Here is a 288,358-nt window from a genome sequence, read left to right as displayed (position 1 = left end):
AAATGTCAAATATATTTAAGTTTCATGGCCACATACACCTCAATTTCAGCTTTCAGTTTCAGAGGTGATGGTTTTTGGTGGTACCACTGCGGACTTGGTCCTCTGGCTTAAAGTGTCAAGGTCACCATAAAACACTTTGGTGTCAAACTTGATTCAAACATTAGGCACAATGAAGCAGGCGGTTAAATCAAGCGTTTTTTCATTTGAGTCAGCTGGCTAAAATAAAGCCCAATTCTTGATAGATAGCATTATGAATCAGTAATCCATGCTTTCTTTACCACTCGTCTGGATTACTTTATGTTGTGGTTCCATGGTCACCTTACCTTTATGAAGTGTTTCACCTTACAAGTCTGCTTGTTTCCTCAGGTCAGCTAATCAGCTGCTCCGAACCTAAAAACAGGCTGAGGCTCAGAAGGTACCGTGTTTTTTCAGTCGCTGCTCAGTGATTATGGAACAATCTCTGTCACTGCAGATCAGACACAAAATGTCTATTACTTTTTAAATCAAATCCTAAAATGCAACTGTTCTCCTTGGCTCTCAACACCATGTAATATGCCGATATTAATATGTGAGCCACAGATTTTATGTATTCTATTTACTTATTTGTGTATTTGTTTATGGAAAAGATGATGACTAACATCTCAAGAGAGTTATGTGTGCCATAAGTGATTTAAATGTGTAAACAGTGATTCTGTCTCTGAAGCTTCTTCCAGCTTGAGTTGTTACATCCTGCAGGTGAAAACATCCAGAAACTCAAGGTCCAATGAGGACAAATGGTTTTATATCAAATCAAGAAGTGACACATCCAGCTCTGTTCGATTTTTCAAATCTAGGTCACGTTATCTGTTGGATGGCCCCTCAATATTGTCATATATTGATGGGAACTGAAGCCGTTGGTGGTTTGGCAACATATCAGGCTGTACTTTAATGTTGCACGTAATCAGCTGGGATTGGCTCAAGTCCCCTATGATGGATGGAGCAGTATACAACATTGGTGGATGGATGAAGTTTGTGATATTTCTAACGCTTTATATTTCCCCAATTGCCTTTGCAGTCATATATATAAAGACTGTGATTGCCAGCAACACGCTTTAGACACCTAAAGATACAATTCATGATTGAAGTTGAAACATCTTGAAAGATCAAATCAAAATGAAAGTACAATTTGTATTTCAACAATCATATTTATCTGGTACACATCCATTTAACATTTGGGATTGAACTTGGGACAGCAGTGAGACCAGCTATGGCTTTAGACAAAATGGAACAAGCAAAAAAAACAAACCAGGAAGCTGAATGGGAGACCAGAGCTGAGGATGAGGAGTTTTTCACTTGTTCCATTGGAGGGACAGTTCGCGTTGGATGTTTCGGTCAGAAAGATTGAGACGAGGCTTTGATGGTTTGGTCCCATATGTAGGAGAGGTGACAGTTATGTTGAGAAAAGAAAGAGTTTGTTTTTTTTCTGAAAATGGTCAAAAGTTGTTTTCTTTAAGTTTCAGTGTAAAGCACATTACAGAGAAGAAATTCAACATTTTACAGAATCTGGACATCAACATCACAAAGACTCAGAAAGAACTACTGAGTACTCTGAAATGACTCTGCTATGCATACTTGATCAACAGGTGAAGAGGGCGGAGAATCTCAATTTGCTTGGTTTCCACATCAGCAGAGAAGGAATGTCCTTAGTTGGTCAAGAGAGGATCGTGATGCTCTGCTTGCAGTGTGTCCTTCTCCACTTGTACAAAGAAGACAGACTTACGTACCGCACATCACCTATGCCTTCATGTCATCTTGATGCAAGTGGTTGTTTCAGAGTCTCAGAATCGCCAAAATGTGCAGAATCCCGAAATACTCTTGAAATACATGGATAAGTGAACAAGCCAAAATTACCACATAATGCTATTTTTAACATCCGCCTTTAAATTGAAATCACATGTTCCCTTCTTTCATGCATGGATGCAAACGACTAAGGGTGACTCATAAGTGTTCGTTATCTAAAATTAGTGCTTACTCTGATGTTGAATGTCTATTCACGAGAGAGCAGTGAGTGAGCCAGATAACAAGAGACTGATTTCAGTCGCATCGGAGAGCCATTAATTCACAGCTCGTGTTTGATGCTTGATCCTCCTGTCACATCGACTGAACCTCAACTCATGACCCCTGAGACTGACCTTTAAAAGCAAATGTTGACAAAAAAAAAAAAAAGACTACTCTTAGCAAAGGTAAAAGTGTCATTAAGTAGGTGACAGTATGGTGGGAGGAGGTGCAGAAACATGAGAACGTCAGGTTGACACAGAGGTCAGTCCAGGGCAAATTGCAAATTAACAACTAAAACAAGAGGCTACCAGAAAAAAATTTTTTCTTTTTAAAAAAAGGAAAAATGTACAACAAGGTCTACAGTGGTGCTGCTGGAGCAGCTCAGGGGGGCAGAAGGGCCCTTCTCTTCTGGGTAAAGTCCTTGTACAGGATTGTCTCTGTATTGCCGGGGTCTGCTCTGCTCTGCTCTGCTGCTATACTACAGCGTACTGCTGATACAGCAGCTCCCGGATCTTATAGTAGTCGTCGCACAGGCAGCCTTCCAAGCCGATGCGTCCGGCCTCCGTCTGGGAAAGAAAGAAAAAAAAAAAAACAACAAAGATGCACGGGTCATCTTGAGCATCATTCACTTTTAAAAAGTCTTGTAGGGCACCCTGCTGACCTCGAAAATAAACTGCTCTTTTACCCGAGCCTTGTATTAAAGTGGCATTTTAATCCACATCACTAGTTCCTAGTTATATAGCACAAACAGAAATCCACACTCCTCTAAAAGTCTCCCTTCTCTTTGATTTCATTTTCTGGGTTGTGTCTATTTTAGGTTCTTGTCAATTATGCAGTTTGTTGTTAGTATCCCGGCTCCCGCTTGCTTTTCCTTGAGTTGTTTGAGTTTTGCCTGTGACTCTTTTCTTTTTTTGAGGGTGCGTCTTTCATCTGAGGTGAGATGTTTTCATTTGCCACTGGGGTTTTTATATCCTACTTAAGCAGGCCACATTTGTTTCTCTTTGTGTTTAAAGCTCCACTTCAGTGCAGATTTTTCAGTTTATTGTGTGCAAGTCAATAAACCTTGAAGAATAAATTCAGATGTTAACTCGAACTTAATTTAACATTTAGGTGCATGTATGAACATGCAAACTGATTTTCTCAAATACTAGTAAAATACCACTGTGGGAAAGCCACATATGATTGCGACAGCCTTTTAAACCGGTTTGTCTGAATCTTGACTCCAGAGTGAGTCTGTCCAAAGTGAACCAAAGTAAAAATTATTTAGCTCCTCTAATATTAGCATTTCTCATCGGAACAATTCAAAATGTCTATAACATGCTCGTTTAGATTCTTGAGAACTTAAAAAAAGGCAACATTGGGAGGTCGTCCTGGCACAATTTATTTTTAACCACCAAATTAAAAAGGCCTAAAAGTGAAAAACTAAACACTTGAGATGCTGTCTATCGGATGTAGAAGAAATCTGTTGGGAGGTGTAGAAATGAAGAATTTAGGACAGTTACTGGTCTATATCTTAAAAATGTCAACAGTTTACACATTTCTCATATTTCTCGATTGTATAAACAATATAAAATCTCTGTTAAGACATTTATTCATGTGTTCTATGACTGTCATAAACCTGTATAATATATCTGTGTGGAGTTTGCATGTTTTCCATGTCTGTAAGTTTTCTCTGGCTAGTTTCCTCCCATAGAGGAAAAACCTGAGTTTGAAATTAATTGGTGACTATGTCCCAAGGGCTGAATGTGAGTGTGTCTCAGTTTTGACCTGTGATGGACTGGCGACCTGTCCAGGGTGCACCATGTCTGAAAGTCCGCTTGGATTGATTCCAGTGGCCCCTGACCCTGACTTGAATAAAGCTGTATGGAAGATGGTTGGATGGACTAAAACCAGCAGAGTAACATTCGGTGTTGGCCACCTTCCCTGCTGAGAGAGAGCAGCTCTGCAGGGAGCTGACGGATGGCCTGTGCTCAGTGAGGCAGAGGGAAGGACACTCACCCTGCGGACCGCCACCATGTTGTTGCAGACCAGCACTCCTCCCACGAACTCCGCCTGGATGCCCTCTTTCAGCAGGACCTGCTTGAAGTCGGACAGACGGGGCTCGTTGATGAACACCGACTGGTGCCCTGAAATCTGGAGACGGAGTGAAAGAGGCTGCTGGTCAGACTATTCCTCAGAGGACTCCCGGAGCTTCTCGTGTACCTTTTTGGACGAATAGTGTCAGGAGCGATTCATTTCTGCTGGAACTGAAAGTCTCAAGAGGATGCATCTAACCTTGATCAAACTGCCTCAGGGTTTGACAATTATAGGTTTGGTCCACTGGCAGCAGCAGTTACTCAGTCTGAGACGTCATCTGCTCCTCATACCGACTCAAATGGCAAAGTCATTTGCATAAGATCTGACACTCTTGAAATAAGGTTACATTTTAAAATGAGTGGTGGCAAAGGTAAGGCATCCACTCACAAAATCCCTCTTAGCTGAATTAAAACAAAGCACCCACGTCAGTCAGAGGGAGGTACGCCTCATCAATATCACACTGCTGCTTTGTGTCGATGATTTTGGCACTTTGGTGAGACAGATGATGGCTGATCTTTCTGTAAAAGTGCTTTAAAACTCAGTGAAAGCAAAATAAACATAAAAGTGAACATCTTACTGAACCATGAGCCTGCGGTTTGACACAATCAGCCATAATGTCCCATCTTAACCAGCTTCAGACAATCCAGAGGGTTAAACTACCAACCAGGTGACTGCGGCTCGGTTGGTAAAACGGTCGCCTCACAATCCAAAGGCTGCAGGTTCAATGCCCAATCTCCCCCGTCCACGTGCTGAAGTGTCCTTGAGCAACAACCCAAAGTGGACGGATGGATGAAGCACCTTGCATGGGAGCCGCCTCCACTGGTGTGTTAATGTGTACGTGAATGAGTGAATGTGATTAACAATGTAAAGTGCTGTGGGAACTGCTCGAGCGGCGGGAAAGCACTGTATAAGTAAAATCCATTCACCATTCATGAATCCATTTAAAAAGCAAGAGCAGGTGGTGAGCGAGATACGTTGAGCATAAAGTCACGTCACGAAAGCAGCTTTCTTTCAAAAACACACTCATCAAGGTAACTTGTGCAGTATCAGTGGCTTGACACAGACTGGGTTATGATATTACCATTTTCTGATGTGCAATTTGCAAGCATATTTCCGAATGAATACATTTCAAATACCTGCTGATTTACGGGTCTGGTTTACCTGTATGTGGTGTGCAAAAACACATGCTAACTTGATAAGACATGTGGGAGCTGTTCTACAGGCTACATGGAGGATTGTATGTGACAGGTGGGCAAAAATAACATCGACTATCCATTTAGTGCGTTTGCATTCATGAATAATATGCAATATCAGGCGTGTCTAAACCATTAGCATAGGCTCCTCTCAGTATTTTGCATGATCTGTTAATTTACCACATGCAATGTTATCTACGCTTGAAAGCGATTGTGTCGTTTATGACTGCGCCCGTATTTAATGCATTGGAAGGGCAGATGCAAATCGACTCAGCCTTCAGCAGACATGGCGGCTGTTTCTGGGCTGAAATGTCATTTCTCAGCTGTTCCCAGTGTGTAAAAACATTACTTTAGTTTCTGAGGATTTATAAGATGAATATTTCTACTTGTATATTGTTAGTGTTGTCTTTCCTTCACTTTCAGGTGATCTTGTTTTTGTTATATTGACTGTCACAATCTTCCATATTGTGTGTGTATGCATTTTCAAAGCTAAATTCAATGTTATTGTAATAACTCTCTGATATGTTTGTCAACATCCTAAACAAAACATTCCACTCCAATCTTTCTACAGTGGAAACCAATACCAAATTCAAAAACTGGCTTTAATGAGTTAACAGTTTCACTGAGGGGAGGAGAGAGGAAAGTTATGTATATGTTATATAGTATGATACAAGTACTTCTTTTGTTCGATTATTCTGCAACAGTGACTGTTTCTAATTATGTACTGAATGGTAGTGTCGTAGTTGTTGCTCTTGCTTCACAGAGAGATCATCACCAGTTCAGATCTCAGCATTTCTTAGTGTTTTCATTTTCCATGGGTCCAAAAACATTCATTCGAGTCCCTAAATTACCCCGTAAATGTTAACGTGAGCAGATGACTGTCTCTCTGTATTTTCCCCGTAACTGTCCAGCCTTTAACCTAAAGCCAGCTTCAATCTGCTTCAGCGTCTTTCAATTGGATGAAACCGTATATTAGATGAATAGATTGATGTCTAAACAAATATTAATTAGGGCAGTATCTCTCCCCACGGTGAATTTGCGGTTTCCTACCTCATTTGTAGGCAGCGGCTCCAGCGTGGGAATGATGTCGCTCTCCTCTGACAGCTCCTTCTCGTCCTCCCCGAACAGATTCTTCATGGCGCGCTGTGCCGCCACAGCCGTGGCGTTGTGGTCGATGGCCAGGTCGGAGGTGACGTCCATTGGAATCTCGCTGTCATCTGCCTCGTCTTTCATGCCCTCCTCCAACATCACGCCGGTGTCCACCTTCACCACGCGCATGTCCAGCACGCCGTCGATCCACGCCAGCTCCGTGTCTTTGGCCTTACAGAACTGCAGCGAGCTCACCAAAGAGTCTTTCAACCGCACCTTCACCAAGGCAGAGAAAGATCGGATGATGGTACAGAATTGAAATTTTAGAAATGTTAACCTACAGAACTCATGCAGTGATTTCTCTCTTTCTTTGTTTTTTTGCCGCACGATTTTCTTTAACACACGAGTTCACTGTAAATAAAGCAAAACGGTTTTTGACAGAGGCTGACCTGGTAGATGTGCGTCTCACTGGTGGCGTCCACAGTTTCCTGTAGTTTCGGCGTGTACACCTTGATGTCTTTGCTGAAAGCCTTGCAGGACTCGGCCAGGTCCAGACTGGCTTCGGGCGGCCCGTGAACGATGACCAGCTGTCTTGGCTTCATCTGATTAATGATCTTCTTGATGGAGTCGCCATCCGATCGACCTTCATAGTCTATGTAGGTTATCCTTGCTCTGTGAGGAAACAAAAAGTTGAGGCCAGGTCTTTTCATTGGCGCTGATTAGCAAGACGATGTCAACCATGACTTATGGCAAGATTTCTTAACAGAGCTGCAATTTATCCAGTTGAGATTTGCTGACAAGACAATAAGCCTTTTCAGCATCACTGAGCCTGATATTTAAAACATTTACATCCATTCAACATTTGGAGGCCGTCCAACAAACTACGACAGCGTATTGTACTGTACTGCTGGCTAGGGACCAGAGAAAATACCGCAGGGTTACCCATGAGAGTACTGCCATCAGTGCACTACAATATCTGGAACAGTAGAAAACATCTCAAACATACTATAAGGTGCATTTCAATTATGTTTAGGTGTTGCAGCACGTTGTAAATAAAACAACCGTAATGCAGTAGAGCTTGATGGAAATTGTGTGTTCATCCACGAAAGAACTAAAATATCCAACCTTAAAAGCTAATTTCACAGCCGAATAAACCCTCCAGAGTGAACAGCTGTGGAGAAATGATGTCCCATAACGTTTCAGTATTTAACATCTTTTGGTTATTTTCAAACTGAAATGTTGAAATGTCCCACGTCTATCACGCAATTCCAGGAAAACAGTAATCAAGTTTATAGAGGCTCTATGACTAGAGCTTAAATAGTCACCAGCTTAAAGCCAAACAGGTTTGCTTGAAGATACCCCAAAAAAGCAGTGTTTGTCAAGCTTCGGGCTGGAATTCCTTTGGCAGAAGGGGGACACAGATTTTTTTTTTTTTACTGACCTGATTTCCAGATTTTCTATACTTGAGATGCACTTGGTGGGGACAACAGACAGATCCTGGTCCATAGGTTCATCTCCATTAGTTAACCCAGATTCCAGCTTGATCTTCTCCTCCTCTGTGCCTTGAAGTTCAGGAACCAGAAACTCTTCCAGCCTTTGAGAACACAGCGTGGATTTATCAATAAAGGTGGCGAGTGTAATACAACTGGCTCCCTGCACTCCGTGATGTCATTATTTAACAGTCGTACCTGATGATTTCCCCGTACTCGTCCCATTTGATCCTCTCCTCGTGGGTGGGGAACATTGGATATGATTTTTTGGCCTGTTTGAAGAAGCTGCCTTTGCGGTTGCCCTCGCCCTTCATCATCAAGTCGTGGTGTTTAGTTTTCACGATAGCAGGCTGATCCAGATCGTCATCCATGTCACTTTCATCACTGGAATCCACGTCCACCCTGAAAATCCAGAAAAACCCCCATTTTGAGAGTTAAAAGTAGTATATTAATTAAATTAACACTAATAACAGGCAGTTTGTTTGCTAGGTCGTCCACTATAATGATGTTATCCTCACAGTGTCACGAGACTGCTTCAATTTAAAATGTAATATTTAAAACAGCTTGTTTTATATCTCGGGTTCAGAGCAGGATTTTTCCTTCTGTTGGCTTTGTACCTGATTCTTTGTTTTAGCAAGATGAAATATATCAATAGATGAATGGACGAGGAGTTGATAGAAAAGGAGCACCAACAGATACAGTCAATAATCCATCATGCCAATAAAAAGTAATGCAAACCAAGAGTGAGAAAAGAAATGTCAAAACGTCGTTTTACACCGAGGAATATAAAAAATATTTTGCTTGAGGATCAACTGTGCATCATTAATATACATAAAGCTCCATCATGGTAAGATATGCAACTCTTTACGTCCTGTCCATCACTGTATTTATACTTACTCTTTTGCTTGTTCAAGCTTTTTTGCAGCTTCTTTCTTTATTTTGTCCTTCTCGAGGTATTCATCAAGCTCCTTGCCTTCGAGTTTCACTCTTTTCCTCACCTGTCATAATGAGAAAGAGTGAAACATGGATGAGGTGCAAATGACAAGAGTGCCACATTTTGTTGTGTTCCTCAGCTGGGTCTGAATGTGAGAGACGAGTTGCTTCCCCCTGGGGCAAAGGCTGCTTGATAGAATAAATCTCAAATCTCTGTCATGGCAAATCAACACAACCAAGAAGGGCCTCACCTCCAGATCCAGCATCTTTTCTGTGGGGTGGTCGATGAGGTAGCGGGCCAAGGTGCCAGGTGTGGTGCGGTAGGTCAGGATGATGGAGTTTTTGGCGTTTTGGCACCACTGGATGAACAGTTCTCGGGAGAATCCCGACTCCAAGTCCGGCTGGCTACACAGCACCACTTTGGGGCTCGGCACCCGCGCCAAGTCTGCCAGACTGTGGCACAGGGTGAGGTGTCGGAACTGGAAGGGGTTGTTTCTCTTGTCCTCAAAACACCTCATGAGCTTGTCACTCATCCACTCCACCTGAAGAACATGAGTGCGTTAAAATAGAAGACAGATGTTGGCGAGCTATTAACAACATCGACTGTGTCATATCCTTTATACCAACAGACAGAATAGAGATTTCTGAGATAATGTGAAAGAGAATGTTTTGTGACGATTTACGACACCTGGGACTTGGAGAACTCCACCACGTTGTAGCTGACGTTATTAAGCAGAGCGAGCGGGTATGCTCCCAGCCCAGCGTCCTTTGTCCTCCAAATCTGGTCCAGGAGCTGAGCCAGCTCCAACACACGCCCAGCCGTATCCACGGCAATGAGGACATTACCATCACCGCGTAGTGTCTCCATGACATTGGCTTTGAGAATAGAAGGAAAAACATGGGCGTTATGGAAAAAAACAAATAAAGGAAGGCTGGAGAGGATATCACAACAGTATGTTTGGAATTAATTGAATCTGCTATTCGATACTAGCAGTGCAGAGTCTTGTGAAGTTAGCTTACTGAGTAGCTGCTCATCTCTCTGTTTGCGGCGTGGTTGGACATATGTTGCATTAAAGGAGTCTGTGATAAGTAAAGAAGGGCGGCTGATGCTCTCCAACGTGCAACCGTTCAGGTGGCTGTAACAGATAAGAATAGCACAACAGAAACAAAGATTAAAAACATATGTCATGTGTGGAGGCAAATGGCGGTCACACCTGAGACTGGCTTGTTTTCTGACCCCCCCCCACCCAAAATGTTTTACATCTTTGAGTTCAGCTCATGAAAAATGGGAGCAAAAACAAAAGTGCTGCATTTATAGTTTTGTTCAGTATATATCTCCATTTTGAGTCTGGGGTTTGGGCCAATTTGTATGGACTTATCACCGGAAAGTTTGTGGGTTTTGTGAAGTAAGACCAACTTCCTCACTTAGTCCAAAATAAAATACACTTGAGCTTGATGAACGGCATAACCATATTGCTAGAGCTATTATTGCTGTGAGCTAAAATTGCTGAGTTGCAGAAACTGTTGTCAGAAAGTGTTGAGAGAGTGGACAAAATTGAGACAAAATCCAGAGATAGAGGCAGGAGCATGGCTGGCTTTTTTAGGTAAATGACTACACATGCACACTTCTTTAAAAAAAAAAAATGTTGTACTTCTGTCAATGTCAGATTTCATGTCAGAACAAGAGAGGGGAGCTGATCGGAAGGTTGTCTTGTCACCGCTCTAGACATGTCTGGACTCCTGTGCAGGTTCTCAAGTGTACACAGTGGATAATGTGGCTATCTGATAAATAAATAGTAATTGCAATGGCATTTCATTTTACATCAAGTTTAGAATTAAAGAACTGGGAGGAGTCTCAGACTCCAACAACCCTAAATTGGCTGAGTGTGAATGTGTTCGTGACCTTCCCAGGGTGAATCCTGCCTTCACCCATAGATAGTTGGGATGAGCCCCAACACACCACGGCCCTGAACTGGAGAAAGGCATACTGAAAATATTCCAAGTGTGACCTTTCTTCCTACTCACATTTCTCGCTTGTGGTTGAAGTCCACAGCATAGACGATCTCCTCCTCCCCATCCTTGACAATTTTCCAGGTCGTGCCTCCAATCATGTGTCCAGCTGGAAGAGGAGTGATGGAGAGACCATGTCCCTTTCCTGTAGAGTAAAAGAAAAAAAAAATCAAGACATAGAATTGCAAATAAAACTGATATTTCTACTCAAGCCTGCCACGTGGCATAGTTTTGCAACACGGTTTCATGACATTTGAGAGAACTATAACATGTTTAGTCTGAATAAAGTGCTTAAACTTATTGAATCAGCATGGAAGTTATTTGCATACAACAGAAGGTTCTAATAAACAAGTTTTCTGGTAGAGATTCAAGCAAATTAATCTCTTAGTGGAATGAGATTAATTCATAAATCCAGGTGGTGTTGTGGCTTTCAATGCAATGTAAAAGAAAATGAACATGTCCAATCTAATACACTGTGCTTTTTAAAGTCTCGTTTGCCATGTGGAATAGTGAGCACTCATTTTGCTTTGTTTTCTTTCTTGTGTCCTGATTATGCTGACTCAAGACTTGTCTTGTCTAGTCTAAGATGGTCTAAAAGTCATTCACCTTTCAAATTGACAATCTGTGAGTATTTCAGCTGTTGGATCTTGTCAAAGGCAGAGTCCACATCATCGAGGGTGAACAGTGTAAAATCTTCACTGTTATTACGAGACTGAGGGGACAAAAGAACACAATATTTGAGAAGGCAACCACCAACAAAACAAACATTGTTCGCCATGTTTCTTACCTGATATAGATCATACATGAACATCTGACCCATCTTGTACACTGGGATTGTGGCATAGATAGTGCAGTTTAGCCCCAGTTTGCCTACTGCGTAGGGCAAGGCTCCCAGATGTATGGGGTCAGGGTGTGAGAGAAGCACAGCATCAACCTGGTGGACGTACCTGGAGTGAGAAAGACAGCATCACACATCATTCAATTCGTAGAACAGGGAGAGCTCGGATGCACCCAGAGGATGAATAGAAAACCCACCGTTTCATGGCATCGATGATGTCCATGGAAAAGTTCTCGTCCCAGCCGCAATCCAGGAGGAAGCGGAACTCGTCCACCTGCAACAGGTAACACAGGGCGGACTCCTCCTGGACTCCAGACACGGCCGTCAGCTTGATAATAGACGTCATTTTCCCCCTCAGTTGTTACGCTGCAAGAAAGGTTGAATTTGTGAAGTATAGTCCAAGTCTGCTCACGAAACAAAAGCAGTGAGATCTGCAGCTGTGCGGCTCTTTGTGCGTCCCAATCCAACTGAGCACAAAGCGAGTTCAGAGCAACTAAATGAGCAAAACAAAGCTGGGTGCGAAGTAACTCTGGGCCGTTATATGTCTGACTTGTAACGCAAAACTCCGTTAAATGTGAGTTTAACTGAATAGTGAATAGTAAACACACACGATTGCTAGCCACAACTAGCTTACCCTGTCAGCTTCGCATGCAAGATTCACCCTACCTTCTGGACGTATTATAGGAGACAAAAGCACGTGGAACGTACCATTAAATGTATGAAAGGACAAATTAATAAACGTTGGAATAGATACACAGTTGAGATGGTTTTCTTTAGGTCCAACATTGACAATTTGTGGCTAACATCTTTGAACACACACTTTCAGGGCGGACATGTTTGCCGCTACATCACGTGTCAAAGGTCGTGGGAGTATACCACGTATAGTGTGACTGAAAAATATTGTGCAGAGAAATACAAACGTGTAAGCCTTTAAAACACGATTTAATTAATACGATACATCTGAATTATGTTTTTATTTTTACAAATAGCGCAATTACGAACCATAGCTGCTTTTCTCGTAATATTAATTTTGTACTCAGTCTCCAGTCACCACTTCTTCTTTCTTACAGTTGGTACGGTCCAATGTCCTTCGTTTAGTGAATGAGGAGCTGAAGGCCGCAACGAGCTGTCAACAAAAGGTAAGCTTTTCCATTTTTCTTCGTTGTATTGTTGTCTGACTTGTGTCAGTGTGCCATAACGTGTTTATTGAACTGAATCATCGAAAGCCATTTGAAATGATCAATCGCTTTAAATTAAGATATAATTGCTGAAGCGGTGCAAGCTAACAGTTTAGCATCGAGGCTCTGGCTGTGCAGTGAAGAGTGAGTGTGGAAAAATGTGAATCTGGACTCACTATCATCAAAAGTCATCGTGTGTGTCAGTGTTCAGTGATGAACGGCTACTGTTTGGAAGTGCTTGTTAATTTAGTGTAGCCCCGTGTCTATACTGTGATGTTTACATTAACATTGCAACTGAATTTGGAATTGCATTTCAATGATTTTTATGTTTGCCACTGTCCCCTCAAAACAGATTGTTAGTTTAAGCACACGTTGAAGATGAGTTGTCATCTGGAGAAACCATCGTGTTGAAAAGCATAGCAAGATTCGTCTTTATTATGCAATTCTTTTCTCGTTTTTTGATCATTCTTTAGAAGTTATTAGTCAACATAAGTCATGTGGTACATCCTTTTCTGAAAACATTTCGTTTTGTGAAACTCCTTAATGACTTTAATGTAAATATATCTTTAAGGACTGTCATTCGAGTCATTTTGACAAGTAATATATTGGCACAATAGTGTTAGTAATAGTCTTAGGGAATACAGTTCTTTTTAAAAATGCATATTTTGAAATCACGTTTCTCAACAAACTATGAATCTGGACATATTCAATCGTCTTGGCTGTGCAAATATTTACAACGGCTGCTGGACTTTGGAATAGTTGCATTGCAGCTGTCATATGAAGTAGAAATGCCCAGAACTATGATTTCAGTCGTGACATGTCCGTGTAACCTAAACACATTTTTTTTCAGATGACAGAGGGTGCATCAGTATTTATGTCAATGTCTGTTGCTTTTTTCAGCAGGAACCATGGTGAACTTTGCAGGAGCCGCCAGAGAGTACTGGACCTACCTCCTGGTGCCTATGGGCTTTGTGATCGGATGGTATTTTGACAAACAACAGGACCAGAAACTGACGGCGTTCAGAAACAAGAGTGTATTGTACAGAAGGTAAGAAAAGCAACTGGTCATAGTTTAAGAGCAAAACAAGTCCAACATTTATGATGATGCCATAGATGTAACAGCATCTACTCGGTCCACGACCTCTGGAGCGGCGTAGATCCAAAATGAACCATTGATAATTTCTTTGTTTTTTTCCTTTATAAAAGTAACTTGCAAGTCTTTCATGTGATACTTACTTTGATGTTTCTAAGCAATAATTGATGTTGGTATTCTTATCATCAAATCAACCATAGATGCTTGGAAAAAAACTCCAAATAATTATTAGCTTTGCTCACGTAATGAGTTAAACAGGTTGATTTGATGTTTTTAAATTGAGCCAACTTATCCCAAAGGATTATGAAAATCTTTTGTCACCTCAGCTGGCCAATCAATGAGAGCCAATCCACATAATGTCATTTAAGTTTCCGTCACACTTATAAATTGTCACTTTTACTTAAGATAATGATTTTATAAGACGATGGCTCCAACCAACAGCCGCCCAGAACAAACTCCACTCAGATTATCATCGCATGAAAGGTTTACTATTCTTATGATGTTGGAGAAGCTGTGAAAGTCAAGTATGACAATTTACACTGATATTGAGCTCACATTAAGAGGACTCATGAATTAATCCACCAGAATAAAGGATTATTTTATTCTAAGACATCTCATTTTGCTTTTCCATAGGGAGCTGAAGCCTAATGAGGAGGTGACCTGGAAGTAGACCACCCATTCCTTTGAATGTCCTCCTGCTGTAGTTTGATTGATGGATCGTCCTCGATATTTAAAAAGACTTCTGTACATCTGCTTTTGAGTTGTATCAACCAATAATAAAATGTCTTTTCTCATCCAAATGTTTTTTTTTATACAATGATTTTGTGAAGCACAACACAATTGGAAAAAAAAAAAAGGTTTATATGAAGTCGATCAGACAGTTTTCATTTCTAGCACAGCCAATGCATAGAGCACCCAGTGTTTTGCACCCTTTCATTTAGGACAAAGGTGTTTTGAATGTGTCCATGCAGCCAGTGTGACTGAAGAATCTGGGGCTTCTACGGCGCTTCTGCAGTGTGGATAATCCCATTCTCAAAAAGCAATTCAGCCAAAGCAATCTGAGGAAGACAGGAAACCAAACGAGAATCAGCTTAAAACACAAATGTGACAAACATGCTGAAAAATGAGTAAACACAGGTTTTTGAAATTACATGTTTACATAGGTGCTTGGACAATGAGAAAAATGACAATTGTCACGCACATTCCTTAAATACACTCCTTTCAATACAAGACAGCGGCTTTTTGCTTAAGCACTGTCTGCAAGGATAAACCTACCCTGTCCTGCACAGAATCACAGGGGAGGCTTTCTACTTTCACAAAATGAGGGTATGAATGGATCAGAAACTCCACAGCATCTGTGAGCTGAAAGGGGATAAAAAGAAACACCATCATTAAGACAGTGAATACACAACAGGAAATTTGATATGCATAAGCTTCAATATGTACCTCTGGATTTATTTCACAACTCTTGAGCTCCTCTTTGTGGTAAACTCTGGAGTTGTGTGTGGTGTAGTAAAGATGCACAGCATCTCCGTCACTGCACAGCCTGAAGAAAAGAAACAATACGAACCGAAGAAAAAAGCCTGAAAACAGTTCATCAGGTTGATGTAATTTTGACTTTTTTTTGGTTTGTTGTTCTGCACTGATAAGTACATCAATGGATGAATTGAAAAACGCTGGACAGCAAAATGCCTCCGAAAAAGAGCGCGGCGTGAGGAGCGCTGCAGTAAATGTCTGGTGGAGCATCACGCTGTTAAATGATTCACAACCACATATTAAAAGTGTTCATTTCAATTTATGCATATTTTATCCATCCATCTCCTGCACCGACTTAGCATTGTGGGATACTGCAGCCGATCCCAGCTTACTATGGGTGAAGGTGGGATGCACACTGGGGCAGTTTCCTGTTCTGAGATGCACGCAGAATGTCGTCTTAACATTTGGATCACAGAATATACCATCGGACATGCAGGCTGTCAAACGGTTTTGCCAACGAGCTGGCAAAACAGCCCTCTCCGTATTATCGTCATTGTATGTTTTCCATGGAGTTTTACCAAGAACTGACCTGGCACAGCCTGCACGGAGGACTCGGACTTGGGTCTGGGTGGTGATGTGGATACCCGCATCTTTAACTCGTCCACCCTCCCACCTGGTTGGTGCCCCGAGCACACTGCTGGCCTGTTCCTCTGTGGGGGGGGGATTACATGAATTTGTTATAGTAAAACACAGCTTGTATCTTAGGCTATACTGCTGCAGTTTCCTTGATCCTATCTCATACCTGGAGTGAGAACAGGAGGCAGGCAGTCATGGAGGAAATGCTTTGCTTTCTGATCTACAGAAGCGTCGACCGGGGCGTAATTGGTCAGTTTCTTCATCAGAGACTCGATTTTAGAGAAGAACTTTGCCCTGCGTGGGTCATCCTGCAATAAGAACAACCGCCGTCAGTACAGAGAGACTCATGAAAACATGGGAATGTGTGTTCTCGCCACAAGTAGTCTCAGTATATTCAAGTAAAAAAAAAAAAAAAAACTTACCATATCAGAGTTCTGCACTCCCATATACGTGAGATAATCCAGAGGTAAACCTTGTCTAAACTCCACATCCTCCTCCATGGCGATCTCTAAAGCAGCAGGAACCACCTGAGGGGAAAAGACAGAAACAATGTGAAAATGTAAAATCACAAAGACATGTAGGATGTTTAATCATGTACAGTACATGATTAAACATATATCATGTAATCAATAGTCCCTGAAGAACCAATATTTCCACAATCAACACACATCACAGTAGTATTTCATCTCCTGCTCAGGTCCATTGTTTCAATTACAATGAATAGTTTAGTTTTGATGATTAAACAGACAGAGGGATTGTAGTGGTTAGCATCCTTGTCTCATCGGCAGTTTGAGCCTATGTTGAGTTTTTTCCCTCCATGTGATAGTTCATCGTGTCCATCATTGAGTGAGTTTCCTTCTTCCTTTGAATTTCTAACATTCCTATCACTGCAAATATCAAACATATCTCACTGACTATCACCTTCTGCAGGAGGTCCCCCCAGCTGTTCTTCTGGTAAGAGGAGATGGTGACGTGTAGGGAGTGTGCGTCAGGCAGACAGTTGCCCTGATGGATGAATCCACGGGGAAAGTAAAGGAGATCCCCGGCTTCCAGCACCACGTCCAGGATCGGCTTCCCAATGTCTGCCTGGTCAAAGTTTGCTGGAGGAGAAACATGAAGCAGTCACCTCCAAGATGCGTCTGCTGATAATGAATTACCCTGCTGGGCTCAAAGCACAGCTTTTTTTTTTTAGTTTGCACCAAGTGATAAAAATAAATATTTAAACACATCTTGTTGAAAACAGTGTCACTTCCCCACACTGGCCTAGAACCTTTTTCACAGAACGGTGAGAAAGAAAATGTTCCACTTACGACTTGAAAGCACGGGTAAGACTTCATCCTCTGACCTGAAAAAAGACAAAAGAGTAACCTCACTATGCGTTTGTCTCTTTGAATCCCATCACAAAAATGCGTGGCAACTGAAAATGCAATCCAAGGTGGGTTTTTTTTAATGATTTTCAAGTCAGTATGAAAATACACAATATCATGCCAATGATATATCAAATCTAGTGAAAGGTGGTGTGAAACTATCCAGAATCACACATTTTTCACCATTTCTAGTTAAATCGTTAAAAAACTGAACTTGTATCATTTCTCACTATTACTCTACGATTTAATAAAAAGAAGCTCAAATACTGTAAATATGTTTTTCTTCAATCATTTATCCTCACCAGCAACTAATCACTTGCTCTCTAAGGTGACCAAATCTAATCAACAATACAATCTGATTAAACAAGCCAAGCTAGTTTTATTGCCGTGTTAATATTAAACAAGCGTCGGTCTTCTGAAAAGGTGGTCACCTCGGGGTGTACACTCTCCAGTGCTTCTTCCCCTCCAGCTGCACCACAAACGCTTCGATGTCGTCATAATGGGGAGCGAAGCCTTGTGTTCTGGCCGGTGTCAGATATCTGGATGAAGGGAGGAAAACAAAACGCACGCATGTAATCCCCCAAACAAAGATGGTTCCAGTAACAGATTCTGGTCCCAGAAACACTCACACGTTGGCTCCTGCCATGCTGCCAAACTGCTCTTGGAGGATGGACAACACGTTCCACACAGTGGAGGAGAACGCCTGAGGATTGAGCATGCGGAGGGAGCAGCCACTCTGGTGAAGGGAGATAGGAAAAAGGCTGGAGCTTAGTGCTGATGGTGAGCCGATACCTTCCATGCATGAAGCACAACAAAACGTCTGACAAAAAGCGTGGCTCAATTCAAGAATTCACATATGACTAGTTACAGGTTCTGGAGGATACAAGACATGATAGAGCAGTGGATAGCACAGAAAAATTCACCTGTGTTTGATTCTATGGAGAATTTACATATTCCCGAAGGCCAGTATTCCTGAAGGTGCAGTTCATATTAACTATGAATAAGGAGGATTAATAAAATGTAATATTAATCCTATATATATAATCAATATAATCAAGCTAAAGACCTTGATAACTTCGTATCCGAGATTTGATTGTGTGTGTGTGTGTGTGCGTGTATGTGTGTGTTACATTGCATTTTTAATGAAATATGGGCTGTAAATAAAGACTGATTTAAAAAAAAAAAAGAAAATGTTGCTATATATTCATTTCTGTTCATGGCAAAGTGTTTACCTCATAGAAGTCCCACACTGTGAATGGCAGAGCTCTTCCTGAAGGATTGTGTGTTTCTCTTCTGCCTTGAGTGTAACTCGTAACATCCAGGTTCACTCCAAACTGAACGTATTCCTTGAATTACACAATGCAAACATGCAGGTCAGGAGCAACATTCACTTTTTCTTTTAGTTCAACTGACTTTTAATCACAGCTATAGCACTTCTCTTGATAATTACCATCACTCTTAAAACATTTATGATATTAATAATTATTTTTTTTTAAACGACCAGAAGGCTGAGATAGACAGCTTTTCGTACATGCGTTAGTTATTACACTGGATCCCAGGCTATCTGCAGTACAACCAATCAATCACAGAAAAGATTAGCCTCACATTTTTAACAAAGAAATAGGAAGTTTAAATTATCCAGGGGAAAATAAGCAGGACTTGTTAATTTTTTGACAACTCTGCAGCCATAGAATCAAGATGAATCTCGTCAGTCTCAGGGTTGAAAGAGGTGTGTTATCACGTTCAACCATTCAGGGGGAAAATAAATCAAGCTTTGTCCGATATTACCTGTGACAGAGAACAAGTTCTCAAATCTGGTCTCAAAAAAATAAGCTGTTCAGTCTCAAGTCATTTTTCAACAGTTACAATGAAGACATTTAACAACAACTCATTTAAACCAACTGGAAAGATCTCTGCAAAGTTTCACGTTGCTCACCTCTCTCAGTATACGGTCAAACTCTGCTGTGGAGAACAATCCCTTATAATAATGTGGATTTTTGCGTTGAACAAAAATTGGCTTCTTTTCCCACATGTCCCTGTCGATAATTAGAAAGAATAAACGTCACTTGATGAATTAAAAAAAAAAAGGCATCAATTTTGTTTTAAATGGCAGGGAAGAGATACTGGCAGCTGTAATCTCTGCCACAAGGCAAGTTTCTTCATAAGGACATACAATGTACTTAAACGGTAAAGCGGTAAAGAACATTAGAAGATGTTGCAAATGCGAGGTAAACAACCTGAAAACCAAAAGAAAGGCAAAATAAAACAAGGAGACATGAAATAATTTATAAGACTTGATTCAATAGCAACAAAGCAATAAATGACTAAAAACCTGTGTGTCTACATTAATGGAAACAGTCAAATTCATTTGTTTTGGGGTTTGTTCAAGTCGTGATTTACACGAGCCATTCTTGAAAGCATTCTTTGATCTGAGCAGTGCATTTTAACACATTTTGATAAAACTTCACGAGTTTGTTTGCTGTATCTCGTGAAGGTGACTCACACAGTCTGATGTCGGCAGAGCGACACTTGAACGTACCTGAAGAAGGTCTTGGCAGGAATGGGATCTATGAGCCACTGAAACAGCTTGCTGGCTCTCTCCCTGCTGTTGTTGACTCCTGCCAGGTTTGCAAGCACATCCTGGAGATACCCCGCATCTCCGTTTACACACTCCTCCTGCTGGAGCTGCCGATGAAGCAAAGAAACATCAATCTTCTGTGCAAAATATTTCTCGGTATGGCAAATTCATTTCTATATCATATCACCATTTAGACACAAGGCAATTCTGTGCTTCACAAGGCGATTAGAAATCTTAATCTAAAGCAATTATGAAATACATAAGGTAATCAAAGCCTACTGAAAATAAATACATGGAGTTTATCTGGATTTTGGTCATTAAGAAATCCTTTAATTCTTGCCATATTGAATTAGTAATATTAGTAAACTATTTGTGTTCATGTGGTAGTTGAATATCAGGTCTAAAACCAGAATTACACCAATTCTAATGAAAATCGAGCCACTGATACATCTTTGGGAGGAAAATTTTTTTTTTTTATACGTGCTGCTACGTACATTTATGACTGCCTGGTTGCTCTGCTCTTTCTGTGCAGCCTTCTGCACCTTTTTTTTGACCTTCTTCTTCTCAGCTTTCATTTGTGTTCTGAGCTTTGCAGCTGCATTCACATTGTCCGTAGCCTTTGTCGTCTTCTTCTTCTTCTTCTTCTTAACGGGAACCTGCAGCGCACATAAGTTCACGTAACTACAATGAACCTAACGAAACAAAATAACTAAAGTGATTGAAATAATTAAAGGAGTGTGTGGTTGTGCTCACAAAAAGCAACGTGCAAATAAAGCACTGTGCAGCCGATATACACACGCGTGCATCACCAGAGGAACCACGATTCATATCTTAATACACAGTCTTATTAGCAACCTACCGGTAGAGCGGGTTTCTTAGCAGGAGGGGAGATATTTGTGTTCGGAACAGTTTGATATAAAGCAAAAGCTGACATGTGTTTCCTCTCCATCTTTCTCTACGTCATCAGTCTCTTCTTCGGCAGTATATTTGTTCACTATTAGACTCACCGCTGCCACCTACTGTGTCATACCGTACATTGCAGGCAAACTATAACCCTCAACATACAAAATACAACACGTCAAATAACCATCTGAATATTTGCAGAACTTTGCAAATTCACAGTAATGAGCTTTATGTATGCCCGTGAGTGGTTGAATTGTTAAGTTGTTGTCATATCAATCAGAATCAGCGTTCTTGCCAACAACTTTTAACAACTTTTGGCAAAAATAATCAAATGAAATTGCATGAAATCTTCTGGGATGATTGGTCTTTATCCAAGGATGGTTTCGTTAGATTTTGAGAGGGTGGAGTAAACAAAAAGCTTGAAAATGTATTTTCATCATAACGTGGTCAGTTTTGATCCGATTGAGGTCAACCCAATGCCATAAATGTTCAGTTATCAAAACCATATCCTCTGACATGCCACATGATGCAGTGACATCATTACGCTGGTTAGTAGTTGGGCGTCAATGGTCAGGGGGTCACACATAAATTGTAAAATGTGTGTACATCTGTGACAAACAGTGATAACATGAAGCAATTCAAACAACTATGACAAATGATGGAAGGAGTGGTGAGATAGATCAAATACTCTTGTTATATATTGGATTACATGGTGACAAATGTGGTGTTGGCAAAGGTATGCCTTCTACTGAGTGCCCATTCTGGTTTGGATAAGGGATATATGACTTTGGTTCAGCGTAGAAAATAGAAAAAATTAAATAAGATGAGAAACAATTATTGCCAAAGATACTATCATAATATAATACTGAGAGTGGAGTGGATAGCACACATAGAATAGAATAGAATAGAATAGAATAGAAATTATTTACAATGTTGCTCCACACAGAATATAATATAATATATAGAATAGAATGTTAAAATGTCAAGAGTAAGTATTGAATATTAATATCCACAAGGTTGAGCTGTGAAATACGCATGGAAGAATGGATTGACAGTAAAAATACAATAAAAACACTATCTTGCAGAAGGTATGTCTGATGTTGACAAGGACATCATGAAGGGGGTTGAGAGACATTATTAAATCCTCATCACTGGCCTTTCTGAATAGAGACATAAAATTAGTACTTTTATGATGTATTTCTGATGAATCGTTGTCGTATATGTCCTTAGTGACAGTTGGAGTTGGGACAGTGACTGGAGTTTTGGCAGACCCTCACCATGACCTAAAGCAATGCCATGCAGTACCCATACTGGGCAGAAGATGGCGCCTCGATGTCATGCGTGCCGGGCCCGGGTTATCAACATAGTTTCCCAGCATGCTTTGCAGCGGGCAGTCGCTGCGGTTGCTCCAACAATGCAGCTTTTAATGGAGCTTTTAATGGAGCTCTGAGCGCTGCGAGGGGGAAACGCTGTACTACCGCAGGCCGGTGTGGAGGCTGGACAGCCGGGCGTCACTTCACACGGTCTGTTCGCGGGCTGCCGGCTCGTTCCGGTCAGTCTTACAGGATATCCCGGACTCCTTCGCAGCGGTGAGTAGCCACTGGAGCTAATGTTTTCCCCCTGCATATGCGTCTTGTTGTGACCACTGCGTGGCTAGCAGGCTAGCTAATTGGCCAGATGAGACATATGGCCCCCCTGTATATTCCACGGAGAGCCCCCGGTCCGGTAACACCGCAGCCGGGTGTCCTCTCGCCCTCCGGTTGTCTTACGTGCGGACTTGATAACCGGTCTCGTTCAAGCGTCGTGTTCTGCTCTGATCTCGGTTGAACCAGCCGGTGTTTTTGCTGGTTTTCTACTGTTGTAGTTGGTTGTCTGTCTGTGCCTGAAAAATAAATTATTTTTTTATTTGATGACGTCGCCCTCCAAAACATGCCTTCTTTTTACTGCGAGTACAGTCATTAACCGAACCCCCCCCCCCAAAAAAAACAACAAATCAGCCAGTTAATGGTGATCCAGACTGTTCTTCTGCTTAACGCAGGTAATTGTGATTAATGCTTCTGTTTCTGATCAACATTGGGTCGTCATGCGTAATTTTCTCCAACACTGCTATTCAAAGTGCATGCTGACTTAATTTTCATCAATTCATCCAGTATTTATAAGGAAGCAGCATCGATCCCAGGTCATTGTAGTCAAACAAAGGCAGGTTTCATCCTGGACAGGTTCTCTGTCCATCAGCTTCAACACACTATTCCATCTAATGCACATGTCGTTGGACGGTGGAAGGAAACCCGAGTATCCAGAGGAAAAAAAACCCACACTCATGACGAGCATGTTCACTTTGCACCAAAAGATCCCCAAGCCCAGAATCAAACTGTGAGTTTTCTTGCTGTGAGGCGAAAGTGCTTGCCACTGTATTATTGTCCATATCCAGGCTAATTCTTCTCTTGGCTTTTTAAGTTGCAAGGTAATATTAACCTGAGATCTGAAGAAATCCTTAAAAAAAAAATGGATTGTCGTGTTTAAAACTGCCTTAGCTAGTAGTTGTTTTAAAGAAATGTTCATATTATGTTTCTGCTTGGCACACTGCTACCGATATATTATGCCACTGGTGGAAAAGAATATTCTGAAAATGCTCAAAGTTTGTCAAGGGCTGACTCTTAATTCAATGCAAAAGTAGAAAATTCTTAAAAGTAAAAAAAAAAAAGAGAGACTTCAAAGGCCTGCAGGTTTCACAACCTCAACATGTAGAGACTAGATTTTATTTCTGTCATGACTGTTGTATCTGACATACCGAATATGTGATGGTGCACTAAAATGAGTACATTAAGTGCTGCCGTCTGTCTTCGACACTGAATAGGGTATCTCTTTTTATATATAAAAAAAAAAAGAAGAGTGCTTTTTTTAAAAGTAAGAATATCTTAATATGCAGAATTTCATTTTACTTTGCTTTTACTCTCAAAGAAAATAATGTGAGGGTAACTTTCAGCCTTGGATTTTTAGACTAAATGCAATTATTATTCTGTTCTCATCTATTTATTTAAATTTTTTTTGGAAGTGTCAACTAATTAGTGGACCACCATACCCATTATCACCTTAAACTGGGGGTAAACTTTTTGTAACATGAAGTTGGGTGATTACACCAGTGATGACATACCTTGCAATTAGCATTTACCCCAATGCTTAATAACTTTCTGCAATATGGTTTTTTTTTCAAAGGGTTTGAGCCTACAAACCATCGGTCCCTAGTTCTGAACATTTGACACAACGCAGCACATTCTTGGACGTGTCTATCAAATATATTGAGTGAAATCTCAGCATTTCAGGAAGTATATTTCAGTGGTTGGACATTTTCTTGTGGCATAAGGCTACCCTGCATCCTCGCGACATTAAATGGTGTGCAGTACTTGACAAAGCTGACCATCTTGTGTCGGGTTGAGCTTCACTCTACATCGGACTGAATAATGAAGATCACACATCAACAAAGGGAAATGTCAATACAATCAATAGATGGCGAATATTGACCCAACACTAACCAAACCGATAAAAACAATGCCACTTGATGGAACATTATGGACATGACTCCATGAAGGTCTCAGGAATTTCTTGTATTTATTGCCATCTCCTCTTGCCACATTTATTGATTTTTTTTTTTGACAGTTCCACATACTAGATTAATAGTCTGGCTAACCCTAAACCCTTTTTAATAGAAAGCATTATGTAAACGTGGCCAACATCTACTCCACCAGCAATAGGCTTTTCTCTGTAAGAGCAAACTATTCAGCTCCACTGTCTGCTTTATTCAGCGGGAACCTCGGACAGCTTGTTCTATATGTTTATTATAAACAAGGGGGTGGTTTTTTTGGGGGGGGGATTGCACACAAGAGGAACAAATGGCATGAATAAAATTCCTGAAGAGAACAGATGCAGCAGTTTGTAGCTGTGTGAGTTGAGAAAATGCTGAACTAAAGAAAGTTGTTGCAATACTCGTCCAGCAAACCGCAGCTCATCATTCCAAGCCTGCTCGTAAAGCAGCAGGAGTTTTCTGCTTATTCATTTCTACAAGCAGCATTTCCCTGAATAGAAACACAGTTTGCCTTCCTCCAGTGGACCCTAGTTAGTGGATGTCACTGTCAAGCTCCAGGTAGAAGCCATATGTGACCGAGTCGATTAAAAAAATAAGAGCTTTTGCAGCGAGATTTGATTGTCAGCTACTCCTTATTAAACAAACTACGCAAAAAAGAACATGCTATTCTTTGAGACAGTGTAGAAGGCTGTCATTTTCACATATATATTTTTCCCCCCCCTTCCAGACAGCGTGAAAATGGATCAATGCTCCCACACATTTTCTGCCACTTGTTGTCACAGCCGCACAAGTTCAACACCAAACCTTTTTGTCAGCCCGAATAATCATAAGCAACTTGACTTAAGGTGGCAAGATTACTCTTCCATGAAAACTCTCAGGTGCCAACATTTTTAAGGGTTGCACCCTGCAATCATTCCCGCTTGTCAGGGGCCTAATCAGCCTGGCTCCCCTTCCACAATCCATCAGTGTCTGGAGGACGAGGCTTGCAGGGTTTTGGCAGCTGTTGTCAGCCCGAGTCAATCTGTTATGGTCTCCGCCGGTCTGCGCAGGAGGGGGAGAGGAAGAGCTCCTGGGAGGACGTGGCGAGTGGGGCTTCTGCCACTGCTATAGCGAGATAACAAGAGGATTTATTTGTTAGCAGGGTGGGATTTGAGGGTCTGTGTATTAACTTTTGCTGCGTGCGCCCACTCGCTGTTCTCACTGTGGAGCACATCAATCGGCTATAACATAATGAATGCCAGCCTAATATTTTGTATTACCCCGTTGCTGGTTTAATCAGGTTTCTTTTATGGGACCACTTGAAAGATGCTGACCTCTGCAGACCCAAGTGGAGATTCGTTGACTAGTCTAAACAAGGAAGACCATTTTTGTTCAAAGTTAGCACAGCGAATTGAGGGAGATCTTGCAAGGTCATTATCATGATGAGCTGCTCTATTGGAATCGGGGTCTCTGGATAAACAATATCCAATTAGTGTGGGTGAAGCTTGCGCTGGTCATTCAGTGCAGGTTAATATCCAATACTTGAGTTGAACATAGTTGCACATTGCCACAGTGGAAAGATTTTTGTCTGTCTTTCCTGACGCTGCTTTCATTCTCCCATCTTTTCACTCTCCTCATGAAGATATTGCTAAATTACACCATTTAAAATCTGCAGCCTATTTGAGAAATGCCATGGGGCGGGAGATTCATTAGCAGCTTTGTACATAAAGAAAAATACATCTATTGGCAAATAGTAAGGTGGTGGACAGTCTTTTGTTTTTTTGTTTTTTTTAGCTGACTCACATCCTTCCAGAGAACAATCCATGAGAGCTGCAGTTTTTGGAGATTCTGACTTGTTCTGACAATTTGGCCTTTGTTTGCTTCAAACACATCAACCTTCAGAACTAAATATATAATTGGACATCATGTGTCTGATCAGTTTACTTGCAGCAACAAGCCAGGTTTGAATACGACTGAATTTGAGGAAGCTTTATAAACACCAGTCATACAGTAAAGATCATTTTAGTAGATATAAATAGAAAAGCTGGTCAGTGAATTTAGTATTGGAAATAAATCATTTTATAGATATTTTGAACAAATGTCTTTAGAAATATAACAATGTCTTCCTGGATATAATATGTCTTATTGACCTTAGGAGTCTGATATAGTTCACTGAAAAATTATTAGAAAAAAAATACTAGATCACAATATTGGCTAACATGATTTGGCTACAAAACGCTAATATGCAGATAGAAATATGTGTAATGTTTAGCATTTTACCCATCGCAGTGAGACGGCTCTCGTTTGAATTCGGGCTCAGGGCTTTTCTATCTGTAGTTTGCATGTTCCAGCTTTGCAAGCTCCACTTTTCTTACTGTAAACCAGATTTAAACTTCAGTCCAAAGGAGCGAGTTTGTGATCATCTCTTTCTTTGCTGGCCCTGTGATTCACTGACGATCAGTGTCAGCTTGGATCGGCTCCAGCCGCCTGCAACCCTAAAGTTGGATAAAGTAGGTCGGGAAGATGGATGATGGCAACAATACGACTCAACCGCTCTGCTGGCACAAAGCTAACTGCAGTACAGGTAGATTGCCAATAATTCAGCTTGTTTTACTCAAAGATGGAGTATTTTCAAAGTAATGCCTCCATATGTCCAAACGAAATGTCACTTTAAAGTTGTTCTTTGAGGATGTTTCTATCATAAAGGAGCTATATGAGACTATATAAAAAGGGCGCGCTTGATGGATTTGAATCAGTTTTGTGGTTCCGCCAGACGTAGGTTATTATTTTTTGTGTGATTATCGTGGCTTACACACTCATTCTATTTATGGATTTAGCCCAATTGTTGATCTTGCAGGGCTGGCATGGAGCAATGTTGATGCTGGGAGAGGGGAGTTGGCAGAGACCTCACAATTAGACTCAGTCGTCAGAGCAAATATTTTGAGTCGTACTTGCATTTGCAGACTTGCTCGGAGTGCATGGCAGCTTCCAACGTTCTGAGGGCAGACGGAGGGTGGGAAAAAAAAAAAGATCAAGTCATGTTTTGTATCTCCTTCTTGTGGCAACCGTAAAAATAATGTTGCACCAAGGGAATATTTAGTTGCGGACATTAAAACTAGATCACAGCAAGCATCTCGCAAAGAACTTCATCAATAGTGAAAACTGTTCTTTTTTTTTTAGTTTGTTTTACCACTGTTTGTCTATATTCTTGACCGTTCTGCTTGAGCTGACTTCCGCCGTCTTTGTTCCCAAGACTTATCGCCAAAAATGCAAGTTTAAAACTTGTTATACCTCAAAAACCTGGATTATAAACAGACCCAAACATTAGGATTGAAACCACGTCTACTGGTAGCAAGTAACAACAAGATGCGGGCATTATACTTGTGTTGCTCACCGTTTTATTTGGCACTGTTGTTTGTCATAATGTTGTGACTTTGGCACCGAGAGGGTTTTTATGATAAATGGTGAGAAAATCTTCTAGTGGTGCAACGGGTCAAGACTTGAAAGCGAGTGTGAGGGACCCGGGTTCAAGTCCCTCTTGTGACAGGAAAGTCACTTGCTTTGGTGACATTTGGAGCGGAATAGACACTCTTGTGTTGGCATAATACAGGCATATTAAAATGTAAAAGCATATGAATTAAAAAAAATTTTAAAGTCTTAATATTGCACACATTTATTCATACATTGAGTTTGTCAGGGAATGTGTGTGACAAACATTTCCATTGTGTAAGGACAGATTTATAGCATCAGATTGAACTAGAAACATAAAATAATCCAATCAAATAACTCCCAATGCAATCAAGTTGCGGCACATAATAGACCCACGATAATAAACATGAGATAATGCCTTTTATCGCTTATAATCCCATCAACCATTGATTACTCGATGTGCATTCAACCAAAAATGATGATGCTATCAATTATGATAACGTCCTCTGTTGCACTCCCAAGTGACGCCTCGGGTTGTCTTGACCTTGAGAGTGTGGGACCCCGGCGCGGCAGGAAGAGCATCCGGAATAAAAGCTAGTTGAATTCGTGATGTAAGTTTCTTTGACTTACTATCCAGATCCATTTTGGGGAAAAAAACAACAAGATTTGTCATCACGGCAGATCTCTCATCGGATATATTGGAAGTCGAAATGAAGTTGGTCACATTTAGTCGCCCAATGACCTTATTATGGCTGTACAACACACCGTATTATCATATTTGCATCCGATTGTTATAAAGCTCCATCCTTCACTCAGGCTTTTATTTGCTTCACTGACTGACCTCTTTTTAATACGGGCACAAGAAATATAAAAAGTAGGCCTTGGAGTCCTCTCACACAGAGTTCAGGTAGAGAAGTACTCTTAAGATAATTATGTTAGCCAAATTGAGTAGTACTTCTGTCTAAATTAGAAGTCTGCCAGTAACATCCACTGTGATTCCTTGATTTAATTGAGCTTAGGAGAAGAGGGATGGTAGACTGTGCTGTAGGAATGATGAAAGCTGAGGATTACTGTCCTAATTAGCCTATTTTGGAGTCATCTTGCAGGCACGTCAATGTGAGCATGACTCATTTGACAAAATTGTTGAGTAAAACCGAGATTTGGTGTGTATTTGTCTGAATGTCGTAGTGACACTTGGCCAGTGAAAGAGATGTGTTTACGGAAGTTCCAACAAAAATCCTCTCCACTTTTATTTCTTTGAGTTTCTCTCTCTAATTTTGCTCATGGGAAACGTTTTCTTTTCATGTGTAATGTACCCAAAAAAAAGAAAAAAAACAACTAGTGGAGTCAAATGTCAATAATTACAGGCATTTAAAGACATTTGCAAGTGAACTTCAGGCTTTGGAGAAGTGTCTCAGTTTGGGGGAAATAGTGCGTAAAAATAGTGGAGGGGGAAGTAAGCTTGAGGTTGCTCTTGGCTGAAGGACTCGGAAGGACACACCGACAACAACCGAGCAGCAGCTTTTCCGCCCGGGGCCACTGGCGCTCAGAGCAAATCTGAAAGGACACATACAGTCTCTAGTTATCGGGGTATGCAGATATTGGAAATGGGTTGAATGAACAAACGGTTTCTTTTACTGGCGTGTAATTGTTCTTTAATACTGGCAAAGTGAACAGTCAAGTGTTTCTGCTGATTGCTAATCTGACGACTCTTGATAAAAATCTATTCCACAAGTAACAAAACTTGCCTCCTGGCTCTAATTAACTAGGTTTATCTGCAGCTTTATTCTCTGCTTCATATTTCCCCGACAGATGTGAGTGGAATCGGTCTTCTCTTTTTGTGTTTGGCAACAAAGAAAAATCCTCGCATACATGCAGAGATTCAGGATTTGGTGCACACCGTTTCTCGTTCAACTTTATTTTTCTCCAGTGTGAGAGGAAGAAAGCGCTTCCTTTTGACAAACGAGTGCCTCTGCAGCAGTGAGCTTGACACGTATTCAATCAGTGAAGCCGTTCCCACTCTGGAATACAAAAAGACTCTTCATTTCCCTCTTCCCCTCATTCTTCTTCCTGTCTTGGAGGAGCTGTTGTAACACTGAGCCGCTGCAGCTCTCGCGGTGGCGGCTGGGTTCACTTCGCTCCAGATAAAGTGTGGTTATAGCCCAGGCCACTAATTAAGGTCGTTCATGCCCTTCAAAAATGTGACATCCTGGCTTATGAATTGTCCGAGCTTTTGATTAATGAGAGGAATTTATTTCCATTTGAATCTGCATAACTATAGCAAGACGTGCTTGAAGATGCACCTAGTTGGAGAATGGAGATGGTCTTTCCTAGTATTAGAAATATTGAAAATCAGTAACTTTTAACTCATTTCTTTGCTCCATCATCACATCAAACCAAACTTGTGAAAAGGTACAATAGAGGGATGGAAGTTTTAGTTTTTCGTGAAGGTAATTCTTTACTTCATTCTACATTGGAAAACAACATGTAAGAGGCTTGCTTGTCGTCTCTCACGCTTTTATCCCATTTCACCGCTGACTAAAGTCATTATGTCGACGCAAATGGTTAAAGGAGTACCATGTGGCAGCCTGTAATTAGATCTTTGGTAATGAATGGGCAAATGGCAGTTGCAGGCATCTAAACTCAGAAATCCCCAAACAAGATGAGATTTGATTGTAGGACCATAACATCTGAGCCAACATGTCACTGCGAGAGGGTTTTGTTCAGTGGATGAAACACTTGTTTGAACTTTGTTCTGCCAAAACACTTTTCTTGGCAATTTGCATGTGAAGCTAAAGAGACTGACACGATCAGCCAGTTTATTAGTTTTGCGGGTAAGTTCAGTAAAGTCAGTGCAGCTCATCTGTCATGTGTCAAGTGACAATCAAATCAAACTTGAGATTCCCAAAGCCTACAATGATCTTTCCTTTTTCCAACTGTTGTGAAGTACCGTTTTGGAACAAAATGAAATATTTGACAATGTTTCTTCTGATAAGAATAGTTTTTTTTTATCCATTCCTTGAATTTAATATTTTCTGAACTAGTGCTTTTATTCACTTTATTGAGGAAGTCAACACCTTCCATACCTCTTTCTGCATTCATGCTGAGGTCACATGAGGTCAGGGTGGCAATATGAAGGGCAAACAAATCCAGGCGCCCTTGTCCCCTGCATCCTTCTCGTGGTTGGTTTTGATGTGAGATTTGTGCAGATTGCATCAAAGTTCACTCAAAAAGACTTCGTAAGAAGCAATGGTGAAGAAAAGGAAACTATGGTTCAAAAGTATGTCAGAGAACACGGGTAAAAATGTCACACACCATGGTGTAGATGCCATTACAAAAGTACCTACAGTGTGAGTGGAGTGCATGTGCTGGACAGGCCTGTTTCACCTCTCATGAGAGGAAAACGGAGGGAGTGTTCATTTTGCTGGAGGGTCGCCCTCTTTTGTCTGTCACAAGTCGGTGTAAGACCCATCACTCTGCAAAGGCAAGTCATTCCAGCTGGCTGTATCCACAATCTCATTCTTTCAGTCATGACTCAAAAACCCCTATTTTCTTTCGTAAATCTCCAGCTGTGAATTTCAAGTAAATCCACAAGGCTTGAATATATTTTTAGTCATAATAGTGAAACCATTGTGGTAATACTTCAGAGGCATGTTGTTCGTTTTAACTTGAAATCATGGCACAACAGCGGCTCCACCGTCACTATTATTCCAGGAAGCTCATCAGCACCAACAATGTTGACTAATCGAGGAATTTGGGTCAGATCATTAAAGTGGGTAGAGTTGGCACACTGTAGCTGGTGGATGTGTGCCCCTCCCGAGTGTGACGTTTGCGATCAAACATCAGATTATTTCAGCATATAGTAGTTTGTCTTCCTCGGCTTATGTCGTGTCTGTCATTCACTCAGATGCTGCGACTGTACATCTGACAATTGAAAAGCATCACGGAACAACCACGGAATGTGGAGACGCCACATCTTTCTGTAATCTGTGACTAGTTCATACCTTATTGAACAAGCATTACACTGCATATAGCTCAGCAGCATACAGCATTTGTCATGTATGTTGTCGAATCAGTGCTCGTCTTGCGGAGTAAGTAATATGATTTTCTATATATATGATCTTAAAATATTTGTTTTTCATCATGACCGCACTCCTTCTCTTGCTCCCTTATTGACATCAGCTGTAATTAATTCATTGTTGCTTTTTGGTCTGGTTGTCTGATTTTGCACACACTTTTTGGCTTCAGACATCCATACTGTCTCAATGTTAGCTTGAAGCGAACCCAATTTTTTTTTTTTTGCTTGGGAAAACTGCAAGTGTGAACACCACTTAACACACCAGCTAATATGTGAAGATTTCAAAATTGAAAGAAAATTGTTAGCTGCCGATTTCATACGACATCAAAGAATCCGCTCGCCCCGAGTCCTCTCACGAGACGCCTCATCTCGTGCATCTGTTTTTCAACAATGCTCATTCACAGCCAAACACATGTGCCTCTCTTTTGCATCCTCACTGAATTTGGAATCTAATTATGAGTGGGGGAAAAAGAGTGTATTGGGCTGCTCTCTTTGACAAGGCTCGCCACAGAGAAGTTACTGCAACTGTCACGATATAGACTTTGGTTTTCCACCATCAAAGTTGTGATCTGCGCACCAACCCAAGGGTTTTCGACAAACTGATGTTAGTTTGATTTAGTTCACACTGAAGTAGACTGAATTTTGGTACTGAGACTCAATGCAGTATTAAGGGTAATTGCTTTTCAAGCAAACTACCAGTGGAACTATAATTAAAGAAACGCAACAAAAACCAGCTTCATGTTTTCAAGTGAGAGTCTGTGCTTTGTTTTCAGGGAGAAACCAACTAACAAGGGCAGCCTACCATTTCTGTTGAAAAGGAAAACATGATTAATTTTATGCCGACTGGGTTCCTGGCAGAGAAAAGGCTAAATAGAAATTAAAAATGTCACACTATCTCTTCAGAGGGTATTGGAAGTGGAGGCTCATTAGAAAAATGTGTGAGCTGTTGTGCGCTGAAAAATGGGGGAGTCCTGTGCATCTGCACGTCTGCTCCGACTCTAATTGGCTGTCACATTCTCGATTCTCACCAACGCTGTGAGAAACTCTCCCCGCCTCACCCCTCGCGGGGCAATTCGTGCCACAGCAGTTTAACAGCAAATGCTTCGCTGACAGATTAACACTCGGTGCAAAGCCAGTTTGGTCAGTTTGTTTATCACTCTCAGCTTTTCCAAACGACTAATTTCATCACAGAAATGGTGACATTACTGGTTCTGTGTCTTTGGATCATGTGTGTGATTTTTGGATCTACTTCATAATTAATTGTGACTTATTAAAAAAAAACGCATCCTCACAATGACAAGGGCACCTTTTGAAAAATAAATAAATGCATAAATTGCTTGAGTTTTGGAAGTTGGAGGACACCCAGGCCCATCTGCCGTTATGAAATCTTCCAGTGTTTTTCTGGTTCTCTCTCTCTCTGTCCCTTTCACTTGATTTACATCTCTGTTTGACATTGGCATTGCAAAATGGTATTTGGCAGATTTGTACACGTCCATCATGAGACCTGTGCCATTATCAATCTTAAACATGCTGTGAAAGATGCGCGGTGTTGTTATTTTTTTTTATCCAGCTTGTCTTTCAGAGTTTTGCTTTTCTACTCTTTGGTTGATAGTTACAGTGCCGATGGACATATTGGAGTATATTTATATGTTAATGTGGTAATGAGTGTTAATGTCTTTAATAATATCTAAATTTTTCAAATTAACATGTTTATTTCTCAATATATAAACTTCAACAACTGAGTCAAAATAACATCCAACTGTTTGTATTTTAACATTGCTGTTGTTTCACAAATTTTTTCAACACGAAAACCTTTAATTACAACTACGCAGTGTTCTTTCTTAATACTGCACAAACTGAAACCCAGCTCCAAGTCAGTCCTAGTACTTTCCTTTCTCCCTAGAAACATCGTGTTGGTCGATTTGAGGTTGTCGACAACTGTGCACTCTTCCCCCTTGAGGCAAATCTTGTGTTTAACCAGGAGCTTCCTCAGATGAGAAGTATTCCCACTGCTGGCTTTGCACTTGGCGTTACAAATACTGCAGTGATCGTCATCTGCATCATATTTTTAAATAGGAGCCGTACTTTTGAACGCGTTCTTTCTGCCATGCTTGCTCCATTCACTGCTGCAGCTGCTGACATCATTAAGCTCGGGTGCCTGCAATGCTGTGTTCAAGTCCGGCTCAGAAAATCGCCTACTCTTCCATTCCTCACAGTTCGCTTTTACCTGAATCGGTACTTAGTCGTACCGGCGGAATTCGGTCGGTGCCTTTTAAAAGTACTGAACTCGGTACCCATGCCTAGTTTTATTTAAGATAGGTTGAATATCAAAATGAGGCTGTAATAAACTCCTCTCTACGGGCAAGTATGAAATGTAGGAATATATGCATGTATTAACGCAGCACAAATGATTGGGAATATGTTCACGGAGTTTAGCGTGGAGTAGGACGCAGCTTCACGGAGGTGTGAATCGCCTGCTGAGTTGCTTTTCATTGTTTTGATGCCACGAGCTGGTGTTTTTAAAACGGTGACGTCTAACTGTGGGATGGATTTCCTGACTGAATACGTTCAGAATATGATGAATATGCTGCCTCTCACTTGCATTTTAATGCACACATTCTTGTATGAAAGTCATCACACCTGTGTATTTTATAAGTAGGGCGTGATCCACATGGATCGGGATCTTAATTGCTCTGCTATTGCACTGACACTCCTGATGATCATAAGAGCCCCATTGTCATCGCCTCATCTTTATTAGATAATAAAAGGAATAGCAGGGTGCAGGCCCCCCTGGACTGTTTTAGTGCAGAGGCAAGCTCTGCTTGATCTTATTAAAACACTACTTAACAAAAACCCGTTTTAATTAGATTGGGATGACACACTACTTCATTTTCAACCGTTTTTACGTAAATTAGTGAAGGTTCAGAGGGCATTTCTCTGTTGTTTCTATTATGGATGTTTAAGAAGAGGGTGATTTATCTCTTAATTAATGAGCAGTTGTGTGGCGGAAAAATATGACTTTAGAACGGGTGTGTAAAGAAATTGTAATTAAAAGTTCCTTTGTTGAATGTATATTGTGAATTAGCCTCGGTTGCCAGTTTATTAGGCACACGAACATAAAATCTGTGTCGTCTCCTACAAAATGAGTTTTTCAACAGGTTCACAGAAGTTTTTTCTTTCCCTTGTGGTTGAGTGGTACCCCTGAGTAAACGAAGCACAAATGCTAACACACGCGCCGCTTTGCTGCTCAACTCAAATAAATGTTCCATATTTCTGTACTTTAGCCTCGGCTGGACAGTTTAATAGTGTGCATCATTGTGGGCATGAATTTGAATCCTGTCCCCTTCAGATGGCATGTGTTTATCTAAAGAGTTTGGTTTCTGTCTGAGTTGTTCATCCTACTGGTATTCATTGTTGGTTTTAAGCGATCCCTTTGGCACAGCTGTGGCCAACGGGGCATATTTGCTCATGGTCAGCAGTCATCCGAAGCCTGGACAGGGTGTAAATGTGATGCACCGACCCACTTTGAGTCAGACGGACCCCACATATCTAAAGGAGCGCTTACGGCAAGTCCAAGTCAACGGTTTTACCCAAACTACATATAGAATCCTTATGATTCTGAATAATTTGGGGTTTTGGCGCAGAAAAAGTCGACATTTGAATGTATGACCTAAACATCCTCCAAAACGGCTTCATTTGGTACAAAATGGAAATGGTTAATATTATTGTGGCCCTTGTTGACTTTTCATTTCATCTGAGTGCTGCTCCATAGCCCTACAGTCACCTCTGCAGCTTGCCGATGGGGGGGGGCAAAAAAAGAAAAGTCCTTGAGATGGCTCAGTCAGCCGTCTGCCGATGAGCTGTGATCCATGGCTACAACAGCTGCTGCCCTCACACAGCCCCAACGGTGGTGCCTACGCATGCAGCTGCCTCCTTCGGTCCTCCCCTCCCCATCGCCTCCACAGGGAATACCACACGTCGATCTCCTTCATGAAATCACTATTAATTATTGGAATGGTAGTCTGCAGGCACAACGAGGCGCAGCCCCATCAGGAGAATAATTCATCAGGGTAACCTGCAGCCCCGGCGGGCATGACGGGTTTCTAAGATGAGGGCTGAAGTCTGCTGCAGTGGGCGAGAATTATGCACGCTTGCGTCTAAGCTGCTCTCCTGCTCGAGTTACCACTTATATTTATGTGCAGTCGAGCATTAGTAGATAACATAAGCAGTCTGTGAGCTTTTATCTACTTACATCCTTTGACTAATCCATATATCCATCTTCTGTACTGCTTTATCTTGTGCAGGATCGCACGGCTGGAGCCGGCCCCAACTAACTATGGGCAAGGGCAGGGTACACCCAGGGCAGGTCACCAGTCCATCACAGGGCAAACACACAGAGAGAGGCAACCACACACACTCGCATTCACACCAAGGGGCAATATAGCATCACCGAGTCACCTCACATGTAATCTATAGAAATAAATAATAAACACTTCACCGTAAAAGCAATATCTGTATCTCACATTTATTTATTGGGTAAAGTGATTTCTTGTATTGATTTCCCTGTTTTTATAAGTAATACCAGCTGCACTGTACTGTACATGTAACCCTCAGACTACTACAGGAAGTGCTAAGAGACTGAAACTAGAGAAAGTATTCATTTAGTGGGAAAGGTGTCCTTTCTTTGTCCTTGGGCTCTTTTCTTTTAGACCTTTATTGGTTAGAATATGCTGCTGGATTTGTTGCTGTTGGAATGTGAAAAGTAGGAAAACAATGCAAACCTTAGTTTTGGATTTAATGTCTCTTTTGAGTCACATCTGGCATTTTTTGTTTCATAAATGAAAATCCTGCATCAAATCCTGTCTGCACTCGATTGTAATTCTAACGTTATTGTCAAACTAAGTTTGTTGCAAAACTTCTGAATTTGTCTTTGAGTGCTTGTTGGAAATGATGTAACCTTAGTATATAAAAAAAAAAAAAAAAAAACATTAATAAACAAAGACGTTTCAGGATTATGTTTAATAATTTTAAAAAAAACCATTGCATCATTAAAAGATCCACTTCTCAAGTTTCGCTGTAGTTTGATGTTCTGTAGGTTTAGCTGCTTGTGTGTCGCTGCCTGAGAGGCATTCAAGGACACTTCAGAGTGCCAGTCATCTGTGATTCATCCAATTTTGGGGAAACGTTTCAGCAAAGTCATCCTGGTTTAGGAAGCATCGCAGTCCGCAGTGTTTAGAACAATGTGAAGAGAAATACTGCTTTAACTACTGCTCACAGTTTGTTTTGTTTTTAAAGGTGCTATATTCATAAGAATGGAAACAGTTGTGTTAAATAACAGTAAGCCAACATAACTTACCAGATCAGTCACTGATGGATCTTGTAAATAATGTAATAATAAAAAACCAACACACAATATTCAGGATTTGCATGCTCCTTAGTCTGTGATTTTATTTTAGTGTTGGCGTGTTGTCCATGCATTTCTCTCTGAAAACCTGAGCAAAGCGTATAAAAGCAGAAAATGATGACGCTGCTGTTCAGCTAAAGTGACCTCCAGTGCGAATACTTAGAAAAGCAGAGAAGAAAACTGTGACAATTAGAAGACGCCTGTGTGAACCTCGTCTGTTGGCAAGAAGCCCCCCACGGAATCCCACTGTTCCAACAGTAGGTGTGCTGAAGAGGATGTAATTGGCCAAGGAACACGTCGACATTTATCTGAAGAAAAACGAAGAACATTTTATTTACTGATGAAAGTACGATTGTTCTCTTTCGGTCTAGCCATAGTACATTCTGAAGATGGTGAAGCGTCATGATATGGGGCTGTTTTTTTCTTACTATTCCCAGTCTATTTATGACTAATTATACACCAGTTTACGCATATAAGAATACTTGAACAGGTCATGTTTTGATTTAGAATATAATGTTCAGTGTTCCCCATGCATGGATTCCATTATCAGGATTTTGAGCTTTACTCAATATTTTTATTACAACTGTATATGATATGGTTGTTGGTGCTGCATGCTGTGTTGTTGATAATGCATACAATTGGATATGAGTGTATTTTGTATTTAGACAAAAAGTAAGGAGTTGTGCATTAATGTAAAGCATTTAAATATATTTTTTATACATAATTTTATTACCATATTGCCTAACCTTAATTGACAGCTCCAACACCTTTTAAACATGCTCTATTCATCATTATGATGACACAATTTAATTACAACGCCATTGAGTTTTCAGGATCATTGTATCTGTATTCAACAGTTTGAACAAACTGCAATGAAAGGAAACATGATCTCTTACGCCAATAAAATATAGGAATCTTCATTGTGTCTTTAGATTCACTCCTATTGATGTGTGTATGACAATCCAACTTTATCAAGTTTATAGTTCAGTTATTGTGTGTACGTGGATTGTTTTCATCAGCACATTATCTCGCCGAGCCGCCAGCATGTCCGTGGACCCTCGGAGCTTTTTAAAGATTCAGTGTTTGTAGTCAGAACGAGAGCTTCATTGAGACGAGCTGATAATGGAGGAGGCAGTCTGTCAAAGCGCAGATGATAGTTTTCGATTGTTATTTGTTTTCAGAATGACTTTGCGGTGAGTCATGCATAAGAGGCTCACGAGCGTCATTGACGATCACTGTCATTACCAGCTGACAAAGTCATCTTTATTTTTAACTTGAGACTATTAAAAAGAAAATTCTAATCTGTCTCCTTAATATTTCTCCCTCTGCGACCTCATGGAGACTTGCTATGCAGGGTCTTTCTGAAAAATCTGAGCTGTTTGATCTTTCCATCACCCCTCGACTACCTCATGTTGTTTCTGTCGGAACGTCTATAGAATGCCTCTTTCAGGTGGAAAAGTGCCAACAACTCTTACCCCGAACTGCGTTGCAGAATATGCCGTTCTTCACAAACGTCAGCCTTTCCTGGCCGCTGCCGCCACGTCTCGCTCCGCCTGAGCCGCGGCAGCTCCTGTGGCGAATCGATCGTGGCCGAGTGGAAAACATGTTATAGTCGAGCCGTCGGGCCTGTTTGTGCGCCGTGTGTTTTCAACTGAGGGATTTCAGGAGTTTCTTAGAAGTCGCTGCCAGTGTGCAGAGAGACTGTTCAAACATTTATCCAAGCACTCGGCCCCTCGGATGTGTGGGAACCCGGAGGCAGCAGCCCCGATCCTGCGTCCAGAGCCGCAGCCCAGCACCTGCTGCAGTCCTCCTCTGGACATTACTGGAATTTACCTCACCCGGATTTGTTTTGGTATTAACCACATGATAATGCATCTCTGGGTGGCTGCAAATGCTGCTGTATGCCACGCATCCATTAATTTTCAATATCATCTCTGCACGAGATTAGGTAAACTTGCAGTCATGCAGGAGTGTTGTTGAGTATGACAATCATGACATGACTCTTGGTACATTTGTGCTACAACCGACAGTTTGAGTGTGATTGCCAATTTTTTTTTCTGTTTGCCCCATGATGGCAAACTGTTCAGGGTGTTCTTTGCTTTCCACCGTAATCACCTGCCATCAGCTCCAGCTCGCCACAACCCTAACCTAGATGAGCAGGAGGAGCAACATTTATCAATATATTTCAAAATGCACATAATGAAGCAAAAAAACTGACTGAACTCCAATTAATTTGGATTTACATGCATTATGCATGAGTGTTGTGTTTCACTTCATAATTTCAACCTTGCATTATATCAAATGGCAACAAGTTACAAACACAAAAATCAAGAAATAAACAGGTTCTGCGCCTGAAAGCTCAGTGGCAGATATGTGATCCTGGCACAGTTGCATCTGGTTAAAATTGGGTCAGAAAGTATCAAACAAAGAACAAAACACGGACATTCACATCATCTGCTTAGGCAGGGGTGAGAAATGAGTTTATACTAGTGCGTACAGCACTATTTAGCACTGCATGACAACATAATGCTCCTATGTCGGGTCGGCATATAAATGGTCAGCACTTTAAAACAATCCACTAATGTGTGGAAAGTTTTTCTCTGTAAGACAAGAATATAAAACTCCAGCAGTGATGCTGACTTTAAATGCTCTGCCAGTATATTATCAGACTGCAGATCAATGAGCTCGAGCTGGACAGCACTGGGTGCGTTATCAACCCAGCATGCAATGGGAGAAATTTACTGTATATTTCACTCAAGTTTCTTTTAAAGTCTTCGAATGTTCTTGAAAGCATGCAGTGCACGCAGCATGGATGAATACTTGTGGAGGTGCTCAGATGGTTTAATTTCTTCCAGTGTTGGGTATGTGAGTGAAAATGTTGCCTCCCACAAGTCCCTTGCCTTGTAGTTTTGGTATTTAGTTCATGTTAACAGCAGAAGCCAGTTCTTCCTTCCAGCAAGTACCTTGGAGCTCGAGGATGTTGTTGCCTTTCTTCTCACAAAGCTCCTGAATCTCTGCTCTCAGGTCTTACGGTCTTTTAACATCATGCCCCGGCAGCAAAATCTCATCAGCTCATAGTCTGACACTATGCTGAACTTCATGATCGCCAACAATTCCAAAAACAACAAAATAAAAATGACCAAAAATAACACATTTCATGCTGTGTTGGGGGGGAAACAAACTGCTACATGGCTGATTTCTTTAGCACGTACTTACACAGAACCTGATGAATAATGCAGTGACGAAATTGCAATTCCTGTTCTGTTACTTTCAAATCATTTTATCTTACAGCCACTTCAAAAGTACAATTTTTTTTTTTCAGATCAAATTTGGACAGAAATCTGGTTGTAACTGCAGTTCCGGTCCCATTTTTCTCCCAGCTCGTCCGTAGAAGCATTGACCTGAGTGAAGAGATCATGCCATGTCGCAGTCTTTCCCACCGACTGCCAGTTCCTCCCATCATCCCGCAGTCTTTCATTATCCCACCTGCAAAGATGAGTAACTGGTCTTTGTCAAGAACATGACAGCTGCACATCTTGTGCATGTTTTGGGACTGTAGGACTACACCTAAAAACCAAGAGAAAGTTAATGCAACGCATAGGCAGAACATGTAAACTACCCACAGAAAAAGCCCCAATGATATACTGAGGTGAAGGTCCTCTCCACGACTTCAGCGTGACGTATATTTCCCCAATCTTATTTGGACTTGAACTTGGCTCAGGTTGTGGATTTTGATCTTGATTGATATTAAAAGCTGTGTCTACTGCATCTGCTCCAGTTTTTAATCCACTAAATCAAATTAACACAGCTCGACTAATATGGCATGCGTTATTCATAGGCCTGACCAGACCAGCAAATTGCTGAGTTGTCCGCTCGGTGTGCACACCATGTGGAGTTTTTTTTTATTTGGGTCATCAGCTAGATGGCTGTTCTTCTGCGTCTCCTCCCCCCCGAGAAGACTACAGACCAGAGAGCTTATTTTCAGAGCGCTGCAGTTTTCTGTGTTGTGAAAACAGGATTGCATTGTCCGTCAAACGCGTATTGATTTTTCACATGAGAAATGTAATATTTATACTAAGATATACAGAGAGTAGTCATCATCTTAGTGGAGGTTATTATACAAAGTAAAATCTATGGGAAAAAAGCTTGGGACCCTTTGTGCCTGCAGGCTTGAGGTTGCAATTGCAAAGTGGCGTTTTGTAAAATCGAAGATGCACACTGTGTTGTGTAAGGTCCGGGCAAGGACGGGCACGTAGATGCATCCCGCGAGTGCAGATATTTTATAGACGACTCATTCTTATGTGTGTGCTGCCTACTTGGGGGGAGGGGGGGGTGAGAATGTGCTCCAGTAGCTGTCCTTTCGGTGCTTAAAGTGTCCCTGAAATAATTCTATTAAAATACACCAGTATTTAGCATTATTTTCCCCCTTTCGAATGATATATGACACACCAATGACAATCACACCACTATCTTGCTCTTGAGCGCCGAACGTCTAAATATGCCTTTAAATCTCCCGCCCTGTGAATCTGACCTAGTTTTCCCAACTTGCCGTAGTTTTGCGCTGTGACGTATGAGGGGTTATTTACTTCCGCCCACAACAGCTGATCGTAGCGTCTTGTTTACATGTGCTCTGCATTATCGCGTTATTTAGCAGTTTTTTAGAGCCATGCCTAAGCGTTGTGTTGCGGCTGGGTGTTCCCAAATGCCCAGTCCGTCTGTAAGTGTCCATAAATTCCCAAAAGATGAAACTTTGAGGAGATTATGGACAAAACAAGTGCAGCGCACTCGCTCCAACTGGACACCAACAGAGGCCTCCTATCTCTGCAGTCAACATTTCACAGATGACTGTTACGAAACAGCACCCGCAATCCGAGAGTCACTTGGTTTTGCTGTGAAGAGGAAACGTATCCTGAAACCTGGTTCTGTCCCCACCATTTTTAAACGGCTTTTTAACGGATTTTTAAACCCAACCTTCAGTAAGTCTTTTTAAAACCTGCTAAAACTTAAGACAAATAGACCAATAAACTTTGCAAAACACCCACTCTGACACAAGGGTAAATACCCGGTCACACACAATATGTGCACACGGGTAAATACCCGGTCACGCACAATATGTGCACACGGGTAAATACCCGGTCACGCACAATATGTGCACACGGGTAAATACCCGGTCACGCACAATATGTGCACACGGGTAAATACCCGGTCACGCACAATATGTGCACACGGGTAAATACCCGGTCACGCACAATATGTGCACACGGGTAAATACCCGGTCACGCACAATATGTGCACACGGGTAAATACCCGGTCACACACAATATGTACTCACGGGTAAATACCCGGTCACACACAATATGTACTCACGGCTCAAACATGTATGGTTGAACGCCTTGATTTTCTTCTAATTCTTCCTCCGATGATTCCTCTCCTTCATCTTCGTCCAAAACCAACGATACGTCACTTAAATCTTCGCTAACATCGCTCCTAGGTGCTTCTGTATCGCCAAACCCCTCCATTCTTCAATCAGCTGATGTTGTTTTGGCTGGGACATATAACCCCTCGTACGTCATATCCGGTCTAGCTCAGGCGGCTCACATTTATGGCCCGCAAATATACCGTCGTCTGCTGCATCATGTAAAGTCAATTAAAAGGGTCGGAATTCGGACTTTTATCTGGGAATGTTATATACCTTTCGAAAGCATATTTATTCTTCTTTCTAAAGATGAAATCTGAAAAACATTTCAGGGACACTTTAACACCAAATCTGCTCGCGAGTGCGGCGGTAGGTAATGATGGCTTTATTATTGATCCCCAAAAAGAAAGTCCAGAGCGATCGATACACCGCTGTGTGTTATCCATGCAGACGGCCAGCCAGATAAAGCTGACTGCAGCAGAGAGGAGAGGAGTGGATTAGAAAGCTGAAAAGATTGAGATTTTGGTGTGTGTGGGTGTGGGTGTGCGCCTCCCAGAAGCCACCCAAAGTACAGCTTTAAGCCAGCATGCCTTTGACTCCAGATTAGGCCGAGCAATAGCGTGTGCCAACATCTGTCTGCCATTACCCCCTGTGACACTGGCAGTCATGCAGCTATTAATCAGACTGTTGTGATGGTTGCCTTTGGGTCACTCTGCACCTCCGGCTCATCACTGAGCCGCGGGATGAGGGTCAGCGTTTACATGGTCGTGTTTCCTGGGAGTCTACTGCATCTGCACCTCCCTGACACGGAAACTAGGCCCGTGGTTACTTTATAGCACCACTGCGTGTTGACTAACATTGACCCCGGATGCCCCATGTCCTTATTTGGCTGTGCAACCATAAACTATTACTCTTGTTTCAGAGCTGCAGAATATACTGCCTCTTTATTGAGGGTATGCACATGGGCTTTGGTGACATTTCAGACTTTGTAAAGTTAATTAAGCATATTAACTCAAAACAAGCGTGGGTTTCAGCACAGCTGTGGTTGCATCTCTCAGCATTGCACGTAAACTTAATATATATTGATTGCAGTTGGTACATTTCATAATCTCCATGTGAAGTACTTTTACCTAAAAAGGTAAGATGTCTTGTTGCCCAGACTGAGATCAGGAAGTAGTACGCACTAATTTACACACACAATGAAGAGGACACGCCATCATTTTAAAAAGCTTCATTATATTTCCGATGGTCTTTCCAAAAAGTCCATATCTGACCTGTCTTCACTACAGTACTGCAACGATTGGGAAGATTAATCAATTAATCAGCTCTAATTGCTCGAGGTCATCTGATCTTTTTTTGGGGGGGTGTAACTTGCCATGTTTATGTTGTTTGTTCGTTATCGATGAGTAGTTGAATATCAATATTATAATCAAGGTTTGCTGCTCATGTTTGACTGATACAAATTAAGCAAATTCAATGTAGATCCCAATTAAAGTCAAAAGCAGCCTCAGAGCTCAGTATTTAAACTGATTGAATGATGTATAAAGAAGGATATCTCTGATATAAATAGCTGTGGGCAAAATACCAGCTTCCTTTGTCTTTCAGTTTTATCACATGCATACAAATGTGTTTCTATAGTAGGAATGGGTGTGCTTTGCAAATCTTACCAGTCACCTTTTTCTCTGCGAGCTGAAATAGTAGACGCGAGACATATGGTGCAGTATCACAAGCTGGCATGTTTTCCGCTAAGCACTGCAGTGCTACCCAACCTGGGCTCTTGGAGAGCGATCACAGAGGGGAGGGCTGACGTTTGGAAGATGCAAGATTAGATTTGGACTTGTTGACGAAATATTTAGTAACATATTTCAATGAAGCCATGGGTATTTTCACAGGTCGGTTTTACATTTTACAAAGGCTGGTGCGTGTGTGTGTGTATATATATATATATATATATTATTATTATTTTTTTTTTTTATCCTTTCACCCTTGTAGGGTGGTATCTATCATCCTCAAGCTTTTGGCAAATCGGATCAGATAACCTTTATCAGAGGCAATCTGGTCGACCCCAGTGGAAAACAGTTGGGGCATCTCTGCACTATTCCATATGTTACGCGTTTCTGCAGAGAGAGAGAGAAAAGGTTGGAAAATGAATCACTCGGCTGTAAAATAAATCTGGCTTGTCAACAATTAAATTTTTGGGAGCTATAATTATAAATTTGTCATAAATATGTCGAGTCATCATTAAGCCGTCATCCGCAGGAGGCCTCTCTCAAGGTTAACATATTTATGCTGCAAATTATACATTTTTGGTAGCGTATTGCTTTTTTGAGCCAACTGTGCAATTGAATGATCAAAGTTGCACCAGTTCAGTTGGCCCAGTGCTGCAGCTTCCTTCGCTGATTTACATTTTTATAAGGATCACATCGCTGGGTTTTGAGCGAGTCTTTTAATCATTATTTTAGTTTTGAGTTCAGCAAATTATTATTTGTACTTTAGTGCTACAGTAAAAAAGGAAAGTACTTTTTTTTTTTTTTAGTGTTGTAGAACTCGATGCATTGATATTCTGAAACCAGCAGTGAAGAGAAAATCTAGGTGAGCCGCTGATTTATGAACATACTCACTTGGTCTTTACAGAACTGAAGTCATCCATCAAAGAAAAATCAAACTATTCATGTTTCCGCCTTCTCTAATATAAGGATTAGCTTTTGTCTTGTCTTATTTATAAAGGGATTATTTTTATGCTGTGACCAGAGTAAACGAATTAGAGTTCATGAATATTGGCATAAGCTCCTGAAAATGCTGAAACTAAAAGCCATTTAATTGGATTTTCCTTCCACAAAAACAGCCATCAAGTATTTCCATGTCCAGCTAAAAAGACACTTATTTCCAGACTGTCCAGGTTGCAGCCTCTCAGGATTTCCTGCTTGTATTTGTATAAATTCAACATATTTTCGTCTGTATCAAGGGCAAAATAAGAGAGCATGTTTAACCATTTCTGAGACTTTGTTTCACAAATTTAATGAGTTGAGTTCCCGCGGGAGTAGAAGGGATCCCTAGGGACAAAATGCATTCAGATAAAGAGATAAATAAAGTCAATAAATTGTTTTGGAGCCAGAGCTGCTGCCATATTTCGAATGCATTCAAACATGTAGCTGCTTGAAAACGTGTGACGGGTGGGATTTATTGTTTTTACCCTTCATGTAGTTAAATGTAAAATTTCTTATAAGAATCTCGAAGGGAAAAAAAGTCGTGAAAAGGTACTGCAGGTTCTGCACATGGATTATGACTGTCCTACAGATAAAACCACAAGAAACATTAAAACACTGTAGCACATATTATGATATTAAAACACTGCTGGACTTCTACATAATACTCTTTTATTATTGTAATTTTTACATCTTGTATATAGTTTCACTGTACTCGCCGTGTAAAATTGTAGTAAACAGGTTCTGACTTCTGTGCTTCTTTTGTAATGCACCTGCATGCCTCGGCACGCAGACTCTTAAAGGCAGACAGGGGAACAACATAATGTAAATAATGAGGGGGGAAAAAATAGAACTGCTGCTCAATTGAAAAGCAGGCGCGTTCTCCTGAGTCCTCTGCTGTTGTAGGTGATCTACTTGTGAATGTGACTGCAAATGTAGAGCACATGTTTCGGAAAGCTTGCATTTCCCCCGTGCAGGCGGAGACGGAGCCCAGGGGCCTTTCAGAAACTCTTTATGAGGGACTCAAAATGCTATTGTTTTGAAAACAAACAGCCAAAATACAACCCAAGTTACTGTTTTCGCTTGAAGCTGTCTGTTGAACACATGTCCATTTTTGAAAAGAAAAAAAAACCACAGATAAATCACCATCAGTTTCTGTGGAAAAGTTCAGTCAAACCCCCCCCAATATACAATTGAAGTCTCTATTGCAAGGTGCTGTTTTTCAGGAGAGTCTGAGGCGTAACAATCTCTAAACATCAGAAACGCCAGTCGCATGGAGGCAGTGGGGAGAGATGATTTCTTGACACAGACAGAATGAAAGATGCCCCCCCCCCCCGGTTTGTTTTGAAGACGGTATCTGTGTGTGCTGTGTTCTAACTGGACTGTAATGAAAGAGTTGCAACCACAGAGGTTTTGAATCCAGCAGTAGCCCAGGGATTCATATCCTTATCAAGAGTAGCTGTTGTGTCGGGGATAGGTAAACACCTCCTGCATTCCTCTGGCCTGTGTGGCTGTGTCAGCCGGAGCTGGCTCACTCCGAGTGTTTGTGGTTTGGTCATGCTTTGGGTAAGAGCTGCCTGGCACTTGGCCTATCGGTTGACATCCTCGGGTTTTGTGTTTTGCCTCCATACAGCTGGAGCCCTTACTGTCAGGCCGCCTGCTGCTGGCAGAAACAAGCAACCTGTGCCAAAACTGGCTTTGTGACGCGTTTTCAAGAAGCTTTCAGATATGTCACCCCTTTTGAAGGGGAGCGGCAGCGGCTGATGTTTTCAGGACATTTGCACATTGAACAAGTGGCTCATCTGAGTTCAGATATGTCACTTCTTTTATCTTTTAAACCGGTTTCTAATGTCTTCAATCAAATCAATCACCCAGAATAATCCATATACACTCCCTTTCTCTGCATCTGCAAGTTGATCTGACGCTGTGAAGATAATTGCGTGTCAATCTCCGGGGTTCATCGAAGGTGCTCGGTGATTTCAGTTGGTTATGAGGTCGGGATGCAGGAGGAGACCTTTAATGAGATTTGCTCGAGGTGTTCGCTTGCCGACGGCATGTAGTTTGCCCATGATGGCTCGCCGCTGTTTTCTGATCTTTCTTTGTAACTTGGAAAGTGAGCAAAGTGAAAGAAAAAGATGCCTCCTGATATTCCGCAGCACCCTGACAGATTGGGTTCTTCTCCTGGCTCTCTGGCAAACAAAGCAGTGGAAAGAAGAGAATGGGATTCAGTCTGTATATGAACAACATTACAGTACCTTACTCATTACTATACAGGTCTTACTGTGTTATTTCATATCCTTTATAGCACTAACATCTCATAAGGCTGCGATCTGACTGGCCGAGTTTACGTTTCTACCCACCAGCAGTGTTTCTCAAACAGCCTCTTGAATTTTGTGAATTTTCCTTGATTTTTTTTGTGCTTCTGACTTCTGACTGTATCCACCAGACATGAAATAACAAAGGCTGTCAATCAATTATAAGGCTGTTAATTAATCATAATTATTCACACTTTACTGTCATATTTGAGATTCTTTCATTTCGCAATTTGCAGAGTATTATTGCACTATGCACTTGAACATAATTTGACTGTTCAGTCAGTCCTGTTCAAATTCCGATCACAATGAATTTATGGTGTATTATGCAGCTTTAATTATCTCAAATTAGAACTATGTTGCAACCTCCAATTCCAGTTTTACTAGCATTAGTAGTGCCCTATGCAAAGAGTTTTAATTTGTCATACTTGATTTTCAGATTAAGTTTTTTTTTTTTTACCATTTAGTCTAAAAAGAGCCAACGACAGAATTGCACTTGCCATTAAAAGCTTTTACATCTAAATATTCTGTATATGCTTTCACTTACACTTGCATTTTTTTTTATCATCACATTTTTTGGGGGGTTTATTTTATTTCGATAAAATCCTAAGTGTAAAAGTCGCAGACAAATATGTTAGTAATAAATGAGAAGTGAACAAAACCGAACTTCAGTGTCCATCAAATAACAATAAAATCAAGATGTTTCATACAAAATAAATTGTGCTCAGTTGTGGTTTTCTTGTAATCAAAAAACAAAAAAAAATGTGCTTGTCAATACATATTCTCATTTTCATCACATTTAGAAAACGTGAATCTTCAAAATAAATTTTTTGCATTTCTATCATGGTGATCATGATGTGTTTTTTGCTCATTATTTTCTTCTTCTCTTCCCTCTCTCAGAAAGAAGAAAGAGGAGATTTCTGTGGTGCAGTCTCTGGCGGATTTACTCATGAATGGTTGGACAATGAGGACGACTGAGATGCACCCGACCGGCCCTCCTAAATGTCTCACTGACCTGTGAGCAGCCATGCCTTCCCCGCATCACGCATCGAGGGGCCCCCCTCCCCAGATGCACGGTTGTTTTCTTACATAGGCCCAAGAGAATTGCTCAAACTCTCGTCAGAAATGGCATTGGCCTGTTTGAACTGTAAAGCATCGGAGTACATATTGGAGCACAGGTGAGGTTCAAACCTCTCGCCAATACCCAGAGGACTTACCAGGAGGTAAACAACCTCAGATGACCTTTCCAGAAGGACAGCGTTTCACCACAGCGTTGATGATTTAGTATCCATCCCGCCGCCTTGTTGACAAGGTCGAACATGGCTGCTGCAGATCTCCATAGCAACGGTTCCTTTTCCAGACGGGGGAAAGACTGAGAGGGTCCACGATGCAGCGCAGCGGCGGTGTGGGGGGCGTCGGAGGCCAGCCGTGGGTGTTGCGGCGCGTCCGTCTCACGTGGCTCAGTTTCATGCTCTTCTTCATCCTGGTCTTCTTCCCACTCATCGCGCACTACTACCTCACTACCATTGACGAGGCCGGCGGGCCCGACAAGCGCATCTTTGGGCCGCGGCCCGGCGGTGAGCTGTGCGAGGCCAAGCACGTGCAGGACCTGTGCCGTATCCGCGAGTCGGTCAGCGAGGAGCTGCTGCAGCTGGAAGCCAAGAGGCAGGACCTCAACGGTGAGATCGCCCGACTCAACCTTCGGATCGAGGCGTGCAAGCGCAGTATCGACAGTGCCAAGCAGGATCTGCTGCAGCTGAAGAATGTCATTAGCCAAACGGAGCATTCGTATAAAGAACTGATGGCCCAGAATCAGCCCAAGCTGTCGTTGCCCGTCAGATTACTGCCGGACAAGGACGACCAAGGGATGCCACCACCCAAGTCTGCACGCTCCTGCCGCTTGCGCTCCTGCTTTGACTATGCGCGCTGTCCTCTTACGTCTGGGTTCCCTGTATATGTCTATGACACAAGCACCTATCAGTGGGGGGGCTATCTTGACCCACTGGTAAAACAAGCTTTCGCTGCATCAGTTAAGAGCAACATTTATAGTACTGACAACCCCAGCATAGCCTGTCTGTATCTGGTGCTGGTCGGAGAGCTCCAGGAGTCTCCTTCCTCTCCACTGCCCAGTCCTGCAGAGCTGGAGAAGCAACTGAAGGCCCTTCCCTACTGGAGATCTGATGGACATAATCATGTTCTGGTGCATCTCTCCAGAAAGTCGATGACACAGAACTTCCTGTATAATGTGAGCGCTGGAAGAGCAGCGGTTGCACAGTCTACGTTTCTGGAGCAGCAGTACCGTGAGGGCTTTGACCTCATCGTGTCCCCGTTAGTTCACGCTCTCTCAGAGCCCAACTTTCTTGAAGTGCCCCCTCAAGTTCCTGTGAAGAGGAAATATCTCTTCACCTTCCAGGGGGAACGGGTGGAGTCCCTGAGGAGCAGCCTGCAGGAGGCACCACCTCAGTCCTTTGAGGAGGAATTGGAAGGAGATCCCCCAGCGGACTATGACGATCGGATAATTGGAACCCTAAAGGCAGTGCAGGACAGTCATTTAGACCAGGTGCTGGTGGAGTTCACCTGCAAGAACCCAAGAGCCAGTTTTCCAACAGAGTGGGCTCTGTGTGGAGAGCGGGATGACCGGCTGGAGGTGCTGAAAGCCTCCACCTTTGCCCTGGTGATCGCTGCAGGAGATGGACAGCTGGTGGCCTCAGCAGGCTGTGGCATGAGGTTGTTTGAGGCTTTAGAAGTGGGGGCCATCCCCGTCGTCTTGGGGGACCATTCCAAACTACCTTACCATCACTTCATCCGCTGGACTGAAGCTGCTCTATTAGTCCCGAAGCAGCGCGTGACAGAACTGCACTTTTTGCTCCGCAGCCTGTCGGACAACGACCTGTTGACGATGAGGCGGCAGGGCCGCTTCCTGTGGGAGACTTACTTCTCCACGTCAGAAAATGTCCTCAACACCATCCTGGCCAGTATCAGAACCAGCATCCAGGTCCCTGCCTCACCCATCAAAGAAGAGCCGGCCCAGGAGATTCCTCACAAAGCCGGAAAGCTGGCAGGGACTGACGCCAACCTGGCTGATAACGGCGATCTGGATTTGGGTCCTGTGGAGACGGAGCCTCCATATGCCTCTCCACGCTTTCTCCGCAACTTCACATACACTGCCGCAGACACCTACAGGGCCTGGAACCGGGCCCCAGGTCCTTTCCATCTTTTCCCCCACACTCCTCTTGACCCTGTGCTGCCTTCTGAAGCCAAGTTCCTTGGCTCCGGCACTGGTTTTAGACCCATCGGTGGAGGTACTGGGGGGTCTGGGAAGGAGTTTCAGGCTTCCCTGGGTGGGAACGTGCCCAGAGAACAGTTCACAGTGGTCATGCTGACTTATGAAAGGGAGGAGGTGCTGATGAACTCCTTGGAGAGACTGAACGGGCTGCCTTACCTCAATAAGGTAGTGGTGGTGTGGAATTCGCCCAAACCTCCTTCAGATGACCTGCTGTGGCCAGACATCGGCCTGCCCATTGTGGTGAGTGTTTCTGCTTTTTCTCCTTTCATTTGACATGTGTAGTTGGTTATCAAATCCGTGTTGGATTATTTAGTTCGAAATCCAGGTCCCTTTCATCGCTTCTCACTGAAATGCTTAAACACAACCTGTCAGTGTTCCTGATGCGTCACATGTGATGCAAAGTTTACCCGAGCAGATTGCACTGAGCTGTTTGGATCAGTGTCTCTTTGAAACTCTGTGAGGCTACCACACAAATCAGGAGCCGCTTCACTCAAAGGCTTGAACAAGGTTGACATCCATGAATAATGAGATGTATTCTTTTGAACTAAACATGGAAAATGTAATATTCATGTCGTTTCTGCTCAAACTATTTGGTTACGATAGTTTTTGCAGAAAGGGCAAGGAACATTCGAGCTCTTTGTTAGTATTCGTTATTGCTGCCTGCTGCCACTGAAACACTTTATTTGTCGTTTCTGATGTGATCTGATCTGCTCACCAAAGTCACACATTCAACCAAAAATGAATGCGTTTTTAACAAAGCCGGAAAGATTAGATACGAGATGGCTCTTTCTGCTGCCTTGTGATACGTTTGAGTCTGTTGTGTGGACGAATACTTTGTTATGGATGGGTTTTTTTTTTCTCTTTTAATGACCTTCTGACAGTTAGCAACCAAAATACTGTTATAAGTACAGTATTGCCTGAATAAAATGAAGTTATTATGAGCAGGGGTTGTGGTAGCCACATCTTTCTCATCCATGTTTTTTAACAGTGACAGAAAATGTGGGAAGGCTGTCCGTCATTTTGATAGATGAGATGGCAGAGGGCAGATCTTTCGTGGTGACTGTCTATCAAAATGGAGAGTGTTGCTCTTTCTGTATTTCAGAGAAACCCACACACGGTTATGTGGATTGCAGCAAACAGTGAGGCCAAAACTGACAAAGAAATGTGTAATTAGGGACCTCGCCAACGGCTGGGCCCTAGTTATTTGTGAATTTGTTTCACATTTACATTAAATCCAGTTCTGAAATGTGTGTTTTGATTGACATAACTTCTTTCTAAAAATGAAAGATTGATGCTGACCAACTACTTTTATGATTACTACAACTGTATTGTCCATCTTTACCTGTTTAAAAGAAGCTATAATGTAGTTTTTATTTATGATATTAAAGCCAGGTTATTTTTTAGATAATGTCCCCTTCATGATTTCTTGCCACTAAACCAACTCTTATGCACACGCGTGAGCTCGTAATTTGACACCAGCATCAGCAGCTCAGTGAAGCTGTAGAAAAATGGATTTGATCACATTTAAACCTTTGCCTGTTTAATTAAGTCATTATCAATTCCAAGCGTTGCCGTATTAATTGAGCCAAGTCGCCTTTGCTCAGTGAGGAATGTTCGAGTGTCTCTTTGCAAATACTTTTTCTGAGATGTGTCTTCTTCCTCCGTGCCTGCAGGTCGTTCGCACAGAGAAGAATAGCCTCAACAACCGCTTCCTTCCCTGGGATGCCGTAGAAACCGAAGCCATCCTGTCCATCGATGATGATGCCCATCTTCGGCACGATGAGATCATGTTCGGGTTCAGGTCAGTCATGACCGAGTCGTCGCGTTGCATCACTTTCAACACTTCTTATCCACCCTCTTCAGATAAGCTGATGAAAGTGGAAACAAGCCTCTGCAGTTCGTTCTCGCTCGGTTAGAAATGCAAAATACACACATTTCCCTGCATAAACTCTTGAACTTTAATTGGCACTGTGTCACCCCAGCTTTTAATGACTAGCTATAAAATAAAATGATAGATTAGCTGAAGAGTGAGGAGACCCCCCCCCCCCCCCCCCCGTGAAATGAAGAAAAGAAAAATAAATTACTGGTAAATTGAAGGGAAACTTTGCTTTTGAAAAGGGAAAAAAAAAGTATATTAAAAAATGCAGAAACCCCACATTCCTGAACACACTGAATCTGAAATTTCTGAGCTGGCAGCTTCAGCCTGAAATTCAGAAAATAAAAGGGAAACATGCCGACAGCCTTGCACTCGGACTCCACTTTAATAAATCTGACTATGAATGCAGTGTTTTAACCAATTAAATGATTAAGCATGCTGTTGGGTTATTTCTGTGCACCACCTCTCTCCGGTCTCAGATGCGAGGATGACTTGCGCTGCGGCAGCTTGTTCAGGCAGGCAGAAACGAGCACATGCGCGTGTGGTCAGTTGTCACGAATTATCTCAAACTCCTCCAGAATTAGCCAGGAATGTTTCCTCGCAAAAAAAAGGGAAACGACTCTGCCGAGAGCCGGCTGCTTTCAGGTGTTTAAGTGCTCTCACATGAACTCGTCGGAGACGTTAAATTGCCTCTTTTGGGAATGAGGGGAAAATTACACCTATCTTTTTTGATCAACTCAAACACTTAGTTTTTTGGGGGGGTTTTGGTTTATTCAGCAACATGGTACTAAATATGAGCCACAAGTGACATTTTGTCTTGGAATAATATCTAAAAAATTCACCACGTTTGCATAGCAGACAACAGGATGGACATATAATTGGTCTCCGAGGGGAAAGTAGTTGCTACACAGCTTATTTGGATGACAGATTGAAGCAGATGGAGTTAAGAAGACGGCATATGCACAGACAGACTCTTAAAATTCAAACTAATGGCCACAGAAAAGCAACAGATTATGATAAAGTAGCATAGAATGTTTTTTTTTTTTAACTATTATTAATACAGTATTCGTCCAAATATAAAATAGACTTTTTTAATGTGCCAATATTTCTGATGAAGCGACAGAAGACAAAACAGAAGATTTAAGATTAAAATGGTGGCTATGTGATCTACAAGCACCTGGCTGAGCTCAGGTGGGCAAAAAAAACTGTTACCGTCAGAGTGCATATAAGAGGATAGGGGCAAAGCAGCTCCATTTGCAGGACTTTGTTGTCCACGAGCTGTTTAAAGGTTTTAAAATGCTGTATCTAAAATGCTTTGGGAGGCCGCGGTGGTGACGCACGATGGGAGGAGCAGGTCGAACCAGAGCAATAGAGCAGTGATGGCTTCGCTACACAGCAAACCCAGTGTGGCAGGAGATCTGTGCAAACAAATAGGCTGGAGACCAGGGAAGGACAACTTTGATCATGGTGGTGCCGCGGAAATGTCGTCCTGTCTGCCGGACGTCCAAATGGTTTTAGATGTTGATGTATGAGATTTGGAGACGCCAGATTAACATTATCGGCTAACCGACTTTACATTTGCTCATTTCCATCTCAAATTACGTTCAGCATAATTATTAAATAACAGATATTGGGTTAATAGACTTTTCTCATGACATCACAGTTATTGGATATATTCTCGAAAGGTGGGTAATTTTGCCACCAGTGTACCACCAGTTGCTCATGTCTACTGTCAACCGTAAATAAAAAATGTATGTGGCCAGGAAGCGTCTAAAGAAGTTGTTCAAATCTGCACTATGAGGTTCGTGCGCGTGTTTGTGTGTCTGGGAATGCGCCCGTGTCCCGTCTGCGTCGTCTTACATCCCGTGGTCTCCGAATGAGAAGGAAATGCATCCTCGACTCTTGTTGTGTGTGGGTTTTCTCCTCGCAGGGTGTGGCGCGAGGCCCGAGACCGCATTGTGGGATTCCCCGGGCGCTACCACGCGTGGGACCTCAACCACCAGTCGTGGCTCTACAACTCCAACTACTCGTGTGAGCTCTCCATGGTCCTGACCGGAGCTGCTTTCTTCCACAAGGTCAGCAACCCCGCGCTCTCCCCAACACAACCCGGCCAATTCTCCCTTGTTTATCCGAGTCGTTGACTGCAATTCCCCCCGCGGCTTCTTCTTTCCGTTGCAGTACTATGCGTACCTGTACTCCTACGTGATGCCCCAGGCCATCAGGGACATGGTGGACGAGTACATAAACTGTGAAGACATCGCTATGAACTTCCTGGTCTCGCACATCACACGTAAACCGCCCATCAAGGTCAGTGAACGCTGCGTGGTTCTGCAGGCTTTGTGTCTCCCTCGGGGCCCCGTGCAGGCAATATTTTTGCCCACCTAGCTTTGCCATTAGTCAAACTGGCAGGTTCAATATTTCACACAAATTCTAAATTAAAAAAAAAAAAAAAAAAAAAAGAAAGAAATACGAGATCAAACTTGTGCGTTCAGCCTGATTTTTCCTCCTGGATTTTTATTGGAAGGACATTTGTTACCGGAGAGCATATTTATGGCTGGACAAATAATTATAGCAATCAAGCCCGGGAAGCTGTTGGAACAGAAATGTCACCACAGCCCTCAGTTTTAAGTTGTTTCTGATTTAGTTGGATGTTAATACTCAGGGGTGTTTCAGAGGGGAATTAAGGACGACGTCTTTGATAGTGTGCTGCATGACAGCGTTTCGCTGCTCGGAATAAGCCTTGTGAATAATGAATTTAGGGCATGTTTGAATATGGAGTCCTTAGTGGTGGTGGTGGGGGGGTGGATTTCTCTATGTTAGACCAAACAAGTCAAAATTAAAAAAAAAAGGAAATAAATTACTTTTTATGCATCGCTTATGCAGAGCCGGCAACATCCAAGCTTGCATTACACCATAATTTAAAGTTTTCTTCTCAATTCAAAGCTCAGGCGTCGTACTATTGATTTAATAGCCGAGTTTTGTGAAAGAGGTTTCAAAATTACACTCTGTGGCTTTTGTAAATTTGAAATAAACCGAGCAATATGAGGAAAAATATTCACTTGATAAAACCGCTCTCACAGAAAGGAGCTGCACTGCTTCCTGAGCCCTTCATACATTTTCCATATATAGTCCAGTGTGACATTTATGAAACCCAAACCTTGTGCACGTGTTGAGCGAGCTCAACTGCTCTGGGTTTTAGGTGGGCGCAACAAGACTGATGCAAAAGCAAAATCATTAATGTGAAAGCACAGAACGAGCATCACAAAGCCAACAATATGAATGCATAAGCAGCAGCATGAACGCAAAAACCCATGATTACAAATCAAAAACTTGGGGTACAAATGCAAAACCCTGCAATACGAACAAAAACCCTGCAGCAGCGACGCAAAAGCCCAAAACACAAAGGGAAAAAAGTTGCAACGTGACCGCAAATGCGAGCAAGAAAGCAGTCGGCAAGTGTTTTAGCTTTTGCACGGCAGGTTTATGTTCAAACTGTGGGTTTGTTTTTTTTTTCCTCCTATGTGACTGCAACATGTTTCTGTAGCAAGGACTCTATATTAATAACTATTCATCAGACTGCAGTTGTATGTTTCCGTGAAGAACAGATGACATAATTCCTCCCCGTTCAACCTTCTCGCTCCCCCCCCCCCCCTGGCAGGTCACGTCTCGGTGGACCTTCCGCTGTCCCGGCTGCCCGCAGGCCCTTTCACACGACGACTCGCATTTCCACGAGCGCCACAAGTGCATCAACTTCTTCGTGAAAGTGTACGGCTACATGCCGCTGCTGTACACACAGTTCCGAGTGGACTCTGTGCTGTTTAAGACTCGCTTGCCCCACGACAAGACCAAGTGCTTCAAGTTCATCTAGCGTGAGGCCCGGGCGACCCAGCGAAAGAGCCGAAGGGCAGCGTGGACCGGAGGTCTGGACGAATTTAAAAGGGAAAGCGCCAGGTGAAGATGGAGGAGCGGACTCCAGGATGAACGCACAAATAGCGACGTTGTCCGAGGAGACTGACAAGTTGACGTTTAAAAGCTCCTGGCCGGCGGCCCCATCCATAACTCCAGTCGAGATTGAAAGAGCGGAAGCTGAAAAGGGACCACTGCCAACAAAAAAACCCCCGCCTTTTCAGTGGCCGTCGCTCTTGTTCCCACCTTCTTCGCTCATGCTCCATCATCAACCACTAGCTTACAGATGTCCTGTGCACCTCCTAGCTGCCTGCCGAGTGGAGACGGTGTACAGTGTACAGAAACTCCACCTGACGGGGGAGTTTGTGAATAACCGCGAGGCGCGAAGACCCGGCGGCGTCAGGCCGCGGAGCCAAAGCGGCGACGGTACGCGGCTGCCACTGCGCTTTATTCTCGTTTCCCCCCCCCATTTCACAGTTACAAACTGAACTTCCTGTACATGAACGTGAGAGAAGCACTGATGGTCAGAAGTATTTTATTGAACTTTTTTTTTTTTTTTTTTAAATAGTGTCGTTTAAATGTATAAATCTCTATATGGCGCGAGCGATTTCCAGAACCTCCATGTGTGGGAGGTCGGAGCGAGACAGGACCTCGTCCGCAGAGTCAAACAGGTCGACCCAATCGTGTTTCAACCGAGGGAATTCACTTCAATGGTCACCATAATGCCTCAAAAGTTGTAAACCAGCCACTCGTCCGTCACTTCGTTTGCTCACATCTTGTTCGTACGTTGGGCTGAAGAAGGAAGAAATCATGTTAAAAATGTCAACAACAAAAAAAAAGTCGAGACACAGCTGCCAAAACCACAATAAATAGGTTCCATGTCTACTTAGAATTGTATTTATGCAGTAAGTTGAGTAGAATGACGGTAAATATGAAGAGAGTTGATGTTTTGGTACAGACACATATTTGCTTTCTGGTGGGGAATTGAGCCAGCTCCACACTGGGAACAGAAAATGAATTGTTTGTTTGGATTTAAGATTAATAATTTGTTGGAAGACAAGTGTTTTCTTCCCAATATCAACATGTTTTTCTTTTTTTCTTTTGGATTTCTTAAGTGATATTTTTAATCCTATAAAACTATTTTTATGTCTAGTAATGGGATCGATATGAAAATAAATTTTCAAATTATTTTTTGCTCAATTTAGGCAGAAAAACAAACGGGCCATGTTTGTTTTTATAAAAAATCTATATTTTTTGAAGGATTGAGCTTACCTCGTGAATAAGGTTAATTATATTTTTTTAATTCTACTTTTGAGCTTTTTTTTCTTGGGTAACAAAGTGAGCATTGCAATTATAATGAGACGGGGCCATGTAAATCCATTTTTTCCACAATTGTTAACAAACTGGACTTGATTAACTTTAAATTTTGCACAAAGCAGCAGAACCATATTGACGCTGTATTCTGACTGGTAAAGCACATAAACTTGCACGGTACAGTCTTCTGGTACAATGTTAATCATTCTCTTTAATTCAGAACAACCGTGAGCCGATTTAAATCCCGTTTTAAATCGATGAGACGTCTCTCTTGGGGTTGGACGCCGTACCGAGTCCATGAGAGTCGGTTTGGGAGTCGAAACGCGGAGGAGCGGGTTTCACTTCACTCGGTGTGAATTGTGGCACCCGATGTGAGGAAACCCACACGTCTCTTCTGAGAAATGTGGACCTCCAGCCCGCAGCTGGGTTGGCTGGGAGCCGCTCCGTCCCCATCAGAAGGTAACGCGGCCTAATAGCGCCATTAAAGCTCGCTGATTAGCACATTATCGCTCATTTTTATTGGACGGCGGACAGCAGTGTGTCCGCTTCATCCCTCGCTGGTTTCCACACGCAACCCGGCAGAGACGCCAGCAAGTTAATGGGCCTCGTCGGAGAAACGGTCCAGCTCACAACCCCTCATAAACCCGTGACTTGTCGTTGTTTTTTTTTTAATCCTTTGATTTGGGTTCAGATTAAATAAATTAGGCTTAATGCGTTCCATCCTGGATGTTAAACGGGAGTCAAGTGGCTGCAGACAGTAGGGCTGGTTTTGTTTCCTTCAATATTTATGGGATTGATTCTAATCCAGAAAGCAAATATTTGCCAAAATGTGCAACGTCGCCACCAGCTTCCCCCGGCAGTGTCGTCATATTTGTGTCATATGTTTTTTGTTTTTTTTGTTTTCGATCATTGCTCGATGAATGTTTTCTTTGCCAAATAGGTACGACGTCTGCTGCTTTCCAGCGTCATTTGCAGGCTGCGCAGTGTGAGCGCGGTGCCGACGGGATGCGGTCCGGTACACCCACGTCCCCCTCCGCATGGTACTCCACCGGGACCCGACCCGTCGTCTATGATAAAAACTCCCCAACACCTCGATTTGACCTTGTAATCTGAACAAAAAAGATCCCCGACGTAATATATCGGAATTATTGTCGTTCCCCAAATTCTGTTCTGTGAGGATGTTTCTATGAAGCAGGAAGTTACAAAAGCCCATGTCTCTTGTATATTTATTGAATATATTGTTAAAAAAGAAAAAAAAAGAAGTGATATTTTTTATTTTCAAAGAACTGATACGACATGCAATAAAACGAACGAGACATGGTAGTTTATTTTTTCCTCCATCACAAAGGAGTCCCGGTCTGATTGAGTCGACAAATTGTATTTCATCTGAGGAGGAAGTCCAGCCTGTGCTGGTGGGGGGACAGGAGGGGGGGCAGCTAGAAGCCTGGCCGCTAACAGCACTGACCTGTAACCCGCAGCCTCGTAAATTGCGCTTCAGCAACAAGCCGGCGCAGACTAATTGAGGTGTGTTTGAAGCCAAGATCTCTGCTCGCTCCAGGTGGCGACCGACGCTTTCTGAGTCCTGCTGCGAAACACAAGATATTGGATCCAGCCTGTTTACCTAAGAGGCGTAAACAAGCAGCCAGATTTCTAATGAGCCAAGGTGCAAAAGCTGGCCCGAGTCTCCTTTTTTGCTGCACCCCAAAAAAAAACAACAAAAAACATCACATCTGAATGCTTTTTTAATTGGAGCTCCAGAAGCCTTTTTAGGCATGCAGCCCTGAGGGCACAGCTTTGAGTGGGCTGCTGTTTCTCCCAAGTCTGTTGTCCCCCCACACCACCCCCCACCCACCCGACCCCCTCCGCCCCGGCCTCTTGGGGGGGGGGGGGGGGGGGGGGGGTCTATGACACAGCTGGTTTTCCAATGGCCTGGAGCAGGAGGAGTTCTGTCTGGAAGGCTGCAGTCACTCTGCGAGGTGTACAGAGTCGTGAAACTATGTGCTTCTGGGTCCGACTGTGGGCGAGGCCGGGGCCACCTGCAGCGTCACACATACCAATGAAGAGCAGATGAATGGAAATAAAACCCTTAATTAACAATATCACTGTCTCACTCGTTTATTCTTGGACTGAGAATATCTGGGTGGGGCACTTTCAGAACTAATCGACCCCGGCCTGCATCCAACCCACACAAAGCTATTAAACTGGTGTTTAGTGAAATTATCTCGGTTGTAAATATAGTTCGTGCCAGGTGATGCTTTTTCTGTGGAGAAACTTTTCCTAGGAGCATGCATTTGTGGGATGGGCATCAATGTGGAGCCTCATTCCTGCTGCTCATCCCACAAATGCATATTCCGTACAAATGAGGCACCACGGGGAAATAAAAGTCAACTTTTCAGGAGTTTGAGGTTCAAGGAGCTTCACAACAAAAGTAATCTGCCAAACGCATTTCAGAGCTTTTTTGTTTGTAGTTGAATGATGCTAAAACCCAGGCGTTATTGCAACATAGCAACAAGGTGTTTGTTTGTTGCGAAGACGAAACCTGTTGTACTGTTCAGGTGTACCTGCTCTCTTCACCCAGTGTGCTGGGTACATCTCCAGACGAATCTATGCTCTGAAAAATAGGGCCTTAAAAAAGGGTCTCACATGTTGTTATGAAGCTTATTTATTAAAAAAAACCCAACCTCATCAATAGAAAGCTTAAATGGGACAAGTTTTATGAAATGAGATGGTTTATAAATGCATCATAGGACAGTGGGGCGGACACCTTGTAATTAGAGAGCCTGTAAGAATGGCATGAGGTTGCCTATCAACTATAAATAGCATAAAGAAATTACGGTAATGATTTTTCAATTAAAAAAAAAAAAAAAATCAGTCCAAGAATTTCAAAGGGTGTCATAGAGGGTTAAAAACCTTCAGCTGGTGGCCCCTGTAATTGTTTCTGCATGATGTTTAAAAAAAAAAAGTGTTTGACATATGAAGAGGAATCATGGTTCATTGAACTGTATTTGAACCAGATACAAATTGTTACTTTAATGATTATGAAATTAGCGAGATGCATCAATCTCGTGCATATTAGTTGAATTAACAAAAATTGAGGAAAAATACATTGTTCTTTTCAGTCCATTAGAAGCCATATATCTCATATGATATTGATATTGCCATGTCCCGATCAATGAGCTCTCCGATTCCTCAGATGTCTGCTTGGTGTTGTGGCCTGAGAGAATGTCTCTCCATGTGTCTGTGATTCCCCCTTTCTGCAGTAAACCAATTGTGCATCGGGCAGGAATGCAAGGCATGTGTTTTTCATTAGATCCTGCAAAAAATAATCTCCCGCTGGATAAAGTTTGGCTTTGTGGGAATGGCTGTTGGAGCAGGAGAGACGAGGTGCGGCTCCGGCGCCCCAAACTCCCAAGCAGAGGGTTTCAAATGTGACATCAGCGGGACGAGATGGGAGACAAATGCTCCCCACACCCAGCAGCGAGGGGTGGGGGGGGGGTCTCTGAAGCATGGGTGCGGCTGTGTGTTTCTTTAGCAGTCATCTGTGGGATTTTCTGACTCACAGCAGCTTTTTCAGATGCGTTAAAATTGGCTTTGTTCCAAATCAAGATCTTGCAGGTGAAATCAGTTTGTCACAGTTTTCGCACTTCATTTTCTTTCTTCTTTTTTTCTCTCGTCTTTATTTAATTTTACACTCTGATTGATCCCCTGGCTGTATCTTCTCTCTGCCACTCGTAGCCAGGTTTTATTGGACCGCGCAGGCTTTTGCATATTATTCCTCCTCAGCGGGAAGCACCGTGTTTCTACATGAATGAACATGGCTGAGTTGTCAGAAGGCTTGAATGGAGAAACGGGCTCAATCTGTATTACACAGGAGAAGGAAGCTGCCTCTTTGATTTCTGTGGCATGTGGAGCTGGCGAGCACGCGCGTTAAAAAAAAAAGAGGAGAATTGCATTCCTCTCATTTAAAGTGGCGTCGGATGCACCGTGTGGAGTTGTGCAAGACCACCGTGTTTTTGTGTGATATGTAGCCAGGGGAGAACCGCTCGAAGAAAAGAAAAGTGAAACTCCCAAAACATGACAGACAAATCAAATAAGAGGATCTTGCATATTTGTCATTTGCATGAAAACACTGTACAAAGCATAGCTCGTAAGCGTAGTTGCAGCATGTAGTAGGCCCTTTGTAACAGTCTTTAGGTGCATTCCCTTTTTGTCAGTGGCTACGACTGGTCGAGAAATGTCTGGTATGCTGGTGGCAGCTGAAAAGCCCAGGAGAGATTAAAGGAAGGAAGGAGTCAGTCTGCTTGTCCGGGACCGAGCTCTTTGGTCCAAGAATCAGAGACACAAAGTGTCTGGAAGTGCCTCAAGATCGTCCTGTAAACAGTTGTGTGTGTGTACATGCATTTTTTTTGCTGGAATATAAATCATTTCCCCCGTCGCCTCGGTGAGCTGTCGTCACTTTGTTGGACACTGGAGTCGACACCCTTGACCTCTAACATCAGTCTTGCAGCAGAGAAAGGTGGCGGGTGAGAGGGTGCTCCTGCACCTGTATGCCACACACACACACGCACACGCACACAAAACGCACAGCTCTCAGAAGGTGCTTGTCAGAAGTCGGCGCGAGTCCTCCTCCTATGTGTCCGTCAGTGTGTGCCAGTGGCAGATCTGCTGTCCCTCCGCCTCCTTCATCTCGGCCCAGTGGGCCTGCTGGTCCTCGCTGGTGCTGTTGAGGCCCAGGGAGACCCAGCCCAGCCTCTCCCTGGGCCTCATGCTGCTCCGGCGGCAGAACACCGACACCACCAGCGACACCTCGGACAGCTGGAAGAGCGCCACCTGGAACACGAACGTCTCCTTGTAGGTGGGGTTGGGCTGGCCGCGGCACACGGCGGTCTTGCACTTGGACATCTCTTTCCCCTTGGAGTCCAGCATGGTCAGCTTCACGTACGTGTCTGGGAAAGGAGGTGTGGGAGAGCAGTGAGACAGTGCCACCAAGTGGTGGGAGGGGAACACTGCGGTCAACAAAAGCTTCACACGCGTATCACTCGGATAGATGCCGGAATTATTCATTATGGGAGTCAATGACAATGACGGTCGCAGTTAGAAGTTGAAGTCTCTGTGCAGTTTGCATGTTCTCACTGTTCTCCCGATTTCTTGCCACAGTCCAGAAACATGCATGCCCTAAAAACATATTTAATTATAGATGCACACTTGAGAAAAAATGGGAGCACAAATGCTGCTGACAGCTCATTGTTGCCTGAAGGACACGTTGCTAATTGAACTTTTGTGACAATGGAAAATCTCTGCTTCTGATTTTGTCCTTCATCTCATATCGGATGGATTTTCCTGAAGGCAGAGACAAAAATCTAAAAGACAGTGGGTTTTCGTGTATAAAGGGTCTTATGTGTGTGGACTGTGGGCGGGAACCCGAGTAACTATTAAAACTGCCACTCGCACAGGGAGAACATGCAAATGAACTGGGGATAAGAATCGGTGTGGGTTGAGACTGCTCACCATCCATCGCTATGTCGCTTTGGATTTTTCACAAAGGCTCTCAAAGTCAAAATCACTGTAATTGTACATTTGAGTCCTGGTTAAAGGAGCTGTGGCTTTGCCCTGCGGTGAACTGGCGACCTGTCCAGGCAAGAAGTGATTCTCAGCATTTGCATTTTCAATTTTATTCTCAAAATGTGACATTTCCCATCCTTGTCCTATACAAGGCCATGCTAAATTGGCTGATGTCTTACCTCTCATGATATACAGCTGTCCCCCTACGAAGTGTTTCACACAACAAAACAGACCATCTGTGGCAGACACGCACACACACACACACACACACACACACACACACACCACAGCACAGCACAGAACACACAACAGTGGAAAGAAGAAAGAGAGGAGGCAGTTTAAGGATTGTGACATACACCAGAAGGTCAGCTTTCATGGGAACTCTGATCAGCAGCAGTTGCTTTCATATTACGGATTTAATAGCTTCGGTTATTAAAAAGTTGGTGCCGTAGCCAGGGAACATTTAAAATGTAATGATGTACAATTTGTTTTGATTGTGTGCTGCTGGGAGTTTTGCCCATCTGCTTTGCCAAAGCAGCTGCCTGATGTATGAGCGCCCGATGGGGAAGAGGGCATGAGGAAGGAGAGTTGTACCGAACACAAAGTGTACACAGCGTTGCACAGCACTTTGCTCCAAGCGAGCGCAAAACCACGGCGAAAGCCGCTAACGTGGCGGCTTCTTTACTCACTGACGGGCTTTTCAGACGCCGTGGTTTTGAAGTGGCTTCCCTGGATGACCTCGGCTGAAAGGCGTCCTGTGGCGGAGTTGTAGATGAGACCCAGGAGGACTTCCGGCATGGCGGAGTCCTCGGTAGAGCGGTACGACAGAGCCCCTGCACTGCGAGACACGCTCACCACGGAGCCACAGCCCTGGTGAGACAAACCCCCAAAGAAAACAGTTCCCAACAGACGCGTGAGAATAATTTGTGGCGAGTTGATTTCGTCTGCGTACGTGAGGGAGGTGTAACTTGACAAAGCGCTCCCCACCGTCAGCTCGGAGCCGGGCTCCAGCGTCACCGGCAGAGCGATCTTGCCCTGCAGGTTGAGCTTCGTCAGGTAGAACACCTTCTCCCCCAGGACCTTCTCCTTTTTCATCCGCCTGACGCTGTACAGGCGGAAGCGAACCGCGTAGTCCCCCAGGGCGTCCTGCTCCACCCTGGAGAACTTGAATGTTTCCGTGAAGACGGGACACGGGCCCTTCTGCACGCCCGTCTTGGCCCGCTGCTTCTTGGTGGGCAGCAGGACAAGGTGGACCTGCCACGAGATGTTGCCCGTCTGCTTAAGGGCCGGGATGTCGGTCGCGGCGGTGACCGTGACGGCCAGCCACTGCTCGCCGGAGTCGTACTCGAAGGCGACGTCCAAGGTGCCGTACTTGGCGAGAGGCTCGGGCTCATAGGCTGAGGGGAGGTGGAGCCCATCCTGAGTGGAGAAAGAAAGAATATTTAGTTATATTAAGCATGGGATGAAGTAAACAAAGAACCAAACAAATAACAAAATTTCAGTTTACAACTGAAATTACAATATATAAGAAAATCTACATTTGCAGGCATGAAATTGCAAGCAAACTAAACCAGGAGTTGTTTCCATCCTCAATAGACACCATCACCTCATCACTCACCCTCGCTTCTAGAGTTCCGTTGACCTGTAACTGTAGCTGTCACTGTAACTCACTGATGCTCCTTGCTATCCAATTACAGTCCAGCTTTAGCTCAAATCTACATTGAAGGATGACCTTTCGGAAGCGGACTTGAACCTTGACAGTGTTAATCTAACCTGTACAACACTGAAGTGGACTCGGGATGATTTGTGAACGGTTTGAGATACATAAGGTTTTTATACCTGTCCTTTTGCCACTGACGGGATTTGTCATGTATACTACTGTATTGACAGCGGGTCCATGCACAAAGCTTCAAAACTGAAATGCACTGTGTTCCATGTGCTGTGTGCAGACACAGAAATCACACCTCTGGTCCTACGACAGCGGTGCTGTCACTGGGTATGTCCTCGTCGCAGCCTTTGTTCAGGTAGCTCTCCGTGTCCTGGTCCACGCTGGCCTCGCTGGAGCCGTTGGGGCTGTCGCAGTGCTGCGGCGACGACGCCCTCCGGACCCCTCGCTCTGAGCGGGAGCGCGACGACACGCGGGCCCCCGAGACCTGGTCTTGGTACGGCGGAGGCTGGAGCTCAGTGAGGGAGGACTCTTTCTTTATCCTCTGGATGCTGTTGGCTGCTTTCAGGGCGGCAACAAAGAGCAAGAGAAATTTGATATGTAGGCAGCGCTACTAGAGACTCTGCAAAGATGTTCACTGGATATGCGACATACAGGCTATCTCAGAATTAAACAAGCAAAATAATATTATTGATCATTATCAAATTTGTGGGTCAATTTCACTTGTTCAGTGTGTTCTCGAGCAACTCGCAGAAGAATCGAACCTGCTGGGTGCTTGGGCTTCCTATCACAGTCCAAAAAAACATGCATCTGAGTTTATTAATGGCTCTAAAATACAGTGTGTGTGTGGGTGTGTGCGTGTTTGCATTTGTCCATGCTCGAGGTGAACCCTGTCCTTGCTCATAGTCCGCTGATATGAGCTCCACAACCTTGACTTGTATAAAACGCTAAAGAAGATGATGGGGGGGGGGAAAGAATGCAGGTCGTTGCATCACAAGCCCATTCATTTGCATGTTACGCGTTGTCCTCACCTTGTCTCCAATTAACTATCATCTCTTTTGTGTTTGTTAGCCTTCAGGCGTGATTCTCTGCTGCGTGTATTGGCTGTGATGCTCCTCCTGCTTAAATAAGACTTTATGTAACTGCAGTGCAATACATAAGCATGCTCTGTCACCCCGTCCGCTGGAAGCCTCGCTGCTGTAGCCTCCCTGCTCGGCGGACTGCTTGCGTTTGCTGCTCCATGCAGATGTTGCGTTCTGCTGGGCCGCGGCCTCGGCGGGGCCTCGGTCTTCCTCGCTGTCGGATAAAGTTCCCTCTGTAGGAGGACACATGAGCACACTAGTGCAAACATCCCTTTATCTTTTGGGGAAGAAAAAAAAAAACTGAGATGTGTAAACTACAGCGAAGAGGCAGCCAACTGAGACACAACACTTCAAAACAAAAAGGTGAATTTGAAAACATAAAGAGGAGAACCGGAGAGCGGCAGTGGAAAAGAAGCACCACACTCTCTAACCTTGCGTTCCCTTCTTTTTTTTCTTGCTCTTCTTGCGTTTGTCCTTTTTTTTGTCCGCCTCTGGAGTTCTCTCAGATCTCTTGGCGCCCTCTTTTGCATTTTTCTTCTTCTTCTTATCTGATTTTTTCTTTTTTTCTGCGGAGGAAGACTTCGAGAGCTCAGCCTCGTCTTCGTCGTCTCCCTCTCTCTCAGGGCTGTCCTCCATCTCACCCTCTTCTTCACCGGCATCTTTATGTTTTAATGCCACGCTGTCGCTCTCAGCCGAATTAGGAGTTTCATCACATTCTTGCCGAGCGTCTGCTCGGTCTCCGCCGTCGCTCGCTTTACTGTCTTGTCCGCTCGTGTTGTCTGGTTTCTCCAGAGCACCGGCCTCGTCCTGCTCCTGCCTCCCCTCTCGGGATTCCTCTTTGTTCCTCTGGGCTTCTTTCTCCAGCTGCTTCTCTCTCCTTTCCTTTCTCCTCTGTTCTCTTTTTTCCTGCAGCTCTTTCTCTTCTCTCTTCTTCTTCTCTTCGTCCACGAGCTCAGCTTCTGTCTTTTTAACTCGCCAGCATCCATCCCTCCATTCCCACTCCAGCTGGCTCTGGGCGTACTCTGCCTCTGCTGTATCGCTGTTTTGGTTGTTTTTTGCACCTGTGCTGCTCGTCTCTGAGTCTCTGGGCATTTGCCACACGCTTTTACTGCCGGCTTTGCCTTCTTGCGCGGCGCAAGCCGGGCCAGTCTCCTGGCCGCTGGCGTTCTCCGTGTCCTCCTCATCCTGCACCTTGTTGATGATGGTGGTGACCTGCTCGGTCAGCTGGTCGCTGACCGCGTAGGTGGCGTCGCTGACGGCGTTGGCCAGGTCGTCCACGCGACTGGTGACCGAGTCCAAGATGGAGGTAATGTTGACAGACGGCAGGTTCTGCTGGAAGCTCTTGAAGAAGGCCATCTCCTCGCCGGGGGATCCTGTCGCCACGCCGACCGCGAGATTAGCTCATCAGTGGCTCTGACATGGACATGTGGTTGTTAGCAGGGAGTTGAGCCGGAGCGTGCTGAGACAGCGTCAGTTATACTTGTCCTTCAATCAGACAGCCTGGCCTTGCACACTAACTAAAATAAAATATGTGTTCATTTATAAATTTGTACCTCAGCGCACAAAAAAACCCTCAAATCCCAAAATAGAGTCCACTAACGCACGAAAGCTGTATCCTGTGCACGCACAGGTTTTGGTCATTAGGGTTCTGCAGAATATTATTATTTTGATATCAGGGTCAGCTTTGATGCTGTCAGCAAGCCTGAGATGTGTAGATTATAGTATTATTAATATTAACCCTTTTATTACTAAATTTATTTTTGTCATATGGCTGTAGCATAGTCAGAAATGAGCAACCGGTCAGTGTTGTTTTTTTTTTAGAACAGTACAGCATTGAGTGTGCAACATTCAACTGGTCTCTATGTGTAAATGCGGCCGGTGTGACGGATCTGTAAAGTGTGTTGAGTACCTGGTTTGTTGTTTTTATAGCCACTGAGATGTGACAGATCGTCAGGATTCGCCACTGACAGCTTGTTGCTGAGGTAAAGAAAAAACAGAGCCATCAACGCCATGAAGGCTGCAATGGAAGACAGGACACCCAGAAGCTCAGGAGAGACTGAGGAGGAGAGGAGAGAAGGAAAAAAAGAAAGAGGGAAGAGGAGAGACAAGAGGGAGCGAAAGCAAAGGCAGGCAGAAAGAAAGAGAAACAAAAATTAGACACAAAGGCGAGCATTAGTCTGTGGAGGTATATGCAATTGGGGTTTTCACTTTTTTCTTTTAAATTAAAAAAAAAAATGTCCCTGTGCTAATAAATAAAAACACACACAGGTGGCAGTGAGCTTAGAAATGCACTTAAAAACTTGAAAAGCTGTAAACAACCCCATGTGGACTCCACTAACAATTTTCTTTGATGATAAGCATCTTATGTTGGATGGAAATTATTCAAATTTCTGTCTTGTCAGGGCATCATTATTAGCAATTGTTCTTTTAAACACTCTTGTGTGTCTTCCACTTCAAAGACAGACCAGATCTAATCTACAGCGCTGTATGTAGGCCAACCATACTTCATGTATCCGTGCAGTGCTGGGCTATTTTTAAGAGAGCCTCAAAGGGACAGAATCTCGCTGAAATGTAGACTTGGTAAGCCCAGGAAAGAATCTGAGTGTGTTTAATAGGCTACCACAAAGCCACAGCACACTGTAATAGCTGGAGAAAAAGGCGAAGTTGGGGCACAATGAAGCGTGAACAGCATTTTTTGAAGATCAAATGCCTCCGTGGAAAGGGCAGCTGGGAAGATAAGGGACACTGCAGGCAAGGTTCTGCATGAGTTTCCAGTTAAACTCGAGGCTACGAGGTTTTGATAGTAGATATATGGATTGAGGGCGAGTCTCGATATTTTATTGGAGACATCGCATTTGAAAGACACATGGACCTCCAGGCTTAAACAATTAAAACACTTTCGACCACAACTCGCTATTGGCCAATCACAGCTCGACACAGGGGAGTGAGTCGACGCCGTTTTTACAGCAAGAGAGAAACTGTTAATAAAAAGATATTTGAAGGGACCTCTTTTAAAAATGTATTGAAGACTACAACAGAGAAATATAAATAAAGAATGTACCTGTTTGTCTGCACTAAAATAAGACGACACTGTTTCTACATCTGGTACACACACACACACGTCTGCCACCCCAGCTTGTTATATGTAATGAAATCAAAACACAGATTTATTATTGTTTTACACACACAGGAAAAGCCTGTCCAATAGATGATTTTAAATGAAGAGTGTTTATTATAAACACGCTGTATGGTGTTAATGAGATGATTACACAACATGACACACACGGACACAAATCACAGTCATCTCGTACTTTTTATATAAAAGTTGGATTACAAAAAGGTGTTACAATAAATCATATGTCAAACCAAACAACTACAAAAGTGTGACCGATAATAGTGTGTGTGTGTGTGTGTGTGTATATATATATATATATATATATATATATATATATACACACACACACATGGTTGAGTCTGCTAAAAAAAAAAAAAGTAAAGAGTCTTGCTTTTCCAATAAAATTGTTTTTTTTTCAATGTTTGCTTATATCATAAATTAACTTTCTTTTGCATATGTGATGCAACTATCACAGGTTCAAGGTGCATCCTGTTTTTAATTCAGTGAACTTGAAAAGTTGAATGCATTTGAGTTGCAGCTTGTTGATTGGCCTTTTACAATTAAAGCATCGTAAAACAAGTAAATCCCACATTTTTAGAATGTAATGTATTATTGAGGTAATTAAAGAGAAAAAGCTTTAGTGCAAGAGCTGTTACCACCAATTTATATTAATGGCAAACACAGCAGAAACTTTGAACAAATAACTGCATGCTTCACCTTTAACATGAAGCTGTTGACAGCCCTGCTAGATTCCAAAACAGTTTTTTGTAATATCTGGTACCATGGCTATTTTATATGTAGAACAGTCTGTTGGACCAGTCTCTTCTTTTAAATATATATCTATATAGTCTTCTTATGGTTATTACTTATCCTTTATTATGTGTTGTAATGCAATATTCTTTTCTTTGCTACTTTTTTAAATTATGTTTCAAATGTATACTTTTACATGATTCATTGGCTTTATTTGATCATGATTACAATTTTTAGTCTTTATTTTGTCACTTTTATATTTTTAAGTGGTTCTGATTGATTCTTGTGGCCTTGTATTTATTTTCCAAAGCAATTTGTAACACTGGTTTTGTTATTTGAGAAATAAATACAATTAAATCTTATGACATGATTATAACTGATCTTTACAGTATTGTGTTATTGTTACAACAAGATACTCAGTTTTAGGAGTGTGAAGCTCCGACTTAATGCAGGAAATGTATCTTAGCAAAAGAGCTAACTCAGCTCAACAATATGCCAAGCTTCTCATACTGTGTTGGTTTGTCAAAGCGTATTGGTAACAATTGTTAAGACAAAACAAGCGATATAAAGGTCCTTTGGGTTTTGCGGTCTTCATTTAGCCCACGGAAGAGTGAAACCTGAATCTTAAAATAACTGTTGGTTGCAACCCTAAACCTACACAAAGAAGTAACCCTGTCGTGCTTTCAAGCTCAATAAACAGAGCGCACATGTTGTGTGTAGCAGGTGTTCACATCCGAAGCAACCGCCACCAGGTCACTGATTAAATTGGTCGGCGCTGTGAAAGCTGGAGTCTCCCTGAGCGCCCAAATCAGAAGGGCAGAGAGGGAAAATAGAGGCCCACTTTCCTCAGAGCAGACTGACTTCAGACTGAACTTGTTATGGACAGACTTGTCTCACCATGGCAACAGGCAGAGACCGCCGCAGACCGGCAACCGGGGCCGACTGCTGCCGAAAAAGACGAATGCTAAAAGGCTCGTCGACGCGGAGAGACGCAAGAGAGAGATAAGAGGGGGGGGCGATGTGGTAGCAGAGGCTTACCTTGTCTAAATTAATATCCTCTTTAAATCCAGCTGTTTCCCAAAAAGCCCTACGAGCAGCACTTCTGCTGCTATAGATAGAAGATGATCTAAGAAGAGGCAAAAAAAAAAAAAAGAGCAAAGTTGGGCCGCTCTAAAGTAATCCGACATGTAACAAATCCCTCACTCTTAGTGCGGTCCAGCTCTTTCCGTGCTTACGTATCGACCCTGGCCGCTGACGCTGACGGTGGCGTTGATTGAGCCAGAACGACCTCTGCAGCCTTGTGCTGAAACTGAACGGCGTATGGCGCGGCGCCTCGGGCTGTGATGACACCGCATACATGGCCCTGCTCTGTAAATGTCAACGAAAGCTGAATAATTTAACACACCTGAGGTAACCTGAAGCCTACATCAATGTACACTGGAGAAGTGGAGCAGTGGAGCCAGCTGGCCTTCCAAACACTTCGCCCACTCAGTTTTTTTACATAATACCCATCTTGGTAAAGTCTCATATTTTCCTCGATAGCAGTGCAGTTTATAGTGGGGTTTTTTTTTTACACAAGCATATGCAATCCTTCCAGAGTGTGTGTATGTATCATTTTTGTGCGTCTGGGCAGAATAAACAAGGAAAAAAAAGGAGAATAATTCAGATGTTTTTATGGTGTGTGAACTGAGGCTGAACTCAGGGCTCTGAAGTGAGCCTCAGGATTCAATCTGCTCTTCTTTTCTCTTTTTTTTCTTCTTCAGGTATTGACTTTAGCGCGCTGACTAACAAACATGAAAATGCAGCCACTGAACCATTCGATGTGCCAACAGCGAGTGAATAATAACCTCAGAGAAATGTGAGTGTGCTTCGATTAACCATTTTTGTCAACTGAAAACATGAGGAACAAATTACCCTGACAGAGTTCTGCACTCCGGGGACGCTGACTGATGAACATTCCCTCATCGTGGCTGTTAATCCTCATTCATTTATGCATTTATTGACTTTATTTTGAGCATTTAAACCAGTGCACGGGGAACTTTTTAGGACATGATTGCTTATAGGTGTAGTCAATCTGGATATATTGCCTACACATGGACCTCAGGTACGAAACAAAACCTGCATGTTGAATAAATTATGAACCCACAGCTGTTTTCTTTTGCTGAAGTGGACTAAAACCTGATATGGTGTACATAATTCACATGAAAACATGCCCTGTGAAGTCTGTATAACGAAGATATTTCTTTATACTGCACTTAAACATAATTCACAAATACAGTAAAGCGCTTTTAAGTATTTGTGTTTCATACTTGCCCAGGAACTATTTCTAACCAGATTATGCAGATTATTTAAATGCTGATATAGACACACATATCCAGCAATGTGGTCGGCTGTGATGTGGTCTCACCTCGTCGGGCACAGATGAGCTCATGCACACCACAGTTCCTCCCCCCTCCTGGAACAAAAACAGACACAAGAAGTTGGAAGTCTGGTCATAAGATGTGATTAAATTATCTGTACACGTATACGCTTGAATGAGCTGGCAGATGGAGGTGTCAGCAAGCATTAAACTGATTAAATGGACCCATGGATGTTTGAAAAAAAAAAAAAAAAATCAAATGGGTAATTTAGAAACATTCATCTTTTCCATAGAGGTGGACAAGCATATTGACAATTACATTGGAACGAAAGGTAGCATTAGCATGGCTGAGGACAGACATTTGAAAATTAGTATATAGATAAGGGACGGTTGTACAGTACTTGAAAGCGTTTGTCGGTATTTCATACATATGAACACGTAGCATGTATAAAGGTACGAGTGGACTACCTATGAATCATATGTGCTTTTACATCACATTACACCATTATTATTCTGATTATAACTATTGATATCAACCGTGATGCAATACATACAAGAGAGAAAGTAGAAGAAAAGAAGAAGCTTAGTATTACTGTTATCAGCTATAGATTGTATAGATTTCTTGTCTTTTCTTTTTGAGTTTAGGACCACACTTGTAACGGAGTGGGTTTGTGTGTGTGTGTGTATATATTTGCTAATGGTGTCTGAGGGACCGAGTTGTGGTTGAGCCATTCTTGGTTAATGCACAGCACATGATGCACTGGGTGGTGGTGTGTTGGACCCCAACGTGAAAAGCTCAAAGCTTTATTGGGTGTCAATTTTTCAATAATTTTGCAAAATTCATGCACACATCAAAATCATTGTTATATAACTGAAATTATCAATTAAATGTGTTGTCATTCCTTTGACACTTGTTAACAGACTGTACATCATTCATTCATCACAATCCTTCTAAAACATGTAAAATCCAACACAACTCCCAAAGCCCGATCTACCTTTCTCTCTGTTTTGACAGGGTTTTTTTTTTCTTGAATGATGGTATGTTACATTATTTGAATAAAGAGTAAATTAGAAAGAAAAAAATGGTTTCATGCTTTTACCCAACTGAAGAAATGCAATGGCTCCTGTTTCCTATAATACCTTCTCCCTGTGTTAGGTCAGTGAAGGATACTGGAACAGGTATCGCTTCCTCACCCAGAGACTGATGCATAATCACACACATCCTTACACTGCCTTTCCAGGCTTCACTATCAAGTGATTGCGCCACTTTGCCTCTGAATTTGAGACCATAAAAGCTGCTACTGCTCTGATAGCTTAAACTTTGTGAGAGCAGTTTCATATTTCACCTTAAATATAAATGTGACATTTTGCCCCCGCGTGATTTAAAAAAAAAAAAAAAAAAGATTGCTGTATATGACATTGCTTTCTGAAAATTACTGATTATATTTTTTGGATGTAGACTGAGATGCTTGAGCCAAAAGGAAGCTCTGAAGCACACAGCAGACAGGCACACCCTCTATAAACTAAAGCTTTTCACGGTACCGGGTAAAAATACATTGTTTTAAAATGACGTTGCTTTGTCCAGTGACATAGTTTTAAGTTGAAAATGAAACTGTCATATAAAAGTATCAACAAAACACAGAAATTGTTCATTCGTTCCTATTTTCCACCTGAGGGAAGGAGAAACACAGAGCTGTAGCACAGATCTGTCATGACGATGAGGATGTCTTCAGATTTATTTGTACGGAAAGCCCTCCATTGTATCCAAATGTATCCCATACGTCAACAACTTACAGCCTCAACAATAGTGTTTCCTATACAAACACAAGCTGTGTTGATTTAGTCTACTTTTATAAATAACATACCAATGAAGAAGGCAATATGAACACAGGAAAATATATATTTGCACATTTTGCAATAGGTTAGTGGCTTTAGTTTCAGTACTGTCGATAGGATTGTTTATCATGAGAAATACAAAAAGATGTAATGTCAAAATCTTTTTTTTGCTAAAAGATAAAGTTTGATTGGCTACTGTGTGGAGTTTGCATGTTCTACCAGCATGTGCGGCTTGTCACCAGGCACTCCAGGGTTCTCATACACCAACCGGAACAGCAGAAAGTCTCCACATTTGAGCCTGGTTCTGCAGATTTTTCCCTGTAAAAAAGGAGTATTTTTTCCTTTCCACCATAACTAATGCTTACTTACGCGATGAACGGTTGCTGTTTTTTCTCTGTAAAGGTGCAAAACTCTACAAACTGATAGACATTGGGTCCAAATGAATCACACCCAGATTATAACTTATCTATAACATTGATTAAGGGGGAGCAGCAGGTGGGATCTAGGGGACGGAGGTATGTATTTACATAACATGACTCCTCATATTATTAATATCTTATTATGTGAGAAAGGATTAGGAAATCAGACATTCACAACTTTCACTTGGTTTGACAGTAGAGGGGTAGTAAAGAAAAGAGCCTCCAGGGTATCTTTGGCCCAGGTGATCCCGTTTTTACGAGGTAAATACCTATTGCAGTATCATCCAACAGTCCTGCGAAGGAAGGAAATCCAACTCGTGAGAATATTAATTGAAACTCTTTCAAATCCTAGTCATTTGAGTGGCTAACCTAATTAAGGGTGGATAAATGACATTTCCACGGTGTGGCTGCACCGCCTCTCTCGGGTGTCACGGTGTGTCAACAACCGGAGCTGCACGCTCGGGTGCACGTGACACCACAACAAATCGTGTCGGTAACGGGACGGGATGGAAATGAGACGACGCGTCCCGGGCACTCTCACTTTCAACCTTTAACGGAGACATTTGTCCACGTCGTGTGTCCGGTGTGCACCACGTCCCATCATAATTAGCCGCAAACATCAACTGCACGTGTGGCCAGTACGACAAACGCTTTTGACGTCAGCGGAGTGTTTTCAAACTCCGTAAATATCACACCATTGTCGTCATCCGCAAAATCATCTAGGTCTTTGACAGGAGCGAAACAAAGTACCTACAATGCGGTGTCAAATTGCAGCGTGTGCAAAGAAACACTTAGGATATTAAAATAAATCCGTACGTGGCTTCAGGTGCGTCTGAATCAATGCTACGGCTCGGTCGGTCACCGCATAAGAACCGTTGACTTTAAGCGTCACTTCCATCCTCCTCGCGCATCCCACGGAGGGATCAGAACCGACCGTCCTGCATCAGTGCGGGCATCCGCCGCACCTGCTGTCGTCCCACCTCTGCGGTATGATTTGAGGGGGAAATGAGGCGAGCGCCAGGAATGACTCGCTGGATGCGAATTATTTTCTGTCAAGACGGCGTTCTCGGATTTGTCCCGGGGAAAGTTTCACGCGAGTTCCGCAGAACACCTGACACCGAGTACTTACCGTCTATCGCCATGATGCTGTGTCCCGGACTCTACCAACTCGGAGTGTGTGTGGGGGGGTGGAGGAGGAGGAGGAGGAGGGAGGTCATTCATGTGCTTGTGTGTGTGTGTGTGTGTGTGTGTGTGTGTGTGTGTGTGTGTGTGTGTGTGTGTGTGTGTGTGTGTGTGTGTGTGTGTGTGTGTGTGTGTGTGTGTGTGTGTGTGTGTGTGTGTGTGTGTGCGCGCGCGTGTTGTGTAATCATCTCATTAACACCCACACCATACAGCGTATTTATAATAAACACTCTTCGTTTAAAACCATGTATTGGACTTCCCCAGTCCGTGTAAAACAATAATAAATCTGTGTTTTGAGTTGAATACATATAACAAGCTGAGGATGGTAAAAGCACTCAACCACTTGGTTGAGTGGATTTGCTTAAATTGTGTGCAAAAATCCAGGTTTACATTGAAGAATAGGGTCAGTACTATCTGTAAAGAATATAAATATAGTAGTGTAGTAGTAAAAGTCTGGGTGGTGTTAAAAGACATGAAGTCATGTACAAATAATACCTCCTGGTGAGATTTGATGAAAGTTTTAGTTTTAAATAGCCACATGTCTACTTTTAAAAGTGTTGGTCTTGTAGAAAGAATCTCTATCTACTTTATAATAATAGTAACAATGCAGTGTTGTGCAGGTTGAAGCAGTTGTTCATGAGCACAAAGTTTCAGTTCTTCCGCCGCCACTGAGTAATTCTCCTGAATTACTTACTATTATGAACAGGGTAAATACATTTCCTCATTTGTTTTTTTTAAGAATTCTGAGAATTTTTAACAACATCATCACTTGTAGATGAGTACAATTTAAGCAATGATTGTAGTTGAACAAAAGTATGCAGTCCTCTCTCTATTTCTGATTGTCAGTAACTCTGCTGGATTGGACAACAGGAATGAGAATCATACATTTACTTGTATTATTCAGGCAATATGAAATTAATAGTACTTAGGTTCAAATCCCAGAGCAGATGGGTCACCACGGTGGGTCCCTGAACATGACCCTTGACCTCCATCAGCTCCACTGTGCACCTTAATGTGGCCACCCGCTACAACTTAGAAATAGGATGGGTAAATGCTGAAAAAGGAATTTCCCCAAATAGATTAATGAAGTATGACGAGTTAATTGTCAGTGTAGTAGCCTGTGATATAACTTATATGTTAAATAAAATCTATAACAGGCACTGAGTATTTCGAGCATCATTGTGTAACAACATAACTTTTACCTGTAAATTAATAAAATTTCAGTAGAATTTACCAATACTCTTTCCTCTTCTGTTCCCAGTAACTCCACTGAATTAGAAATGAGATCAACTTCGATCTCCCACAATAAAAACAAAAACATTGCTTATTTATGTACAACACGTCTGCAGTTCTTGGTTATATTCATCATCCGCCTTTTCATCACAGTACTCCTTGTACCTGAGAGTACCTTAAAGCATTGTAACTTGAGTAGTACTTCGGGTGACGTCACAGGCGGGGGACACGCCCACCACGGTCCCTCCACAACGTTTCCGCAAAGTTTTCCTCCTCGCTGGCGGTAGCCTCTCACTTTAAATGTGGCCTTGTTTTGAGTTCTGAGACACTAAAGTTGGGCAGAATGAGCGAGATAAAAGCAGAGGGGACGGCTGCTCATCCAAACAACGGAGAGGAGAAGGACTGGGCTGAAGCCAAAGCTTTCTTTGACAACCTCAAAAGTAACAAACCGAGACCTGTGAGTACTTCGTGAATTGTATTCGGCTTTACAACCCCCCCCCCTCCCCTCCCCTCCTCCCCTCCCCTCCACAAGTCGTCGCTGCGATTAGTCGTTTTAATGAATATATTGTGTGCTTCGCGTGGCCTCCCAGCCCAAACCCCAGTATGCCGTCACCATCGCCGTGTCCTCGCGCACCCTCTTCAACATGGTGGCAGAGAGGAAGATCTACGAGGAGGAGGGAGTGGAGAAGTACGTGGCCTATCAGGTGGAGCATGAAAACGAGCCCCTGAAGCCAGGAGCTGCTTTCCCCTTCGTCAAGGTAGGCATGAGACCCCCAGGTGAGAGTGATACCTCCCCCCCACCACCCACTGCTGCTGCTACAAGTCTCTGCAGGGTGTTTGCAGGGCGTGTCCTCAATCCCCTCCTTTAATCGTGTGTTATTTACTCCATTTCTTTCCAAAAGAACCTCACCGACACCATTCAAATCAGGGAAATTCAGCTTTAAACAGACACAGTTACGTGTGCAAGAGTTGCCCGAGTCTGTTGAAGCCATTAGACCACACCTCAGGTTGGCATCATGTCAGGTATTTGTCTTCAGGCACTAGTCCATCTTGTCAGTCTGTCAGTCCATCGCAGGGGAAAACATACAGACTCATGTTCACACCTCAGGGCAAATTTTAGGGTCACCGATTCACCTCACATGCATTTGATTGGACTGTGGAAACGAAACAGGAGAACCTGGAGGAAACCCGTGTGCACGCGGGAGAACATGCAAACCCCACACAGGAAGGGCCTGGCTGGTATTGCCAGAACATTGTCTCTGTACGCTAACCACTGCTTTATTCATTCATTCATTCATTCATTCATCCATCCCCTCGCTTTTTGCAAAATTAATTAGGATGAAAACCAGGGTGTAGTTGTTGAGTTATTAGTTTACATTACCTGTCATTTATTGCAGAATTGTTCAAATTTCAGTATTAGTACCTTTTCTCACAAGTTTAGTTTTGTGTTTTGCTGTTCCTCTGTCTTCACTTCAATTTTGTCCGCTTGCGTTTTGTGCAAATCCGAGTTGCGGCAATTAGGGCATCCCGAATAAAAACGTAGCCAAGGGCAACCAGCAGGTGACAATTTCTCTCTCTCTCTCTATCTTGTTATAGTCATTGTTACAAAGAAAAAGAAAAACATAATTTAAATGATTAAAATAGTGTTCCCTTGCTAATAAATGCCTACATAGATAATAACAGTTACAGTACTATCACAGATAATAGTAATAACATATCAAATGACATTGTCTTCTGTTGCCAGCAGGACTTTTCATTCTTTTAACGTGTTGAACGTTTTTTTGAAAGTTGTGAAATTCCAACAAGAAAAACCTGAATTTCTTTTACCGCTGAAATGTCTCCAACCTTTCTGCACTCTGCAGAGTCAATGTTTGTTGAGGTGTAGTGTTCATTGAAGCTCTTTACAATTCTGTTTTGCAATATATCGTCACACTGGAATGAAGGAGATTACAGGAAGAAGGATCATACCTTGTTTTGTCAGGAATTGTCTTTTACGTCGCTGCTAATTTGCATTTTTTTGTTGTTTTAGTTCTTCAACATTGTTGGAGGCAGTGTGTGTGACCTTTGACTGTGAACCTGACTGCTTGTAGAGACCGAATTAGGTTTTTGTTTTTCCACATTCTTACTTTGTTTTGTTGCTGAACGAAACGTTTTCTGAATGCCAGATGTAGAATATTATCAAATGTCAGACTAGGGTGCATTTTGCTGGGTATAGTGGTGCGATAATTGGCCTGTGTGGTGTTGCAGGGTTTTATTTTGTTCACATTACAACATAACATTTATATGATTTTTTTTTTTTTTTTTTTTATAAAGGAAACAATGGCTTTGGGTTTTAATATAATTTTGCATCCATCCTTCTGCTCTTTTTACAAGATGCAAGACCTTTGTGATTGAACTTTATTATTCTAAAGAAGTTAACTTGGTGAGAATTTTGTAGTTATTTTTTTGGTCTGGCAGCATGGCGAAACAAGGCATTTATAATGCAGGGGGATGTAGTGGTTGTCATAGTTACTGCTGGTTGTGATCTTTGACATTATGACGGATCTCTCCAGTTCTGATCAGAGTGTTTTGTTTTTTGCTTTTTTTAAGTCAGCTGGAATGAAAGTAAACACAATTACAGGCCATTTTTCTTCTATTTGATACAAAAACTTGTGTAAAATTCAGAACAATTCCCCATATTTAAGCATTACTAGTCCAAAACTTTGTGAGTGGGTTAATTTTCTCCGTAGATTTGTGATTAATGCCTTCAGACCATCAAGTTCTATTATTCTACAACTTCCTGTTATTAAAAATAGTAAGTTACCTTTAACGTGAATTTTGTCTCTGGCATTAGATTTCTGTGCGCAAAGCAACTGTTTAAATGTGATTCCGTATTTTTTTCCCAAGCAAAATTGCCATGCAATATCACATCATTACACATTCCAGAGATCTTCCACGACTATCATCTGTCCTAATATTCACTTTTATATTCTCTGACTGTCATCTTCCATTATTAGCTTGGAGAAAAAAAAGTGTAGATGACGAACTGTGTCATTCACCTTCAAAGATGTTCCAGGAAATTGGGCTTGTGCAAAGCTTTGAAGTAGTTTCACCTGTCGCTCAGGCTTCTGAACTTCTAAATGTCCGATCTGGTAGTTCTTTGTTCATATTGTGGAATCACTGAAAATTCAAGGTGGTGTAGGTACAGTAGGGCCGAGCAGCTCCGGGCGTTTCCCCGCTCTTGCTGCAAGTCTCAGCAGGGTGTTTGCAGGGTGTTGCCACTGAAAAAGAAAGACGTATTGATTCTATACAAACTGTGTACGGACTATGGTGAAATCGGAGTCTTGATACTGGAGTCATGTCGATCTGCTGAAGCTTTTTAGAAAAAAAGGCGAAGGATCTTTGTCGCCTTTGAGACGAGCATTGGATAAACCATGAGCTGCATGACTGGTACAATTCAGACTGTGTTGTTTTGTTAACTCTATTGGTTCATGAAGTATAAATCCTGTAGTTATCGCTGGACTGAATCAATAATAAAGTAAATGTAGATCTTCATTGCTTCCCAAGCTGGTTTTGCAGCTTTAAGGAGCTTTTTTTTCCCCACCAAGTGGAGTTGTTAGTGCGAAAACCCTCTGATTGAGCCCAGGTTAGGCTCGGGGGCCTTTATGTGCTTAGTTTTGTATATTTATAGCTTGTTTGCGGGGGTTTTCTCTAACTACTTCAGCTTCCTCTTCTACACCAGAGGCCTGCATTTGAGGCTAATTGTTCTCTGTAAATTTACTTGTTGATGTGAATGTGTGAATGTGAGTGGAGTTGGTCTTTCTGTTTGTGCCGTGATGCGATGGCTTTCATTTCTCGGTCTTGGATGAAATGGGAATGCAACATGCATCAATCAAAAAGATGAGTGGAAAATTACAAATACAAAAGTGCAGGGCAGTAAAATGCAATACAGTAGATAAACAGTAGTTAAGTTGAATGTGCATAAACACCTCCGGGCTACAGTCAGTGCTGTGTAACTGCTCTTCCGGTGCCATTTGTTGGTTTATTATTTTGGCTAATAAAGTGATTATAAGGGGGTGTGTTTAAAAACAGGCAACATGTATCGTCTTCCTGAATTTAACCCAGTAAAGTACGGCTGGCATGCTAAAATGGGTGGATGTTTTGCACGACTGATAATCTGCAGACTATTTGATTATTGTATATTTTGTACGTTTTGCCAAATGAACTTGTATAAGTTTGGCTGGATTGCATCAATATTAAAACAAGTGTAGGTGTGTGATAATTCACTCAGTCTTTCCTATAAGAGAAAGCTTCTTTTTTAAATTTCCACTGTTTGCTATAATCCCTTCAAGGATTCATGGATATTTCTGCTTGGTACAGATATCTGAGATAATGTCACATTTAATCTGACATTTTTATTAACTTGTTGCACAAAACAGCAAACATTTTTATTATACCTTGTCAAGAATGACATAAAACCTCTTATATTTTGTGCATGAGCTTCTTAAGACTGTATAGAAGGCTCCTTCTTCTGCCACACGTCAGTCATTCTTAAATATCAAGTCCTCGCAACTGCTGCACAAACCAACCAGATCTTTTAGTTCCTCTTTTTCATTCTCTTCTTCCCTTTCGCTGTTGTTACTTTTTTTTTTGTCAGGATTTCACTTGCTCCTCTCTTTGTCTCACACAATTGTGTTTTTTTTTTTAGATTTATTTATTATTTTAATTTCACTCGTCCACCTCGCCTTCCTTAGCAACCTTCACGTTGTTTGAAAGCTTCCGCTGCTTCTCTATACAGAAATGCAACTTGGCTTGTGCGGAGCTTTAACTCAGCTATAGTTTGTGTGCTCACACCAAAAAGTCACCACATTGTTCTTGTGTTCTTGTTACATCCTGCCTGAGTGATTTCCCTGAACGAAATGTGCGGTAAAGTTGTTGTAATAGCTATGTTATAACCTCGCGTTGAGCGGTGTGAGTCAATGTCTTTTTCTCTGTGTGTTCATCGTGGGGTTTTTCCTCTCTCTTCGTCTCTCCAAGGCACTGATGACTGTCAACTCTCGACTGAGGCTGCTCTACCCCGACAGCGAGCAGCTCTTTGACATCGTTTTAATGACTAACAACCTTGCTCAAGTTGGAGTGCGTCTCATAAACAGCATCAATCATTACGGTACGCCGCGTCAGAAGCCAAACACTGTTGATTGTTTCGGCGAGGTGACGGCTCGCTGACCAGCGGCACTCGGCCTTGTACTTTAATTACCTCCTAGAAAAATGAACGAGACCAATTAGAGCAGGATTTGCTTCTTCGTATATTTCCAACTCGATATCTTTTGCTTTCAGATTTGACCATAGAGCGATTCTGTATGACTGGAGGCCAGAGCCCGATAGGCTACCTGAAGGCCTACATGACCAATCTTTACCTCTCCAAAGATTCAGAGAAAGTCACAGAAGCCATAGAGGAAGGTGAGTGGTGGCAATCACAACCAAAACGTGACATATAGATAGACGGATGCAAACGTTAACTGATGTTTTAGAGCTTTATAACAACCTGAAAGGACAGACGTCGGATACATTGTTGTACGGTGCGTGAATGGAAGTTGCGGCAATGTTTATGTTTTTAACCGAGCCTCTTTCCTCTCAATAGGAATTGCTGCCGCTACGATGTTTACCCCAGAGACGGAGCTCGACTTGAGCAGCACTCAGCTGAGGGTGGCGTTCGATGGCGATGCCGTGCTCTTTTCAGACGAGTCGGAGATCATTGTGAAGAAACACGGCCTGGACACCTTCTTTGAGCACGAGAAGGAGTTTGAGAACAAGCCTCTTGCTCAGGTAACATCAACAGCATCTCACTTAGAAGAACACGTGATCTATAGTTTCACGTACTGATAAAAATACAAGTTGTGAAGTAGAATCTGCCTCATTTTGTTCTCCGCATGTACAGTCAGTATACAACTCTTTTAATTTCTACTTGCGCTAGAAAGATTTAGGTGAAAGAAAATGTGCACGTTGGACTTCTTTATTAAACCCGTCACAGGGCAGCGTCATGGGTTTAAGAATATTTTATGACTTCATCGCTTTAAAGTCATTATGTGTGTCTTTCGCATGACAAAGTCTGTGGTAGAGCATTAAACTGACCAAAAATTTCAATTTATACCTGAAGAATTATCGCAAGTGAAAAATCTTTTCGGTAAAAAATTGGCTAAACATTTTCAATTTACTACAGTCAGTGTGACCGATACAAGACTAATTCTGATCAAGGACATGCTTTCACCACCTTTGTGTGCCGATGTTCAAGCAGTGCATCAACAGTAAAAGCACAAAAGTAACTACTATTATTTTTCTGAATTACTGAACTGTACTTAGTAAAAGTAAAAAATTTAAGAGACTTACAGAACAGTGACAAAGTATAAGTAATAAATGAATGCTCCCAAAGTGACCCTGCTACAAAGATCAGGCCACACATGTCGTCAAACAAACCCGTGGCTTGGAGTTCTAGGAATTTCGTTTGACTTTACCTTGATGGCTGAAGCTTCTCGGTCGCAGCAGTTCTGACTGCGTGCTTTGGTTTCAGCATGTCGAGCCGGCTTGGCTGGTTGCATTTACATATGGTAAATCGACCGAGACAATTTTCATCGAGGTGTGTCTTTTTGTATCTTTGCTGAATATTCCATAACACTGCAATTGTAATTCAGAAACAATGACTTGATTAAAGGAGAGGTCGTCATCCTACAGAAGGAAATAAATCTACTTGTCAGATTCACCAGGCGCCATTCATCAGATTGCTATCAGAGTGTGTTTGCTTGTGAGGTTGAATCACTCGAGATCTCATGTCTGCGTTGATTGCTACATTTGCATTCTCCTGCATTTTCATTCACCTCGCAGGGTCCGCTGAAGTGCTTCTTAGAGGCCCTGGGAAAGCTGCAGAGAAAGTTCTACGAGAGGGACGAGCGTCTGGACTGCCCCATCAGGACGTTCCTGGTGACAGCCCGCAGTGCCGCCAGCTCCGGGGCTCGTGTCCTGAAGACCCTCCGCAGCTGGGGTCTGGAGATCGACGAGGCCCTCTTCCTGGCCGGCGCCCCCAAGGGGCCGCTGCTGCAGAAGATCAAGCCGCACATCTTCTTCGATGACCAGATGTTCCACATCGAGGGGGCCAGTGAGCTGGGAACCATAGCCGCGCACGTCCCCTATGGAATCGGACAGAAGTACAACAGGGGCAAACTCATCGAGCAGCCTCCCAAAAAGAAATAAGTGAAAGGTGCTGCTGCTTCGTCACTTGCATAGTAACAGGTTTGCTCCCAAGATTGATTTTAGAAATCTTGGAGATAAAAAAAATAAAATAATGCAGCACTTAGGAGAGGATTTTTGTTGAGAATTTGGCATTCTCTGAAGGGGAGTTTTTCCCAATATATTTTTATGAGACGGCTTTCGCAGCAGGAATTACTTGAGATTCATGAGATCTTCGGTTTGTACTGTACTTCACGTGTACCTTTTGATAGTTGAGTGTTTCTGAAATACCACGTTTCCCTTGTGATAGATGAGTGACCTCGTCCAGGGTGTGCTTTGCCTTTGCCCTTGCCCATAGTCAGCTGGGATCAACTCCAGCCCCCCTTGCGACCCCTGAATAGGATAAAACGCGACATAAAAAGACATTGATTGATGGAGAAAAGAACTGTGGCCATCAAGTGCTCGCGTCGGATTGTCATACTTATTTCTACATTTTAATACTCTATTTTTATGTTATTTATCTGTCACTTTATTGACTTATATACTACATGACTGAGGTGGGAAATACAATTTTTTTTATCGTTTCATTTATTCTGTTTTGGATTTTGCCAGGTTAAAATTTTCCAACCTCTTTCTTGTTTGGCAATATTCCCTCACATTTAATGGGATTTTAATAAGGAAGTTGTGTGCGATGGTAGAATGAGATTTTAGCTCCCAGGAAATTGATGTTGTCTTTTGTTCATGTTCTTGCTGTTGTTGCGCACAAATTGCACATTGTAGGATGTTTATACTTTTATCCTATATCTAACCATCTTGCAATAAACTGTAACTCCACTTTTAGAATGGAATTGACTGTATATGTGAATGCATGCAGATGCATTCAGTTTATTTTATTCTATAGAAATGTGTGAATATCTGCATGACTTGTCAACAGTTAGAAGGGCACAGTATTGAGCATAAAGGATTGAATTTGATAAATAAAGAAATATTGGGCAATTGCAGTTTAGTTTTTGGGTTTGTGAAACGTATTGTGGGCAGTTGGTTTTTTTTCATTAACCACGTATGTTTTTACATTTGTCAATTTAACTCTTGAGCACTCTTTTGCATTTACACCTCAGTTTAGTTTCACGGGTAAATATTTTCTTTTTCGGTTTAACCCCTATTATACAAGCTTATTTGAAAATGTCCATCCATCTTTTAAATCCAACAAACAAACAGAAGTAACAGCTTGTACAGAAAAGCTTCCATTTACTTGGGTGGAAGTAACATTTTACAAATGTCCACATTTATGTATTTCAGGAGAATTTTATGGACCTTTTTTTATATTATTCAAGTCTTTTAATCTCTAGTTTCTGTTGTCAGTAGCTTTACTCAAAAGATAGAAAATTCCAGCTTTATATTACATTTATTTACAAAACCTCAACATTATAAATTGTATACACTTTATTGTTTGTCTCAGATGCTGCCGCCCCCCCCCCCCCCCCCCCCATATAGTCTATTCTTAAAAAAACTACAACAAATTACAACATTATTATGTATTTGTGGAGAAGAGTATGAGTATCATTAAAACTGTTATTTTACATGTGCATGATAGAGAACGTCACAAGGGGGCGCTCCTCGTTAACTCGATTGGAGTTGGACAGAAAGTGGACACAATGAAAATTGTTCTCTCACGCGTCACATGTGTACACACGCCATTAAAAATGTAATTCCTGCCGTTAATTGGAGCAACAATACCAGCAGATGCAGTGATTGAATGAAATTATGTAAAATTTCACCTCAATCTCAAACAGTCTCTTGTGATATTTAGTCTATTAGTCATAAGTGAGCTCCCACTTAAATCAGAGCATCAATACTAATTACAATAAGAACAGCAAGGTACAAATAACTCCATTTTAACTAAACGACTCATCGTTGATAAAACACAATATCCGACGTTTGTCCTCATTGGGAACAAAAAAAACTAGCAGAAAAACATTGATTAAAAATGTTCACATTAATGTTCGCTTGAAATTCTTTCGTTTTTTTTTTAATTTCTGTTTTGTTATTCCCTCGGGTGGTTTAGGGGAGTTCAAATCTTAATGAGGGATTTTCTTTGCTGGAATAAACTCTGATTTATATAACTGTGGGGAGGAAAACTGCAATAAATTTTTCAAACTGGTGAACCACAGAATACATGTAAAAACCCCAAATCCCACAGATTTGATTATGTGAATTATGCAGATGAATAAATAAAACGGGGAAAAAAATGAGAATCAACATACATAGACATACCTACATGTAGAGAGGAAACATTTTCTAAATAATGTGACAGTGTAGTGACGTAAAAGAAAACTGTCCTCTCTCTTGTAGTTTAAATGAAACCCCTCTCAACTACATTACCCACAATGCAATTCGACCTCCAACGGGTGATTCAGTCAGTGCCATTAATGAATAATGAAACCCAAAGCTGCTTAGAGATAAAAAATGTGAGCTGCAGCTCTTTGGTAAGTTTCTTTTAAGTTCATACAGCTATTTTTTTTTATTATTTATTCATGGTTTACTTTTTTGCCTCAGAAGGCGCTCAAACGGCGACTTCTCCCGAGAGGCAACTTATCAGACTTCATGCGGCTTCATGTGCGTCTAAAAATAGCTTCGCACCGCTTTCATCTCCAGATGTGCATCGCTGGTGCCAAAACATTTAAAGAAACACAAGTATTATTAGCACAACGCCGTCCTACATGTTCTTCTCCAAATGCAACGTTTGTGTGTTGTTGTTTTTCACCCAAAACAGGCATTTGAGGTTATTTGGTGCCTCTAAATTGCCTGTAGCCCTCACCCACTGGCTCCACACCCCATAACTACTTGGATAAAGTGGATTTCTTAATCTTAAAATGCAAATCCTCACCCCCAGCTTCCCATCGCTCCCTGAACATGGCACAAATACATTTTTAAGATATCAATCCTCAAGTAAATAAAATAAAAAAGAAGAAAAAAAAGGCTGCAAATGGAATCCACAGATATAAAACTACTGAATTTTCTTGGATGCTTTCACTGTGAGACGCTTTTTACATGTATGATTTTGTGCATATTTTTTCAGTTAAATTTGGGTGTATGCTTCACAGACATGGTGGATGCCTTGGACAAAGGATGTCAAGAATTGAGTTGCCCTGCGTGAGGAGAAGACAAAAGATCTGAGAGGAGATTCATGGAGTAAAGGAGGTCATGGAGATGCTCAGTGTCATAGGATCGGAGGCAGGGGACATGGTGAGTTGGAGGCAAATGATCCGCTGTTGCGACCCTCGAATGGAGCAGCCAAAATACTAAAGGTATATTCACATCATATGCAGTTGTTTACTGTGTTTTTTGAAAATTCTTAACGGTGGTTATATTTGTATTTATTCAATTTTTATTGAGATTTCATCCACACAACGATAGAAACATGCACTGAATAGCAGGCATCCTCTGTACATCTGTCAGGAAATATCAAAGAAAACTAATGTTTATTGAAGTATTAATGGCTTTATTTTTATTCCAACTTGCTCTCTTTCTTAATCCCACCTCACTTTTAGTGTTCGAATTCAAAGGCTATGAGGGGGAGAGAAAAAAAAAAGCATCCAGGGGTGCAGTGGTGGGGTTTATTTTAATTCCATGATGCTTCCTCCAGTTGAGTTCCTCGTGTCGTCAGTAGAGTATGGTTGCACGGTGGTTTTGTCAAGCAGCAGAGCGGCGTCTGCATCCCGGAGAGCCGGGGCCAACTGGCAGTTGCCATGGATACTCAGTGCTGACACCACAAGAACTGTGTAGGCTTGTTGAAGATATAATTAATAAGAAAGGATTAGTGGCAAAGGTAGCACGGGGCTCAGTATGAGAAACCTCATTGCACAGTTACTATAATTGGAACCCTTTCCACGGGTGCATGTACGTGGACGCCACAAGAAAAGTTAACCTGAAAAAAAAAAAAACACCAATACAAACGGCTGTGGAAACGGGACTCTCTGCTGCTGCATTCATCTTCTTGACAAGCAATTTGCTCTAAATATGTTTTCTTTGTTGGTGTTTCACAATGTTTACTAAAGCTAATTTATTTAGGACCAGCATTACTTTAGTGAGTGCTCCACGACTCATTCTGGGCTGATTAGAAACATCTGTTATAATTGATTCTGGGATATTCACTTAATAAAAAGCAACCCGGCTGATGAAAACCAACATCATCTCCTCGCTGGTCTGATGATGGTTTAGCGGGCCAAAGAGCTACTCATCACATCTCGTCACCACTGGGTATCCTGAGGTTTATATGACAAAATTTGATGGATTTCAAAACACTAAAAGTAAACGTGCACGTGTGTAATGTGATATGGTCCCAGTGTCTATTGTTATATGGACAGTTTAGCTGTGTACGCTTCAAACTCTTGCCAGATACATGCAGACACACGTGTGACACAGACTTTATTTCTGTTTTCTGCACTGTATAAAAGGAGTTATAGATGACCTGTATGCAATTCTGCACTTTTATTTACCATATTTACATACTGAAAGCCAGATCACTGATTCAGGAAGGGCTTATTTTTTGTATACGATGACAACATAGTGGCTAGATGTCCCACCAAGCATATCACAGCATGTGTATTGGTACTATTAATATTTTATATTGTCTAAATTCTATTTAAAATGTCATTTACAACACCCATTTTCTAACCAGACAATACAAAGTACCTCAAAATAATTAGAAGTCTCAGTATAAATAAGTTGTCACAGTAAAATGGTTGATATATTTCTGTGAAAAACAACTTGCTCGTCAGGTAATCAAATCTTTTCATCATTGCTCAAGCATACCGCTAAATGCTTCAATTGTGCAGTGTTTCATGTGCTGCAGCTGAAGCGTGACAAAAGTGAAAGAGCTCAGAACAGTGTTTTGTTTCTGCGACGATAATTAAAACGAATCCCCATTGATTTTTGTGGAGGTTTTTTTTGGCTGATGAGGCTTCTGCAGGTGGCACTCATTTCTTCATCTGTTCAGCCGTGAAGACCATCAACACTTGTGGATAACAACTCCGCAAATCTGCCGCACGATGCTGCACTCGCCATGTGCGCTGCGACTGAGCTGGTAGCGTGCGCACAGCTATGTGACAGGCTTGGTTAACAGAAGCCTGTGGTATGATAATTACATGTATTGAGGTCAGTTGGTCCCCCTGCTCAGGAGCACATCCTTATAGAAACATCATCCATGGTGCATACACTTGGAAACCCACAAGAATTAAAGCCATAGTCTGCGATTGTGGGGGTGTGTATGAGAAGTGTGTTTGAACTCGATGTGGTATTTGATCAGGCACAGAGCTCCTGGTGAATATCTTGTAAAGATTAAATCATAGACAACCTCCCTGTTAGAAAACGAAGCTTGTAACATGCATTATGTGCATCTGTAATTTGCTGTCTGACTGATGTGATTGCCGTTCTCGCTGTGTGTTCTGCGGAGATCCCAGGAAACCTATCGTCACGCCTCCAGAATGAGCTGGTCCTTATTCAATTTAGCCTATTCTCATTTGATTGCACAGTGTGCTTCTCTGAAAGCGACCCCATAGGTCTGGAGGCATTGACAAATGTCTGCATGAGATGGATTACTGATGCTGCAACACCGCTCCGTTTCCTCATCTTGGCCTTTCACTCGTGCACCTGTTAGCAACTATTGACGGGCCCAGCTACGACACACAGCACAGTCAGTGAGCACCATACTCGAACATCCAATATGCAGACCTAAAGCTGGGAGCAGGTTAAGTGATTCACTGAAAATGCTTCTCAGAATCTGAAATCAATCCTTGCAGTTCCTGTTGAGCAGGAGCGAGAGGCAGATACCTTGTAGATAACACATTATTTCAGGTTTTAGTTGATGGAACGCGCAATTCCTCCTGTTCGTTTATATTGTCCGGTGAATTAATATTGTATAATTTCAAAAATGTACGCCTTGACAGGGTTGGCAATGTTCTGCCAGCATTCCTTCCTGGCTTTCACTGCGGCAAGTGTTGATTTTGGCCTGGATGATGTGTTTGAATTCTTCATATTTTTAAAGAAATTATCGTCTGCTTCTCCATTACGGAAGCTGCTCTGTAGGATTTCTCTATGTTTGCGACTGGTCCGACGCTGCAAATCCCATCCCTTTTTATGTGAACTTTTTATATGGGAAAAGCCTGAGTCGAATTACCGAGTCGATGAGCTGCTTGGTAGTACTGCTTATCAAGGATTGTGCATGTCTGGCTTTGTCAAACCAGATAACGGAGAGATATCCCAGGTATATTAAGCCTGCTCCGTAGTGCAGGCTTCTGGTCCTCGGGGGCTCCATTCCTGCACAGTTTCAATGTGCCCTTCCTTCAACGCACCTGATAATAATGGAAAGTTCATTATCGGGCTTTCTGCAGGGCCTCATCATGATACACTCATTAAATTCAGGTGTTTTGGAGCTGGAAAACATTGAAAGCATGCAGGGCTGCGGCCGTCCAGGAGTGCCGACCCATCAGGCTGTGACGTGGTTTCTTTGAGGGAGCTGCAGTGTGGTGAGAGCTGAATGGACTGAGGCAGCAAGAGTGAGACAGGAAGTAGTGGCTTGGCAACAAGGTGGTTTTGTACTAGCGTGGTTGCGTTTAACGGTAACTCTATATTTGCCAAACCTCAATGTTGCTTTGTGTGTCAAATACTTAATAATTACTAATAAAATGTAATTAAATACTTTTTTCAACTAAGTCGCACCATTAATAAAACATTTTATCCAGCATGTGTAAATGCCTTGTTTTTTTTTAAACTGACATTTCTTATCAGCCATAACATTATTACCACCAATGTAAAGGGGATGCTCTGATCCATTGAAACACAGACTTGATGAGACCTCTCAAGGTATTCTGTGGTATCTGATGTCAAAATGTTAACAGAAGATTTTTTTGCTAAGTGCAAAGTTGGACATCTATAAATTGTGTATTAAAGACTTCTGGGCGCTTACTTCCTTGGGTGACTTTAGATAGCTACTGACCGCTGCAAACCCCTCTCAAGAAATTCAGTTTTGAAGAGGCTGCCGTTCTGAATGCTGCACAATTTGGCCCTTGTGAAACTTGACCAAGTTCTTTGTTTTTCCTTTTCTTCAGTGCTTCAAACACATAAACTCTGAGGACAAAATTGTCACTTGGTAAATAATATACAGGCGCCATGTAAAAGGAATAATCACTGTTATTTACTTCACCTGTCAGTGTCATAACGATTTGGCCGTTTTGAGCCGTAACTCTGTCACAAGTTAAATAGTGGTTTGTTGCTTTAGCATGAAGCTGTATGGACAGATGGGAAAGCAGCCTCTTATGGGAAAAGCAGGCTGAGCAGAGGCAAGAAGCTCTGCCATAGTAACAGCTGAGCGGCACAGAGCCACACTGCTTCATGGCCAGAGCTGATCAGCTGTGGCATTTAGTCTGCTCTGCAGGCTTAGTGAGGGACACAGATTGTGGCCCCAGCAGAGGCTCAGCCCAGCCAGGCAGCAACACGACGACACAGCGAGGGAAAGCACAACGCAACCACCGAGCAAGCAAGCATCACCAATTATCTCCACCTCTGCGCTTGTAGCAGGAATCCATTTCAGCGCCATTACCTCTGGGCAGCCATGGGCTGACAGTCTCTCCCGTCAGGGCGATAGTTCTAAATTGGCTCCCACCCCTCTCCTCCTCCTGAGATTGAAAAGAGATTATTAAAGACATTCATCATAGGAGAGGCCCGAGACCGTCTGGAAAGTCTGGAAATGGTGAGAAATGGCTGTGCAATGGAGACGGCCCAAAGAAAGGGGAAAAAGAGAGGTGGCGCGGAGGGAAAATGATATAAAGATGTGCCTGCGCTGAAGGATTGGTACACCTCCATGGCACCGGAAAGGGTGATCCCATGGGTGAGCAGGAGCCAAGGTGTGTGTGGTCCATGTCTGAGTGAACGCATGCACACAGCAGACCTCCCCGTCGTGGCTAAAATCCTACATATCTGCTGCAGCACTAATGATACCCCTGGAGACTGAGGCAGCCTCGCTCCTACATGACAATAAGGACAGTACAGTATATTATCTCTGTATGATCCCAGTTGTTTGGGGAAGACTGTGCAGGTAGTATAATTTACGGGTCTGCTCTGTTGTCATTAAATGAGATCAGAACTGCTTCTTTCAGAAATGCTGTTTTATGTTGTATGAAAGACTTCAGGTTGAAATGCAGGATGCAGCACTTTCAGTTCGTCTCTTTGCTTTTGGTACATTTGTAACTAATGCTGTGGATTTAGGCTTCCTCTTGATATGTTTACATAAATTTCAGTCTGCAGCCTGTTGTGAAATGTGCTCACAAACCCAGTGGATATGTAGGTGGTTGCAGTTTCCGTGTATATATTGGAAGTTTGCCCATTCACATCAACAACAGTGTCTCTGTGGAGATTACAGCGACTCGGGCTGCAGTCCAGAGAAGTTGACTTTTCCTGCATCCACAGCTGCTGTGAGAAAAGTCTGTAAAAGTTGAGGTGAGGAGAGGTCAGAGGTGCAACAAGTGCAGAAGTGCCCATACTCGGCTGAAGAGCTGAAAGATGGCCATTACCGACTCTGTGCTGTCCATCCTGGATGTGTTTTATGAGCAACCAAGTGCACTGTCAGTGCAGTATAGCTCAGTGTTAATGGGGGGGGGGTTGTGTTTGTGAATTCCTGTGGGATCTGCAGGGTCTTCTCTCCTCAAACTAAATATTGCACATACTTGCTGTACTTAAACAGATTTTAAATGTATCTGTATTTGACTTTTTAATTTTACATTTAAAAACAAATATCTGAAATGTCTCCTCCTCAGATTATTCAAACTGGCTCCTTACTTGTTTTAATCTGTAAGAGCGTGATTCAGGATGCAGGAAGTGGCACATTTAAGATATAACAAGTTACATTAAATATCATTGCATGCCAAGACTTCCTGTTTGATAAATACCAGCTTCTCCAAACTTAGAAAGATTCAAATTAAATCCAGTGTAGTTTGCATCACGTCCAACTAGGTCATGAGACAGTAGCTTCCAACTGTCTTGATTAACTCTATATGGGGCACGTGACATTGTGGCTTATATAGTCACTTCCAGCTTTTACTTTAAAGTTAAAACAATTAACAGAACACATGGATTTTCAGATCGGAAAATAAAAACAGTTATTTTCATGACATGCTTCCCATTAGGATTAGGACTACAATAAGACAAGAGAGTTACAAAAGTTCTGTTCGAAGAAAAACAAATCTATCTTGCCAAGACAATTTTTTATTTTAGCAATGGTTTGTGAAATACAATGCCAGATTGGTCAGTTTTACATATGTTTATAACATTTATTAACACGAGCGCCCCATAAAAGGTTCATCAATAGGATTGTATGTAAAATATTAGAAAAATAAGTTATAAAGTGTTGGTGTGCATATGTTTCATTGTATTTGACCACATTTTTGATGTTGTTAAATGAGTCTTTTACTTTTGATAGTATCTGTACTTTCACTTAAATATTTTTCACCTTATCATAAGATGCATACATTGTTATGTCTTACTATGCTCTCTTTTGGTTATCTGTCATCTTTTAGATTGAAACTCATTACTTTTTAAATCACTTCCTGCATCTTGGAGAGCAATGCCTTGCTTGCATGGATACTAAGGCACATTATACAAGATGCTATATACCAGTTACATATACATGAATCTATTTCTAGTTTTGACTTTCACGTTTCTCCGTCTGACCCGCACCCTCTTCCGTGTGAGGGATTTCATTTCAAACTGTCTGCTGCCACTCACTTGCCAATCTCGATCTTTTGCATCCTCCCATGCACAGACGAGCAGAAGTGTTATTGATGCGGTTATGTAACCGCCTGAATATTGATGAACTTTACAGCTTCAGTATGCCCATATGAATACTTGCTTCAGTATGGGAAAGCTGTCTCGTTGCATACATATCAAAGAATGATTATGATGAGGTTTGAAAGAAATAGCATGCAGTTTGCAGTGTGTCTCGTTACATGAATGCACAGTACACACATAACTGTCGGATTTTGGCTCTCAATAGTGTAATTAGGTTGTGTTGTTGTGAACATTTATGATTTTTTTCAAGTATGTACTTCTACTCATACTTGGATATAATTCAACATCATGTTTTGCTACTTTTAAAATCACAAGTCTCTACTGAGTACGCCCACATTTTGAAATATTATTAGAACCTTTTCATCTGCAGTTTTGTGGAGAAAACATTTATTTTCAACTGTGAACAACCCTGCTTAATATCTACATAACGCTCATAAAGGAGATTGGATACTATTGTCTGTCTAAAGAATCTGCTTTAAACATATATGTTTTATGTTTTTGAATTGAATCAACATGTCTACTAGTGTGACTGCAAATAAGTGATGCATCTAATTTGGGATTTTTGGAATGTGTTTTGCCTTAGTTCATATGTATTGTGCTATTTCCAGCAGTACGTTGGTGGGCAATATCAAAGCTATACAGAGGAAAGGAAAATACTGCTGCACAGAATTGAAAATCTTTGCACAAACGCACTATTACATGCAAAATGTATTGGAAAAATATTGTAATATGAATACAAGCACAACATCAATTGGTTTACAAACAATTTCAACAGTGTGCCTTAAAACAACCATGTTAAAGTGTTTCTTCTTTTCCAAATGCCTTTTCCCATTAGCCACATCTATTTTGCTTGCTCTATTGAGTCATTTAGTTTTTGTCATTGAGGTATTTCTGTGTCAAACATTCACATAATATACACATATGGATAGAATAAGGGATCTTCTTTTTTGTGCTATTGTCCCATATCAGCTGGGGTGTAAAACACAAGGCACACGGGCAAACATTAAGTTCCGCCCATCGGTCCAAACACATAAGTAAATGTAACTGCTGTTCCAAATTTCTTGAAAGAAATATGGCACAAGCGCCACCGATACTGAACGGGTGAGGACAACAACGCTCAGAGCGGGGAGAATGGGGGATGCAGCAGTGACGGTTAACTCGCTTTTTGTCAGTGAAACAGCTCGGGGATAAAATCTATACCATGAAGGTGACTTTGAGAAAACATATTATGCTGAAGGTCGCATGAAACTTTTATGCTCAGGAGTGATAGGCTTTTGAATACATCAGAGAATCCCTACTGTGGCCAGTAGGGTTTCAAAATACACTTTTCTCTTTCTAAACTTCACAGTAGCTTTTGTATATATGCACTAAAACTATTGAAAAAACGTTTAGGTCATCTGTGTATGAAAACAACCTGAGTTGTTGTGCTATCCTTTTTATTAATCGAGGCCAATTAAGGAGAAATTGACCTGTATGTGGCTCAGGAACTGAAATGAGGTTGACGCCTCTGATTCAGTAGTCTTAATCTCAAAAAAACGAGTTCCTTTTTAAAAGCAAACAAAAGCTAAACCACTGAAGCTTAACCAAACGTCGCACAGTTATTTTTGAAAACATATGACGGATTACAACTGTAATCACATGCAATCAGATGTGGATCTGAGCATGTACACCCCACTTCCTTTTTCCAGCAGATGCCACGGCTGATGATCGTAATAGTTGTATAGCTGTGATGAGGACCAGACTCTGCTGCAGCGTATCAAGTTTGAAGTCAATCTGATCTCATTCAGTCTATTTACATTGCACTTCCTGTTCCACGGTGAAGGTTGTCAAAGCCACGTCCTATAATTAAGAGTTATTATATGGTAGTGAAAAAGTTCTGTATGTTAAGTCGATCAAAAACACGATTTATCTTGGCGAAGTAACTTGGTGAATAATATTGGCAATTTGAATAGGGTCCTTCTGCGCTCTCAGTGCTCGGACCCTAAAAATGTGCATATATTTGCCAATTCTTTGGAAAAGCTTCTAAATATGTTGTTTTGATAAACGGAGCTTAATTGATGCCAGGAGAGGAGCTTTAATAAGTGATATTGATGAGATTACCGTAATCCATTGCTCAATAAGCCTATCCATTAGCCTGTGTCTGTGTCAGCTGCCATGTGCTGGGTGAGATCGATGTTCCCCTACGACCACTGACCTGGAAAGGGCTAAAAGAGCTTTGTCCGCTTGGCCATCAATAGGCTGTCTAATTAAGACCAGCACCCCTATGAGTATATTGCTTCTCAGCGAGCAAAGACACTTGTTAAGATTGTATTAAAAAAAATGCTTTGCATTAAATCCAAAATGTGAAGCTTGTACATATCAGTGGAGGAGCTGTGAGGTTTACTGTTTTTGACTGAATAAAGCTGTCCTTGCCTGACATAACAGGAGCTGCCCTGGCACTGAAGGAAGCCATCTGTTCAGCCTAGAGTGAAATTTATTGGAGCACTTTTAGGTCAGGCTTACACAATAATGAGGCAGGATTGGGACAAAACTATTTAAAATCCGAACTTTCCACCAGACCATGTGTCTTCTGCCATTTGCTCCATTTAGAGAGAGGACACAGGTCTGTGCGGTCCTGAGTCAAGCCGACGGATTCCACAAGAAGCGCGGACCGTGTCCCCTCACACAGCGACATGGCAAAATCTGGCCAGCCACTCCTGAGGTCCTCCAGCCTGATGTGTGTCGCTGACCAGGTTTGGCTGGATGAACTCTTAGGACCTTCTTCTAACCCATCCTGCCCCAGTCAGCCGTCCAGCCCCAGTGTCCCCAACAGCTGCAGCAGTGTAGGAGACAGCAGGAGCAGCAGTAGCGAGGGCACTGGCAGCCTGTACAGCTGGAGCTCTGGGGTCACCTGCCTCCTGCACAGCTCCATTAAGAAGCAGAGCCACGATGCTTTTCTGAATCGACTGAGAGAGAAGAGAGGGTGGCGTCGGCTTGCAGCAGGTCCATCCAGTGGGCCTGGTGACAGTGCTGGCTCACAGACGGAGCAGGGAGGAGGTAGTTATCATAACAAAGTGTGGCAGGGGAGGGGCTCTGGACAAACTCTCACCAGGGCTAAAAGTGTGAAACTACAGTGGCTGCTGCAGGAAAAGATAGAAGCCAAACTAAAGTTTTCACAATTCCTGGATGAGGTGACCTCCAACGTGCTTGACCCAAACAGCTTGCAGGCATTTGGAAGACCAGCCTCTCCCTCTGGCTGCATCGCCACAAACCCAGATCGGCCTGAGGACTGGATCCAAGTGGTGAGCCCCCGGCTGCCTCACTCGATGGCCCAGGAGCAGGGACATTCAGATAAGCAGAAGACTTCAGAGGAGCAAGCTTCCCCCGAACCGGCACTGAAAACGTATCTGGAGACAGACATAGACACTGTGAGGAGGGATAATGAGCCTGAGGACCTGGAGATAAAAGCAGAGTCACCACCACCGCAGCTGGAAATAGATGACAAAAACCTGATCCCACCTCCTCCACAATTCTGTCAAGGGTTCAAAATGATGAGCTCCTTTCCTGTGTTTCCTCATGACTTCCCCAGATACCCCTACAGATCTGCCTCTCTGCCCAGGGGCATCAACATGGTGAGTGATGAAAGTCGTCCCAGTCTTTAATCAAAGCCAGGCTTCTGAACATATGTTATGATTGGAGCGGAAATTGCTTCTTACGGAGTTTGAAGTAATGTCTGAATAAATCAATTCTTTGTATGATTTGAGTGAGTTGCTCCCCATTTTTCAGCTCTATTATTCAAGTGCAGAAGAGGTAGAGGAGAAGTGAGAAAATCCTAAAGCCCCACCTTCTTTGTTACATACAGACTGTGGAGATTTGTTATCAGAAAACATGAGGCAGTGGCATGTGAAATCTATGCAAGAACATAAGAATAAAACAAGGGTTATTGTGGCAACTTTGTTGCAAATTTAGTCTAGCTGCAAAAACTCTTGTTTCTGTACATGTTCCTGTAACTTTCAGCAGCCCTATATCACAGGGAATAAAGAGCCGGAAAAGGACAGGTGATCCTACAAAATATAAATAGAGATGATTGAACAGGAGGTGCCAGTATTGTGGGATGTAGTGGACGTTTCCGTGTTGACTCTAATGTCACAAAAACATGTGCTGCCTGGGGTTAGTTAGCAGCTGGATGGGAGTATTCCATTTCTTAGTTGTAAGCATTCACATAATGATAAACAAGAAACATGGCCACCTCTTCCAGTGTGACTATAACAGTGTTGTTCGTGTCCAGAAAAGAGACCAATACGCTACTAATATTACACACGTCAACTAAGACAGGAATGAAATGAGGCTTGGGAAGTACAATAAGTTTCGCTCCACTATGTGAAATGTTTGTGCACATTTGCTGCAGTCATTATAAATAGAGCCATAAAGCTTCACAGTTACAGCGAGTCTTTTTCACTGAAGTAGTGAGGGAGGGAATTTATGCCTATGAGTGCATGCACAAAAAAATAACGTGGCTTATTTGATCTGGGAGCGAGTAGATTTCCTACCAAAAGCTGCTGCCATGTTGTCAACCGTCAAACCAGTTCTGCAAAACCCTCCCATTTTCCCAGTGGGAAATTCCCACTTTGACTGTGTTCGATTACTGGATGGTGGGATCCTATACCACTTCTTTCTTAGTCTTGAATGCACCACTAGTTAGTCTGAGAGTTTGTTTGGTCTTTTATAAATGGGAACTCTTTTCCCCATTTTTACACATACATTTCAGGTACAATCTGAAGCTTTTGACATGCAAAATTAGAGTTGTTAAAACACATTTTTGCAGCTGAAAAAAGTGCAAAGATGGTCAAAACAGTCTCTCAGCACTGTCGATGAACTTTCTCATAACCTTTGATGTGCTGTCCAATCAGAGGTGAGCTTAAAGATCGTTTCAAAAAGAATTAATTCCATATTTTTTTACATTTGAAAAATCTGCGGCTGGTTTGCTAACCGTTCTGCGACATCATCCTAAAAAAGTGTTGATGTAAACTCTTAAGTGTTTCACCAAGGGCTCAAAAAATAGTTTCGTTTGCTGGGATAGCGACTGAACACTCACCGTGCAGTAGGTGTGTGTTTTATCTTCCTCATCTACGCCTTTTGGCTACCACTCAACTGATCCTCCAGTTCAGGTACGTGATGGTGTGTCTGCACCAGAGAGCTGCTCCATGCTGCCCGGTGAACAAGCTTTTATAGGAGTGCTCATTAGAAGTAACCCATCCGCAACTCCTCCACACAAACAATCCAAACCGAACAATGCAGTCATTTACAGAATCGGCCCACTTATCCTTTATCTGGTGACATCCATCATTTACTCAGCTTGAGACATAACCTTGCTAAAATGCCTGTTGAAGCAGGGAGCTTGTTTTGCTTGGGAATAGCAAGTTGTTTTTTTCCACAGGCTTGCAGCAACAAGCATGCATGTCATTGGAGGACAGGTTTCAACACTGCATTTAAAAGGGAGTGTATTGGGATTCATGACATTTATCTGTGGTCGATGATAACGTAATAGTCAAGGGTCATCTTGTCTTCAGGGAACTTTGTGTAATTCAAATGTTATTATGTTTTTGCTCCCTGGACATTGTAAAGCATTTCCAAACATCTGATTGTTGTGTTTTGCAGTCTCCCTACACCATGGAAAAAAAAAAAAAAAAAAAATTTGACGGATCTTCACAATTGGCACAGCTGCCATTTAATAATAAAAGAGAAGATTGCATTGCTTTAATTTATTGTCTGATTAAAATTCAGCCTTTGCCGTCACCTTAGCAACTGCTTGAAAAAAGGTGGGTGGTGTGGGGGCTGAGAGGCTGGCATGTGTGCCTGTTGGTGTTCATCTCAGTGTGTGAGTGTCTGTGCGTCGTTGCAAAGTTTCATCGCCTCGCACAAGTCCTTGTACTTGTGTGAGCGCAGTAGTAGAAAAAAAAAATCCTTACAGACACACTCGACCTTCTGCTTTGCACTTGCTAAAGACAAAGTAAATCTTTCAGGCATCTCGGCAGCTAGAGTTTAGGTACTATTAGATTTATTATTAATTTCTATACTGCCAAATACAACACAGTCCTCTCATGACACTTTTACAGAGGAAAATCCAACAATTTCACATCAATTTCAAAGCATAGGTGGCAGTAAAAAGGGGGGGAAAAAATCCATTTTAACATGAAGAATCCTTCGCAAAATAGGCTCACAGGTGGTCACTAACAGCCTGATTTGACCTCACATTATCTAGTAAGAAATAGTGCATAATAACCAATTAATATAGAAGTCTAATAGTTTTCCCTCTCATTTTCTACAAAATCCATTCTGCTACAGTAATTTCCTTAAGACAAGTGTTCCTCACCTGACAAAATCTCTAAATACTACCATTATGACCAACCTTGATATACAGAGAAGAAATTACAGATAATAGTTCATGAAATGGAGAAATGACACCTGCTGTACATCGTCTGGATAATCTTGGACATTCTCAAAAGATGTTCAGAAAATGACTTTCCTCCATGTACCATGAGGGGGAGCTCACAAATGACTGCAGCCACATGTGGCACTTCAGCTCCACTGTCATGGCTCCCTGCAGGTTTCACAAAGTTGTTTGTTTGCACACATTTTCATCCTATTTCAATTTTGTTGCACAGCAAAACATATTTCAACGAGAGGCCTGTCTTGCACCATTCAAAGCATTAAAAGACTCTGTTTTCACTTGCCAACAATGCTGGTTTACCTGTATGTTTCCAATGTGGAGAGAAGCTCAATGAACTTCCACAATGGTAGAAATGGCTAAAACTAGATGAAAATGTGTGAATGGCTAAAACTACTAAAGTGACTATATACTTATAATGATAACACAGCAGCATTGCATGCCACATTTGATCCAGCCTGTGCACTAAATCTGAATGAAGATGAAAATTGTAAGGGGGGGTATTCGCAGCTTGATGCATAATTCATTGCCTTCAGAATAATGGCCAGCAGCAGAAGACTTGTTTAAAAACGTATTCACCCTAACAAGCTGAGGCTTGAGATGTAAGATTCAACAGATTGAACCACCTGTTCCTGCTTACCCCCCCCCCTCCTTTTTTTTTACCCCTTCATCTCTGTCCTTACTTCATTCCCCCCTCCTCTCTTTATCTTTGCTTCTTCTCTCCAATTCAGCACCTCGACAAAGATATTGAGTTGCTGCCAGTATCTCTCTTGGGGGGGGGGGGGGGGGGGGGGCTTGCCATGTATCTGCAGTCTGGCTGCAATGGAGGTTTCCATCCACTCTCTCTCCCTCTCTCTGCCTCACATCTTTTCATCTTTTCTCGCCCCACTTGCTCACTCCTTATGATATGATTGTTCTCTTCTCACCTCCAGTAAGCGCAGATGTAGACATCCGGGTGCAGTTTGATGAGCGCTACACTGGCTTCCTCACGAGCAGGGGTGGAATGAGGAAGCGAATGAGGGAGCACGGATTGGGGGGAGAGAGAGAGAGAGGGAGAGATGGGGTGGGGGGGCACAAACAAAAACTGAGTGAAACGGAGAGTGTGCTCGCTGCAAATGGATGTTTCATGTTTTGTTTTTTGGGACGAGCATGTCTCCTGCAGTGATGCTCCACTTGGTAGCTCCTGGTCCATTCTGATGGGTCTTCTGCACTAACATGCTGTCATTTGTTTTAGGTGGCTGAGGATGACATGAACAACATAGACACTATCAGGTGAGCTGCCCTCTCCCCCTCCCCTCTCTCTCTCTCTCTCTTTCCATCTTCCTCTCTGTTTCTGCACATATCTTTCAGAGCTCCATCAACACGCCCCCGCATTCTCCCTGTCTTCTTCCTTTAAGCTCCTTCCCTCCCACTCTTCCTCTCTTTCTTTCCACTCTTGTACAGTCGCTCTCTCTCTCTCCCTCTCTCTCTCCCTCTCTCTCTCTCTCTCACTCCCTCCGTCTTCCCTCCTGGCTCAGCTGCTGCTGCTGCTTCTGCTGCTGAAGCGGCGTAGTGTTGGTGGGGTGTGCGTGTGTTTGGGGTTTCTCTGAGCTGTAAGGGAAAGCTGGGTAAGCCAATCCAGATAGCATATAGAAGGGGGGGTTTTCTACATCCCCGGCGAGGCTCAGGCAGCAGGATTTTTTATCTCTCTCCGTCTACAGGATGAAGCTCTGCGTGAGCGGAAGGTACTGCTTCACCGTTTACTGCTTCAGCGCTTACGTCTTTGATTTGGATTTCAAAGCTGGCTTTGGCTTTTTTTTTTTTTGTCCATTACCTCTGTGTTTGAACGCTGTGCATTTGTGTGCTCATCTGTATGTGATGTGGCTGCACTTGCAGTGTCAGTTCGTGCTCCCTGTGTGCTGATGCGGTGCTGTGAGGAATGATCTCTCTTTTTGATAGTTTCCTAAAGATAAAAGGGTGCTTTTTAAAGCAGGCTGACGATCTTTTGTGGGTAATTTCCTGGCTTGAAACTGACTGCAGTGACTGTGGCATTACTGTAAAGCTTTTTATTGCCATATATCAATCTGGAAGATTTTTTTTAAATATTATTTTTGAATGTGTTACAGCTGTAAAAATGCCCATCCACTACTCTAGCTATCTGTTTCTCTGTGATTTGTGGACTTAACCTGTTGGAATGCACCTATAACAGTGATTAATGGCTCTGCATGATACTGCTGCTGCTGTTGTAGTAGTGTTTGAAGACCCAGATGGTCACAAATGTTAATACAAAGCCGTGTGATAACTGAACCAATGCAGTTACATGACTATGTTTACAGATTTTAATGAGCTCATTACAAAATTACAAGCGCTCAGCCACTTTTCTGATTAAAGTTGCATCGTACAGGAATTAAAGCAGTCAAGGAAACATGACGACATGCACAAGCAGTCTCTCCCCACTCCTTTTCACCTAACCATTCTCCAGTAGACATGTTTTAATTATTGCCATTACTAATGAACCGTTATTAATCCGGCACAGATGGATACAGATCCCGAGCTTTCCCTTTTGTGTTCTAATACTGATGCTATTATTATGATTTCAGGCAGATTACAGTTTCAAATCCTTTTAACAAGCCAATGAGAGGCAATTAATCATCACAGGGTGTTTCTCTAATAAGAGGTATCAATTGTCTTCACCTCTGTGTCCTGGCTTTAATTGAATTATAGCAGGTCTGCCAAAGATAAGAGGGGGTATCCCTCCACCTTGTCTCCTTGCTCTGAGCATATAGGAAACAAGCTCACCTGTAGCCACTCAAGTGCCTCTAATGAGGTTAAAGAGGAAGGTGGACCCACCTGACAGGCTGACCCGTCTTTGAGAACCCGTCCACCCACCCCCACCTCCACCCAGACTTCTCCTCTCCAAGACGCCTTCGAGCATAAATGATGAAATGTCCTGAAATCTCTCTCACCCTCTTCCTCTCTCCGGCTCTCGCTCTCTTTCATAATATCTGTCCCTCCCTTGGCCTGGCTCATGTGTCGGGGCCCTGTGGTAGAGATAGAGATGTAAATTTTACATGGCGGCTCACTGGAGAATTGGAGCTTGAGTGCAGACGAGGCATGAGTTGGATAAAGAGATTTAAAGTTTCTAAGAGTTTGTTAGGCTATTACAGCCAAACGCTGAACAGTTTGAAGAATTAATTTAAAAAATAAAGCGGACTCCGCTTTGGAAAAAGGTGACGGCTGCCGTTCCATGATGACTGACAGCCAAAAATAATAATTAATTAAAACGCTGCTGTGGTAATGAAGAGATGTCCTTGGGTGTTAAGGAAAAGTTGGACAAAGTTTTTTAAGATCTTGATTAATGTGATTCAATTTTTCTCCTTAATAATAAGAGAGTGGAATGCTCTCATACTGAGAGTAGTATAGGATCATTATATTTCATTTAAGGTACCATAATTACAGAGTAGAAAAAGGTCATTCAAACAGATTAAATGGCCTTATTCACGGTGGCATTAAAACATCCAAAAATGTATATGAAGCCTTAGAAATCAGCTCCACATTCTTCATTTTAGACACAGCGATAATAGAAAAAAGCAGGAAAATAAGGTCATCTTATTATTCATTTAGCTTTTTTTAAGTTATTGGTTACCACAAGGGATTATCTTCAAACACCTTTGGTCTATTATATCCTTCTTCTTTACATTAATCCTGTTCATTTCCTCAAATCAGTGGCCTTCCTCATTGAGTTTGTCTGGCAGCTCAATTATTTGTCCTACATATACACGGCCAAGACATTCTTAAGTCCATTCTGCTCACTCCCTGTGAAAACCTGAACACCCCCAGCTCAGTGCCTAAACCGTACAACACAGCTGGTGCTACTGCCACCCTGTGAAGCTTCTACTTTAACCAGGATACGTGTCTCAATCCTGGCAGCCTGCAGGCATACAATCTATAAATAGGCTCTCCTTAGTTTGATGTTTAATGATAGTGGTGGGGAGAGCCATCACACTGGTGTTTACTTGGATGTAGCGCTACTGAGATGCACCAGTCACATCATTTTCATACTATTCATTAAACCATTTAGTGACCCTTTATGAAATGGACATCACCCATTCTGCCGCATTTTAAAATGACATTTCGGGAAACACTTAAATTCTTGGACTTGGATGTGATTGATAACACAGTCTTTTATTAATTATGAAGTGACATTGAAAAGACGGATAGTTCATCAGGACATGGAAAAAAAAAAGTAGTAAAAGTGAGTGAGGAGGGAAAAAAACGGTGTTTTTCAGTATCTGACACTGCATTTCAAAAGTTGAATTCATAAAAAAGCCAATGGATCAAGCAAGGAAGATGCGTGTCAATTGTTGAGGTGCCTGTAGGAGGATTCTTGCCTGTAGGCATGCAGTGCCATGTCACTTTTTCCTTAACAAAACAACTATTTATAAAAAGGCACACAAACTGTATTTCAGAGTGGTGTCAGTCTTCTGATTTGATTCCTTTAGGACAAGAAGTGTTGGAAGAAACAATAGAACAATCTGTACCTTTATTTTTTTAAATTCTTTTTGCATTTTCTTAATGTATTCTTGAATAGATTCTCTCAAACTGAATGTGTTAAATTCATATTTGCACATTTTATTCAACATGAAAATCATCCCCATCAATTACCAAAATAAGCTCAAGACAATTCGATAACTAACTGAAAGTAGAGAAATAAGATTTGCACCCACATAACAGTGATTACAGTGGTTCCCAGCTCTGATTATGTTTGTTCAATCACAAATAATATTCACCTGTGTTTGACAAATTTCTAACATGAGCTTCTCATGGCCATCAAAAACACACAGTAAACCTGAAGAACTGATAGATATTTCAAAGTCAAATCTTGTCTTTCGCTTGTTCAGGCCGCAATCATCCCTCATGCACCATTTTGATTATACACCACAAAGCCTTGCAGGGGCTTGATCTCAGCGACCTTGATTGGCCAGCTTGTTGCTGCCAGGCGGACAGTTTGAAGGATCAGTGCTGATCAGAAGAGGATCAACACAATAGCCAGCGATGGGTTAAATGACCGCACAGTGGAGCAGTGGTTAGCGCTCTCGCCTCACAGTGGAAAGGTCTGACTTCAAATACCGACCAGACCTTTCTCTGTGTAGTTTGCACGTTCTCCCCATTTGTGTGCGTGGGTTTCCTCTCACAGTCCAAAGACATGCATGTGAGATTAATGGGGTGACTCGAAATGAGTGCGTGTGTCGGTCTGTCTCTCTGTATTTGACCTGTGAGGCCCCGCCCCTGGCGAACATGGTCGTAATATTTTGGCTCACGCGTCTCGCCGAATTGGAAGTAGAGTGATTTGAAAGTGGTGTGGGAGAGAGGCTGGTCTGAAGAGGATAAAGCATCATTTTAACCTGCTTAAGTGGACAGCGTTGCTCTGGTAGCCTAATGCTCTGTCCTATTTGGTCTCCCCCAACCAGCCTCTCTCTCTCCCAGTCTGTTTGTGGGTCTCTGCCTCCTGAAGCACCGCCAGCTCCTCTGGGGGTCATCAAGTGTATCTTATCATCTCAACCCCATTACTCTTCCTCCCCTTTGCCCTCTTCAGCACCAGCAGTCAGACTGAGCAGGTCAGATTTATTCCTCATCGCGATGACGTTTTCCTGCAATACAGGAGCTGCCACTTCTTTTACGGGTGATTTCAGTTGATTTGAAAATGTATTCAGTACTTTTTAATGTTGTCTTTGTTTGTTTTTTGTTACATAGTCGTTGGAAGTTGAGTAAGATTTAATTGACTGTATTAAATCGAGACCTGGAGGACATTTGTCGTCAGTTAACTGCAAAAGAAAGAGTTAAAGCTTTGGTCCACATGTGAGGATCTATAATCTCACATCGTCATGGTGAATTTAATGCCACAGTCTGGAGGAACCCGCCCTCGTCCGGGAAGAAACAACAATAATTACTTGTTGACAGATGTTGTTGCCACCTGAATTGGTCAAAGTGATTATGACAGGTGCAAGAGAGCAAGACAGAATCTCGAAAATAGTCTTTGTGTGACTGTGCTTGAAAGGCCGTGTTCCCTCAACAAAAGTCTGTATTGACTTGTTTTACCTGCCATTACATATTTCACACTATTGTAGCTATAATTATATTCAATCTGGGTTTATTTTGGTTTTATGTCTGTAGAAGAAGCAAACATGTGCAATGAATGAGTGACTGAATTGGGTTTTTTTTGCCCCTTGTTAAAAGATAGCTACAGTCTGGCAGTTATTCTCAGTGTTATTTTATTTTTGATTGTGCAGGTTATAAATGTGCTGCACCTGCAGGTAAATCAGGGGGGGAGTGTCACTCCACTGACTAGTATATGGGCAAAAAGCTGTATGTTTAAGCTTTCTGGTAGTTTTTCAATGGTCTCTGCCATAAATGCTTTAGAGTTTTTGGTAGTTGGTTTTGGAGTTTCCTCCTTGAGGTCACCTCAAAGAAAGGCTGAGGAACCCTTTTCAATCCACATTCTTACAATAAAGCCAAATACCGGAGGACACACCAACTCTCTCGGGTCGTCAGCGTGATTTTGAGAGATTGTGTGTTGCTATTCCGAAAACGGGGGACACAAAATCCAATAACGTGATTAACTATACATTTAATCAAGCTATATTAATAATTACGTGTGGACCATCATCATGTTTCATAATATAAATCTACATGTTGTAAATAATTATTCAGTTGTTGAGTTTATTTGTCTGCGATCATGTGTTACAAACATTTATCTTGATCCAGAGAAACAATTATTAGCACCAGATTTAGCTCGATCCATGAAAAAAATAATAAAATGCACAACAGGTTGTATATACTTTTAGCACATAATATACATTCTTTACAGATTCCAGCAAACAGCTGTAACTTGAGCTGATTCCTTTTATGGCCTATGGATGGAACTATTGTTGACTGCAATGTATTTTTGAAAAAGAACAGGAAGTCCTGCATTCAACTAAAAAGCACTTTATTTGGAGTTGTTTCTTTTTTTTTTCTGTGGGATTAGGCTGCCCAAGTCTAGATCTGATGTAAATTTCCTATTTCAGCATAGACAAGTATTTTGAATTAAACAAATGTTACACGAAGCACAGATCCAGGAGGTTTTCTTACTTCGAGGTCAGATGTAGTCAATATGGGGTCTGCAAGTACCTGGTGTCAGGTCACCTTCTGTGTCACAGTCAAGTGTGTCTTCCCTGTTTTCGGCTCTTCCCGTTTTATTTTAAGTCTTGCATGTCTTGTCTCCGTTTGCCTTCCCTGATTACCTGACTCCTCCCTAATGTGATTCACCCGTGTTTCCCCCCTCCCCAGTTTATATAAACACTCTCTCCCCATGTTCTTTTCGCCAGGTCGTCTTTATTCCTCTGTTTCAGGACATCGCGCAACTCTCCACGTGTTTTCTTGTTTTGAACTTTTGCTTCCATTCTTGGACTTCCCTTTGCGTGACTTCTTTTTGGAGATCTTTCCTTGGTTTGTTTGGAACTTGACTTAGAAGAATAACTTTTTGAAACTTTACGTAAGTTTTGGAGTCTGCATTAGGGTTCTGCCAGTGATTTGCTTGGTAGATGAAGTCTACCTTTCTTCCTCTTTGCCAAGTTGCTGGGACCACAATGTAATTTATATGAGGACTCCAGATGATTATATATTGTATTTATGTGGTTTGTGTGCACTTTTCTATGACATGGTTTTTAAGTTCTTCGGTCTGTGCTTACATGACTGCTCAGCGTGGGCTGTTTCAAATTGCCCCTCGGGGATAAATAAAGTATTTTGAATTGAATTGAATTGTGACACCTGGTAACCTGCAGGGATGTTATAAGAAGCCTGCAGGGCCTCGTCAAAAAATTGGGTTCAGTACAAACATGATTTGAAAAGGTGAGCATTACTTAAATGTCACCAAAGCGATGATTTGTACAATAATGTGATAGGATTTATTTTGAACAGAATAATGTTCATTAAATCTCAACAAGAAATTACAAAAGATGCTGCTTAATGAAGAACACATCTGAAAATACATGTTTTATGATAATGAATGGATTTGATTTGAATATTTATGATCCACAAAGGGTGCAAAAAAAAGATCTATGATCCCTACTTAAGACAAACATGACAGCTTTGAGAAACACTTTCTCAATTACTTCTGAGGAAAACTACAAACAAATACAATATTTACCTAAAATGTCTTAACTATTTGTTTAAACATCCATTTCAACCAGAGGGGAAACCCTTCAGATGTGAAACCACAGCCACCTTACTTATGAGGATGTGTGAGGGAGTGTTTACAAGAATTAGATACATAAATTGATGCTTTTTAACAAATTTCTGCTGCTTGTTTACCTGAGGATCTCAAGCGAGGTCAAAGATAGCGCTGCATTTTATCTATGGATTTATCTTAAAGCTGCTATATAAATGGCTCTGTGCTGAAAAGCTGTTAGTGCTTTATTGCTTTCTATATTTTTTCAATATAGTGGGTTTTTTTTTTTTTTTTTTTTGTTAAAGCGCCATTCATGCCTCCCCGAGTCGAGGCTTTTTAGGCAGCCTCTTGAGAGTTGTGGATGGACCAGTAAGTACATCAGAGCCGCCTGTTATATGTGTACAAGTGCATGGAGGCAAATGCTTCTGGACACACACCCATACACGCACACACACATGGCCACTGTAGGCTAGCAAGATTTGCAGAGGTTGTTCCTTTGTTGTGTCTAATCACTACCTGTGTGTTCAAGCTCCACTCGTAAACAATATGTTGTGATGGTGGTGTGTGTGTGTGTGTGTGTGTGTGTGCGTGCGTGCGTGTGCGTATGTGCATGTGCATGTGCCTATTCTATTTTTAATGAGCTGAACACATTTGAAAGCTGCTTGTTCTTTTCCATCTCATCTCCGTTCGGTCGTGGCAGCAGAAATGGCAAACACAGGCCTTATTTTTGTGTCGCAATCAAGTCAAATGCCACAACATTTTGTGACGCGGTTTTGTTTTGAGCTGCTTGTTCATCCAGCAGATCCAAAAATATGAGACTGCAGGAAAGACAGGACGAAAGTACTCAGATTTATTTATTTTTTTTTTTTTAATGGAAAAATTGAAATGCAAAAGCAATTCAGAGCCACTGGCCCGGAACGCAGTAATCACCAGGAAACTTTCAAACTGAGCGAGAGAGTTTGAACGTCGGAGTTAAATTGTGTGTATTCTGGGATGGAGAAAGACGAGGTCCTGGTAGCTTTGCTAGGACAGCTCTCCGTAGGATTCACTGGCAATGCAACATGAATTTCTTGTCTGGAGGCTTATGCAGGTTTTTTTTTTTTTTTCCTATAGAACTGTGTGTGTGTGTGTGTGTGTGTGTGTGTGTGTGTGTGTGTGTGTGTGTGTGTGTGTGTGTGTGTGTGTGTGTGTGTGTGTGTGTGTGTGTGTGTGTGTGTGTGTGTGTGTGTGTGTGTGTGTGTGTGTGTGTGTGTGTGTGTGTGTGTGTGTGTGTTGCTGCTTCTTGTATGGCTTGAGGCTTTTCGTGCCTCCTATTCTCCGACTTGTATTTTTCAGATTTTGTACAAAACACTTTCACAGAAGTAGTCACAGTCGCAACATTTTCATCTATTTTTTTGATTTTATTTCTGTTGGCAAGGCGAAAACAAAAACATTAAGTTATGTTTTGCCAAACTTTGATAGGGAAATAATTTTCTCAGTTTTCATGGACAGCTCAGCTGTGTTTCTGTTCTAATTAAAATGAGTCTCTGGACACAACTTCTTTTCTTTTATCACTGTCAAGTTGACAGACCTAAAACTACGGTTTATTATTGGTGCATTAGGGGAAGTCTTGACCCGAAGTGTAGGGGACCCAGGTTTGAATCATTGTTGCTCAAGGCTTGAGGATCTGAGGACTTCCAAATATGATATTGTGCCTTGATTAAGAATAATTCATCATGTAAAACAGTGTTTCTGAGAACAATTATCTGCATTTCTTCCAAAACAACCAACAGATGAGTTTTGAGTTGCATCCAAAACAATATGACACATTTACATTATTATGAAGCATTAAACATATTTTCCTGTGGAATGGCTGCTTTGTGATGATGGCAAACTAGGCATGAGTGATTTTACCTTAAAAAAAAAAAACAAATAGAAAAACCCTACAATGTTTTAAAGAAAAGTTTGAGTTTCAATTCAATTTTCGATTTTTTATTATTTTTACAATAATTTTTTGCGGCACATTCGATTCATCGATTAAATCGATATTCTGCATAATTTAAACCAATGCATAATGTTAGCTGATGGTGACAGTTTGTACTTAGGATATTGTCTGCTATGTAAGATGACATACAATATATTAATCTGTTCATAGCAGTTTAAAAAAATTATGATTCTGGTGTCCAAATACCTGCACATGAAGTTGTATGTGGGTGAGCAACATGGTGTCTGTTGAAAGGAGCCTTACAGAGGCCAAAGTATGAAACAGAAAATGGAGAGGCTGCTTAAAGAGCCAGTATGCGATAACCCATGAAGAGCGGTTTATTTTTGATAAAAAATTGCAATAAAAGTAAACTAGTATTCACTCTTTATTGCATCAGAAAGAGTCACCCCTGCCACTGTCACTATCATGAAGATATACATCGAATCTGTACAGCCACATAAATGTATTCAAGGTTCTTGACAGTGATAAAACTGATGGAAAGCGACAATATTAATAGAGAATAAAAGGATGTTTGAAGATTATATGTTGTGTTCCTAATTAATTTGCCATCATATAATCTACAGAAGAAATGAATGGCTGCCAAGTGGCTTATGTGATGTACAAATTAATAAAAGAGGTGAAGTTGTCCAGGCCGGGAAACACATTTAATTGCTTATTTAGATAAGAATAGGCTGCTACAAGAACAAGGACTACGAAATAAGATAAAAATGTTGGATGCTTACAAAATCCTCATAGCACCAACCTTTACTGCCCGTTAGTTAACATAAAACCCTTTATTTAATGTTCATAGTAAGGAAATGTTCTGCTTTCTGGATCAGAAATAATCCATTGCACAATATTCGATTTTTGTGTGAATGAACAGAGTATTGTTTGGTCATTAATGGGCTTTAGTGGTGGACATTATTCCATCTCTTGACAAGACCAGCTCACTAACAGGATGCTGATTCATAATTCCATCACCTCCCCATTCATCTCTTGGCGGAAAAGCAAATGCACTCCTTTAACTCTACTCAATTTAAACTTATGCGTGATATTTAAACATCCTTGTTTGGGTTTGTTTTATGAATGAGTTTGCGCCTACTGCATGTTTCAAGTTTTTTGCCAACATTTTAACTTTTGTGGATGCAGCTGAGGATGGTCGACTACATTTTTTTGGGATTTTTTGATTATTGTATTTGATTATTAGTCTAAAAATTGAAACCCTCACACTTTTACACAATTCATAGTTGGGTGTTTCACACATTGTCAATGAATATATTGTGTGATTATAAAGCTTTAAAGAGGCAGGATCGCGGCGTCTCTGGGTAAACGATATCCAGTTGGAGGGAGTGTGACTCAGCAGCCGTTATTCCATGAAGATTAATATACAAATGAGTCAAATGTGGTTGTGCATTACTTCGTCGGAGTGATTAAATACCATTTCTTTCAGACACAGCTTACATGCTACCTTGTTTTGGGGTTTTTTCCGCAAGAACATCTAGTAATTCCCTACCACCCTGTTTCGAAACATCCTTGGTTTCAAACTGCTGGATATTTTCCGAGTTGTACGAGCTGTAACCTCCGTCACCTCCTCTGCTCATCCTGAAATCCTAAAATCCTCCGGGATGTTGTCGTGATTACACACTCCCCTGTGAGGAGTGCCATCAGCAGCACATGGAATCCGTTCAGCGGGTCATTATCCCCTACTGCTGCTAATGATGTTGGGAGCTGGTGTGTAACTACTTAGGTGTCTGCTCTCGAGTTAATCAATGCTGGATGGAGAAGATGTTGCTTCCATGCCACCTCCACACACGCACACACACTTGCGGAGTGCCACCCTAATTTATAAGTGGGATTTGTTTTTGTCTCTGCTGCGCGATGGTTGAGTCATACTGTACATTTCATTGGACTGAGTGACGGCTGCAGGTTGGCTGCTTTGTTAATATGAAGGCATACAGGGCAGAAAGAGCATCATTCTCCTTTAGTCTCTCTCTCGCTCTCGCTCTCTCTTTCTCTCTCTCTCTCTGCTGCTGGATGAGTCAGCCTCTCGGGTTCCCCTGCTCTAATGCTGAGGTCTGAGCCTGTGATAAGGGCTTTTCCTGAAAGCCAGTCTATCTGCAAGGTAGATTAAGAAGGCAGAAAGAGCTCGTCAGAGGAGGCAATGAGAAGAAGAAAGAGAATTGATGATTTTCGTGGGAGACTTGACACCCACTTTCTTTGTTTTCCCTTCCTAATTTGGCTGAGATTGCTTCCTCTTTACTGTCTTCGGCTAAATTGTAAACACTCCGGGTAACATTTCCCCCCAAAAGCTTCCTGCTTTCCCCTCTGCTTCATTCCACAACTTTAATGTCCTCCTCCTCCTTTACCGCCTCCCTCTTCCTCTCCTTTTCAATGCTCTGAGTTCCTCTCAAATGTCAGCGTGGCACGAGTGGGTGGCAGGCAGCACCATGTGAACGAGCCCCTTCTAAGGTTTTTTGCTGCAGTGCGAGGATTGGCAAAAGGGAGAAGAAAAAGAAAAAAAGATTGAATGAGCGGAGGAGTGCGAGTTGTGTGTTGGCGGTTTGACAGAAGACACCTGATGTGGCCCGAGATGTGTCGCGAGCTGTGTACCGAGTGTTTAACTGTAAAAGATAGTGTCGGTTAATTTCATCTCTGGGGAAGAGGGATTGAATGGTGCAACACACACACACACACACACACACACACACACACACACACACACACACACACACACACACACACACGCTTCACAAATATATGCATTCAGACTAACAGGGTAACAAGCATGCGCATACATGTATGAATTCACATTTCTACACCTCATTGACATTTTACACATATCAGCACCTGCTACATCTGGACACATGTGCTCACACAGACATAGACATTCGAATATATATGAACGGTGGATATACTCCCCCCTGTTTAAAGTCGTATTTCTACATTTCATGGAGAAGAAAACACACACACACACACACACACACACACACACACACACACACACACACACACACACACACACACACACACACACACACACACACACACACACACACACACACACACACACACACACACACACACACACACACACACACACACATTCAGCCAGTGTGCTATGACTCAGAGGGGAGCAGCTGGAGTGAAGGCTCCAGTGGCGGTGGTGAGCTGTCACCATCTGGAGGAGTACATGTCTCCCTGCCTCCTCATCCAGCAGCACCCCCCCCCCCCCCCAAAAAAAAAAAAAAAAAAACGCTGGGTGTCAGCAGATCAACATGTTTCTTGATGTCACTTGATTATTGTGTGTGTGCGTGTGTGTACAGTAATTAGTCGATACTCCAAACTGGATTTTTTTTTCCCCCATTTTTTTTTTCTTCCGAGCTATAACCCACTGCAGTCACATCCTCAGTCTGTCATTGTTTTTCTCTTGAATGGCCGGTCCAGCACTCGGATCAGAGGAGCTTTGATCAAGTTTTGATGGGCTGTCTCATCTAATAACCGGCTCTATTTGTCTGTGTGCTGAAGGCTGCACCTGGGCTACGGACGTCATCAAGACGCAGAGGATTGGAGGGACCCAGGAAATATTTATACAGGGGGGTTCGGTAGTTTTGGCCTTGTCAAACTCTTTTCATCGAGACTGGGTGGATAAGTCGGCTTGTGTCCTTTGTGTTTGGACATGTACAAGAGGAAAATGGGTCTGTGAGTGATGTTTGCTATTCGCTGACATGTCTGATATGAACCTGTTAAAATGGACTTTCTCTTGACAAAAGGCAAGTTTGTGCTTCACAAGGACGTGAAGAGACAGTTTGTTTTTTTCAATAACTTGATTATGTACACAACTTAAAATGACTAACAATTCTTTTTTATATACAGTTTATTTGTCATGTTTTTTAATGATCTCACTATTTTCAAATGGATATGGCATGTGAAAAAAAGCAACCGTATATTTACTAATGTGTGTACACGGATCGGAATATTGTCAACATTTAGATAAATTTTTTTTTAAGGGGGATTATTTATTTTCTTATTTTCTTATTATTTATTAACACATCCATACTATTTTAGTGGCACAAGACAGCAGCCTAATGTCAGGACAAACAAGTAGCTGAAGGTTTCTCGCCTTTATTTGTCACCATCTTGGCTCCAAAGCTGGAAGGAAGCTGCCATGGAGCTGAAGCCCCGATTATATAATGAAAAGATGTTACTCACACTTAAGGTGGTAAAATTCTATTTATGTAAAAACATGTTATTCTCATAGTTTCAAGCAAGGAAGACAATAAAACTGTGTATCCACATACTGCACAAGTAGATGGATCAATATGTGCATCAATGGAAATCACTGGGGTGACACTCCCATATATCACCACAAACTCTTCTCACGCGGATCAGAAGTAAAATAGTTAAATGCTAATCTGAAAACTGAAAACTTCTGATTAGATTGGCCTTGTCTAATAGGAATCATGATGATGAGGTGGTGTTTATGATCCGATCAGAGTCCATCTTAACGGGACATTGGACTGATGATGTGGAATTTCTCCGCTTGAGAAGCATCTCGTGTGCAATTTAGGACGCAACTGAGAGTTTCTGGATGTCGATATAAATGCTGTGACTTCTTTACTGTAACTTTGCTTTTTAACAGACTGATAAACCTCGGTTTATCTTCTTACTGGGCCATACAGAATTTATGATAGAAGTGCCGCCAAGAATATTTTAACGTAACTGTTATACATCTGCAGTTACAAGCTGATGAAAAGTACATGTATCGACTCCCATTTAATGGTTTTTCATGCATAGCTAAACTTTGCGGGATGACTGAAAGACTGAAGCTTGACAATTACCATTGACGTCTTGTCGTTGTGCTTTCATTTTGTGCTTTCAGTGTTTTACTGCAGGCAACAGTGGAAGAAATGAAACATCAAAAAAAGAAAATTATTCCAGAAGCTTGCATACCTGCATCACGGAGGGGGATTTACAACCTTTTGGGAGACATTAGCTTTCACAGTGGTCTGTTGTTCTGAATTTAGTGCAGAGATTAATGTTGTTTAATCTTTTCTTTTCCTGCCAAGGACAAAATCTCTTGAGATTTGTGCCATTAAGATGACTGTGATTGCAAAATATTGGCATCATCCAACCAATGTTTTTAATTTCGGATGTCCTTTAGACGGCAACCCTGCTTGAACATTAGTAACTAATAGTTGCCAACGTGTCTGTTTGCTTTGTTTGACAGGGTCAACACAGATAGAGCACTCAGTAAATCTGCTGGCCAGACTTAAACTGGCCTCCTTTGGGGAAACTAATATACATGCCAGCTCCTTGTGGTCGAGCCCTATAAACACATGAGAGGGAAGGAACACAGACAAACCATGAAAAAGATATACATTGGCAAAACCGCCTTAAAAGTCTCTCGAAATGGTGGCAAACATCCGAAAAAGAGGTAAGAGCGAATCTCTCAGACAACATCTTTCCACCCGTCCTCATTTCTATCTGTTTGTCCGTTCGTCCGCCCACGAGGCGTCTCCTCTCGCCATCCAGTGGTGCTAAAGCAGCGTCATCCCACCTCTTTAAAGCCCAGAAGTCATGCTGCCTCGTCATCTCATCTCTCCGGAATAAAAACACTCATTACGTCTGACTCAGCTTCTGCTCACAGAGCAGGTCACTAATGGGAGATTTTTCATCCCCGGAGCTACTTCACGTAAAGTCATCTTCCACCAAACAGCAAACACCTGTATTCCCCAGCTAATGCCTGCCAGTCGTACAGAAACAGGAGGTGAGGAGGTGGGGGCTGCAGGATAATGCAGCGCTCAAATGCCATCCAGTCAGTTGAGACTCTCATTGGATTACTCTGTCGGCAGGTATTTCTCACTCACTGACATAGTTGTGGTTTTCAGGAGATTTCCATAGAAAAACTAAAACAGTATTCCATATTGTGTTTGAATGTGGAATTTGTCATCGCAATTGTACTCAGCAGCTTCTCCACACATACCATTTAGCCTGTGATAGCGCTTTATTTGTAGATGACTAAATGGAAACTGCACAGAAAGGTGCAAAAGTACTGAGTACAGAAGGTATAATTTTATTCAAAGCTGCAGTACTTAAGGATGCCACATCTTAAAATGGGCTTTATTGTTGATGTACTTTTATATATATATATATTATTTTATACAGTTTGTGTGCCACTTCAAAATCACAGTCTTGTTTATTGCTTAATATATCAGCAGCTAAAAGTTTTGAGCCATGCAACAGTTACATTGCTTGGATTTTACCCAATAATGTGAACAATTACAGTTGCAAAGAATCCATGTAAAACCAACCCAACCTTTATGTACCACTTTTGAGACAATGAAGGATAGCTCAAAGTGCTTCAATGAAAATGATTCAATGATTGACAAAAACAAATAAGAGAAAAAACTATTTACAAACATACTTGCCCATATATAAATATATATACATACACAATATAACAATGTGAACAGCATATTAGAAAACAACTAAACCCACACAGAGGGGCAACCAGAGAAATTCCACACAACCAGAGAGAACATGCAAACTCCACACAGAATGACAAACATGGATATAAACAGACATATAAAAATTCCTGTATTTGTAAAACGTACACTTGAAATGATTAAAAATGTGAAATAATTTTTTTTTGTTTCAGTCAGATATGATCACGTGAGACATGCATTGATACGATTATCAGTTAGAAAATACACTATATACGCTGGCGTAAAGAGATGAGTTTTAAATTTGAGTTTGCCTTCAGAAGCAACTAAAAGTGAGGAGGCAGGGGATCAGAGAGGTCATCCAGGCTAATAAACAAAGTATTTCAGTCGGCTTATCTCAAGTCATCATTTTATTATCAATGCAAAAGTAACGGTCATTGCAGAAGTATAAAAAAAAAAATGTAATGTGTATTCTGCTTTGGGTCTAATGCAGCTGAATTTGAATGAAATGAAGTACCAGTTTTTTACTGTTTGGGTGTTTTATTGCATTGTGAACAGCAGGCATTCACTCAGACTCGCAAGTGAAATGACACATTTGGGGGGAAAAACACTCGTAAAAGGACCCCAAAATCCTGCTTGATGACGATAATGTGCATATTTGGAATTTGTCACTACCACCCTGAATATCTTATAATATTGTTATTAAACAGTTTCCACTGTTTGCTCAGCTCAAAACTGTCTCTACTTACAATTTGGACTGTACTGAAAAAGTGAAAACAGTTTTACCTGGCAGAGTAGCTAAAGCAGGTGTTGCTAATACGAATAGCGGCCATTCTGAAACCAAAGCAACTAAATATGATTTAACCATCACTTTTGTTTTTATGTCTATTCGTAAAACCTGTGATTTCTTTTCTGAGATGTGTCAAAACATGTTGGGTGTAAAAAAGGTTGCAGGGACTCGGCGTCGACTGCTCAGCTGTAATTTACTGCTTGGATCAAAGCTTACTGAATGACTTATACCTTTATGATTATAACTGCTGCATTCAGTAAGTTGAGCTGAAATCATATGTGCATGGCTTTGGTACTGAAAATTGCAACACTTGGTGTTTGTGCCTTTTGTAAACTTAGTAAAAATATGATTTTACATTATAGCTACTGAAGTGACATGAAATATATGTAGGGAGAGGAATACCAAAATTCGAAGTGAAAATGGTACAAAATTGCACGTTTTAAGTACATTTTAATGCAGTGTTTGCCACTGAATTCTTTCAAGTTATTTATATTTTCATGTACTACTGTACTTTATTTAAGTGACATATAAAACAAAGTTACCCTCGTATCACTTATTTGATAATTTTTTTTAAATGTATCACAGTGCATATGATCAAATACCTTGTAACAATGTTGAAAAACTTCAAAGCAAAGGGACAAAACTCACAGTTTGTGGGACACAATTAAATTTAAAGCACAGAAAATGTTTGTTATGAATCTTTTGATTTAAGTCTCATTATCTGACATTAATATTGAATAAACTTTATTCTATTCCAAAGAACCATCTGGTAACTTGTTAAAGTAAACTGTCCCCTTTTTTTTTTTTACCCTTTTCTATTCTTACCACAGCATTGGCAGTGCAGAAAGATAATTTCTGTTACCATGTTTGTCTTTATAATATCTTAACAGGACATGCCAACAATCTCCTTGAATAAGAGTGATTGTTGCTACAAAATCTATACCACAGAGCCACAAAAGTGGGATTACATAAGTGAGTACTCAACACCAACTTCAGCATTAATGAATACAGGTAAAATAAAGGTGCATCACATTATTCAGGATGGAGGATTTTTGTTTTGCCTCTGTGTGTACTGTCTTTATAACTCTGGGGCCCATGTCTGCTGCGTCTACCTAATAATTTATTACAGTCTTTGTGACTATAGTACCAAAAAAGAGACAGCGAACACAAAAATTTGAACCAAAGAGAGCAGAGAAGTGTAAAGACTTGAAGTATTTAGTCTACTGAGCTCAGGTTCTGTTTAAACGGCCTGACCCGGTCTACTTCTCATCCCGCTAATTGCTGGAATAATATCATGTGTACTAATTAGATTGAAAGTGGGTGATACCTCTACTTGCTGACCTGGAAAATAATAATACCAAAACCATCTTTTCCAAAATATCTCTTCTTCCCCGTCTCCACCATCCCCCCATCACACGCTCTCAATTTATGATCTTGTTAAAAGAGAGAAAAAGAGACAAAAGAGCAACGTGACCGCATCTCCATCCACTCTGTGCTGTCCAATAGAGTCATTACCCTCCTTCCTCCATCTGTCCATCAATACAAGGTCCATTAAGCCCAGCCGTGCACATTCAGATCCATCACGGCAACAGACATTTCCTCTTTCCCTACTCACACTTGCCCTTTTATTAGATTGAAGCCGAGGTAATGCACATACTCTAAAAATAGTCATCATTGTGCTGTCTCACTGAATTACATGTGGTGGATATCGCTGTTCTGTAAATCTAAGCCTTCAGGGTCCATTCATATGATGTATTAAAGTTCATTGGCTCATAGTTCATCAGATTACACTCTATTTTTTCTATTCAGCGGGACCAATCTCACTTGTGATTGGGTTTCTGTGAAGTGCTGCAGAGCTTAAAATGCTCTGTATCCCTGCTTACCCCTGCTCGATTAGGAATCTGTGTTTTGGTTCCATGTGTTTTTCTTTTCCATACAAACAACTTTTGGAGTTTTAGTCCCTTCTTGTGATGTTCTCATCACAGCTGCATGCTCATTCAGTGGTGCATTTGAACTATATGTAGACCATTTTAGCTCCATTTGGATAACCACAAACCCAAGTTGCAGGCTTGTTTTCTTTCCCATCAACACAAATGTCTGCTCTGTGTGTGTGTGTGTGTGTGTGTGTGTGTGTGTGTGTGTGTGTGTGTGTGTGTGTGTGTGTGTGTGTGTGTGTGTGTGTGTGTGTGTGTGTGTGTGTGTGTGTGTGTGTGTGTGTGTGTGTGTGTGTGTGTGTGTGTGTGTGTGTGTAGCTCATTGCTGGAGCAGAAGGAGGACTTAAGGAAGAGGCTTTCCTATACAACTCACAAGCTGGAGCTCCTGCAGAGTGAGTTTGACTCCACGCGGCAGTACCTGGAGACGGAGCTGCGACGAGCACAAGAAGAGCTCGACAAGTTTACAGATAAGCTGCGCAGGTAGGAACCAACAGTCCAATGCATATTAGGTACAGGTTACAACTCTTTGTTGCACACAGGTTTTCAGTGATGGGTTTGCAGATAGTATCATTTTATGTTTTGCTCTATTTACGTGTTTCCTGTTCTGACAAAAGTAAGCAAAAACTCCAAAAACAGGTACATTCGTCTCATTTCACGATGAAATAGGTCATCACAGCACAGTCTTCTAAATAAGCACATAATCACAAGCATTCATCCTTCCATCTGCTTATCAAGCCTCCCTTCCTCTGTAAATCATACACCTGAGACAGATTGACAGTCCATCACAGGCTTACACAGTGAAATAAACAATCATATATGCTCATACCTACGACAAACATAAAGTCACTTGTTAACTGAAAAAAACCCAACATGTTTTTGCATTGTGGTACGAAGCCAGAGGAAATCCAAGTAGACCCGGTGAGAAAATGCAAGCTCCACACAGCATTGCCACAAACGGGAATCATACATGTCTTTTTTTTTGGAGGGGGGGGGGTAAATTGACAAAAGCATGCATAAAAACACATTTCTAACACCTGATGGAACTTGTTATTTCATTTGAAAATTCTCCGGAATTGATGCCATATATTCTGCACCTCCAGCGCTGAATGCTGCCGACAGTGTTTTGCTTTCAAAAGCTCAGGAATAGACACAAGGCTGCCACATAATGTAGTGTTTTAGTGTCATAATGAAGGAAGTATAGTCAAACCTTTCTTTACAGGCATTGTTCAAAAATAAACCTTAACAAATGTTCATATCAGAAACAATATGAAATGGCTTCCACAAACTGAGAAATATCACCAAATCAGAGTACAGTACAGTTTGGGTGTGCATTGGTTCACTTCAGGCTGCAGCGACTGATATGCACGGTGATGAGGTGCTGCTGGCTGTTGCCGAGCAACATGTTAGCCTCCGGAGTTACAATCCAGTTACCAATGTGAACATTTTGTTTGTTGAAAAACCAAGGTTTTACTATATTTAGATGGCTGTAGGATACAACACTGTGAAATATAATCTGTACTCGGGGGGGCCAGTATGCATTTCCTCTCTGATTCATGGGGTCTGGGTGTTTTTCCCTCAGAGTGATGAGATGATGCTGTAAAGACAGCAGTGTAGTCTCAGTTTAGCTGGACCACAGTTGTTCCTCTCCACAAAGACAGGCTGTTACATCATTTGAGTCTTCTTCACCAGCACAGACTGGATGTGAACTTGATTTCAGGCATGTTGAGCTCTTTGGATACTTTCTGTGCCTTCAGGTGAACAACAGCTCTGGTGAATATTCATGGAATGCGAGCGGCATTCCTTCATGTTTATTGACATTTAAAAGACAGGACAAAAGCAGATGTCTCTTCTTTTTTTTAATAGGTACAGAAGAGAACGTTTGTCCAAAATCTAAAGCTAAAAATCCTCATTGTTAATCACACCAGCAACAGAAACAAGGACAGACATATAATTCGACCAAACCACCACATGCAAAAAGTTTCAAATAGCCAAGTGGGATTAAACGTTCAACTTTTTAATCCAATTTTTTTAGTGCTGCTTTTGTGCTGCAAAGTGCCGAACTGAACTTTCCAAATTCAACAGTCACCCGAGGGCATCGACACTTAGCCAGTCTGCAGTTCTGGTCCACTGAGCAGAAACCCTCAAACTGAGGAAAGATGAAATACACGGAGGGAGTTTCAGGAGGAGACCCTTAGCCCAAAAAACATGGTAAACATCTAATTCTGCTCCTGCTGCTAATGAGGGCCAACTTCCTTTTCCACACTCTCTGTACGATTTAGATTTATTTTTTTAAACTGAGGTCACAATAATAAATTAAATGATTTATCAGTAGTTTGACTCACTTTGGCTGTTTATTCTGTCATTTAAAGAGAAGTGACACATTGTTTTCTGAAAAACAAGATCCAGGTTGAATATTTTTTCCAATTAATTCCAACTATAAAATGCAACAACTAAAAAGAAGAAAATATGAACCAAAATAATTTCGCTTCACTAATAGTTCTTATAACAATATGGGTTAATATAACAAAACAAAAATAAAAGCATTCAATAGAGGTTAATAATTACAGCTTTTACAATCAAGATTTGGACTAAAGTCAAATGCAATTCAGAGCAAGTCAGATTTATAGTTGTAGTCAAAGTAGTTGTGATGCATTATGGTAAGCCTTTAAGTACCCAAAGGTCTGTATAATGTTACCAAAATGTTACCAATAACGAAGTTATAGGTTAAAACCTCATGAAAACTAAGAGCTTCGTTTGCAGTTGCTAATGAGTATAAAGGGTCAGATATGAGCCAGTTGTTCGTCCACGTAAAAGCAATAGGATTTCAAGGGCCCCCTTTACACCGTCTAAAGTGTCTTATTATGGTTTTCTTGCACATGTGCAAATCACATTTTGACAGTTTCTGATGAAAACAGACATGCCTCTGATTTGGCACAAGGACTATCTGAGACTTCATTGCTGGGAAGTGAACTTCCACAGAAAAGATTCCAAAAGATGTGAAATACTACAGAAATACCAGATTAAGCTGTGCCAGAGGACATGAAAAGAAACCTAATACATTTTGGCAGAATGTCCTTTATCAAAGTAAACCAAAACAAAGTTGTTTTGGATCGTAATGGGTTGGGACATATTTGATGTGTGCGCCCAGCCAAGTCAAGCAGTGCCAGTAAAGACACTGTGATGGGAACTGTAACATGGGAAGATAAAGATCCTCCCATGAAGGGAGGGTTGTGACCTCAAACACTGAATGAAAATTGGAATTATTTTGAAGATTTGTAACCAGCTGATAGTTTGTGACAATAAGTTGATGCAGTAATGTGCTAGAAGAGTAAAAGTTAGCCACCGTTGGTGCATTAACAAGTCACTGTGAGATACGAATGATTACGTTTTTCAATGGAAATAATGTCCAAGTGGGAACCGAACCCGAAGCTTAAACAAAAACCCAAACAAGCTCCAGTACACTTAAACTGAGATGACAAATGTGTACCTTCTTGGTGTATTATCTGTCTATATGTATATATTTGTGTAATTAGTTCAGTAGTTCAGTTTGTGTCTTCATCAGTTAAATCTGGCTTTGTGTGACAAAAATAAAAGAATACAGCTTTTCATTCACAGTTATGAGTCATATCAGTCTCTAACTATCATGGTTTCCCTGCTTTGCTCACTTTTATCAGCTTTTTGATCACGTCTTTGATGACATTTTCTTTGATTATTCAGTGAGATTTTTTTTTTTTTCAAAGCTTGTTCCTAAGACGTTGAACCTCTGACAGATGTGGTAATATGTTAACTTATTTCGTCAAATGAAATCAAACACAAGTTACAATTAATAGCAGATCATTATCTTGTGCCACAAAACAATCTGATGGAAATATTTGAGTCATTACAAGGTCATTACAATAATTTGAGTCAGTACCATTATACTCCTGTGCTTTTTACACTAAACCATGCGGATTACATTCCTCCAGCCAGTGACGGGGTAATTTCCAGGGTAAATGTAAAAGCCAGTGGTTATTTAAAGTCTTGGAGTCTTTTCTGTTTCTTATCTAAACAATTTATATAACTGTGTCATTTCATTTTAGGTGTGGGAATCAAGAGGAGTTTTGTCCACTGCCCACTCTTACAATTTGCACATTGCAGTGGTTCACAGATTGTATTTTAGCTCCTTTTAGAGACTCGAAGAAGTGCAAGCTTGATGTTGCCTCTCTCAAATTATCTCAGCTTTGGCATAAGAACTGCGCATTTATTACCTTTCGGTTTACTTGCAATTTAGTAAAGCACAACTCGAGGGAAGTTGTTGAGGAAAAGAACCACTTAGATTATTGAGATATTGTACATTCATTGCCAGAATAAAAGGCATCCTGTGGCCTCTCTTCGATACTTTTTCAGTGAGCGGATCAAACCTCAGAGATGAGACAACATCTTATGAATAAAAGAAACTTTCTTTCTTCACCTGCATGTCATGTTATTCTTCCATATGCGTGTGGTGTGCAACAAAACAATAGATTCACTCTATTAGACGGTGCAAGAATGACATGCCTCACTTGCTTCTAACCTCACCACACATCACTAAATATGAGTATGTTTGGATCAAAGTATTGTTGACCTGGATGACAAAGTAGTCAGTAAATATTTTTGTTGGTTGGACACTTCCATGCAGGCTTTCCTCCATTAAATAAAACACATCTTTTGGGTAAACTCTGAGCGTACTGATGTGTCTATTTCCAGCTCGACGAGCTCTCCAGCAGCAGCAGCAGCAGCTGTATATTTGTGCATACAAGCCATTGTCTCCAAGTGAGAGATATTGTTTATCGTGTCATTTAGAATACAAAGCGGCTACTCGGCGCTGCAGCGGATCAACCAGGACCTGGAGGAGAAGATCCACAGAAACGTAAGTGTCTCAAATAGTGTTACTGTGTTGTCCAGTCTGTACATGCACGTTCTTCATGCTCACAGTACCTGCAGATACTAATTAAACTGGCATGTCGCGGGGTTTAGAGACAGTACAGAACACTAAGAGAGCCAGTTCGAATATGAATGCCCTGCTGTTGGTTCCACTGACGCTAATTACTGCTTATTACAATTGGCTGTCCTCCTTCCAATGGCAGAGTGATAGCAAGCTCATTGTTCCTCAGTGCACTGCACCTCACTTCATTTGTCAGACATTGCTTTTGCCAGAGGAAAGATACAATTAACTAGTCTGCCTGGGAACACTCCACGACCATCAGGTGTCTCTGCTCTGAATAGACAGCTGAAAAACGCTCATCGGATGGGTTTGTTACAGCACAAGATAATAATCATCGCCGCCGCCACTGTGATTACAATGCGAGATACCAGGGATGGATAATAAGGAGCTGAAGGTCACGCAAAGCTTTTGTGTAAAGAAAATTGGTCATTTTCAAAATAAAGGCCAACACTTCTTTTTTTTTTTCTTTTCCTTGTGAAGTGTTCTCATCAGACGTTATTGATTCATCTCACGTAAGCCTTCCTCAGGGGTGAGAGAGGAGCTGAGCAAGCCTGTGTAATCGTGAGAGCTTGTTTACTCCAAACCTGCCACACACCCGGCTGACCCCTTCGACCCAGCACAACCACACAGAATGTAATTACATGATAGATGAGTGTAGAGATGTGGTTTGAATGTGCTTCCAGGGGTGAAACATTTTGCACACTGCTGCTATACATCCAAAAACCTCAGGCCAAACTCTGTTACATCGACAAGTATGGATGATGAAAGAAATTCAGCTTTGAGGAACTACAATCTCTGCCTTGTGACTGTTTCTGATATATCATATACTGGGAATGAAATGAGTAAACCTGATATTTATGTTATTGTAATGCATATGTTTTAAGTTCGAGTGACTATAAATGTAATGAAGGCATTTTAAAATTGTAAAAGAAGCTTTAGTAACGGGTTTTATTTAAAGTATTCATAGCAAAAGCTGCAGCCCATCATATTTTCTCCAAATTCCAACTGCTTGTAAATGTTATAGGGATAAGTTTCATCAACATTGGCAGTTTAGTTTGATTTTAAAGGCATTTATTCATGTATTTTCACAGGATGTGCTTGCAAAGTAGCTTATGAAGGGGAAATACATTCCACCCTCCTCTGAAACCATTGAGAAGAAGATAGAGTTAGACTGGAGTATATTGTTCCCATCCACACTACATTTCTCTTGAAAATACAGGATGGAAAAAATGAAAACAATGTGATAAAACACAAATCTTCTCACTTGTTCATAGTTGAACTAGAATGGAGTCCAAACTGAAAGCACTCTTGCATCCTTGTAATCTTTAAAACTCTTTGGTTTCCATCAGTCGCAGCACCACGACGACGAAAAGCGCGCTCTGAGCAGAGAGATCATCGTTCTCAACAACCGGCTGATGGAGGCAAAGCTCACCATTGAGAAGCTGCAAGAGGACAATGTAAGTGATGATCATGCAGTTCACTCTGGTGTTTCCTCTCACTATTACCGTACATTCATATTTAGTGCGATCACTGAAAGGGATCGTCTCTGTTCCAGCGCTTCATAGTAAAGGTATATACTGCCTTTAGAATGGTACCATTCTTCTTCAGTTTGAGCTCAAGAAATCCGGCTTTATAATCTTTAAGGGTTCGCAAATGGCTCGCGACTCTACTGTTGCTTTACTGTGTTACTGTCACTCCCACAACAGCCCTCTATATTATGACAGCATTTATAAATGAGTGCTAAATGCTTGTCAACAATAACTTGCAGGCAGAAAAGTGCCATCGCAGTCCGACGGATTGCCATGTGCCTTTGGTGACTATGACAGCTCAGTAGTTTACTACCAACAGAAGGTTGGTGACACAGCTAATAAAAACCTTGAGTAACGCCAAGGAAAACACTAACACATGCAATAACTCTGCTTCCCAAAAGTGGGCTTATCTGTCTTTGTTTGCCCTGCTGTCATTGGAATTAACTCTGTCACATGTCAAAGCTCAACCTGGACCGACAGAATGAGAACAGGTTCTTTTGGGTTACTATGAGACCAAACCTGATCCCACCATACGATTGGTCAAAAAAAGGAACTTGAAAAGAAAAAAAAGTGTTTGATGCCATAATGTTTCTCAAAACAGATGATTCTCAATACTGGGAAGGATTTCTAAAAGGTGCTCAGAAGAAAAACAGTGCTATGTGGACACTGACCATAAAATAGTGTGTTATTATAAGTTATTGTAGTTAATATCTATGGTAAGTGATGGTATGTATGTAATCCTGCACAAGAAATTGATGTAATTTCGAGAAACATCTGTCCCACCACACAGGCACACACACCATGCTGGCCTGTCTATGTGTAAATATCTAAAAATGAATTACTAAAGCAAGGATATTTAAAAAGACTGACTTATTAATATGTTTGCCTCAGACAGAATTCAGCCTTTTGGCTCAAGATATTTTTTTTTTTGTGATTATTTCTGTTGTTCACAGCAACAGTGATCAAACACCAGCAACCGAAGACACTTTTGTTGTGCTCAGTAAAACAACAAAAAGCAGAATCACAAAGAGCAATCCCGTTGATGGACAGATGATATTTGCAAGCGTTCGCTGTCAGATTCACTGTTGCATTTCTGATGAGGCGCAGTGCATTTTGGGGGAAATTAAAGAAGAAACACAAGACTACTGTCTCAAAAGAAACCAAAAAGTATTCAGCACCATATTCTTTTCCGCAATAGTTGTCTGCTATTTCTTTTGATTGTGGCCTTGTGCCCCAACAGGACGTGTACAGGAAGGACTGTAACCTGGCTGCTCAGCTTCTGCAGTGCAACAAATCTCTTTACAGAGCCCAGCTCTCTGAGGTGAGACCCACACTCACTCTTACAAGCTGACATCTTCATTTCCACATGGATTCAATGCTCTTCAACCTCTCTAAAGGCTGTTTATATAGTTCCTCCAGTTTTATTCTTTCAGCAAAGTGTCAGTGATACGGGGCTCTGCAACCTTCCGCCTAATAAAATTTGTCCGGAGCTGCAAACATTTTTTATTAATCAAGCTGAAAATAACAGCGCAAATCAATTTCCCAATACAGTTTTGTTGCATTTTCCAAAAGTGTGGTTTAGGTTGTATTCATGGGATTAAAGACCTGCAGTTCAATTAGGTACAGTATCATTGGCAGTGAAAACAATCACTTCTGTCTACATTTCGAGAGTTTTCACATTTAATACCTGCAGTGGAAGTTGGTTGGACAGGTGACACGTTTGGATGTCGTTTCTGTTTTATAGAGGAAACCTTCTTTCATCTCAAACTGCAAGATAGGACTTTTTCAAAGAGCTGTGCAGCACAAATGGATTAAATCTACATTTTTCATGGAGCCACTACAGAGGAGCCACATACGCACTTGGTCTTAATTAATAGCTATTCTATTAATGTAATTAATATTTTGGTGATGATGGCAGGTGGGGGAGTAAAGATCAATAAGTAGAGCATTATAATAATAATATAAATTCACCTGGAATAAAAAGGTTTACAGCTTTCTGTTTTTGTAAAAACGTATGCCACCAACATAACAATGTAATTTTGACAAATTAATATCTAAGAACATAGTAAATGTTGTGTGGGCTGCGGAGAGACATTTTAGATTGTACCTTACATTTAGTTTAACTCCCCCCTCGACAGCAGGGGGCCTTTTAAAATGCCCGGCTTTTTGTGAGGCAAACAGTATTTGCGTTTGGAGTTATTCGAGCTTCATTTTAAACATATGAGAGGTAATACTTCTGCTTGACTCATATATTTAATATTGGATGTGTTTTGTGCAATCTGCTGGTGGAGACATAGATTTTATCCCCCCTGCGGAAATCCAATAGAAGAAGCAGCGATATGGAGGCCAGAAGAGGATTATCTCCCATGCTTAGTAAATCACACCCTGATTAACTAACTAATTTATATAATACTCATTAATACAAAGTTACAAAGTGTCGTGGAACAAACACCAAACCACAATAAAAGCAATCTATTTTAAGCCATTTCTCATTTGAGTGTGAAACCTTAAGATCTTCAAGATTTTCTGCGTTCTTCTGATGTGAACCACAAAAGATATTCATGAGAGAAACAATGTGGTGATGATGCGTAAAAGTGGAAATATTTGCTGAGATAACTGTGGAGAGGGCGATGTATGAATGAGGCAGTTCTGTTGCTACTCTCAGCTGTTTCTTTTCAGCACAAGGCACGAATAGGGTGGAGATTTTGCTGTCTCGACTGTAAGAGGGAAGGTCACCTTGCCCTTTTCGACTCAGGAAAGATAAGAGACAAGCCAGGATGGAGCGACGAGTACTGTAGGTCACTGCAGGAAGGACAGAGATGAAAAAAATGAGCCTGGAATATATAATATGTAAAAAAAATTATTTCTTATCCCAAATATCCTTAAAGAGGAGAAAGAGGAAGGAATTGTGCTTTCAAAAAGTTGACAGAAGAACAGTCTTATTGGAAAAACTTGCAATTGTCCTGATCTGACACTTTATAAACACAAGCTTTTACAATGCCTTCCTCCAGATGTGCCAGGTGTAGATATACAGTCGGTGTTACTATAACCTGTCAACAAATCTCATTTATTTCTTATGGGTCAGCCACTTGAAACAATATCTTTCATTCTGTTTTACTTGTTTTGAGGCCATCGATTTGGAACATGGGTCTGAGTTTAGAGTTCATTTCACGAACGCTAACAGCTCTGCTATAGGTAGATTTTACTTCAATAAGGTATATATTGTGTGTGTTTTGTCCTGTCTGCCGGTAAAATAGCTTTTATGTCGAGGCATAGGAGACACATTTTTCCTCCATTCTGTAAAAATTATTAAGCAGAAGGGGTAGACTAAAGTGGTGTTACATAGTCTAGATGGAGGGTCGATCACCCCATCCTCTCCTGCAGGTCACACCATGTTCACGAGAATTATGGCGACTAATGAAAACTCGACTATATGTCTCTAAAATATTATGCTTCGGATCCATATGCGAGTGCATTGAATGCTTCGCTTTTAAAGATTGTAGATTGTGATTACAGAGTATTTACAATTCAAGCTTCAAATGGGTTCAAGTGAGTTTCATCCAGTCTTCACCCGTGAAACCCGTAATTCATTCAATCTTCAAAATTAGATTGTGGGTGACAATGAATAATTTGTCCTATTTCTGCAAATATCTCAGTTTAAATCCTGCACAATAAGCCTGTTGTGTGTTTTTTAATGACAGCTTTTACCCAAACGAAGGTGCTGTGATATTTTGTGTGTGACACTGTATGAGACAAGAGAGATTCAAATTCTAGCAGCTTGAGTGGCCTTTTGGTGTTGTTGTTCAGATGGAATTGGCAGGAAACGCATCAGATTTCTGCTTGATTATGAAAAGCAACAGCACTGCTCCTGTATATATATATGAGTCAGTAATATAAAAAGTAAACCAGTCTTTCTGCTCCTGTCATTCACTTTGCAGTTAAACCAGTGTAATCTTACTGCACCAGGTTTGGTAATCGTGTAATTATTTGACAGTGATTGGGCACAAAGCAGCATGAAAACCACTTGAAAGCACATTGTGAGGGAATGTGAAGGACAGCTGACAGTAAAAAGAGGTGAAACTCCAGTGTGTTGGCAAAATGTAAATGTGGCGCGCTCTGAAGCTACATCATAGCATCCTGCTGTTACTTGTGAAAGGAATGCATGTGGTTATCGATGAGTGTTTTAACACTTGGCCAGCTTGGTGTCACTTTTCCTGCTGCATCAGCTGTCGGCCTGGTGCCATGCCCATGTGACAGTACAGAGTAGATTATAAAATGAGCACGATTTTAGAGAATGCCTTGCCACGTTTTACGCATCTGGCTGAATGGAAATATCAATGCAAACTGCATTGGATTGCATAAGACTCGTTAACACCCCCCCCCCCCCCCCCCCCCCCCCCCCCACACACACACACACACACAAACACGTATACAATGTAGGATCTATCATAAAGTGCAATAGAAGCGTTCTGTCGGCTCACTGCCAAACATAATGGGGGTCAGAGGCCATACATGCACTCTGTGTATGTCGGCCGGCATGCTGATCCTGTGGGTGGAAGCTAATCGAAAGCATATTGATGAATGGTGCTGCAGCATTTTGAGGAGTGTAGTGGCTCTTCAGCACCTACTGAAGTGCTTTAGCCGTTTGTTTTGCTGCAAAACAAGCGCAGAGAGGGTATAAAATGATCAGGCTCCCATTTCTGCAAGCCATGAAAAAAAGTAATTGCGATCTTATTCGAAACAAGCCCAAATGAAAAATGTGTGGACAGTAATTGAGTGGTATTTAGTTTGGTCCAAGGTGTAGAGAAACTGTTATGATAAAGTGTCTTTTCATGTTGTCTGTAGTATTTGTCTTTCCTCTTTCTACAAACGTTATAATTAGCTTGCCTCTCATTGCCAATTAGGAACAAAGGACTAGATTCTTGTTGGTGATGAGCTGCAGTTAGCTTACTTCTTGTTGCTATGGAGAGAGGTACAGGTCGTGGAGGGTTGCCTTTTCTTATTGAGACATGCTCAAAATAGAACGTTTTTTTCTATTCTGAAGGGGGGAATTCAGTTTACACAAAGGCATATATGTCTCTCTTATGTCGAAGTTCTTGTTACACTTTTTTAATATAGTTGTGAGCACTATAATGGCGAAAGCAGTTCAGTCTACACTATGCTGTCATATTCACCTAAAATAACCTGCGTTATTAAGTGGCATTCTGCAGTGCAGAGGAATTTAAAAAATACCCTGTTGCAACAGGTTTAGTAAATGGACATTCATCATGCATGTATATACACACCAACAGAAAACGCTGCCATGAAAAACGCAATTTTAGATTTTGTGTTTTTTCGCAAAAACAACCTGAACTTGAAGGTCAACAAACAATGTTGTTCGTCTGTCAGAAACTTACGGCAAAATTATTTCAATGTGACTTTGTTTACGGTCATTGACTCCAAATTCCAAGTCAGAAGAGAAATACAACTATCTACAAATATAATTTGGACTTGCTGAAGGAGAAAATGTGAAAACATTTTGGCACAATTGAAATTATAAAAAATAAAATATATATATATTTGCACTCAAGCTAAAATGAAATTATGCAAATTGTTGAAAGTGGTGCCGAGTGGTGAAGGAGGTTGATACAAGTTGTGTTTATGATGTCGAACTATGGTATTTTTACAAAAGAATGAACAGTTTGAAGTAGTATTTAATGGAAAGACTTTTATAAAGCTTCTAATTACACCGATAGACTAAAGGAAGTGTTTAATTTTTCAGTGGAGTGTTCAAAATACATTTCACACTGATAAGAGAAGGTGCCTGGAATTTAAAAAAAAAAAAAAAAGCTCTCCATCTGTTGGTACAACACGTTCTTCACACATTTTTTCCTGCCTTCTCTTTTTTTTTTTTTCCATTACACTTGCAGCTTCCCGCAGATTTTCAGGAGCGACTGACCATGCACCTGGAGGACTCTCCTCTCTGCCACACCTACTCTGACTCCGTCCCGGCCTCTCTGATTGCCAAAGTGCTCGAGAAACCAGATGAGGCGGGCAGCAGCAGCCAGGCCTCCCGCTCCCCCAGCCCCCAAATCCAGGAACATGCTTTCATTTTGGAAAGCCTGGGCCCCGGAGAGCGCCTGGGGCTGCGAGCTGCCTACAAATCTGACCTGTACAGTAGTGACACGGCTCTCTACTGTCCGGACGACCGCCACCGCGAGCGGAGGCCCAGCATGGACGTCCACGGTGAGAGGAAGCTGCTTTACGGGCCCCAGAACTCAACCGACAGCACCCCGGAGGAAGGCTCGGTGGGGCTGCGCGCTGGATTCTCCCAGGAGCATTTTACCAAGTTCCCCGCTGCGCTGGGGGGCGGGTCCAGCTCGTACTCCAGCTTCAGCGGGGGAGGATCTGAGGAGAAAGGCAATGGCCCTCCCAGCAGCGCGGCCTCCTCTCCCCGCCATCACTCCCTCTACATGGACTGGAGAGATGCCGGGGACTATGAGAGGAAGAGTGACTCATCCTGGGACGGAGACAGTCCCGGAGTCTTTGCCAACACTCATCCCTTCCAACAGGCGGAGCTGAGCCACCACCAGAACGGCAGCTCGCCCGTCTACAGCCGCACCATGTCCTCCTGCTTCAGTGAGCCCTACGAGCCGCTCCCGCCGTCCTCCTCCCCGAGCGTCGCCTACGAGGACAGCCGTCGCGGCAGCACGCTCGCCCCCGAGGAGGAGGAGCTGATCGGTCGGTGGAGGCAACTCAGTGTGGAGGACCTGAGCGCCCACAGCTACCGCAGCCCCGGCCGGGCCTCCCCGTACAGCTTCTCCGAGCAGCACTTCTCCGTCCGTCCCGCGAAGATCCGACTCGGGCCACTTTACAGCAGCTTCCAAGAAGGCGCCGACTACTACCATCAGGGGGTGGATGTCATGGACCCGGTGTGGGTGGCCGCCAGCCCGAGCCCCGAGTGCAGCCCGGGCCTCCGGCAGGCTCACAGCCAGGCCCACCTGTTCCGAGCGGAGGACAGCCAGGAGTCCGAGCACAGCCTCTACCACTCAGGGAGCTCCAAAGACAGGGAAGGGAACGTGGCGGCCGGAGGCCAGAGTGCAGACTACGTGGACCCCAGCCCCAACAGCTCCACCGAGTCTCTCAACCAGAGGTCCCTGGAGATGGCCGCCGAGCTGCAGCACTACCAGGTGGAGATGCACAGCCTTCCCGCACAGCCAAGCCAGTCGCCGCCACCGGCGCCGCCGCCGCCTCCTCCTCCTTACAACCAAAAATTTGGCTCCCTTGGACTTTCCAGGAAGGACAGTCTGACCAAGGCTCAGCTTTATGGAACGCTCCTGAATTAAAGGACTCCTCAATCAGGTTCACACTTTGATAGGACAGCAGAGGCCCCGTTGTCTTCAGCTACATCCGCTGCTCGCGTGACCAGAAAATGGTTCACAATGAAGCCGGGAGCCGACTAATTCAGTAACTCCAACAAGTGACTCGTGCTGATCGTGTAAAAGCTTTGATTCTGGGGTGGCAACTGTTTACAATGTCCAGAGGAAGTAAGTCATATTAACAGTTAGATGTGAGGGGAACAGACAAAGATGATGCTTAAGGAGCCCTTAAAGTTTTTAAGAATGTGTATGTATTTAAATTACAAATGTAAAAATATATACTAACTAAAAATTGAGTGATATATTTTGTATGTAGCTGTTAGCAACAGATTAATCAGAAACAATCAAACAAGTACAAAACTTCTTGATAATCCTGGAACTTGTATATAAATTTAAAAAGAAAACAACTGCCAAGGCTATATTTGAAAACTCAGAGAGGTATTTTAATTGACACTTTCCCTTGAAAATTGCACATAGATTTATTATTTTTAATCAGCTGCAGCAGTGATGGCCTTGTGAAGATTTACATATGAATGTTGAGAGTAAAAATGGAAACAAAAACAAATTAAATCTAATGACAGACATGCATTTTGATTTTCTTCTGTTTACTGAATTTGACAGTATTGATGGGTGTGTTTTATTGTTATTGATGGATCATTTTGAGGTATAAACATCTGTCTTAGCGGTCGGTACTAACTTCATTTTTGCTCTTCTTATATTTCTGCAAGAGATTGTCCCCGCCCCCTTTCTACCTCAGATTTGGATGCCCCACCATGCCACTGTAACCTTGTTTATTTGAAAACGATGCATGTTTATATATTTTGGTTGTTTTGTTTGCCCAATAAAGCACAAATTATACATTTCAGCTTTCAGCCGTCCTTTAATGCTCACACGTGGGAATTTAATTGTCTCAGGACAATTGCAAGGCTGCAAAGCCAACTGATTGAACTGAGAGGGAAGTTGGATGGGAACATTTTCAAACACTAATTACACATAAACTTAAACCATTAAACTATTTCAACAATCTTGGGTGTTTTTACCCATAATTTCCCCAAATCATCTGATATCGCTTAAGGTCAAATTGTTTTTCTTTTTGTTACCAGAAGCAACTATCGGAATTAAAAGTTAAAACTATGCTTTGCACTTTTCAATTTTTATGTGATGAGAGACTATTTTGGGGGGAATCCTTATGGACAAAGACTAACCATGGCAGATATCACTATTACAAGTTTGGGTTATTTTGATTTAAATTCTAGTTTTAAAATTCAAAGGACCTTTTTTAACTCCAATGTCTTTCAACAAACTGACTGAGTTCAATCATTTAAAACCTTCTGTTTTGTTCAATCGTTTGTGGAGAGTCGTGTGTTTGTTTCAATGTGTAAGTCACTCTGGTGTTTATATGGTCAGTGGATTGTTTTACGCTGTTTGTAGCAAGGTTTTCGGTCTGCCACCCAGACATGGGCCATCACTTTACTCTTGCTTGTTTAATTTATTCTTATTTAAAAGTCCTATTAGATTAGAATCAGCCACAGGAGGGAGCCAAAGCAGAGCGGCCGCTCACCGATCTGCAATGTCGACTTTATTGTTCCAGTGCAAAGCATTTACACTTCAAGCACAACAAGAGGAGACTAGATTAAAAACAGCCCAACACACACACACACACACACACACACACACACACACACACACACACACACACACACACACACACACACACACACCTTTTGTCCTGCACACTGCAAAAATAGGTGCTAAAGTATGCACAAATGTCACAAGCTCAAACACAATAGCTCAACCTGAAAATCTCTTTGGAGAATTTGCAGAGCACAAGCAGTAGCCTGACCTCACAATGGAGGAAAAAAATGTGGCGGCTCAGCTTGGCTTTGGTGGACGTGATGAGGCAATTTGCTGGGGAGCCTGCGCCTTCTGTTTGAGGCTTGTGTTTGAATTCCTGGGAAGGTTGCAGCTTCTTCACTTTTGTTGACAGAGACTGACTGAGCCTGCTGATTAAGGTAGAAAGACAACTTTTAGTGATGATCTTCACATTGACCTGCAAGCAACTGTTCCTAACTTCTCACCTCACTGATTGATCAGGTCCTTCTAGCAAGGAACGACCTTTTATAGACGTTTTAATAATTAGAACTTGTATGTTATTGCAGCTAGTCGCGTATCCATACACGCCTCCACATAAATACAATCTCGCATACTGTGTGCCGAATCTCAATGTGTAATCTCCACACAGTGCAGTCTTAAGACTCCAATCGCCATTTATCTTCTTAAGCTCCTTTCGCTAACTTCTTTTCCCGAATGTGGGAGAAATGTGCACTTATTTCACTGAAATATTGACATTTGTGACCTCACGTGAGTCATGTATGTGCATTGTGCACACATTTGTCAGTATATGTATATATGTGCATAATTGATCCATTATATACCATCCTGTGTATGAGTTTAACCATGTGTGTAAACCTGGTGCAACAATGCAGTTTACTGTCGAGCAAGACATCATGCCATCTCATTAATATCCTTTAAGGAGGTTTATGCACTCCAGCAGTTTAATATATCAGATCCCTTCATTTGATTTTTCTTTTCCTATTAATTATTTGCACTTCAGTTTTGCTATATTGTAGTTTGTTTTCTGTGGCTTTTGTTAACCTGTCAAGAGACTGAAGATGGAAATCAACTCTATTATCTTAGATCTTTGCATTTATGTATTATATTAATTATTAATAAAGAAGCCTAATTTGTTCTCTGACAAAGTGACGTGAGAGATAACGTAAATCCGGGAAGATCAATGCTCCTTTAATCCAGGCACATTTTGGAAATTCTTTATTCAAATTCATTGGCACACACGTGTCATTGCATTTTTGTTATCAGGTGTTTGCATGAGCTGTTTTTTGAGACTGTCATGTCTTTGTGGGGGGAGCAGAACCCCCCCCCCCCCCACCTCCCTCAGTCAGTGATCCCCACCATTATCCTGCTGATGTCCCACAGTTTCTTGGCTGCCTGTTCGTCCACAGCTTTGGCCATCAGCTCTTCCTCCTCGCAGTTTGCGAAGCACTTCCCAGACACTCCCTCCACCTCTGGGGAGCAGGCCAGATAGAGCGGAGTCTGCGCCCCTTCCAGAGGACTCTTAAAAAACACCAGCGAGGCGAGGTTGAACAGCGGCTTCGCCAGGAACGGGATTTGAACGTGCCTGCCCAGCCGGGTCCTCACGATGCCTGGGGTGAGCGCGTTGACCGTGACCCCCGTGCCCTGCAGCTGCTTCGCCAGCTCCAGCGTGAACAGCAGGTTGGCCAGTTTGCTCTGACTGTAGCAGAAGGCCTTGTCGTACTTCGCTTCGCTGTTGAGGTCGTCGAAGTTGACGTGGCCGTACTTGTAGAGTTTGGAGGAAACCACGACGATGCGGCTGGGCGCCGACGTCTTCAGGAGGTCCAGGAGCAGGTGAGTGAGGAGGAAGTGACCCAGGTGGTTCACGCCGAGCTGCATCTCAAAGCCATCTTCCGTCTTCGTGTAGGGACATTGGTATACGCCCGCGTTGTTTATCAGCACGTCGATCTTTGATTCCTCCTAAAAACCAGAGACATTCATATCGATCATCAGACTTGCAGTAAAGATTTTGTTTTGTATTATGGAATCCTCTGCAAGCAATAAAAATCTAGAATGAAGTTTCACTCTATATGTATTACACAAAGTGTGTGTGTGTGTGTAACCTTCAACGTAGCCGGTTTCATTCCAGCATTGTTTCATGCCTTTAGGAGATGACTGACTTTTAGAGTGAGCTTGACGTCATGCCAGACCTTTTAAAGCATCCTCAGGCGTGCAATGTTTGTTCACACACATCAATACACAAAATTCACCACTTATTAAATGTCTCGGGCACACATTAATGTGATTATCTGGTTTCACAGGGAGCACCTTGAGACAACTGGCTGTTATGGAGGTAAGTGTCAGAAAAAGTCTTTGAAAATGACCAAATATGAAAAAAATAAAAAACACCCCCTCCCAAAAAAAAAGCCAACAAAAATAAAACATTAAATGTCGTATGTCAAAAAAGCAGCCAAGATAAACACTCAAATGTAGATTTTTGGCTAAGTTTACTATCTACACTTTCCCAAGCTATGTGCACTTTTGCACAGGATTGCAGGGGTAACCACAGGGGCTCACTGCAACTTTCCCCTCAATCCACCTTGATTCAAATGCAGGTCCTCCAATCTTGAGGTCAAGACTTCGCTCCATGTGCAAAAAGCAATCAACCTTTTTTTCTGCATCATTGCATTCCTCAAACAAAATTCATACTTATTTATATCTTGTTTAAATATGAATTTCATGCATAGCTGACTTCAAACATAGAAAGAGAACATTTCACTGTGGTGGAAAATGAACTGTTGGATGTAATGAAGTGAACTTGGGAGCAGCAGCAGCACCCCCTGTCGGGTTGGTAAAGGATTAGCATACTTAAAGCTTCATCTTGCTTTACATTTCATATTTGGGGATGCTGTATCGTAATGGATGACTGCCTGTTATGTACAAAGTGTAAATGGCTGATAGTGTTTTATTTAACACGCATTGTGTGAATCTGACTCACCTAAAGTCAGTTGTTTTAAATTATTTACAAATACTGTGCTCTGTAAAGACAACATATCAAAGTCAAAACAAATCAAATATGCACAAAGTTGACGTAGTAGTAGGTTTTGAGATACAACTATTTAATAATGTCCTTCAAGAGCCATATTTCACGTTTTATCTTCAAATAGATTTAAAGTGTCTATCTCTAATTTCAGCACCAAGGACAGTCGCCTCAGGTACAGTTGCGGCGGCATGACCTCAAGATTAATTCACACGAGACATATATATTAAATATAAATAATAAAATATAAATATTACGGCAATTAAATAGTTTTGTGAAGAGGAATAGTCCAGAAGTTCTCCTGATCTGATCTGTAAGTACCGGAAACGTTTGCTGGAGGTTATTGCTGCCAAAGGAGGGTCAACCAGTTTATAAACCCAAAGGTTCACATACACTGCATTGTGAATGTTTACATGTAGTGTTTTAAGAACTAAAACATAGACTGTTTATCTATTGTTGTGAGTCAGCTGAACATCAGAACACAGTTTATGACCAATTTATGCAGAAATCCAAGTAATCCCAAAGGGTTCACATACTTTTTCTTACACCAGCCGCGAATGAATAATACAACTTGTGTGTCATTGCTGACCTTATTGATTTCTTCACAGAATCTCCTCACTGAAGCGAGAGAAGCCAGGTCCAGGTGTTTGATGACCACCTCCCCCTGCTCCTGACCCGCTTCCCTCTGGATCTCCTGGGCCGCCTCCTCGGCGCTCTTCAGGTCCCGGCAGGCCATGATGACCCGGGCGTGCAGCTTCAGCAGCTCCCCGGCCACGGCCTTTCCGATCCCGCTGTTGGCCCCGGTCACGATGATGGTCTTTCCCCGCATTGTGTGGGCGGGATAACGCAGCAGCTGCACGGCTTTCTGTCTGGGAAACAAACGGCGCATGAGAAGCAGGACGCCGCCGCCGACAACAGCGGCGATCAGCACCGCCGAGTACATACGGGGGACCGGACCGGGGACGGGTCACCGGCTGCAGAGGTGTGTTATGTGTCCACCGCTCCGGAAATGTTCACAACATTTCCTCCTCACTCGCAAGCTAACTAAGGCGGCTACTTGTTTTTGTTGGTCTTCGTCACTGGCTCCTCGGTACAAGTTATGAACAATAGAAGGCGCGTTGCCGCCACCTACTGGGCCGGAGTGGACCTACGCTGAATGGTTACTTGAAAATACAAATACATTTAATTAAAAAAAATTTTTTAATAGAAAACACACTATACATTTAGATATTACATCAACAGCCATCAGTACATTATTGGTTATTACTTCTGTATTTGTAATTGTATCTTCTTTTGACATTTCCTCATAGTACAAATCATGTATATTTTCCCCTAAACTTTCTACAAACAATAAAAAAATAAGTATGGCATAATACATATTTGTTCAAATGTAAGTACAGTATTTGGTTGTGGTTTTGAATGTGCAGCTGTTTAGACAGCACTGTGTTATCTATTTTTAAATACTTTTAAAAAAAAGTATTATTCCTTTGTTTGAACTTGATGCTGATAAAATTATTTCAAACTGTAACTCCTTGTTAAAAAGAAAAGTCATTTTAGATTTGTAGGAATGCTGCAGATTGCATTAATGGCTGTCACATCCTCCAGAGATGTACAACTTTGGGGGCTCAATACAGCATTCATAATATTGACATCAGATGACGATATCAGTATGGTAGAATACTGAACATTTTAGAAACTCACAGAGCTCAGTTTACAAAATACAATAAAACCCAACAATAGGAGACATAAGACAACCACAATAGAACTCAGTAATGGAAGATGTTAATCTACTGCTGGGAATGTCATTCTCATTTTCCACCCCTCTCTCTCTCTCTCTCTCTCTCTCTCTCTCTCTCTCTCTCTCTTTCTGTGTGTGTATGTGTGTCACGTGGATGCATATTGAAGACAGAGGGCGAGTTATTTCACTTCCCCTTTGTCTGAAGCTCTGCGTCCAGTTGGGTAATACCTCCCGTTTATTTCGGGGTTTACTTCAGTTCCTGTTGCTCCATGGCATAAGTGTGGGACAACCTGCAGCAGTTTCTCCTACAATCTGGTGAAACAGACTCAGTAAATAAGACTTTGATCATCTGCAGTGGACTTCTAAATGCATTTTTACACAGGACTTTCTCTGCTTTCTGTCTATTCAGTCAAAGAATGGATCCATTACCACTCCTGCTTATGCTCGTTGTGATTCCCATTGGTATAGGTAAGAAAACATTTCGTTCACTGTGTGTTAGGTTGTAGGAGAAGAGACTGTTTGGGAGAGATTTGAGGGAAATTGTTGAATTGTTTTGGTTTCATTTTACATAATGTCACATGGTTATTTAAGTTTTTCTGTCAGGAAATATGCTTCTTATTCATTCTGAAATAATGCAATTTCCTCTCATTGCTAGCAAATCATGGATTTAATTCAATCAGAATTTTAAATTATGCACAATATTTTAAGAAATGCACCCAAGTCAGTGTTATCTATGAATGAGATTCCTTCACTTCATATTGTGGGAAGTGTTAAATATATGTATGTACCATTCACAGGATATATGCAACGTTGTTCCAGTGGCAAAGTGCCCTCCATTTGAACTGAAAATCCTGTAAACCAGTGTATCCACTCCAGTTCCTCTATCCTGCATGTTTCCCTCCTTTTGTCTCCTCTGATGCATTCTATTCAAATGAATGACTTGTTATTAGTTATGAGATTGTTTACTTGAAATATTATGCTGGAGCAGCGGGATGTGGTAAAACATGGGATTTGGCAAAAGTTGTGTGGGGTTTGCATGTTCTCCCTGTGTGCCAGTGGATTTTTTTTCCAGGCACTCCAGCTTCTGCCCACAGTCCAAAAACAAAGCCTCCTCTGACTTCGTCAATGAAAATAATTTTGAAAACTACTTTGTCAAACTGAAATCAATGTTTAGCCAAAGAGGTTTGGAACCACCCACCTGGCTCTATATTGTATTTTATTTCTGTATTTGCACTGACCTGTGTTTTGACCTTCTGATATGTAGTGTGAATGTACAGTAGAATGAATGAAATGCAGAGGCTTGGAGCAGAAGTTTCTTTTACAAATGATGGCCAGTCACTGTTCAATCCTGTGATATTAATACATTAGCATGTACCAATGTTTAAAAGAAGAAAAAAAAAGGAAGAAAAAAAAAAGGAATGAGAAAGTACCAAAATATAAAACTGCACTGTGGACCTACTTGGATCTGGGACCCAATTGGAGCAGGAGATATTACTTCAGACATTTTCTAGAATCTGAAGGGGCGGAATTGTTTAATTACATCAAATTTATTTACATTGCAGCAGAAATTACAGCAAAAAATACCCAACAAACTGTTGGATGTGGTGTACGAGTTGATGCAGGCGAGAACGTGTCAAAGGCTCTTCATGTTTTCAGGCACTGAGTATCTCTTCTGTTAATGTCTGCTCTTCTTGTTTTATTTTATACAGTGGCTCAAAGAGCCTGGGATCCCATTTTATGAAAAGTCAATGATTTGGAAAACTCATAATGTTGTGATGCGTCGCTCACTGCAGCTGCGAAGAGATTTGTAGAATCTTTGAAGACTGCAATTACACGAATGAAAAACTCTTCATCTCCTCCACGATTTGTTTGTGGGTTTCCTGCCTTTGACAGCATCAACTCAACTAAACATTCTCTAGATTCTGAAAATATCAATTGATATCTCAGATATTACTTTCTGTGAGAAAAACACATCTTAATATTTGTGGTCTTGGAGAAACGGGTGCTAAGTTTTGTAACTGAAATGTCATCATAATAGATGAGAAAGACAAGGTATGGCGACTGTTTCACATTTAAAAGCTTGTCTCTTGTTTGGAGTCTATATTCCTGCTTCAATCGAGGCGCCATAGTTTTCTTATGGGCTTTTCTCACTGTTGGAGCTGTCATGAAGTGTGCTCCTTTGCTAATGTACTCCTAATGTCTGCTGACGTCTTCCTCTCGCTGCTTCACAGTATATAAACCTGTTAGTATTTAGGAAGCTACGAGAGGAAGTGTTGAGTCACCAAGCAAACAGCCATTATCTACTTCCCATTGTATTTTGAGGTTGGCGTACGGATATGGAGACTTTGTGAGCATTGTTTTTACTTGACTGTGTCTGAAAAAAATAATCCGATCTGGCAAAGAAAGGGACTTTTGTCTCTTTAGCTGAAAGGAAGATAATCACAGGAGTTCATGGATAAATCTGTATAAATCCCCTGTGAGATTTCACTATTTCACACAAGCCTGAGTGTGGAATTGGCTGAAGAAGTTGAACTCTTTCCAAGTAGAGCAAAATTTGCCCTGATCGTCAGGGAGTCCCACTCTGGTCAGGCGAATAATAGATTATGAGCAGGCCTGTTAGTTTTTATTCGATCATATGACATGATGGTAGTAGGACCTGCTAATAAGAGCAGCTGTGTTGTTTTGTTTTGAGATATTGCCATTAATCAAAAAAAAAACTAGTCTTTGTATACAACTCTGCAAAACTAGAACCACCAAAAGCACTGTAAGCATGATCGTTCCCTGCAGGCCAGCGTGACGACAGCTGCAGCGTTGACCCTAAAGATCAATTCATCGAAGCGGGATCCAGCACCGAGGTCGTGTGCAGGACCTCATGTGTACATGGAGAAACCTTCTGGACACTTGACAACAAATCCGTCGATAAAAGCTGGTCGCAAACTATCAACTCCACGCACGTGGTCCTGACCCTGAGGAACTTCACTCATCACCAAGCGACGGTGGCGTGTCGCACTGTTGATACGCAGCATGTCGTTGGAGGCATCATCATCGTAACATACAGTGAGCCTTACAAAAAAAACAAAAAAACCCCAGCAAAACTGCATAATTTTCTTGTTAGTTCATTATCATTTTTGTATATCTATGCTGATTTAAGCTGGTCGGTGCCAGTCTATGCAGCTTTATGATTGTCCAAGTTAATTGTTGTTAATGCAGGTATCCTTGTATGTATAGTGGTATATAAGATGCCTTGCTTATATATGTTGGTCTATTCTGGTTCAAGCTTGTCTTTTCTGGTATATACTGCTCTGTTATTGTTTATTCTGCTTTACGCTGGTCTGATGCTGTTCATACACCAGCTAGACCAGGAAAAATGCTGGATTGTGCTGCTTTACTTTCAACAGGAAAATAGCTGCTTCAAATACCTGTAGATTTCTTTTAACGTGCATGACTCTGCTATTTTTTTCACAGCAAAGCCCAGAAACATATTTTGCATTTTGCATTATGACGATGAAAGTCAAGTCGGCGTGCCACAACTCCTGACATGCTCCTGGGAGCATCAATTTAATTCCCAGTTGAACGTAAACTACTCTGTCCTGTAGTAGGTTTCAACATTTTCTTCATATTTTCTAGAATCAATTGATGCTTACACATTTCCAGATTTTGATATATCCAATATATTATGTGCATTTCTTTCAGTTCTTCCGCTTTGCACACTTCCCCAATTGAAATCTGCAAGACGAAAGCAACAACCTGCACAGTGAGAGATTTCTACGCATCTGAGCAAATAGGACTTTATGTCGGATATGATTTCAACATCACAGTGCGAGCCAAAGCTTGTGCATGGGAGGCTTACTCCGACTCCTATGAGTTCAACCTATATCAGATTTGTAAGTTGCATAAGCTTTATTGTAAAAAAAACCAAACATTCATGCTTCTTAATAATGTTTTTATGTTTTGACTAAGACCATCTTGCGTCTCTTCAGTGAAAATCAATCCTCCGAAGATTTCTTTCGCGCATTTCTCCGATCATCTTTTGGTTGAGTGGAGTCGATCCTACGCATCAGAGAAGCATCACTGTCAGGTCAAATTCAGAAAGGTGAGTCTCTCTTTGGAAAAACAAACAGAAGCAGTTGTAGTTCAAACTGTTGAAACACTTTCTCCGATAATGGTGGGACATTAGAACCTAAAGAACAGCTGGACTGTCACTTATGGGGGAGTCTGATACATGAAATCTTGGGATGTATAAATGTTCATCAAAGGAAATGGATCCCTTCAGTGATTGGAGATTTCTGTGAAATAAATGAATCCATCTGAGGGACAATCCATGCTACAAAACTTACTTGAACTATAATTTTGAAGGTGGAAATAGCACATTATAAATACTTAAATAAAAAAAATATTTCATAGTATCAAACCTGATGTGCATAAAAAACATTACATTTTGTATGTCTTTCTGGTTCCAGGCTCCCTCAGCTGATGAAAGGACTCCAGTGGTAAAGATATACTGAATTGTTTCATTGTTGAAATTGCAGATTGTATTTTCCCTAACAATAAAGGCTATTTGCAACTTAGAGGTATTCATTGTCATAATACAATGTGTAATGACGTAAGAGAGTCCTCATATTGCAAACATAACAAAACAGAGCAAAAAAAAATCCCCCCAAAAAATGCTTCTTTGGCACTGAGCTGATGAGGGGAGAGTTTCAGCGGGGGAGGATGACGGCTTGAGCCGGGGACTGATCTTAAGATAGTGGCTAATTTTGTTTATAATCACTGTTCGTTTGTTTTCATCATCCATAATCACAGAGGGTACGAACACGTCCAAAGGTTTATATGTATGCCAGTCACACCAGCCTTCACCATGCTTAGAGAACAGACATTTTGTTTTCTTTGCAATGTTTGACCAAATCACAGTAGCGCAATTCAATGCAAAGTGCGGATATGAAGGATTTGGGATTTAATGGACGATGTACTTGTCTTCCACAGTGGGTCTTCAACAAGTCTCTGAACACTGAGGAGAATGTTAAAATCCCTATTGAAGAACTTGAGTCCTGCACGAATTACAGATTGTCAGTCCGCTGTGCTCTCGACGAGGCCCCCTGGAGTGACTGGAGCCGGGAGAAGACCGTTCTCACCAAACTCAACAGTAAACGCAACATCCACCCTAAAATGCCTTTTAGTTACTCTCAAATCTTCAAGTCTCTGTGTATTATGATCCTTCTGGCTGATGTTGATGGAGAAAACTGCCTCGGGCAGGCAGCACCACCATCACTCTCCCAGGAGCATCGACTGCAGGTGTTATATAACTATTGGTCGACCAAAACAAGTACATATAATATAGTGTACTTTATGATTCACCATCTTAAAATGTCAACATAGTCCTAAAATATCAGAAATCCAAAGAAATCCAAGAGTTTACAACCTATCGTCAGCTGGGACCGTCTCTATAAAGTGGTACAGAGGATGGAGGGGTGATAATATTGTGTGTTTCACTGTAATTATTTTTAATCTGTTCCAGAAAGTCAAATCCGACTGCACCTGTGGAGGAAGGTGACTGGAGTACAAAGTGATGGAGTAAGAAAAGTTCGTGCCATGTGGATGGTAAGGAAGCCCTCACACAGGTCTACACCTCCAATAAAAATAACACATAACACGACATTTCTAAATACAAACTTATTCTTTGAACTAAAGTTTTACACAAGAAAATCTTAAATTTTCACTCCTGCTACGTGTAAATATCACCAATATTCCTCAGAACCACGGAATCATATATCTATAGACTATCGTAAAGACAGTAATGTTACTTTGGGTGAAACAGAAAGATTTACAAGAGTTAAAAGTGAGTTTTCTTCATGGAAATAGCAGTGAGCCGGTGTGTTGTGGAGAATGTGTTCCTTTTGTACATACTTCAGCACATACGCAGTCCAGCCCTCTACTTTCTATATGAGTGACCACTGAGGTTTGTTTACGTGTCATCCCTCCATGTTTTAGTCATCATCTTTTTTTTCTGGGTCCTGAATAATATTACATGTCTGAAACGCATGGGGAACCGCTTGCTTTCACAAGATTCACATAGGATCCAGTTTGAGTCTTCATCTTAATGTAATCCATCATGGATTGTCCTTGTTTCTGTCGTATTATTCTCTACTTTCCTGATAAAGGCCTAAATGTACGTCCTTGGAAAAAAAAAAAAAAAAATCTCATACATCTGCTCTGCACTATCTCCGATTGTTCTTCATTTTCAGGTCGTCATTTTTCTCCTCAACTCAACTTTGACCTGTTTGTCCCTCAGATATTGTCTTCTGTATTTTGAACTGTCTTCACAGGAGATCCCTTCAGCGTGTCCAGGCAGGTTTACCTATGAGCTCAAACAGACTCCCGACCAAGAAGATGCAATTCAAGCCAGCCAAAGCTATACATTATGCGGCCGCTCAACTTGTGACGTCACTGTGAACCAAGGCGCGCACAGAATAAATCTCACAGTCTCCCTGAATGAAGTCCTGCTGGCAGAAGACTCCGTTTATGTTCCTGCCGTTGGAGAGAGTGAGAATCAATGCTATCGATTCTGCATCTTAATGGAACCATTTATGTTTGATATCGCTTCATGTTAATGGAGGAGTGCTTTGACGCATGTTACCAAGAAATTGCCTCGTCTGTTTGACTTTTGGCAGGTCTCCCTCGGGTTACCGACATCCAGACCTCCACCCGTGACGGTGTCATTCTGGTGAACTGGAGGGCTCCTAATCAGTCGGTCCGTGGTTACATGATTGACTGGACCCACAATGGAAATCAATACAACTGGAAGGAAAGCAAATACACGAATGCAAATCTGTTTGGTAGGTTTATTGATGTAAGTTGATGACGGAGAGAAAGAGGGATGTTGAATCAATTCGCCGCGAAGAAGGAATCTGAGTCAATGTGTGCAGACTTGTCCGTGGTTGGACACGTTTTGCTGTTTGTGTGTTATCTCTCTTTGGGTGTGGTGGATAATGAGCCTCGTGAGGGGGCAAGGCTTTGTGATGTCTTATAATGCATTTGTTGAGTGTTTTGAGAACTGTGATTCACTGTCAACTGGTAAACAGTGTGATTTCGACGTCAAAAGACCAGACATCCAATTACACTCCTTTCAGAGAAAATGCATTATTAACAATGCGTCATTCATTATATGAAGCATAAATGTTATTACAGTGGGAAAAGTACAACGATGTTTTCAGATAGATTGGTTATCTGTTCACCACATCCTCATGACTCATGACATTGCACTATAGGACCTCCAGCAGACTTTCCTCTGGTTCCACTTGACAGGGAAGAAACTCCAGTTTTCATTTCTTAGATAAATTACATGTGAAGCACAAGTGCATCCTGCCTTTGTTAAATGAGGCTCGTTTTAGATGTAAATCATCAAAGTATTGATGATAAAGGTTTCTACTTTATTGCGTTTGTTCATTGAATACACTTTTCAGTGTCCGCACTTTCATTTAGTACTTTTGTTTCACCATTTGGACTCTTTTCATACAAATATTTGGACCTCAAATGATATTTAAAAACACACTTACGTTTAATTGTTTTCAATTCAATTTGGTTGAAAAAAGTGGACTCAATATTTTTTTCTTGGCTCAGATTGTATTTACGTCAATGTAACTGTGAGAAAATGTCATAATGTGAGAATGTCCATAGTTTATTTTTGTGAATAGAAAGTGAACAAACAAAAGTCTGAATAATCTCACTATTAAAAAAAAAACTAAATTCTTACTTACAGCATTTTATCAGGAATTCTGATACTTACATTGTATTTGGGATTCCCTGCGTTACAATATAAACCCTGTTTTGTTTGTTCATCAGAATCGGTGGACACTTTAGTCACAGACTTTCCTCCCTATCTTTACAGACCTCCTGGACAAGGAGCCGTATAATATCACTGTAACGCCCCTCTTTGATGACAAGACAGGTCCTGGCACCCAAGTCCATCAAATCTGCTCGAGGGTAGGAGGTAGGAAGCTGGAATTTCTGAATCGTTAATATTCACATATATCTCCGATCTCATTTCGAAAACATGATTCCTACAGATCCAAGCAATGTTGCCATCAGCAGTGTTCAATCTTATGACAAAAGTGCCGATGTGAGCTGGGAAACTCGCTCAAATGGAGCCTGCAGCAGTGCTTTTGTCAGCTTCACAGTGTTTTACCGGACACAGGAAGGACCACTGCTCAGTAAGTCCCTCTTTCACTCACATGAAGGTCAAATATGACCTTTCGTCCTGCGTTCATGACATTTCTGTGCCCCCTTGTCTTTTTTGCAGACATAACTGTAGACAGCGAGAAGCAGAACATCTTGTTGAAGGATCTGGATGCGGACACCCAGTACAGAGTGTATATCGAGGCCACAGCCCTCACTGGAGTGACAACAAGCAGTGAGAGGCTCTTCAAAACCAATAAATTTGGTAAATAGTGTGTGACAGCTCTTTATTGACAAAAAACACAAATTTCACTGTCATAGAAACTTAATCCAAGTGAATGTGAAACTTTTTTTTTCCTCCCACTACAGATCCAAACTTCATTACAGTACTGAGTGTGTGTGGAAGTCTCATCATAGTTCTGGTGTTATTTCTTGGACTGTGCTGCGCTGTTCAGTAAGTTTTGCATATTTCTCACTGTGATGTCAAATGCCAACACGACAAAGAAAAAGATTAGCTGATTCTGACCCTTTTTTTTAGGGGGTCACAATTCATCTACACTTTGTTGTTTGCGCGCAAAATTAGTCTCTGATGAGTGTGAATGACTTTCCTTTAGGTGGAAGAGATTCAAGGACAAGCCTGTTCCAAATCCAGGCCTCAGCTCCGTGGCGTCATGGTCGTCGTCCATTAATCACAAGGTGAAACGCAGCCAAAAACGTGTTATGACTAATGTTGCCAGAAACAACCTACCATGATCCTTTTTTTATTTACCTTCTGTGTGTGTGTGTGTGTGTGTTTATCCACAGAGTATGTGCCTCTTCCACCCATTCAGTAATCCATCTGAAAGCACGTATGACAAGGTGTACACAGAACAAACATCCAATTCGTCCACTCCTTCACTGGCCATCAGCTCAACTGGAAGCACGACGGGCCACCAAAATGGAGAATATGCTGACTCAGCCGCGGGACGGGATGAGAAGCTGGCTGACCCCGTAATGATGCTGCATCCGTGTTTTTCTGAAGAAACCACAGCATTCCTTCTCTCAGAGAGCAGCCCAGGCAGCCCAGGCCGCCCAGGCAGCCCGGGCAGCCCATACCGCAGTCAGGCTTCTGTCGAACCTCAGACCCCAAAGACTGGTAAAGTGTGTAAGCGTGTTTCTGGGAAAGAGCAGGAAAAGATGTCCCTCAAGACTGTATATGTCACTTTGGATATGTTTGAAAATGACCAGGCCCACTGAAAAAAAAGCAAACACATTGTTTGGTTGTAAATTAATATCCCATTAAGCTTTCACAACAGCTTTTGGCTTTAGCTGTATTGTGACGTGAATGCTGTAAAAAGATCATGCTTAGAGTGTAAGTGAAGTTGTATTTTACTTCTATTTGTTGTTGTACAAAGTATTTAATTGAAAACAGACGGTTTTCAGCAGCTACGTCAAAACAAACACAGATCTCAGTGAAAGCTATACTATTTCATAAAATTGAGGAATGTAGCATTTGTTTACGTCATGATGTGGATTCTGTGTTTAGCCATGAAACCATTTGTATCATTCTGACTTTAGAGTGACACTGGTTACATCAAGGTGTAACAAATGTACAATCTGTATTATATTGTATCAAAAAGCTTGTGATGTTACCTGCCCACATGTTTAAATGCTGTAAAGAGTCTTTCTTTTTCACTGCTTGCATTGGTACTATAGATAATATCCTCATTGCTTTGTTGATGTGCATAAAGAACAAGGCACAATAATAAAAATTACTTTATGAAAGTCCTTCTGGCACATCATATATAAAAGTGAATCTTTATTATAAACAAAAACAATACATCATTGAGTGTGTGCGTGTGTGTGTGTGTGTGTGTGTGTGTGTGTGTGTGTGTGTGTGTGTGTGTGTGTGTGTGTGTGTGTGTGTGTGTGTGTGTGTGTGTGTGTGTGTGTGTGTGTGTGTGTAGTTGTTTGAGTATATTATTTACATCACTTGGCCAAAAATGTTTTGCACTGGGGAAACTATATATATATATATATATATATATATATATCATTACATTTGCTTATTTGTGCAATAATACGAGGTGCAATAAAGTTCGTTGTGAAAAAAAACCTCGAAAATATTGAGAACAGCGGTGTGAGGATGATTCGACTTTTATGCTGTACTGCCTGTTTTTGTCAATAAAGACGTAAAAAAAAAAAAAAACAACCCAACAACAACGTTTTGATTTGATTGTGTTTCTCATAGTTTCCGGCAGGTGTCAGTGCAACACGTTCAGTTTGGTTTGAGCTACACTTTTACGTCACACGAAGAAGTGTGCCTGATTCAGCCACAGCTAGCTAGCTCATTTGTTGACCACTGAGATTATGGTAGTTTGTTTATAACTAGCAAGACTTGACAGAAACATCCCGAGAAGAGAGTATTGTTGTCGGGTGGCGGTCTGCGGGGACCGGGAAGCAGATCGTTTGGTGTTAAATGCCCATCGGGGCTGAAACTTGTCTAATGAGTCTCCTGCATTAGCAAGCTGTCGGCCTGTGAGTCCACGGTGCTCGGGTGATCCGCAGCCCGGCTTCTGCTCTACAAGAGAGGGGGAGCTTCGACCCGCGCGGCGGCCTCGGACACAAGGCTTTGGTTATTTTCAACCTTCTCCCGGACATGTCACACACCGCACCCCCTCCGCGGTGGCGTACCTGTCCCAGAAGAGGACAGCCCGTGGCAGGTGGGTTCAAACCATCACCGGTTCGGTTGGTAGTGCTTCTGCTCGGAGATTTGGCGCTTCAACTCTGATCACATTTGATTATGATGTTCAACTTGGTGATCTGTCTAAAAACGTGAACCGTCACTATTTTACCCTCCAAACAAGCAGATAAAAAAAATAAATAAAACGCAACTCGTTTCAAGTCACATAAAAATAGCATGCCAACGTAAACATGCGTTGCTGATTTAACGCATGTAACTGAGGCAATAGCTCGTACGAAATCAGTCAATGGCATCGGGTCATTGACTTCAGTGTTTCAAGTTGTGTTTTTCTTTTACAATTTGTTCGTAGAACATCTTGATTTGCTGTATTTTTTCATAAGGTCTGATTTCGGGCGCCCTGTTACGACGCTGAAGTTAGCCTCCGATTCGTCACTTGAGGGAAAAGTTGAGGGAAACCTGAGGAAGTTCAGGGCGCTATAATTTAACCCCATAACCTTTATAACACGCTAAATCAGCGTTATTGCCTGTTTCAGTCAATTGGTCTAAATTCATTTTATAGTAAATGAAACTAATCCAGGCCAAGTGATGAATCACATGATGGAATATTAAGTTACTACTTGTCATGTGCGAAATTTGATTTAGTTCAGAAAAAAACGAGACAAACTTGATTCCACATGAACGTATTTCAGTCTCACCAGCCTCTTAAAAATACTGCAGGGTGTTTGTTTGTTGTATTGTCGGGAAGAGTTACAAGTTATACATCCTTAAATAGACTGCACTGATGCAAAAACTGCACTGTGGTGTGTTTGAAGACGCCCCCTGTTCTTTATCTCCTCTGGGAAGTATTGTGTTCTTTCACAGGCATGAAGAGAAAAAGGAAAACGGCTCAGCTGTCACAGAAAAAAACAAAACTGCTCCACAGATCAGAAGGTGTTACGATAGTCTTCTGTCTGGTCATTAATAAATTCGTCCAGACATTACAAAACAAAGTGGATTTGAATTTGGGCTTGATTTAATGTGTTTGTGGCATTTTTACTTGCTTTTGCTCACATTAAATGTAGATTTATCACACAAAAGCAGTGATTTTAAGGTGTTCAGCCTCTCAACAAGAAAAGGTTCCAGTGTTTCAGGTGCTACTGTCTTTTTATTTAGCGAGCAAGGTACTAAAAAAGGTTCTACTAATCCAGATCCAAAAACTATCAGATTCTTTACTGGAGTAAATACAGAGATGCTATATAAAGCATTGGAAAAAGTAAAATTACTTATCAAACCATCTTCACTTTAGTAGAAGTGAAAAAACCTGAGTGTCTGAAATGTACTCAATTCATACTTGAAAGCATTTCCAAACGTTATAATTGTAACATATTGCTATTGTAATTGTCATTATCCACTGTTATAGTGTGAATGCAACGTCTAAATCGTTATATCACTTAATCACGCTTAAATTGTGGTGTCCTTCAGCTTTATTATTGACAGTTACCATCAGTTACTTTGACTTTTCACTAAAACTATGAATCATCCTTATAGATGCTAAAACAAGTAATAATGTGGGTTTAAGAGTATAAGTACATGTCTTCACGTGGAAGATTAACCAAATGCAAATGCTTTGGTTCCACTCGTGTATAGATCTAAATCTGTCACTTGAACGCTGAGCTTTTACCCTTAACTTTTCTCTTAAGGTCCCAGTCGGAGTCTAACTTCACCAACCCGTTTGTTTTGCTAACTCCTGACCAGGGGCTAATGAGCCGATAAAAAGCCACCTTTCCCCGGTTTGTGAGCTTATTATCCACGTTGCTTTAATTTCCACTCCACGGTGTGCTTGCGAGGACTGTTTTATCCTGCAAAAGGTGTTTGAGAAGCGAGTTTGAGAGTGGGCGAGCCCCTCAGTCCGAGCGTCACGTGTCCAAACAAACCGTGGTTACCGCGTGCTCTCCCTGCGCCCTGCTTCATTCTGCACTCACATTGCGATTACCGTTATCCTTACCCGTTAAAGGAAAGGAAGAGTAACGGGCTTACACCGATCCAACGACTGTAACACTCTCTTCAGTGTCTTCATAAAAAGAAAATCTATCGGACAGCTGATTGAAAACACTGCTGCTCCAGTCATAGACAACTTCAGTCCAGTTCTCTGGTCTCTGCACCGTCCCTGTCAGACAAAGAATAGATTTCAAAATCCTCTCAGGTTATCTGGCTCAAACTTGCTTTTTGTTCCCAGAAGGAACAAATGCAATATGCAGAAGGTGATTTTAGTTTGTGTGCAACAAATATTTGGAACAAACTACTATCGTTTGCTGCTGCCTTTCAATAAAGACATAATTTATTATATGATGCATTCTATCTTTAACTCTTGTATTTCTAAGCTCTTTATTCTTAATACATGTTTTTTTCTTTTGATTGCTTTGGTATGTAATTTTTTTTAGTACTAGGGTAAAAAGGGAATTGGCATTGAAACGGGCTAAATCAGCTTGCTACATCTTCTGTTTTTTTGCTTCTTCTTTTTTTTGTTTGTTTAATAAACCACAACTCAACTGGAAGTACACCGACTACAACATGTCATTTTGGCCTGCGTTGATTAAATCTGAAATCTTTGCTTCGAGTTACACTTAGGTTGGCCAAATCCTTTTGTTTTTCAAGAAGCTGTTCTTCTGCAGTTCTGCAGCCTGCTGTTTGTTTTCACCAAATCCCCCGCATCTGTCATGTCATTTTAATGCCGCTGCGGCATGTTACTGCAATCAGTCGAGTTTTAAGTTCTCTGTTGTGTTATGTCTGCTATCTTACCAAGTCAATCCAACCCCGGTTGCCGTTTCAGGTAAATTCCTGCCCATGAAAACAATGTTGGGTTCACGCTACGACGACCAAGTTGCCGAGGAAAACAGATTTCACCCAAGTATGCTGTCCAACTATTTAAAAAGTCTCAAGGTAAGTAACCCTCCGGAGGCCGATGCGCCGAAGCGCGTGAATCAACGTCTCATCGCATCGTTGTCTTTTTTTTTTTTTTCCCCCAAAGGTGAAGATGGGCTTGCTCGTTGATTTGACCAACACTACTCGCTTTTATGACCGCAACGACATTGAAAAAGAAGGGATCAAATATGTGAAGCTTCAGTGCAAAGGGTACGTGTAAATCCACCTGAATGCGGCCGCCCTTCACTCGCAGGTATTTATTTGGGAGATGATGTGTTCTGTGATTGTGCCCGTTTTAGACACGGGGAATGCCCGTCGAAAGAAACGACCACCATGTTCATCAGGCTTTGTGAACACTTCATGGAGAAGAACCCCACTGAATTGATAGGTAAATATTCATTCATTTGTTTCAGGGCTTTGGTTTGACTCTCCTCCAGTTCTCTGTGCATGCTGGGATCGTTTTACTGGTTTGTGGTTCTTTTGTGTGGTGAAATCTCAACATGTGATAACGGTGAACCCAACACCGAGGATCCAGGTCTCATTAACAACACTAGATTGTCCGCGTCATTGCAAAAACGTGATCACTAGGAGACACACATGAACCTTGGATTAAATGTTAAGGCCCAGGAATCAGGCTATATCTATAAAACTGAATATTTCCTGTCTCATGATTTCAGTTTGTCCCTCTTCAGCTGGTCTAAATGTGTTTTATTTTTTTTCTAATTCAATGATGTTCACCCCTTTTTTGGTCATGATTATACAGTTTTAGTAAAAGTGATTCATGCTCATTTTCTGTTTCTATGATGAAGTCAGCATACGTTTCAGGGTATTTGTGATTTTCTTGTGATTTTCACTTTTTTGTCTTTGCACAAGGGGAACGTCCTGAAATCTATTTATTCAAATTGATAAAAGTAGGCAAAAATGAGTTGGCACCGTGTATAATCCACTCTCACAGTTTTTAACAGCTTTGCTTCTTTGTGTGTTCTTTTTCTTTTTCTTTTTTTTTTAAATCCCCCCCTCCTACAGTTTCCACTCCATATTCAGCCTTTTATTTATCACACTCAGTGTGAACATCACTGCACAAAAACCAAGTTGAACCACCTGGTGAGCCTCTGATTTGTTTCAGAAAACCTTTGCACTGGCGCTCCTTCTCTGGGGAGATTGGAGCATTTTGATACTGGTGTGTCATCGCTAATCTTTTTCCCTGGAGTCGCCGCCAGGTTTCCTCCAAGGAGTGTTTTGGCATTTGATTTACGCGATTGTTGCATTAAAATCCACGAAAATGGCCTCCAGACTGCAGTTGCAGTGGGTAAAATAATCATGGAGCCCAGGCTGCTGTTTGTGGTGCACTGAATTTAACAATGTGTACATGTACTGCATAATAACTTGGGTCCCCTGTATTTGCATTTGAATATGCATTTGACAACATTTAAACTGAAAATTAAAATCAGTGGGGTTTAGAAAATACCTGCAGAAATGTTTCGATACGTTGAGGTGACATTTACTTGACTTGTCCAGCAGATGGCAGCATATTTTTATATTCAATATATCTGTACAAATTGGATGCAGTATGAATACTCATACTGTAGTACTGTTTGTGTATAACGTTTCAACAAATAGTACTTGTTGACTTCACACTAAATGTATTTGTTTGGGGGGAAAAAAAGAAAACAGCAGAACTGGCTTGTAAATTGATACACGTATGCATCACAATAATTTCTGTGTTGTTTTACTTGACTTGTCCAGCAGAGGGCATGCTTACTCCAGATTTGAGCAAGTACAAACGTAATCAAGTCTGCCTATGTTAGTTTCAAGCTAATATACGTTTAAAATTTCAGGGAAAAGTTAAGTGAAATTATAAGCTACTTTGTCGCTACAGTCCACCTTCCTGAAGCTCACGCAGTCGCTGCATGTCAGCAGCCGGAGTTTAAACAGCCCTCCTAAGGCTTGAATTGAAGGTGCAGTCGGAGATAAGGAGTGAATTTGCACATCTAAACTTGCTTTTTGAAGTGTAGGAGTTTGACTTCAGAAACGGCTCTCGTCTCCCAGTGAGCGCTGTGTAGGTGATTTATAGGTGAAGGTACATCAAAAGGCTCTGGGAATAAATAAACTTGATCTTAAGGAGAGAAAAAAAAGTGGATGACTGAATGTGGGCTGCAGAGTCTTTTCACTGTTTTTATGAGGTTGTTCATTTCCTCGCTTGCTTGTCGGTAATCGTCGGTGTTTACAACGTGGCATTTCCACAATCAAGTAAAGTTAATTTCCCTCAAATTTCAAGCCATAAAAACTTGATTGTTCAGTCTTAAAAAGCTGAATGGATCAGTCATTTAAGCTTTATGTATTGCTCCTATCTAGTCAAATGTAAGCTCTCATCAGGTAGACTTTAATAGTCAGGGATTGCATTCATTTTTCCTCTCAGACGTGCTCGTATTCTTCAAAGCATTGGTGTTGGCAACCTTTCTGGGGTTTTTCAAGTTATTGACAGGATAACATCACAGAGTTACACGAGTAAGTTTGCATGAGATGACTTTACAGTGTGTTTATGAAGGGACGGACGTGGTCGCCAACAATACGCTTCTGTAGCATGTAAATGATGCCGGGTTTGGACTGGAGTGTGCAGGGAAGTATCGTCCCCCACCACCAGCACCCGGAGCCATGCGGTCATGTTGTTTACACCAAATTCTGACATTGCCATCCGATTGTGGCTTTCCAGAACAACAGACCGGGCAACATTGTTCCGGCTCGCCATCTCTTGTTTTGTTTTTTTCTGAAGGGTTTGTTAGGTCTGCATGGATTGTGGTTCAGTTTCCATTTTCTTGCATGGAAAAAAAAAAAAAAAAAAAAAAGATCACCCGATGTGATCTACTGCTGTAGTAGCATGACTTGTAACATGCTTCCAGGTTTGCATTGATGGCTCATTGGCATTTCGCTACGGTTTGTAATAAGTGGCTCTCACAAGCGGTTATTTTAATAGTTTTTCTGTCATGTCAAAAAAAGGTCTGAGCATATGGTCGGTTTTGGAAAAACCTTGTCGGTGTATTTTCTGACCAACCTTCTTTTAAAATCACGCCCCGTTCAAAGTCACTTTAAACTATCCTACGCTGCCGTCCAACGCTCCATTTGAAGAGCAGCTTGTCTTTGATACAGCTGCATACCAGGATGGATCTGATCGCCGTAGTTTGTGATTGGGTGATCAATTATTCATGTTATTGTACATTTGAACAGGAGTGCGTGCCCAGTAAGTATATTAGCTTGGCGCAGGTAACCTACCAATAGGTTTTTGTACTATTTTCTCAATTTTTAATTTGTAGTTTATACAGAGGTAAATGCAATCTTATTTTTGCCCTTTAACGTAACAGACGACAAATATGTATAATGTTGCTTGTTGCTGTATCAATGAGTTTCAGCCCTTCAGAATCATTTATATGACTCATAAATGGTTGAATACTGGACCAATATAAATGCGTCAACGGTGCAAGGCGTTAGATATTGAGCAAAGCCTGGCTATAAATCTGTAATTCATAATAATTATTATTAGGTAGTAGGAAGAGCAGATGTAAATGTATTATGTGTATTATTGATTGTTGCCGGTAATAATTCTAATATTGTTTGTGCTTAAATACTTCAGGTGTTTAATTAGTTATTTTTACTATTCCTATATATTTTTTTTTGATATTATACATTTTTCAGTGATTGTTGTTGATGTAGATCTCAGTTATGAAAACTTGATCAAAGTTTTATGGAATCGAGTGGAAAACTCATCATGTGTCGTTTCTCATCTTGACCCTTTTCCCCTCTTTGTGTTTGTTATAAGTCATGAGATCTTAAAAGCAGCCCAGTGGATTCTGTTGGAGTGACACGGTTATTGACGTTGCACTTTCCCACTACTGGCAGCAGGGTGCTCTCTTATACCTCCGCCTGTTCGAGATCCGCTCCTCGCGGCGAACTGCTGCCTGGCTCGTGGGTCCAATCGCTCGACCGTCAGAGCAGAATGTGTGAATGTCATCCCAGCGACGTCCTGTCCTGAGCCAGCTGGTGATTAGGCTTTGTTGTCTACGCGGTACACATGTCCAAATTAGGCCAGTCAATGTGATCCCGGTCCTCTGACGTTGGTTCATTTCATCTTTGTTAGCGTTGCCAGGCAAAACCTCGCGATCTGGGGAGACGTGAGCGCCAAATGCTCTTTGATTCAGCGTACTTGAACCCGCAGAAGGTTGTATCTCTGTGAAAATATCCGTTTGTACGAAAATTACTTTTTTTTTTTTGGTCATATACTACTATGACAAATATGTTCAAGGGCGTGTTCTCCCACAGGTATGCCCGCTTTCCACATTTAGATTCCAGTTTCACACATAAGTACATTCCACATCAAATTAAGGACAAAGATTTTCTCTTTGGTATTTTATTTCTCCTGTGCCTTTTTTTTCTTTTTTTCTTTCACCTCTCCTAGTCAATCTTTGAAGCACTTTTTCACGTGCAAAATCTGAGGTATGAATGTGGAGAGATGTCCTGTTGGCCCTTTTGAGAGAATGACTTGATGCCCTGGCTCAAACCACTCAACATCTGTACATCTGAAAGAAAGGAGGTGTTATTGATGTGAGAAGAGACGTCGTCCGATAAATGAATGCAAACCCATGCGGCTGTTGAAATAATGATGCCCTGCTCAGATTTTGCTACTTTAAATTCATTGATTGAGGTTTTGAGCACGGATAGTAGGAGGGGGAAATATAACCAAGTTTAATGACATTCTGCATATACTACTCCTCCGATGACAAATGATGATTCCCCCCCCCCCCCCCCTATTTTTTTTTCTTTTGAAGGTGTTCACTGCACGCATGGCTTCAATCGGACAGGTTTTTTGATCTGTGCATACCTGGTGGAGAAGATGGACTGGAGGTAAGGGCTGACATGCTTGGTTCACTGGACATTTTCACACTTCTCACACGCTTCACTCGCTTACACAAACCTCGCAATGTGGGGCGTGTGGTCGCCCCCCCCCCCCCCCCCCCCCTCCCCGCCCACCTCAGCCGCGCCAATCTTTATTCTTCCTGAGTTGATAATAGTCTCCTGATGGCTGCTGTGCATGCGAGAGCATAAGAAGCTTCACAGAGGAGCTCGCTGGTGGCTGGCGACTGTGCTCATCACCCCACGACACAGATGAATAATTTACAGCAGCCGAGCAGGAGGGGTGGATGTATGTGCAGCCAGAGGTGGAGCAGCAGTCTGTGGGAGCAGAATCCCTGGAAGCGGCAGACATGGAGGCAGGATAAAACCCTCCCACCGCCCACCACTTCCTGTCAATTGAGTATTCTGACAGCGTTCACAGCTGTCTTCCAGTGTCTCGTGTGTTGCAAAAATAATTTAACTATAAAATTACCAATGCAGGCCCTTTTTTTTTTTTTTAATGCCTGCTGCCAGAGTCCACTCTTTATGGAATGAGTCATGATTAGAGCTGCAGCTAATACTTATAATTGCATGTTTTAAATCACTTTCGGCACAACCGACTGGCTTTGTGAAGGAAATATTGACGAAATCACATACTTATTTACTGTAAATAGGCATCCACCACCAGCCACAACATTATGACTACTGACCAGAACAACATGAATTATTCCCATTGCAGTTTACATTTTTCACTCAAGCTTGGTATGTTAGAAGCAGGAAGTTCCATAAGGATTAGAGTTTGATACGGATCCCACTGTAAGGGCGAGTTGTGATTTAAGTATTTTGTGATATTAAAGTTTTCGGAGACAGTGAATTTTGGGTCTTCACTATCCGTGAGCCACAATCATCCAAATTTCAAGAAATAAAGGCTTAACATATTAATTTAATGTGTAATGAGTCTATATGACATTTAGGTTTCACTTTCTGAAATGAGTGACAAATATCTTTTTCATTTTTTTGAGATGTACTTGTTTTTGTAAAACTGCAGCATTTCTGTGTAGTTGTCCGTCTGCAGTGATCATTATCTTTCAAAAGCTTTTTCAAAGATGAAAAAGAGGTGATTCAGTGACAATGACATTGGCATCCAAGTTTTTCTGATGCGAGTGGGGAATGAGCTTTGATCTATTTGGTCTGATCCCACAGACAGGTTAGTGCTGTCAAACTGCCTCCAGTTTTAATAAGAGAGTCAGAATATTCTCTACATCACAGTTTGTTGTGCATCAGGAAACAAAAGGGTGAGTGACACGATATTAGGCCATAATGATGTGGCTGAGTATAGTTTGTACAGAAAATACAATATAATTTGCTTTGGTCTAATATTGCAATTCGAGTCTCCACCACAATTTAGTGTATTGAGTTATTAAACAAAAACATTCTGAATAATTATGAACATGAGCAATCTTGCACTATTTATAACCCAACAATTGTCAATGAAAGGTTCAGAAAATTCACTCTGAATGAAGTTACAGGAGCTCACAGGTTTAAGAAGCTGTTTGATTAATGTCATGTACAAGAATTGCTGTTGAGATGCAGGTTTGAGTCCAAATATCACACAAACTTTTTGTAATGAGCTGTACGACGCTACTACCAAAATGAAAAGACTAATTGTAATTGACTAATTACCTAATGCCGATTAGTGTATCGTGGCTTACATTCTACATGGTGACTCTTTTAAAGTGTTACTTTTAAGACTTGTGTATATATATAAGGGAAAAAAAGTACTTTTAACTTGCTTGTTTATTTCGGCTAAAGTGCTCCTTCCTTTGTAAATGGACCATTTGTTTTTAGTGCTCACCCGAAAAAGGTTAAAAGCCTCTTTCCATCAATACAGTTAGCGTGCGCCCCTGAGCCTCCCATATAAATGCACATTTTCGGCAGAGACGGGCCACTTTATTTCTGGCCTATTTGAAGCCTGTGCAAAATCATCTTTCTCTGCAGTGGATTATTTGCCATATTATATCAAACCAAGTACTTTTCGCAGCTTGATAAGATTTAAACTTCTTAATAGCAGATATTACTTTTATTATTAGGGAAGTCTTTGGTTGTTGTAATATTTACTGTGTTGTATGTAGAGTCAATTTGACTCAACACTTGAATACTAAGAAGCAGTAGCCACTCCTTTTTAAAAACACAAACTTCACAAAGCCATGAAATGTTTGGGTTTTCTGTTCCTAAAATATTTGAAGCTTGTATTTAATCTTCAGGATATTTGAGCTCAACTGGTTGACTGATTACTGATCACATTTGCCTTAAAAAACAAAAAACAACTTAATATTGCTAGTTTTTTGTTGGTTAGTTCTACTTTAGAAACTCAAACTGAAAAATGTCCATTATTACATTATTGTGATTTATTATGGCCAATTGTTGCGTAGATTGAAAAAACTATTGTTACTATTGGAATATTCCAATTTTCCAATACATCCATAAATGCGATGTAATTATAACTTGGTAACCCACTTCTCTTTTTCTTATCAGCGTGGCAGCAGCTGTGGCGGCTTTTGCCCAGGCCCGTGCCCCAGGGATCTATAAGGGAGACTACCTCAAAGAGCTTTCCCGTCGCTATGGCGACGAGGAGGATGCCCCCGCGGCCCCAGCACTGCCCGAGTGGTGCTTTGACGACGACAATGCCGACGGCGAGGTGGATGACGACGGGAACGCGGTGGGCCAGGATTCCGGCCCCAGCTCCTCCGGGTCAGCGCCTGGCAAACGAAAGAAGGAGAAATTCAAGCGGGTAAGGCTTCCAGGGAGCTCCGGGGGAAATGGACTGTTAAGTGGAAGAAAAGCCTCCATCCTTCCATCCTGCTCCGCACGACTCCAATCTCATGCAGGGTGATGTCGGGTCTCAAGGGGGGGGGGCCATCCGCTCTATGTCGTGACACGCATATCCAGCTATATATAAGATAATAATGAGCCAATAAATCTGGAGCTCACATTTAGAGAAAATTAAACATCATAGCTCCTCATCTACTGGCACGTATGTGATAAAGGTTGCTTTTGTCTTCATTAAAGCGTTCATCAGTGCGGTTTGGTAAAATTGGAATGTCATCTTTGGTTGCTTCTCATTCCTCTGAGCTGATACCTTGAGCCGTTCCAAGAAGTCTAAATTCAAAAGTTATCAACAACCCAATAAGCAGTCGGTGTGGATGCAGCGAGAAGCCACGACTTCCGTTTGATTTCCAGGACATAAATGAAAACTTATATTTATCGGTGTGAAGCGTTTCTCAAAATTACAACAGCAAAACACTTGTTTATGGCCGTAATTGCACTGAGAGCTTACTGAAAACCTAAATCAAGGCAAATCTAATAGCGGAGAATATGATACAGCAGACAGATCTGGAGCGATGGTCCGGAGGAGAGAGCAGCGGCAGCTCCTGCAGACTGCATCACTTGACTATCATTAAGGAATGCTGTCTCTTGGTTGAGTGGCCTGCCTCTCACTCAGACTGGTCGGCGGCCAGACAGCGGTTATTTGCCCGAGTGATGCTTTCGGGTTTGGATGTGGAAAGTTGAGACGCTTCCTTTTGATCCCTGAGAGAACGTAGATGAGTCCTTCGTTAAAAAAAATGCACGTTCCTGGACATGCAAGTCGAAAAAACCCCCGACTTATTTCCTTATATTAGTCACTAATTTCAGATGACACAAGACACAAGTTCTGACCAGAAAGGCAAACGTGTGATATGAAAATATATATCAAAATTACCCAAAGATGCTGCTCAAGCAACAAAACATTAGCACTGAGACATGTTTTCAACAAGGCGCTCTTTTTATCGATGACTAAACTAATGCTAAAGCACCAGTACAGCCCCTACGGCATCACACACCCTCCCTCCTATCTGCAACCAACCAAAATCCAAAATCACAACTCTAAAAAGCATAGTTGAAGTGACACTTAAGTTTTACATGAAATTCCTTCAGACTATCAAAACACAGGCCAACTGAGAGTCGCGATCTCTTCAGCAGGTGAGCCCAGGTGTATCGGCCCCATTGACCCATCTTGGTAGACGTCCAACAGGAAATGACCTAAACAGCTGAAAAGATACCATCAATATTTCAACTGAAATGTCACCCTTATATCTTAAAGGTTCAACATTTAATGATCAATGACACTGTTTTTTTAATGTCCTGGTGAAAAACGAATGCCTTAATTATGTTAGCTGTACCAGACATACTGACGTAAAGTATGTTTTAAAGCGATATCTCATTTCACGGTTGCATCAGCAGACTCTTGTTTTTCTAACAACAACAATAATAATGATTCATGTTTCCTTATCCCAGTTGTGCTTCTGTCTCTGCAGTGGCTCTAAGGGGGATTGTCCCACCGTCTGAAATCTCTGGAATAATAAATCATCTTTTAAAACACTCTAATACTACAGGATGAATGTGAAATAGCTGTAAAATAGCCTGAGAGTTCTCTTTTAGCTCCTTGTGCCCTACAGACAACCTGCACCCCACTTCACCAGGGCTGAATACAAGATAAGTTTTATTTCTGAATGTGTCTTTTGTTGAGATGAATGAGGTAAATGGTAATTTTTTTTAACGATAAGTATCACAATATAGCATTACAAGGACTTAACTATTACTCAGACACAAGGTATAAAGGTGGGGCATCTGGTGACAATTTCCTCCTTTAGCACATCCATTCTTTCTCAGGCCTTCCTTTTCTGAAGCCTGCACTCTGATCGCTTCATAATTGACAGATTATGGACATGATTTATAGACTTTGAACACATTTGTTTTTTTCTCCTTTCTTCATGCAAAGCCCAAATGAAGTATACCAGTAATTTACATTGTGTACTAGTTCAACTATGTTCTTTGGTACTTCCGAGTGTGGCGGCAATATTGTTCTCATCCTACAATTGATCCATTTTCCCGTATACCTTTCGCCTTCTTATCCGTATATAATAAGGTTGCTGCAGTATCTCCAATGCTAATAAGATTCTCAATGTCTTTCAGAGGTGTTTTCAAGTTGAAGTAGTTGGTAGCTCCACTCTTGATCCGCAGAGCCACCTCCAGATTGAAAGGCGTGCATTGGTTTGTTTATCATATTCAGTGTTTTTCTTTTGAACCTCAAAACACGTACACCACTCCCCAAAGATCTGTTAGAAAATGGTAGTACGTATTTCACTTGTATGTGACAGGAGTGGAAGGTAAATCTCCACTTCATTAACATGTCATACATATTTCTACATGTTAAAACCGCCTATTTTGGAACTACATGTTTGAAGTAGAAGTTGCTAATAAAATATATTTAATAAAGATGGATTAACTGGTGCATGTTGTCAGCATTTCTGGTAGCAGTCAGAAAATTACCTTTATTGTGAAAAACTCCTCCGTGACATATAAAACTTTGGAAGTCTTGTTGTAGATTCCCATTCAAACTGGAATTAATCCACTGGGTCCTCACAGGCTCAGAAGAAGGCAGTAAAAAATGGACTCCTCTGCTCCTTGATGCAATTAATAATGGCGCATCCAGAGTGTTTTGCTCGTATCTTCCTACCACCGAAGGTAAACACCTGCAGCTTTCATGAGGTAAAAAAAAATCAGCACGGAGTTTGCTGCTTGTGGGCGGGTCAAAGGGAAGGTCTATCTGGATTAGGTTTGGCTAAAAACTTTGGTGACAATACCAAGGGTTTGCTTTCAAATTCGCTCACTGGAACCTCACTTGAGAAACGATTAAACAAGCCAGACAACAAGACAGCAGTCTTTCTTCACTTCTGGAGTGTCATTTCTAGGTATGAGGACGATTATTACTGTGGGAAAACCAATTAGAAAGTGAATTTTGAGTGATATGGCCCCTTTAACTGCCAGAGCTGACAGCCCTGAGTGATGCGTTCAGGGGCGTCACGTAACTGACACACTGCACTCCTTGGCTGACCAGTCGTCCTCCTTCGAGGAGCGTCTTCATCCTCAGAATCACAATTTCTTGCCCCCCTGAGGAATCCTGCCACTCTGGAGGCCGCCATTGTTATTATTCTCCATCAATTCGCTAATACGCAGAAGTTCCGCTTTCCACCGTTTACACCGAGACGACATTGGAATGTTTGCAACAGGTTGCATTTTTCAGGAGCTCCCAGCACCGTTGGAAATGGACACCCAAAATGCTCTGAACGTTTTCTATTTTCACTCGAAAACTTTGGGGACCTTAATCAAATTTCACCCTTTTCCTTTTTATTAAAAAAAAAAAAAAAAAATCATGCCCTTATCTCGTGTTCCCTGCTCTGTGGCGCCCACACCTGGCCAACTCTTGAGTCTGAAAACCGCACCTATGCACTGATGTTTTTCTGGGGGTGCCATACATTATCATGCCACGTCCGTCTGCCGATTTAATATTATGTCGTGCTCATTACCATGACTCATCCGTGCAGCAAAGAAGAGAAAAAGGTCATGTCAAAAGCAAAAGGCAAATCACACTTGGAAATGTGTTTTAATGAGAAAGTGTTGCTTCTGTTGTCAATGGAAGCACTGGGGTGAAAACGTAGAGGCAAGTTTCCCATGACTTCATGCAAAACAAGCTGGATTTATGAGGTGGTTTTGTCATAATAATTAGGGTGCGGATGTTTTTTAAAGGGGAACAGTTGCAGAGGAAAACCACATTTTTTAAAATAATTCTACCTGCCATTCGCGCAATCCTCAGAGATCCAGAAAGCAAACCAGCAGCTGTTTGGGAAAAAATATGGCTTATCGTACAAATGTTTTCTCTTCCGTGTGTAGGTGGCTATGATTCCGTCTTAAAATTCAATTCGAGTTCAAGCTTGCGCTTTCCTTTTGTTTCTCCTCGCAGGATGCAATATTTCTCGAAGGCATCGCGGTGAAAGGCGTCACACAGGTCACCAAGCAACCCAAGCTCGGCGAGATCCAAAGAATGTGTCAGGAGATGGCCGAGTGGGACAAGTAAGAGCCTCCTTTTGCCTCGTCTCCTCACTGCCCTCTGGGAAACTGTGCGTCTGTGTACATGCCTGTAGGTGTGCTTGCGCTATGCTGCGAGTGACTCATTTGTCTTAAATCACCTTTTTTTTTTTGTTCTTTTCTTCGTTCTTTCTTTTTTACACTTTGAGACAGGCGGCAGAGTCGGGAATAGATTTTGCTATTCTTGAGAAATATGCTGCTGCAGCTCTTTTAATGAAAGAGCACAGAGTCGGCTCGACTGCTGCGCCTCGCCTCAGCAGAAGGAACAGTCCATGCCACCACTTCGAGCTGTTTTAATAGTTGAGTTTGTTGCACCGCTGTGTGCTCATACCTGCTCGTATAATGAGATCCGAAAGTAGTTGTTGGTATCAACTTAAACAAAGTGTCTATAACTTTTTTTCTCTGTTGTGCATCTATTTGTACTTCATGGTGTAAGACAGCAACATATTCCATATTTCAATGAGTGTTGGGGCATTACTATCTTTTTGGCTGTTTTTGTTTTAATATTCACATACTAGTTCATTGAAGGACATCCTGGATAATGACTACATAATGCTCTTAAGTTCCTGTTGACAGATGCACGCTCTGAATTGGCTTTGCAGATGAGCTTCAGGGCTTATTGACGGCTTCGGAACGGCTTACTTTTTTACTTGCAGCAATAAATTACGAAAATAAAATTATTGAAATCTGTCAAAACAATTAATAAAAATGGACTCCTCTCTCAGTATATAGCCAATACAGTTTACAGATGGCAGGAACCACCTTTAGCTATCGCTAAACTCGAATGTAAAACATGCTTGTGTGTGTATGTAGGAGTGTGTGTGTTTGTGCGTTCGTGCACGTGTTTATATTTTATATTTTCTCTATTTTGTGAAGCACTTTATGTTTCAATTTTTATTTGTATGAAAAGTGCTGTATAAATAAAATTTGATTTGATTTTGTTGTTACAGGTCTGGGTTTCCTGGTGCTCAGCCAGTGTCCATGGACAGACAAAACCTGCGTTTCCTGGAACAGAATCCATATAAAGTCAGCTGGAAAGCTGACGGTACACGGTGAGTGTCTCGTCCGTGTCTGTACAACCACCTTCCATTGTGCCAGTACATGTACCGAGTGTTTTTAACTGTATAGATTTGTGCCCTCATGCATTTGCTCTGCGTCATTTGGGTTCATCCATATTCATTGTGTTTACCCGTGTCTTAATTTACCTTTTTGGCTCGTTGATGAGAGGAAAGGAAAGGAGAGGAAATACTAACATGATTTGTGTTCCTTATTAGGTTTTAATTACGCTATTTTTCTGTGGCTAATCAACCTGAGTGGTTATTGTCACGGAGGAGATTGCACTGTGGAGTTGTAGATTAGTTTGACTGACAGACCAGCACGGTCTGATCAGGATAACTTAGTCCAACCTCTGCTGCATGTAGAATTGTGGAGTAAAGTGGAGTAGGGCACTTCCTTGTTTTCGCTCACATTCCGAGCTGAATGTGTTTATTTTTTTGTTTATTTATTTATTTTTTCCTTTTGTTTTCTGTTTTTGTTGGCGAAAACTATTGCTGAGGGGGCGAAAGGAGTTTTAGTATTCTAGTAGTTTTGCTGTGTAGTGCTGTCTCTCTCTGCCTGGTGCAAATGTGCAGTGTGCTGGTGAATATTTAATGACTGCAGTCAATTCCAGAATTTTACATATCGCCGCTTTAATTTCCTGGAAGAGTGTGACTAGCAGAGTAGAAATTTGGCCCCCAACCAAGATGCTGCTAATGTGTGTAATTAACTGCCATCATCTGTAAATGCTTGGGAATGTTGTTTAAAAGTTTGCCACTAGAATTGGACCAGAGAGTCACACTGAACTCTTCTTGTGCCGCCTCAGGCTCTTGTCCTTCACCCCATTTTCCCTCCGGCTATTCAGTTTTTGAAGGGTAGTGATGCTGGATTCCTTGTGTCATGACCAACCGACGCAGGGAGAAAGACGGTGTACTGGGTGTGAGTCACCACTCGTACACAGCATTAATACAATGAGAAATCGACTCGTTACCTTCTCCTCTCATCTAAAGATAGAAATTGTGGAGAAGAACTCTACAGGTTCGTGTTCATCAAATGAACGACATTTGCGTGACGAAAATGTGTTTATAATCATCCAAGCAAGATCCGCAGATGGAAGAAGTGTGTAATGAAGAGCCTCTTACTCCAGTTCTCTCATACGATCTCATCAAAAATCCCCCAAATGAAAAATGCTTATTTATTTATTTACTCAGTGGAGTTTTATACAAATGGTAGAGAAAGAGGTTAAGGCATTTATCTTTTGATAAAGATTGGAAAAGCAACCATACCGTGAGCCAGTTTTAAGCAAATCAGGTTGATAAAAAAAAAAAAAAAAAAAAATTAAGCTGTCCTATTTAACATAAAAATCCCCAAACTAAAAGCCTGTATTCCATAGGGTGTGAAAGCATTTGGCTGTCAAATCTAAGATCGCATTATGGTGACTTAAGCCCCTTAGTTTATTGCACACCCGGGACACGTAAGAGGTAATAACGTCTTTATTTCTATAGCACCTTTTAAAAACTAAATTCAATAAGTGTTTTGATGAAAAAGCAACACCTCGTACCACAGCTTTGGATTTATTGTTTACAAAAGACATGGAAAGAACATACAAACCCCTCACAGAAACGTCCCAGCCCAGATTTGAAGAGGAGATGATAGCAATGACTATAATAATTACTAATAAAATAATTTTGGTCAAAGTCATTATCTCCATGGAGGTATAATTTACAGCTACTTGGGACTCATAGATGCTATGCGTGCCCCGGAATCTGTGTAATTGAATAGTTAATTGAAAGGAGCATGTTCCGGAAAGTAGCAGCTTGCAATTAGTGAGTTCATTCAGTCTGTGAAACATTAACAGCTGTTAATAATGTGGCCCTTATTTAAGGATGAAGCCAGCACATGTTGCCTTGTATTTCTCTCTGACATTGTTCAGAAGGAAAGATCAAACATTGATTGGAGATGAGAAAACGTATAAAGAAGTGCAGGAAATGGTGATCTCCATTGATTTTAAAATGGAAAGCAAAGATGTGGACCAAAAGAACGCGAGACATGTCCATTGGATTGATGAATCTCCAGGATGGCAAAGACTTGGCCAATGATCATGTCCAGGGTGATCAAAACAGTCTGAAGTGACCTCTTGGTTCCGTCATGGTCACATATACATTCACACCTATGGGACAGATTAGTGGCATAGAGAACTCAAAACAGATTCATGTCAAAGAAGATATAGAAAGTTTAGCTTTTCATTTTCTCTTGTCCTCATCAGTGTTTTTTTTTTACTTGGTGCTTGTTCTGGTGACTGACAGCTGCTTGCTGTTTTTGTAAAGCTATTGCATAACCAGGCCCACCCACAGGATTAATTTACTGTTAAGTGTCACCAGAGATAATTCTAATAGCGAGACACTGATTTAATTTATTTACCTTTAGTGTAATTAAATTGGTGCCCATCATGTGTGGGTGCGTGTGTGTTTTACATTTAGACATAAGGGTCTTGATTCCTCCCACTGCCTGCTACTTTTTGATGTGTCCTTTGATACATAAACAAAAAGCAAATATCACTTTTGATATTATTTTATTTGACCAGGTACAGTGGTCATGTACCGGCAGAAGACAAAAATGTAAATGAGCCACAGTTATTTAAAAGAGACATCTTTTTTTTCCCCCCTCTTCATGACTTCAGTCTGAAACAATTGTGGATTGAGACATAAATTATTAACATAATTCGAAAAAATATTAATTAATTAATTAAAATACTATGTCTCTCGGTGTTGCACTGTTGTTGATGGAGATACTTTATGAAAATTAGTACCAAAGCAAACTCAATACATGTGACGTAAAGAAGAGAGAAAATCACCTAACAACCTAACAACTCTAGTATTTGACAAAGACATGCAGTTGACATTATAAGATGGAAAAAGCATGACAAAAGGTTAAACTGTTGTCAATGTTGTTTTATTGAACTCAAAGTACAAAATGGCAAAGGAGATGTGGGGGGGAAAAAATAGGTCCGTTATTCAACAGTAAATTCAAAGACTGGTTTGTCCTCTCCAGCAAATTATCTAGGGCTTCAAATAATATATGTACAGTTCTTTCATCCTCGGTTCATCATGTCCTCAATTTCTGAGATTTGTGTGTTTTTCGAAATCCAAAATGTTGCATCTGCAACGTGGTGTCTTTTCAAGGCTTCAACCCCCGAAAGTGAGATTCATTATACATTTCCTGCTGTGCTACTTTCCATCAGAAGCTCAACCTCACACTACTAATGCAGCTGAAGTTTTGGTTTTAAGATGTATACTTTGAAGTTTTTCTGTTCAGCTGGTGAGGTGTCGGCCTCCTGTTTGGGATTCGGCTGCTGCTCCCTCATTGTTTGCCTCTGACACACCAAGTGTACAAGTGTGTCTGACAAAGGCTATAGGAATTTTCAGAGGATGAATGTGACATTTTTGATACTCGCACAGCTCCAGTCTCGTCGTGGTCTGCATACAAGTAATAGGGTTGTGCTCTATGGGGAAAACCTGACAAAGAAAAAAAAAAGAAAGCCTTTATAATACTCTCTGCGAGGGACAACTTGTTCTGATGCTGTTTCTCTGATATGGCTTTGCTGCGCAGACCTCGAACATTTATCATGAACATCTCAAGTGTGGTATTTTATTTGCAACTTACGTTGAACCTCTGTGGTTTGTACTTCACCGGGCTCCCCAGAACAGCCACGCCTTTTATACAAGTTGTGATTGAAATTTAATTCACACAATGGAGATCATGATGGGAGGCAGCTTTGTGAGAAATAAAGTGTGATAAATGCTGTGATTGGGACTTTGCGACTCTTAAATTGGGCAAAGCAAGATAGGAAATATATGGAACGTCGTCGTTTACATTGTGATTTTGTGTTGTTGTGGTTCAGACAGTTTTCAGCTTCAGATTAATAGTCTCTCAATTAGCCCAGATTAATTCCACTTTAATTCCCTGCTTTCTCCATCTTAAAATCTTTCTAACACAGAATAATTTTTTAAAAATAATGACACAAGAATGACTTGCAATTGATAAGTCTGCGGAGATTTACAGATTGTACTGTCATAGTTTGTCATAGGCTCTGCAAGGAATTTCTCATTAAATGTCCCACTTTTCTAGCCTGGGGCATTTTCAGGATCTAAAAATGATTTTTTTTTTCTTTTTTCAATTGAGTCTCCTCAAGGTGGTTGGGGAAGATTCTCTCTTTGCATATTGCCAGAGGTCCGATGGTATTATGTATTCTTCGTTTCTCTTTAACCTTTCTTTGTCACTCTGAGGAGAATAGAAAAGTTTCCCATTCTAATAAAAGTCATTTTTACTTTTTAAGTGACTAATTTGATTTATATTTTCACACAAATGTGCCATTTGTACTGGGAAAGGTTAAGTGGGAAAACTTGCTAATTCGGAACAAACCTCTTGTGCTCTGACTGAGGTGCACTTTAGGCTTAAATACTATGAGTGTCTTACGACCTTTCTGTATGCATTAGCAATCCCGACACACTGCCTTGCTCAGTAGCACAATAACAGTCACAATGGTGACAAAGTGCTGATGCAAGCCCACTTCTCTACAAATGTTATGCAGCCAGCCCTGATGCACAGACCTGTCATCTCGCGGGGGGGGAGAAAAAAAAAACCCAAACCTGTCACCATCACTGCCGCCGCCACCCTCGATCTGCCAAGAAGGTGGCTTCTAATGGGCTTTGGAAAGGACAGCTGAATCAGTGGGTTTGCCAGGAGCAGCGCACAGCCTGAGTTGGCGTTTTAATCTTCCTGTTGTCGAACCTTCTGCTGGTTTGGTTTGTGCTTCTTAAGAGGAAGTGGAAGGTTCACTTGCATCTTTGGGAATATTCAAACAAACGGTGCTGCTAAACTTGGACGTAATTACAGAAAATGGCCTCGAGAACACATTTTTGGATTCCATAATTTTTTTTAAAGTCTCTCCCTTCCCCCAATTGACTTCATTCTCTCAGGAAAGAGAATTAAGTTTGAATGAATTAAGTATTGCCTCACATTATAAATGTTTGTGTAAATGATAAATGAACTTCGCTGACGCTGTCTGTGATCTTCTTCACTAAAAGGAAAAAGTACAACACCCAGCTTGTGAACAACCAATAGCTACAGAATAACCATGTCAATATAATTCCCCTAGATGTAGCCCATTGTATTGCATTGGCCATTTGCTCTTTTCTAACATCTTTCGTAACTGACTAGCAAAAAATTCAATTAGTATTTGGAAGAGCAATAACTCTATTGGTCTTCTTTACATAGACTTCAATGATGGAAAAAGTCCCAAACAATCAGAAGGATGTTGCATGCACTCTACGATTGATCTTTTTGGTGACATGTACGGCGGCTGTCTGAAAAGGGAAATCATTTGGCCTCTTTGGGTGAAAGGCAGCAGTCCTGCTTGTCGATGCACCACTAATGATGTGCAAAGCTGTTGGATCTGATCTAAGCCCTCCCCTGGAAGTCAGCCGCTGTCAGTCAAGTCACCGGACGAGACTGGCAGAGCCGACACAATGGCCATCTGTGCCTCATTAGGGCTTGTGTGTTCGGGGGATATGACTTGGGGGGGGGGGGGGGGGGGGGGATGAGGATAAAATCTGAGGATCACAGCAGCCATCAGAGGACAAGGGAGAGCAAAGGAGGAGCGAGGAGGGCCCAACACTTGTGTGCTTAAAAGAACACATTATATTGAATAATTTGTGAGAGGTCATAAGGGTAGACAGTGGTGTATGCTCCCCGCTGTGACTTCAGAGAGGAGGAAGGAGATGAATAAGGTGAAGTCGTGTTGAGGAGGACGACCGTCCGTAGTGACAGAACTAATGGTCTGTCCCAGCTTTCTTCTGAACATACTTGACAGCGTTAGCCATGGCTAACTGGCCAATTAGACAGCAGGGGAGCCACTTCTGCCTCAACACAGACCTGTTGTGTCCTTACTGCTTGACAAATCCTCTCTGTTGTGACACCCACCCCATCTGTTTGATCTTCATAGCGATCGGTCCTTTTCCCCGCATAATAGACATTCTCTCTTTGCCTAAAGAAGTCTTCCTGTCTGTGGGAATCATCATTTTATTAAAACTGAGCTCTCCTGACATTTCCTGTTTTCTTTCTGATCCATTTCAGTCGGTGATGCCTCTGGTTCTTTTTTAATACTTTCATTGTGTCTCACCCTGAAAAAAAACAAGTGCAGGCACAGCTGGCCGACTCGCCCTCCTTTCCTTCCCCTCCCACATTTCTTGTTTTTTTTCTTCCTTGCTATTACGAGGAGACTGATATCTAAGGGCTGCTGGGTTTCGTACATTTTTTTGTTTCTTTTTTTTTATGATATAGCTGGAGGGGAATGTGATCAAACCCATTGTGCTGAGCACTGCATTGATCCCATTTAACTGGATCAGTGTTATGATGGCCGATTTCTTTGTCCAGAGGACTTGAAAAGCATTCGTCGATGATGGAAATAATTAGGTGATATCGAGCCTCTCGTTCCACTCCTTCAAAATGAATGGCTTTTGAAATTATTACCAGATGATTGTAAAGGGAGTGTCTCAACCTACACACTCACCCCTGGACATAAACAATAGAAAGACAGTCGTTTTCTATGCTGTTTTTATTTCCTCCTCTTCTTTTAAATCCTTACCCAAATACACATTTTACTTCCACTGAAAGCCAGACTTCCTTCAGATTTTCAGTCATTTCATATTGTAATATATGTTGAAATTGATGAAGATACTAAAAAGGAGCGCCGGCTCATGAAAAATGGATGCTCTCATGTTCTCCAACCGTGTCATTGCAATTTCAAAGCATAGGGAAATGTAAAAGATTAGATATTTCTATTAGATACTCAAAAACCTGTCCTTTTTTATGGCATGGTCTTCAATGTGTCAACTTTGATTAAACTAGTACAAAAAAAAGGATATGCATTTTAAATATATATGCCATTTAATTGTCTTTATTCAAACTCCAATGTTTTTCTCCCCACCTGAGGAAATGACCTGCAGTTCTTATACCAATAAAACTGATGCACACCACAGATCATACAGAATACAGGAGCATTTGCATTTAATAAAAAGTTTTTGAGGAGGAAACATGGAAACGAGGATGACGGTGGTTTTTTTCTTTTGTACCCACTTAGCAATGCTCAGGAAAAGGATGCTAAGTAGTGCTAAATAAATGGGCGATGCTCTCGAATGTGAAATGGCACATTTGTCACAATTGACCTCTAAAACAAGCTGCAGCTGTGTCACTGGATTTGCTGTGATCTACAGCCATTCTAAACAATGCTCTGCATTTAATTTATCACACACAATAAATAAACAATGTCTGATGGAAATTTAAAGTTTTTGAACTAATTCTAAGAGTCGTATTGTGAAGTATTCGTATTATGTGGTATCAGGGCATACTTCCTTCCTTCCCTGGGCTTAGGGTAGTATAACCCTAAAATAAAATTTGTATTGTGCTGTTTTCTAGTTCAAATGTGGATTGACCAAAAATGGCAGCATTCACTTGTTCTCGCTCGTTTAGTTACTTTTAGGATTTTTACTGTTTGCAAAGCCATTTTCTCTCCTTCTGACTTTGGATTAGTGTCTTTATTGAGGCACTCTTCTGCACATAAATCGGAAATGAAAACAGAAGTTGTAGTTCTTTATTCTGTAGCGGCACAACTGTGTTTACTTCTTCCAGTTGAGGCGAAAGCCACATTTTCTGCTGCGAGTGTAGACGTCTGTTAAACTCTATACACACTCTTTCTTGGCACCTTGTCAAGTTCCCCTTCTTTGAACCACCTGGTATCGATGGCATATTTATTACGTCTAATCCCTCTGTTGTAATGGAGGAGCGCCACAGCAGGTATGAGAATTGCACCGTGTTGCGTGTGGGGAAGTCGCTAATCTCAAATCCAGCTCAGCCAGCCGACCTTGATTTAGTGTTGGTGAGGTCTGACTTTGAATTCCACCAAAGCCTTCCACCCATGTTCTCGGGGTGTGAAGTTCCCAATATGTTGAATTTAAAAGATAATTAGCTTCCGCTTTTCGTCGCATTGATTAGGATACTTAACCTTTCGAAATACAGCAGGACTGCGGTTGCTAATTATGACATTAGTTCATCCTGCTTCTTTCTGCACTCGGCATTTTGTCTTGAAGAGCAGCAGGCAGGCTGCAAAGTGTAATTGAGTTCATGGGAGGTGTATAATGAAACCACCAGATTGCTAAATATGTACATTTGTCATTAGCATTTTTTAATGGGAGCCGGATGCTCTGTGATGCTGCACACCTTCACAACACAGCAGGACCTTGCAGAGACAAGCTCTCTTCCGTCCTGATAAAGCAACCGGTAAACAAAATGGCTTCATACTTGTGTAATATGTAATGTCTGCTTTATGACAGGCTCTCTCATTTTTATTCTGACACAATTTTTCCCATTTCCATTTGTAAACGTGTGAACGGCTTCACCTCCTTGTGCACCAGCAGGACAGAGACTGAATTAAAAATTAATTTCTGAAAGAATTATAGCCCTTTCACCCTTCTATGCCGAGTACTCCTGGTCTTATTGTATGTTTACAACTTTTCTTTGGGAATAAGCCGATGGGACGATCAAAGATATGGGTTGGTTTAATGTTCCTCATTTGAAAATGCTGCATTGGTTTCCAACACACGAGATCAGCCAAGAAACATTTGGATGAACACTATTATTTCACTTCTTTTTAGATTCTCACTAACCCTTTGTGTGTTTTTTGGCATTTAATTTTACAAATATCTGACATTGACTTAATGAAATGAAGGATAGTCTCAGCAGTTGGTTTTATTGCTTGATGTATCAAGATGATTCCTTTTCCCAGCAGGATTGTTTTTCTCATAAATTCTGAGAGGGAATCATAATTGGAAGATATCAGTGGAGGGTAAGACTAACAATTATTTTGTCATTAAACATGCAGTTTCTATTACTGAATTTGTATTTGGTGTGTTGAAAACAAGTAAAAAATACCAGACTAAGCTTGTATTTTAAGATGGTAAAAATGATATGAAATAAGGAGAGCACAACCCCAGCTAATAAACTGATGATATTCAAATACCTTATCGAGCATAGTTTAATGTAGCTCCAATCAGGCAAAACAAAAGCCCTATTATTAGGTTATATATTAGGTTAATATTTTTAAATGGACCAGATCATGCAAGATGGTGGCTTAAAATGGTGATTTGGTCTCAAATGATTTGGGTGACTGTTGTCTAGATGGGGTCTTTATGTAAGGGCAGATTACCTCCTGAGCAACGAGAGCTCCCTGTCGATGATTTTTACTGCCTTCACCTCCAGAAAAAATGGATGCTGCAAGGTATGAAACGGAACTCCACACCTGAAGTAAATTCTTCAAGCAGAGAAAAAGGAGAATACGGGTCCTGACGCTTTGTGCACCGGCAGCACTGCACACCTGTAAGCACATGTGTCGATGGAAAGTGGAGTCAAATTAACACCAGCTAAATGCTTGTTTGTGACCCACGCTGGGAAGCTGGCCTGTCTTGCCAGCTCTGTTAACAGTCCAACAGTCACCGCTTTCCAGTGTCAGTCGGGCGTGCTCGAGGCTGAAAAAGTAATTTTCCGGCAATAGCCCATCCTTTCAATTCTTATGGTGGTTTCACTACATTTTCACTTTTTTGACATCAAGAGCTGGAACACTTACAGGATATAATGGAGCGAACACTCAGAAATCTCCAGTTGTGTAATGTCTGATGCAACGATACCTGAAGAAATGTCTCTCTCTCTCTCTTTCTTTTAAGGTTGACAATGAAACACAAAAAGTGATATTTTGAAATTAAGTATTCATCGTGAGGAAACGGCATGTGTTGTTAACAATTTACATGGTAATAGAGGGTATGTTGTGCAACCTCTGTGTTGGTTTACACCATTTCAATCAAAGCTTATGCTTGCTGCAAAATAAGTCATTTCAGTGCATCAATTCACTGTTTTGTCACGAAACTTACATTTTTGAGACTGAAAATGGCTTTTTTTTTTGTAAAAACTTTTCTTTTGTGCTTTTAAGCCTTTATCTCACCTGCAGAAGCGGGTTGTGGATTAGTCGAGCTTAGGCCAGTGGTGATGTTTGCAATTTGAAGATCGACTAATCACCAAAAATAATACAAATAGTATTTGTTTGTGCAAGGCCACAAACGGATTAAAAAAAAACAAAAAAAACTTTGTAATCTGTTTTGTTAATGTTATCAACCTGATGTGTTGTTAAAGATTTGTACTTTTTCAGTCAGTCGGATCAAATCTGCTTTTGTGGTTGATTTGGGAATACAGTCTAATTAGCAGCTATCTGTGGTGATATTTATACACACTTGCAGCTTAAGGAGCCCGTTCCAGATTCCTATACTGATCCCAATGCAACTTTTATTTCTAATGTGCCCTCGGTCTGTTGCACTGTTTTCCGTCAATTAGCGTACAGAACACAGCACATCTAATAACTAAGTGGCGGTGAAAGCCAGCCACCTTATTGCCAACAGAATTATATTAGCATCTATTTTGCAAAGTGAATTACTGAAAACATACACACACTGAAGGCTGCAGAAATCTAGTTGTCTGAGGAACACAATTCTTTTTATTTCCAGCATGTTTATACAGAATCACTGTGGCAAATTGTTTTCTTTTTTCTTTTTCTTTTTCTTTCCCATAATAATGTTGGCACAAATTCCATTAAATGTGAATGTTTTCAGAATGTTCTTCCACTTGTTGGACTTGCTTAAAATCAAATGGGGAAAAAAAAATAAAGAGTTGTTGCAGTTATGTGTTGTTATGCTCGCAACTGAAATAAGTTTGACCCTTAATGTGTTTAGAGGTTGTAATGCTTGACGGCAACCCCAAAGAGAACACCCACATGTTTACACAATGGGAACATTTCTCAATGTTGTGGTTGTAGTTTGTTATGTTGGCTTTAGTACAAGTGCACTGTATTGGAGCGTAATAATTATTGAGGATACACATGTAACACAAGTGCCGGGACTGTGTAAAGCTTCAGGTTATGGTCTCTTTAACTTTGATGAATTTAGAATTAGATGGAACTATTGTGACAAGTTCCACAAAAAATGTGACAGGAATTTTAATAGGAACACACCTAAATGTCAGCTGGGCTTTGAACATTTAAAAGCCAGAGGGCACGTTTTCTCATTACTTTGCGATATGGATCTAACCTGAATGTACTGTTCACCAGCAGAAAGTCTATTTGGTTTGATTGAATCACAACAGCATGAGTCTTAAATGTCTGCTCCCTGAAAAAGGTTGCTATAAGTGCCCGGTGTAAAGCGGTAGCTGCAGAGGGAGGTGTGATATGGACGTGATGTATGTCGTTATGCTAAAGACATACAGCTAAAGAGCAAATTTGGACACTTCAACGTTTGAGAACATATCCTCACTTGTACATTTTGTCTAGAGTTGCTCCATTGTAACTCCTGAATGATATCAAACCTATTGATCCAACTGTATAGTCTTGAATCACACTGAATAACTGTGTATCTCCTTCTTACACAGGTACATGATGCTGATCAATGGAAAGAACGAAGTGTTCATGATCGACAGAGACAACACCATCTTCCACTTAGAGAAGCTTGAGTTTCCTTTCCGGAAAGATCCACGTGTCCACTTAGCAAATACGCTACTGGATGGGGTGAGTTGATGCTTTTTCTATCACGGTACTCGTTTGACAAGAAGTTTGATGATAATTTTTTCCTCCAGAAGTAGAGCTGTGAAAGTGGGGCTACCTTTGGGGTCTAATGTTCAGCTCTGGGTTTTCTACCGAGTTCTGTGAAATAACTGCAAAGTGGCATCAGATCTGCAGAAATCTGACGTGAGACAGAGGAACATCAGGTGTGTGCAAAGGACGGTGACTTGATGATCATACTGGGGGGGTGACAAGCCGTCTCCAGGTGCCACACGTTGTAATTAACAAGCCATTTAAAGGCTTTGGATGGTAATGAGTATAATGCTTTCTGGGAGGAGCATGCTCAACCAGAGCATGAAACCACTGAGGTTGGAGATAAGCAAAAAAAAAATACTGAGGGCTCTGGAGAGTGTTACAGATGGTGAATCCATCCAGTGCTTTAGAATGAGCACTTGGCATTAAATTCACCAGGGGGTGCTGCTCTAAATCAGCACACTGACCAAATGCCAAAAAGAATTGAAGAGTTATTTTGTGAGAGAGGAATAAGGACGTCAAAGGTCACTCTGATGCCAATAGCAGGAGGTCGCACTAAAATTGATATGGGAAAACAGGCAAAATGGGAGGCAGACCTTTTTTCAGGTAAATTATAAATTGTCTTGCAATCAATAATCGAATATTTGGGCAAATATGGTACTTTCATTTGAATTATATATTGCACCACTGTAGCTGTCTTTCCTCCACTCTTCTCTAGAAGTTGCTGTTTCTTTTAAAAAAAAAATGGAGTTTCATGCCCACTTCTTCTCCAACCCTGTAACATTCCCATCATGCCCCTGCTGCTCAGTCTTGCAGATAATTGACATCAGTTGCCAAACCTCAGGTGAAAGAAGAGCATGTTTCAGAGAAACAGCCGAGCCTACCAACGATGGCTGACAGAAAAAAAGCCACCTGCCTGTCTTGGAGAGACCTCTAATAAAATGTTACACAGATTTCAAGTCCATGTGCAGCGTTGTGTTTTCTCGTAAGGCTCTGCGGCGCGCTCCCCTGGGGTGGCGGCAAAGGACTCTGACTTGTCGCTGGCGGTTTATTATCAAGCTCATGTTTTCTCTGGCATGTTGGGGCAGTTTTAGGGCACACGAGTCCCAGCTCCCCCCAGCAGCAGGTGCACTCGCATGAGTCATTATCGCACTCCCTCCTTTGTAAAGACGACAGGAAGGAAATTGCAGCATGTCCGTGCAGTCAGTGGTTTGATGACGAATGTCTGGAAGGGTTTGTGTTGAGCATTCTCGCATCAAAGATAACCGACGAGCTGGTCAGAGTTTTGCAATTTTATGCAAAACAGGTGTGCGCTTTCCTCTCGGCTCAAGAGTCGCTGATTGATGCCGTGAGTTTGGTGTCCCCGTTCAGGCAGGACGCCTAATTGCAGCGTATTAGCCTTCCTTTGAAGGCGAAGTGCAGATGTGTGTTCAGATTGCTACCAGCTTTGTTTCCACTGGCGTTCATGTAAATGCTGATGCTCCTGGCGCTCAGTTGAGAGACTCTGCTGTTCATGAATCTCCCCCGAGAAGCAAAGTTGTGTTGTCTGATATGCTTCATCTTCACCCCAAAGCTGCTGCTCTTTGTCTTCATGTGATGCTTTGCGGTGCCGTTTTTTAATGAGCTTTACACCAACTGAAGTTCCAATTTGGGATGAATGCACGATGTAAATTGAATTTCTGGCGGTTTCTTTTGGTCACACTAATGTATTCATCGGCTGCCGTCTGTCCGCGCAACGGTTCAGTGCACCAGATGCATAATGATGGCAGCCTCCTGCAATTACATCACTTCTCCTCTTCAGCCCCTCCTTCCGTGTGATGCCTGCCTTCCGTTAGCGTTGCTTTCCCCTGAAAGGTTTAGTTTGGCTTTGGCAATTTAGTTTTGATGCTTGAACCTTTTGCTCTGCGGGATGTGAAATAGAGTTATGTCAGCCAGGAGAGGTGCACATTTGAGTTATTTTCATCTGCGATTGTTCATCGTCACACACTATGAAAAGTCATTATGTGGCAAATAATGAAGTTATTTCCTTATTATGTGTTGAAAGTCAACTCCATCCATCCATCCATCCATTGGCTACCGCTTTATCCGGGGCCGGGTCGCGGAGGCAGCAGTCCGAGCAGAGTTGCCCAGACTTCCCTCGCCCCAGACACTTCCTCCAGCTCCTCCGGTGGCACCCCAAGGCGTTCCCAGGCCAGCCGCGAGACATAGTCCCTCCAGCGTGTCCTGGGTCTGCCCCGAGGCCTCCTACCGGAGGGACATGCCCGAAACACCTCCCTCGGGAGGCGTCCGGGGGGCATCCGAAATAGATGCCCGAGCCACCTCAGCTGGCTCCTCTCGATGTGGAGGAGCAGCGGCTCTACTCCGAGCTCCTCCCTGGTGACTGAGCTCCTCACCCTATCTCTAAGGGTACGCCCAGCCACCCTACGGAGGAAGCTCATTTCAGCCGCTTGTATCCGAGATCTCGTTCTTTCGGTCATGACCCATAGTTCATGACCATAGGTGAGGGTAGGAACGAAGATCGACCGGTAAATCGAGAGCTTCGCTTTTTGGCTCAGCTCCTTCTTCACCACGACGGACCGATACAACGGCCGCATGACTGCAGACGCTGCACCGATCCGCCTGTCGATCTCACGCTCCATCTTTCCCCCACTCGTGAACAAGACCCCAAGATACTTAAACTCCTCCACTTGGGACAAGGGCACTCCACCGACCTGGAGGGGGCAAGCCACCTTTTTCCGGTCGAGAACCATGGCCTCGGATTTAGAGGTGCTGATCCTCATCCCAGCTGCTTCACACTCGGCTGCGAACCGTGTCAGTGCACGCTGGAGATCCAGGCTTGATGGGGCCAACAGAACCACATCATCCGCAAATAGCAGAGATGAGATTCTGTGGTCCCCAAACCGGACCCCCTCTGGCCCCCGGCTGTGCCTAGAAATTCTGTCCATATATATGATGAAGGACAAAGGACACCCCTGCCGGAGGCCAACGTGCACAGGAAACAGGTCCGACTTACTGCCGGCAATGCGAACCAGACTCCTGCTCCGGGAATACAAGGACCGAACAGCCCTCAACAAGGGACCCCGGACTCCGTACTCCCGGAGCACCCCCCACAGGACCTCTCGGGGGACGCGGTCGAACGCCTTCTCCAGATCCACAAAACACATGTGGACTGGTTGGGCGAACTCCCACGAACCCTCAAGCACCTGGTGGAGGGTATAGAGCTGGTCCAGTGTTCCACGACCAGGACGAAAACCGCATTGTTCCTCTTGGATCCGAGGTTCGACTAACGGCCGGACCCTCCTCTCCAGTACCCTGGAATAGACTTTCCCGGGGAGGCTGAGGAGTGTGATCCCTCTGTAGTTGGAACACACCCTCCGATCCCCCTTCTTAAAGAGAGGGACCACCACCCCGGTCTGCCAGTCCAGAGGTACTGTCCCCGCCCGCCACGCGATGTTGCAGAGACGAGTCAGCCACGACAGTCCCTGCACATCCAGAGACTTAAGGAACTCTGGGCGAATCTCATCCACTCCCGGTGCCTTGCCACCGAGGAGCTTCACAACAACCTCGGTGACTTCAGCTTGGGAAATGGACGAGTCCACCTCTGAGAACCCAGTCTCTGCTTCCTCAATGGAAGACGTGGTGGTGGGATTGAGGAGGTCCTCGAAGTATTCCTTCCACCGCCCAACAATGTCCCCAGTTGAGGTCAACAGCTCCCCACTTCCACTGTAAACAGTGTTGGTGGAGAACTGCTTCCCCCGCCTGAGGCGCCGGACGGTTTGCCAGAATTTCCTCGAGGCCCACCGAAAGTCCTCCTCCATGGCCTCTCCGAACTCCTCCCAGACCCGAGTTTTTGCCTCCACCACAGCCCGGGCTGCGGCTCGCTTGGCCTGCCGGTACCTGTCGATTGCCTCGGGAGTCCTATGAGCTAACAGTGCCCGGTAGGACTCCTTCTTCAGCTTGACGGCATCCCTTACTTCCGGTGTCCACCACCGGGTTCGGGGATTGCCGCCACGACAGGCGCCAGAGACCCTGCGGCCACAGCTCCGAGCAACAGCTTCGACAATGGAAGTTGAGAACATGGTCCACTCGGACTCAATGTCTCCAACCTCCCTCGGGATCTGTGAGAAGCTCTCCCGGAGGTGGGAGTTGAAGGCTGCGCGGACAGAAGGCTCGGCCAGATGTTCCCAGCAGACCCTCACAACACGTTTGGGCCTGCCGAGTCTATCCGGCCTCCTCCCAGTCCAGCGCATCCAACTCACCACCAGGTGGTGATCAGTTGACAGCTCTGCCCCTCTCTTTACCCGAGTGTCCAAGACACGCGGCCAGAGATCAGATGACACGACCACAAAGTCTATCATTGACCTCCGGCCTAGGGTGTCCTGGTGCCATGTGCACTTATGGACACCCCTGTGCTCGAACATGGTGTTCGTTATGGACAAGCTGTGACTGGCACAGAAGTCCAATAACAGAACACCACTCGGGTTCAGATCGGGGAGGCCGTTCCTCCCAATCACCCCCTTCCAAGTCTCGCTGTCATTGCCCACGTGGGCGTTGAAGTCCCCCAGGAGAACAATGGAGTCCCCAGTTGGGGCACTATCCAGCACCCCTCCCAGGGACTCCAAGAAGGTTGGGTACTCTGAACTGCTGTTCGGTGCATAGGCCGAAACAACAGTCAGAGACCTGTCCCCTACTTGTAGGCGTAGGGACGCAACCCTCTCGTTCACCGGGGTGAACTCCAACACATGGCGGCTGAGCTGTGGGGCAATAAGCAAGCCCACTCCAGCCCGCCGCCTTACACCGCGGGCAACTCCAGAGAAGTGGAGTATCCAGCCCCTGTCGAGGAGCTGGGTTCCAGAGTCCAAGCTGTGAGTGGAGGTGAGCCCGACTATATCTAGCCGGTATCTCTCAACCTCCCTCACAAGCTCGGGCTCCTTCCCCCCCAGCGAGGTCACATTCCATGTCCCAAAAGCCAGAGTCCGTGTCCGGGGATCGGGTCGTCGAGGCCCCTGCCGTCGACTGCCACCCAATCCACATTGCACCCGACCCCTACGGCAGCCTCTGTGGGTGGTGGGTCCACAGGAGGATGAGGAAGAGGGGCCCGCGTCGTCCCTTCGGGCTGAGCCCGGCCGAGTCCCGCGGGCAAGAACGCGGCCACCAGGCGCTCGCGTGCGAGCCTCCACCCCGGGCCTGGCTCCAGGGTGTGGCCCCGGCTGCGCCAAACCGGGCGACGTCACCTTTTTCCTCGTGAGTGTGTCCATGGGGTCTTGTGAACTGCTTTTAGTCTGACCCGTCGCCTCGGACCTGTTTGCCTTGGGAGACCCTACTGGGGGGGCAAGCCCCCCGGCAACATAGCTCCGAAGGTCATTCGGGTGCTCAAACTCCCCCACCACGATAAGGTTGCAGTTCAAGGGGGAGTGAAAGTCAACTCAACTCAACCCTTGGTTGAGTCAACTCAACCCTTGCTTTTCTTTCTTTTATAAAATCCAGCTATGTGAGTGTCAAACTATTTCTCCAAGACCAGCGGGGTTGCATATTTGCGCCGTCTGATTTTAATGTTGGCGGTTAATTGCTCAAAAGCCTCAATATTCCCATTTTAGTAAAGACTAAACGACTCAAATGACCCACAACACATCTTTTCTTTTTAATCAGGCGTGTCAAGTGTGATTTAATGGATCACTTGCATACATCATTGCCTTTTGTCTGTGAAATTTTTATCTACAGGCCAACTTTGCAGAATTAAGTTTTTGTGGAGGGTTCCTTGAGTGACAGCTTACCTGTTTAACTCCGGCCTGTCAGTTACAGCAGTAGGGACCTGTGAGTCACTTAAATAATTTATTAAGAAAAAAGGGGGAAAAAAAATATTCTGGAGTGGTGTTTCACTCCTAAAGCTTCATAGTAACTAATGTAGCTTCAGTTGCGTTTATTTCAGCACTGGTGATGATTACATGCTTCATCTTTGCCCTCATCTCGTGTCATCTCATGTCATCTCATGTCATGTCATGTCATCTCATCTCATCTCATCTCATCTGATCTGATCTGATCTGATCTCATCTCTTTTATAAAACAGTTGCATGTGCTGAGTGTCCTGCACCACGACTGCAGTTGACCTCAGCTTGAAGCGCTTTGCATAATAGATAGCAGTGCTATTCCTGCTTCATGTCTTCCTTTAGCGGACCCCAGCAACGAGACACACCCACCTCCCCAATTCCTTGTTATCCTCTGCACTGCCTCAGTTGTCCTGCTTCTCTCTGAGCATCCTTCCTCTCGAGATAACTCATACTTTCGTGTCCAATCCTAAAGTCTCTTTCAAACAAGCACTATTTTTGGCATGCAGTGATGTTAACATTGCACAAAATTTGAATTGTATTTATTCTACCTTTCCTGCTATATTCTCTTCCTACTTGTACTGCACCAGGTCTTAAAGGTTCATTTCCTGACCTCACTCTCGTGTCTTTGTCCCTGCAGGAGATGATCATCGACAAGGTGAATGGTCAGCCTGTCCCTCGTTACTTGATATACGACATCATCAAATTCAATGTGAGTAGTATTTGACAACTTCTTGTCTTTTCTGTGACCTTCCACTCCAAGAAACGTGCCCGGTCAAGATGCCAGAGTAAATGAAGAACACATTGGAGGCAGGCCATTAATGCTATGCTCTATCTGTAGCTCCTTCTGCTCTCCACTTTTCACGGACTGTTAACAAGGTTGAACAAAGGGATTTGTTATTTTTGTGCTTGCAGTCTGCAGATAGGAGCACAAGTAATAGGACCAAGGTGTGGATGTGGGCATCAGGGAGAAGTGTGTGGATGTGGAATGGGATTTGCTTATTCCTTTCACTCGAAAAAACTCAATTCCTTGCTTGCATCCTTCTCTGCTGTAATGTAAGAGGCAGCAGAGGGCTGTTCATCCAGCCTCCAGCCTCTATTTGCGTAGAGGTGATGGAGCTTTGTCACTCTGCATGCTAAAGAGAGGAGCACGGCTCTGCTTGACCCTGCTGCCCATCACGCATCAGGCTTTTCTAAAGCCTGACTATAGCCACAATGCCGGGGCTGAGCAGCATCTGACCCACACATGAATATTTTTAGTGCGGTCGCTCCAGAAAATCGGTATTGCTGAGCTATATTGTTCTGTTGATGATCACTTAAAAAAAAAAAATCTAAAAACCATCAACATTGTGTAGTCTACCTCTATTTACCATAACCCTTTATTGGTGCGCCTGATTGGTTCATGTGTCTCCAACACATGAGATAAAAATGCAAAAATCAAAGGTGACCATGCCTATTTTCAAAAATAAACACAAAGTCCAGGAAGACATATTATATTTGTTTTGTGTGAGTAACGCATTGTATTGTAGTACAGTATAATTCAACAATGACTATAATAATGATCTTCAAGATGCAAGTTCTGAGAATATTCAAACTAGAAATTGTGAAATGTGTGTGTAGTCTGTTTTTGACAACTTGGCAACACATTTAATTGTATAATTTATGTATTGCATTTAATGGTCTAATAGAGAACTAATATTTTGCACAATTTGTTGTGTAGCATCAATAGCACGTATATGTATATCTCACTGTTTCTTATGTGTTCTATGGTCTTAAGTTGGTCATTTTTCTCAAGAACACCCTGATAACATCACCATGCTGAATATTGCAGTCCCCTGAACTGTAATTTATTCCAGCCCTTCAACCAATCTGCATGACGCTAATACTAAGCCAGGAGGCACATTGACAAACCAGCCCACAGTTTGCCCCCAGCAAGCTTCTGCCATCTTCCTTCTTCCTCATAAAGAACTTGATGAATACCTTGGGATAAAGGGGGGGGGGAGGGTGGAGGGCTACTTCAGCCATTATGCTTTTCTGTCGCCTCCTTTCCCGCATCGACTGGAGAATCACACAAGCAAGAGGCTCAGTAGGAGCTCCAGTGGTGAGGGGAACGTCTTTTTAAGACGGTGCAGAGGTTAGCAGCTCCACATGACTCCCACCAAGCCATCAGCAAAGCACCGCTGTATCGATCCTCGCTGGCCATTATTAGCCCTCCTCTATTATGTGTGGCGAGCTGCTCCCTGGCACTGAAGCTCCATCCCGAGACGGAGGGAGAAAGTGCAGCAGGAGGGAGGACACGCCGCCTGCATAGTCCATGGCCTAATGTGACACCCCACTTGTTTGGAAAGTTAGTTTCAAGCACAGTTCGGGGATGCTTTCGATTAGAGCTTAACGAGGAGTGTGCCCTCTCGCCAGGTTGGCTGATTTAAGGGCGTGCGTGCAATTGAGCGAGCGACAGTGAGTGGGCGAGATGAGCCAGGAGATTTGCTGACTTCTGTAGACCAATCTGAAAAGGTTATTTTTGTCTCTCTTCAGACTTGCCGGTGCTTGTCAATCACTGTCAGCTCCCGCGCTGTGGGGGAACTGACAAGACAACTGCAATTACATGTATGTCTCAGATTTTTAAACTGTGCTAGAAAGCTGTTATTTGAAAGGGGGGAGGGGTGAAGGTTTGGAATTGATGTCTGCCTAGGTGCTGACATATTGATTGACCTCATCATTTAAAAAAAAAATCTTGGTTCAAGTGTCAAATTCGACAAAATGATCGGCTTACCTCGTATAACAGTTGAGCATTTGTGAAGTGGTTCTCACATCCTTCACAGACAACTTATCTGTTGTGGACAATGCTATCAGCAGGTCTAGTTGATATGAGAGAAGACTTTCCCACCCAGGACTGTTTCCTTTGCTTCAGGCTTTATTTTAGAGCAGCCACAGCATCAGACTTGCTGCAGCTCCTCTGCAGTCGCATCTCGCCAGACATCTGATCTCATGTCCAGTGCCTTTGAAATTTGTACTCCTATAAGGCCTTAACAGCTGCACTCTGTGTTCCATATGACTTTGTATTACAGCAGATGAGACGAGATACACATTGATAGGCACACAGCTCCTGTCTCTAGAGTAATATCGGCCTGCAGCTAGTAACCGCCACTTGTAGTTAACTTCGCTGCTGACCTCAAATCCTGACTGTAAATTGCAGATAAATCACATTCAAGCCATTCTGGTGGGGATTTCATTTGCATTTTGCCCTAACGATGAATATGAAGCTGAAGAATCATGTTATGTTTGACATGTGGTGGGACATGTGGACATTCATCAAGGAAATAAGGTCATTATGGATATAATCGCACCATAGTATTGATGAGGTGGGAATGATTCTCATCATTACATGACGGTGGAGGCTTAAATATTCAACACAAGGGTACAATTAGTTCTTTGAAATTTTAATCGTACTATAATGTACTCTTAACACTGGCCATTTATCGTTGATTAAAGGTTACTCAAACCATTTGTTTCTTTTGAGGAATGAATAACAACATTTACAGTGGGGAAAAAAAGTATTTAGTCAGCCACCAATTGTGCAAGTTCTCCCACTTAAAAAGATGAGGGAGGCTTGTAATTTTCATCATAGGTATACCTCAACTATGAGAGACAGAATGAGAAAAAAAAAATCTAGAAAATCACATTGTCTGATTTTTAAAGAATTTATTTGCAAATTACGGTGGAAAATAAGTATTTGGTCAATAACAAAAGTTCATCTCAATACTTTGTTGTATACCCTTTGTTGGCAATGACAGAGCTCAAACGTCTTCTGTAAGTCTTCACAAGGTTTTCACACACTGTTGCTGGTATTTTGGCCCATTCCTCCATGCAGATCTCCTCTAGAGCAGTGATGTTTTGGGGCTGTCGCTGGGCAACACGGACTTTCCACTCCCTCCAAAGATTTTCTATGGGGTTGAGATCTGGAGACTGGCTAGGCCACTCCAGGACCTTGAAATGCTTCTTACGAAGCCACTCCTTCGTTGTGTTTGAGAATTTTGTCATGCTGAAAGACCCAGCCACGTTTCATCTTCAATGCCCTTGCTGATGGAAGGAGGTTTTCATTCAAAATCTCACGATACATGGCCCCATTCATTCTTTCCGTTACACGGATCAGTCGTCCTGGTCCCTTTGCAGAAAAACAGCCCCAAAGCATGATGTTTCCACCCCCATGCTTCACAGTAGGTCTGGTGTTCTTTGGATGCAACTCAGCATTCTTTCTCCTCCAAACACCACGAGTTGAGTTTTGACCAAAAAGTTCTATTTTGGTTTCATCTGACCATATGACATTCTCCCAATCCTCTTCTGGATCGTCCAAATGCTCTCTAGCAAACTTCAGACGGGCCTGGACATGTCCTGGCTGAAGCAGGGGGACACGTCTGGCACTGCAAGATTGGAGTCCCTGGCGGCGTAGTGTGTTTCTGATGGTACCTTTGTTACTTTGGTCCCAGCTCTCTGCAGGTCCTTCACTAGGTCCCCCGTGTGCTTCTGGGAGTTTTGCTCACCGTTCTTGTGATCATTTTGACCCCACGGGGTGAGATCTTGCGTGGAGCCCCAGATGGAGGGAGATTATCGGTGGTCTTGTATGTCTTCCATTTTCTAATATTTGCTCCCACAGTTGATTTCTTCACACCAAGCTGCTTACCTATTACAGATTCAGTCTTCCCAGCCTGGTGCAGGTCTACAATTTTGTTTCTGGTGTCCTTTGACAGCTCTTTGGTCTTGGCCATAGTGGAGTTTGGAGTGTGACTGTTTGAGGTTGTGGACAGGTGTCTTTCATACTGATAACCAGTTCAAACAGGTGCCATTAATACAGGTAAGGAGTGGAGGACAGAGGAGCCTCTTAAAGAAGGAGTTACAGGTCTGTGAGAGCCAGAAATCTTGCTTGTTTGTAGGTGACCAAATACTTATTTTCCACCTTAATTTGCAAATAAATTCTTTAAAAATCAGACAATGTGATTTTCTGGATTTTTTTTTCTCATTCCGTCTCTCATAGTTGAGGTATACCTATGAGGAAAATTACAGGCCTCCCTCATCTTTTTAAGTGGGAGAACTTGCACAATTGGTGGCTGACTAAATACTTTTTTGCCCCACTGTATCTCACAAATATGTTGTATACAAATCCATAAATCTACATTTCTGTGCTTTAAAATGCTTTTTTACTCACCCAGTTCACTACATTTTAGCCTGTCAAAACTTGCTAAAACACAGTGAGCTGAAAGATTTTTTTCTCTCCATTTTTTTATATTCTTTTTTTAAGTCTGTCTGGAAAGTAAGCCCAACTCAAGTGACTCACAAAGGAGCGGGAAAAGTGCGCTTCAGGGGCTATTCTCCTATAACTACATTCACTGTCGTCATACATTTGGCCTATGACCTGTCAGTCTACATTTTTAGACACGGGTAGATTGTCACCCAGTCCAGAAAGAGAGAGATCCTGACACCCATCTCAGTACAAGGCAGAGGTGGAAGATGCTAAAACCAGATTGCAGAAACTCAAAACCCCACTGTGTGCAAGTTTTCTCTCTTTTCCCTCCTTTGAAATATAGCTGGAGTATACAGTTTTGAAATGAGAGGGGAAAAAAATACTTGTGAGTATTCTGAATTTCCCTTTGTGGGAAGTGGAAGATCCTCTTTTATTGATGTGAAGGCAGTCAGATCAGTAAGTGAACACATAAAAAAAGGAAATTCTGAAGTTATTTCTATTCCAAGGTATAATCTAAAATACTCGCATAATGACTGATACACCAATCAGCCAATTCATTATGATCACACAGCATTTTCCCAGTGATGGATCGTTCTGTCTGTTTTATCCTCCTTCCTCAGACTAACATTTTTTTTAGTGGTCAGTACTCCTGACAGGTACTGCGATTTGACTATTTTGTGTTTCTTTAGGTATACCTGCAGACCTAATTACATTGCAGTTTTCCCTTATCTAGTAAATTATAAGTTTCTTGTGCTGTAATCTACTGGCAGCGATGCTTCAATGCTGTTTTCTCATGCAAAAATGACACCTGGAAACATGAATTGCTGCAAACGGGCATTATATGTTTGTTAAATTCTGATGAGCAATATTCAGTGCAAATATCAATTTAAAAATGTCACAACAAACAGATAAAGGGCACCCACCTTCAAATACACACTACAGATTTTAAAATGTTAGATTTAACAAATCAATAAAACTCTGAAAGCGATATTGAATGTTCCACATATTAAATGAGCACTTAGAGGATTGATAACTACTATAATCATAATCCGCAGCTCACTTTCTCAACTTTATTTCACACCAACATTTCTCTCAAGACCAAACGCTTTTTTCTTTTGAAACCAATGCCAAGAGGATTGAACTGAACACAGTGTACACATCACTATCCTTGTGAATGGTGGACAGCTGTGGATTTATAAAGTCACCTTCAATGCACACCAGACAACGAGAGCCTTTCATGGGTTTTTATCAAATTGCGGCTTTTGCATTAGCAAATTGCAACGTCTCACATCGCGATTTGAATTTATATTTGATTAATTGCCCAGTCCCAGGCTTTATCCATCAAAACTGGTCCAAAGAAAATAAAGCTGCTTCTGAAGTCACACAATGTACCTCAGTTTGTTTTGTATAGAGAAGCAAGGGAAGAAAAGTGATAAACTTGCGACGAGTTCACGGCCGGCTGAGGCTCATTGATGCACACGAGCCCATGAAGGCTCCGGTTTCCTAGCTTCCAGGCAACAAGGGATCTGCTGCTTGGTACCTGATACCACAAAACACCTTCGAAAGTCTTCTGTAAGCTTCGGCGAGTCAGAGCTTTTTGTTGGCAAATGAGGTACAGAAAAAAAACATTAAGTAGGTGTTCATATTGTTATGGCCGATTGATAAATCGTCTTCACTTAAAACCCTGTGGAGTTGATGGATTTTGTTCTAAAGCCACTTTGATTGTGCTTTAATTTGATGTTCTTTTATCAAACAGAAACAACCCAGAATGTGTTTACAAACACATTCAGGCCAAAACATTTTGAAAGCCCCCATGTTTTTGTTAAGAATATCCCCAAGGAAGCTGCACATTAAGTGTCGACTGGTCCCTGTGCAGAATTTGTCAGGAGCCTGCTGTATAATTTTGTTTATCCCAAATTTTCCGAGAAAGCCTATGTGCTTCCAGCAGTTTTATCAAAACTGTCATTGTTTCTGCCATTTCCTGACATCATCCTTTAGCTTCTTCAGCCTCCCAGGTCCTTTTATTTATGATCCTGCAGCTTTTTGGTGTTTAACATTTCATGCCTCTCTCTCTCTCTCTCTCTCTATATATATATATATATATATATATATATATATATATATATATATATATATATATACTGTGTGTGTGTGCGTGTGTGTATATATTTATTTTTTTTTACATTTACTTCACCCATAATGGGGATTATCTAACGTTTTCAACCTCTCATGTCACCGAGTTGATTGTGTTTTATTAATGAATCCATCTGTGGATTAATTTTATTCTCCTGTACTAAATTATAGAAAAACCTCACAGTTGGAACACTGTTGATGACACTATTGGAGATTTTGAGGGAAAAACAGGACGAGTGTTAGAAAGGGCAGGTGTCTATAAATCTACATGTAACGTTTTTTTGTTTTCTGAATTTAAGTACATGCTTTCCTAAGCTGGCTCATAATGTTATGGGTGGTCCTCACAGGTTATTAATTCAGTCAAATTCAGGATTCCCTCTTTTAGACTTGTGTCAGCAGTACAAATATTGAACACAGCAAGCCCGAAAACAATTTGGAAATTGTAATACGGCTACTTCTGTATTAAAAATATCTTCTTCTATTCTATTCTATCTATCTAAAACCAAGGGTCCTCTGGTCCCCGTCTTTGGGTTAATGAGGGTACACCCTTCACAGGTCACCATTCCATCACTGATCACACACCTACTTTCACATCTTTGAGCAATTTTAGAGTAATCCACTAACCCCCAAATCAACATTTTTCCAGAATACCGTGAGAAACTCCAGACACATTCAGGAAGAACATGAAAACTCTACACAGAAAAGTCTCAAAGCCTGGACTCAAACCGCAGATATTCATGCATTGAGGGGCCAGTGCCGGCGCTACGCCACCATGCAGTCCCACTTAGAAACCATTTCTTGCTTAATTCATTTTTGCTTTTGACAAGTTCAATCAATTGTTACTGCCTGTCACTTTTGACAAGTTACGCTCTAGTGAAACACTGGTGGTGGCCTATTACCATCTGACAGCCATGACAGTGAGGCATACAGGGGCATAATAAATGGCAGCTGGAAGTTTAAAAAAAAAAAAAAAAAAATCAGTAAATATGTCAGAGTGGCTTCACTGTCTTAACCAACCTACCATACCGGTCATGTTTGGTTAACAGGATTTTTTATCTGCTGTGTTTTCCCTTTGAATAGTCGTTGCCAGCACATGCCTTGAATCATCCACACTTACATCTTGTTCTGTCCTGGTGACACAGCTGACAGATGGTGCCGAATGTGTGGGACATGATACCAGCTGTTGCTCCAAGAGAATGTAGTAAGGGCACCGCAGGCACCCGAAAGAAAAACAATCTCTCTCTCTCTCTCTCTCTCTCTCTCTCTCTCTCTCTCTCTCTCTCTCTCTCTCTCTCTCTCTCTCTCTCTCTCTCTCTCTCTCTCTCTCTCTCTCCTCTCTCCCTCTCTCCCTCTCTCTCTCTCTCTCTCTCTCTCTCTCTCTCTCTCTCTCTCTCCCTCTCCCTCCCCTCCCCCCCCCCAAACTGAAAGTCTAAATGAGTTTGTCAAACTTCAATTAATCTGTGTCCTTGTTGGATGCTACCAAATTGCCCTCCTAAAGCTGTTAGGGCGGCATTAAAAAAGACAGACAGACTCTAAAACAAAGTCACAGAGACACAGTTGTGGCCTGCTGCTCCATTATAAAATGGTTATTGGCTATGTTCTGGTGACCACAAGCTACTTACGCATTCAGCAGACACCGGAAAACATGGGAACGGAGTCGCAACAGGCTGCCTTTCGCGTGCAGCGCCACCATTCTCATTTTGAACTGCCAATTTCTAAAACGGATTTAATTCGTTTTCAAATAGCTGCCATTGTTTATAACCATGTTATTTTTGTTTGCGCTATCAATTAATTAGCATTTTAGTCCTTTCTAAATGTTATTTAATTGTAAAACAATCATTGCTTTCCAAAGGCAAAATTCAGGTTTTCAAGTCATGTAAATCAATGAAATATTTTAGAGTTGTATTCATACTTGTACAATTACACCAATGACTATATGAGCAATCATTAGCAACAGTAAGGGGAAAAAAAACTGATTCAGAATCAGTTATTAGGAGTAGGAAGCTGAAACTTTGAGCACTATGGCCACAGGTCCAGGAAAGCACAGAGAAAGAGGAGAGCGAGCACCGACTACAATCCCCCAATTAGTTAGTGGCAACTATCTCTGTCTTCTTGGTGAACTTCAAAATATTTATTATAGAAACAGGAAAACCAGTTGAAATAATTTTGATTGAGTATTCTACATTTTCTCTTTAAAACTGGTGTCATACTAAAGTGGTTATTTAATCTTTTTAAAAATAAACATCTGAGAAAATGTACCTTTTTAATTTTTTATAAAAGATAACCTGATTTTGAATTTGATTGCATTAAGCACCGTAGAAAGGTTGGAACAAGGGGAATTAAAGGGTGGAACAGTTTTTGGCACAGATCAAACACAACAGGAGGATCATTGGTCAACTAGTTATTTTAACTGGCAATATTTAATTCAAGGGGTATTTCAGAGAGGCACTGCATCGCAAATGTAAAGTTGTGCAGAAGTTCTACATCAAAACTTCATTGCCACGTGTTGGGGTTTCTTAGACATATGCTTATATCACAGCATACAGGTATGTTGCATAACACTTTGCATTTGGCTTGTTTCCTCTGAAGCGGAAGTGGGAAATTTAGTTTCCAGATGAGCGACATGAAAAACTGGGTCCCGAGGTCTCCTGTGGAGTGTAGAGCCCGACGTTACCCAATTCTGCTCAGTATTCATGTATATTATAATAAAAAGCTTACAGCTTTACCTTCGACAGTTGGACATAGCTACTCTAGTTAGAACTAGATATTTTTCATACATTTTCTTTTTCTTTTCTTTTTTTATTCTCTACCTCGGCTTTTTAGAATTGACAATTCTTTCATTCGAACATGAGTGAAAGGTAGACATATTGAAAGAAATGGAGCAACGTCAAAATGAAAGCATATCATGTTTGTTCTATACATCATGTGTTCTACTTTTCATTTAGTTCATAATTGTCCTCACATAGGGGGGAGCAAGGTAGGCCAAACGGCTGCTTGTGGACTATACAATGCACACGTCTGCTCTCGACTGTGTTTCATTTAAAACGTTCTTATCTTCAATGTGCTGCATATTTCAAGGACTCACATGGCAGGTGAGCTTAGCAGTTTTTCCCAATCATAAATAATTATCGACCACACAATTTGAACATGATTTTATCTATTTTTTTCCCTTTCACATCCCAAAGAAAGCCTTTGAGCAGCCCTTTACTGGGCTGCCAGAGCAGAATACAAATGCCCTGAAGTCCTGCAGTCATACCCATGGCCTCTCGATACAGATCAGACATTATTGATCCATAACCCACTGATGGAGGAACAATACCAGTGGATACAGTTCAGGATGATTTTTTGGTTTGTTTGTTTTTTATTTCATTTATTTATATTTTTTTTTTCTGAAGGGCAAAAACTTAGGCAATGCGGCATAGAAAAAGTTGAAATAATGGTCAAATTAAGACCAAAAAAACGCAGATCTTCAAAGGGCTTCATACTCGTCCATTCCCAAGTGGTTTTTCAGCAGAATCTCTATCTTCTGTTCTGCTATTCAGTTATGGCTTGCAGGATACTGGAGGCGATCCCAGCTGACTGTGGTTGATGACAGGTAGCCAGGCTACCGCAGAGTAAACACAACAAACCACCCCCCCCAAAAAAACAAAAATCACATCCACAGATACAGGCAATTTAAGAGTTTCCAGTTAACCTTGAATACGGTATTTGAACTGTGGGAGGAAATCGGAGTACCTGGGGAAAACCCACAAATGACTTTTAGCTCTCTCCCTCAATACAGAAAAACACTTAATTCGTGAGCTGGATTGGAAAATACTTGGACATACATAACAAGCTTTTGAAATCCATTTTCAGTGCTCATCACACTCAGGTGATGTTGAAAATTCAGGTTGTTTTTTTTTTATGGTATTAATGTGTTTTTGGAAATAAGTAAATGTCAGTTTAGCTGGCAATTTTTCTTCTGATCACTTGTGAGAAATTCTAAATGATTGTTTACTTGTTGCCATGCATTTAGACCTCATCCATCTGTTAGATCTTTACAGCTCACCTCTGTGATTAATGGGGGGGTCATTTTTAGTCACTTTATTATTAAGTGACTAAGATGTATACATGTGGTAACTGTGAAGTGACAGTGCTGTTGCAGGCTGGCTGCATCACAACTCCTCTGCACCATTTAACATTTTAATGTGGTCATGCCGTTCTGTTTGTTCAATTTGCGATCTGGCTGTTGTAATTATTCACCTGGGCTTTATGATTAATAATTAGGAGAATGGAAATCCAGCTGTATTTAAGATTTTTCTTCCGTAGTCACAACCACCAGCAGATGGGTTTAGCTGTACCTTTACTCTGCCTTTGTGGCATTTTCTCACTGATATACAGTCTGTTTTGGTTTTTTTAATCTGTGTAGAACAACTGTGTGTCTGGGCAGTGGTGGGTGCAAACTGTTTTTCCTGCGCTGTACAGTTTTTTCCCAGGACCTCACATAATGTTAAGTTTCACCTATTGTGAAGCTGTAAGTAGCAGATTTAGACAGTCACATCAATTGTATTGATCCTGTGAGAATGCTGGTGTGTCGACCAGGGGTTTACTGTGTTTCTTACTAAATAATTTGATTAATTTTTCATTTTGATGTTGGCCACTTGTGTCGAAGTGGAAACCCAAGCATTACACCGGGAGAACATGCAAACTCCACACATTTAAAACAAGGACAGCGAGAACACAACCCACTGCACCGCCATGCGTCCCAGTTGTCAATACAATGAACAAAAATACAAACGCATCACTTTTTCTGTTTCTCCCATTTGCCTTGATATGAAGAACTCAGACCTTTTTCTACAGACACAAAAAGCCTATTTCTCTCAGAAATTGCTCACAAATTTGTCTAAATCTGCGTAAGTGAGCACTCCTCTTTTGCAGAGATAATCCATCCACCTCACAGGTGTGGTGTAACAAGATGCTGATGAGAAATCAGGATTATTGAACAGATGTGTCTTCGGCGAGCCACAATAAAAGACGTGTTCGAGAACCATTGGTCTGCATTTATAATTGACATTTTGTTGACCTTTTACTGCGATTTTTCTTCATCATTTCAACTCATCTGATGAAATTGAAACATTGAAGCTGAGAGGCTCAGAGGTGAAATACTCAGAAAACATAAAGGAGAACAGTTCTTTTAAGACAGGAAACACACTGGTACTATTACCTGGATGACTGAGAGTCCTCAGACATTTTACTGTGTTTTATAAGCATGCTGCAAAAATATGACCTCAATAGAATCTTTAAAATGATCCTTTTTAAATGTGTTTTCTTTACATTTTTAATGGACCAAAATATGGACTGTGACATAAATGACCAATTGGAGAATAAAGCCTTAATCGATTAGTCACTAGCACGGTAAGCTCGTCCTGTAAAATTGGAATTTTTCTCAAACTTAAATTGTTATTGATGTGTCGTTGGTTTTTAAGATATTAAACAGGAATAGTGAGTGGTTGATGAAAACCAGACAGTGTTTAATTAGCTACCCCAAGAACAGTGTAGACTTTTTTTTTTTTTAACTTTTTCTGTTTTGGTAGTTTCTCGCTAATGCAGTCATTTCCCCGCCTGTGCAGCCATGTGTGTTTTGGTCTTATAACGAGATGTACAGATTCACCTTAGTAGCACATGGAGGCAGAGGAAGCAGCAAATGAAATCTTGCCTGGCATCTGCAGTCTTTTCCTTGCATTTCGTTTTAAGGACACAAAGTGATTATAAGCACAGTAAACTGCTTTTAGTGCATATTGTATTGGCTGTGACACACAAGGGGTTTGCAAAAACTCTAACAAGCTGAAGCGCGTTGCGATTGTTTGGGGGTTTTTGGGCTTCCAACTGTTTGTGAGATTTTTTTTTTTTTTTTTTTTTAATGCCTGCAGTAGGCTCTTTATGTTCAAAGCAGAGAAGTGCGCATTCATGCATCTGATTCCTACAAAAGTAATACATACTGATCCCCACCACGGAGATCAGCCAGGATCTGATGTGAGTTCATAGTATGTACTTTTCTTGGTTGCAGGCAAATCAACTTCCACAACAGAATGTCATTGTATTTATGACAATGACCGTAAAGTGTTTGAATCTTGAATCTTCTTAATTAAAACCACTCACACCCGATCTAAACACAAGTACATAAGAGTGCAAATCACTAAAGTTGACAGTGTGTAGATGGGGGACGGTACTCATTAATTTACTCTAAGTTATAATGGAAAACACAGCAATCAATACGAAGAGAAGTAGCGAGAACCTGCTGAAAACCTGTGTCGGACTGTGTAGCCCGACTGCCTGATGTTACATTGGAGGACAATTTGCCTGAGACACAGAACACTTTGAGCTTTTGCCTTTTTTTTTTTTCTTTTTTTCTTTTGTGTTGTCGAATTCATACAACAGTTTTAAGTCATGAAGTGTCCATGTGTAATACCTGTCATGTTGTCATTTAGTAGGGGGTCATTTAGTTATTTCTTTTGCCATTGTTGATGTGTTGGCAGGCTGTCCAGGACGACATCATGCTACATTTTGTTCTGGGGTGTTTATTATTCTGGCTTCTCATCTTTGCACAATTTGAGCACAAAAATAATGGGGAACTAATTTAAATAATCAAATGTATTCTATCTTAATGAGGTTATTGTAATGTAGTCCAAGGCAGTGCCGTCTTTCACTGTGATGTTGGCAATGAAAAGGCACTAACTTTGTGAAGGTGGAATTCATGGTTGAAGTGTTGAATCACATTAGGTTGACAAGGATACTTGATGATTTGGCTTCACAATATACGTGTTTGTCCAGTAACTCTTTCATCAACTTATCTTTTCATCCTCAACCGTACTCGCATATCAATAATGCCACTTTTGAGAAGGATTTACCGGAAATGGTGCAGAGGTAGAAAAATCTCTTGTGTTTAATGTCCTTTTGTATGTACAGATGTATTAATCCTCGACATCAAAAGTTATATTTTCACTGTTTTCAATGCATTAATTAATTAATAAATATGTTGCATATATTGTAGTTTAAAATCTTGTCTTTTTGAATGCTATTGCTGCTTCAATTATTGTCATGTACAAGGATAGTATTAAAATCTGAAGATGTTATTCTTCCAATGTCCTTTCAGGTAATTTGATTATTTTCACTTTGTGTTTCAGGGACAGCCTGTTGGCCATTGTGACTTCAACGTCCGGCTGTTCTGCATAGAAAAAGAAATAATCTCGCCCCGGATGGAAAAGATGAAGACGGGGCAGATCGACAAAACCAAGGAGCCTTTCAGTGTCCGAAATAAACCCTTTTTTGACATCCACGCCGCACGCAAGGTAATGCAATCAAAGATGTTCCTTTTCCCCTGTGCAACCCATATTACCCAACATTTATTTGGCAGATGTGGCCCAGTTTGAAGCACCTTCCTGTTTCCCACATAAAGACATGTAAAAACAGGTGACCTACATTTCCTGCATATTGTGTCTTGAGAAGCAGTTTGGGAGTCAGTGGCGTCCCAGATACATCCCTGGAAGCAGTTTTTCCACAGTAACAGTTCTTCGTGGTCAAATTGGTCTCCAGTGATGGACCCAGAGCACGAGCGGCTGAAACACAGCCTCTCGTGGACAGCTCAGTGTTGACGAGAAAAGTGAGTCAGGCCTGAGGGAGGTGTTCAAAGATGATGATTTCACTTGAACACTCGGGGACTGATCAAACCCGGCGTGTCTGGTGACTTAGGCTTACAATGCAATGCTCAGGCTGGCCATTGTTGAGATATAAGGAGACATTTTTCCAAATTTGATGGATTACCTCTCCTTGAGTTGCTGGAGAACCTTTGATTAACAACTTATTTCCAATTATTTTAATAAAATGACTTACTGAACTGTTGCTTTCAAGTAGAGGTAAACTAGAGATTTAGCATTTGTACATCCATCTTATATCCCGCTTATCCAATTCAGGGTTGCGGGGAGCTGGAGCCGATCCAAGCCTACTGTGTGTGAGGGCAGGATACACTATGGTCGCCAGTCTGTCACAGGGCAAACACATAGACAGGCAATCAACCACACACACTCACATTCACACCTCGGGGCAGTTTGGCATCACCAATTAACCTCACATATATGTTTTTGGTCTATGGGAGGAAACCGAAGCACATGGAGGAAACCCACACACACACAAACTCCTTGTTAAATTGTATATATAGCACAAATTAGGTGATTGTACAAATTAAATGGCTTTACAGAGGTTGGAAGATATATATGTGTTTTTCGAAAATGTTTAGTTATAGAATCGAATGTGGTGCAGAAGTGACTGGAGGCATGCACATCACAATTTCTAGTTCATAATTCTGTAAGTAGTCATGTGTCATAGGGTTCTACCTCTCCATGATAAAATATTTATATATTAAAAAGTGCATGTAATTTCACCTAACTGCATCAGTTAAGTGATACTTTGCTAAAGCAAAGGAGTCAAACACTTTTTTCTTTATGCTATTTTAAGAAATGATACCATTTCAATACAATCATTAGCACTTCTTTTTTTTCTCATTTGTGACAATAGGTGTTCAGTGTCTCAGTGCATTGAGTTTAATGTGCTCAGCAATAGCAATAATACATTCAGATGCTAATTCAGTGTATTTTTTGGGGGGACTATTTGGGTTTTGTTTGCAGCTATAATGTAATGAATAAAAGATCTTGTCTCGGGATATACGACTGCTGTTCGGTGTGGAAATGGCAGAGCTTTTATCCTCTGAATAGCTCTTAAGCCCCTTTCAAAGACCAGCCCTTGTGCCCTGCTATCAGGTCTGTGGGAGGTCGGCGCACAATTAATTTGATGTTCTGCTCGGACCCACATCAGTCGCAAAACTTGGAGCTACATTTTCCGCAGATGATCAAAGTGGTAAAGCGGGGTTGAAGTTTTAGACGCTTATTGATTTTCTTTCTTTTCTTTTCTTGCCACATACGCTCCTTCATGTCAGCACTCATGTCTTAGTTTTTTTTTCCCCTCTGTGAAATTCTTTGTGTGAATCATTTCATTATTTCATTTACCCCCGATCTAACCCTGTGCTATCCCCGTTGCTAAGGGCCTCTATGAGGGTTCACCCGTTCAAGCTTGGGGGTTCATTGGGATGAAAATGCTCTTGAAATGAAGTCACTGGAACTGTGTCTGGTTACTGACTGCCTTATTGTGTTGTTCGCTCACCATCTGCTCCCTGTACAGTCATATCTCTGTTGTGTGGGACATTTAAAGAAGGAAACTGGAATCCATCTCATTAATTCAATGTAGCACAACTCGCCACTTCACCACATAACATCCAGAAATTCCTCTTTAGCAATATCTTCGTGGCAGTCTGCAGTTGTATGATGGCTTTTGTCTGTAGCGTTGCTGCTGTTTTTCATCTGGGACACTTTGGGCCACCATTCCCTCACCAATTTGGACCATTTATTCTTTTCGCTTCCTCGGCTTGTCCAATTACACTACAAAGACTTCTTTTTCTACTGGACATTGGGACAAACAGATAATATCTTTGGGGGGGATTTCCCTCTTGTGTGGTAGGAATAGACTTGGCTCACCCAAAAAAGTACAATTGTGTTGAAAATCAGTTTGAATATCAGGACTTTGAGCGGTGCAACTTTCTATTAGTACTATTTGTTGTGTACCTCGTTTTGTCATCGAGACTATTTGCCCTTTCTGTGATGGATTTGTTAACTGTACTGCGTACATGTGCTAATGTGCAAGGAAATGGGTTTTCAATTTCATTCAAATTGAAATTTGTGTCCTCCCCACTTTCACTTCAACTTTCTGTCACTACACATGTTTGTGGTCTTTCGTCTTCCACGTCACTTTTGTCTTCTACATTCTCTTGTTAAATGAATTGTGCTGATGTAAAAGAACAAAATAAATGGCGACATTGTGCACAATATAACAGCAGTTATCTGACAAAGCTCAACACACCATGCTCTATATGTAATCAGATAAATGATCTGTTACAGTTTCACTGGTGCTCAACACAAGGGCAAGCATTCCATAGATGGCAGTTGTAATTAAATCCGAGGATGTGCAACACGTCAACGCTACCAAAACATAAAGTAATAAACAATTGGGGAAATGTAGCTGGTTTCTATTGAAGGACATACACCAATACATTCAGTTGCATGTTTTCTTGGAAACTTGGAAAGTTTTTGCTTCTTCTTGCTTCCCGATTTCTTTTAATTTCATTATATTTCACTGAATTTGCTGGAGTCGGACGTTTCAGTCATTTTCTTCATGGGATCATATCACAATGTGGATGTTTCTATTCCCTTGAGGATTGACAAAATAATAGGTTCGGGAAGGCAGCCTAAGGATTTGGATTGATAAACAGATGAAATATAATTTTACTATTCTATGGCACGTGGATTATGGTAAGTGTTCACTTGAGTGTGGGGGATCGAATCCCACATGTGTCAGGATAGCATCCAGCATAAAAACAACAAAAACTAACCAAGGCACAAGTTGCAATGACTTGCTGGAGTTTCTTACTGTTTATACAAATAAGTATACATTGATACATTGATCTAATTTAATTCATTATACATAAAAGTCGAAATCAATTTAAACTGGCTTAAAGAGTCACAGCTTAGTAAGGTGCAATCTGTTTGAAAAAGTCAAACATGGTCATTGAACTTTTTTCCACATGTAATAACATCAGACTATTGTTAAAATAAACACAAATTAGATGGAATGAGTTTTATTTGCCCTTCACACAGTATCTGATATTGTCTTCAGTTAAATGAATAATTTACTCCGTTATAAACTTGATATTTCACCGTCTCCCCAGGACATAAAGCAACTGCAGCCTGGAGTCCAGGTAGAGATGAAGTGAGGCGAGAAAAAGTTGTGGTGAAAGAGTAATCCTTCTTGCTGCCAGTAGATCTCATCTTGAAAACCCTTTTTTAAAGTGTGATTGAATTTGGATAGAGGCCTGAAAAGTGGTTATGTGCTCAATTTTCTAAGATTGCATTCTTTTTGTGGAGCCCAAACTTAATCGCCGCTGATGGGAATAAAGTTTAGTTTATGTACTCAATATAAAACACACAATATGATCGATTATTTTTCCTAAAAGAACATAAAGAAAGAAATGAAACGCATTTTGTGGGCCAGTATAGAATAAAATAACAGTCATGGGTTGTGTGATAAGGCTTTCTTTGTCAGAAGTGAAAGTTCATCTTACTCAGATGGCTCCATTCCTGCTGCACTCAAAGATTTAGAATTTTAAAAGGATATTTCATCAATTTAAGTTCTCCATTCCTTTTCGTCCATTTCATGCATTATTTGTTTCTATTTCTTTTAAAGTCACTTCATTAATCGACTTGACCTGAGAACAGGAAAGATGCAGAAAGTTAAAGCCTTTCCTGTCTTCTGTCCGCTCTCTTGAATAATTCTTGCCTGCATTATAAGTCCTGTTTTTAGACACATTGGCCTAAGCCTGCTTTTGAATAATTGAGTTGCTGGGAGTTCTCCTGAGAGAAACTGTGTATTGTAAAATCTGTTAGTCTAGTGTTACTTTTTTCTTTCTGTTTTGTATGTTCATGTACGTCATTTTTGGAGATTGGTCTTTTCCTTTCCATACTTTAGTGGAGCAGAATGTGTACTATAATGTTCTAGATCAATACAAACCAGAATCTAAACAAAATAGTTCATGATACCCTTCTTAATGGTCAAAAATTAACTAGTTAGTTTTTATATTAAAGCTGACCTGTTATGCAGATTTTTTTCAAATCATAGGACACGCACTGCACTCCTTACTCTCCTCCCCCACTGTTGCACCATATGTGATGCCATCATGTTAAAGGTATCATCCAAGGGGGAAAGCATAATCTTCCATATCTCTGCCTCTTGTCAGTTCAGCGCTATTTTTACTCAATCTCGATTTCCTGTCTCTTTGATAGTGGTTGTGTTTCTATTGACAGTTACGGCTGCGTAATAATGATGTTTTGATGATGTGATTTAGCTGGGTCACCCTTTACCGCATCAGCTATTCATTCGTCGATCCGACTACGACCCAGCAACAGCTCTCGAAGGTATACCGGTGGGCTGCTGTCCATGCTAATTATAAGCACGTTCGCAGTAATTCCACACCCCTGAGTGGGGTTAATTCATTGGGTTGCCAGGTCCACTTTGTTAGAATATATTAACTGTATTCATGAAACGTATAAAAGACAAATTAGTACACATTCATTTTCCTATACAGCTATGTCTCAGCAGCCAATCAGAGAAGGTTTATGGGCGAGGTGCAACGTACAGAAAAGTCGGCAGTGAAAAGTAATTTGAAAAAATCGAACGTTGCCCAGCAGCTGTGCCAACGCTACTGCAGCAATGTCTCGTTCAGTACTCTGGTCAAAGTAAATGTTCAGGTGAAAGCCTGAACATGTGTGATGGGAATTCTCTTCCTTGTTTCCTGACTAGTAGATTCGGATTGATATTGGGAAGGGATAAAAAAAAAAAAACAACCTCCCGTCAGCGTGTCTCATTAGCTGAGGCTCGTCAGTCTGCCGGCTCCCCGTTGCCCGCTGACCTCATGCCTCTGTCAGCTGTCAACTCTTGCTGTCAGTTGCTGGTGCAGCAAGGACCCAGGTTTTAGTCCTTTTTTTGTCAACCTTATGTGGATAATAAAAATTAAATATACAGTGATTGCACCCCCGCTGCACAAAGAAAAACACAGTTTCATTAACTTCCAGCCAGGGCTTGGGGTTTGTTTTCGTGGTGCCACTGTGCTGATTCGGGCCTGGTGAATAATGGCTTAACTAGTGGAGTGAAATGTGCGTTACTGACCTTTTAAGCTGATTTTGTTTGTTGTAATTAACAACTCAGCTGCAAGTCGCTCCGAGTTTCTGAAATTTGCACTGAAAAAGCATCCATCAGCGTGCACCTCTGGCCTCAGAAATACGCGCTTCCTTCAAGGCTGGGTTATAAGAGCAAGCCGCACTTAAAACTCGCATCCTCTGGCTTTCCCCTGCTGCTGCGCCACCCACTCACAGAGGGGAAACACATTAACAGTATAAGGGCTTGTGCTGCTTGAAAGAACACACAACATGCATTATTCGATGGATAATCTTTGTTTACCTCAGTTGATTGGAGTTTTTTTTTTTGTGTGTGTTTTTTTCCGAACCCTCGGAGACGTGCAACGACTGATGCTGTCTGATACAGTAAAGGTCAGATTCACTGGGCTGAATAGGTGGCGATATCGAGCGCAGCCCATTGTTTTATTAGTTTTTCCCGCCTGCTGTCCTCATGCCCTGTATGCTCAGAGTTGATGCACTATGGAAGGAAAAAAGTGTCTTGTGGGACAGGTCAACAGTTGTCTCTTCTAAGACGTTCTCTGCACTTGCTGTTCGGTCTGCAAGTCCACCATCAGCCATCCTCATGCCGTCTTGACCTCCATCTATATCTGCAAGTTCTCCCCGTGAGATAACCAGCACAGCACATTTGCAATCAGCCATCAAATATATATATCTACTAAAAAATGGTCTATTTCCAAATCTTTTAATTAAAAAAAAAAATAGTTCTTTCCTGTGAATGTCAAAGTTCGTTGTTCTTTTTGTAAAAGAAAATGTAATGTACTGTATATGAATGTAGCAATTGCTGGGTGTGTTTTCAATAACCATGGAGACTGCCCACTTGAAGCTGTGCATTTTCCATGGCATTTGCTGGCTATAACCTCCGAGGGGAAATTGTTGGAGACATACCATCAGCTGTTGTGAAACTTCAGGGACTGGTAAAAATCACATTGACAGAAAAGTCTTAACTCACAGGGAAAAAAAATCATTTTTCTGTGAGTTAAGACTCTGCATTGTTTACCTCCTTCTGCTGTGTGTCCCTTGGCAAAACAAACCAAACTATATTTTGAAAATAATATGTTCTACCTTTTCAAAGTTGCCCACTCCTGTTCCTGGAGAGCTGCCTGTCCTGCGTGTTTTAATTCTCTTCCTGCTTCAAAGCAGCTGATTGCGTTGACAGGCTCATCACTGGGCTTTGTTAGGTGCATGGTGATGACAGAATCATTAACCTTGAGGTGTGTTGAAGCCAGGAGAGCAAAAACATGTAGGACAAGGGATCTCTAGGAGTAGGATGGGGCACCCCTGTGCTACAGGATTAGTCAATTAGTTAAAAAAACCCAACAACAACAATGGATTAGCTTGTAATCATAACATTGCCCTGTCGTCCAACCTCAAAGTACTGGAAAGTTGTTTCAGCTTTTGGATATGTCGTGTTGACCATGTTTGATCAAACACATGCATGAAAAGGATTAACTACAATAAAGGCCTGCCTTCTTAAGTACATCTGAATTGATTGGACAATCGATCTCTGTACCGTTTTATCCTGCTCAGGGTAGCATGACTCTTGAGCCAATCCGTGCTGTCCATGGTTGAAGGTCAGTTACACCCGACAGGTCACCAGTTCATCGAGACACAAACTCATGATGAAACATCCTGTTAATTTGGAATCGACTTCAAATGTGGGCGGGGCATGCGCACATGGGGAGAACCTGTAAACTCCACTCCCCAACCTGATTTAGTCATGAGCTGTTAAATTTACCACAATGTATTTGGAAACGGTGTGGAAAAGTAGTGGTAGCCTCAACCAAAAGATGACATTTTCTGCATTAGTGTGCTTTTGTTTGAATTAGGTCTGCTTTGACTACCTGAGCACTTCCCTTAATGCATTATTAAAAGCCAGTCTAAAGATCCTCCTTTGGCGAGTTGTAATTTGGTAAATGACTAAATATTGTGTCCCTGCTGAATAATAACTCGCCTTTGCTGAAGCTTGGTGCTTACTGGCTCAGGCTAAACATTTCAGAGATTTAAAATCTCTTTTCCTTTGTTTTCCCTCTTCATTCATGGAGCGCAAGACTGTTTCTGGTTATTTAGTTTGTTTTCAGGCTGCATCAGTTTTTTTTTTTGGGGGGGGGGGGGTTCACAGTGAGCCAAAGCAGCTGTTAAAAAGAAATTGTGCTCGTAATTTCAAATGTAGCTCTGCAGACTTTACCAGCGCTATCCAACTTCAATTATTCTGTCTCTGGTGACATATCATGCCTTTTCCAAAAGGGGACTTTTGTGTTATACATATTAATGTATTGTATTCCAATTCACAGTTGTTCATGTTGCGACAACAACATGAACTATGTCATGGCATTTCACAGAATAGACGACAGAAGAGAGAGAAAATGTCCACATGAGCGAGCGTTGGAAAGAAAATATTGAACATCTTTGAACTGGAAGAGACATTAAGCAGACTCAGAAGTTGAACCTTGCTGCTCACACCCTATGGGGTTAGGGGATAGTAACAGTGAAACGGACAGAGCAGAGAACTGACAAGTCGACATCCCACAGCAGGTTAATCCAACATCTGTGGACCTGATGGCAGGTTGAAAGCAGAGATCATGAACCTCCAGTTCCACAGTCAGATATCCTCCATGAAGGTATATAGAGAGGTCAAGGAGAGGACACAACAGGACAGAGAACTAGAAGGTTCATGATTTCCAACAGTGACATGTGGAGGAACCATTAAAGAAGCTTGTCCAGCAGTCTGAAGGCTCCCACAGTACAATTTCTGCAATCCTATTAGATAATTAGCTGCTACACTGTGCAAAGTTCAAACAAATTTAAAGTGACCCATTATTTATTTGGCTAAATTAAAATCACACATGGCCCTGTTCCCAAAAAACAAAAAGGAAGTACCAGGTCCATTAAACATAACAACACAATGTCATTAATTTCATTACTTCATTAACTTCACACTTGTATTAACAGCTGCATTAACTGTTTGCTTGCTTTGTGTTGGCCATTTCTTCCTTGCTGTCAACAACACAAAATTAAAGTAACATTTTAAAGTTACTGGGCCAGACAAAAATCTTTAGAATAAACCAATACACAAAAACAAAGTCATTTCCAAACCGCAGTTGCCTAAATCAATCACACATGTTAGGGTTAGACAGTCCAGAATTTGTAACTATCAAGCTGTGTTTATGTTTTGCGAACTGACGTGATCTTTGGAAACCTGCCGCCCGGGTTTCTGGGATATCAACGATGGCGTTGCAGCGAAAATATCAACATTTGACCGATTCAGCCGGGGGGGGAAAAAGGCAAACTTTCTCCCCCCCCCCAAAAAAGAGTATTCAACCCAGGAGAATAATCTTAAACGTTATGAAAATCATAGTTGATTGTTTTTTTCAGTTATAAATCGAGATCAAGTGTACAAATGGGAACTGGTGTCATAAAGCCTCGGGAATCTTCAGGAGTTTTCATGAATGCTAAGATGTCAACAAACTGGGGGATGTTCCATGAAATTTGAATGCTGTAAATGGGTGTTTTTATGAATGTAATGATGATTTTCAGTCGGAACGGTTTTGACAACGTATTAGAGATGCACATCAACAACTAAAACTGGCCCCTAAATTTGTCATTTTTCCCATGTGGGTTCTGGGGGAGTTTGAAGCTTTGTTAGCATTACATAATGGTCATTTTTATTTAAAAAAAACAAAACAAAAAAAACAACTTACCTTCTAACACTTAAAACTGACAGTTTGCATCAATGTTTTGCTCTGTTGTAATGCACAGAGAAAGTTTTCACTCAGCCACAGCGAAATATTGACCCATCTTGATAAGTGAGCTCCTCCTTTGTTCCAACACACATTCAGACCTTTTACCTGTCAGACATCTCACCCTGGCCAATTGTTGATACTGCCGCTGTCTCCTCTCCTGACAGCTGGAGCCCGATGAAGGGCTGCCTCCTGGCCGGTGCCAGCTGATGTGGCTGAGTATGTTTGAGTGTGTGGGCTGCGTACAACGCGGCTGTGTGTTTGTGGCAGCCCTTTAATATGTCGTCTCCTGGAGACAGGCCGCCGATGTCTCGAACTTGCAGTGGTGTAGCTTCAGCACAGACTCGGACTGGCGAAAGTCCCACGATGACTTAATCCTGTTTGCTCTCTGAGTGCTGGCGGTGCTTTTCAATCAGTTCTATTGCAGCTTAATTTCTTTGTTCTTTTTACTCATTTTACCATATTGGTCTAAATATATGATGACCCTCTTGTTGGTTCATATGTTTAACTCCGAGTAACGGGATTATGGGCGCTTGCACACATATTTAACAGATTTTTACTTTGTGGAACTTCAGACATTTTCTCTTTACATTTTCTCAGCCTATTTGCACAGATATCTTAACAAGCTGATTTTACTCCATCTCTTGTCTCTCTTGTGCCGCTCTTCCGCCTGCTCTGTCCACAGTTCATTATTCTCACTGCAATCCAAAGCATTTATTTACCATTTAACAAGCCAGCAAAAGCACTTTTGGCTGGCGTGTTGTCCTCCCAGTAAAATCACGAATTCATAGTGTTGCACCTGGCATTTGAGTGGCTCATCAGGTGTTGTCATCTCACATCCTACACCAGCATGTTCATCTTGTGTCTGAGGCTCCTGGGCGGTTGCTATGTAGAACTTTGCATAACAGTTGGACCTAAATATTAGACCTCAAGAATATGACAACACCACTGTTTCACACCCGTGTCCGGGGAAAAAAAAAACTTGTCTTGGATTCGGACTAATACACTGCTTGATTTTGTACCATGTTTACATTAAAAACCAATAAATAAAAAAAGTTGCAGAATGCTATTTAAAATCTAATGCAGCCCGGTATTGAGGGAGCACTTTCCTCAAATCCTAATTATATTTTTGCGTCCTACATTGTCGTTTTCATTCAGCATTCATATGTTTTGTTTTTTTTTATTAATGGGATTCATTTCACCACAGGTTCACTGTAAAACACAATTCGATTTCACGCTGTGAACTTCTCATCATCTTGGCCTGCCACAGTCTCGTGTCACCCCATGCTGCTTTAATCCTTCAAATGTTAATGTCTCCGTTCATCTTTTCCCTGTCACTCCAAATGGTGGTGTGAAATTCCATCTCAACCGTCTCCATAAAAGAATGCTTCAATATTAATCAAAAGTCAATACTTTGAAGATGTTGAAATCCTCCAGACTATGTAAGCTAGCTTAACTCCCCACCTGCCAGTGGTTTAGCAGCCCAGTCTGTCCACTGTGAGAGATTTTCATTTTATAGTGATCCGCATATACAGGATTCAGAAGCCCATTCGTATTAGGGTTGAAAGGAGCCTCCGGCAATAGCCCAGTGGTCTGAGCAGAATATCAATCCATCTTTTCTACCTTTGATTCAGACACTGCACCTCTTTAGCGAGACTACAAAGGCTTACTGAGAAGAAAAGTGCACATCGTCATCCCAGGTGTGCTGCAGAAGAGATGATGATACTGCAGAGAAAATGAGCCACAGCTTTGCTAATGTTGATGGAAATGATCACGCTTTCACACCTGTTGTTGTTGTTAAAGTGGGGAAATTGGATTTTTTTTTTTTTTTTTTTGAATGAAGTCACTGGTTGTAATGAATTTTCAATATTAATATGAAACATTTTCATTCAGCCTGAGTGCAGTCAGTGTGGCGCATTTATATATGTATTAGCAGTTCATCTATCGAATCATACTCATCTACTTACATGTTTTCTGGTAATAGCTCCCCTTCATACGATCAGATAGATTTACATTAATCAATGAAACTTCCTGGTTTACTTTCAGTTTAACCTTGGACCTGTAGATGGTACCATGCATAGAAATAAGTCGAAGTAGTTTCTTTTTTCTTGGTTTTTCTTGCTTTCTGCATTATTTTGTATTGCATGTGAGCAACTGTTATAGAGTTCATACTACTCATACATTATGGTCAACCACACTACAAAATGGGCATTCAAAGTCAAGTTCAAGTTCAAAGCTATAATTTTGCCACCTGGGACCTTTGTGTGAGAATACATAACATAATCTGGAAACTAAAACAGCCATCTGATGGTGCAAACTAGACAAGAGAGCTTGATTTCATGTCACTAAAAAGTTGAGACATTTTTTTATTACACTTGTGATGTTAAAAGAAAAAATACTTGTATTGATTTCCCGCATTTTATACTTCTTTTAATGTGCCACGCTAAATTAAGGCCTGCGGCTCAGTCCAGCTTCAGCATGGGTGTATAAATGTAAATGTAATACTCACATACACATGAAATCACAGCAACAGATCAAGATGATCAGATTCTTGAATTGTTTGCTCTTTGTGTATCCGGTTATCAGATCAACAGGACCATTACATTGTGTTCAGTCGCCAGTTTCATCTCAACAAACTTAATGTGTGTAAACAAACAGGCCCTGCAGGCAGTGAGACGTGATTTGATATCGAAACCATTACGGGTACAATACTTAGTCGGTATTATTAACCATGTTCGGGGAAAGGCTGCCTGCAGGTAAACCGCTTGTGCAGTGAGCAAAAGCAGCATAAACAATTGACAAACCATTAGCTCATTTAAGAAATTAGTTTTCTTTTATATCAGTTTATAGAAATGATCACATTAATTTTTATGAACATAGACAACAAGTAGAACAAGAAAGTGTATGTTTTGGACTGGATACAAAAATCAGTAATCCCCGATCAATTCATCTTTGAGTTATCCAAGTCAGAGCCACAGGGGGATGAGATCCAATCCCAGCAAGGATGGATGAAGGAATAGTACATACAGGAGGCCCATCTTTCACAGAGCTGACCAAAACAAAATTAATGGGTAATGGTTTGAATAAGAGTTTTGCTCTTTCTAGTAGGGAAGATCTACTGCTGACTTGGCTTAAATGTTTTTTTTTGTCTTTATATTCTTATAAGTTCGGAAGGTTAACGAATGCCAGTTGGTGCCGTCAAGCCTTGAAAATCCTGCCGAGCTTTTTTCCAACATCTTTACATTTGTTATGTAGAATAAATACAAGGAGAAAAAAATCTCGACACTTTCCAATATAGGGATCAGCCTCCTGTGAGCCGTTTGTAATTTTAATGGGATAGACTAAATCTAGACAGATGGATAAATTCACTTGGTGGCTTATAATTGGATTGGCGTTTACTTAACTATGGTCCATGTAACTGCAGCGAATGATCATTAGTTGCATCTCTAAAGCAAAATTCACAAACATCTAAGGTCAAAGAAATTATGAAGGCTCAATACACATTGGTTATTTATTATTCTTTGAAACCTTGTGATTGAACAAATTATACATTTTTTGCTTATTTAGTGATAAATTAGAATTGTATCCATGCTGTGTTTTATCATTGTTTACTTGTAGATTTGCTTTTTATCCTATTTGATCCTGATTTTTCTGTGAAAATAATAAAAAGAATGATTAATAATGTAATACTTTTTGTGCTGGCTAAGCTTATGAAAAAAATGCTTTTTCTATGTGAAAAGCAGATTACATTACGACTAGGCAAGGGGAGGAATGACATATTTGAGATACTTTCAGTGTTGTCAGGCAATCGGCACAGCAGACATCATTCATCACTGTGTCTTTTCCGAAATGAGCCCAAACATGAAACACTGGAGAAGAAAATGCTCTGACTTCTCTCCCTCTGACATCACTGTCTCCTGGGTAAAGACGCTGCCTGGCACGTTGGCGGTTGATTTGTTTCCCCGAGCGCTTCCGTTGTCCCATATCTGCCCTGGAGTCTGCAATGAAAGCTTGATCCCTTAATGGGGCTTTGCTGTTCGCCTCCGCCCACAGAACCCTACTGCACCAGCCTCAGCTTTGTGTTTCCCTCCTTTAAGAGGTTCACCATGAAAGCCGGGCCGCTGCCCCCTCGCTGCATTATCACTCCAAGGAACTTCCTCGCTGTAGGAGGATGTGTGAGTGGAAGTCTTTCTGCTCATCTCTCCATCCAAGGGTTCACTGTGCTCGCCGAAGGTGGTGGGTGGGTGGGTGTGCTAAGATGGCAAGAGAACTGAAATGGAACTCCCAGATCTTATCGCCTACACACACCGTTCCCTCATAAAGGCATCAGTTCTTTTTCGTCTGGCTATCTGCCTTCTCCATGTCAGCACGGTTGTCAAGCTTTGTGTGATCTGCTGTGACTCATTCATCGTTCTGCAGCGCACCGATGTTGCTCTGCTTTCTTTGCAGATACAGCAGGGAGGGAGCTGCTTTCTTAAATGTATGCCACACTCCTCTGGGGTCTAATGACTTCACTTACTGACTTCACTGAGTCTTACAAATTGTCATATTTAGCAACAGAGCAATTTTAGGGAGAGTGTGAAATCACCCAGTGCTGTAACGCTCGCAGTGCATTTTACTGTGAAGTATCCACTCGAGCTGGAAAATCGTTGCCGTCAACACTTTTAAACATAACATGAATGATTCATATTTATGATCAAGACCACAGAGAGAGAGAAGCCTCGATTGTCGTGTAAAGTTCCACAAGTAATAAAACAGCATTTAAAAGTACACTTGAAATAGTTGCGGGTGTGACAGATTGCAGCGTATCTGTGCACGATCACAGCTTTTTAGCAAAGTTTAACACGTTCAAGGTCTACTTTGTATCATTTTATTTGCAAGTTGGCGACACAGGCAGAGCTGATGTGTGAACAGGGCAAGTTTAAAAGCAGCTATCAGAAAAGAAAGGGTGCTCATCAATCTTTCACTCGTAGGCTCATGCTGTGGCTTCCTGGTTGAATTCAGAAAATGAAATCCATTGTTTCAAATTGAATCTGTCAGATCAGGATTCCACTTAAACGAAAAATGTGTCATATACTATGCAAATTGCCAAACTTCTGTTTTCACAGATTAAAGCGCGCGTGCACACACACACACACACACACACACACACACACACACACACACACACACACACACACACACACACACACACACACACACACACACACACACACACAGCTATTACAGTTTGTCATGTAGGAAATGAAAGCAAGGTAGCATATCGCCTATTATAATATAAGCAGTTCACTGGTGGAAAACACATTTCTATTTATCTCAGGCATTTGGATGCATATCTGCATGGAATAATGGCTGCGACGACTGCCGGCATTGATAGTCTGGCAGCGTGTACCCGGAGCCGATGTCTTGTCATCTGCTCTTAGAACATAACATGATTCAAAATATGCTTCCAGTTAACTTTCAGGTGAAAGCTTCAAGATATTTGAAAAGGATGTTGAACCTCTATATACTGTGCTGAATTTTGATGGTTTTCTTAATGTTTCCTTTTTTTTCCTACTTTTGTTTTTGACGACTCGACTAAGTTGAAGTTTTCTAGAAATTAACAGGAAAAAAAATCTTTTCAGGAAAATCCCAAGTGTTAATCAATGAATTTCCATTCACTGGATGGAAAAAGGTTTGTGGGAGGTGAATATTAGTGGTTGTAATTGTCTATTCACAACCATATCACAAGTGCAAGCTTTGGCAGGCTACGATAATCTCATAGGTGTTATTTCTGAGATGCCACCATATAAAAATGAGATTGCGGCTATTTAGTATGGCTGTGAATACTTTTCTAATTTATTTTATTGGCCTTTTGAGAAGAAAAGATCATGAAAAGCACTTACAATTTTGTAAGACCTTCTGGACATGGCATGTATAATTAATATTTATTCCTGCCAACAACCCCTCCAAACATTTAAATTTTATTTAAATCACTGCGGCCCCTGCTTCTAACTAGTGCTGTAGCAGATGTCAAAATGGCTTTGCAGCATGAATTCATGTTGCTTCTTTTGTATAAGAAATTATAGAAATGCTTGAAGCAACCCCCAAAATATGTGCTATGTTATGTCCAGGTTTGTATAAATATTTGCATTGGCGTCCCATTCATTTACAATGTGGATTCACTATTTGTCTTCCTTTGCACAAAATATGATCTGATGCACCATGAAGCTGAATCTGCTCACTTCAAAGACAATTCTCAGTTAAAAACTGTCAGCAACTGCTGAACAGCTAAAGCAGAACTGCAAAAATACTTGAGTTAGAGGTTTTTTTCACAGCAGGGTCGCTCTCTCACTTTCTCAATCTTTTAGCTGCGCGCGCGCGTGTGTGTGTGTCACATTCTCCGCTTTCTTGTATTTGTGATTGAGGTCGTAATTTGGTTTGCCGCCGAGCAGAAGTGGGACGCATGATGACGATCTGTCTCCTGCACAATTAATATCTCTCTGTTCTTTTCAGATGTGACAGTTGACGATGCTCCTCATATGTACAGAATATTTAGCAATCTCCTTGTCGGTAGGCTCTTTACATTATCGACGTCATTTATTGAAAGGTCTGAACCGCAACGCTAAGTGTGTGGATTTGCAGGCATTAATTTTAATATTTCATCTTATGGTGCATTGTGACAGGAGACTGCATTGAATTTGTTATGAAAAAAAAAAAGGCACTTTGTCCAATACTATTGTTCCACCTTTTAGTACCTTCCTGCATTAGTTTCTGCTTTAGTCTATGTTAATGGTGTGGTTATGATACCTGATATGGAGTGCACTAATGCCTCCCTTCTATCATATTGATCAGGGTCATTTCCTGCTCCTAAATGTATTGAACCTTTCAGTGAACACACACAATAGCAAATATCTCTTATCAAGCTTTCACATATAGAATTGTTGTGTAACTGCATATTTACAAGGCCCCTGTGACTCATCCTCAACCCAGACTGTGACAAATATATTTCTTCGAATGAATAATTTATCATTTTGTAACCTCCGTGTTGTGATTTTGAGGTATCACTGAAAATTCACTGTGTGATTTGTTCATTGTCTCTGGGGTAAAACCAAAAACAATGGTATTTGTGTTGTGATGCTCTTGTTAGGATTTGTATCAGTTTTGATCATATGTAGCGTATGAAACTCACATTTATATCTTTAATTCAATATATACATGATGAATACCAGGATCTACTTTGACTTCCACCGCTTTCTAATTGCATAGACAAATCGTTGTTACCTTCATCGTTCTTGTTTTGCCATTTGAAACGAGACCCTGTTTTGTTTGTGTGTGGTGCAGTAAAATTGTTTGTAAAGGCAGAGGAAGCAAACCCAGTGTTTACAGAAAGTGTTGTGTTGCCCAAGCTGAGCACTTGTGGGAAGGCTTACATGGTTGAATGCTTCTTCCAGTAGTTATGTACTCTAAATGCAGCCACCGTTCCTGTAATGTCACTTAACTGTCATCGCGCCGGCTCAAGTGTGTGCCTTCTGCTAAAAAAAAAAAAAACCAAGAGAGGGTTTATCATGCAACATATTTTCACTTTTTTCCTTAGACACTTACCCATATTGAAAGCATTTAAATATCGTTGTAAATAGTAGTTGGAGAAACACAATTATGACACTGGGTCATACTGGGAAATGTGGAGTTCATTAAAACCTAATCAATGTTTTGGAAACTCTTTTGATCAAGGAAAGTTTCTGCTCAAAGATTCCCAGTCGCTTCTGATTACATCGAAATACATTTTAAACCTATTGCCTGCCGCTCTTTTGAGATGCGTTTGTCGATTGACTGCAGCGGCTCTTCAGATGCTTCTATCCACCTCTAAAACGCATGTATTAAATCCTATTCCATGCAGTTATGTACAGTCTTATAGTAGGTTGCGTAATTAACAGTGTATCACAGCAGACATTTTCCAAGGCATTTGATATGTATATTTTTTTTTTTGTATTGATTACTTCACTTTCCAAGCAGCAGCAGAAGGCATCTCTTCATGGCAATGCACTTTTGAAATATTGTTGTTCCAGACTGGTAATCTTTCTCAGTGAGCACAACATTAACGTCACATTTAGGTTCATGCACAGTTTTATTCTGATGAAAGGTTGACTTTCCGTGTGGCTGCGGTTTCATCTGATATTTTGCGAGTGCTTTGGGAGAAACCCGATTTGAAGGACTTTCTTTTCAGTGCTTTTGGTTTTTCAAATATCACTGAAGATGAAGCACTTGACTTACCCTAGCAGGCATATTCACATTGTCTCTGCCTCGTCTGGCACACAAAAGCCTGAATGTCTAGATATTCATACTTGACTGCACTGACTTTTTTTTTTTCTTTTTTGTCTTTTTTTTGGGGGGGGGGGCATTGTAAACACCTAAAAGTTCTGGTCATGTTCACACAGTTATATAACCATGTGCTTCCTGTCATCATGATAAAAATCCAGAACACAGAACATAATGAACTGAGCAGTTACACTGTGATGTGATAGTACAGTGTGTGTACAGGATGATATTTGAAATTAAAGCAAAAAAAGGCTTTACCCGGTAGGTGTAGTGATGGCAAGAAGTATTCATCATATTAATTTCATCAAAAGAAATGAAATGGCAGACATCCTGAAATCCGCTTAAATATCCAGAACAATGTTTATGACTTGTTAGGTATACACATAGAAACAGTCACAAACCGACATGTCAAATGAAAGCTGGTGAACATGTGGTACAGATGATACTTCATATATGCACAGGAAAGACCCAGTGTGGTACATCCTTTTATACGCCACACTGAAAGGCACCGAACCTTCTGGCTGTTAGGTGAGAGCCCGAATCACTGCGCTACCGTTCATCCGATAGTAATACTATAGTAAAAAAGACCTATTAAAACGCTCCCTTGTGAAACATGTCTTGATAAGTCAGCATTTATTCCGTGCTGAATAATCTGTTTTTGAAGATGCAGTTGGATGAAATAGTCTTTTGAGCCTGGAATTGAAATGTTAGTTATGAGGCAAATATGTGTTGGCCAGCATATGGTATTACTCGATAACGATGATTGGCATCCAGTTGAAACTTTCTAATCAAATAAATATTTCAAAATATTCCTGACATTGGAGTTGTTAATATTGTTGAAGTTATTATTTTTTTTATTTTTTTTTTTTTAAAGAAAAAGAAAAAACTGAACTCCTAAAATTAAAAATACGAGTTTGATTTTGAGTATATTTAGTTTGTTTATTTCATATTGGCTCTCTCTATGCATGACGAGAATACACTTGAACATCACGCGTTAACTTATTTATTTCAGTGCTTCTATCTGCCCCTTTTCCCTCTTGCCGACATGCATCTTGCTGCTAAGATAGTCTTACCATATGGATGAAGATGCAATGTCCTCCCCCAACAGAAGAACAGTCATGGATATTTCCCAGCATCGAAAATGACAAGTTTGGCATCTCACGGGAAAAGTACATGATTTGTTTTGGTATGTCCTTCAGAGCAAACAACAAGCCATGAAGGCAGCTTCACCATTTTCCAGTCATGAAATGACCTGATCTATTGTAACGCTGGAAGCCATGAATAGTCTCTCAGCAGCAAAAATGCTAATTGTTGAGTCCAGTGACACCAGCACAAACCACCCCGAAAGAAGCTTGGCTCATTTACCTGATCTTTGCTGATAAGCCGTCATGTGGTTTGATAATTGCCTGAGAGGATTGTCTTGTTCAAATTTTACATAAAATACACATCTAATTTATTTAGCTCTAATGTGTCGAAATAAGACCTGTAGTTATTATAAAAAGAACACGGTTTGTCCTCTTGTCTTATTCGGTCTTTTCAGTTTAGAATCGAGCAGTTTTAATGAGATGGTTTTGGAAGCGATAAAGAAAAAGCACTCGTAAATTGTACGATTCCTTCATCTGTTTCCCTGTGCAAACAGTTCACTCAGCTTTATTTAATAAAACCCCAGCTTTAGTTTCTGTGGCGGTTGATGTGCTTCTTGATGTAGAAAATGTGCCTTTACTGTACAGCGGCTCTGCCACATCCCCCGGGCAATCCCTCTTCAAGTATACTGCAGAATCCCCCCCCCCCCCCCCCCCCCCCCCCCCATCAACAGCTGTGGTGTCTGGTGCTAATGGACGAGATGAAATATTCTCTTTCCAGTCATTAGGAACGTAATGATTTGTTGCTATTCTTGTCTTCTACCTGGTCTGTCAAGTTAAACATATTGATCTCTCAGTCATGCATTATCAATCAAACAGATTGGAGCTGAGTTTCAAGTCTGGATGGATGAAAACAAAGTGGAACGCTTGGGTTTATAGTAACGCCGGATTTGACGAGCTGCAGCCTCCAGTTATGATAAAACTCATTACTTTCACATGTTTTGAGGGTGTACGTCGGTGCCGGCAGGTTGTTGTTCCTCATCCATCAACGTCAGTTCGTGCGTTTTCAGCACAAGATGCGAGTCGTTCGTCTTGTCAGCTTTGCTTTAACTGAAAATGTGTCCCGTTTCTATATTCCACAGCTCCTGGAAGGCAGCTTCACTTCCCAGGTCAGCCATGAAGTGGACGGACTCATCTTTCAACCATGTGGGGTAAGGCTCCGTCAACCTTTGACGGTCATGTGGTTTGTCAGGTCCAGAGTTTTTTTTTTTCTTCCACTGAGCGGTTACATAAGCTATCGGACGTCTTGTCACCAGCCCCTGCAGTTTGTCACGGTGTGTGCCAGTCTTGACCTCTGTTACGGGAAAGAAAATCACGCACTTAAACATTTCTTCTCTGTAAGGCGCTGCAATGTTATTCAGACTCATAGCAGTCAGGGTTATGATTGAATTGGCCTTGGTGTTTGAGAAGTGGAAAATCTCTTTTATCTGTGACGGTAAATACTGTCACAATACTGTTACAGCTTGTAATTTTTATTTTTTTTACCGTTCTGTGGAAGACTCGAGAGATCCTGTTCCTACAATATGAAATAATCTAGGCAACATTATTGCAGGGTGATGTCTTTTTAAGGCCTTCTGAATATTTCTTTCATGGTATGGTATTTTTTAATTAAACTTCCTCTGTGTGTGTCTGAATCAGTAACCAGTCTTTTACTTTAACATTTAAAGAAACTGCTTGAACTTGTTTACCGTGCATGCGCCCGTGCGTGTTGGCGCTCTCCAATGAACAAATGTACAATCCAACTGAGGCCATTAGGTTGTCATGCTTTCAATTATATATTCTAGCAATTCTCTAATGGTAAAAAATTATGACAGTTTGTTTTTGTATCGCTAAAGAGAAAAATGGCAAAAATATACAAAGCCTCACATAGACCATAAAAAGCATCCACTTATTGTTTTAAATACTAAACAGTACTTTTTGAAGTGTAGCCTCCAGCGTGATGTTGTTCCTTTCAATTTGAAGAACTCGTATTGCAAGGAAACAAGTGTAAACTTCACCCTTCCACAGCACAAAGAACTAGTAGTTATTTATAATTACCCTTTTCTACATTTCTCAGCTCCTTTGGTCATTTTAATGGCATAAAGCCCCTGATTTTATTCTTCCAAGTACCTTTTCCTCTTTATTATAATTGCTGCAGACTTTGCCTGGATTAAATTCAGCACTTCTGAATAGCAGAGAACTGGGCCTTCCTGGGTTACACCGATAATTAGTGTAAATGCTTGTTGTTCACCTGCACATCTGGTTCCCTTTTGTTTTGACCCTGGAAATGCTGGACATCTTTCCTGCCAAAACTAAATAGCCCACTTAGCATATAACTGCTTATCTGGCTTAAGCCCAATCACAGATGTTAAATCAGCCACTTTGACACTTGACAGGGACCCTGCTGGTTATGTTTGCTCCCTTGCTCATGTCTTTGCCCTCCATCAGTGATGATTACTACGATTTCTGCTGCCCTTTTAACTAATGTACCTAATTTCCAGAAATAAGCAGCTGAGGGCCTGTTAATAGAGGTTTTCCTGATACTAGTTCCACATGGAGGTTATGATCCCATTACCATAGCTGTATTGCAGACATTGTATTGATGTTGATTTACATCAGAGCAGCAGTAGCAGGTTGTTTCCTGACATGTATTCCTAACATTGACTCATACAACTCGTGATGTGACCTGCTCGGTGAAATACAAATACCAATGTCATGTTATTCGTCATCCTTTTTTTTCTTTCCCTTTCATCAAATTGAATACGAATGTAATTTTCATGTCTATAATGCAGAAAAGTACTTTTTTTCCAACACTACTCAATCATATCTGTCAAACAAATTTTCCCTGGATACTCTGTTTTCAATCTCCTCTTAGATTCCACTCAATACATGGAAATTTCAACCCTCGAGTGAAAAGAGTGTTTTTGCTACAATATAGTGAATAACATCTTTAGAAAAGCAATAAACTGAATCAATAAAAAAATAAATATGTACTTCAAATAAATGGGATCTCCTTTATTTGCTCACTGGAGGAAAGATATACTTTTTTCAGAGCAGAGGGCAACGTAGCCGCATGATCTATCTCAGCATTTAACTTTCTTTATATACTCTTTATATGCTTGTCATCCATTTACTCTGGATCATTTCTGAGAAAACGAAAGAAATTGAGGGAATTACTGAAAATAATCAGTAGCCTGGTTAAGGTTTAAATATACCTACATTAAATGCACTATATTTATAGATTCACCTTGGGGAAATAAAGAAGCAAAAGAAGAAGAGGACAGACAGGCAAAATATATCACTTTGATTTGTTTGTTGGTTTTTCCACCCTTTCTTGAGCAGATTGTGATTCATAGAACAAATGCAAAATACAGTGATGAAAAGCCTTTGTAAGTAGCTCATAAAACACTACATTTACCTCTTGGCTCGATGGGAAAAAAAACAAAAAACATTGTTCGACATGGTAGTCAAAGCAATTTGCAAAAGATAAAAACAAAATATTTTGACATTTAACTGAGGTGTGCAGCAGTTGCTGGCTGTGGATATAGCATGTTCACATGGTGGTGACTCGTTGAAAAAGGAAGCATATTAACATGCTTGTCATTTGACACGACGAAATCAAAGGAATGAGTACGAATTATTTAAAAAAAGATGTCATGTTCTCCATTGGCCTCAAATTCAAAAACATAACAGAATCAGTGTGCTTTTTCCCCGTGTTGTTTACTTTGATTTGAGATGCAATTATCACCTGAGCATATCTGTGGTTTTAGGCAGCAGGTAGCAATAGTTTTTCACTTTAAAAAAAAAAAAGAAAAAAGGAGCGGTCGGGGAGATCTGACAGAGGCGAGTTTACACAGCTGCACTCCCTCTCCTCCACAGGCCAAGCAGAGCCAATCTGCATTTCCAAGTAGACGTCTCTCTGAGGCTGCCTAATTGATCCGTCACTGTCTCGATAAGTTTCACAACATAAATGTCTTATTTTCGCAGGTGTTTGATTTCCCTGCAGCTCGGCTTAGGCTGGCATTCACTATGAACCCTTTTTTTCTGTTATATACTTGTTTGAATTTAGATTTATTTTGTGTGTGTGTGAAAATCACCTTGTTTTTTCACATGCAAGCAGGAGTTCAAACCATATTTAAGTTTGATATTTCCACAGCCTATTTCTAAATGTGCAACGCAGAGGGGGGAATGTTGATTTGTGTTTGACGAAAGAGGAATTATTTATGCAAAAATAGGATATAATTGTTTGCTTCCTTTTTAGCAGCTCATTATTTAGACGACGCCTGAGAGATTATTTTGAGGAGGCTGTTAAATTTCCACATTGTGCACAATTCTAACCAGAAAATGGTTTTTGAACCGGAGCAGCATGGCGGCTGCTTGTGATGCAGACCATCATTGATTTGAGGTCATATTGTCCTCTGTTCCCTGGGTGGGTTTGATAGATCGTGAATAACTGAGCCAAAAAAAAGATGCTGAAGGCACTGGGATGTCAGGATGTCTGGGCATTTATTGAACCCGTGGATGAAATTGCAGAAACATATTTTGCATCCGAGTTGTTGATTAGTAAATCTCTTTCAACAGGAGTCGGTGATTTGTTTCAGCAGCCGTGTGTTGCAGAATTTAAATGCTTCCTGTTCAAACAACAGCATAAGCTTTGGTGATGTCTCATTTATTTAAAAAAAGACATCAGCTTGTAATCCTCTGATAGAATGTCTGTCATCAAACAGCAGAGACGGAAATATTTCTTGAATTTATTGACGACAAGTGCGACATTCAATTGGTAGAAGTACGCAAAGAAAAGTGTTTCTTGAAAAGTTAGGAACACCTGCTACACAATATGTTGGAAGATTGCAACCCAGGATGGACCCGTACCTCATCGCATTTATTTTTCTAGCGTCATAATATTGATGAAGGTATTTGTTGTTCCTATTGTAACTATTGCAAATTATTGCACCAGGTTTGTTGTTTTGTTTTGTTTTTGTTTTGTTTTGTAAGGGAGTCCTTACACAGCCCCGCCCAACTATTTTGATGATCTAATTCAGGGGTGGCCGACTTGCAGCTCGCAAGCCGCATCGTCCATTTGCGGCTCTTTCGTCCATTAACTAAAATCATCCTCCAATTCTAAACAGTTCTTGTGTGAAACTCAGAGTTCAGATTTTTTTTTAAGTCATACTCAAATGCATTAAAATGACCGTAACATCCCTCTCACTCACGCTGTCATGCAGTTTAACACAAAACCTGCCTGATCAAGATAATAATGGTGGGAGAACAATAAAGGAATAACAGAGGATGATGCATTAACAGAAATACAGCACTATTATGTATTTCTACGCTAAACGTAGAAATAAAGTCTTGGGAAGTAACATTCATAATCCACTCCACAGCGAGTGCTAAATTATGTTTGGCATGTCGGGCCAGTTAGAGCGCACAATGGCAAGTAAACAAAGACTCAGGAACAAAGACACTTCAGATCCTCCACACGGACCAGGTATGGGAAGTTAATTGGCGGATTAGACCCAGACACAGATGCACCTGCTGAGAGCAGTTCGGTAAAGTTCCGGCATCAGCAACTCTTTAGCCAAACATCATCAACACACAAATGACGCCTCTTTCTCATCGGTGTGAGAGAGACACAATTCTCCAAGCTCATTTTCGTCAGAAGTAGTTGTCTTTGGAGCAGCAGAAACGACATTGGCCTCTATGAGCACATCGGCCGTGAGACCCGAGTGCAGGGACCATCTGCACAAATTACAAACCGCTGCAAGAGCGAAGAGAAATACTACACAATACCTAATAACGTGACTGGTATTCCCTGCAGCGTCGCCAAAATCACTGCAGCCGACACTTGATCACATTAGAACATTTGGTTTGATCGTGATTTGTGGTTTGTAGTATCTGTCTTTGCAGTTGTAGCAGTATTGCAATTTGCAGATGGTCCCTGTGCATTTGTTTGGCCTGTGGGGGTGTTAATGCTGTAAATTGCAGACTTGTCTAACTTTTGTAATTCCATATGGAGATGTATCGTACATTATGTACGTATTTTCACATACCTGATCTATTTAGTTTCTTTAACTACCACTACAAAAAAAGAAAATAAAACATTTTCCAGGTATCCCATTAAGCAGCTTGTTGATTTTGAATGTGGGTTTTAATCACGGTTTATTAAGTGGTGTTTTTCAACATGTATTTATTCCGCTGATGGAAGTAAATTTCTTGAATATCTAAAGGTCAGCAGCTGGTTCTTGTCTGCACGCCCACCCAAACAAATGAGCTGGTTCTCTGGAGGCGGGCACATCCAATTTGACTAAATAATGATGTAGCTCATTTGCCGTCTTATTGCAAATACAACAATTTCTACCTTACGCTTTCTGTTATGCAGTCAGATATTTTACCACTTTCCTCTATCCAAACTAAGGACATTGTGCAGAGTTCAATCTAACATTTAAATATGAAAGTTTTTATGATTTATTTTTTATTTTTTTGCCTTTTTCCACAGCCAGTTTGGGTAAAACATTTGAAATTGTGCTTGAATTGCCTCAGTTGTTTTTTTTTTTATGCAGCTTTCAACTCAAATATTGAGATTCACCAACAATATTATAAAACTCTGTGGTAGAAATTGTTTAAAAACACTGTCCATGTAGTTATTCTTCGTTTCACTTCAGAAAAAGCCTCACAGACTATTCTGTTTTGAATATTGTGGAGTCTGGAACATTCTTTTCGGCTTGTGTGTCTCGTCTAAAAGGAAAACTCCTAATGTGTAAGGCGGTGATGTGATGTATGGCTCAACAGCAAATGAAACTTGGAGCAGAGTCGTAAATCCAAATGAAATACTAAAGATGTGCTCCAGGAAGGTATTAAATATTTAAGGAAAAGGCATCTAGGTACATACATTAGGTAAAGAGATATATTGAATGAGTTGTTGAATTTTCATCTCTGGTTTTTAAGTTGATAAAACTTTGTTTTTAGAGGACAGAGTTGGAATTTACAGTTCTTTATGCCAGTTTTGACTTCAGCTAAAAGGAAGCCAGTTATCTTTCAAGATAGTAAACATCCATTAAAATTTGGCAATCATAGCAAGTACTGATTTAATGGAGTTATTCAAATGCTTCCACTTTCGGGCCTGTAGCATTTGTTACTGGAATTTTCATCTCCTGAGGTTCTGGTAACAAAACTAATTCCAATAAGACAACGACGATGTGAAAATAGAAATATCAAAGACATGCATTGATTTGTCGTAAACCCAGGTTTCATCCACATACTGTACATAGACACTGGGTAACATATTAGATGTAAGACATTTTACCACTTTGTTAGAAAATGAAAATGTTTTGTTCATGTCGATGGAGGCAGAAAAACATCTTGCATGAATTAACCTAATTGTTGCATATGCATAGATGCATTCTATGTTTAGAAGTGTGAACTGCACTCACGTCAGGTCAACACCGGAACTCTATGACTTTGAATACATGCTGTTGTCATGGATGCTGTATGTGGTCTGAAGTATACAAGATCTTAACAGGATGTTATGGTGACATATTGCTCTCAATCCTGTCTATACTTTTGTTAACATTGGTATGTCCTTTTTTTTCAGATGTGCAAACTGTCCACGACATGGGCATTAATATGAATAGAGCTGTGCCCTAATAATATGTATCTGCCTTTTCTTTAGTTGAAAGGACAAAGTGACCTTGTTTTCATACTTGGGGTTTGTATTTTTAATTTAAATTCGTCTGACCACAGAAGAGTTTCTCATCAACATGGTATAAAAAAAAACCTCACTTCCTTTAGCTCTGTCTGTCAACTTCCTCATATATGAATATCATATAAATATAGTATATATAAAAATATTACAGTTTATGCCACTGCCCCAAGGGTGCAGACTTAGTGTTGGAAGCACTTTTTCCTCAGGTAAATTATTGGACTTGTGGACTATGTGTCCATATTTTATTATCCATAATTTCTGTAGTTTAATTTGCCAAAATTTCTAAGGTCTTTAAAACAGACTTTAGTCTTGAGTGTTTTCACTTTGTCGTGTTTATAGAATCACCGTAGTGCCAAAATTGAGGTCTCGACGAATCACCCTGAACAGAAAGACCCGCCCACAGCCCTCGCTGATTTGCATTGTATTGCTTTTGTCTTTTCCAGATGGCTTGACTCATCGAGTAAATGCAATGACGAGAAGCAAATTAAAAAGACAAAGACATGACAGGAGAAGCATTGACAAAATGGAATAAGCAAAGACAAGATAGACATAGAATATGACTACCTTTGTATATTTGTTTGTATTATTGATTCTCTTTATATTCCCACTTTTTTTTTTTTCCTTTTAATTTTGGCACTCCTGTGATTCCATACATGTCACATATGTCATATTTTATGGTGGAGAAGAACATTTCTGCCCATTTCAGCTGAGTGTATTGAGGTTTTTGTTCCGCTGTATTAATTACTTCTGTTTCAATTAATGTGTTTATAGTTAACTTTGCCACGATTGCTGAGCTGATGTCAACAGATCTTTGTGGCATAGGGATATCATGTCCCATCATTGCTGCTTTTTGCACAAGTTTGATGCATGGCTCTGATTCTCTTCCACTGCAGTGCATTCAAACACTTTAATTTAGCTGAGGTCTTTTCTTCAGTGGCAGATTTCACCTTTCTCCAAGTGTTTTGAGTTGCATTGAGGTCAGGAGCTCATTTCTATTTAAAAAGCTTATCATTTGCTTCCCAACAACCCTTTTGTGCTTAGAATGTATGCTTTGGGTCATTGTCGTGCAGGAAAACCCAAGACCTTCACCTTTAACATAGTTTTCAGTCTGACTCACACTTCCTTTCACATTTTCAATCCTTATTTATTTGATTAATTCTTTGAGACTCAAATGCCTCAAATTCCAAAAGCATCGGAGCAGCCCCAGCCCATGATAGAAGCCCCAGTGTGCTTTACTGTAGTCAGACTTTTGTTCTGAAAGAACCAATCTTGACATTACCAGCTTAACCTGAAGATCTCACACTGACTTATTTTATTAAGATAATTTTTTTAAAGTGTTCTGTCTATGAAACATTTTCAAACATCTTGAGGCAGCAGGTTCTTTGATGTTTAATTTGTTTGATCTCTGAGTAATGGGGTAGGGAAGTGGAGTAAGTATACAATTACTTTCATTAGAGTTTAGGTTGGTAGATGTGTATTTTAGGAAGTTGGTGGTTAAGTATTTTGATGGTTTTGAAGTAAATCAATTTGTATTAAATAAACAGATCCCAAATATTACTGCCGTGTGCTTATTTGGGATTGAATTGTCCTTTTGAAAGCCTTGCCTGTGTTTGTGGAGGTTAATGCATTATTCATATCCCAGCCTGTGCGATGAGCAAATTGTATTATTTTGATTATTTGGCAAGAGAGGTGATTTCCAGTAGTATTTTTACATATTGAGGTAGGTAGTCATTATGTGTGTGGTACTGAGGCAAGTAAGCTCCTTATGAATAAGGGGAGATAAGGACATATTTATGTTGGTAGTTAATTAAGCATTTTGTATGTGGGAGTTATGTGATGGTCGTGGAAGATGAAGGTAATGAATCATGCTGTTTGCTTTGATGTTTTAGTTCACCATCTTAAAACTTTCTTTGCTGTTTTGTATTAACTTTGGACATTTAGAGAGCCGTAAAAAAATAGTTTCTTTTGTATTTGTTTGTGATTATAATCTGTGTACCTCATGAGAGGGGTGGTAATTCTGACGTGTGTCATACTTAAAACAAGTAAAAGCCTGTATGTGGTTATTAGCAAGTCAAAGTGTTGCCGTGCTGTGCACGGCTGCTAAGTGTCGGGTTTTGTTTTTTTGTTTTTTTTGTTTTTTTACATGTTTCCAAAGGTTCAAGTAAGATGAATGGGTCAAAAGAGGACCCCTGCCATTGCATCCTATCAATAATTAACAAGCAGAGACAAACACTTTGAAGAAGTTATGTAATGTTATTTGCTGCACTTATCAGTTTGTGAGGGAGGAAAACAACACACTGTGACAAAGAGCATTGCCGTTTGATCTGTACCGAGTGCCTCCAGGTACTCTGGCTATAGGGAGAGAATAAATAGCTTTATGTGGCGTAAAAGTCACTCTAATCTTTAAGACAGGAGTCAGTGTTTTCCCTTTGTACTGGACTTTTTTTTTTTTTTTTTAATCTTTGAACAGTTTTGTGCTTGGACATCTTATGAAACGTTAACTTAAGTACTGATCAATTGACGGAATATTCACAGCAGTTCAATTTCTTTTTTAGACTGGCACATGTGTTAAAAGCCACCACTTTGTATTGTTTTTTCAAAGTCATTGATTTTGCTGGGCTCTGCAGCAGCAGAGCAATGTTAATCTCTTCTTGTGTGAATGGGATTAGGGTGGTCTCGGGGTTAATCTCAGCGCGTTCTTGCTACAGTGAATGTCCATTAATATTGGCTTTCCACCACAGCAGCCCAAAGTCACTGGCTGCGTTATCTCACTCAGCACACAGTGTCTTTGCAAGATGTTTCTTTGTTTAGTGAGTATTTGAAAGATTTTGAATGTATTACAGAACCATTATCACAGATGGCAGAATTACTTATGGAAGCACTCCAGATGGTGATCTCTGTGCAGCAAGGACTAAGAAAATATATATTTTTTGAAGATAATTTCAAATTGGGAGCCAGTGAAGTTGAAGCTTGTGAATCTTGCTGGGAAAGATTCTCTGAGACAGGTAGTTGGGTCGCATCATTGGTTTGAGTGTTTTTTCTGGCTCAGAAATCAGTCCAATCATTTTCAGTTGCCTCAGCTATTCTTCACTTTATCTGTGTCTCATATATGCAAACGTATTATATCAAAATGTACTTATTTGGTTTCCTTTGTCCTTGTAGTTCTCCACACTGTTAATCCAAATACAGATTTTTTTTTCTTTTCTTTTTTTCACTTCTGTGCCATTGGACGTTTTGCACATTGACATGAATCATACACAGACGCACACAAGCACGGTGTCGATTTGACTTTCAAAGTGCGGGCCAATGTGTCTGAGCTGTAACAGAGGGAGCTTTTCCCCAGGGAACATATTTGTTGGACTTGCCCAGCCTTTCGTCTGTAATCCATAACACACTTATACATTAAGTCTGACTTGGAGCTAAAAGCTGCTCTTGAAATGAGACTTTGAAAGAAAAAAAATATATATACTGTAATCAAAGGACTTGGAGCAATCTCTCTGGCAAGTCTTTCTTTCTCCAATAGAATTACACATCCTGCTTTTATGAGCGTCATATAATAAATATTTTCTCATATAGATCGTTGCTTTTTGCTTTATTGATTCCAGATATGAGTATAAAATCATTACCATGACTGAGTTTTGAAGACAAACATGCGGTGAAGAGGATTATTGTATTGCTGCAGAAAATGCTCTTGAATAGTTTTTTTAGTGTGAAATCCTTGTTTTATTTATGAATAGATTCTAACCAGTCAAAACATTTCAAACTCAAGTGAGAGGAAGGAGCAATATTTGAGTTTTCATGTGAATGGCAATTGCTTGAGAAAATGTTATTCATGACAACTTTTATCTACAGCACGGCTTTTGAAAATGAATGACGCAGTAAATAGGATGGCTATTGTTGATCAGTCTTTGACTTTAGTCAGGTATGTAAAGAAACAACTGTTTGGTTCTTCTGTTCAGAATCCTAATATGTGGTTTTTATTATTGCTGTTGAGAAGTTAAAATATATATTTGTTTAGTCCTTGTTATAGGTCTCTCTATATTCCATGTGAATTACACAGCCAAGGATGAACAATCCAATTAAATTTTGTCCAAATCCATTTTTGCTGTTTTAGTTGTGGGTACTGTGTGTGTGTAAAGTCCTTCAAATTGTTCAAAGGTTCTGCATATGTTTAATTCATCCAGTTGACCGATCAGTGTCGTCCCCTCACCCCCTTCAAGAATCTATACACTTACAGGACATCCGGTTCCACATCAGTCACACTTGCTGATGCAAGAATTGTGGAATTTCCTAGTATAATTTAGCGTGGGTCATGACTTTCCCGTATTGTGCTGTGCAATGACGGCACTGGTTCATTGGCTGAGTGATAAACAAATTTGCTAATCGATGATAATTCGTCAAGCAGTTGTGAAAGTGTCCGTTGGAGTTCAGGACTTAGAACGGCTTTTTATGTAACAAATAAAACTTGCCCTCATCTGTCTTGAGATTTCTGAGAAACTGAAGATTACCATCTGCTGTCAGATGACAGATATTCTCACATCAATTATACCCATGGACATGGGGTTGTTTTTTTTTTTGGTCGTTTCATGAACATAACTCAATGAGAAGTTGAATTGTGCCATGAGTAAGCTGAAACTGTTTACTCAGTCTTCTTTTTTGTTTGTGTGCTCTGTCCTGCTGTAACTGCATGGGCATCTACTGTTTCGCTTTCTTTTGTGTTCAGGAAATTACAAAATGATAACTGTTCTACCAGTCTGCCCTGCCTACTGTCACAGTCTGATTTCGTAATCAAACACAATTCAAGGGCAGTAAGGTTTCCCCGACCCGCCACAATAATGGCAAATCCTCTACTGAACAGACAACAGAGATACTTATTAGAATGCTCATTGTAACTTTTTTCCATGTCACACAGTGTTTTGTCAGACTTGTCCGTACACAGTGTGGACATACACTGTACGAACAAATCTATGTATAAAATCTGGACTTAGATTAAATCAGATGAGTGGCACAAAATGGAGCGATAAATTATCCGTTTCATCCGTGTGATCAAATTTACTTGACAGACTATTGCTTAATTTATTTTGTAATCCAAGAAAATTGGAATTTCAAAAAAAATGGTTGAATCAGTTAGGAATCAAAAGCTTTATAGGAAGTGTTCAATTGAGATGTTTTAGGTTTTTTTTGGTTTTTTTTACTATGTTGGATGGATGTTTATCTAAAGGCCTGCCGTCATCAGACCTCTGACACATGCACTTTTTTACTTTTACTTCATTCAATTTGTATTGATCAACAAATGTATGCCGAAATGAAGCTTCAACCAGTTTCCTTTTTTACTGCAAAATTCTAACCAACATGCAATGTGTAATATTACGGTTGATTTTCTTGGAGAAACGTTCACAGGCTGAGGTTACCAGCTCCAAACGAGTTTAAAACATCTATAAACGCATTATTAGATCAATATGAACCTTTAGGCATATGTATCTTATTTATTTATTTATTTTTAAAACAACGTACCACCTGACCTTTCATTGTCTGCTGGGAGTTTTACTCTATTGTGAAAAGAGCAGTGGTTCATAAATGTTAGTGTTCAGCTTTCATGTTGTTGTTTTTTTTCTCTCAACACTTTGATGCGCAGTGGAAACGATAGATCTCCATTTATTTCCAGTGAAAATATGGATCGCACCAGATCAAATTCAGCCTTCTATTTCTGGACACTAAAAGGGTAACAATTCTCTCATCTGCAGCTGTTCAATAACTTGTCACATTGTTTGCTGTTCTCTGCCTGGATTCTCATATGTGCTGCCGCGACCCATCAGGTTATTTATTCATCCCTCTGTATTGAAGGTTCATGTTGAGCTTATTCCTTCCGACTGCTACAAGCTTGCTTCTTAACTGCATTGTGGATTCTTCACAGTAGCATCCTCAAGAGTTTCTGTGATAACCTGTCATAGTGCTGCAAGGAGAAATATTACATCCCAGTCACTGTAATGATTTGCTCTCTGTCTCCTCAATCATGATCTCAGGTTTCTTCAGGCACTGTAATGGCGCATTCATGCCTGACCAACCATTGCGGGAGCATTTGTTAGTGGTGTGGTTTACTGTCCTCATCTTTTAGTAGTTGGAAGTACAATAAAAAATTGAATTTTATTTATATATACATATAAATACACACACACACACACACACACACACACACACACACACGCACACGCACGCGCACACAGGTGGCAGTTTTGTAGAGGTAGTAGTTTTTGTCACCCAAAACATTTCAGTGGGTTTTGAAAAACTGCAAAGTCAGCTGAATGGAGCTTGCACAATAATGATCCTCATGCTGCCTGCAGTCACATCCTGCTGAGGCTTTTGAAACTCACTGATTTTGTATTCCTATTCGTGACTTTTAAATAAGATATAAGGAGACAGGAAATGATGCGGGTGGGACAGGTTGAGAATCACTTATTAACATGAAGATATCATTGGCCTCTACTAGTTTTTTTTAGTTCTTTTTAAGCCACTATTGCAGCATATTTTTATACGTGAATACACACATAGAATGTCAGTGATGTACATTGACATTTAATAGAAATATATGTTTATCTGATTCTTAAGTGTACAAATAAAAAAAGCTGAAGTAAATATCTGAAATAAAAACCCAAACTAATAGTAATGCAAATGTATTTTTCCAAGTTCACATATTCTTTTCAAACATAGGAATATTTGAACAATTATCCAAATTGTTAGTCAGTTCAGCCTGTTGCAGTCAGGCAATTATGCAGTTATTGTTGCAGGCAAGGAGAAATAATGATTTATATAGTTCCTTTCACATAATGAGGCACAAAATATTTTACACAATGTTTAAACCAAAATATATGTATGTGGGAGGTAAGACAAGACCCAACAGCCAGAGAAAACCAGTTGTCAATGCGACACTAAAAACACAAGATGTCGGTCACCCACAACTCTGCTGCTCTGTAGAATCACCCAACTGTACAGGCAACAATCCTAAAGTTTACTGCAGGTCGTAAGGCAAAAGGACAAGTTGGTTCAGTCCAGTGTAACTGACAGGCTCTTTAACAACACACTATTTGAACAGCTCAGTGGAGACTGTCAGTCCACAATGGCAGTGAGAAATCGTGGTCTGTAGTCTTGAGTGCCATGTGGGCTCTTCGGTCTTCTATTCCACTTTATCTACTGCAGATTACATGGGTACTATGAGTTGCAGGCTAGAAGAGACACACATTCAATTACATTTACACCTACAGGCTAATGTCCCTTCAAAGGACTAATTAACCTTAAATGCAAACTTTATATAGAAACTCCCCCAAGGCCCGACTGGAAACACTCGTATTCCTATGAGGCGAGAGAACTCACCACTACTTCAACGTTCACCTTTGACTTTTTTTCCCCCCATTTAATATTTTTAAATTATGTATGCACTCAATGACTACATTAGCATTAATGAACAATGTGTTGTACAATGTGGAAAATGCATTTTTTCAAAAAGATACATTCCGTAGCGCTTCAGAGACAAAAGCACTTTGTGGAATTGGCTCCACGTTCTCTCTCCTAGAGCTTAAACTGTTACCTCCAGTCTCAATGGTCCAATTCAGTCGTTGAAAAGCTTCAAGCATAAGCTCAGTTTCTATGGTCACAGGAAATGAATACATTAGGAATTAGTAGGAGGAAATGACAAAGGCTTTGGTATTTTTCCACCAGCAACAGTTCTAATAAACAGTATCTAACAACAGAGACTACAAAAAATGCATATGGTCATTTACTATGTATTTGAATAATGACAAACCACTCAATATTTGATTGGATGCTCTATTGATGTATCCAATACATATTTATCTTCTTTTTTTTTTTTTTTAAATCATATAGCCACTCCTCTACTCTCGGTTTTTCTCCTCTTCGCCCTGCAGAGGCAGCATGTACATTTATAACCCAACAGAAGGCAATTTGTATGTAATGGTACATCATTAAATGAAAATGAATTTGATAGATGAGCGATGTGCTGTGAATGCAAAGTTCAGAACTGAAGGTCTGTTTCGCTCTTGAATAATAAGCACTCGTTTTGTTCTGTGCAGCCATTTATTGACAAGAGTAACAATGGTAATAAAAGCATAAGTGCAACAGGCAGTGCCTTTTCATTTAGAAATGAATTTGAAGGTTGCCTGTTTATTTTACCTACCCTCTGATTGGGCTTTCACAGGTTTGTTGTTGCTATGGTTCTGCTGGCGTGAAATCATTTTAAGTAAATATCACTTTAGTTAATATTGTTGTATACATATTTTAGCAGAGTTTGGTACAAGCCTCAGAGGATACAGACACTCAAAAAAATGCAAGCTTTTTCTGTTTTGTTATTGTCAAGTCAGTGCCACATTTGTTCGTGTTTTCCTCAGCTCATTTCAGAAGTTATTGTCGGTGACTTAATCATCGGAGGCTTGTATTTCATCTCTCATTAGAGCTACATCAGTGGGATGAGTCGTTTTGTTATGGGTTTTTTTTTTTTTTGATGCCTGAATAGCATAGCATAACTAACTGCACTCAAGAATGTTCCTTTGCACACCCACGTTTTCAGAAGAAAAGATGTACTCAGTCGAGGTTCTTCAAAAGAGGCATGCCCTCTTTTCCTGCCGTCTTGATAACTGCGGTGAATAGCCTTTGTCGTCTGTGCTGGTTTCAAAAGCACACGAAGGCCACCTCCCACATCAACAGCTCCGCGGCGGACAAAGCTGAAGGACACCAAACACTCCTGTTTCCTTTCACTTTACAGCAAATACGACAAAGTCAGTATGGCCTCGACTCGGTGTATCAAGTTGTACTTTGTCAAATTTTCAGTAAACAAATTTTATAATAGCACCCACACAGCCGACGGGGAAAGAGCATGTGGTTCATCTAAAATCACATTGAAAGGCACTGACACGCAGAGTACTTTTTTTTTTTCTTTTTTTTTACTCTTTAAGTAGGATTAGAGTGTTAATAAAACATTTTCTGAAAACAGTTAATATAATAAAAACATTTTCTTACTTCTATTGGTACCTACCTTTTTCCTCCGCTGTCATATTTTGGCAGTAGTATTTCAAACTCAGAAGTTATAATAAAATGAAGCAAATCACAAAAACAATGTTTTGGGGGCCAATAATATTATCATCAGATGTAATAAAGCCAATCGTGAGAAATTGGGATTAAAAATTAGGATTTAAAAATTGTTTCAGAATGTCACGACTGCAGCAAATATCGAATAATACATAAATAGGACTGCATTTCTTGGAAATGAAAGCTTTTTATTTTTATTTTTTTAGGCAGTTTGTTCATGAATATTTCAATTCAGTTTTTTTTATTTATATAGTGCCAAATGCAACACAGACATTCCGAGGCACTTTTACAGAGAAAAACCCAACAATTCCATGTGAGGCCACCATGGCAAGCAGCAATTCCCTTTGAACAGGAAGAAATATACAGAAGGTTCAGAAGTGAAGGCTGCTGTTCTACATATGGTGCAGTAAACAATATTTTCATATTTTATTGTGTTATGTTTTTGGGTTGCCAGGATGTCCTTTAAGATTCTGCTTTTATAAAAATAAAAGCATGAAAACATGAAGTATTCTATGTATTTAATGACATATGCATTACAATAAAGGCAACACACACACACACACACACACACACACACACACACACACACACACACACACACACACACACACACACACACACACACACACACACATACATATATATGTGTGTGTGTATGGAAAATAAGGTGTTTTAATTATAGGAGGCAAATTGATTGTTCATGTATTCTCTGGCTTACATTAAAATTCTGTTCATCCTGGAGCATGAAATGAGGTTGTATGTCAAAGTAATTCTTTTAAGGTTGGTATCCCAGACTGCTTTAGAACTATATTTGTATGAGCGGAAATCAGATTGTCATGGATGTTTGTATGGTCATTGACCGTGGGCACAGCAGCATTATTATATAATGGCAAACACTAGCTATGTTTAGAGGGATCATAAGTCATCTGATTAATTGCTTGTGTCATGTCAACACTTTTGGTTAAATTGGCTTCATCCAATTTAAATTCCAATCAAATCGGAGGAGGCGTAACCCAGTTTATGATCCGATCGGAGTCTGTGTTAACAGCATGTTAGATTGCGTCCCACTTTATTTGCATGTCTGGTCAAATAATGCCCTTGGAATGAACATAATAGCTCTTGTTAAAGTGAAAATTGGAAATACTCATAGCTGCGCTTACATTAAAAACACTATTCTTTGCCACTTACTTGGAGTTACTTTGGGGATGCACAGTTCAGCACTGAATGGCCCTTGTGGTGGAGAGGAATGCATTTTTTATTAACTGTGGAGCAATGTCCTTGTTAGTTTGTTAGTTTTAGGACATTCATACTGTGGCAACAATTAAACGGAATAAAAAGACACTTGCTTCCATTCAGCACAAGGACTCGACTTCAATATGTTAACATGGTTGTAGCTGCGTTGAAGGCGAAGTAACTAATCCACACTCTTATTGCAGAAAACTCAGACCTTCAGGGTCCAACCTGAAGAGCGAGTGAGAGAGGCAGCAAGCAGTTCATCAGAACACACTCGCGCTTTTAAGCTCTCCTCAAGGAGAGGCTGTTGAATTGACTGAACTGTTGTCTTCTTTGGGTAAATTATCGCCTTAACTATATGTGACAAATACAGTCAGAGTTCCTGGAGGCGGGCCAAGGAAATAGTCCAACATTTTTAAACATTTGTATTTTTCTTGCGAAAACAAAGCTGCCTTTTTTTCAGTCACACAGAAGCTGTAACTTTAGGCAGTAGCTTTAAACTGTACAATTTAAAGGAACTCTGAATATGACCCTGAATTGATGTGAAACTCTCTGGAAATTATGTGTAAGTAAGAGAATTTTGTGATTTCAAAGCCCCAGTAGCTTATCGCACTTGGGCACTAGGCTTGGGTTTATTTGCTTTGTTTTCATTTTCTCTTTTTCTTCTGGACACTGGGGTTTTTCAAATGTCTTTTGCTGGAGTCTGCCTGCAGAGGCCAATGTGGGAGGAGCCAGAAACCCCTTGTTGGATGGTGTGCTGTGACCGTGCAGGTTCTCCTGAGGAATCCTGCCTGTTCTCCACACATTTTCATAGAATCAATTTCTGTTACCGGGCAACCTGACAGTGACAGAATCTGGTCATCTGTTCCCGCCTCCACCCGTCATGCCTTTACATTTCTCATGTTTCAGTGCACTTGATTCATGTCCTTCTAAATGTCAGGGTTACATAAATAATTAAGGCAATGGAGGAAAGCGTGGTGTTGTCGTGCATCACATGTTGCTGTGCAGTAATATGCAGTGCTCATTTACAAAAAACAACAATGTGACACTGCCTCCACCCACCCCACGTAATTTAAAAAAAATTATATTTACATATCTATTCTTGTGCTCCCTCCCGTTGAGGAGAAATTTTCCACTTATAATTAATCAATTTCAGATTTGGAGTACTTGCTAATTACTTTCTCTTTTTTTTTGTCGGATGTTTGTTTACATTTCCCGACATTCCTCATACCAAGACACTGATTTTTAACCCAAGACCAATTAGATTGATACTCGCTGTGCAACACAATACAGCCTAATTTGTATAAGGGTTTTCAGCTCATTAACTGTCACTGTTGCCTAAAAATTCAGCACAGCTTATGAATTATTCGCTCGTTAATTCTTCAGTGTTTTTGGCTTGACAGAGTTGGTGGCTCATGATACTGCAGTGCCACTGTGGGCGCGGCACCTGGTGGATTGATGGATGGAAGGAAGGAAGTTGGGTTGATTTGAGGGTTTGAGTTTGGAGTGATTGTGTCGGTTTCACTCTAGAAAGTTGCCAACCCTGCTCTGGCTCACGGAAAAGTGACGGCAGGGTCGTCACTGATTGGACGCTCTGCTAATAACACAAATGACACAATTGTTGCTGATTGGACAGAAGCACAGTCGCGTCTTTCAAACAGAAAATCAATACTACTTCCAAATATGACCACCAGTGAAGATTCGACTCTTGAATTTATCCATCACTATTTTAATGTAGGGCATGAATATGAGGCGATACTTGAGATGCTGTCAAAGCATGTAAAGAATTATGTATACACGTTAATAACGTTAGTTATTTTTAATTTATTTATGTATATATGTTTTGTATACATGCACACATGAATATATGCACACACCCTAATTCAGTGTTTTTCAACCTTTTTTGAGCCAAGGCACACTTTTTTCTTTGGAAAAATCTCGAGGCACACCACCACCCGAAAATGTTAAAATGTGAAACTCTGTAGCCTATATTAACAATATAAAGTCATTCTCATCAATGCTTTATCAACAGGAATCGAATAAATACAGAAAAAAGTATTTCCCAATTTCATTTTTTAAAATTTTTACTCACTCAGTGTGAAACCTGGACCTGATGGATGAACACAGAGCTGATAGTGAGAAATGTGTTGTGTGGAGTGTAATCCTGTTATGAAGTTCCGGTTGCGTCTGTTCATGCCAAAATAAAAGCCTCTGGTGTTCAGCTGGCAGAGTAGAACCACGACTCGCCACAGTATTTATACATGATTACTCTGCACACTGCTCTCATAGCTGACAGCGGCTGTGAGAGTAAATGTTCATTTAGAAAAAATATGAAATTAGATAATTTCCCACGGCACACCTGACTATATCTCGTGGAACACCAGTGTGCCGTGGCACTGTGGTTGAAAAACACTGCCCTAATAAACCCTACAGATGATAATCTTTTGGTTGATGTTTTGTGTGTCTCTGCAGAGATACAAGGCTGGAAGGTGTGACGACATCCTGAAGTGGAAGCCCCCCAACCTGAACTCTGTGGACTTTCGTCTTCAGATCACCAAAGTCGGAGGAGAAGGGTAAGTTGCTGTTGCCAGGGAAACGCTCCGCCTGACGAATCCAATCGCAACTATCATTGTGTGACACACTGGAGCACTCGGAGACAACCACATGCACACACACGTACATTATATTCTCTGTGTGTCGTTGTCAAAAGCAGGCTTTGAATCAAAAAGCCACATAGAATACCTTCACCCCCCCCCCCAAATTACTCTTTTGCCTTTGGATGCAGCTGCTTTCACAACTGCATTGTGCAAAAGTTCATTCCTTCCTCGTTCTTGCTCAAATACGTACACTTGTTTATTAGCTTTGTCCTCCTTCCCTCCCCCCCCCCCCTTTTCCCTCATTTTATGTTTTATGTTTATAATCTCCTACAACATCAATTATTCAGATCCACCAATGCACATTCTCATCCTGGTAAACAATACAGCTCTACAGAATCAAACTGCATTAGAAAAAAACCTGGAAATGCTTGTGGGTGATTCGAGGCTATGGGCGAGTACTGCAATGGTTATTCCTAAATTAAATTTGGTGGTCCATTGCATTTCTGTGTGGAGTTTGCATATTCTTACTAACCGTCTGCATGCTTCGCTTTCTTCTAACAGAATCATGTAGCAAAGACATCTCTATTAGGATAGTTGATTTATCGGAATTGCCCAAGTGTGTACTGGCCCTGTGATTGATTGGCGTACCAAATCTGTTTTCTGCCTTTCAGCCAGTGTCACCAGGAATTGGCGGTGCTATGTTGCGCATGTACATTGTGTCACAGAGTTACAGAGTTGTGTTCTGAGCAAACATTATGTCTTTGCTGCTGCCTCCTACCTGTTTTTGGCACCAACCTTGTGTCTCCAAAAGGATTTCTCTGCTTTGTTGAGCTCTGACCTTGTTTTCCCATAGCATCCTTTCTGCTCCACACCAACGTCGTGTCTCCCCAGCAGCCCCTCAGCTGTGTGCTCACCTTGAGTTTCTTCTGAAGCCTGTTATCACTATTGTGCTCTGACCTTGTGTCTTGGTCACTGTCTCTTTGCTCTGAACTAATTTTGTGTCTTCGCCTCTCAGCTCTGACCTTCTGTCCACACTGTTATTACTCTATGCACTGACTTCATTATTTAGACTGCTGGAAACAAAGGCAAATATAGTGTGTTCGAAAAACCGCTATGTGAAATACAACTGAATAGTACCAATCAAACAACTGATAACTGACACTTGAGGGCATGTTCAGTATCACTATTTCCTACTTCAGAAGTGATTATATTTCCAGTAGCTTTGGTTTCAGTCGCAGTTGAACATTTTGTGCTCATTCATTATTATAAAGTAAAATATCAGCAGGTCCGTATTTTAAGTTGCAGGATGTTTGCATGCTGACAGTCGCTGTTATTGTTGATTGAAGCAGTGCAAAGCAATGGCAAAATGGTTTCCCCCTTCTTCTTCTCATTTCTTTCCTGCAGTTCGGCCTGTGCCTGGTTAAAGTTCTTCTGAGCTCCCTCATCATTCAGCCTTTTGTCCTACATTAGCCATGCAACCTCAGTGACTATCCCAGCTTTGTAGCCATACGCCTGCCACTATTCACCATCAACAGACAACGCATGACAGCAGGGCACAGACACTCATTCTACTCCAAAGCCAGCCGGCAGGCCAGCGAGTCAGCTTCTTGACTCCTCCCTGTGTGTGGGTGAACACAGACGATTATTGTTGCCATTTGAGAATGTTCTGATACCTCCCCAGAAGATGAATTTTGCTGGCAGAGGCGCCCTCACCAGTCTTCACTCAGTCTGCGTGTAGGTTTTCAAATGTCTTCTTAGTTATCGTCTGAGGGAGAGAGAGAGAGAAAGAGAAAGATGGACAGACATCTAAGGAGGTAACAACTGTTTATTCATCAGCCCACACAATCAATCCTTGAGCACATCTTTGTGTACCACTGAGACATCCAGCCTTGCCAGTGTTATTGCCTTCTCTGAAAGCAAGCACAGAGGCAGACGGCGGTTATTGTGTGGCAGGAAGAGTGGAGAGATGGAAAAGAACAAAATGGAAAAATGAAGCAAATGCAGAGACTTTGCCAACGCCCCTCCTGAACGTGGAATTAAACAGTCGAGTATTGTATAGATGCCTTGAATCATGAATAATTTGAGCCGATATTTTCTCTATATACGGGCTGAGTAATGGTTACATCATCACTCATTAAGTTTCTGGTGATTTTGAAGACACTGAAAGGCAGAACGATCCCATCTGACCAGCTCGGATTAACTCTCTTTAGGCCAGTTCCAAGGCTTCCTGTCACTACTGTTCTCCATAAACCCCCGTGTGATTACAACCTCGAACTATATATTTCATGCATATGATCCATGGTCAGACTTTCCAAACACCTGAGAGCAGTTTAGTCACAGAATACATGGAGACAATGCCTCTGACTTTTAATTCTTAGTCAGTTCCCATCGACCTACAAACCAACTCATCGTCCACTTTGCAAACTATCACAGAGTCCCTTTATGCTGGCGTTGATTTCAGTGCGTAGAGATTGTTACTAGATACAGAAGAGAATGATTCGGCATTTTCTTTTCTTATATATTGATCACAAACTAAATGATGCCGCAAAAAAGATAAATAAAATCTGAAGATTGTATGTGGACTCTGAAGGCCTGTGAATAGACTTCTTTGTCTGGACACAAGGATTCAGTCTTGGTGCCATATTGACCTGCCTGCCTCCAATTGTCAGTTAATTTATTGGACGTGCAATATGGAGATTTTGTTTGGCCCAATTTGTCCACAGTTGAATTTTTTAATTTTTTAATTTTATTTATATACTATATTCTATCGTAGGAATAAAATGTTTAAAGAAGGTTTATGTATCTGTTAGTGTACCTTTGAGGTAAAGATGGACAAATCTCCACCTTCCCCCGCTGTGCAACTCTTTAGCCAACATATTCCTGGAAATGGAGAGGATTGTTTTGCACTCATGAGGTCATTTGTAACCAGAGTCCAGAGGAGTAGAGATGCAGAGCTGAAGGGTCGGACCCAGCAAATGTGTAGAAATGAACTCAGTCACGCTGTGGCACACACCACTTTGGTGGCCTCATGCATACAAACCTAACATCTCAGAAATGGGTCACTTGAACAAGCATTTTTGTGATCATAACTAATGAAACACTTAGCTTTGCCTATCCCCCCCCCCCCCCATAAGATCAACAAGTCTCGGTTTATAGTAAACTCAGTCAGGTGTTGGTGGATCTCATGCAGCCAAACCACAAATATCAGATGACCACAACTTTTCAGATCTATTTTCAAGAAATAAAATGATTAGCATCTCCCGAATATGAAAGCTTTGTTGTTTGACTGATATTGTGGAAAAATAAGCTTTTCCATTGATTTCTAAATATTTGAGATGCCTCAGTATGTCCCCAGTGTTCTTAGTTTGTTTATTTTAAAGTCCCAATAAGAGCATTTTTACTCTTTCAAAGTTGCTACTAAAGAGGTGTTTACAGGCAAATGATGAGGATGGAATTGTTGACATGAGGTCTTGGCAGTGGACAGTGTCCATCACTACATGGCTATTTGGTTCCCCTAATGTCTATTGCCGCTTCCTTCCTGCTTGTGCTCGCTATCATTAAACAGGGGGCGGTAGGAGTTGATGTGAGCACAGTCTCCAATTTCAGCTGCAGCTAAAACGAGCTCCATCAGACTCTTCAGTTGCACTGTTGTTTTGCCATCAGTCTAACTCAGCTGAGCCCCAACCCCCCCCCACCCCGTTATTTCCGTTGTAAAAATGGCTAACTGATATGAAACCAGCATGTATACTTAGTTTGTAGCACATGTAGGGTCTGCAATAAGATGCACACGGCGATGTTTTGGTGTGTGGGGAGGTAACCGTGTGTGATTGAGATTGTTCATGAAATTAAGAAGATGCTGAATCCCAATAGATTGCTGTCACGTTACAAAGAGCTCTGACACAGAGACTGTACAAAATAATTCCAATGGTCGTTAGATCAATCGCCGTATATGTTGCACATTGCCTTGGACTGTGCTGGTGCCCCTGCCATAGATTTTTCTGTAAGTTTAGACACATCCCGCTGTGCAGAGAGACAGAAGAGCTCCGAGAGGTGTAATCTCACTTCTCTGCCGCTCTGTTACTAGCTAGAAAAATGGAAAATGGAAACAGCGTAGTGATTTCTTTGCTCCGCCGTTACCAATCAGATACTCTTGTGTTGAGATCTTGTGCCGAGGGTGTTAACCATGATCTTTTTGTCTTTGCAGGCTGCTAACACAGACTGTCGGCTTGCTCTACGTCGGAAGCTATGACAGGCCCTTTGCAACGATGAAGGTGAGAAAATAAATGTGTTGCTTTGTTGAATTCTTCCTTGTGCAATAAGCCCAGAGCCCCGCCCCCTTCTCTCTTTCTCCTGCTCTCCTGTTCCAGCTTCCCTTTAGAATGGCACATTTTCAGCACTGTTGACATGCAGCAAAGGTTCCGTGCTTCATTTGAAAGGTTACTCAGCCGCTTGAACCCGTTATTGTGATAGCAAATATAATTCCTTTTCATGTTTGTCATTTTGACTTTCAACAATATCGAGGTCTTTTTTGTTTCATGTTCATGTTTTAGTGTTCATGAAAGAATTACTTGTATTTCCTAGTAACTTTTGAAACATTTTAATGAAAAACGCTTATTTTTTCAAAAACATCAATGTTTTCTTAAAGATTCGTACAATTAAAGCAGTGGACATCAGTGCTTTTTCAAATTATACCCGTCACTCTACTTCCCTAAAAATGTTCATTCTGTCTATGGCTGCCATCAGATGTAGTCAACACTTCCATTGGTGTTTCACTGTGATGAATGACGGTGTACTTCATAGAATGCAGGCCTTCCTTTCTGTCTGCAATTAGAGGTATGTGTGCCGGATTATTGTAGTTTCATTTACAGCAGGTAGAACTATTCATCAATTACGTGTGAAATCCTCTTCATCCAAATTCTGGACCATTTTTTTCTCTGGGTTAGAGGAACCAATCCCAGCTCACTATGAAAAAATAGCTTTGCCACTTATTTAGCCAACCAACCCGATGCTTTTTTTTTATTTTATTAATTTTGCACTGCCGGAGCTGCTTCATATTTTTCTGTTGATTCTTGATCATATTATAGTCATCCAGATGAACTGTGTCTTTCTGTCTATGAATCAGCCTTTTAGCCTTCTCCCAAAAAATTCTGTCCACACCTCACACACGATAAACACGAGGCTTCAGGACATGTAATACACATGCCAGGCCTTTTGAGGCGCTGTGACTTACCAAACACACAAAAAATGCAGAAGAAGACAAAGCACATAGAAATTCACTAGTAGGTTCCTGCTCATAAACCTCGATATAATTCTGTTCTATGGGCCTATGGCCGCACTCTTCCTGCTGTTAGCATCATGTAGCTTCTGCAGTTCGACTGGAGCTTGTAGTCTGTGATTGTTGTGGTTATTGGATGACATTGCGGACCGCAGTGGGAAAAGAGGTGGGGGGGCGGGGGGGCGATAACGTCATCTTTTTTCCACAGATAATTGTCTTTGTGGACTTTTCCGTCCACACCCCGGGGGGTTGGACAGCATGAGCCAGGGTATTAAAAGTTCCCCCCTCCGGGACCCGTGTTTAAAAAAAATCCATCTTCACACTCCTAAAACGCTGCCTTATGTGGATGATAGGCCAAAAACAGCACGTCTAGGTTAACCGGTTTCATGGCCCCTGCAACATTTCGAATTTCCAAGGTAGTAGATTCCATCTTCCATTCCAACCTTTTTAAAACTGCAAACTTCTCGGGGGGGGGGGGGGGGGTTGTTTGTTTTTTTACACTATGGAAGGTTGAAAGCATTTGATTTATCAGACTATTTTACCCAAAACAATGTGCACTTCAAATAGATTCTAGAAGTAAGTACATGCTGCTTTAGGTTAATTTTCTTTCCTTTTTTTTAACTCTTCATTCACCCTTATGTTGAAGCAGAGAAACTACTACTACCATTGCTGTTGTCACGAGTCTTTAAATGAGCATTCAGAATGAGTCCATGCCATTTCAAAGCTCAGTGCTCTCTGCCCATGTTGCATCTGGGGAGCATTGAGTTATTTGAGCACATGCTGATTAGCTCAATTAAAAAATAGAAATAACTCCAATGCCCAAATACTCTATTTGTCTCTTGTGTTCCTCACAAGCACACAGATTAAATTCTGTCTTTTCAAACAGTTCTTATTCCCTGTTTTTTGCACACCATCTGTCACTGTAGTAATTATTACTTTGTGAATTATTCCCACCGAGTTTATTCAGAGTTGCCTCATTGTGTTTGTGAAGTAATGTGCTGGAGGTGGGACGGGGAGGCGTTTGTCAGCTACACTTAAGAGTCAGATTGAGTTCAAACATTTGCATATTGTCTGTCTGAATTCACACAGTGGGAGATCACTTCATTAGACCTTTGACCTGCAGCATCACAGACTCGGTCAAGCGCACTCTACTATGACTAGCATCTAATCTCCATTACAGCATAATGTGAATTCTCTGGTATGAAAGAGAGAGCTTTTTTTCTTCACACTTGTTCGATGATTTCTACATTTATCGAGATTTCTATATTGCAATTATGCTGTGTGGATATTTCCCATGTTGGCTAAATGAGTTGGAGCGTGTGTATCAGTCACAGTCATGGTGCAGAAACGCACTAAATGAGTGTTTCTGTTCCCTCTGGTGCTGTTACTGTTGTGCCAGTTTCCCATGTTTCAGCCCTGGGCTTGATAACTGAGCACGTAGCGTCTCTGTTTGGTCTCTGAGCTTCTCCCAGGGAGACAAAGCAAAATCTGCAGCTCCCGGGGTCATCCCCTGTCAGCTTTGATGGTGCTAATTTTGTTGTGAAATGTGTTTTGCAGTCAGTGCAGGCGCAAATGTGCTAAAAATGGTAATTACATGCAAGTGCAGGACATGATGTGTTGTGTTTTTGGACAGAGCATTGTTCCTGAAAAATCCAACACCTCTAACACAGCCCAACAGTGCGTGCGTACGTGCGTGCGTGCGTGCGTTGTCTGCAGTACACCATAACACACTAGTTTTGTCATTCATTGCTTTGCTTGTGGGCATGCATGATTTCAGTGTACCGATGAGATGCCATTTGAGGCACGTCCACTGATGGAAATATATTTGCCTGCAGGACAAGAAAGTCAAACCAAGTTTCTCTGTAATTAGAAAAAGCTTTGCCGCCTTTAAGAAAACCTGTTTTATTGGAGCAATTTTTCCAATTTAGCTCTTTATTGTTGTCATTTCCTTCAGTCTTGCCCACAAGGAATAACAAAAAAATGAAATATGATAGGGAGATTGTGTGATGATTTGTCAGCTCAGCCTTTTGAAAAGAGCAAAAATTGTTGACATGGTGGACGGTATAAAATAGTTTGTCATGCTGTGTTTATTTTCCTCAAAACCAAATGGACTTGATGAACATTAACTGAAATTTAATTATGATAAACATGACTGGACCTTTTGTGACTTGCCTCTTATGAAAGATAAAACTGTGAGCATTCAAGACTTATGTAATGTATTTCTTTTGTGTGGGTGATTCAGTGTCTTGTTTTTGAGTTTTCAATATGTTGTAAGTAAAATCTAATATATATATATGCCACATATTCAATGGATGAACTCAAGCACAGTCGTCAGTTAAGACTAGTAGCACAGGTCTTGTTGTTTTTTTGAGTGATTTCCACAACCCTTCCATTCATTAGTTCATTCCAACATGAGGTAGACACCTTTGATCACCTAGACCATTGACATGCACACTTAAAATCGTTGTCCAGAATTATCCCAATATTGAAATGGTGACGTAAACAGAACAATGCTATATGTGTTCTGGGCTGGATGCAGTGGTGTAATGCACACCACCACTGGAGTCTAAAACATTAGAGACATGTTCTCTGGAGGGATGACTCGCGCTTCTTTGTATGGCAGTTGCCATTTAGAATGGTATTTGTCTGACTGGATTATACCAAAGCAAAGTTCAGTGGAGGGGAGGTTAAGGTGTGGGGTTGTCTTTTTGGAAGTTGAGCTCAGCCCCTTAGTTCTCATCATAGTAACTCTGAAAGCTTCAACATACGAGGTGAATACTTTTGGCAGTATCGTGCGTTTTCCCATTTGAAAAGTTTCCAGTTTGTGTGTTTGTGTATATTTGTAAATGCACGTGTGCATATTGTTATAATTATCTACAGTGTGGAGCTGCTATGTTCACTGAATTTCCCCATATGTGATGAATAAAGTCCTATCTTAAGGACTGAAACATGTAAATCATTTTTTTTTTCTAATTATTTCATTTCTGAAGTGGATGAAAGGCATCAGATATAATTAGAATTGTTTTGTTACCCCCAGTTATCAGAATTTTATGGCCATGCAAGCAGGTTTCATGATAAACAACATTCAAATTCAAGTTTATCAATTGTACCTGCTCTCATTTCCTCTTTAATCCCACTCAATTGTGATAGTGTATTTCATGCATGCAAACGTTTCAAAACTCCCTCCAAGCTAGAAATTTAAAAAATGTGTTTATCTGCTGTTTGGTTGATGTTGGCTAAATGCTAAAAGGCACCTTAGGAAGTCATGACGTCCCACTGCTTTAATGTTGAAATGCTCCTCAGTATACACTTAAACTGTGTGTGTCAGCGCTTCTTTTTTTGATCAGTGGAGTTTCAACTGAAGAGAACAGCCATTATTTGTGTAATTACGTTGCTATCATTAGTGACTGAAGCAATGACTGCAACCATAAGAATAAAACCAGAGCTTTCTTTGAAACCCATTAGTAGTTTCCCCACGCTAGTGTTTTCACTCATGTTACTTGATTGGACCTGTTTTGTTTTTTTAGAAAATGCAAATGTTTCAAACTGGGCTTGACTGTCAATTACTTTTTGGCTTTCTTCCAACTTTGGAAACAACACATCCTGATATTCTCACACTTTTGTCACATGGTGTAAATCCAAGTCGACAAAAGAATAGTATGAAAATATTAGTCACAATTTTACTTCAGAGAGATTTGCTGGAACAGAAATATTCTTAATCAAAAATAAGTTAATTCATAACATATAACAAAGTGCAGGGTGAAACCCGGTGCACATACGTAGTCCACTGCAGTACCAATCCTGAGAAAAACAACCAGACACACTCATGGCTGTAGGCACTTTGGAATAACCAATTTACTCAATCACATATTTTAGGTTGTGAGAAAACTGTAAACTATCAAGATCACTGGTCCCTGAATCTAAATATGTGTTTATTGGGAGTAGTCATTATGAAAACGATTTTAAAAATGAATTACTATTTGCACGAAATAAAAACACATTAATTGTGTAAATCATCTCATTAAAGTTGTTCCTAAGTATAAATGGTATGTTTTACGTGTGAGGTAATACTTTTTTTCAGGTTTAATTTGAAGATTTCTGTGTTTTGATGTGTTAAAAGAAAAAGACTGATCTAATGGAGGTTTTAATAGCTACTTACTTCTAATTTAGGCGTATTCCTCTTTCAGTTTTATGGCCACATGAAGTCTATTCCAGAACAGTATGTGACCCATGCATTCTGCTCATTAATCATAAATAATGCGAATGGGGCCCGACAGATGTCGCCACCAGAGACGGAGATAAGAGCTGCACTCTGTCAGAGACTGTTGGCTTTGATGAAGCTATGAGAGTCTGTCAGCGTGGACTTCACCTACTGTGTGCTGAAAAGCCTCTGACTGTTTTTTCCGTAACGCCTTTTCCAGATTTGGGCGACTCCGTAAAGATAGCTGAGCTTTGGTTTAATGAGGACACGCTTCTCTCTTTAATCAATAGGGAGACTTTATCATTCCTTTTGTGGAGATATTTTCTTCTTTGTTTTCTTCCTCTCAGGTTTTATATGAAATGTGGGATTACCAACCATAAACACTGTCAGAGTAATTGAAAGCACCGCCCACGGAAAACCAAAGAAAGCACTTGATCGTGCCACACAACAAAACAAACTAATCAGTTAAAAGTTCAGAAAGTTAAATCTAACTCTGTGGGCCGTGCAGTGATTGTCTTCGAAAGTCTCATCAGATTTGACAGTGTGCTGTCCGCCTGCTCTCCCCCACATTTTTCCCTCTTCCATCCATCAATCTTTAACACCCACTTTATCCAGGGTAGGGTGGCTGTGGGGAGCCAATCCCAGCAGACTTTGGTGCCAAAAGCAGGGGGTCCCCCTAAACAAGTTGCCAGCCCATCCCAAGGTCATCGTAGAGAGACAATTACCCACACACTGAAGGTGTTCTCGCACATACGGGTGTTAACCAAAATTTAAATCTGGTGTATTGTAATTATCACAGCTGGAATTCACACCTATCAATGTGGCCCACATGCCACACCAACTGGAGGAGTGTCATGTTGTCATACAAGTTGACGCAAACGGGCACCATGTCGCAACCGGCGAGTAAAAGAAAGCTCTGAAAAAGCATTGGGAGAATATGAAAATTATTCAGAAGTACACGTGTTTGTGATTTGCTCCCAGAAAAACACACAATAAAATCTCATCATACTACTCGTCTTTTTAGTTCAAAGTTGAGAGGTATGTGTGGCTATTGGTTTACAACCTGCTGGATTTCGTGAGGCATGACAGTGTTTCAAGCATGTACTCATTCAGATTGCCCACCAATTCCCAGAGAGAACTCCACACAAAAAGACCCCAAAGCCAGAATTGGACCAGAGTCGTCCCAGATTTTCCTGACCTTTATAAAAGAAACCAAAAAACCAAATTATACATACGCAGAGACCAGGCTTTACTATCATGTAATGAATTTTTGAGGAGTTGCTCACTTGTTGGAGTCCCTTTTGTTTGATGTTCACAGATATTCAAAAGCTCATTTAACTGTAATTGGTGATTACAGTGAACATACTGCTCAAGATCTCAGAGAAATGTTTTTAACGTTGCGCTTCTCACTGTTTGTTGGGTCCGCTTGAGTTGTGTTATATTTTCGTCGGAGCTTCTTGGCAGACAGCTACCGTTCTTCGTCTGAAAGCATATATTAAAGATTGAACATCACTTTTGATCCAGTCCATAAGTAGTGTTCTTCCTTCCAAGGCCGTGTTTGTTCATGTTCAGGCTTTTGCATCTTATATTCTCTCTCCCCACTTATATATTCTTTCATCTTGTTTCTCGTTATTAAAATGGGCCCGAGTGCTGCTCTGTCACGGACCTCCGGGATGACTCTGATTAAGTCGAGAATGAAACAAAGGCAGGGTCAGTCACAAGAACTGCGGCAGAGAAAATAATACAGCTATGCAAGGAAATTACAAACTTTGAATGTGTATTCATCTTTGCAGTCATCTCTGGACCGTGTTCTGTAATATAGTGCTGCACAGTGTCCTCGTGCCACTGTCCACAAGGAGTTTACTGTTTGATATTGGATTAGATTAAATGCCTGAGCACAAGCTGTCGAAGGGCCAGATGTTATAGGCCCGAGGTTTGTCCAATATTTTATATCTGTGCATGATGTAAAAGTTGAATTGTTGCACGCGTTTTCTCATTTGTATGACAAAAGGTATCTTAGCTCTTATAAGAGATTTAGAATTGAATGTGTGAAGTTTAACTGCTTTGTTTTTGCTGCTGCTGTCATCTCCTCCCAAATAACAAGGATGATTATTAGCAGGGATGCACCAATAGCACTTTTTTAAAAAGACTAGTACGATTATTAATTTTTAGCTACTTGCTCATACCGAGTACTGATACTAGTACTTATTAAATGGCATTAAAAAAATTGTACTTGTTATGCTAAGATGCCAGGTTGTTGCCAAGCTGTGCGGTTAAACAGTGTTCAGTCTCATTGTCAAACGAGCACAAAGAGTTGCAATTTGAAGGCTGGAAACTCACAACATGTGTTCCTGAAACCACAAAAACAAACGAGCCTCATTACAGAAGACATTTTTACAAGTCGCAGGACCAGAATAATAGGAGGTTTTTTTGTTGTTGTTTTTCAGCTCTGCAAGCTCAAACAACCTGAAATAAAACCCAACAACCTTCACTGGTTTGCGTATAAAAAGTATAAAAGGTACATAAATAAACAAGGAAACAAATGAATAGATAAATAAATAAAAAAGCCACAAGAGAAGCTTTGTCGGATGCGATGAAAGTTGCAGTGTTAGGCGGTATTATCAGACTGCTGAATGTTTACCTTGACAAATCTATTCCTGTTGCTATGAAACATTACTGTCCTATACTTACATAATCTCACTTAATTATGGCTCACGAATCCTCCCCAATAAAACATGCATTGATCAGCATGATATAATCAAGTTATCTTTATACATTATGAAGCTCCGTGGTGAATCCACATCTATTAAGACATGTTTATGTCAGGAGTAATCGTGTTCTTTTCATGTACCACCATGTTTAAACCATGTGCTAATTCTCGTGTGTTTTCTTCCAGGCTGTCTAAATGATGGTCTTTCATGTTTCCTGTGCTTCCCGTGTTTCAACAAATCTGTTACAACTGTACAAGCAACGCAGCAGCTCCATTAGAGTGCTTTTCCAATTACGGGGCTTAGTGGATCCTAGCGATCAGGGGGATGCCTTAAACCAACATAATTGTTTTCCTTTTATTTCATTTTTGAGAGTAAATTATGATTAAAAAATAACTTGTGAATTGTAAAACTAATAATTATTTGAATCATACATACATTGATGGAACTGAATTTACTATGTTTCGTAGAGCTGTATTAAAATGATAAATCAAGCTTCTGTACAAAACCATAATTCTACAATCGGCAAACTACAGGTGTCGACTGAGAGACTATATTTTGAATAAAGGCATGTATCTACACAGCATGAGAAGAGTTATACTTGTTATTTAAGACAAGATGAACTTTATTGATCCCACATCAGAGAAATTTGGCAAATTTCTAGTGAAACCCAAAAGCTATGTTTACCCCATGAAGTGAAGAATCAAAGGAAGCCTGCCATTCAGCCAATAATCACTTCATGAGAGTGCTTTCCAAACTGTACCCCCAACTTGTGAGGCTTCAACCTCATTTCTACTTAATACTTTGAGAAAGGGGATTTCGGACTGTCTTAACAGAACAGATCGGGGCAGATGTCTTTAAATTAATACTTAAATATTCTATTTGTCTTATTCAATGTATATAAGTCCACTGGACTTGTTATACCAAGATCTATGCAAATGTATCTCGGATTCACGACAAATGACAGTCACGCATATGATCCATCCATCTTTGTTCATGACTCAATAATTACTGGTCACAAACTGTTGATAGCCTATCCAAACTTACCAGAGTTGCTTTGTTTTGAGTCTCCCCACCGTCACTGTCCACACCCAGTAGAAGTGTCGTAGCTTCTCCTACCCTACGTGCTCAGAGACTGTTCTTAGTTAAATGGAAACTCAAGGCACCTCCTACTTATAGTTTCTGGATTAAAGACGTTTTGTATTTTCCTTAAGTTGAAGAAGAGAAAACGTTTTTTCTTCTTAACATGGCACCACCAGTAAATTGAAGAAAATCTGGGGTCTGGTCTGGGAAGTTTGAATCCTTTGCTTATTTTCCACTGAAGCTTGTTTGGAGCACTAATGCTATTATGCTTTATTACTTATGTATAGCATGAAGACAACCACAGCAGTTTTATATAATGAAAATCTAATTTGGTCTGGCTGTAGGCTCATTTACTTATCTATTATCTTCACTTGTATACATTTGATTCCATTTAGCTTTTTCTGCCTTTTTCTCCCCTTTTCTTTTTCATTTTTTGTCATTATCAATATTAATATTAGTTTTGCACTGTTCATTTAACAGTTTCTCAACAGTTTTTAACAGACAGGGATGTTTTTTTTTTTTTCAATCATCTTGTATCCCGGGAGTTGAGAGATGCTCTTTTTTTCCACACTTCGAAAAACAACTGATGTATTCTACTTGTTTTAGTTGAGATTAATCAATGTAGATCCTAAAAAACTGAAAATCTGACTGCTGTTGTTTAGTGATGCTGTAGTAAAACAGACTTTTTTTGTAGTAGTTTTTTTTCTCCTGCCCATTTATTCTCGTGTATTATTTCTCTGTAGTTACTGTACATTAGAATATGGCAGGATTTGAGTAGAAAGTGGGAACAGAGAGCTCTCCTGCTCTGCCATAGTGTCACACCGGCTGATGAAGAGTTTGATTGCCAAAGTCCTCGATAACCGGTGGCACACGTGTGCTGCCATAATGAGACAGATTTGGATGGATTAAGCACCAAGTGGTGATGGAAAAATGGCTGCCAACATGTCACCCTTCACCAGCAGGAAGAGAGCCAGCCTGCAGCAGCACGTCATGCCTGCACAGCTTTCTCACAGTTCACCGTGACAAGATTTAGAAAAGCTTTGAAATTCTGTCAACGCTTTAGCTCATCTGCTTTATTTCTGCCTGAATAAGATGTTTTTCATTGTGCATTAGGAAGTGATGCAAAGTAAGTAATCTACATTTAAAGAATTGAACGATGGCTGATCCCATATGCTCATGATCACAAATTATCAAGGTCAATATCCAAAATGCATTTTCTATATTATGGCTCTTTGGCATTCGTTCCGCGTCGCCGTTTCTGTCTTCCTTCCTTTCTTGCACTTTCTTGCTTCCCGTGTGAAGTCGGCTCCCACTGTGAGCCCAGATGTCCCACACGCTACGATCATGATCAGCTCGTACTTTGTGTTTTAGCTTCGTGCCAAGCGCCGGTGTCGTCCTGGCACCGGTGATCTGTCTGACCTTCATGGAGGCTCACATGTTCACGCTGAACCTGGGACGCCCACCTCTTTGTCCCCAGCGTTTTCACTCTCTGTGAGATCAAGGGAACCGCTCGCAGGCGACCACTTTTGTGGCCGTACTGTTTGTTTTAATAAACCATTGATCGCATATGACCATCTCAGCTGCACTCTCTTTTTTTTTGGGGGGGGGGGGGTTGTTTTTTTCCTTCCTTGTTCCCAGCAGCTCCGGGATTTGCATTTTCCAAGTCTCGAGAATCCTCGCAGTGAGACTCAGTCCCTCGACAAATAAACAACAGATGCTCAAATGTCTTCTTTGACTCATGCTTGATCTTCAGTATCATGTGCCATTTTCATATACTTCAGCAGAGTTGCAGTGTGCTCAGTGTGTAGAGTTGATTTTGTTTTCAAAGGCGAGTGTGATGTAATAAGTCAATGATCCCGTGTAGCTCAGTAGGTGGAGCAGGAACCGTAGCACTGCTTCGTCTCACATTCTGTTTGTGATTCTGTAGGCTGGCGTTTCAGCTTAAATCCAGCACTACAACTAACAGAAATTCAGTTATATAATCCATTATATATTATGTCTTTCAAAAAATCTCGGGAGAAATCCTTCGTTTTTACATGTATGTTTACCTGAATCTTCATTTATCTGGCAAACATATAAACAAAAAAGACTTCACATATCATGAATGGTTGCTGCTGTACTGCGTTTGTCTGAATATCAACCTTTCTTTTGTAGAAACATAGAAACATGTCTGAAAACGTGGGGTCGTCTTGTATTCACTGTCTAATATTTTGCTCTTGGTGTCATTCTGACTTCTGCACAAAATCAAGAGGAATATGCTGGTGAGTGAGCCATTAAAATGTGACGTGCAATGAATTGTGACTTGTTGGTCCCACTGAGGGGATGAGAAGCCAGCCGCAGAGAAATAATAATCAGAAAATATTTTATTACCTGATTTGTTGAGCGTGCGAGAAATTCTTTTGGGGTTTTTTTTGGGCAGCATAATAAGAAAACAAGAATAAACAATGTCGCTTACACAGTCACATTTACACATAAATCCATGATAAACAAAAATCAATAACAATATAATAGATGCACAAATGACATTCACATATATTCACACTCCACAAGCAACTGGGCTGGATGGGACGAGCAGGAACATGACAGCTTCACAAACTCCAACCGGTGCTGTAGACCGTGAAGTGTAAATGTGAATGAAAAAAAATAGCTCTGGCTGGCTGGAGTGTCGGTCTGAATTAGAACGAAATGATTTGATTTACAAGATAAACAGACGCACTGGAACTAATTTCAACATAAATGAAGTGTAGCATAAATGAAAGTCAGGTATAACTACAGCAGAGTAGGAAATAAACTATAACTGTGTTTAAACTGTACCACATTTAGGTCAAAGACTATGTTGTGAATACTGAGTTTATCTTCAACTTGCATTAGATATAGATAGCTGTGTGGTTTAAAAAAAAAAAAAAAGGAGTGGTCATGTTTGACAGTTGCAGGTTTTGTGTAGGTGAACGTCCTTCCTGACACGATGAAGCTTTACTGTAGTTTCATGCTGAATACTTCCATTAGATGACGTTGTACACTGAATTCTAACACATGTTGTCACATTCAGCCTCATATTGCTCCATTGTTTTTTTGTAATTTGAACTGAATCTGTCTAATTATGTCCTAATGATTGTAGTGAAGACAGTGTTTAGCATGCTGTTTTCCACATCAGATGAATGGATCGGCAGCATCAGAACTGTTACAAATATCAGACTCTCGACAAGAAAAAGGACGTCAAACTCGTAAACCAAAGATCAGGAAAGCGTTTCTCTTCATCGTTCGCTTTAAAACTTTGTCTCTGCAGATCACAAAAGAGCTGAAACAGTATGACAGCAAGATCATCGAGTGCACCTTCGCCAACAACAGCTGGGTGTTCATGAGGGAGAGAGTGGACAAGAGCTTCCCCAACTCCTACAACACAGCCATGGGTGAGCCGTCCCCCTCAGTCATTCCATTGTCCTGCTCTCGCTTCAATCTGCGTCTGTATTTCAGAGGATAACAACTCGCTCTTCCATTAATGGGTCATTTTATCTCCATATTACTTCGGCCTTCCACGGTAGTTTGGGTTTTGTGTTGCCCCCCTGCACATGAGTGGCACTGTGCCCCCCCCCCCTCATAGTCTGGTTTCAAATTTGGTACCTGTGACAAAGTGTTTTCCTTCATCTCATCCATTTTAAACTGACATTTCGCTGCAAAATGTTTTGCAGGTCCACTGTTGTGGGACTCGTTATAGAATGTCGACTGATAAACAACAAAATGAGAACATATTTTTTTAAGTGGTGAAGATAACCTATAATTAAATCTGATTACCAGGACCCAACTCCACACCTCCTGTTAATGTTTAGTCTCCAAACAATAGGACATAATCTTCCTTATTTTTTCCTTATTTCACAGTGCATTGTAATTGAATTATACAAACAGTGTTGGTATTTTTACTGCAAGAATTGCATTTAGTTTACTTTCATAACCATGTTATTATTCTTTACTTCACAAAAAAGTTAGTTTGTGGAAAGCACAAGTTAAGGTACGGGGCTAATGACATTATGGTTCAATTTGCATTCTTAGAAACAAATATTTCCTCAGTAAAAAGGGAAAGAGCTAATCATTTCTTTAAAAGTACCACTTCCAATCAAAAAAAAAAAGAACTTGCAAAAGATGTTATCATAAAAGCGTCACTAAAAGCAAATTTTCAGCCACATTCTCAAAGCCTGAAAAAGGGACAATGAAGAAAGCACAAGCATAGGAGGAAGCAAAAACAACCAGTTTAGCAGGATAATAAATGTTGTTTGTGTTGTTCTTAATGTAAATGCTGACTTCACAGTGGAACATAACAGACCAAATTGAAGCAATAAAAACAAAAGCCAAAGTAGGGAGAGAAAAAAAAAAAACATTAAAGAAATGGAGTGAATTGATCGGAAGCGATGGAAAAGATTGTCCTGAATCACCGAGTTTTGGGTCCTGAGGCGAGCCTCACTGCCCAGATAGCAAAAGCACCTTTTATCTCAAATCTACACTGATAGGAAAGCGTTCCTCCCCGGACCGATAACGCCGTGTCCCGTTTCGATAGCGGAAATACTCATCAGCATGTTGTTGGTGGCATGGCACGGTCATGAATGTACCATTGGGGCTGTGAATTGAGACCCCCCCCTACCCCCCCACGCACACACACACACACACACACACACACACACACACACACACACACACACACACACACACACACACACACACACACACACACACACACACACACACACACACACACCTCCCCCAGTCCCAGAGGGAAAAGTCAGGCTCAGCTTCCCAACAGCGTGAAGTGACTCAAAGCTGCAAGCTCCCCTAAGATGTTGTTTGTTGAGATGTGCTCTCTCTCTGAAGCCTGGTTTTGGCATCAGATCCCCTCGTTGAGTCATGAGTGCACGAGCGCGTGCATGATCAGGTGTGGGCGATTCTAGCTCCAAAAATTATACCAGGATATTTCAAGGCATTTATGAGATAATGACATGTTCTGCAAAGTGGCTGAATACAGAAAAATTAAGCTCCTTGAAGCTCTGTGTTTCGAGATTTTGTAACTATAGAATTGTGTTTTCCATTTATGAACATATTAAGACCTGATGCATTTACAGTATATGTATCCTTTTATATGAACCACAGCACATCCTTTGGCTCACTCAAAACACACATTTGTGGTCGCATGCTAGACTTGTTGATGTTTTTAACATTAAAAGCTTTTGCTGTTTATAAGCAGTAAACAAAAAAAGAGATGTCTACAAGTCTTGTAGCGTTAAGGGTGTCTGGCATAAACAAATCTACTGTGAAATTCTTAAATGATTAATAGATTCACTGATTCTAAACTTAAAGGTCAAGCTTTTCTTAATTTTTCTGCTCAAACAAAACACGTCTGTAGTAACCGGTTGGAGGTCTTGTCTTTCTCTCTGTCCAGCTGTGTGCCAAAGCATCAAGGAGCCCGTCACAAAGGAAATCCTCCTGGAGTACGTGGATCGCTGTGCGCAGGGAGTCCAGGCACAGAACCGGAAACGCCCACCAGACCCAGACTCCGAACTCATGCCCCCTCCCCCCCCAAAAAGACCCAACCGGGCCATCCCGTAGTCATCCCGTAGGCCTTCTGGACTGCTCTTTAGTCACAGCGTGCATCCACATCACCAGCTACATCCACCCCCATCCCCCCCCCCCCCCCCCCCGCCCCCCACCCCCTCCGCCAGAAACCATTTCAAGGCTTCCCTACCCGCAGCACGTGTTCTTTATCGGCCTGTACATGGAAGGACTCCACAAAAGTGACTGCTTCAATGTCATTAAATTCCCCTGTAGACTTCTTTGTAGCTTTAATTTCCCGTGTTCTTATTAAAAGGAATCCATTACGGTTAGGTTATTTTACTTTGGTCCTATTTATCTTTTTTTAAATCTGAGCTAATTGGTATTTATCCTTGGGAATGTTGTTATGGCAACAATTAACACTTGACAAGCCTTCTTTATAGTTCATCTTACTTCCTTAATTTTTGTTTGAGAAAGGAGTAAACATCATCGAAGCTCGGTCTGCTGTCTTTGTGTGGGGGGCAAACACCTCGAAAATGAGAGGTCTTCATTTCGAGCCATGCAGAGCACATTCGCCTTCACTTCCACTTGTAATTTTCCCAAAGTGTTCACATCTTCAAACCTCCGAGCAGGATCAGGACTCTGCAGCCCATCTGTGTGGACTTTTGTTTGAAAGGCCACATGGGTGGGCGTGGAGGTGATTATACAGTCAGTACAAACGAACCACAGATAACGGTGAAGTCAGACCACAGATGGGTGACAGATCAGAGAAAAAGAGAGGTGAACCAGCTTCAGAGGGGTGAAATATTTCTTTAAAAGGAATTTGTACTCCATTCAAGTTGCTCTGAGTTACCAGTTTGGGTTGAATAATGACTTGTATATTATGAGTTATATAGCTAATTTTTACTCATTCAAAAGGCCTAAAGTAATTTACATGATTTACGTTCACCCACTCAGATACACAGGTGACACGTTTTTGTTATCAATTTGAATTATTCTTTAATCCTCTTTCAACTGAAAAATGGGGAGTTTATATTCACATTTATCTCCAAAAATTGCTTTAGTGTCATTTTGCTTCACTTTATTGATTCCATGAGAGACCGAACTGGAAAGAAGTAAGAACAGAAGTCAGGATATAGATGGTGACAAATTCGAGGGAAACAAATCAACAAAGGCGTCTCGGAGCGGCTTCAGCTTAGGGTTTTAAATCCTTCTCACAATCCTCACAACATTAAATGTGAGTACTGACAATTCATATTAAAGTGTCAATATTAGAGAACCATTGCTGTCCTTGCTACTTCATGCTCAGTTGGCTCTGGCTCCAGTGGCAGAGCCTTCCAGTCACGGGGCTGACGGTTCGATCCCCGTCTCGCCTCAAGTTGCTCCCAATAGACGACAGTTGACCTCGCATGCATCGGTGGAATTCTGTGGAGGGAAACCAGAGAAAACATGCAAACGGTGGATATCCTCACTGTGGGGTGAGAGTGCTCACCACGACAACAGCAAGTACCTCCGTGCATCCATCTCCTGTTCTGCTTCACCCAGTTCATGGTCGCAGTACAGTGCCCTGAGAAAAGCTGTGCACACACAGGAAGAGGAAAAGGCTCCAGGACTGCACTTGAACCAGAGATGTGAGGTAAGAACACCGACCACTGCTCCTGTAACGTGCTCCATGTAAGTAGTGAAAAATGCAACTCTGGTAATCCTTTTTTATCATACTTTTATTCATATTTTCTCCCCACTTTCAGAATAATACTTGACCAACGATTGCTCACAAACTCCTGCAGTTCTCACTTGTACATTTGTACGACTGCAATCGGAACCCCACCGGGGAGGAAATGTTTGTGTTTAACTGATGTGCTTGGAGCGCTTAAAATCATCATTGCAGTTTGTGCAAATGTGTTGATGACAAAAAAAAAAACGACCTACATTTCTTTCTGTTGTACTTTGTAAAACCAGACAGGTGCATTACGAGTAAAGCAAACATTACCGTGGTGTTATTGAGAATGTTCCATTTCTGGTCAAACTAGTTGGTGTAGACTAGTACTGTACAGCTTCAGTGACATATATCAGTTTGTGTTTATACTGATATGTTCATCTGGCTGCTATTCTGAATCTATTACAGGCAAATAACACTGAAGGATTTTATAGATACATGCACCAATAAAGCCATATATTTCACATATACAGAGTGAAAACCAACCTTCACTGATATCTTAAACATTAGTTGAGTGTTTATTGAGGTACGTAGACTGTAAACCGTGGAGAATACTTGTTAAATCTCGCCCTTTGTGAGTGTTGTATCTCATGCTTGCTCTCTGCTGTATGCTGAAACTAAACTCGAGACAAAGACTCACAGCCATGATTGTGTCGTTTACAGCAGGCATGAGATGTTCAATCACAATAAACCTTTTTAATTGATGGCCAAGACTTTTAGTGTTCCTTTACAATAACTGTTGTTGATTAGGCATCTGTCCTTAATTGATTATAACTCGAATAAATTACAACACATGAAGTTGCGTGAAGACAGTCATCCAATCGGGTATGTTCTCAAGGCGTTTTTCAAGGATACTTTGACATGGGGACATGGCGAATCGAACCTGGAACCTTCCAAATTAGAGACTCACGGACAGAAACCCTGAATGACTTTAACCGTGCATACACTGAGAAAACCTGACATGTAAAGTTCAAGAGGATGGCGTCCTGAGTCCACTGTTTTTAATATGAAAGGAGCACACAGGTCAACCTCCCTCTCTCCTCGAACAGGATCAGATCACAACTTGTGCCCCACCCCCCCGCGCTGTGTTCCCATGCTGAAACGGCTGCCTGGGACCATAAAGTCAGTGCGGAGATGGACTGGGGACCATTATATTTCTCTGCAGGGCTGCTTGGAGGTGAGTGACTGGGATCGACTCTGGAAGGGACACGGACAACGACCTACTCCTTCTTTTTGATGTCCTCGTGAATCAGAACAACACATTCAGCCAGAGACATGCCCCATCCAAACGTAGCACATTTCAACCTTTATAACATCTCAATCTGAGGAAGACAATCTTGTTTGTATCTGATCTTTCAATCTTTTTTTTTTTTTCTCCATGGAACACCTTTACCACAAATAATTTCCCTTGGGGTTTATTAAAGTATTCTGATTCTGAGGAATTAATAAATCCCTGTGGTGGTTCTGAGGAAAGTTCCCGTGGTTGAACTGCAGCTTTAAATACTCAGACTCTGCTCATAGTCAGCTGTGATCAAGCTCGGAGCGCCCCGGTTATAGAAGGTGAGTGAAACATAAAGACAACAGCCAGTCCACGTAAAATGTATATAAACAGTATTAGTGTCCGTTAACAGAACATACAAGATTATGGAGATGTGGCATCCACATCTCACTGCGGACATCATGATCTACTGAAACTTTCTAAAATTCAGAACAAGAAAACACACGCACTCTCTGGGTATACCCTGTTGTTTGACCTCTGACCTCCCTGTGAGCAGAAAAAGGAGAGGAATAGAATTCCCTATGTGGTTATTAAACAGACTCATCATTGCACCTTTATTTTAATCCCATCAGACGCCTTGTTGCCAGGAAACATTTGTTTAGTTTTTTTTTTTGCTCCCCAACCTGTTGCTAGGTGTGTTTTATCACCATGGAGGCTGAGAAGATGTACACGACGGTTCGGTTCAGACTGCAAGCAAAGAGAAATCGCATCCCTCCCATGTTTTATTTGCTTGTTTATTTTTATGAGGGACGATCTAACACATGGTGGATGCTGCTCCTGAAATGATTCAACAGCCAGTGAATGTTTCTGCGTCTGTCTGACTAAAAGTTCACATTTCACATGATTGTGCCGTGGAAGTTTGTTTGAAGTGTGTGTCTCTGGGCCTGCCAGGCAGCGAGTGGGCTTATTTTTAGGCTCCGGAGTCAGATTTGTGCTTATTTTAAGATGGGAGGGTGATGGTGTGCGTGGTTAGTCATGAAGCGTGGAGAATTTAGATCAGGAGCCGGTGAATTAATCTAAGTCAGTGGAGTACGAAACACAAGTGTTACGAATCATGCTTGCGCGTATGTGCGAGTGTGTTCTGCTATCTATTGGTGCCTGAGGCGACTGTTCTCCTTATAGCAGAGTTGGATGAGTTGTACTCCCAGGGCTCTCTTCCCCTCTGGCTGCACATGAATGCTGGCTGATTCTCATCAAAGCCTTTCCCACCTTTTTTCTGAGACATCGTCGCTCTCATGCAGCAGGCGTAAGGAATCATGGCGCCGGACACATTTATACCAACGTTTCAATCAGACTTAAATTCCATCCACCTCACTTCATCCTATCCTATCCTGTCTTTTTCATCTAATATTAACCAGAAACTGTTTTTTACTCCAAGCAACCCTTTGGCATAGAGGCTTTTTCCTTTGCAGTGGTTTCTGCTTTGTTTTCCTCATGAAAACATACCAAAGGCGGAAGCTTGTGGAAAAACAAATGAAGAAGCGGATCCAGCAACATCAATAATGTGTTTCCTCTGGGTACGTTTGTGCCCAAGAGAGGGGGGCGGGGGGAGGGGGCGAGGAGGCTGGTACGAGCGAACGTATGGATGTGGAAAATGTAAACGCACTTGGTGCCCTTGCATGAGCACAGGTGGCGTGGCGGCAATGATAAGGCTCGCTCTCAGCTCAGGTGTTGGAGACTGCACGTCGCCGAGCCTCACAACAATATTAAATCAGCAGAGGCGATGTGGGGGGGGGGGGGAATTATCGCTGCAATATGATCTGCATTTTGAATAATGCATTTGTGTGGTTCACCGCTGTCGCTGCGTTCAGAGGCGCAGGACTGTGCCTCACGTTGGAGCTGAAAAGTCGACTGCTGACACACTGTTTGTTTTGTTTGTGCTCGATTCAACCTGTATTGACCTTGGAAAAACAAACAATGCTAACATATGAATGCTACCACAGTGTACTGCAACAACCTTGGTTTGTTTTTTTGTTGTTTTTTTTTTTGCAATAATAATGTAAAAAGAGAATCTTTAAGATTATATACATATCGATTTTCCCCTTGTGCGATTAATAAAGTTTAATTGCATCTAATAGTTACAATTGATAATTTAATATCATCACAGGTGAAGAGGACAAAATTAGCTGAGTTTTCTTTTAAAGCTAAATTAGCAAAGCGTCCTTCAAAAAATAATGAACTGAACACTGATTCTGGTTCTGCAGGTTTCTTCCTGTTAAAAAGTAGTTTTTCATTTCTTATGCTTGCTCATGTGGAATTGTTGTTTTTTTTTCTATGTAAAAGAACTTTGAAATGACAGTATTGAATTTGGTCCTTTATGAATAAAATTTAATAGAATTTTCCTTTCACCGAGTGTGAGCATGTCCTCAATAAGTAAACATAATAAAGTCAATTTTAAAAATTGCACCTAGTTCAATAACTGGGCTTGTTGTGCTAATTGAGAACATTTTGTTCTTTCACATTAAATCTCCAAAACTCTCCAATAGCCACCAAGTCTGAGAGGCAAAACCAGCCCAATACTATAAATTAAGAAGTACCCATAAAAATACACTTAATATACTGAAAAGTTACAAAGTTTGCTTATTTGATTTTGCAGTTCTGGTTGTTAGTTATGCTTTGTCGATGAAAATCCAAATACAACAGCGTCGTTTCGAGTCACTTTGCTTCCAGATCCCTCCTGAGCAAACAGGTGATTTCCTGCAGGACCAGACGAAGCTCCATCTTCACAGCAACAGTGCAGAAGAGTCGCAGCTCCACCTGCATTATTCTAAACATTTCTTCTTTGTTTTTCCCATTTGGACCTTAATCTTGACAATTATGCTTGCTCTTTGTTGCAAAGTGCAATCAAATCAAAATTGTTATACAACGTTCACACGAAAAAAACAACCTCGAAATAATATTCGAGGCGGGTTTGTCATCACAACTCTTCAGCATTAATCATCAAGTTATTTTTAGCTTGTTGAACCAACTAAAATAGCTCCTTTCCTGTGTTTATTCTCTGGAAAAGTGGATGCAGCGCTGCTGGGTGCTCATTAAAAAATATGTGCACACCCGTATGTCGTCTTCTCATCTGAGCTCAGCTTGTACATCTCCGCCGTCATTGTGTTACTTTGTGTGTCTGTGGTTAGAGAGACTTTTCTAAACATGCTTACGTCCCGTCTTTGAAGAAATCTGAATACTGCTGGGATTTTTCGTTTTTCATGAAGCGGTCAAATATTCCTCAGATTTCCTGATGTGGTTAAATCAATGTGGCTGGTGTCAAATTACAGCCACTGAATCTGATAGTTGGCACGCTTAAAGAGACAGAAAATGGAAAAGGTTTTTATTTGACAGGATGAACAGATGAGAGTAATGTTAGATAAAGATGCCTCATTTTATGAAAAGGGGGCTTAAATGATTCTGTTATCTGTTGGAGTTTAGGAGGCTGGTGTCTTATTACAATAGGGAAACTCAACTCCTCATTAGTACGCTGTGCATATGTATAAATTATGTGACATTTATATGTGACACAATGCGTTGCAAGTTACAAAACAGATCAGGTCTGATTTACACACCATCACTATATTGCCAGTTTTATGTATTTTATGTGTACATTGCTCATTGTTTATCATCACAATTTTTAGCCTGTAATTTAAAATTGAAAATATGAATCCATTGGGAGGAAGAGATGGTTTGCCAAAACAAGATGCCAAACATAACAGTAACACCTCGATCTCAGTTTCACTCGTGTGTTTTGCAATTGTCATCATTTCTCTATTAAAATTCTGGAATAAACTGGAAATTACTAAATGTAGTCATGTGGCTGGCATTGAAAAGTGACAAATTGCTTGTTTCAGAATAGAGATAATGATGATTAAAATATATTTTATTTATCATCACTATAAACATTATTATAGATGAATGGAAGTCGGTAGTGAAGTTATCTTCATTTTTCAAATGTTGACGCAGAGGATGGCTGTGAAGCTGGTGTCAAATTACAACCACGATGGAAGACAAAGGTTTGTTCCAGATCAAGTGTGACAAAAATAAAGATCAGTACAAGATGAATAAAAATGAGTGGAACAAAGCGATAAACCTATGCTGTAGTGGAGCGCCAGAAAACAATGGATCTGAAAAGTGATCACATTCAGACGTTTTAATAGTCCAATTTTGTTTCAGGCTTGAGATCAAGGATCGAGGATTTTGCAGAAACTATTACTGATAGACTCTGACGTTAGGAAAGAGCAATATGAACTCCTGCGAACCCCAAAGTCACGATTGTGAATCAGGTCCTCATCTGGCTGATTTTAGCACCGAGCCCTGATAATGAAGTCAGGCAGTCCTGACCTGATTACCCCTCTGAAATTAGAAATTTAATTGCATAAATTTCTCAGCTGCTGGAGATGAGCTCGGCGATGCAGATCTATCACTGGCAGATTCTCCCGCCCATAAACTCTTCTGCCGCTCGCTGCCATGTGGCAACAAATGGCTCCCATCTCTGGAGCGTGTGGGGATGAAGGTGTTGTGCCAGTCGTCTGTATCCATCAGAAGCGGCTGTCGGGAGGTTGCCGCTTGTGCACGGAGAGGCTGCCAGTGTGGAATCACTGATCAGATTCCTAATGGCCACAACATGAAGGTGAGGCGCAAAGAAGCCGGCTGCATTCATCAACACCTGGACAAAAAAAAAAACACAATAGTTTCACAACTGCTACAAAATGCTAAATCTCCATTTTAGGTGGTGAAAAATAATTGGATGTGGTGATGTGGGTATTTAATTGGAGGTCTTGCCAGATTGGATCATTTCAGCCCAAATGGGCATTTCAACCATGAATTAATGTAATAATGCCCCCATAATGTAATCAAGTGCAGGTATTTGAATTCACATTGTAACAACACTTTCCATTTATTTAATAATATCTTACATTATAGCAGAGGCATTAAAAAGTAAAATATTAATATTATTATATATATATTATATTTAAAAAAATATTTAATTCATTCATGTCAAAGAATGTAATAACTGCAACCAATAATTTAACTACATTTATTCTTGGTAAGATTTATTGGGCTGATTTGGATGATCCTAAAGGGGTTTTCAGAGAATATTCCAGAGAATCATTATCAGAATAGCTCCCTATATTTGACAAAAATATTTAAAAAAATTAAATTGAAAGGAGAATCAGCTCAAACTACCATCACAAGCTGGTTAAAAAGTGTCAATCAACTGTAAAACAACAGAACAAATTGTCTAAGGAGGAAAATAAAGCCCCTCCATGTCCATCCAGAGCTTTCTGGAAATAGAACAACCAATTATGATGAAACTATGTTGGCTGTCTGGTTGGTGATTGCATCTTTTCTTTGGATATTTAATGGTGTTGTGATGCGTTATGTGCTCATGATGTGTTAATGCTTATGTGACGTGTTTGTAGAGAAGTTGTGATTTATGCTGGGGTTTGTTTGTTTTTTTGTCTTCTTTCACTCGGTAGATGTTTGCCATTTTCCATCATTGTAAATGTCTTTCTTTTACTGTATAGAGAAGGTGTCTAATTAAGTTAAATATCTTTCAAAACTGCTCACAAATATTCAATTCATATTATTGCTCTTCGCGTTAGAGGTCCAATATCTAATTTCCTTTTAAATCCATGCCATACTTACTAAATTACTGATCAAAATGATTGATTTTTCAATGACATTGAACTGACTGTCTTTAGGAGGAGCTTCTCTTTTCCTGGCATGCCATTGTTTTGCCTCTTTTGAGGAAATTTTGAAATTGCATCATATGAAGAGCGCTACAATAACGTATAGTGTCAAATTGTTGGCGTGACAGGTAAAACAGTTGCAGACCACATATGAATTCTGATTCCCGTCTCACAGAGAGAACCACAAATAAGCACATTTAGATCCTTGAAAAAAATTATTTATGAACTAATGACAATGACAGAATTTAAAAAAAAAAAACCCACCTGAGGTAAAGTAGGCCAATAATTCATCACTGCTCATTAGAAACAGAACAAGGCTAATTTTACTCACTGACAGTCTTATTTAATATGGCTGTCGGGAGAATAGAGCCAGTTCAGGATTATTGAGGTACTTCTGTCCCACAAAGCAGGAGTTTAGTGACCATGTCATGGTTCACGTTTAGTGTTTTTATGTTATTTTATGTTATTTTGAGATTCTGCCCCTGTCTTCTGTGTCAGGCTCCTTGACTTGCCCTCCCTGCGTCTGATTGTAGTTCTCCACCCGGTTCCCGGTCCGTCTGTGTTTTAGCGTTGGTTGTGTCCCTACGATTTGTCCTCTTTTCTTTGGCTCCAGGCTTTTCTCGGGGTTGGGATTTTTGTCTTGACGACATGGCTTTGCTGGCTGCTTGCTCCACTTCCCCTTTCCTCACTGCTTCGAATAAACTCAGCCTGTGGCAGTGTCCTTCCCCGAATCGGTGATCCTCAACGCATCAAGAAAACAACTTGGGCTCCTGTTAGATAGTTGAAAATATAAATGTAGAGCCATCTGTGTTAATGCTACAGTGACGATAAAGGATATTTTCACACTCTGTTCACCTGCCAAACTGACAAGTGAACATAGTGTGAAATGTGTGGATTTTTCCTTTACACTTTTCTCAGCCTGCATCATTTACTCTGCAGCAACTCTATTAAAACCCCAGTGACAGGATGCAGAGCGGCACAGAAAATAAGTAGTCAACATTGCCTGCATTTACTCTGAAAAGGTCAGCCCTTTTTTTTTTTTTTTTTTTTTTTAATTGAATTTACACATTATTTTCTTCCCAAAATGTCTCCGGCCCTTGCAACACTGCTCCGTCAGCACACCAACATTTTCTGTAATCAAATTGAAATCCCTTATCAAGTGAGTTTTCTACACTTGCATCAAGTATGGATTTTATTTTTCTCATTTTATGTTAGAAAATTAAAGAATGAAATTCTTTTTTTTTTTCTTTAGTCCATTAACTTTGGTGCATGTGAGAATGTCAGCTCTGAGGTTGGGATGTGTGGATGCATTCAGCCGGTGGGTGTCATTTTCTTTTCGTCCATCGACTGGCATTTTCTAGATCATCCAGTCATTATTAGTGACCGCAGGTTGGCTTCAGAGCTTTTAAAGGTGATGATGAAAGCCCAACGGGGGCTTGATTTCTGCTGTGCTTCACGGTGCCCTTTTTTTGTTTAGCAGTTTGCGGGGCTTTCTGAGTGTGTTGCAGTTCAGCCTCTGGTCTGCTTTCAGCTCATGCGCCAATTAAAGTTCAGCTTTTGTGAGAAAATACATTAGTTCACACTTCTCAAAGTAATTAGGGTTTCTGTGTGTATTGAAGGGTTGCACATCGCTGTTGTGGTTTGCTTTCGCCACTCGGTATCGGAAGACTCTGCTTTAATTCAGGCTTGGATGATCTTGCATGAACTGCTTTCAAAATGCTCCAACACCTGTTTGTGCAGAACAGGATTTGCATTTGCAGCTGTTGCTGCGTCATGTTTCTATGACTGCCGAGCATCGAGACACAATGGAAGGGGAAAAGAGTTGAGTACAATCAGAAAATGTTGGGTCAAGGTGACTTCCAGAAAGTGGATTTGTTGTGCTATGGCAGGAGAGGACACTCGTGCAGACGTTTAAAAACACGGGACATGCAGAAAGGAACAAACAGAGTTTTCTTTCGGTGCATAATCTTCCTCCCACAACCCAAGAACGTATTGATTAATTGATGTCACTAAATTATCCAGGGGTGGCCAGTGGATGGGTTGTGCTCGCTTGATATTCTACTCACTGCAGCACGTCTTAGTCTACTAGTTTGAGGTGGAAGTCTTGTGTCTTTAATCATTCTCAGTATTCTGTGTAAGGAAACAAACAAATAGGCAGATAGGGAAATCATTGTCAATGAGGCGGAGGAGGGAGTAACAGAGGAGAGATGGTGTCCAGAGTCAGAGAGGCCGCCACTGTAATGAGTTTCTCCTTTTGTAATCAGCCTGCAGAGATGAACGCAGAACCAAGCAGAGACCTTTCTGTGGGGGTTTCCATCAGCCGCCAGGAGTGCAATGCCTAACTTAATGTGCATTCTTCAGCTCTGAAACCAACCACAAAGAAGGAACTTATTTATCCGTCACTCTGCCTCGGCTCCGTTTGCGACGTGGATTACATGAATGCGCTTTAAATCAAAACCTTTCCATTGTAGCTCTGGCTGGATGTTTCGGGTCGTCGTCCTGCTGGAAGGTAAACCTCCACCACAGTCTCAGGTCTTGAGCAGACTCCGAACAGGTTTTCCTCCAAGATTGCCCTGTATTTGTCCCTCCTGAAGTAAAGCATCCAATCAGCATGATGCTGCCACCGCCATGTTTCACAGTGGGGATGATGGGATTTGAATGTGAACAGAGCAAATGTGAAAGAGCAAATTCAAACGGGGTGAGACCAGCAGTAAATTAGCTGGAAAGCTGGTTTACTGTGGGAAATTATACACATGGGCATCATTTTGCAAACTTTACTTTATGTTCAAAATCCAGACGCAGGCTTGATGAGAGATGTTTAATCTCACGCACGTCATGGTCACATCAGTGAGAGACGCAGGTGGAGTCGAGGTTAGAAGAACAAGCTTGGTTCCGATCCCATTTGCTCCTCATCCTCATGCTCGTCACTTTACTGCCCTCCACAATGGCCCCCTGAAGCCCGAAATGCTCCCCGGCTGCTCTAAAGTAGCGGCTCCTCCGCGTTGGAGTTCAGTGCAGAGAACAATATTTCAATGCACCACTGTGCGCACCTGAGCAACAAAGGGATATCTGTCTTTCTTGCAGTGCTATTAAAACATGGAGGCTGATTAATGGAGCCCAGAGGAGACTGATGAGGACGATCAATGCTTCTGTGTTAACCGCAGTCGCGATAGCTCAGCCTCCACCTGCTTTGGACTCTCCACACGCAGGACTAAACACATGCTGGAGAGATCTTTTGAAAAAAAAAAATTTTTTTTTTTTCAGAAAGTTACAAAAAAAAAAAAAGATGAGACTACTTTCAAGTTCAAGTGACATTCTTCGCGGAGCATCACTCTTTGTTCCAGGAACACAAGACGATTCAGTCTCTGCTGTCGGCGTCGTTAGTCGCAGCGAGTAGGGCATACTTTAGCGCGGCGCTCCAACGGCTTCCTCCATCTAAGACACCAAAATGGTTTCTTTCTTTTCCCTTGAGGAGACGCTCTCATGCTCTCACTTTCTCAGTCGGAGTTCAGAGGGGAAGGTTCTTCAAAATCACACTTTCAGACGCGTACAAAAGGGGAGCAGCTCTGACAAGTGGTGACGATACTTCTTTCACAGAGACGCTCCTCCTGTGCGTCTTTGCGGTGGTGGGCTTTGTGCCCCACACTGCTTGTTCCCAATGTCAGGTGGCTGGAGTTCATCCCTGCTGACTGTAAGTGAAGGCAGGTCGTGAAGTGAACCTGCCAAATACTAAAGTGCACCCTTTGCAAACAGCAGGAACCGAATCAGCCTCAACTTTCTTCTCGTTTCCCAGTAACGCTAAACTTTCTGAGGCGACTCGCAGCGTCTCCAGAGTCTGCCGGAAACATTTAAATGAACGATTCACGATTAGCTTTTTATTCAGAGAGAATGGGTATGTTTATTAAATGCATTTGGAAAATGTATTTAGTATTTCACTTCATTAATTCTACCAGCTTGTTTTATTATTTTAACAGCTTTAATATTCATTCTTTATGTTGTGTATCTCATATTTGCATTTGAATCTTATTGTATTGAAGTAAAAAAAAAAATGGACGTAACTTAAAACTTCTCTGTTTTGTATTATTCAACACTCATAATTCAGTTTCATTTGACCTTATGGTAAAAATCATTGTTTTATTTATCTTTTAATGCTTGTTCGTTTATTATTGTCATCTTGTATTGACTGTTGTCTTTACCTTCTTTGTTTTGTCACATTTTCAACCTTTGCCCTCAGTGCTTTAAATTGCATCATCATACATGAGATATGCATAGTAGATGATGTTTGAATGGTTGTGTCTCTCTGTTTGTTCTGTGATGCCGCCTCTCTCCCACAGCCCGCTGGGCTCGGTTCCAGCTCCACTTAGATAAAGTGGCTATTGTAAATGGACAGAAAGAGGTGTTTGGTTATTATTCTATTGATTCTGCACTTCGGTCTGATGATTTCTTTTTCCTCAAAGCTGATCCTTTGTCAGGGTTTTCTTGATATTTCAAAGATGCTTGAAATTCAATTTTGACACTGTCTCTGAATCATATGGACTTTTTTTTTAACCCCCTTGTTTTCTATTTTTTCATTTTAAAATGTTATTTCAAAGCAACTTCTTTTCACACATACCCTGAAGTATTTATTTGTCCTATCTTATATTTCAAATCCTGCTGACGGAACATTTTGTTAATCAAGTTAAACTTGATCAGTTTCCTGACGAGGAAAAAAAGATTTAATGAAGCAAAGATGCAATGGTGTTGGTTGGCCCGCTTTTTGAAGTTTTAAGCCGCCACTTGTCGGGATTTTAATTTCACACACGTCTTATCAGCTTGTCTCAAGAAGCTGGGGAGCAACCGAGAGGAGCTGCAGTTTTACAGTCACTGTAAACACACTTAAAAATGTCACTTGCATGTTATGAAATATGTAAGCGGCATGCTGACCGACATCGCACACATTTTACAATTGTGCTTAAAAAGGACACTTTTTGTATGACTTCCTAAAAACATTAGGTCAACAAAACTTTGCACAGTTTAAATTTAGTTGTAGCATATTATATTTTCAAGTTGAATACACTTTAAAACATAGTTTACCATAGTAAGGTGGGTTAGGGTCCATTTAATCATATGATAATAAGAATATGACAAATATGACCTCTTGCCTTGTAAAGGGTTAAATGTAGTCTAAGACTTTCTGTGTGGGATGATCCAAGGTGTCTGAAAGATAGTATATCAGTCTGTCATCAAGTGCCTGAGCGTGCTGAGGGACTGAGATTAGACTTCACACATTTCATAGATAAAAAAAAAAGTTAATCTAAGAGGTTTTACTTTATCTAGTTGACAGGGGGTTTTTTTATGCGTTGACATTTGCAATTTCTTCAAAAATACAGCACAAAGAAAAAGTTTGAAGACACCAAGTGATTCAATAGTTCTCGACACTGGAAACATCAAAACTCTTGTCCACCAATGAATTGAGGCTCAGACTGTTAGAGGCCTGACTCCTTTTATTTTTATCTATTAATTCTTTTATTTTTATTTCAAAAACTGTCAAAAAAATTACGCAGTAGACGCTATGTCACATGCAAAATAGAAAAAATATACTTCAAACTATATAAAGAATTAATTCTGTGGCTTGCATGTGTCGGTTTATTCTGGGTACTTCCATTTCCTCCCACAGTCCAAAATCCTGGACTTGAGGTTAATTGGTGACCCTAAATTGTCTGGAGGTATGAATAGGAGTGTGGGTGGATAAAGCTGTGTAAACGATACATGGACATTTTTGTTATTGCTGATCAAGAATGTTATACCAGCTAGCTGTAAGAAGACACTATATAATCTATGATAAACAATACCCGCCTACAAAAAAATTACTTAGAAATATGAAGAATATTCATATTTAAGAAAATAATCGCTGAATTAAATGACCACGTTTTTTTTTTATTATTACAGTTTATGCAGCCACTGCAGATACAGGCTAATTGGAATGTTACTTATTGGATTCAGTGAGGCACAAGAAGCTTCGAACATCAGTTTAAATGAAAAAAGTAAAAACTAGCAGTGAAGACAATAAACAGAGGCTGATTGTTATTCAATCAATAGTTGGTAGTTCGATCCCACATGCCATCCTCTTTTATGTGAAAATAGTGTTTATTTAGCACATTGCAATGATACACAATGAAGTTGATGTGTTATTAATAATTGTTTAACTCAGAAGAAGTGGGTCTGGACTCCTAACATGCCCTGCTTCCTGTGATTTCAACCAATGACAGAATATGTTGAGCATTTGTTAACTGGTTGAGATTCTCCGCAATCCAAAGTTCTGTTAATGATCTCAGGTGGGTGTGGTTGGGTGGTTGTTGAGGGAACGTTTTCCCTGTTGCCCCCAGATAACCGGAAGGTGCTTTTCATTTCGCTCTTCATCGTTTGAAAAACAGAAGAAGCAGAGACCGTGTGGGAGCCGTCGCACGGTGACCTGCCAACACCACGACTGCTGCTTCTCTTGAAGTCCGGACAAAGTGACGGCTAAATAACATGTGAAAAACCTTCATATGAGGTCTGAATGGACACTGTAATGAAGATATGCCTGTTTTTTTTTTTTTTGTGGGTAGATAATTTTTGTATGTTAATATCCAGATGACGGGAATAAATAAATAGAAAACACTATCTCTTTGAGCAGGTCTCACAGATCATGGGATGGTCAGATTCAAAGAGGCAGTGAAGTGGTTCAGAGATGAGTAAATTGGATTTGGTAGAGGTGGGGGAGGAGAGATGTGCAGCTTTTGTTATGGCAAAAGTAATTTCTCATGTGTTGTAGCTGCAGGACCATGTGCTGCTGCCACTGCTGCTGCTGCTGCTGTTGTTATGTGAAAAATGATGGAGACGAAATGCACATCTCCTTGTTCTGGTGAACTGAATCTTAAGTTTTCAGCTGCTCCTTGTCGGAGGGCTATGGTCGATGCCAGAAGGTGCAGTCTCATGCATCCGTGCTTTATTACGTTCTTATCATCAGCAACAGCGAGAGGAGTGCTGGCTTGTGTTCATCGAGGAGCAGTAAAGGAAATGGACTCGATAAAGGCTCGGCGAGGCGGTCTGCATTCGTAATCACTTTGTTGTCTTGGGAGCATCTCTCTGGTCTCCCATGCTCCCCGTGACGCAGCACTCACTGCCATTCAGAGACGAAACACCAATGAAATATCTTTACATTGTTGATATGGCCCTCCTGCCCTCACCACTCACTCCGACTCTTCACTCTCCGTCTCTGAAGCTCCCTTTACGTCCCCTTTAATGAATGCAGCCCCATCTCCAACCACAGTCGACTCACCAGCTGGCGGATGCAGAGCTGTCTCACTCATTACCTCCATGTACAATAAAAGCCCACAGAAGGGGGGGGGAACCGAATAAAACACATTCATCTCTCTCTGTTTAGATAATATAGCTCAGTCCTGCAGCTTGTGAGCGTTCAGTGGAAATCTCATAGCTCACCTGAGTGACGTCACCTAGCGACCGATAAATAGCCGGTACATCAATATAGCTGCCATTTGTGTAAAGATTAAAATGGACAATCATACCAAGTGTCTTTTTTTCTCTCCACAGACTTTCTTCAATTACTTAAACAGTGAAGGAGTGATTAGCAATTTGTTTTAATGTCCGTCTTCATTATGCCACTCCAGAATTATGCAAATCAAGGCAAAACTCTGAGAATACTTCATGTTAAGTGGCTCATGAAATAACCTTTCATTTGTTCCTATTTTCCAGTTGAAGTAATTTAAACTCCCCATATTTCTATTAATTAATCATCTTCATCAGTGTTTTGCAAAAGTTAAAAATATTACTGTTGCAGAGAACATACACACTGTCATTAAATCTATTGTATTTTTCATTTGACGGAATTAATGTGACTTTAACAAATTTTCCTAATTCGTTTTTGAGGTATTTGGAGTGGAAAATGAGTGAAAAGTGTAAACTAAAGGAGCCTCAATTAAATCCTTTGTTATGAAAAACCCTGACAGTTTTGGATTTTTTTAACCACGAATTATAATGCCGCCCCTGGAAAATCTGTCAAACACATCTGTTAATATAATAATTCCCCTCTACATAAATTTAGGGCTGCTCTCGCAACACAAAATATTTTAACATTCATTATTCTAAAAGGCTGAGAACACAAGTTACATTGTTGTGTTAACTGAATTTATGCTTCTCCTGAGATGTTTTCTTAATGAATTTAATGTTTTGGAAGTACAGGGGTTTTTATGAGTCTATGCATATATGATTGGACATTTAAAACACATGGAAATACAAAAGATAAAAACCTAATTAACAAGAAAGTCAACTTTTCTCCTTGGTTTTCTGTATGCTAGGAAATTTACTTTATATTACACTGAATATATCAGAATGAGAAAAATGGTGGAGCCTGAAATAAAAATACAATGTGACGATATGAAAAGATTAAACGTACAGTTCTGGTGTCAATCAGTTGCTGCAAAAGCAGAAACATCATTTTAAATCCATTAGATTATAGACCAGATATGGACAAAGGGCAGCCAGTGGGCCATGATGAGTGAACTTTCAGGGTGAATGATGTTCTTTCTCAGCACATTTCGACCAGGTATCAATTCAAAAACTCCAAATCACTGTACTTCAAGGTAAAAATGTCAAATACCTCCATTCTGTTTAAAGTGCTAGATATACAATTAGTCTTCTTGATTAAATTAGTTTGTCCCTCTGGAAGTGAGGTTGACAGTTTGATCAAAGCTCCTTTGTGCTCCACACAGTGAAAGAATGGCTGGAATGTAAAAGTTTCTTCTCTTAGTGTCTAAAGGCAGTTCAAACCTGGTCACTTATTATTGATGTGGCTTTTTCTAGCAGAATGAATATACCTATTTTTATGATCGGAAGCTTGAAAAATATCTGAATGTGGTCATTCCCAACTGGTTTTCTGTAAAAGGTTATGCAGTTAATTAGCTTTCTGCAATATAATTTATGTGTAACAAAGTAAGCTATTTCAGCCCCACTTGATGAAAAAAATATTGTGCTGTCACTTTAATTTTTATATTTTGTGCACTGTGCATACGATAAAATATGATGTTAAAATATTAAAACAAGGGTGTTGGTGTAATTTCAAAAACTTTGTGCACTGTAATAATTTTGGATTATTGCAAATAAGTAATTTCTGACTCATTGTTTTTGCCATTTAATCCCAGTAGTGGTAAATATACTCTCTTTCCTTGATTGAATTGAAGTAGATAAACTACAGTTGCATGTACAAAAATAGCCCTTGATAAGTTTTAATTTACTTGAAAGTAAGAGAGTATATAAGTAAAAACTGGTTTTTAACCTTTTATACAAAATGCCATTTTAAAGCATCACAAACCTTCACATCTTTTACCTTTTATGTTATTTTAATACTGTGTTTGAAAAGTTTTAAAGATAAATAGATGACAGAAACAGTTACTCTTCCCCAAATGGAAATTCAAGATGTCCAGCAGCTTGTAAATCAATAATAAAAATTCTAAATTACAATCACAACTGCAGCATCTAAAATGAAATGAAAATAAGAGAGGCAGCACAGACTATTAACGATGTTGCAGGTCATTATATTGTCTAAAAGCATTGGGGGGGGGGGGGGGGGGGGGGGGGGGTAGGATCTCTGAAATACCATAACAAGTCTGTTTGAGGAGAAAGTGAAGATCCAAGCAGTCAAAATAAAAAATTAGCCTGTGAAATGCTGAAGTTGAATGAAGGAAAAACACCTTACTTATTGTATTTAATCCTATATCCTGAGATCGCCAGTAACTTATTGTTATGACTGGAGTGATGGGGAGGAAACATGAAACAACCAATTATCACAATAACTGCCAGTAACATAATAATTTTGACCTTTTTAATTACATGATGGACTTTTTTACATTGAAAAGCGCCAACATTATTGGCAGAACTGATGTTATTCACCATGATTACATCATTGGTTGCTTCTTTACCAAATATGATCAGTTATCTGATGAAGAGTTAACAGCCCCTTCAAACAAAGGATTGCTTATAAAATGTTTGACAAAGACATTTGTTGCCGCATCAACACACAAATATGTGGATCCACTGCGCTGATCAACAAGCTTAATCCTCATCTTACTTCATAGAAGGTCCCTGACTTTTTGCTTGGCACTCCGCTTACATTAGGAACAATTCTACTGGGTAATACTGGGCTCTAATCCACAGACTTTGCAGTTTCACCGAGGCTTACTATTTCCAATGTATAATCTCTCCTGGAAGGACTTCAAGTCAATGTTTTCTTGAACCAAAGCCATTAGCTGGATATCTGACATTTATTTATGTGAAAGTGTTGCTGGTAATTACAATGTGCTGCTGCTTCAAAATGCTGTTGCTGATTATTTCTCCATATAAATACCTTTTTTTTTTATCCAAAATTGTGCTAATGCTTTTCAGCTTGCTACTTGAAAATCCTCTGTCAAGCCATCACAACACCATTATCGCGCTCACAAGGCCGCAGCCACTGCAAATGAACGGACGAATATATATTGAGATGTGAAAGTGCAAAACTAATGAGTGGCATCTGGCTGTCCGACGGCGACACTCGATGTGAGTCGAGGGACATTTGTGTGAGCGTGAAATCCTGTCAAAATCAAATCAAGTCAAAATCAGATCAATTTGAAGAGCGCAGACAGATCAGGTCCTGAGCCCTGAACACTAAACAGGCATCACTTTCTCCGTGGTACACTTGTTTTATTCTTGGCGGCCATGTTTTAATGGTACAAAACCTGCAATCTGAGCTCGGCGGGAACGTCAAAGTGTCCTTTTTGTTTTTCCCCTGTCATCTAATTCCATCTGTGTGGAAGATTAATGGTCTGAAAGTGTGATTTTGTACTGGCACACAGTTCAAATCACCGTTGACAAGTATAGGCCTTTTACCATCAGTATCTGCTGTCATGAATATAAAATATTGAGTTCATGTTCCAGATCGCACCAAATAAACAGAGGAGTTTATTCAAACTAATTAATGAACAATACACAGTGATGTGTTTGATAACGTTCTCCTCCAATACGTCAGATTCCACAGTATCATTTTAATTTTTGTTTGCTTGTTTAGGCTCAGCGCTCCATCCAATCACTCCATGTCAAACAAACATGAGAACTGTACCATTTCCAGCAGATTGGCCTCATGTAGATGGGGCATAATGCATGCAAAACCCTAATTTGAATACTCCTACTTGATGTCACTCGTGCTGTTATTCTTAGTAGATCACCTGTGACATGCATGCAAATCACAACACTATCTATGCATAGGATGGGTTAAATGCCAATAAATCACATCATTCTACAAACCATTTAAAGCACTGGTTAGCAGCTTGTCTTGGTCAGAAGCAGTATTAGTTTCATGCAAATGACATTTATCAACAGCATTGACTTTGCAAGCATTATTTCATCCAAGTGTTGATGTGATGACAGTGTTGTTTCTCATACACACAAGGTTACGAAGTTGTGCGCTATCTCATATTTGTCTATTTTCAAACTTGTACCCTCAGCAGTGTTGCAGGCTGCCGTAATGTGGCTTGTTTGTGTAATCCATGAGCTCTAGTGGTAATATAGAATTAAATCTAGTGTTCGGTTGTACAAAGGAGTTCATTTTCTGCAAGAATCTGTAAAATGTTGGAAACGTAACTTTGTCTCATTGTGGAGGGAATCAATGTCACTCTCGCTTCCAGGCTACCCTGAGAAAGTGTTTCACCCCTGAGGCAAAGTCATTGCCATTTTTCCATGCCGTTCAACTGCTGTTTGACATTTCAGCCGCCACATCAGCCATATGGCAGCATGAGAAAACGAGATCGCCAAACTCATTAGGATGCATGGTCTGAGGACCAGACGTCATGTTCATCCATCATGTGAATGCTGAGATTTCAGAATACATTAAAATCTTTTTTTAGTGCAAGACTTCACACAATGTGATGCAGGGTTTTTAAAGTTCTTTGTCAGTGCGCTGACAAAGGGTTTTAAGGTTTGGATCCACTGTTAATGCTCTGAATCAGTCAAATGTGCATGTTTTCCTCACATGTTTGGTGTCATAATGGTGATTTTAACTTTAATCCTTCAGGAGAACAAAGATGGGTGACTTTGTAAGGAAGGAAAAATAAACCCTCGACTTATTGCTTGAATTATTGATGTGTTTTAATAGTTCAGACAACAGTTCACGTCAATAAACACAGCACTTGTTAGTTGGGGCAATTTATTTATTTTATTTCAATTTTTTTTTTTGTTGGTATTTCACTCTCAGAAAAATGTTGAGTATCGCCACACTAGAAATGTGATAAAGCTAAAAACAAACCTGACAGACTTTGCGGGGTGATGCATCCCCCTCGCTGTTACACTTCGAGTTCTCCTCTAATTATCTTGCTTGCTCAGCTCTTATTTGGAAATATGACTTTTCTGGAGTCAATTACAGGCTTGCACAACTCAAGGCGAGAGGCAATTTCACTCAAATCCTGCTGCACTTCCTCGCTATGACTTCAGAAAGCCCTCTTAATGTAGCAGCTGAAGTGTTGCAGGTTGCAACGTACAACTGTCACCGCAGGGATCCTTCTGATTTCCATGCGATCCGCCTCCACTCAGCTCCCGGCTCACACTAATGACATGACTTTGTGTCATCGGCGAGATATTTGATACCCGGGAAGGAGACATTTAGAGTGGGGGAAACTCCAAGCTTCATTTAGCCAACAGTATATTCGCAGCAGTGGCTGCTTGGAGAGTCTCACACTCTCCAAATCCACTTATACAGAGTGACTGACGCGAAACCCAAAACACACAACAGCATCTTAATATGTAATTTCCTCAAAAGCAGAAAACAAAAACAATGAGTCCTTTATCCGGCTGTTGAATAGTGTAAACTATGATTCACTCAGAACAAATAAAACCTCGTACAATTATTGTCATATATGCTTTTCAATGCTTTTCAAAATGCTTTTCAAAACTCTATACATCCTCTGAAATCACCCTTGTTTGGGGCCATGAGGCATGAAAGAAAATAGATGTTGGAAATTGCACCCAAGCTGCTATTTGTAATTATGCATTTTTGAAATCCAAGAGCAGAAAATTGAGTCAGGATTTTAGTGTGAGGGGGTGTCTGTAATTGATATAATGGAGTGAAGGGAAAAAGCTTTGAAATGAGAGCCTTGGCGAGGCTTTGTGCTTCAGCAGCGCAGGTTCTTTGTCTGTACGAGCAGAGGCAATACAAAGCGCCCATGATCTGAGTTGCTGCATTATTTTGTCAGGATTTAAGAAGCTGAATTCCCTGACAATATTGCCCCCCCCCCCCCCCCACACACACACACACACACACACATCAAAGAGTGCCCTCGCACTCGGAATAAACAGGCCGCCCGTTGTTCTGGTCCGCGGTGGTTTTATAGTCGACGCCTTTAATGAATGTCTCCTTGTACTGGAACATATTCGACTTGCCCCCTTCCTAAAGCTACATAAAGTCCTTCAAATGGAGATGTACAAGTTGTACAGTCAATCTGTGTTTTGTCGCCTGTGAAATGAAAATGCTGTTTATAAAGACACGATGGGAACATCAACCTGCTTAACGCCATACAAACACAGTCTGCGTGGCCACAACAATGCTAATGGGGAGCAAGAGTGACTTGCCAAGTTTTGCTCAACAAACTCGGGGCTGAACCCCCATTTTCATTTATATTATCATCGTAAAACCTTTGGTCATTACACTTCAATCCTACTGTAACACTAAAGACAACATGCAATCCACATGTCAGGTGCCCTGTCAGTTGACCAATTTCCTTTTTGTTCCTCTTGAAGAACTTAATCCAACCCATCCCACTGCACTGTTCTCGCTCAGCTTTTACCTCATGCTGACTGTCTCCAATAAAAACAAACTCACCAGCATTACCAACGTCACATTCGAAATAACTCACTCCCCCACACTCGGCATCATAGGAACTTGAATGAAAGAGCCGTCACACACCATGCCTGCACAATAATCAATGACACCAAGCACCCCCTCAATACACATTTCACATTACTACCATCTGGTCGTCACCACAGATCTCTGAGATGGAGGAGGGCACGCGTTGGCAGAAGCTTTGTTCCTTCTGCCATTGCATTTCTAAACCGGCTTCCTCATCAGACCTTGTGTTGACCTATCATTTGTGCTGTATTTTGGATGAAATATGACGCATAGCTATATATATGATTTTCGAGAAGATTCAGCCTGAGTTACAATCAGGGAGTTATTTTATATCCATATTACATAACCCACCCAGAGATGAGGTTAAAGCAGTGGTTAGAGAAACGATGATGACCCCTTCATTCTTTCATGGAGAAAATATCTGCAGTGAAGCAATACAGTGGCAAACACAGTTTAAGGAAACGTACTAAAGCAGGAGCCTATAAAATAAACGCAATGGGCAGTTTTCAGGGGTTTTATTTTTGATTTTCATTGATATTTCCAAACAGACTAAGCCTCCGGTTCTCCTGTGATATCTGATGCCTTAAAGGGAGTCCAGAACCCCACGCTGGGAAACACAGTGGTAACGGAGGGATGCCGGCCTGTGGGATTGGAGACCCTTCAACTGAACTGACCGCCACACATTAAAGCTGTATTTATGGCTGATGCGACGGGACTAATGGGTTTCCTGCCTGAGTTCATCAGTTTCCTCCCACTGTTCACGCCATCCTAAGCTTTAATTATACTCGCCTCAGTCATGCTGCATGCTGTCACTCATTTTGTTATATGAACGACGGTGGGAAGGTCAGTCCCATCTCATAGCTGATTATGAGACTATAATGTGTTGGCATTTCTTTGTTCTTAATAATGAGGTCGATGATTGTAAGGCTGTTTCTTCTTCTTCTTTTTTTTTTTTTTTTAATCTTTTTCGTGTTTTTCTGTAGTTAAAAGTTTCTGGTGTGTCTGGCATGTATGCAGAATCCTGGGAATATCCAGCATGCACAGGGAGAACATGCAAATGCCACAGAGAAAAACACCAACCACATCAACCGTCATTGGTCACCATTAGATATGAACCAAAGAAGATTTTAACCAGATTAAGAGAACTTTTTCTGGTTGAAGGCAGCCAGAAGTTCCTGAGATGCATCGCTTTCAAGAATCTAATGAGCTGCAAAATGAATAATGAAATAATCCAGTGTTTTTTGATTATTATATAACAATGATCAATAAGATCCAGTAAACCTCAGGTTGCCTCTACCTTTTATAGTCTGTATATAGGTTGTCTCAATAACCTAGTATGTGGTCAGTGGGCATGTAAAGCCACGTGTCAGCTGCTAGGCCAAATCTGTACCTTTACCTTTTGCCTTATCACCAAAACCTTTGCAGTGGTGTTGACCTTAGCTCAGGACAATAACAATAATTAATGAGCCTGGACATGCTTTTCTATAAATGTTTTTTAAACAATCCTTCTCGAAGATAAAAATGCATGCACTATGCTCATTGACAGCAACTTGGGGTTCAGTGCCTCTAAAGAGCAGCTCAGCATGTTTGCCATTTTTTCATACTGACGATATTATGTTTGAAAACGTTATATCTGAATAGGGGTTTTGCTGCACAATATTTATAGCAGTGGCTTTATACACATAAAGAAATGAGAAAAACCTGTGGGTACAGCTCCCGTCAGAAAAACACATCTTTCTTAATGCAACTACAAATGCATTGACCAGTCAGGAGTCTGAAAGGAATCAAAGAGAGTCTTAGGGAGGAATAAAGGATCACACATGAGGGGATGAAGAGTCGGTCGATCAGGGATAAACAACAGATGAACACGGAGAAACTTCAGGAGCTCAGGCTCAGGGAGGGGGAAGCTATTTGTTAATGAGGCGTGTCCTCACTGCATGTTTCCTCCCTGAGGTTCTGCAGAGGGGAACAACAAGAGGGCGAAAGGGAAAAAAAATGTTAGTCCATGAGAAGTAAAACAAGCAGTACCTCTAGCGAAGTACTATGTAAAGAATTTTGCAAACTGATGTTGTAACACAACAATTTATTTTCCTGTGCAGACAGTTTTAACTGCGAAGACTCTGATCGAAACATAAACTCCAGCCTGTAAGAATAAAAATGCTTTAACAGCACCAATGCCTTATCTCAGTGAGACAGTGCTTTAGATAACAAACACCTCAGAGCTGCTCTCGTCTGACTTAAAGCCCCAAATCTGTATTAGGAGCACGGTGCCACCTGTTCAGACACAATCTCAATTTTTAGTATTTCCCACACTTACTATTCTAGAAATGTACATTTTCCTTCATGACCACAATAAGTTATTGTTTTTGCAACAAGTTCATGAGTCTGAGACGAGACGTGTAAGGATTTATAACATTATTTGTTTGCAAAATCCTGATGTAGCTTCTTTCTTATGTTAAACTGAAAAAAATGAAAAGGCTGTGGCAAACATTTCTATCTGTTGTTTTTGTTCAGTGTCAAACATTATGTCTTTTCAAAATGAGGCAAACCAAATGTGGGGCAATTGGAAACCATTCCCACAAACAAGGTAAAACCACACAGTGCTGTCACATGTAACGTAAACTGGGCAGCGTCAGATACAGCAATCAATTGTTACCACAGCATCAGCCACGTCCAATACTAAAATCCAAATATCAACAAATCATAGTGTCGACCCACTTGCCAAATTTTGTACATGAGTAGTCGGGTACTTTATTTGTCATACACAAACAAAATGACAAATTAATAAATAAACAAATAAGTAAATGAATTAAAACTCACTGGACATTAAGCAAAACATTAAAATGAAATCTTGAGTTTTAGCGTTGGACTACGTGCTGGTGTAGTGGTTTGAATCTAACCACTACACCATTGTGTTCTATTGCAACATATCTTGTTCTAAAAGCTATAAGAAATTTTGTAATGCAAGATGTACTAAAGTTTTATCCGTTGGACCGTTAGGGCAGCATGTCAACGCTTTAGAAACCTGAAAACACATTTATATGAATATAGAGAAAATGAGACAAAAGTCTCAAGGTCGTTGTGCTCCATTCATCTGCAAGAAAATGTTTTTTTTTCATTACATTTCAATAGTTCAATATGAAGCGTCGGTAACAAGTTGTACTCACTAAATTCTGTTTGCTGTCTCTGACTGAATTCTGCCTCAATGTGTTTAATTTGCTCCCCATTGCCTGATTAAATGTTTTTAAAATCAATATAGTTGTGCCCGACTCTTAGACATAATTTCAATGAATATTTAAAAACTAAGTATTTTATCAACCCTGCTGCAGGAGAGTAATAACCTGTCAAGTGAAAACACCTTTGAGCAGCTCCAATAATGTTTCAGATGGCAGAATTGTTCTGTCAACCTAAAAGCGACGGTACAAATTGGAGATGAAAACAGACTTTCACCAGCTGCTCCTCGGCTCTCAGACAGCAAAATCACCATGCAATAAAACTTTTAAAAAGTACGTCTTTAAAATGTCCTGGTTTTTCTTTCTTCTTGACTTTTTAGGTTCTGAGCCCTGACAAATGAGCACATTCAACTTTTCACCACTTGTCGGCTCAGCCGGCGCTCTGTAAAATAGTGTCAAACCTCCTCCTCTGTGGTGAGGATGAAAGTGTCCACGCTGACAGCCTGGTGTGTGTGCGTGTGCCTGCTCACAAGTTTGAGTCTTGAAAGATGTAAATAGCATTGGGGGTGAGGGGGTGACAGTCATCCCCCCCCCTCCTCCAGCGTGTCCATCACTCACATCCTCAGCTTTCTTCCCACACCGGTCTCCATCAGCAGCCTGTGTGCATCACTCAACCGAAAATACATGTTGGACAGCACCACCCACCCTCGGGGTCCGTATAGTGTTTACTGTTGCACTGCAAACGCTCGCATGCACATGTCAACACTGCGGGTTCACCAGCAGTCCAAAAGGGAGAATTGTTTTTTGGGGTTTTTTTTCCCATGCAGGAGTTTGATTTTATGTGCAAACGTGAGCAAATGTTCTTGTTTCAAACAGTGTTGATGGTAACGAGAACAAGAGTTTGTTTCAGTTTGTTGATCAGTTTCATTTAGTTTTTGATGCGTTAATACTTTTTAATCAATTCAGCACCAAAATATTTTTCTAAATCTTCAACGGACTAGAAATTGTCTTTCTTTAATAGTGTCCTCCACTCTCAAATTACCTATGAGATGTCTTTTTTTTTTTATAATGATTCTGCACATTAATCTCTTAAAGTGTAATTTTTCTGTGGATTTGGTGCAACTATTCCTTACTGCAGTGTTTTTCAACCACTGTGCCGCGGCACACTGGTGTTCCGCGAGATATAGTCAGGTGTGCCGTGGGAAATTGTCCAATTTCACATTTTTTTCTAAAAATCATTTGCTCTCACAGCCGCTGTCAGCTGTGAGAGTAGTGTGTAATCATGTATTAATACTCTTCGCCAATAGATGGCAGCACATAATGTTGCCGTTGAAATCGAAACTGAAACAGTCAGTCTTGTTTATCACCATAAAAATGTGTATAAATGTGAATAATGAAGCAGAGGGAAGCTGAAAATATCTCCCAAAGGCATCAAATTACAAATGAGACATTCCCATGTTGTCAAACAAAATTGGGTTTTATTTACATGCTTGAGTAACAGAAAACAAACAACAGGCTCCCAGAAAATGGCGTCTCTGGTTCACCATCGTGAAGCTCTTCTCTTCTTCTGTTGTTTTGCTTTCTTCTCTTGTCTTCTGGTCACAAACTTCTTTCCTTGCCCCAAATCTGAAAAACAAAATGTGTTTTGTGTTAAACAATGCTGGTTAAACAGCCAATCAACCAAGGTTAGTGCAGCTCTCCAATTAACTAGATATAAAATAAAGCCCATCCAACCGATCCAGTCACTTTTCAATGATGAATAACAGCTTGTCTTGTCATTGAGGTGCTTACTTGGATTATTGTTGGGCTGGTTCTTTTCCATCGGGTTGGAGGAGCAGTCAGAAGTGGTGACCTTTGTCTCCTCTTTATTAGGTTGTGGTGATCTTTAATAAGCAAGAAGGAAAATTGTTAGTTTCAGTTCAGTTAGTCTTTTTTCTTAAAATACTAAAACTCCTCAGAGCTGTAGAGTTTGGACAAATACCTGTTGACAGAGGCTGAAGGTTGTTGTGAGACATGTTGAGCCGGGGCCTGGTCCTGCTTGTTCAGGTCAGACGGACTATATTTGGACCAATATTTGCATCCGGGCCAGGTGATGCTGGCAAGTAGTGGCTCAATATAGTCATATTCATAAGAACTGCAGCTGTCGCACTCCTCCAGGGGTTTGCTGTAAGATTTCACAATGGAAGATTAACAATCATTACACTGAACAGCTTGCAAAAGCACAGTGATGTTGAATATTTGTAACACTTAGCGGCTATTTCATTGGTCTGTTTGTTTAAAAAGACTCAATCATCAGAGATAAAGTTTGGACAAAATACCTGTTGACAGTCTCTGCAATGTCCAACTCCTCCAGGTGCTTTTCATCGTTTGAAGTCTTTTCTTCAGTGAAGGTGATGCTGGAGAAAAGAGGCTGAACATAGTCATATTCGTAAGAGCTGCAATTGTTGCACTCCACCACATGGTTGCTGTTGGACCTGGTGATGCTAGCAAGAAGTGGCTCAATATATTCATCCTCCTCAGAGCTGCAATCATCAGAAAGATAAACATTACAGGTCATTACACTCAACAGCTTGCAAAAGCACAATGATGTTAAATATGTGTAACACTTAGCATCCAACTCATCATTGGGTCTGTTTTAAAAGACCAAATCATCAGAAAAAGGGAGTTGTGACAAATACCTGTTGACAGTCTCTGCAATGTCCAACTCCTCCAGGTGCTTTTCGTCATTTGAAGTCTTTTCTTCAGTGAAGGTGATGCTGGCAAAAAGAGGCTGAATATATTCCTCTTCCTCAGAGCTGCAATCGTCACACTCCACCACATGGTTGCTGTGAGAGTTCACAGTGGAAGATAAACAATCATTACACTGAACAGCTTGCAAAAGCACAATTATGTTAAATACGTGTAACATTGAGCAGTTATTTCATTTGGTGGTGTGTTTAAAAAGACTCAAAATCATCAGAGATACAGTTTGGACAAAATACCTGTTGACAATCTCTGCATGGTCCAACTCCTTCAGGTGCTTTTCATTGGTTGAAGTCTTGTCTTCACTGAAGGTGATGCTGGAGAAAAGAGGCTGAACATAGTCATATTCGTAAGAGCTGCAATTCTCGTACTCCACCACCTGGTTGCTGTTGGACCTGGTGATGCTGGCAAGCAGTGGCTCAATATATTCATCCTCCTCAGAGCTGCAATCATCAGAAAGATAAACATTACAGGTCATTACACTCAACAGCTTGTAAAAGCACAATGATGCTGAATATTTGTAACACTCAGCAGCTACTGTATTGGTCTGTTTGTTTTAAAAGACCAAATCATCAGAGAAAGGAAGTTTTGACAAATACCTGTTGACAGACTCTGCAAGGTCCAACTCCTCCAGGTGCTTTTCGTTGGTTGAAGACTTTTCTTCAGTGAAGGTGATGCTGGAGAAAAGTGGCTGAATATATTCCTCTTCATCAGAGCTGCAATCATCACACTCCACCACGTGTTTGCTGCAAGAGTTCACAGTGAAAGATAAACAATCATTACACTCAACAGCTTGCAAAAGCACAATTATGTTAAATATGTTTAACATTGAGCAGCTATTTCATTGGTTTGCTTGTTTGTTTGTTTGTTTGTTTTTTGTTTGTTTGTTTGTTTAAAAGACACAAAATCATCAGAGAGAGAAAGTTGTGGCAAATACCTGTTGACAGTCTCTGAATGGTCCAACTCCTCCAGGTGGTTTTCGTTGTTTGAAGTCTTTTCGTCACTGAAGGTGATGCTGGCGATAAGCGGTTGAATATATTCAACTTCCTCAGAGCTGCAACCGTCACACTCCACCACGTGTTTGCTGCAAGAGTTCACAATGGAAGATAAACAATCATTACACAGCTTGCAAAAGCACAATGATGTTGAACATTTGTAACACATAGCATCTATTGTATTGGTCTGTTTGTTTAAAAGACTCAAAATCATCAGAGAGATGACGTGAGGACAAATACCTGTTGACAGACTCTGCAAGGTCCAACTCCTCCAGGTGGTTTTCTTCAGGTGAAGCCTTCACTTCTGGAAAGAAATCTTCTTGCACCGAGGGAAACTCGTGGCTTGTTCTTTCCTTGCCATTTTCCACCTCTTCATGCAGGTCCTTCAGCTCTTTTTCCAGAGCACCGATTTTCTCCTGCTGGTCATTCAGATTTTTCAAGAACATCGCTGCAACTCCCATCACCTCCGCCGCGAGGGTCTGTCTGTTAATAGTGGGAGCGCCACTAATGTACTGTAAAACACAAGCAAAGACCATCATTAGACCTGCTCAATTACATTTTTGCCTCAGTTACCGTAGAAAACATTATTATGGTCTTCAATCTTCCTCTCATTTCATTTACATCCAAAATTACGTGGTTCTACTAGAATTACTTGTATTTAACAACAACTTACATTCAAAATCTGGACCACTCCGTGAAGCACATCCCCCTCTTCAGTCTCCATCTCTGGAAGCTGTGGTGGGACTGTTAAGTTGTTCATCGTGTTGTCACGACAATCTGCAGCAAATATTTTGAATAAAATATTGTCAATTTTTCACACAAAATTGACAATTGGTAAGGTCACCAAATGTACTTTTTTGCATTCAACTCACAGTTTTGACGGAAATAGAGAATGTTGTCTGAAATCAAATCCTTGAGAAGAATCTCGCAGTGGATGAAGTCTTTCAGAGAATCGCTGTCGCGTGTGTCACAATCGCTGGAGGGTGAAGAACTGGAAATCGAACTGGAACCTGGAGAGAAACAAGTGACTGCCAACGCTGAACGAAGCTGATCCGGACTGAAAGGAAAAGGCCAAATGGGTTCTATCTATCTGCTCTGTGTCCTTTGATGTGTCCTTTGAGGGCCTCAAGGGGCGGGGCCTCGTGGGGGAGGAGCCTCGTGGAGGATATCAAAGGACCTTTTTATCACTTTGATCTTATCCAGTTTTTTAAGAGCCATTTATGACAGATCAAAGTGATAAAAGGTCCTTTGATATCCTCCACGAGGCTCCTCCCCCACGAGGCCCCGCCCCTTGAGGCCCTCAAAGGACACATCAAAGGACACACAACAGATAGATAGAACCCATTTGGCCTTTTCCTTTCAGTCCGGATCAGCTTCGTTCAGCGTTGGCAGTCACTTGTTTCTCTCCAGGTTCCAGTTCAATTTCCAGTTCTTCACCCTCCAGCGATTGTGACACACGCGACAGCGATTCTCTGAAAGACTTCATCCACTGCGAGATTCTTCTCAAGGATTTGATTTCAGACAACA

At 41.1% G+C, this 288,358-nt stretch overlaps 10 protein-coding genes across 14 annotated transcripts; 6 read left to right on the top strand and 4 right to left on the bottom strand.

Annotated features, from left to right (window-relative positions):
- Window positions 1-1,199: 1,199 nt before the first annotated feature.
- cpsf2 (cleavage and polyadenylation specific factor 2) lies at window positions 1,200-12,500 on the bottom strand. The gene is made up of 15 exons (XM_080514504.1): window positions 12,375-12,500; window positions 11,864-12,032; window positions 11,616-11,775; window positions 11,435-11,540; window positions 10,844-10,973; window positions 9,839-9,954; window positions 9,507-9,694; window positions 9,070-9,360; window positions 8,783-8,883; window positions 8,084-8,287; window positions 7,837-7,989; window positions 6,845-7,067; window positions 6,357-6,671; window positions 4,036-4,170; window positions 1,200-2,603 (listed from the first exon to the last, which is right to left on the bottom strand). Exons 2-15 carry the CDS (start codon window positions 12,010-12,012, stop codon window positions 2,511-2,513), a joined length of 2,364 nt encoding a protein of 787 aa, XP_080370630.1. The 5' UTR covers window positions 12,013-12,032; window positions 12,375-12,500; the 3' UTR covers window positions 1,200-2,510.
- On the top strand, window positions 12,500-14,737 carry ndufb1 (NADH:ubiquinone oxidoreductase subunit B1; the record flags this gene model as incomplete). The annotated part of the gene is given in 5 exon segments (XM_080514032.1): window positions 12,500-12,550; window positions 12,737-12,788; window positions 12,791-12,805; window positions 13,748-13,892; window positions 14,571-14,737. Coding segments are annotated over 5 exon segments (300 nt in total). The 3' UTR covers window positions 14,608-14,737.
- A 117-nt stretch (window positions 14,738-14,854) lies between these two features.
- Window positions 14,855-20,943, bottom strand: riox1 (ribosomal oxygenase 1; the record flags this gene model as incomplete). 3 transcript variants are annotated; one of them, XM_080514187.1, is made up of 15 exons in its annotated part: window positions 14,855-14,995; window positions 15,213-15,299; window positions 15,384-15,483; window positions 16,003-16,123; window positions 16,216-16,357; window positions 16,472-16,576; window positions 16,971-17,149; window positions 17,360-17,394; window positions 17,848-17,955; window positions 18,046-18,152; window positions 18,649-18,762; window positions 19,353-19,452; window positions 19,956-20,101; window positions 20,489-20,650; window positions 20,854-20,943. In XM_080514187.1, the coding sequence occupies 15 exons, from the start codon at window positions 20,941-20,943 to the stop codon at window positions 14,936-14,938; spliced, it is 1,656 nt and encodes a 551-aa protein (XP_080370313.1). In that variant the 3' UTR covers window positions 14,855-14,935. The 3 variants fall into 3 exon arrangements, with proteins under 3 accessions (XP_080370313.1, XP_080370311.1, XP_080370312.1); XM_080514185.1 differs by having other exon boundaries at window positions 15,213-15,483; XM_080514186.1 differs by having other exon boundaries at window positions 15,213-15,483; window positions 20,537-20,650.
- A 28,035-nt stretch (window positions 20,944-48,978) lies between these two features.
- extl3 (exostosin-like glycosyltransferase 3) lies at window positions 48,979-60,246 on the top strand. Its single transcript, XM_080514318.1, has 5 exons — window positions 48,979-51,329; window positions 52,763-52,890; window positions 54,896-55,040; window positions 55,144-55,272; window positions 56,624-60,246. Exons 1-5 carry the CDS (start codon window positions 49,191-49,193, stop codon window positions 56,831-56,833), a joined length of 2,751 nt encoding a protein of 916 aa, XP_080370444.1. The 5' UTR covers window positions 48,979-49,190; the 3' UTR covers window positions 56,834-60,246.
- A 2,568-nt stretch (window positions 60,247-62,814) lies between these two features.
- LOC308143291 (synaptotagmin-14-like) lies at window positions 62,815-67,851 on the bottom strand (the record flags this gene model as incomplete). The annotated part of the gene is made up of 7 exons (XM_080514030.1): window positions 62,815-63,131; window positions 63,927-63,983; window positions 64,437-64,617; window positions 64,735-65,166; window positions 65,712-65,971; window positions 66,588-66,728; window positions 66,927-67,851. 7 exons carry the CDS (start codon window positions 67,849-67,851, stop codon window positions 62,815-62,817), a joined length of 2,313 nt encoding a protein of 770 aa, XP_080370156.1.
- A 9,797-nt stretch (window positions 67,852-77,648) lies between these two features.
- On the top strand, window positions 77,649-85,590 carry LOC308143035 (cytosolic 5'-nucleotidase 1A-like). The gene is made up of 6 exons (XM_080513693.1): window positions 77,649-77,846; window positions 77,980-78,147; window positions 82,406-82,535; window positions 82,706-82,828; window positions 83,010-83,194; window positions 84,248-85,590. The coding sequence occupies exons 1-6, from the start codon at window positions 77,733-77,735 to the stop codon at window positions 84,611-84,613; spliced, it is 1,086 nt and encodes a 361-aa protein (XP_080369819.1). The 5' UTR covers window positions 77,649-77,732; the 3' UTR covers window positions 84,614-85,590.
- Window positions 85,591-116,346: 30,756 nt separating this feature from the next.
- LOC308142939 (brain-enriched guanylate kinase-associated protein) lies at window positions 116,347-133,994 on the top strand (the record flags this gene model as incomplete). The annotated part of the gene is made up of 6 exons (XM_080513558.1): window positions 116,347-116,444; window positions 120,496-120,657; window positions 124,999-125,065; window positions 126,490-126,597; window positions 127,910-127,990; window positions 132,579-133,994. The coding sequence occupies 6 exons, from the start codon at window positions 116,347-116,349 to the stop codon at window positions 133,992-133,994; spliced, it is 1,932 nt and encodes a 643-aa protein (XP_080369684.1).
- A 2,859-nt stretch (window positions 133,995-136,853) lies between these two features.
- On the bottom strand, window positions 136,854-139,729 carry LOC308143532 (retinol dehydrogenase 14-like). 3 transcript variants are annotated; one of them, XM_080514376.1, is made up of 3 exons: window positions 139,603-139,729; window positions 139,247-139,526; window positions 136,854-137,597 (listed from the first exon to the last, which is right to left on the bottom strand). In XM_080514376.1, the coding sequence occupies exons 2-3, from the start codon at window positions 139,484-139,486 to the stop codon at window positions 136,980-136,982; spliced, it is 858 nt and encodes a 285-aa protein (XP_080370502.1). In that variant the 5' UTR covers window positions 139,487-139,526; window positions 139,603-139,729; the 3' UTR covers window positions 136,854-136,979. The 3 variants fall into 3 exon arrangements, with proteins under 3 accessions (XP_080370502.1, XP_080370503.1, XP_080370501.1); XM_080514377.1 differs by having other exon boundaries at window positions 139,247-139,522; window positions 139,603-139,685; XM_080514375.1 differs by having other exon boundaries at window positions 139,247-139,723.
- Window positions 139,730-140,811: 1,082 nt separating this feature from the next.
- LOC308143290 (interleukin-6 receptor subunit beta-like) lies at window positions 140,812-150,355 on the top strand (the record flags this gene model as incomplete). Its single annotated transcript, XM_080514029.1, has 16 exons — window positions 140,812-140,863; window positions 143,183-143,452; window positions 143,861-143,990; window positions 144,089-144,279; window positions 144,376-144,488; window positions 144,856-144,885; window positions 145,379-145,538; window positions 145,911-145,993; window positions 146,719-146,935; window positions 147,064-147,228; window positions 148,281-148,382; window positions 148,459-148,602; window positions 148,692-148,832; window positions 148,937-149,021; window positions 149,182-149,263; window positions 149,372-150,355. 16 exons carry the CDS (start codon window positions 140,812-140,814, stop codon window positions 149,801-149,803), a joined length of 2,397 nt encoding a protein of 798 aa, XP_080370155.1. The 3' UTR covers window positions 149,804-150,355.
- A 524-nt stretch (window positions 150,356-150,879) lies between these two features.
- rngtt (RNA guanylyltransferase and 5'-phosphatase) lies at window positions 150,880-257,764 on the top strand. Its single transcript, XM_080514505.1, has 16 exons — window positions 150,880-151,269; window positions 154,060-154,169; window positions 154,258-154,361; window positions 154,451-154,539; window positions 158,972-159,047; window positions 161,571-161,826; window positions 165,877-165,986; window positions 166,952-167,053; window positions 178,560-178,695; window positions 185,188-185,259; window positions 199,083-199,247; window positions 219,012-219,080; window positions 238,412-238,512; window positions 242,741-242,807; window positions 255,090-255,213; window positions 257,229-257,764. Exons 1-16 carry the CDS (start codon window positions 151,206-151,208, stop codon window positions 257,393-257,395), a joined length of 1,812 nt encoding a protein of 603 aa, XP_080370631.1. The 5' UTR covers window positions 150,880-151,205; the 3' UTR covers window positions 257,396-257,764.
- The last annotated feature ends 30,594 nt before the right edge of the window (window positions 257,765-288,358 follow it).

Source organism: Blennius ocellaris (assembly GCF_963422515.1).
Source record: "Blennius ocellaris genome assembly, chromosome: 18".
Taxonomy (NCBI): Eukaryota; Metazoa; Chordata; class Actinopteri; order Blenniiformes; family Blenniidae; genus Blennius; species Blennius ocellaris.
Note: the sequence above shows the minus strand (reverse complement) of the source record. Positions and strands in the feature narration are given on the sequence as shown.

Excerpts from the sequence above, each read along its gene's own strand:
- cpsf2 (XM_080514504.1), bottom strand. The coding sequence starts at position 12,012 with ATGACGTCTATTATCAAGCTGACGGCCGTGTCTGGAGTCCAGGAGGAG. Across the intron at positions 8,288-8,782 it reads AAGCTTGAACAAGCAAAAGA|GGTGGACGTGGATTCCAGTG; the intron begins GTAAGTATAAAT and ends CTGGATTTTCAG. Across the intron at positions 2,604-4,035 it reads ACATGGTGGCGGTCCGCAGG|ACGGAGGCCGGACGCATCGG; the intron begins GTGAGTGTCCTT and ends TTTCTTTCCCAG.
- LOC308143532 (XM_080514375.1), bottom strand. The coding sequence starts at position 139,600 with ATGTACTCGGCGGTGCTGATCGCCGCTGTTGTCGGCGGCGGCGTCCTG. Across the intron at positions 137,598-139,246 it reads TCTGTGAAGAAATCAATAAG|GAGGAATCAAAGATCGACGT; the intron begins GTCAGCAATGAC and ends TCTGGTTTTTAG.
- extl3 (XM_080514318.1), top strand. The coding sequence starts at position 49,191 with ATGCAGCGCAGCGGCGGTGTGGGGGGCGTCGGAGGCCAGCCGTGGGTG. Across the intron at positions 52,891-54,895 it reads GAGATCATGTTCGGGTTCAG|GGTGTGGCGCGAGGCCCGAG; the intron begins GTCAGTCATGAC and ends TTCTCCTCGCAG. Across the intron at positions 55,273-56,623 it reads CACGTAAACCGCCCATCAAG|GTCACGTCTCGGTGGACCTT; the intron begins GTCAGTGAACGC and ends CCCCCCTGGCAG.
- LOC308143035 (XM_080513693.1), top strand. The coding sequence starts at position 77,733 with ATGAGCGAGATAAAAGCAGAGGGGACGGCTGCTCATCCAAACAACGGA. Across the intron at positions 78,148-82,405 it reads CTGCTTTCCCCTTCGTCAAG|GCACTGATGACTGTCAACTC; the intron begins GTAGGCATGAGA and ends CGTCTCTCCAAG. Across the intron at positions 82,536-82,705 it reads AAACAGCATCAATCATTACG|ATTTGACCATAGAGCGATTC; the intron begins GTACGCCGCGTC and ends TTTTGCTTTCAG.
- rngtt (XM_080514505.1), top strand. The coding sequence starts at position 151,206 with ATGTCACACACCGCACCCCCTCCGCGGTGGCGTACCTGTCCCAGAAGA. Across the intron at positions 154,540-158,971 it reads GAACCCCACTGAATTGATAG|GTGTTCACTGCACGCATGGC; the intron begins GTAAATATTCAT and ends TTTCTTTTGAAG. Across the intron at positions 255,214-257,228 it reads CTCCTACAACACAGCCATGG|CTGTGTGCCAAAGCATCAAG; the intron begins GTGAGCCGTCCC and ends CTCTCTGTCCAG.